The sequence below is a fragment of the Lepidochelys olivacea genome (genome assembly GCF_965140295.1).
Source record: "Lepidochelys olivacea isolate rLepOli2 genome assembly, chromosome: 2".
Lineage (NCBI taxonomy): Eukaryota > Metazoa > Chordata > Testudines > Cheloniidae > Lepidochelys > Lepidochelys olivacea.
Window position 1 is genome coordinate 77008867 of NC_140412.1, and position 218783 is coordinate 77227649.

At 42.4% G+C, this 218783-nt stretch overlaps 2 protein-coding genes across 7 annotated transcripts; both read left to right on the plus strand.

Annotated features, from left to right (window-relative positions):
- The first annotated feature begins 642 nt into the window (after positions 1-642).
- LOC311515448 (ras-related protein Rab-10-like) lies at positions 643-56340 on the plus strand. 3 transcript variants are annotated; one of them, XR_014710139.1, is made up of 7 exons: positions 643-1183; positions 21476-21536; positions 23032-23170; positions 34864-34953; positions 42498-42648; positions 45137-45238; positions 54646-56340. XR_014710139.1 is itself a non-coding variant. In XM_084618514.1 (7 exons), the coding sequence occupies exons 1-7, from the start codon at positions 1027-1029 to the stop codon at positions 54721-54723; spliced, it is 756 nt and encodes a 251-aa protein (XP_084474640.1). In that variant the 5' UTR covers positions 643-1026; the 3' UTR covers positions 54724-56340. The 3 variants fall into 3 exon arrangements, 2 of the variants coding, with proteins under 2 accessions (XP_084474640.1, XP_084474641.1); XM_084618514.1 differs by having other exon boundaries at positions 42498-42626; XM_084618515.1 differs by lacking the exon at positions 42498-42648 and having other exon boundaries at positions 656-1183.
- A 9413-nt stretch (positions 56341-65753) lies between these two features.
- GAREM1 (GRB2 associated regulator of MAPK1 subtype 1) lies at positions 65754-191151 on the plus strand. 4 transcript variants are annotated; one of them, XM_084620288.1, is made up of 6 exons: positions 65754-66248; positions 90724-90864; positions 159133-159263; positions 173414-174592; positions 186162-186328; positions 189734-191146. In XM_084620288.1, exons 1-6 carry the CDS (start codon positions 66128-66130, stop codon positions 190644-190646), a joined length of 2652 nt encoding a protein of 883 aa, XP_084476414.1. In that variant the 5' UTR covers positions 65754-66127; the 3' UTR covers positions 190647-191146. The 4 variants fall into 4 exon arrangements, with proteins under 4 accessions (XP_084476414.1, XP_084476415.1, XP_084476417.1 ...); XM_084620289.1 differs by having other exon boundaries at positions 65755-66248; positions 189737-191143; XM_084620290.1 differs by lacking the exon at positions 65754-66248 and adding an exon at positions 66484-66761 and having other exon boundaries at positions 189734-191145.
- Positions 191152-218783: the final 27632 nt, after the last annotated feature.

Genomic DNA, 218783 nt, shown 5'->3' on the forward strand with positions numbered 1-218783 from the left:
TTGTTTTGTTTGGCTGCTGTAGTAAGCAGTACTGGAAAAGACAGGATTTTATCTATAGCATATGAACCCTGCATTAAAGCATCTTGTGCCCTGCCGAGGAAGAACAAATGAGCTGAATGGGTGCCAAAATGGACTTTCTGAGATAAGTTCCTGTTAGGCTTTCACCACAGAGCCTTCTTCTTTCGAAACCACCTCAGATGATCGACCCTTTACTTCCCCTCTAGCAATAAGCATTACAAATTACTCAAACGATTAACCCTTTGTGTGGAGCAACTACTTTTCCATCTGACCTTCACACAAAAGCCAGTTGGCTGTGTGTGACATTGTACACTCGGCACTGGAAGGGTGGTGCAGGCTTCCCACTGCTCATTTCTGAGCGTGAGGACACAACCACTTCCGTGCCTTTTATGTAGGAACCTCCCAGCGCAGGGACTGGGGCTCGGGCGCCAGGATTTGCCAAGGGGAAGAAAAGTCAAATAGGGGCTAATGGAGGAAGCAGGCACAGCCAGAGCCCTGACGCTGCCCTCGGAGCGCTCAGCCAGACAGAGCTGGAGCTCGCTCACAGGCGGGCAGACAGACAGACAGAGCCCCGCCACTCCCAGAAGCTCACGCAGACAGAGCCCTACCCCCAGGAGCAGACAGATAGACAGACACAGCCCCACTCCCAGAAGCTCACACAGGCAGACAAAGCCCCGCCCCCGAAAACTCACACAATCTTTTCACAGCCCGACCACGCCCAGGCGCTCGCACGGACAGACAGAGCCCCACCCCGAGAAGCGGGGACAGACGGACAGACACAGCCCCGCCACCCCGAGACGCGCACGCACGCAGCCGGGCGGCGGGAAGCGGCTGTTTTGCAAGGCCGGAGAGTCCCGGAGCAGCTGGGGCCGCAAGCGGCGAAGGCGGGTCCCTCCTGCCTGTCTGTGAAGCTCGGAAGGACCCGCCCGCGGTGCCCCGGGGCACCGGCCGGGTGTTGCCGCCGCTCGCCCCTTTCCGGGACCACATGACGTGCCCCCGGGACGGGACATGGCTGGGCCGGGGCACTGCTCCGCGGGGAAGCCGCTGCTGGTGAAAATAGTGATGGCCGGGGAGTCCTGCGTGGGGAAAACCTCCATCGTGAGGAGGTACACGGAGCCCAGCCCGGCCGGGCCGCCCCCCGCCGCCTCTTACATCGCCACCGTCGGTGAGTGACACGGAGCCAGCGCCCGGCTCCCGGCAGCCCACACTGATACGCCCCCTGCATTCACACCCTCACCGACTGCCCTACGCCCCCTGCATTCACACCCTCACCGACTGCCCTACGCCCCCTGCATTCACACCCCGACACACACTTCTATACACTGCCCTACGCCCCCTGCAGTCACACCCTCACCGACTGCCCTACGCCCCCTGCACTCACACCCCGACACACACTTCTATACACTGCCCTACACTCCCTGCAGTCACACCCCGACACACACATCTATACACTGCCCTACGTCCTCTGCAGTCACACCCCGACACACACTTCTATACACTGCCCTACACTCCCTGCAGTCACACCCCGACACACACTTCTATACACTGCCCTACACTCCCTGCAGTCACACCCCGACACACACTTCTATACACTGCCCTACGCCCCCTGCAGTCACACCCCGACACACACTTCTATACACTGCCCTACGCCCCCTGCAGTCACACCCCGACACACACTTCTATACACTGCCCTACACTCCCTGCAGTCACACCCCGACACACACTTCTATACACTGCCCTACACTCCCTGCAGTCACACCCCGACACACACTTCTATACACTGCCCTACGCCCCCTGCAGTCACACCCCGACACACACTTCTATACACTGCCCTACGCCCCCTGCAGTCACACCCCGACACACACTTCTATACACTGCCCTACACTCCCTGCAGTCACACCCCGACACACACATCTATACACTGCCCTACGCCCCCTGCAGTCACACCCCGACACACACTTCTATACACTGCCCTGCGCCCCCTGCAGTCACACCCCGACACACACTTCTATACACTGCCCTGCGCCCCCTGCAGTCACACCCCGACACACACTTCTATACACTGCCCTACGCCCCCTGCAGTCACACCCTCACCGACTGCCCTACGCCCCCTGCAGTCACACCCTCACCGACTGCCCTACGCCCCCTGCAGTCACACCCCGACACACACTTCTATACACTGCCCTACGCCCCCTGCAGTCACACCCCGACACACACATCTATACACTGCCCTATGCCCCCTGCAGTCACACCCTCACCGACTGCCCTACGCCCCCTGCAGTCACACCCTCACCGACTGCCCTACGCCCCCTGCAGTCACACCCCGACACACACTTCTATACACTGCCCTACGCCCCCTGCAGTCACACCCCAACACACACTTCTATACACTGCCCTACGCCCCCTGCAGTCACACCCCGACACACACTTCTATACACTGCCCTACGCCCCCTGCAGTCACACCCCGACACACACTTCTATACACTGCCCTACGCCCCCTGCAGTCACACCCTCACCGACTGCCCTACGCCCCCTGCAGTCACACCCCGACACACACTTCTATACACTGCCCTACGCCCCCTGCAGTCACACCCCGACACACACATCTATACACTGCCCTATGCCCCCTGCAGTCACACCCTCACCGACTGCCCTACACCCCCTGCAGTCACACCCCGACACACACTTCTATACACTGCCCTACGCCCCCTGCAGTCACACCCCAACACACACTTCTATACACTGCCCTACGCCCCCTGCAGTCACACCCCGACAAACACTTCTGTACACTGCCCTACGCCCCCTGGATTCACACCCTCACCGACTGCCCTACGCCCCCAGCAGTCACACCCCGACACACACATCTATACACTGCCCTACGCCCCCTGCAGTCACACCCTCACCGACTGCCCTACGCCCCCTGCAGTCACACCCTCACCGACTGCCCTACGCCCCCTGCAGTCACACCCCGACACACACTTCTATACACTGCCCTACGCCCCCTGCAGTCACACCCCGACACACACTTCTGTACACTGCCCTACGCCCCCTGCATTCACACCCTCACCGACTGCCCTACGCCCCCAGCAGTCACACCCCGACACACACTTCTATACACTGCCCTACGCCCCCTGCAGTCACACCCCGACACACACTTCTATACACTGCCCTACGCCCCCTGCAGTCACACCCCGACACACACTTCTATACACTGCCCTACGCCCCCTGCAGTCACACCCTCACCGACTGCCCTACGCCCCCTGCACTCACACCCTCACCGACTGCCCTACGCCCCCTGCACTCACACCCCGACACACACATCTATACACTGCCCTACGTCCCCTGCAGTCACACCCCGACACACACTTCTATACACTGTCCTACGCCCCCTGCAGTCACACCCCGACACACACATCTATACACTGCCCTACGCCCCCTGCAGTCACACCTCGACACACACTTCTATACACTGCCCTACGCCCCCTGCAATCACACCCCGACACACACATCTGTACACTGCCCTACGCCCCCTGCAGTCACACCCTCACCGACTGCCCTACGCCCCCTGCAGTCACACCCTCACCGACTGCCCTACGCCCCCTGCAGTCACACCCCGACACACACTTCTATACACTGCCCTACGCCCCCTGCAGTCACACCCCGACACACACTTCTATACACTGCCCTGCGCCCCCTGCAGTCACACCCCGACACACACTTCTATACACTGCCCTACGCCCCCTGCAGTCACACCCTCACCGACTGCCCTACGCCCCCTGCAGTCACACCCTCACCGACTGCCCTACGCCCCCTGCAGTCACACCCCGACACACACTTCTATACACTGCCCTACGCCCCCTGCAGTCACACCCCGACACACACTTCTATACACTGCCCTACGCTCCCTGCAGTCACACCCCGACACACACATCTATACACTGCCCTATGCCCCCTGCAGTCACACCCTCACCGACTGCCCTACGCCCCCTGCAGTCACACCCCGACAGACACTTCTATACACTGACCTACGACCCCTGCAGTCACACCCCGACACACACTTCTATACACTGCCCTACGCCCCCTGCAGTCACACCCCGACACACACTTCTATACACTGCCCTACGCCCCCTGCAGTCACACCCCGACACACACTTCTATACACTGCCCTACGCCCCCTGCAGTCACACCCTCACCGACTGCCCTACGCCCCCTGCAGTCACACCCTCACCGACTGCCCTACGCCCCCTGCAGTCACACCCCGACACACACTTCTATACACTGCCCTACGCCCCCTGCAGTCACACCCCAACACACACTTCTATACACTGCCCTACGCCCCCTGCAGTCACACCCCGACACACACTTCTGTACACTGCCCTACGCCCCCTGGATTCACACCCTCACCGACTGCCCTACGCCCCCAGCAGTCACACCCCGACACACACATCTATACACTGCCCTACGCCCCCTGCAGTCACACCTCGACACACACTTCTATACACTGCCCTACGCCCCCTGCAATCACACCCCGACACACACATCTATACACTGCCCTACGCCCCCTGCAGTCACACCCTCACCGACTGCCCTACGCCCCCTGCAGTCACACCCTCACCGACTGCCCTACGCCCCCTGCAGTCACACCCCGACACACACTTCTATATACTGCCCTACGCCCCCTGCAGTCACACCCCGACACACACTTCTATACACTGCCCTGCGCCCCCTGCAGTCACACCCCGACACACACTTCTATACACTGCCCTACGCCCCCTGCAGTCACACCCTCACCGACTGCCCTACGCCCCCTGCAGTCACACCCTCACCGACTGCCCTACGCTCCCTGCAGTCACACCCCGACACACACTTCTATACACTGCCCTACGCCCCCTGCAGTCACACCCCGACACACACTTCTATACACTGCCCTACGCCCCCTGCAGTCACACCCCGACACACAGATCTATACACTGCCCTATGCCCCCTGCAGTCACACCCTCACCGACTGCCCTACGCCCCCTGCAGTCACACCCTCACCGACTGCCCTACGCCCCCTGCAGTCACACCGTCACCGACTGCCCTACGCCCCCTGCAGTCACACCCCGACACACACTTCTATACACTGCCCTACGCCCCCTGCAGTCACACCCCGACACACACTTCTGTACACTGCCCTACGCCCCCTGGATTCACACCCTCACCGACTGCCCTACGCCCCCAGCAGTCACACCCCGACACACACATCTATACACTGCCCTACGCCCCCTGCAGTCACACCCTCACCGACTGCCCTACGCCCCCTGCAGTCACACCCTCACCGACTGCCCTACGCCCCCTGCAGTCACACCCCGACACACACTTCTATACACTGCCCTACGCCCCCTGCAGTCACACCCCAACACACACTTCTATACACTGCCCTACGCCCCCTGCAGTCACACCCCGACACACACTTCTATACACTGCCCTACGCCCCCTGCAGTCACACCCCGACACACACTTCTATACACTGCCCTACGCCCCCTGCAGTCACACCCCGACACACACTTCTATACACTGCCCTACGCCCCCTGCAGTCACACCCTCACCGACTGCCCTACGCCCCCTGCAGTCACACCCTCACCGACTGCCCTACGCCCCCTGCAGTCACACCCCGACACACACTTGTATACACTGCCCTACGCCCCCTGCAGTCACACCCTCACCGACTGCCCTACGCCCCCTGCAGTCACACCCCGACACACACTTCTATACACTGCCCTACGCCCCCTGCAGTCACACCCCGACACACACTTCTGTACACTGCCCTACGCCCCCTGGATTCACACCCTCACCGACTGCCCTACGCCCCCAGCAGTCACACCCCGACACACACATCTATACACTGCCCTACGCCCCCTGCAGTCACACCCTCACCGACTGCCCTACGCCCCCTGCAGTCACACCCTCACCGACTGCCCTACGCCCCCTGCAGTCACACCCCGACACACACTTCTATACACTGCCCTACGCCCCCTGCAGTCACACCCCGACACACACTTCTATACACTGCCCTACGCCCCCTGCAGTCACACCCCGACACACACTTCTGTACACTGCCCTACGCCCCCTGCATTCACACCCTCACCGACTGCCCTACGCCCCCAGCAGTCACACCCCGACACACACTTCTATACACTGCCCTACGCCCCCTGCAGTCACACCCCGACACACACTTCTATACACTGCCCTACGCCCCCTGCAGTCACACCCCGACACACACTTCTATACACTGCCCTACGCCCCCTGCAGTCACACCCCGACACACACATCTATACACTGCCCTACGCCCCCTGCAGTCACACCCCGACACACACATCTATACACTGCCCTACGCCCCCTGCAGTCACAGCCCGACACACACATCTATACACTGCCCTACGCCCCCTGCAGTCACACCCCGACACACACTTCTATACACTGCCCTACGCCCCCAGCAGTCACACCCCGACACACACTTCTATACACTGCCCTACGCCCCCTGCAGTCACACCCCGACACACACATCTATACACTGCCCTACGCCCCCTGCAGTCACACCCCGACACACACTTCTGTACACTGCCCTACACTTCCTGCAGTCACACCCCGAGTCACTTCTATACACTGCCCTACGCCCCCTGCAGTCACACCCCGACACACACTTCTATACACTGCCCTACGCCCCCTGCAGTCACACCCCGACACACACTTCTGTACACTGCCCTACGCCCCCTGCAGTCACACCCCGACACACACATCTATACACTGCCCTATGCCCCCTGCAGTCACACCCCGACACACACTTCTGTACACTGCCCTACACTTCCTGCAGTCACACCCCGAGTCACTTCTATACACTGCCCTACGCCCCCGCAGTCACACCCCGACACACACATCTATACGCTGCCCTACGCCCCCTGCAGTCACACCCCGACACACACTTCTGTACACTGCCCTACACTTCCTGCAGTCACACCCCGAGTCACTTCTATACACTGCCCTACGCCCCCTGCAGTCACACCCCGACACACACTTCTGTACACTGCCCTACGCCCCCTGCAGTCACACCCCGACACACACATCTATACACTGCCCTACGCCCCCTGCAGTCACACCCCGACACACACATCTATACACTGCCCTATGCCCCCTGCAGTCACACCCCGACACACACTTCTGTACACTGCCCTACACTTCCTGCAGTCACACCCCGAGTCACTTCTATACACTGCCCTACGCCCCCGCAGTCATACCCCGACACACACATCTATACGCTGCCCTACGCCCCCTGCAGTCACACCCCGACACACACATCTATACACTGCCCTACGCCCCCTGCAGTCACACCCCGACACACACATCTATACACTGCCCTACGCCCCCTGCAGTCACACCCGACACACACTTCTATACACTGCCCTACGCCCCCTGCAGTCACACCCCGACACACACTTCTATACACTGCCCTATGCCCCCAGCAGTCACACCCCGACACACACTTCTATACACTGCCCTACGCCCCCAGCAGTCACACCCCGACACACACTTCTATACACTGCCCTACGCCCCCTGCAGTCACACCCCGACACACACATCTATACACTGCCCTACGCCCCCTGCAGTCACACCCCGACACACACTTCTGTACACTGCCCTACACTTCCTGCAGTCACACCCCGAGTCACTTCTATACACTGCCCTACGCCCCCGCAGTCACACCCCGACACACACTTCTATACACTGCCCTACGCCCCCTGCAGTCACACCCCGACACACACTTCTGTACACTGCCCTACGCCCCCTGCAGTCACACCCCGACACACACATCTATACACTGCCCTACGCCCCCTGCAGTCACACCCCGACACACACATCTATACACTGCCCTACGCCCCCGCAGTCACACCCCGACACACACATCTATACACTGCCCTACGCCCCCTGCAGTCACACCCCGACACACACATCTATACACTGCCCTACGCCCCCTGCAGTCACACCCCGACACACACTTCTGTACACTACCCTACACTTCCTGCAGTCACACCCCGAGTCACTTCTATACACTGCCCTACGCCCCCTGCAGTCACACCCCGACACACACTTCTATACACTGCCCTACGCCCCCTGCAGTCACACCCCGACACACACATCTGTACACTGCCCTACGCCCCCTGCAGTCACACCCCGACACACACTTCTGTACACTGCCCTACGCCCCCTGCAGTCACACCCCGACACACACATCTATACACTGCCGTACGCCCCCTGCAGTCACACCCCGACACACACTTCTATACACTGCCCTACGCCCCCTGCAGTCACACCCCGACACACACTTCTATACACTGCCCTACGCCCCCTGCAGTCACACCCCGACACACACTTCTGTACACTGCCCTACGCCCCCTGCAGTCACACCCCGACACACACTTCTGTACACTGCCCTACGCCCCCTGCAGTCACACCCCGACACACACATCTATACACTGCCCTACGCCCCCTGCAGTCACACACCGACACAGACATCTATACACTGCCCTACGCCCCCTGCAGTCACACCCCGACACACACTTCTATACACTGCCCTACGCCCCCTGCAGTCACACCCCGACACACACTTCTATACACTGCCCTACGCCCCCTGCAGTCACACCCCCACAGGCTGACACCTGAATTCACACCCCGACACACTTTATTCACACCCTGACTGGCTGACACCCACACATTCACACCCTGACACACAGATAATCACACCCTGGGAGACTGTCTCTCACACTCTTTCACACTGCACAAATATTTATTTGTATCTTCAAGACCGACTTTTATTCATTTGCAGTCTTCACTAAATTAGATATTTAAACACTGATGGTGAGGACCTAAATAGGGGGAAATGCATGGTTCTGTCTTTCCACTCCAAATCTTCCTCATACCAGCTGTCATGTGTTGGCATTAATTAATATGATATCTGTGACGTCCTCCTGTTGGCCTTAAAATTATTATTTATTTATTTAAAAAATGTTATTGCATTAGTGCCTAGAGAATTTAAATAAGGACTTGTTTACACTTACCAGAGGATCCATGAATGGTGATCGATGCATCTGCGGTTGATTTAGCAGATCTAGTGAACAGCCGCTAATTCAACTGCAGATCACTCTCCCGTCAACTCATGTGCTACACCAGATCGAGAAGAGTAGGGGGAGTCAATGGGAGAGACATAAGTAGATCTAAGCTATTCACTTAACTCAAATTATGTAGCTTAGGTCTTGGCTACGCTACAGGGGAAATTCAATCTAAGTCAAGGCCCCATTGCGCTAGGTACCGTACACACACACAGAAAATGATACTCCCTGCTCCAAAGAAGTTACAATGTAAAATAAAATGCGTAGTTCCTTCACCTTTAATGATAGGTACAAAGTTAAAATCCTTTCCATTTATTTTACTGACCTTGTAGGTAATGATTTGTCAGGCATAGTGTCTCCAAGAGAATCTCTTCTTCTTCCATAGGTGTGGATGGCTGTGTTTGTAATTGCCTTATTTCATGTGCTGTTTAGTGGAAAGTGTGCAGAGAAACCTGCATGTTCCAGCAGCTCTGCATATGCCCTGGACCAGCAGTTCTCAAACTTTAGCGGATCCCCTTTTCATTTTAAAACTTTCAGGGACCTCCAAGCCCCCCAGCTCAGCCCTATGACCCGCCACCACTCCATCTCTTCCTCTAAGGCCCCACCCCCACCTCTTTCCGACCCTGCTCCACCTCTGCACCTCTTCTTCCTTGCCTCTCCCCCCTCCCACCCCCCGAGCATGCTCCGTCCCCGTTCCTCTCTTTCCCTCCCAGTGCCTCCTGCATGCCCCTGAACAGTTGTTCCTCAGCATGGAGGAGGGAGGGGGAGGAGTTGATCAGCAAGGCTGGAGGCCCGGGACATGATTCTGCCCCCTCCCCAAGTGTCCTGTCCCTGCTCCTCCCCATCACTCCCAGGGCCTCCTCCATGCCCCTGAACAGCTGTTCTCCAGCATGCAGGAGGCACTGGGAGGGAGAGAGAGGAGTTGATCAGTGGGACTGGCAGCCCCAAACATGATTCCTCCCCCGAGCACATCCCGTCCCCGCTCCTCACCCTACCTTCCAGCGCCTCCTGCATGCTGCTGAACAGCTGTTCCCCGGCATGCAGGAGGCACTGGGAGGGAGGGGGAGAAGTTGATCAGCAGGGCCGGCAGACCCACTGGGGTATTCTCAGTCTGTGGACCCCAGTTTGAGAAATGCTGCCCTAGACCATCCCTGACCGGTGTTCTTATTGAAAGCCTCATACAGTTATTACCCTTATTAGGAATGTTGACGAGTACCTTTCTCCTCCATTGATATTGATTTAAATATGAATATTTATTGGTTTAAATATGAATACTTAATGTAAGTGAGGATGTCAGAATCTGGCCCTATGAGAGTTGGGTGAATTTGGCCCAGTTTCTAACTCCCTTACTTAAGTTGAGTAGTATCCTACTCTGCAAGTCATTCCATTGAAACCTATACGAATAAGGATAGCAGAGCCTATCAGAAAGGGAGGTGTCGGATAGCGAAATTGACCTTTGAAACCTGTAATAATGATGGAACATACATCATTCCTGTGGGATACCTGTGAAAGTGAATGTCTGCTTTCATGATGATACCTAATATTGGAAGTGCACTCATGCCCCTCAGACTTTTTTCTCAAACAGATGGAATTTCTGGTACTCTACCTCTGTTCACTCAAGAATCAAAAGCTACTGTGTATCACAAAACTGATCATATTAAGAGTGTATTTTCAAAAGTTAAGTCTTATGTGGTTTTCAAAAACTTTTAAGAAAGTTTTATGTCCCATTCATGTTTTAAGCAAATTATCCAAATCTGAATAATGATTATTTGCATCTGGTTTCAAAATCCCAGGCAGGTCAATTTTGTGGTATACATTGGCCCTAGATTTTTAAAATCAGTGGGCTGCGCTGGTGATAAGTGCCAGACTAACAGTATTGGCAGTGGAAGCCTCCTGTCCAGAAAAGTGCAATGCAGGAAGCAACAGTTTAAATTTCTGCAGCAGCTTCCCAATTTGGCCTCAACTGTATCCTGGAGGGACAGTTTCCAGGGATGATAGAGCAGTTCAGACTTTGTCCATCTAGTCTTCTGTCTCTTTACTGAGTCTACCAACAAGAGTAGTAATTTTGATGTGAACATATGTCTGGTACAGTCTTGACTGAGAGCTTTCCTTTGTTGCAGCGCATTGCACACTCATCTGAAGGCCATGAATGGCTATTAATCATTACCTATCTGTCTGGAATTTCAACTGGAAGTGAAGTAAAAGGCCCGTACCAGTACTCTCAGATATTTAGTCCCTTAGGAATTTGAGTTTTTGATGGGATTGTGTGTCATCAGCTTACCTTTATTCAGAGATAAAGATAGTAGTCACAGAAGAAAAAAGATGGGAGGGGAGCTGTTGAGGGTCGCTTTTTTTGTCACAGCAACTAGGCATTCCATGTTGCTGCAAGTAAGCCTGGTAAGACTCCAAAAAAAAGTGTCTTGTAGCTGTTGTTAATAGACTCTACTTGTTGAAACTTTCTAAAATTATATATTTTAGAAAATGAAAACATGCTTTCACGGTAAATTTTCATTGAAAGCATTTTATGCAGCACTTAAACGCTCAAGGATGGTTGCCCTTCCTTGTTAGAAAAAAAGGAGAACTTGTGGCACCTTAGAGACTAACAAATTTATTTGAGCATAACCTTTCGTGAGCAGCAGCTCACTTAGGATATAGATATTCAGGCCTGTCTGTAAAGGCCTATATGCTAAGAATTTAGGTGTATTCTTATCACTTCGCTAGTTATAGAGGAAGAAAAGAAAGAATCAAAATCACTGTCTGCTGGTGTAAGGGCCTTCTCTTACTGTCAGGTTTCAGAGTAACAGCCATGTTAGTCTGTATTCGCAAAATGAAAAGGAGTACTTGTGGCACCTTAGAGACTAACCAATTTATTTGAGCATAAGCTTTCGTGAGGCCCTGTTCTTAGGCTAAGGCCTTTGGCTAAGCGGCAGAGGCAGCCATAAGCTGGGAAGCGAACGGTCACATCCTCACATTCCAAACTCTGTCACATTGACAGAAGGCAATCTGGGGCTGTTAGAAAGGTGATCTGATCTATCACCTCCAGAGAAAGGGAAGAGCCTAGAGGGTGTAAAAGGGTTTTTGATAGTTTTCTGTTCAGTAAGGACTCCCTTATCAATAGCTGGGATGTGAAATCCTCATTTCTGTGTTGTTCTATCATTGTAGTCCCCATTTCCCTATTGTTTGTATAATCACTGTCTGGTTCTGTGATTGTTTCTGTCTGCTGTATAATTAAGTTTGCTGGGTGTAAACTAATTAAAGTGGTGGGATATAATTGGTTAAATGCATGTTACAATATGTTAGGATTGGTTAGTTAAATTTCAGTAAAATGATTGGTTAAGGTATAGCTAAGCAGAACTCAAGTTTTACTATATAGTCTGCAGTCAGTCAGGAAGTAAGCAGGGGGAATGGGAACAGGGAATGGGGGTGGGGAAATTGGAATCATGTTTTGCTAAGGGGGGGGAAACGGGAACAGGGACAGAGGCAAGGTTCGGTGGTGTCAGAACTGGGAAGGGGGACACTAAGGAAGGAAACTGGAATCATGCTTGCTGGAAGTTCACCGCAATAAACATTGAACTGTTTGCACCTTTGGACTTCGCGTATTGTTGCTCTCTGTTCATGCGAGAAGGACTAGGGAAGTAAGCGGGTGAAGGAATAAGCCCCCTAACATTCCTCCTTTTCAGTTATACAGTTTGGGTGAATTATAAGCAGTTTTATAATTAAACTTAGACGGATCATAAGGCAGATGCATCATATTGAAAATAGTACACTATAAAGAATAACTTTTTATTTAAACAATGGCACAGGATAGAAAGCCATAGGGAAAGCCTATGAACAAAAAAAAATCTTGTGTACAAGTGAACATGAAGCTTCTGCACAGTACTTATTTATTATAGGTATGAAATAAGTTGTTATCCTAGGTATTGTCTTCTTGACGGTGCCATGTGCTTCTATGTGGGAAAATATTTGTGGAGATCTTGGTTCTAAAAAGGTGAAGCTTCCACTTATTTGGGGAAGGGAAAGAACAGAAGGGAAGGAACAGACAATTGTACTTTGAATTTCTGTTCAAAGGGATGAATTCAAGTTCCACTTTTTTGGGGAAGGGAAGTAGCAGGCAGTTGAATGCGTCCCTTTGAACAGAAATTCAAAATACAAGTTCCACTTTTTGGGGGTAGGGAAGGAGCAGAAAATTGTATTTTGAATTTCTGTTCAAAGGGACACATTCAAGAGTGTGTGTATGTCTGTAACCTTTTTCGTCCTTGTTTTGTTACGCGTAAATTACAGAAATCTAAAACTGAAATCTCCTTTCAGACAGGAGTTTGTTTTTCTCTAGGTTTGCAAATTGGTTTATATCATTGTGACACAGAAACTCCCTGGGAGCTGCCACCTGATGTGCCAAGCTTTCCTGCCCAGTCAGCTTAGGACTTCAGTGCCCTGCCTGGTTTGAGCCAGACCCACTAGCCTGCTCCAAACCCAGACCCAGGCCTGAACCATGTCCCCTAACAGCTGTAGGCTTAACTGAAAGCAGCTTACAGAAGTGTTCCTGTCCTTGACAGGGGTCCAAACCCTGAATAAATCCTTTTTACCCTGTACAAAGCTGTCTTACTGAGTCCCTTGCTTGTGGAGATCATCAACACCTCTCTTAGAGAGTCTATTGCTTTGAAGGAAGCAATAATGCAACCTTTGCTCAAAAAGATGTTTCTTGATGCTGACACTCTTGCTAATTACTGATCAGTAACAAATCTGACTGACCCTAACCCTAACCCTAACTCTTCACTTCTTGGATAAGACTGTGGAGAAGCTTGTCGTGGAACAACTCTCTCACATTATCTAGGTGCCACTAACCTCCGTGACCCATGTCAATCTGGGTATATAGACCTGACTTTGCCACAGAGTCCGTGATCTCCTCCTGGCAGGAGATGATGATGAGGTGTTCGTGCTGGTGGTATTAGATCTGTCAGCTGCCTTCGATACCACTGATCATGGTATGTTGGTGACTCATCTGCATAATCTGACAGGAGTGGATAGGGCTGCTCTTCAGTGGCTTTGGTCTTTTCTTTCAGAGAGGTCTTAGTGGATAGTTGTGGGCTATTGCTTCTCCTCTCAGCTCTCAAATGTGAGGTCTCGCAGGATGCCATTCTGTCATCCCTCCTGTTCATATATGGGTCATTTAGGAGGGTTAGTAAGGAGGGATGGGGTGCAGTGTCATCACTATGCTGTTAGATTAACTGTAGGTCTGGCTAGTCTGATCTGGACAGTGCGGTTCAATGCCTCAGCCAATGTCTAGTTGAGATGAGGGCACGGATGAGACCAGGCTAGCTGAACCTCACCCAGATAAGACCGATGATGGGTTGGGAAAAGCCTCTGGAAGAGATGGAAGAGGTAACATCACCCCCTTTGACTGAAGGAATAATCTGCCTTTAGTTACTAGTGTTGCAATTTAGGGGTGACTTTAGACTCCCAGCTGCTGTTTGACAATCATATTACATCCATCCAAATGCATCCGATGAAGTGAGCTGTAGCTCACGAAAGCTTATGCTCAAATAAATTTGTTAGTCTCTAAGGTGCCACAAATCCTCCTTTTCATATTACAGCAGTGACCCAGTCAGCTTTTTGGCTAGGAAGTTATGACCTTTTCTTTCAGATGCAGAGTTGCCACTGTTTTACCCGTGCTTTTGTTACGTGAGGATTAGCATATTGTAATGTGATGCATGAGATTGCACCTTAAATTTAAAACCATTTGAAGACTAAAGATTGTGCAGAATGTATCTGATCGCTTATTGAGTGGGGCACTGGTTGCCCGTTGGTCTTTAGCTATGGCCTATGAAGCCGTTAATAGCCTTGGACCTGTCTACCTGAGGGATTGCCTCTCTCCGCATGCCATACTGCCACAGCTGTGGTCAGTAGAGGTGTTCAGGCTGGATCCCCCTCTTTATAAGAGAGCAGGATAGTTGGGGGGCATTCTCTGTGAAGATTCTCTGGAACTTGCTTCCTCTCTTGACCTGAAATAGCCTGAATTTGGTGACTTTCTGGGCATGCTGTAAAAGGCACCTGGTAGAGAGGGGTTTTGGAAAGGGCTGAGAGTATGCTTCCTAGATGCTGAAGGGTGTGTGTGTGGGTGGTTGGCTGGCTGAGTTTCTGTGGAACTGATTATTTTAAAGCTGATGAGTTTTAATTGAGTTGTATTTATTGTATACTTAATTATGTTAGTTCTCCTGGAACCTTGAATAGGCATCTTATTATTTAAATATAAAGAAAGAATGAATCATAAATACTGGGTTTTATCACATTCCAGGTTTTATATGATGAATCCAAAGAAGAAAATACAAGCTCCTGTTTTCAAATAACTTTTATCTCTGGGCTGTGATCAACGTTAGTTTTGTTATGTTGATCACATTATATAATACATTGGCCTAAAACCATCTGAAATATGTGAGCTATCTTTGGCACTATATTTTTCATTTTTCTTGTCTTTTCAATTTGCTAAGTTTGCTTGAAACTTCATATAAAGACATGAACAATTCATGCATGCAGTACATATTGACTTCTGTTGTTCGCTAACGTTCATTGACCTTTTTAGGTCAATACATTTAAGTTGACTTAAGAAGTCAATATGCCTTATTTTAATTTAGATTACATTTTGGTCTGATTCAGCAGTCTCTAGTTCCTTTTTTATATGTAAAATCTCTCGTCAATTTATTATTTAAAATATATTTCAAATAAGAACTGTTTTACTGTAGGGCTGGAATTGCCTTGCTGGGTTATAATTTTTTTAAAGTATTCCCAGCTCAGTGTTTTGAAAGTGACCTTCCAAACCTCCACCACATATCGTGTCCCTGTCAAGTGCTGTAACATCTGCTGTAGAAAGCTAAACAAACAAACCAAATTCTATAAGTGGTTCTTTGAAATGCAATTTTCTTCAATTTTGTAGATTGCCTGATTGGCGCATATAAGCCTGATTGGAGCATATAAGCATGTTTGGGTAAAATTATATTTCCAGCCACCTTTACTAATTTCTTCAGGAAAGTTTCACATAAAATTTACTACAGCTACCAATTGTATTATTTCTTTTTTCCCTTCCATTAAAGTTTTAGTGAGAATTTTCATCAGCTGAAGGGCATGACCCACATGATAATTTAAACTTCTCCACCCAAATAGCCACTCCCCACACCAACTTTTAGTACTAAGTAGAATCTTGCATCTGAAGGCTTATCCTGCAGTCTGCTATAAGATGCATTTAGAAGTTAAAAGAAGGGAGATTTTCTGGTATTTTGCCATTTTATTGCACTTTTGTGAAAGTTTGCCTTTGATAGAGTTAGGCAGCAAGGTTCGAGTAGGAATCAAAATGATGATTCTAACATCAAATTGTTGATTTTTCCGAGAACTTGCATTGGAACATTTAGATTGTATGTAAAGCACAGAAGCAGAAGAATAGTGGTACTTTTATCTTTACGCTGTCAAATATTTTATCTGGTTAAAACCATAAGAAAAAAAACAAAAGCTTCCTAACATTGTTAATCTTTCTGACCTACAAAATGAAAGTTCCTTATTGATATATCATCAGCCCTTTGATAGACTGGGTTATTTTTCTATCCTCTTGCAGCACAGTAAATTGATAACAGAATCATCAAACATTAATCTGAAAGGAAGGGCTTTTGAAAAAACATGTCTTTGTGTTTGTCAGGCAATAATTGAAATTCAGCAAACTTTCCATTGTTGGGGGTGTGACTAGCATTCTCTTATAAATCACCTCTGCAGGGGACCAGATTGGTGGGAAAATGTGATGGTAGTCCTCCATGCTCTGCCCATAAAATAAGCTTCACATACATGACATACTGTTCACAATAGAGTGTGCAGATGTTCAAATATAACTGTGGAGTGGAGTCTGATTACTCCCATGGGCTCTGCTGGGCTCGGCTTCCCCTCAATGAAGCTCTTGCGTCCTGCTGAGCTTCTTGATATTGGCTCCCCCTTGAGCAACGTCATGTACCACCAGGCTCTGCCGTGTTTCTTTAGCTTGGCTTCTTGATTTGGGAAGGGGGGGGAAGTAGTGGTGTCTCTGTCCCACTTGCATGTGGTGTCAAACTGAGCTGTCACTCACAGTAGCTAGTATATATCTTAACAGTAATAAGATTGGATCCGATGAAGTGAGCTGTAGCTCACGAAAGCTTATGCTCAGATAAATTGGTTAGTCTCTAAGGTGCCACAAGTACTCCTTTTCTTTTTGCGAATACAGACTAACATGGCTGTTACTGTTGCCGGCACCCAGTGCCAAGAGGCTAAACAACAGCTGAAGTTGGTTCGTTACCCGGTGTGCTACACCCAATAATCACAACGGGGTGGAGAAGCAGAAAAGTTTATTTGAAGCTTCAAATAGATACCAGGAGATTTGAATCTCAAATCCTGTACACAGAGCAGGAAGTTACACAGGCTTTTATACATCCTTTTTCCCAGCATACTTATCCAATAGCAAGCTGCCCCAAGTATCCATATAGCCAGCCAATCCAGTTCCCAGCTAGTACCCTGGTTCTCTGTATCATTTATTAAACTATACATAAAGCTGCTTTATTCAGCATTGTTCTTCCATATCTGCCCTGTGTGGCCTTGGTTAGTTTCAGGCAGTCTGACTCTGCAACATATTGTTGCAGATTCTCAGCATAACTGCTGTGTGTGCCTCCAGGCGGGGGGGCCAAGGACACTTGGGCCTAGTACGCAGAGCTGCTGCGAGTGCTTCCAGGCGGGAGGGGGGGCCAAGGACACCTGGGCCTAGTGCGAGGGGGCTTCATCGACACTCGTGGTCTTCCATCCCCTCGAGTTACCTAGTGGCCATGCCCCAGTGTCCCCAACACTAACATGGCTGTTACTCTGAAACCTATCTTAACAATGAGATCTTCTCTCTCCTTTCTTTTATGGTTTAGTGAGCAGTGAGTTAACTGCATTGACGTAAAGTATTATCATTGATATCTGTGTTAGTACCCATTGAGATGAATGGTACAGATCACATTTCTCGGAGCTATGGATTCAGGTTCTGCAAATGTAGGTAGATGTCACTGCATCATTTACACTTGGGTCATATTTTTGAAGTTACCTTAGCAACCATAACAGCTAGAGGCTTGTTTTTGTTTTTAAATGAAAGCTTAAAGCTTGTCTACGTGAACATTTAGTACACTAGCAGTCGCACACACTAAGGAACTGTTAATGCACAGCAGCAAGATCCACATGGACAGTTAGTGCATGGCAGGCTAGTCCAGGGTAGATTCACACCCAGGCTTGCCACGTACTAAATGTTCGCATAAAGAAGCTCGTGGATTATAGAGAACATAAACCAGCATGAAGGAGGTGCAGGTACGCCAGTCCACTGTTTGTGTGCTGAATCTAAGCTCTGCCCCTCTGTCTAAAACACAGATTTCACCAGCACAGAAACCACAAATGTGACTTTTTCATGTTCCTTTTCTATCAGAGGAGAGTTATTTTAGGAAAATTACAAAGGACAGTTTTGTTCTATTTTGGAATCATCAAAGTTAAGAGAGATTTCTAGAATTATGGCTATTAGCCCACAGCTAAGGGATAAGAAGAAATTTACAAATTGAAGACTATAGAAGACAGACTATTAAGGCTATTCTTCCAAGACAGTCTAAAGATGCTGCTGATTTTACTTCTGAAAAAAAAAGGAGCTGTGGTACAACAGTTCACGAATATAGCAGGCATAGGCTATTGAGTACTGTAGATTCTGATAGCTTGAGGCTTGACTCATGAGCATTAAGTAAGATAACTTGCAGTTGAAGGTGTCCTCTAGGGCAGTGGTCTCCAAAGTGGGGTGCGCGCACGACAATCGATTGGGGGGCACAGCAGGAGGAGTGCTGCCGGAGCAAAAGGGTGGCACGGCAGGAGGAGCACCGCTGGAAGGGAAGAAAAGGGGGGGCGGCCCTGAGTCCTCCGGCCCATGGAGGAGCAGGGGCACCCGCGCAGCCAGCGGCCTGAAAGAAGCGGCACTTTCCCCTTCAAAGCCGGCTGGAGAGAAGCGGTGCTTTGAAGGGGAAAGCGCTGCTTCTCTCCGGCCGCTGGCTGCACGGCTGCCCCTGCTCCTCCTGAGTCCTCCAGCCCGTGCTCGCAGGGCCGCATTCTGAAAGGGGCTTTAGAGCTGCAGGCCAGGGCTCCGGGGCCCCCTTAGCCCAGGGCCCTGAAGCCCCTAAAGCCCCTGCGTTCCGGGTGGCCCTGCCTGCCGGGGGGAGGGGGGACAGCTCCCAGAATCATGGCCATGGGGGTGGTGCTGCGCTGCGCAGAGCCACCTGCACCCCGCGCCCCAACAGGAGCTGCCCCAGGTAAGTGCTCTGCACCTTCTGCCTGCCCCGGCCCTGAGCCTCCTCCTGCACCCCCACCCTGAGTGCCCTCCCGCACCCTAACTCCCTCCCAGACCCCGCACCCCACCCTGAGCGCCTGCTGTATCGCAAAGTGTTAAACCAAGATTTTCAAAAATCATAAAGCATATTCAATCACATTGCTCTCTCTAAAAATATTATTAATTTTTTTTAGTGAGAGCAGAAAGGTTTTTTGTACCGTTAATAAATAAAAAAATATTTTTAAAATATTGTTTATTTCATCTTTATCTCATTGTTTTTTAATTTCTATTTTTTATGTATGTTTTATAATTTACACAATATATTAGTACAGTAGTACATGTATATAATTTATACATAAATATACATATATTGGGGGTGCGTGCTCAAAAAAATTTTACTGATGGGGTGCGCGATCAAAAAAGTTTGGAGACTGCTGCTCTAGGGTTTGAAATGTAGTATAATCTCTCTTCATAAGGTTATCCTTTTATGGTGTAGGTATTTATTTATCTGTATTATGGTAGCACCAAAAACAGAGTTGCACTCTGGTTCCCAACTTCACTGATGTCCATTATAACATCTCTTTATTACACTTCAACACAATGTGGACTTTTCTTGACATGCAAAAAGGGTGTACTTTTTCAGTTGTGTTAGCCCAGTCAAATTAGTGTAAACACAGTTGAAAAGCCCCATTGAGGTGTAGGCTGACATATTTGAAGTCATGTTAGCTAGGTATGTTTTAACTTAGTGAGAAGCCTAGGCTACAACATGGCCACCTAACACAACTTGAGACATGTTAACCTGCATTTTAATAGGGCTTCTCAGTTTTATTAAGCTAATTCAGCTGAGCTCATGTGCCTGAAATACATACCCTTTTGCCCATTAAGGTATTCTCCTAGTTGACTTGTAATGAATGAACAGAATGAAGAGGTTTCTCAGTGGATATTACATTTTGAGACCGAACACAGCTGCTACTCTGAAACCTGTCATTTGAAATGCTTTCTTTAAAATTTCACTGCTAAAGTCATTGAAAAAGTTGTGTAACTGCAGGGAATTATACAACCTTTTTATTTTGGACCTTCCTGCTTCAGTAGATAGCAGACTCCAGTGTGATGTTTGGAGTTTCATTTTTATTGGATTGTAAACTCCTCAAGGCAAAAAATACATTCTCCCGTACATCTGTCTGGCACCTATTTTGGGTGCTATTGTGATACTATAGGTAATGAAAAACTGGATAAGTTATAAACAAAAACATCCTTAAAGAAAACAGTATAATGACTGCAGAGGCATTACTATACTGCAATATGACTATGTCCAAAATATGTTTCAGTACCAAAACATTTTGGATTTTGAGGCATAGACGTTCAGATGGAAGGGTAGTATAGAGGTATGGTCTTTACTTGAACTTGAATGCATGTCACTTATCTTTGTACCTAATTAATTCATTTAATTCATTTCTAGTCCTGTTGATTTAATCCTGGACACTTCTTTTCAGTAATGTTGCAGTAAAGTCTAAAGAATGGCATAGGGCGATCAAATGCCATGTAAGCATTTGTCACTAAACCTCCATGCAGCACTGCAGCACTATTATTATGGGACTGATTCCCTTAGCAGAAATTGCCAATACTGTGACAGTTTTGTGCATGGGCCATCAAACAGCTGTCATGTCACTTGCCAGCTAATGCTGGTTTGTAGCTATACTTTCCGAGTTGACCATGCACGAGTGATTGAGTATAGAACTTTGACCAGTTTGATAGTTAGTTTCAATATAATTACTGATGTATATCAAGAAGAAATCTTATAGTTCTTTTTTCCCTACCTCTGTTTTGTGTATATACAATTAGTGGTTTGTTATGATTTTTGGTTGATTGGTGTGCTTCCATTTCTCTACATCCCTAAAATAACTCTTATTTACAAACAGTCTCCATAGGAAATAAATGTTATTTCAAGACATGTAACAGATTTTCTTGTTTCTTTTAGGCATTGATTTTAAAGTAAAAACAATAACATTTAATGATACAACAGTGAAACTTCAAATATGGTAAGTTATAATTTGTCCCACAGATGAAAGCCAACTAAATTATAGAACTGTACACTGTACAAAATCTTGTCCAGCTTTGGTGATTTGTCTTCCTACAGTGTAGTGATCATATTAAAACTTTCATTAGGGTGAGGAGGCCATGTTTAGAACTACTATAGTACATGTTTTTTAAAAAACAGTTATCTTAGAAACATTTAACATTAAGTTATTGTAGAATATGGATAAAATGTAAACCTATATTGCATATTTGGAAGCTTTCCATACTAAATATAAGCAACTTTATTAAAATGTTAAATTTAAAAGAAAAAGTCAGGAGATTTGGATTTAAATATTTCATTATCCTACAAACATGTATTCATAGGGCCAGGTTTAGAATTTTGAATAAAGACTAGCAAGGTGACTCTTTGGGCATCATAATCTTATTTTTACATTAAAGGGGGAGTTTTGGGATTGCGGCTGTGGTGGAGCCCAGTTATTTGTACTGAGTTCTGTATATATTTCCCTATTTTTGAGTTGCCAGCCACTAGATCTCCAATGGCTAAAGGGTTTGGATGCATTCTGGGGAGGTTTTTTTAGTCCTTGTCTACATTTAGGGTAAGATTCTTTACTGCTTATCTGAATTGCGAACACAGAACTCACAGCCCAATAGGAGGAGGGGCTATGGTGGCTTTTGAGCTACTTATGCATTCACTTGATCCTGGGCTGCCCTGTAATCTCTATCATAATCTAGACAGCTCTGGAGGCCTGTCTAAATTACAGCTGCCTCCCCAGGATGCTATATGGGCCATAGTGCTGCCTGGAATCTCTGCAGCACTGCATATCATGGCCCCAGCACCATCTTAAACCTCCCACCCCAGCCTACCCCCAACGTTCTCCCTTTGCCACATCTTACAAAGGGGTGCTCAGAAAACTACATTACATGTGTCTTCTAAAGTGCCTGTGCTGGGGAAATTGTCCCCTAGCCTGATCCAATCATTTTAGAGCAGCTTTACACCACTTTACCCAGCGCAAAGGGGCAAGGGCAGGAGAGAGAACCTCACCAATGGGGTTTTAGCTCTTGTTTTCGCTATCCTAATCTAACCACACTGATGCTGAAATGCTGCCCTTCTGCAGCTTACCCAAAGTACGCTTCTGTAGTTGAAGTCTTAGTTTATTTCAATGCAAACATTCTATACCAAGGGTTGTACAAATGCGGTTACATACGTTTAATTATACTGTGATTTAAAATTTTAATGTAGACAAAACCTATTTTTTGTCTTTCTTTCAATTATTTAAGTATAGGCTCTAGAATAGTCAGCAATATTAACATAAATGCTCAAAATAGTTTGCCAGCTCTTTCCCTGCAAAATGGCACGTATTCTACCACTTTTTCCCCTTCCTCTCTCAAAAAAACAGCTCAAAATTGGGGCTGTATTGTTTAAGTTGCACTGAAAAAACACATCCATACTCTTTCAATGTATGCAGTACCAAGTGATTCCTTTCTGGTGTATTTCAGGGATACTGCTGGTCAGGAACAATTCCATACAATTAGTACTAGTTATTTTCGTGGAGCACATGGCTTTGTTCTGGTTTATGACATCACAAACTCAGACAGTTTTCAAGGTATAACAAGCTGGATGAAAGATATACACGAGGTAAGAATACCTAACTACAGTTGATATTAAAGTAACTAACATCTTTATTTCCCGAGTTACTGAACTTAATATGTTTTAATAAATATACGAAAATTGTTATTACAACTCCGGTTAAATACTTCTTGCCTGAGTTTATTCCATTCTGGCCTTGCTTGCAGTATACCATTGTTGTAATAGATTCATAGTACTTAGAGATGAAAAAACCAAGTAGGACACCCAGACCATCTGTTTATCAATGCCAAATTGTTTTCTCCAATTTTCTTCCCCTTCCCCCGCAAACACTCCCTTCCCCCCCCACGTCTTTTGTCAAGTCTGGTTTTAAATATTTCAAGTTATGGGGCTTCCATCACCAAAGGGAAGTCTCCAATATCTAATTAGCTTTGTATCAGGAAGATCACCCCATTGTTCCTAGTTACCTCATCCCAGGTATCAGACTAAACAGTTCCTCTCCATTTTTCTTGATTATGCCTTTTTTGGTGTATATTATGTTCCCTTTGGATGCTTATTCAAACTATTCATATTTATCTCGTTTAATCTTTCCTCATAAAGTTCTAGCTCCTTACATTAGATTGACAGTGAAAAACAAAAATATTCCATTTAAAATATTTTCTAGGAACGTGAACAGGGTGATTGTTGTTGCAAATCAGCCTAGAAACAGCCAATTAGTGAGTCTCATAATTGAAAAACAGGAATAATAAACACTTAATCCAACTCTAGTATGCTGTCAATTTATGGAGTGTCGGGTAAAATATATTGGGCCATTCATTGTAAAATATGTATTTTTAAGCAATGACTGTTAAAACACAGGGCATTTTTGTGAGAATTAATTACTGACTGGGAGAAGAGTTCCCTCCTGTGCCAGGGCAGCAGCCCAAACAAGTCATTAATCCCCAGTAAATGCTTAGTGCCAAGGAGGTTGTTGCTACCGTAAGTTAAAAATGTGCTGGAGTGTGCAGGCAAAACCAAAGTGCAGATTTCATTACATGTATAATGCAATTACTTTGTACTTATCAAATGAATTGTTAGAGAGCTCCTGTGTTGCATGTTAGCCAGTCAAATTGGAGTGTTGAGACAATTAAAACATCCACCTTACAATTTTATTTATTTTATTTTATTTATATTCACATAATACAGATTTTAAAAGCACCTATGTATTACTCTATGCCCTTTTTACAAATATTAAAAATCACAATCCATGTAAATTACCATATTCAGTAACTTGGCCTCAATCAAAACTAACCAATAAGTATATTAATATATCACATTATAAGTGATATTGTGTTTGTACTCCAATTATACTAACAGTGTACTAAGTATGTATCTTCTTTAGTACAGAATTTATTATTACTGTTCAAGTGAGTTCAAGACATACAAGAACTTTAATATTTAGACTATTCTAACATTCACATCTAAAGGTAACTTAATACTCTACAGTACATGCAAAGCTGTAGAGAGAGATTCTCAAGGAAGACTACCAAAAATTTAATTTAGAAAGTCACTACATGTTCAATACAGATGGGGCTACATCAGAACTGTTGAGCAGTGGTTCTCAAACTAGGGCCGCTGCTTGTTCAGGAAAAGCCCCTGGTGGGCCAGGCCGGTTTGTTTACCTGCCGCGTCCGCAGGTTCGGCCAATCACGGCTCCCACTGGCCGCGGTTCACCTCTCCAGGCCAATGGGGGCTGCAGGAAGGGCGGCTAGCATATCCCTTGGCCTGCCCCGCTTCTTGCTGAGGTGGAGTAATTATATCAACGGGAGAGTGCTCTCCCCTTGGCATAGCATGTCTTCACCAGACGCCCTATAGTGGTGCAGCTGCATCAGTGTGCTGATGTATCACTGTAGTGTTGACTTGCCCAGACTCTGTGCTGCAGGGAGGTGCCTATCTCTCTATGCAATCCACAACCAGGAACCCCCTTTTCTGGAGCCAGGTGGCTTAGGTGCTAACTCATTCTTGCAAGAATGAATTAGGCACCTGCCTAACTCCACACAAAGTGGCTGCTGAGAGGAAAAGAAGGACCCCTCTCATAGCATTTTTCCAAATGGTGAGGGTACTCACCTGGAATGTGCGAGTCCTCTGGTTTGAGTACTTCCACACTCTGGTGGGGAGGAGGGATTTGAAGAGGGATCTGCCGCCTCTCAGGTGAGTGTCCTAACCACTGGCCTATTAAGTGATTCTCGCTCTTTTTCTGGCCTGATTACTATTTAATTATTCCATTGTTTAATTTTTTGGAGGGTGAGGTGATTCTTTGGAACATCCGGGCTTAACTGACTAATTTTAGATAAGAAAAGGAGGTGTTTGTGTCACCACCAGCATCCTGCTGCAGATGAGAGGGAGCTCACGCTAGGGTCTTTGCATACCATTTTAAAAAAATGTCAAGGAACAGTTCTGGAAATAACCTGGAAGTAATGGAGCAATTCAACCCTGCTCCACTAAAAGGTTGTGTGCATTAGTTAGTTTTAGAATGCGTACAGCTCTTTTTTAAACAGTAATTAAGGCTACGTCTACCCTGTGAGCGAGGGGTGTGATTCCCCTGTTCATGCTCACATACTCGGCTAGTTCTCACAGAGCTGGCCTGAGTGTAAATAGCAGCCTAGCTGTGGTCACACAGGCACCAGCAGTAGAGGCACGGCTCAGCCTAAGCCAAGCACATGCCCCTGCTTTCAGGTGAGTTTGTATTTGGCATAGCTCGGCCATGCCTCCGCTACTGATGGCATCATGGCTACTGTGCTGTTTATACCTGTGCTAGCTCAATGAGAAGTGGTGTGAGTATGCGTACACGAGCAGGGCAGTCACACCACTGGCTTCTGCTGTAAACATAGCCTAGTTGTCCCAGCACCTCTGTGATGTAATCTTTCTGTAAAATGGGAAAAATTAAAACAGATAGAATGAAGGCCTGTCTTTCAAAAGGCTAGTCACACAAAAGCATGTGCAAAATGTATGCACATTTGCATGCTTAACTTGCATGTGCGACTGCATATGAAAATCGGTATTCTCATGCAGAAATGACTAGGTGTGTGTTTAACTGGTTGTGGATGCAAATTAGGTGCCTAAAACTTTTGAAAATTGAGCAGTAGATGAATTAATTAGGTTCACAGAAGGAATATATGTCAGGGCTGGGTTTATAGAACATAGTAATCCTTTTCACGAAGTCTCATGCTTACTTTGGTGCATAGTCTTGTCTCCTAAACCACCCTGATTTGTGTTACTGAGCTGCTCTCCCTTGTGGTTATATTGTAATGACTGTGGAACTGATGAGTTGGCTCTAAGGAAATTGTGGGTAGAGTTGGTTGGGGATTTTTAAACAAACCGTTTTCTTGCCAAAAAATGACGGTTTGTTGAAACGGAAACTGTTCTCAAACCAGGGATGGTTTCAGTGAATCTCCTGATTTGAATTATGTTTGGGTAAAAAAAAGTTTTGAAATTGTTGAGACTTTTTTTTTTTAACAGAAAGTTTCACTTCTTAGAGTCAAAACAACTTCGATTTTGAAATTTTAGTAAATTTAGATTAAAGAAAAGTTTTAAAAGGTTTTAAAAAATAAAAAAGTTCAAAATCTAAATGAAATGTTCTTCAAGTAGTGTCCCTACAGGTGCTCCACTCTAGGTGTGTGAGTGCCCCCCTGCACCTTTGATTGGAGATTTCTCATAGCAGTGTCCATTCAGCCTGCACATGCATGTTAGTCAGTCTTGTGCCACAGGCTGTTGTTATATAGCATTGTGCGGGCAAACCGCCATCAGTTCCTTCTCAACTGCCTCAGCCTGAGATGGAGCTATGGCAGTTGTCCTTGAAAGAACGTGCCCGTGGCTTGCCAGATTGAGAACCTACCACTAATACATTGAGGTCACTGGTATCTCGAGCTTCACTAGCTCTTCAGTCAGGTACTTCTGAGGCTGCTGGTTCTCAGGTGCAAGGGTACAGCTAGACCTCAAGGTGGCAAAGCCATGGGCCTGGAGAGATCATCGGTACTGTTATCAGACTGGGGTGGCAAGAAGAGCTCTACCTCTGTACCAAAAAAGCCCACTCAGGCACTGATCGTGCTTCCCTCGGACTGCACAAGACCTCTGGTACTGTCAGTGACTGTGCTCCCCTCCGAATGCCCAGAGCCTACGTATTGATAACCCTCATGGTACCACAGGAGTTCCAGTTTCCCCGGATCTGGCTGTATTTGAGACACCCGATTCTCCACTACTCAGCTCCGAGATGCTGTCAGTACCGAGAACATCCAGATCATCTGAACTTCACCCAGTACCAGGCACTCCACCATTCCTGAGTGAACTTGAGGAAGAGGATTTTGATGAAGACCTCGCCTCGGTCTCTCACGTGTCAGTTCAAGTTCTCCTCCTCACTCCTATGGAGGTCCCTTCCCAGAAGCCTCCATTGAAGCTGCAACTGTTCGCAGCCCATGATTACTACCAACGCCTCACTCGTATGATCACCCTTGGGTGCCGTGTCCTATGCCTTATTCACCTCCTCCCTGGCCATGTTGGAACCCCTGGACAACTTGTCACCAAATTTTCCAGAGTGTCAAGTACCACCCACCATAGAAAGGAGCCACCTTCATCACCTACAGGAGGCTAGAGTTGTTGAAGGGATGTCTCCTATGACTAGTATCTCCTCTTCCCCTCAGGATGAAGCAGTCATGCCTCCTCCTCTATCCCTGGGGGTTGATTTTAAACATTTCCAGGACCTGGTCTACAGAGTCACAGACTCCCTACAGATTCCCCTCAAGGAGCCTTATCTTAAGCTGTTGAGCATCCTCCACTCACTGTCATCAGCCCCCATAGTCCTGCCTGTTAATGAAGCTCTGCTGGACCCAGTGAAGGTCATCCAGCACAATGCAACATCTATTCTGTCTACATGCAAAAGAGTGCATAAGAAGCATTACACCCTCGCAAAGGACTCAGAATTTTTATTTTCCCATCCCTCACCTAACTTCTTGGTAGTTGACACAGTGAATGAACATGGTAGGCAGCACCATGCTAAAACCATGCCTCATGACAGAGACCACAAGTGTCTGGATCTACTGGGGAGGAAGTCTTATTCCTCAGCCTCCCTACAGTTTAGAATTGCCAATTATCAGGCATTGATGGCAAAGTACAACCAGATGAATTATATCAAGCTGAAGTCTTTCACAAACCTTTTGCCGACAGAACATGGAACCATTTAGGCAATTATTGTAGAGGGTCAGCTATTTGCCAGGGCAGCCCAAAAGCCACCCTTGACACTGCTGCTACTACATCCCGTTCGATCACTACATTGGTGGTAATTAGAAGAGTTTCCTGGCTCCAACTCTCTAAATTCCCAAAAGAGGTCCACAGTACAGTAGAGGACTTTTGTTTTGATGGGTCTAAGTTGTTCACAGATAGCACAGATGAATCTCTGTGAACATTGAAGGCCTCTAGAGCTACCTTGCTTTCTCTTGGTATTTATATGCCCACCTAGAAGAGAGAACTCAGCAAGTCTCAGAGAGCCCAAAGATCCCTCCCTGTCCAATTTCTTACTTCCCAGAGATCCTATGAGCCACACCAAAAGAGGCAGAGATCTCAGAGAAGAAAACAGTCCTCTTCTCAGCCTCCTGCCTCGCACCCATCCACTTCTAAGCAGCAATTTTGACAGGTTGGTTGAGGGCCTGAATTGTCATCCTTGTCCTCTTCAGCTGCACCCATTCACTAGCCTTCCTCTCTTCGGCGACCACGTTCACCACTTCAGGTGAGCCTGGGAGTCTATCACTACAGACAAATGGGTTTTGGAGATCATCTCCACAGACTACACCATCCACCTTTCTTCAATTCCACCAATGAACACCCCCTTCCCCATCCCTCTTCAGGGTCCCCTCTCACAAGAGCATGCTTTGTCAAGAAATAGACACTCTTACATTTGGAAGCTACAGAACCAGTCCCCATGCAGCACAGAGGAAAGAGATTTTATTCAAGATACTTCCTGGTACCAATAAAGAGTGGAAATTAGAGACCCACCCTAGACCTGAGACTACTCTGCACCTGTGTGAAGGCACAGAAGTTCAGATGGTGACATTTGCAGCGATTATTCCATCACTATAACAAGGGGATTGGTTCTCAGCCCTCGACCTTCAAGATGCATAATTCCACATCGCTATCCACCCATCCCACAAACAATTCCTCCGTTTTATGGTTGGCCAGGACCATTTTCAATACCAGGTGCTCCTCTTTGGCCTGTCATCTGCCCTAATGGTCTTTTTGAAGGTCACATCAGTAATAGCTGCACAGCTCTGCAGGAAAGGTATCTTAGTATTCCCCTACCTGGACGACTGGTTGCTGAAAGGCCACTCCTTGGAACTGATGTCTCGGGAAACTTCTGAGGCCATAGACCTCTTTTTCGAATTGGCCCTGCAACTGAACGTACAAAAATCCACCTTGATCCCTCTGCAAAACTTAGAATTCATAAGGACACATTTTGATTCAGTAACAGCAAGCACCTAACTTCCTCTACACAGGTTTGTGGCTCTTTCCAATATAGCAAACACAATTCAGCTCATCCCCCAAATCACAGTCAAGAACGGTGTTCAATTACTGGGACACATGACAGCCACCACCTTCATTACAGAATATGCCAGACTTCAAATGTGCTACCTTAAAGGGTGGCTCAGAATTGTCTGTTCACCAACCAGCCACAATTTAAATATGCTTCTTTCCATACCTACCTCTGTAAAACAATCCCTCAACTGGTGGAAAGACTATCACAATGTGTGCACAAGAGTCTTATTTCCCCCAACAGTCATCATAATGACGGACACCTCTCTGCTAAGCTGGGGAGCGCATCTAGACACTTACATGATCCAGGGCAAGTGAACAACAACCTCCTGGATGCTAGACATCAAGCTCTTGGAACTCAGAGTGGTCAGATACGCCTGTCTCCAATTTCTACCGCCAATCAGGGGCAAACACACAAAGCTTATGACAGACAATATGTCATTCATGTTTTACATCAATTACCAAGGAGGGACAGGATCCCCCTCCCTTTGCACCAAGGCTGTCAGGCTTTGGAATTGGTGCACATGCAACCAGATCGCCAACACAGCAGTCTATGTCCCGGGGGTTCAGAGCATCCTGCAGATGCACTCAGCCGACACTTCTCCAAAGACCACAGTTGGGAAGTAGACCTCCACATATTTAGTCAATGAGGCTCCCCCCAGGTAGACTTGTTCATCACAGAGTCAAACAAGAAATGCAACCACTCCTGCTTGAGGGGTGGATTGAATCACCAGTCCCTAGCCAAAGTTATGCTCAAAATAAAGGAAGACAGAGCCGGAGTCATCCTAATAGTTCTGGCCCTGGCCCAAACAAACATGGTTTCATTACCTGTTACGGCTGGCTGTTTGCTGTCCAATAACTCTTCATGCAGTTCTCCATCTTCTCTTCCAGGAGGGTGGGAAGATTTTTCATCCCAAACTCACAGTGCTTCATCTCAAAGTATGGTTGGTTGATGGCTCTCACGATTAGAGACAACCTGCTCAGGAGATGTAAAAGGAGAACTATTACACAACAAGAAACAGTCTATTTGGTACGTGTAGTCTCAAAAATGGACACAGTTTGCCAGCTGGCATGACTGCCGACAGATTCCACCAATGATCATATCACTTCTAGATATACTGGAATACACCCTAACTCTGAAAACCTTGGGTCTATCAGTGAGCTTCCTAAGGGTCCACCTGGCAGCTGTCATGGCTTTCCAGGTTATTCCGTCTTTGCCCACCTGACCACAACGAGATTTCTCAGAGGGCTCTATCCACCGGTCCAGCCTACTTCAGTATGCGACCTCAACCTGGTCCTTAAATGCCTCACAAGATAGCCAGAGGTTTGAAGGGCAATCTGCTTACTGCTATATTTGTTAATGAAGATGGCATTCCTGTTAGCCATCACGTCAGCACTACGGGTTGGAGAAATAGTGGCCCTGGTGGCATACTCCCCCTTCACGGGTGTACTTTAAAGACAAAGTCATACTGTGGCCCCACCCCAAATTCTTAGCTAAGGTTTTTTCTGAGTTCCATCTCAGTCAGCCCATTCACCTGCCTATCTTCCACCCCAAACCGCATCCATAGTGCCAGGAGGCACTGCTGCACACCCAGGATGTCCTGGCCTTCTATCTAGTAGACAGAACAAAGCCCTTCAGAAAGATCCACAAGTTATTTGTCTCGCTAGCAGCGGAGTCAAAAGGGTCATCAGTTTCTAGCCATAGGCTTTCTAAGTGGTTATCAGGCTGCATTAACTCTTGTCGCCAGTCTTGCAATATTCAGCCACTTTCGGATATAGGCACTGATTCTACAACATCCATTGCGTCTTTTACCACCTTCCTCAAGAACATTCTGATTATCGAAATCTATAAAGCCGCTACTTGGGCATCTGTACGTTCGTTCACCGAACACTATGTGATAATTCATGACTCTACCTCTAATACTGTCTTTGGCTCAGCTGTACTTTCCTCTGTACAGGACTCGACTCCGAAGCCCCTCTGCCTTAAAGGGTACTGCTTGGTAGTCACCTAGAGTGGGACACCCATAGGGACACTACTTGACAAAGAAACGGTTACTCACCCTGCGCAGTAACTGTGGTTCTTCAAGATGTGTGTCACTATGGATGCTTCATTATCTGAGCTCCTTCCCCTCTGCTTTGGAGTTCTTTGCCATAGAGCTTCGTGGTAGAGAAGGAACTGAGGGCGGTTCGCCCACGCTGTGCTGTATAACAATGGCATAAGGCAGGAAACTGACTAACACACATGCACGGGCCAAACAGACACTGCTGTAAGAAATCTCCATTCAAAATCACAGGAGAGCTCTAGCTCACCGAGAGTGGAGCACTTGTGGGACACACATCTTGAAGTACCACAGTTATTGCACAGGGTGATTAACCATTTCTTTCGATTGATCCAAACTGAATTTTTTGTTTGTTTGTTGGTTCATTAACATTTTCATGGTCCTGATTTGGGATGGGAAACGTTTTCAAAATTTCAAAAAAAAAAAAAAATTCAGACTGCAAAAAACACTTCTTGCTCAGCCCTACTTGTGGCTGCAGTAGCTTCATCAATGGCCGCTTTGGCAGTAGCACATTCACAGCTGCTAATTAGTTAGGGGTCCATTCTCCCCCCCTCCATCTCTCAAAAGTTAGGTACTTCTGGCTATGGGTTTTTCAGTCCAAAGGGGTATTCCTGGGTAACTGTCGGAAAGGCCATGAATATCCTGAATTTTAGGAAAAATCAGAGGGCCATATTCTGTGCAGGTATAAATCAGCATAGCACCACTGATGCTGATTTTCACTAGCTAAGGATCTGGCTACAGAGTCAGATTTCAGATTTCAGCCTTAGCAATTCGTAGTAATTTTCATTTCCAAAACTATCATCTACATAACCAACTTAAAAAAAAAATGAAGGTAGAAATTCAGCTTAACATTTATTATGTATTTCCCTATCAGCTTTTTCAGACTTCAAAAAAGAGCTATGATATTTGCAAAGTGCTTTGAGATCCTTGTTAGAGAGATGCTATAAAAATGTAAACTTATTATTAAATTAGCATGGAAATAATAGATTTCTGAAAGAGCCATTGTCTTAAGCCTTTTTAGGTAGAAAGAACATTTCTATGGCAAGACTAGTTATACTTTTTGTATGTACAGAAATTAATTCATTTCAATCATGAATACCATATTTTTACACAAAAAGTATTAACATCTCCTTTTGACCTTTTACTTCAAAGTAAAGTCAAATGTCATTAAAAATTTTTAGATACATAAAGTCTCTCAAATAAAATAAATTGATTATGTGATGTGTTTAAATTGTCTATTTACTATATCCTATTTTAGGGACTGATGTGTGTAATTTTATGTAGGAGAACCATTGACCTTAATGAGTAAAGCTCCAGTGCATTCTGAAACATCCAGCATTTTGGTCTATTAATCCAGATTAGCTTGATTCATTATTTTAGATCTGTACTTTGTACTCTTATGATGATCTTACTTCATTTTAATACAACATTATCTTGAACATCATCTGCAGTTATGAAATGAGATTAGCTGACTCTAAAATGAGAGTGGATTAAAAAAATGAAATGGTGTACCCTAATCATAAATAATGGTGCCTCATACTATACTTTTCAAATGAGGCAACTTAGTTGTAAAAAGTGCAAGTAGACTAAAAATAATGATTCTATGATCTTTTAATGAATAAAGATTCTCTTTTGCATTTCTCTGAAGGTGTGTGTGTTTTGGAGGAAAGGGTTGGCTGTATATGCCTTTTAGGACTTGTACACACTAGCTCTCACTTCGATATAACTTAAGTCACACCGAGGTGTGGAAAAGCCACCCCTCTGAGCAATGTAAGTTACACCTCCCTAAGCAGCGTTGTGGACAGTGCCATGTTGGTGGGAGAGCTCAGGGAGGTGGCGTAATTATGCCGATGGGAGAGCTCTCCCCCATCAACATAGAGCTACAGCAGTGCAGCTACATTGGTACAGCTGTGCTGCTGTAGCGATTGTAGTGTAGAGTAGCCCTTACAGTTTGTCGAAGATCTCAGGAGGGATGGGTCTACAATAGACTGAAGTGTTTCTGTTTATCTATATACGCTAATCGTATTGGCTGTAGCAAAGCAAACTTCCCTAACTTTGACCTACTTGGGCCTCTAGAGATGGAAGGGCAACTCATTCTCCATGTCCGTTCATTCCCTGGCCTCTTTTGATACTGACATGCATTTTACACAGTTGCAGTTGTGATGGTGGTGTTTTGTAATGTGGATGCCAGTGCACTAGGAGCTGGACTGAAGCCATCAATTCTCTTCATTCAGGTCACAAAAAGCGGTTTTAAATGTCTGGAAATATTACTTATTTCAGAACACGTGACAGTTGGCAAGTTTCAGTTCTGTTGCTGAACTTCTCGCTTCCCTTTTCACCGTTTCAGACATGCACAGTTATGATGGCCTGGCCTAAAATAATGATAATATAAGGTGTCAAAGTATGTAACTTTGCTGGATTATCAGGAAAACTGATTGTAGACAAAGGATAGTAGGCTTGATCTTGCTCCTTTGAGGTTGATGAGGTTTTGCTATTTACCTCAGTAAGAGTAGGATGAGTCTATAGTTGCTTTTCTTAGAAGGTTTTGGAATAATCTAACTTTTATCATGGTGCGGTTGGACATTTTGGGTGCAGTGCTACCATCTGACATATAAGAATGAAAGGGAGAGAGGGTACCAGGTGCCTCTTGTGTCACCCCCTGTGTTCAGGCAATATGACAGCTCTTTCCATAGTGCTCATGAGTGCTAGAAGGTAGACCTAATTAATATGCCAGCCCATGCATCACATTGCTGTAGAGGGGGCTTGGTCTGGGAGTTGGGGGCATTTCCTGCCTCCCCAAATCATCAGCATCAAGCATTCATCAATAGATGGAGGCTATATACCTTGTATCTTTTCAAAGGATCAGCAAATTATACTCTACTCCATCACATGCTCACATTCTGCCACTGTGCATTACTCTTCATTATGATGTCTTGTCCTAGTCAGCGGGATCCCTTTAGCTCTCTAGGTAGTATCTCTACTTATCCTTGAAAAGGCCAGAGCAAAGATTAGTCCTTTATTTCAAAGAAATAAAATGCTGATGGTTAGAATAAAAAAAAGGGTGTGCATTTTGTTTTTTGAACTTCATGATACATGTTAATATTGTTTCTCTTCTTTTGTCATTAGAAAGCAGATGACGAGGTGGATATAGTGCTATTGGGTAACAAGTGTGATAAGGAGACAGAACGTGTAATTCCAAAGCATAGTGGGGAAAAGGTAGGCATTGATCACTGGTATTTTCTCCTAGCCCTGCAGAGTATTTTGGCATTTGAATGTGAACTCTGACCTTGAAAACTAAAATGTTCCTGAGTTCCAAATATTTTGTTATAAATTGCTACAAAAGAATACTTGTTTAATATAAGAGCAGAATATGGTAAATAATTTTACTAGTTGCTGTCTTTAGAACACTAATTATTATAAAAGTTTAACTTTAAAACATTTTTATTGCATACTTTCTAGCATAACACCTGAAAACTCTTTTATTTCAGAGTTAGACTAAAAATATTTTGGAGTCTGCATTTTCAGGTTATTGTTTTTAAATGGGATGTTAAACTACAATACTTATTTTATTTCTCAACATTTTTCTAAAACATGCTATACCCGTAATCTTCCACAACAGTATCTATGACTCTTACATTGCTGACTTCCAGGCATGATTTTCATTGCCTTGTTCGCAAGACCACTAGCAACAGAAAGTCTGGAGTTGTGTTACTCTGTTGTACCCCTTTGAGTCTATGGAATTCTTATAAAAATATCACTTCCTTAGCAATATCGCTTGGTATCAATCAGTGAGAGGAAAAACAGGCCCAGCGACTGCCAATTTGGGTAAACAGAGGTCTTCCGGGGTACATGAACTCATCCACATATGCCTAGTTTTACAACACGCTACGTAAAAAGCACTAGCAAAGTCAGTAGAAAACTAAAATTTCATACAGACAATGACTTGTTTATACTGTTCTATATACTATACACTGAAATGTAAGTACAGTATTTGTATTCCAATTGATTTACTTTATAATTGTATGGTAAAAATGAGAAAGTAAGCAAACTTTTTCAGTAACAGTGTGCTTGTGACACTTACTGTATTTTTCTGTTTGATTTTTGTAAGCAAGTAGATTTTAAGTGAGATGAAACTTAGGAGTCTGATTTATCTTGTATAGCCCCGAAAAGGGATACAATAGTCTGAACAGGCTGAGAGCCACTGCTATAGGTAGAGCCCTACCAAATTCGGAGCCATGAAAAACGTGTCACGGACCATGAAATCTGGTCTGCCACCATGAAATCTGGTCTTTTGTGTGCTTTTACACTATACTATACAGATTTCATGGGGGAGACCAGCGTTCCTCAAATTGGGGGTCTTGACCTAAAAGGCAGTTGCAGGGGGGTTGCAAGATTATTTTAGAGGGGCCACGGCATTGCTACCCTTACTTCTGCACTGCCTTCAGAGCTGGGTGGCTGAAGAGTGGCAGTTGGTGGCTGGGCACCCAGCTCTAAAGGCGGCGCCCTGCCAGCAGCAGCGCAGAAGTAAGGATGGCAATACCTTACCATGCCACCCTTACTTCTGCGCTGCTGCCTTCAGAGCTGGGCGGCCAGAGAGTGGCGGCTGCTGACTGAGGGCTCAGCTCTGCAGGCAGCAGCGTAGAAGGAAGGGTGGCAATACTATACTATCTCATTCTTTCTTCTGCACTGCTGCTGGCAGTGGCTCTGCCTTCAGAGCTTGGCTCCCGGACAACAGACTCTGCTCTCAAGTTGCCCAGCCCTGAGGGCAGCACCACCACCAGCAGAAGTAAGGGTAGCAGTACTGCAGCCCCCCCCCCCCCCGAAACACACACAATAACCTTGCAAACCCCCCCCCCCCCCCCCACACACACACACACACAACTCGTTTTTGGGTCAGGACCCCTATAATTACAACACTGTGAAATTTCAGATTTAAATAGCTGAAATCATGAAATTTACAATTTTAAAAATCCTATGACCATGACATTGACCAAAATGGACCATAAATTTGGTAGGGCCCTACCTGTAGGCCAAGGAATCTCTCTGGCACCCCCTGCTGCTGTTTACATATATCACAGGCAGCCACTTAATATGCTGCTCTCTCTCATTGAGTATACAGCGCTGCCTACATAAGCAATCAAGTTTGTGGCCCACTATTTTGAGAGAGCAAGATTCAGGGTCTTTTCCATTGAGGACTCATGCTGTTGCATCTCTCTTCCTCCATCTGTTCACCATTGCTTATCTTTGGCATCCTTCACAGTGGGACTGAATTCTCTTTTTATTGTTGTGGTTTTATCTTATATTTTGGGTTCTATTGTTCTTTGCACTTTTGGAAGTTGGACTGAGGAAGGTTCTAATTTATAAATAAATAGCACTCCAGCTATAATTAGCAATATGTTTATTCTGTGGCCATGGAATTTGCTGCATTTTGAATTTTGCTTCCAAATCTAGGTTTTCTGCAGTTTTTAGAGTTATTTCTAGTCCTCATCTTGTGAAAACGTGAATGGAAATGTTGTCTTCCTGACTGTGCAGACAACCTGCAGCAATAACCCTAAGAGATGTACTAGCTGTTCCATTCATATCCATCAATTTTAACAATTAATTATAAAGAAGCTGTGCCAGATCCTCAGGTAGTGTAACATGACAAAGCTCCACTGAAGTCCATGGACCTGCGCATATTTATGTTAGCTGAGGATATGGCCAGAGAGTTTTGAATTTCAGCATTGTTAACCCTTTTGCTGCTGAACATTTTCTCAGACACATCCAAGTAAAGTACTTATCCCACATTACCAGATCACCTTCCATGCCTTCTTAGGTAGAACTGATGCAAAAAAATGTGGCCTTTTGACCAAAATGAGAATTTTCATAGAAAATTTTTGTTTTGTTGAATTTCTGAGGCTTTTTTAATGAAAAAAACCAGAACATTTTGGGTTTTCAAAAAATGAGAATGGGGGGCATTTTATTTTTCTCCTTTTTTTTCTTCCATTTTTTACTTTCATCTTACTTTTCTAGTGGGGAGAAAAACCAACAATGTTTTCTTTCATCAAAAAACTGAACAGATTCTGAGAAAAATTTTAACCATGAACATTTTGAGGGTTTTTAAAAAAATTGTCATGAAATATAAATAGCATTTTTTTAACCGGTTTTGTTCTTAGATGCCCAAAGCCCCAGTTGCCAATACCTGCACCATCTCCCTAACCATTTCTGAAGTGTGCCAACATACAAATCTGGAAGCACATGGAAAACTGAAAATGTCAGAACTGTGTACAATGTATTTAATATCAAAATTAATAATACATGACTACTGTACTGTTTGCTTTATTTGCTTTTACATTTAGATAAACAAAACATGTATTTTTTAATTTAAATGGAGCTGCCTCAAAATTTCCATATTGATGTACTAGTGTGCCTCAGAAACCAAGATGCTTCAAAGTACACAAGTCCTTGGGTGTAGTTAAGATTGCATAATCATTTATCTTATAACCTCTGGGTGCAACTTGCTAGAAAGGGAGTGAGAATAGTGGAGCTGAGTGTGGGGTGGGGAGGTGGAGAGGGCATATAGGGAGAAGTATGCTGTACCTTTTAAAGAGCCATAGCAAATTACTCTTCTCCCATAACTGGGAGATCAGGGAGGCACATCCTGACATTGTGGCTATAACTCTCAGCATACACTGGCTTTTGCTGTTGAAAATTGTATGCATGCATAGGGTTTGTAATCAGCCTTTATCTCGTTCATAAGGTGGACACTCTATCAGACAGGTTGGGCACCTTATATGAGACAAGGTGTTTTGTTCGCATTTAACCAATTTTTTCAGATTATGAAATTCTAAAGTAATAATAATAAATAATAATGTCACCCTGTGAACAGTATTGCAAGCTATATCTTTTAAAGTGCACAGTTCCCTCATTAATTATACACCTTGAATTTGAAGATTTTCATGGACTTTGTCTAGCCTCTACCGAGTAGTACAAGATGTTCTGTGTGTGTATTCACATATCATTTTTAAACAAAATGATCATGTAACTGGAGTCTATTATAATGCATATGCACAAGGGGGCAGTGTTAAGGTTTCACAGACTGTTAAATATGGTATTTTCTGACTTCTGAATGCTTAACCATGCAACAATATATTTCTTTCAACAAACTTTTTTTTAAAACAAATCATTACCTCTTCACCAGCCAGTCTACTCCCTAGATTTCTCCTGTATTTTGAAGCACTCTTTGGTTATACTAAGTGTTTCTTTTTCTAATGTGATTTCAGAGCTCTAGAGAATCCTGAGTTCCATAAGCAAGGAAATAGCTAACACTGTCCACTCACTCCAATTTAAAAAAGTGAATATTAACAAAAAGAAAATCTTAGAATACCAACTCTGCCGATGAGTGATTTAGATTAATCTATTTCATACTACACTCAGAACTGCAAGCCACAAGAATTATTCCTTTGCAGAATCCCGCAGGGAGGATCTATGGATCCTGCAAGATTCTCCAGTATGTTGGCTCTTCCGGAAGGTATCTCAAAATTCTGGACACATTATCCAATTTTATAGTAGAACAACACAATTTCATTCAGATAATTTCTTATAAAACCATGTTGTTTTGTAATTCTCTCACTTCTACTGCTCCAAAGATGACATTATGTCATACAACTTAATCTTGACAGTATCATAGAATATCAGGATTGGAAGGGATCTCAGGAGGTCATCTAGTCCAACCCGCTGCTCAAAGCAGGACCAATCCCCAATTTTTGCCCCAGATCTCTAAATGGCTCCCTCAAGGACTGAACTCACAACCCTGGGTTTAGCAGACCAATGCTCAAACCACTAAGTAGTTTATATTATAAGTAAGTTTCTTTTTTTGTGGTCATTCATTTTGACAGAAATTTTACCTTTTTAAAAAGCAAAACTAGTAACATTATCTCTCTTTGTCAAGAGTAAATAAAATCTTTCCCATAAATCAGTGGTTCCCAACCAGGGGAATGTAGAGGTTCCCAGGAGGAACATCAGCTCATCTACAGATTTGCCTAGATTTACAACAGGCTCTAGAGCCCTGCAGGGGGATGGCGATCCTGCAGAGCCCACTGCCATAATAACAGGAGCAGAATAAAAATTTAACAAACCATGTGGGAGCGAATGCGAGTGGGTATTGCGGGACGGGAGCAGAATTTAAAAAATAGTCCTTCTGCTCCATAAACAATATGAACTCCCCAGCCAGCAGCCGCCACTCATCAACTGAAGACGACAGCGCCACCAGCAGCCGCAGCGCAGAATATGGGTGGAAATACTATATGATGCCACCCTCACTTCTGCACGGGTGCTGGTGGCGGCGCTGACTTCAGAACTGGGTGCCTGGCCAGCAGCCACTGAATGACAAGATTCACAAGTGAAAAACAGGCTCAAGTATCATGCTGAAATGTAAGTACAATATTTACATTCCAATTGATTTATTTTATAATTATATGGTAAAAATGAGAAAGTAAGCAATTTTTCAGAAATAGTGTGCTTTGACACGTCTGTGTTTTTATGTCTGATTTTGTAAGCAAGTAATTTTTAAGTGAGATGAAACTTGGGATACGCAAGACAGATCAGACTCTTGAAAGGTGTACAGTAGTCTGGAAAGGTTGAGAACCACTGCTCTAAATTGTTGGTTTTTTATTGTCTTCAATATCTTTATAATACATTGACCACAACTTTTTACACCAGTCCAAGCACAAAACACAGCAATTTTGCCTAATGCCAGAAAACTCTATCTTCTGGCATTTTCAAGCCTGACTTTTGAATTTTGGGGAAGGGTGAGCAGATTAGCATTTTTGCTTCCTGCACCCCAAAACATAATTTATTTTGTTTGTTTATTTTTAAAAAGAAATGGAATCTGTAACTAGAATGGGTTGAAAAGCATACATAATTGCTTTTGACAGTTGACATTTTTTTTTCCAACGGAGATGCTTCCAAATGAGCTTGAGATCTGGGAGCCACTAAAGGTATGTCTACACTGCAATTAGACACCTGTAGCTGGCCAGTGCCAGCTGATTTGGGCTAAGGGGCTTGGGCTTAGTGGCTGGTTAATTGTGGTGTAGACGTTCGGGCTCAGGCTGCAGCCCACACTCTGGGACCCAGACCACACTCTGGGACCCTCCCACTTTGCAGGATCCTAGAGCCCAGTGTCCAGTTTGAGCCCGAACGTCTACACCACAGAAAAACAGCCCCTTAGCCTGAGCCCCGAGAGCCCAAGTCAGCTGGCACGGGTCAGCCACAGGTTTTTAATTGCAGTGTAGGTATACTCTGAGCCTCACAGGATTTTGTGTACGCTGTAAACTTCATTGTTCTCTGTGAGTGGGATCCTGTCCCTAAGTTCCATGCATAGAAGGGAAGTCTGCACATGGACCCCCCTTTACTGCCTGGAAGGGAGAGGGGATAGACTCTTCCACTGCACTGTCCTTGCAGAGATTCCACTTCAGTCCCCCATTGGCTCCCTACAGTGGAAGGAAATGATCCAGCCCTTTGTCGTCTTCTCCAAATTTCCAATTGTATAAACCAGCAAGTCTAGGTCCTCAAAATAGCTGTGAATTCTGTCTTTTCCCCACACAAACAGTGATGGAGGACATGTGTCCGGGAAACCCACTGGAACGAAGGAGCATAAATAAATTCAGTAACCTAAAAACTGCGCTACCTTTTCCTTCTTCATTTTTTTAACCCTTTTTTTTTTCTTTTCTCACATCTCCAACTCATTCCATCTATCTCCATACCCCTTTTTCCACATAAATGTTTGCTATGTAGTCTCATATTATCTGTTCCTTTTCTCTCCATGGAAAGGAGCATCTCCTTTCCTCTTACTTTGTCTTATTTCATTCCTACTTGTCCCATTCTCTATTACTCACTGCCACAAGGTAACTGGCCCCTTGAAGAGGAGTGGGGCCAGTCCCACCCGAGGCATAATTAATTAGCTACTTCCCAGCCTGAGAGGGTGGAACCTGGGGGTTAGGTAATAGTTTAACAGACACCCAGGCTTCATAAGAAGACTGAGAGAGATGTTTGGGGTGTGGAGCCATGGGGAGTGGGCAGATTCCTGTGGAAGTCCCTGAGCCAGGGTCTGCAGGAGGCTGAGTATTCCAGGGGAACAAAGTGGTCTGTACGAGAGCAAGGAAGGATGAAAGAAATAGAGTCCAGCATGGGCTAAGCATATTACTCCAGGGGAGCTAGCCTGGGGACTGTGTGCTCCATACCAGAGCCAGAAAGCCCAGGGGCTGGGAACAGGGCCGATAGGAAGGGCTGAGGAGAAGCCCCTGAAGGACAGAAGGACATTTTTGTTTGTTGGGACTTTTTAGTTTTACTTTCCTAGAAGGGTTTAAGGGTGATTGTGACTTGACTGGAGGGCTGAGACACATCTCAGGATTGACTAGTGTGCAGACAGCTGAGGAGACTCATTTCAGGGTTCGGAAACTGAGGCTGGAAGTGCCTGTAGCACCATGCTTGGCCAGCAGGGGCTGCTACACTGTGACACTCGCCATCTTTCTCTCTCCAATGTTAAAATGTCTCTCTGTCCCTTTACTCCCCTTCTTGTATCTTTTTATATTCTGTTGTCCCACCATGGTTCTTCACATCTTTGTCTCATCCCTCTGAAACTCTTCCCCATAATGGTTCCTTTCTCCCTCTCCCCTTCATTGTTTCATCCTTTTCCTACCTCCAAGTGGGGTTTTTGCTTCTAGTTTGACGACCTAGAACCCTTTCCTCTTTATTACATTTTATTTCTTCTCTCCCTAAAGGACTTCCTGCTGTTGAGGTGGAAGGAACTTAGATTCTCTCTTTTTCTGCCCTCCATGGACCAACTGTCTGCAGCTCTTCTTCTATGCGCTACACCTCCCTTTGGGGAGAGGCTGCCCTGGCAACTTGAAGTAGGCACTGGCTTTGCTGCAGGTGATGGGAATGGATGGAAGCCTGCAGGGACCCTAGCACTTGTATCCTAAAACTTAGGAGCATGGTTATAGAAGAGGACTGTAAATAGTTGATGATTTTAAAGAAAAACTATAGTTCTGTAACTGGTTTATATGTTGAAGGGTTGCTCCCTGATGGAAAATGCTAATAACTTGTTTTGAAAAAAGAAAGCTACAGTCACTTGAAAAACTCCAGCTCCCTAAGCCAAGTGGGAGTGTTGGACTCCCAGACCCACAAAATTAATATTATATTTTTATCACATCACAGTTATCAAATTGGTTCCAGCATGCTAACACCCTTATGCCCACATGAGTGGAAATTGAATAGATATTAATGCATCTAGCTCCTCCTGCTGGTTTGCTTGGTTCCTCTTTTTTTCCAGTGGAGAAAAATAAGGTGCCTATAGCGGTGGCTGTGTGAAGGATCTGTGATATCCTAATGAAGAGGTACCAATTTCAGCCTCACCATCATGCAAAAACACCTATCTGGGGTAACAGAGACTTGCAAATTGGATAAAAAACGTGTAATTTGGAAAAACTGGCTGAGCTAGGGCATCATATAGATTTTCCCATTAGTCAAGGATGAGGACTTTGTCTCTTTTCTAACACTAAAGTAACAATATCTTAGCAGAGTGGCAGTACTTACAGGTAAAACATTGTTAACATACCAATTTGATCCAGACACCCTGTGACTGCCAGAGGCCCCAGAGCTACTGGGGAGCTTCGAAATTCTTCGTAAACTCCCCAGTCCCATGTCCATTATGTATGCTTTACTAACAAAAAGGAACTCCATTGGTCTGGAGTTCTTTGTAAAAGCATGGGTAGGGGATATATCATAGCACTTAAAAGACCACCACTGGCAGCGCATATTACGGAATCTTAAAAATGCTTCCCTAGATTTCAGGCCATGCCTGATACAGCAAAAGATTCTATTCAGAATGTTTTGGGAGTCACAGAAGTTGTGCTTTGTCCTTCGATGTTCGTTGGTGCTGTAATAAAGAAGGAGGAACCCTGATGCATATGCTATGGTACTGTCCATCAGTCAGGCAGCTATGGAAAAAGGTATGCACATGAGTGAGAATAGGGCTTGGCCTCAGCAATCAAACCTGAGCTGAAAATTATTTCCTAGGTTATGTACCTGGATTTAACTCCACCACAAAGATTTTGGTTCTTGAGGCCACAGTGATTACCAAGTGCATGAATTTTAAAAAATGGAGGAGTAGGGCTATGCCCAGAATAGAGCAGTGGTATTCAGACCTGTCTGAATTAGCAGCAAAAGAAAGAATAGGTTTTCGATGTAGAGAGCAGTTATATGAATTTGAAGAAATTTGGACCCCATTTATTGATACATTTGAATAAAGAATGTTGAGATAGCTCAAATAATTCCAGACTTCCATTCCATTTGACCTCTCTACTTTTCCCCTCTCAATGCCTGCCACTTTCCCCATACCCAGCTTCCCTTTTTCCTATTTGTGTTTTTTTTTATTATTATTATTGTTCCCCCAGCCTAACATGTTATGCTTGTGTAATATTGTCTGATTGTGTATTGTTTGGTCTTGTAGCTTTGACAAGTTGCAAAGTTGAATAATTGTTAAATTGTATTGAATAGCTTGTGAAATGTGCAATATTTGTTAACATAAAAGCTGTAAGTCATTTTACCTTTTTGTATTTTTATTGGGTTTTTTTTAATGAAAATTAATTAAAAAAATTAATCTTAAGGGAGAAAACTGAGATTATGCAAGACACTAACTGGGTCCCCAAAATTAGGGATATACGAAGTTCAAGTGCTTCATATAACCCAGACCTGTGCAATTTACGCTCTGTGGGTCTGATCCGGTGGGATTTAGATGAAGCCCCATATCCCTATGCTGCAAATACAGATAAATATTTGTTTTTAAATTGCACAAGACATAAACATATTATCCATTAACCTCAATGTTACTCTTTTCGGTATTGTATTATCATTTAGACTGTAATGTCTGTGTTTATATTTGATCATTTATTTCTATAATCTAGAACTGGGTTCATTTTTACATCCTCATTTTCATATCTGTAGATTTTGCCAGATTTGAAACTATACTTTTCTCAATCCAAATCTTCCTTCTCTATATTTTAAAAAGTTTCATTTAAACACACTTGTTGTATACAGTCCATTCTCAATGAACAGTTGGAAGAGGCCCATTACTCTTTTATCTTTTAATTTGTGTATGAAGACACATGTCAGAAAAAGCATCACTGCAAGTCCAAAAAAGTATTAGAATGTTTTAAGAGTTCCTGAAATTAGTAAATTGAAGATGTATATGCAATTATCAAATCACGTTCACTAAATTTATGAATTTATCTTTATTATTTATTATTAATTCAATCTAAGTTTATTGTATTCAAAAGTTGCTTTATCAAATATTTTGTTTTTATAAATAGTATTGTACATATGAATATATGTCATTCCCTTGCCTTTATTTGTTTTTCAGCTTGCATGGGAATATGGTGTACCTTTTTTTGAAACCAGTGCTACAGATAACATAAATATTGAAGATGCCTTTTCAGTATTGGTCAAAGAAATAATGAACAAGGTAGGTTCCTTTTTTGGGGGAGGAGGCAATGCAATAAAACTTTTTTGAGACAAATCCTGTGGACAGAGGAAGTGCTGCAGAAGACCTTTAACACAGCAGAACCAGTTTGGTGAGCCTCTCTACAGGGGAATATATGCCACCTGTGTACCATGGAGCTGTGCTCTGTGGATGTGCCTTGTACTCTAGCACACGGAAGTTTTGGGCGTAGGGAAGTCATGGGTTGGGAAAGAGGTGGGGCTGGCGGATGTGCAGCTTTGCGGCTTCACCAGCCACAGGCACTTCTCCATAGGGGAAGGTACAGCAGCCATAGAGTTCCACTGCCCCTCCGTGACTTGGGCCAGGGGGTATAGAAGCTGTGGAAGGAGTTGGCCCTTTATGTTCAATTAGCAAATGTCTGATCCACAATTTATAACACATGTGCAAATGATTTACATTGGTATTGCTAAATAGAGAGGAAAATGAACTCCTTTTTTGAAATTGCTAGGACTTAAAGGATTTCTGAGTTAATTAGCAGTGGATTGCTGCTGTCAGAATCAGTCTCTCAGCCTGAAGGGTGTGGCAGTGTAAAGGTACTTACTACTGCATGATGGAGTCTCCCTAGAGCAATAATTACAATACACTGAATTATTAATTAGCTAAGACAATATTTTCCATCAAGAGATTTATTTTTAGATAGCAGAATATTGCTTTAGATATTAATGGATATTCCTCTTAAATGTATTATTATTGTCATCCATCACCAACATTAGTTATACAAAACTAGTCTTCAGTTCAGAATAGTCTTGAAGTCATAATGAAGATAAATGAACAAAATTACCGACAAAGTTGAAAGTTCCAGAGTTTTGATTAAATGGCCATACAGGGTGTGGTCTGTTAATTCAGGTGGACTATATGGGTTCAAAGATTCAAAGGTGTTAAAATAACCCAGTCAGTGTCCAACATTACACAGTTTCAGAAAGGTTTGAGGATTGGTATACAGAGACCTCAGCCTGCTTAGTACTGTGGTGTAAACAGCATTAAAAATCCTTTCAACCATTTATTAAAAATACAGAAAAAAAGAAGGAAAAACTGTTAAAGTATTTGAAATGTAAAGTAGTAAATAAGGCTTTCATTTTAACAACATCCCTTGTTCCCTTTCCCTTTAGCTGGAAAGAATTGTTGGACAGTCTCTTGTGTGATATTAAAGATGGTAATAATTATCCTTTGGGGAAAAGAAAAGAAGTTAGTAGAGTTGGGCTGGAACTGTTGCTGCTGATGTTAAAGTCTCATTTCTAGAAAACAAAACAAGACTCACACAAAAGGAGAGAGAAGAGAACAGCAAATATAAAAAAATGACACTTCTGCCTCTGGTATTAACTTTTACTTGCAACCTTGCTGCTGGAAACACATAGTGTGCCAGAATATGCAGTCTTGGCTGGCTAAGCCAGGCTCTTATTAAACAGAAGGCAAAAGGAGAGAACTTGGAAAGAAGAAAAATCAGGTGGGGAAGGAAAGGGACACATGTTGTGTGGGTGGGGGAAGAGAGAGAGAGAGAGAATCTCACATCCCAGGTGGTGCGTGGGATTCAGCTGCAGCTGGTAGAGATGGAAATATCATCTGGGTCCCCTTCTCTGGCCCAGGCTGGACAGAACAGTTGTTGGGATCAGGATGACGAAGGTCCGGGGTCCCAGGAGATGGTGGGGGTGGCAGCCATGATAGTGAAGTTTGCTGCAGTAGCCAGAGTTCCTCCCGAAGTGTGGTTTTTTGTTTTGTTTTTTTAAAAGGATCCTGAAAGGGAGTGATAGATGGAATAGCCCATCTTTTCATTATTTTGTCTACCAATTAGGTCTAATTTCTGAAACACCAATTTTAGTTCATTTATTTCCATTCTCTCCTTTTGTTTACCAGTCACAATCTTAATAGAGTCCTTGAATCATCAGTAGGACTTTTTGTTTGTACTAATTCAGTCTTTCTGTCTCATTTTTGTACCTTTTTCAGTCAGCATTTGTTGTTGTAGATTATTTTGACATTCCATGAACTTTCACTCACTTTTTACAGTTGCGCTCACAAGTAGGGTAAATTCATAGACCTAATTATCACAATAGTGGTGAAAGTAATCAGCTCTGAGTCAGACTGCTTCTAAATCAAGGACCAATACTATCAAATAAAAGTACTAAGCGTGGTTATTTCTCAGAAAAAAATATTTAGGTGGATTGATTTCCATTATTATGAAAATCCAGCTCAATAACCTTATTACTGTTTAAAAAAAAAATCACATCAGAAGCACTAACAGTAGGCCTCTTAAGATTTGGCAGTGTGTCTCAAATAGGTTTACTTTAATTTCTTTTGTAACCAAGGAATTTACTGCATGTACTTGAAACACAAAAGGATATTGTTGTTTTAATGTAATAAGCATGTTTGCTGTTGCTGAGACATCTGAAGTTCAAATTACAGGTAAGCAATAACAGTTGTGAAGATTCACTAGGAAAATTTATATATCAATACTAAACATATTGAGGATTAAGGGGAACAGTTTTTTATTTCTAGAAACCTTTATTCAAATGCATCTTTGGTTATAAGTGAAATGATTTTGATAGTCTCAGATTAATCCAGGGTTCTTGTCTGTGCTGCAAAAGAAACACATAAATTAGCTAAACTAGTCATTAGCTTTAAAAGAAGCACAAATCCAGCATGGAAAAGAGTAGGGAAACTGAGGACAATATGCGGAGTTGTTTGAAGAAGATGGCTCATCTCCTGTTCACAGTTAACCTATCATCATGCTACTTTACTTTCATTAGCACTTAAATATATTCCAGCATTATTAGTTTTGTGTGTAATTAAATCAAACTGTGATGATAATTTCAAGCCCATGAGACAAAAAGATTTAGATATTGATTCAGTGGACCAATGCCTTTTTAATTTACATTACAAAGGAATGATACTGGCTAGTCTCCTGTATGTTCTCCAGCATGAGGTGTGCAGCTTTTGTATTTTGTTTCAACTGGGCAGCATACAGAAAAAGCCTTGTATGTTTTCTTTGTTGGCAAGGGGAGAATCCTTTAGGCTTTGCTCAAGCACCCAAAGGACTTGAAGAGTGTGAAAGCATGATCATATTATGTGAAAGTGCTACAGTATCACTGACAGAAAGGGAATGAAACACAAAGATCCTGTTTGAGTAGCCAGTATCTTCTATAAATAAAGAATAATAAGGTTTGTTAGAATTACAGTGTCTCCGGAATGATCTTTAAAGTAAGCAGGAAAAACTGCAAAATAATTAATAACTATAAGTACAACTAGCTGCAAAGACAAATATGAGCTTAATATATATTTCTACGTAATGTGTATTCTGTAGGACCTGAATGTCCTTACACGTTGCAGCCAAGTCTCTCAACTATAAAGTTACGTGCATTTAATGTTGTTCTAAGTATGACTTTAATATATTCACTTATCTTAGTAGATGCTTATTTTCTATACTGTAGACATGCTGACAGAGGTCTTAGCATGTCGAGAAAGCTGTATGTCAAACAACATCCATTTGACTAGAGGTGTGTAAACTTATAAATTTCCACTTTGTGTGTGTGCTTATGCAAAATGTTTTCATGAGAATTTGCCAGTGGTAAAATTTCATCTTTTCTGGAGATGCTTGAAGTCTCTGATGGGTTAACGGGTGCTTCTGTAACATTATTTTGGTCAGTGGTTTACCGTCTTCCAGTTAAATTTGTTTTGTTGATTTCAAATAAGGTTCTTCCTCATCTGAATTTTATTTAGTTTTCCCATTGGACTGGTAAGGCAGAGTTTATCATAAAAACAAAAATCTGCCTTGTTTTTCATGTACTGCAAAATAATTTCATTTTTTCATGAAAACAAAATTTTCATGTACAGCAAAATAATTGGCTTGTTCACAAAACAGTGAAATCGGGATGTATTGCTTGAATTTTAACCTCCCTAACTCTATGATGGAGAAGTAAATGTAGTCAGCAATGTGACCAGCAACTGTGAAAAATGATGCCATGCTGTAATCCTTGCATCAGGGACAGTGGTACATCTATTTTACAATAATAAAACATTTATTTACCCATCATAAAATAAGGGAAAGCCCCACCCAATCTTCTGGTCCAAAATCGTTCCTCAAGGCACAGGTCTCTGACTTCCCTTCCCTTGGCCAGTTTGCCTCTCTGTCATTGATCTTCCTATCCCAGGATCCACACAGGAGGAGGGGATGAGGATTAGATGCACCTATGCTGGATATAGATAGGCCAGGGAAAGCATATTATCTCACACTAATCCCACAGAGGAAATCCCCTTTAAGGAGTTCCCTGTGGAAGCCATTAGGGCCAGGTTGCCAGGAAGAAGCTGAGTTCTGTTAAGAGCTGATGTAAAAAGAGAGAAATATATTTCCAGAGAGAAATATATTTGCAGGTTCACAGCAACAACTTTTATTGGTCCTACAAAACCCAGGAATTTTGCTAAATATTCTTGAGCACCATCTACTGGCACTTTATTAACTAAATATATATTCTCTTCCTGCAGCCAGAATGCTGGGGACCTATAATTTGTGCACAGACTCACCACTTCCTGGAACTTTGTAAAATTAGAGCAATTTGTGGTTTGAAGGGCTCTAAGGTTGGAGGAAACACTGAAATGTGTTAAAACACATTGTACATTTGTTTTTCAAAATTATTCTCACTACACCTGCTAGTATAAAAGAGTGGGCCTCATACTTTAAACCATGGCAGCAAGTTACCCAATGTCAGACTCAGCTACATCTTCATTTTGTGTTGTATTTTTATAGTGGGCTTGAAGCATATTTTTTGTGCTCGGTGGGATCAGATAGTTCAAACAACATTATATAGACTTTTAAGTTGTGTGCAAGTTGGGAAAATCATTTTACAGTAGGGACTCAATCTTGCAGCTCTCACATGAATTGTCTCATTAAGGTTAACTGATCACCTGAACTTATTACAACTACACATGAGTAACAGAGGCAGGCCATAATTTTGAGAATGATAATACATGTTTTTTGTTCAATCCAAACAGCTATTAAGTGACTTTATATTATTGGAAAAAAATCTTTAGTGTGAATTAAGCCCAAATACAAATGTCAGAAACATTATCAGGTATTCTGAAAGTTTGCAGAGGCATGTTTACAAATAACAGTATTTAATTTATTCAGAATTCTTCAGATTTGCCTAAACCTGCTCATTAGAAGATGACAGCTGTTTAATAACATTGCTCATGGTTACCAAATGACCCATCCTGCAATCAAGAGTCACACTTTAAACAAAAACAGAAAAAAATACAGTTAGCATTTAGATTTATGCATACTGTCATATGTTGCTCAGTTTAATGGCTGAAGATCAGTCCTCCTCCCAAATCGCTTTTGACAAGAATATTATAGTCTCTATTATTATAGAATATTAAGTCTGGTCTTTGTGAATTCTTGGTTATGACATCATATTAACTAGAGGGAGGAGGAAAGAAACTATGCTTAAACTCCCCTTTCCCCCAAATCAGCAAAATAAATACCAGGAGCAATTGCCATTCTCTGAAGAATACAACAAAACCATAGAAAACAATGTTCTTCACTCCCCCCAAAAAACTGATAGTAGATATACAGAGTGTGCTCACAGCTGCAAATGTGGTCATTGGGAGCTCTGCTATGAACATACATGAAGTGCTATTAAATGCCATGTACTCTGAAAAATCAGACCCTGGGCTTCTCAAATTATCAGACTCAGTTGATAATTTGATCATTTTTGCTTTAATCATGTACATCAGTTCCCCATGTGTAAAATGGGGATAATAATATCTCCTCAGAGGGGTATTGTGAGGGTTAATGAATTTATGTTTGTAAAGATCTCAGATACTACAATGACAGCGTCTAGAAAAGCCCATGAAGAAATTAATGATTCTGCCTCCAGTACGGGATTTGGATGGTATGAAGTATCTAATTTATGGGTCCACATATTAAATGTAAAAAGAAAAGTCAACTGGCACTCTTTCAGTGAGCGCTGCCCTGTACACTGAATGTGACCGAAGGTCTTGTGGGAAAAATAGTATGTGATCCTAGAAATCTGTTGGCCGCGGAAAAATGCGGAAGTCCTGTTTTTACAGAGAATCCTTTGTTTTTTCATTTTGTGGAAAAAAAAACAATAGTAGAACCCTGTTTATCCGAGCCCCCATTAGCTGGGTCTCCATATTAACCGAACCAGGGCTGACAGCCCGAACTCCACCGCCCAAGATAAAAGTATTTGGCATATGTAAGAAATACAAATTGCAGTTCTATTAATTATATTTTATTATTATAATGATTGATGGCACTGGTAGGCTTCAAACTTGCTTAAAAATTGTAGATATATCAATAAAACGTGTTCAACTAATACCTATATAGTGGCTAGGGAAAGTAAAATTCAGTGTTTCATTTTAAATGTGGAAAAACAGATTTTTATGTTTTTTATCAGAGAATTTGGGGCTTTTTATCATGGAAAACTAGGATCCCTGGTGATCAGGTAGCTAAAGACTATCATAATGCATACATACAAGGGAGCTGCATTAAGGTTGCAAAAACAGCCTTCATTCTGGTATTTCGTAATTATTGAGTGCTTGACTTTGCAATCTTAACATTCTTTTAATGTTGGGGTTTTTAATGTAATTTCCTATGTTTTTAAAAAAACTTAAAAATTGAAAAAACTAAATTTCCATCATGTGGATCCATATTGATCCTGCATATGGGTCTTCTGCAGGGTTGGGATGCTTACATATGGCACAGTCCTACCAGTTATCTTTTGAGTTAACTGAATAACTAGTAACAGTACAAGGCAGTTATCTTCTATGAGGACCTGCCCTAGAAAGAGATGAAGACACACGTTGCTTGTAGGTTTTACAGCTGTTAACTGTGAACAGAATGTCGAGACTCAGAAATAATGGATTCAGTTCCAGGTTCTGTAGGGGAGTGTTTTCTAGTGGTTATAAACATTTGTTCCTCCAGCCTTTCCCTGTCCACTTCTACTCCTAACCCATTCCCCTGCTGCCATATTCAGCTCTTGCTGATTCCAACTCCTGTCCCACCCTGCTGAACCATTTTAGCTGAAACTTTAAAAAACCCAAAACCATAAGGCAAATATCCAACATTTAATTTCTTATGCCCTTTGAAATCTAAGTTCATACTCCCTATAGTCCCAGTCATGCTTATAATTGTTCTGCATTGTGCAGGACATTTTTTTCAGTCGTTTTCTGGCCCAGGTCCATGCTTTGAATTCCATGACGCCTATTCCCTCAAAGAGGTAAAGAGAGATCCCTTTCAACAGCTGGCCTCTGTAGTGAGAAATATGTACGTATTGCTGCTGGCAGTGGTTCTCAACCAGGGGTATGTAGCTGTCTTCCAGGGGGGTACATCAACTCATCTAGATATTTGCCTAGTTTTACAGCAGTCTACATAAAAAGCACTAGCAAAGTCAGTACAAACTAAAATTTCATACAGACAATGACTTGTTTATACTGTTCTATATACTACACACTGAAATGTAAAAACAATATTTATATTCCAATTGATTTATTTTATAATTTTGTGGTAAAAATGAGAAAGTAAGCAATTTTTCAGTAATAGTGTGCTGTGACACTTTTTTTTTTATTTTTTATGTCTGATTTTGTAAGCAAGTAGTTTTTAAGTGAGGTGAAACTTGGGGTACATAAGACAAATCAGACTCCTGAAAGGGGTACAGTAGACTGGAAAGGTTGAGAGCTACTGGATTCAGAGAGAAAGGTGGTGACTCCTCTTGGCTGCATGCATGTCTCTGCGTATCATTGCTTTATTGGTAAACATGCCAAGCAGAAAAGGAAAGAACAGTAAGTAGAGAAATTGGAAGCATTTTTTCTTTATCTGCAAAATGTGCCATGTTTTTATCCCCTCATTCTGGGGTTCATAGTCCCACCTCTCAGAGACTTAAGATGTTTGCTGCAAGTACGCTGCATAACTGGTTTTGATTGTTTTTCAATATATCTCATCACTTACAGGAAAGGCCTTAGGCCAAAACCTTGTGCTGGGATTACTGTCTTCTCTTAATATCAGTAAATAAATGTTTTACTATTATAGAATGCTATCTTGATGGTTTTACTTCTATTAAGACTGAGTTAATTAAATGCTGGGATGTGCTTGGATTAAAAAAAATTGGCTAGCAAAACTACTGAACTATAATGTATATGCCAAGATAAGTTAAATTCCTTCATAACAATGAAGGGTCTGATTCTTTTTTTTTCCAGATGCTGAACACCTGCAACTCCAATTGACTTCAACTGGATTTGTTGGTGCTCAGCTCATCTGCAAACCAGGCCCTAAACAAGTTCATTTCATTTACTGAAATATGAGTTTAGGGGCTTTGATATCCTGGGCTCAGGTTACCACAGTTGGAACAGAAAGGAGCAATTGTTATCCCTGGCTCCAGAAAGGCCCTTGTTTCTCCAAGAGAGTTATCATTGCGGAAGGGCGGGCATGTTTCACACTACTTGTCTCTTGTGGGGTTCTGCGAGTTTAAGTTATCATTTGGATTCCTTAGCAGCTCAGAGGATGCACTGAATTGGCACATCCCTGGCTACCCCAGACACGTCCCTGCCTGAAACTGCACAGCCCCCCTCCATCCCAGCAGGAGTTGTCTGCCTTTTGCTGCTGGAACCCTTCCTTTGAGCTGACTTTCCACCAATTAGAGGGATGAGATGAAACAAATCCAATTTCTCAGAGCTGAGGGAGTTTATAATACTTCCTATCACTGTACAGTAAATTAGAAGAAATAGGCAAAATAGGTCAATTCATCAGTACCGCTGTACAGTATCTCTGAAGACTGGGGTTTTAGAGCATAAAATCCATTTCTACTTTAGATTAAACATGAAAATGAGTACAGATATTTGTGCACATCACAAAACTACCATACCATTTGTCATAGCAAAATATGATGCTTATTTAAAGCCCTAGATGACACTAGGGCTAAATTGCTCATGAGGGAAAGCCTTATGCAAGTAGTCAGTAGCACTGCCTGCATGAGTATTTACCACTCCAGTGAGTAGAGATTTACAGGATCAGCTCATGACTTGTAATGTCTTCTCAGAAGACCATACACGCCCACCCCTAGGATCTTTCAGGACTCAGAAAAGAGGCTAGAGCCAAGTATAGTATGAGCGTGTCCTATCAGCCTGTCACTTCCATAGGCTCTAGATTCATCCAGTTTATTAGAAAACTTCCTAAAATGTTGAGCCTTTCATTTGACTCTTCAGAGCTAGAAATATATTCAGTGACACACTAAAATGTTTTATAAAGCTAAAATATATGATGGGCTGCCTTATGAGCCCACTCATGGAGAAGAATATTCAAGCGTCTATCTTAATATAGTCCAGCTGCGTTCGTCTTAATGCCATGTTCATTTTAATTTGTTTTGCAGAATTCCTACGTATTGTGTGACTTAGATGTGGTGGATCTAAATGAAAGTAAGAAAAAGAGAACTTGCTGCCAATTCTGAAATGTCACCTGCACTTCTGTCTGTCTTCAGGAAATGTTAACTATTTCGTAGGAATACACAAAAGTGTTAAAATGAATTTGATTACTTAGGCAATTTCTGTATGTTACAGAAATCTTGTGCTGTAAATATTGGCTTTACAATGTATACAGTACTGTATATACATGAATGTTCTATTTTCTAGTTTTTAAAGTGAAGTTAAATCAATTATTTGTATTTGGGACCTTTTATGACCAGCACAGTGGGACTATTCATATATGCCAGTGTTTGCAGGAATGGGACCTAAATGTACAATCCTTCTCTTGTTGAAGTTAATATCTGCCTTAATTTTTTTCTTTGTCAGTCTCTTTACATAGTAAACCCTACAACAAGGGCCTCTCACTCATGCAACCCTCTGATCTAAATGACCAATTTAAAATATTCCCAAGGTTTCAAATACAGTCTGAATTACGTTTAAATTAGAAGCGGCAAAGAGTCCTATGGCACCTTATAGACTAACAGATTTATTGGATCATAAGCTTTCATGGGTGAATACCCACTTCGTTGGAAGCGTGTAGTAGAAATTTCCAGAGGCAGGTATAAATATGCAAGCAAGAATCAGGCTAGGGATAACAAGGTTAGTTCAATCAGGGAGGATGAGGTCCTCTTCTAGCACTTGAGGTGTGAACACCAAGGGAGGAGAAACTGCTTTTGCAGTCGGCTAGACATTCACAGTCTTTGTTTAATCCTGAGCTGATGGTGTCAAATTTGCAAATGAACTGAAGCTCTGAGCTGTAGCTCACGAAAGCTTATGCTCTAATAAATTTGTTAGTCTCTAAGGTGCCACAAGTACTCTTTTTCTTTTTACGGATACAGACTAACACGGCTGCTACTCTGAAACCTGAAGCTCAGCAGTTTCTCTTTGAAGTCTGGTCCTGAAGTTTTTTTGCTGCAGGATGGCTACCTTTAACTCTGCTATTGTGTGTCCAGGGAGGTTGAAGTGTTCTCCTACAGGTTTTTGTATATTGCCATTCCTAAGATCTGAGACATCAATTAAATTAGAGACCATAACTGAAATTCTGCCGGTCCCTTGGGTGGTCACTTAACATACTTTTCTGGATAGTTTGTTTTTGTTCTTTGGGGGGGTTTTTTGCTGGGGGAGGGAAAGGGGTTGGTTGTTTGGGTTTTTTTTTTTCCAATTTAAAGAGTTTGTATTGTTTTGTAATACCAGTGCAAAATGAGGTGTAACTGAGGACCAAAAGAGAAAAGAAAAACTTACCTAGTGTACATACATTACACAAACTTTAGAATGAAGAAAAAAACAGAAGTTGATAAATGCATGTCTTTACGCTAATGTAATGTTACAGACTGTGTATAGAACACCAAATAATCAATTATTATTATTTACTGGACTCCTGATGCTAAGAAAAAGACTTCATCCTGTTACACATGGATGTATGCATCCTCTTAATTTATATATCCGAACAATGGAATATTTCCAGTGGTCAATAGATAGTTAAGAAGTTTTATAGTTTTGTAAAATAGAATATTTTCAATATGTTTAAGTTTTCTAATGTTCTTATTAATTTGTTCCTTTATACTACGTGATCCGAGTATTAATAAAGGTATATTGAGTGTTAATGAAGTTTTTGTGGCCTTTTAATCTATACACTATCACTTTCTCCCAGTATAAATACATTGAGAATCTGATTCGTGCTCTCACTTGAACCCATTTTGTGCTGGTATAATAACACTGACTTCAGTGGAGTAGGTCCTGATGTATACAAGTATAATAAGTAAGAACAGAATCAGATCCTGAGTCTTTATTTTAATTAAGAACAGCCACATCACACTTCACACACACAAATCAAATAATGAATAGTAAGCTGAGGGGGTGCTGTTGATATATTCCTATTTGGTTAATTATAATGATTTTTGGCATGGGAGTTATGTATCCCCAGTTGATTATTAATTGAATTGGTTATACCATGTCTTATGGATGAATGAATATTTTACCAAATTCTGCTGTTAGTTACACCAGTAAAAATCCAGAGTAATTCAGTTGATTGTTGTTCTGGGTGATCACTGGTCTAAGTGAGAACAGAATTTGGACAAGTAACCGTAAACAAAGAAATGGGGCCAAATGCTGCTCTGGTTATACCAATGAGCAGTGAATCTGCACAGGTGTAACTGAGGGCCAAATTTGGTCCATACCAAACACAGGTATGGACCACATTATTCCAGATCATTTTATCCCCTGTTAAAAGAGGGTGACAGCCACTGTCCACATTAGGGGGAGACCATTCTTTCCTCAGTTGCCCAGTACACAGTAGGAATCTTCCCAGTGCATCATCCCTTTTAGATAGTGCAGTCTCCTCCACCTGGGATACTGGCCAGCTCAACACTATGGTATGGAAGGGGTGTGAATTCTTCCTGCTCCTTTGAGGTGATTTTTTTCACCTGCTGGTGATAGGACAGGGCAATCCCTTCTCTTAGGTAAGTACTGTTGCAGCCCTAATAAAGCTCCCCCTGCTGGATACTCATTGCTCTATTTGGGTCCCACCATGATGGACACTTGTGTTTTTATGCTTTGCTTGATCTGAGAAGGATGCAACATGTTTTCTTTGGCCTCTCTGTTACCCCTTCATAGAAAAGGGACTTTGAGGTCATGCTGTCCTAGAAGCCCACGACCAGTGCTCTTCCCCCAAGACACCCCAGTAGCGTAAGCATATTTGTTCCCAGAGCTCCAACCTGTGAATACTTTGGTTTACAGTTTACCTCTCCAGGCACATGATAGTTGAAGCACACAACACACAAACTTTGAAAAGGTTTCTAACACAATAGGCCTTTACTTGAGATAGCACAAGAGAAAAGTGGCTTGTCTGGACAAAACAATAAAACAGATGTATGCAGTTTTCTACCACAGTTGAACATTCTGTGGGATTTGGAGAGAGTTCTCTGGGGTGTCCAAGATCACCCTTCCTGTACATGGCTTCTCCTTGAATCATGGAGTCAGTCTCTCTCACTTGCTATATTATCTCTTCCCACCCCCTCTAGCCAGCCGAGCTTTCTTTGAAAGGAAAAGTACCCCTCTGCTACAAAACTGGACCCCTTTGTTCCTTTCTTGTTTCAAACCTCATTAGTCTTTTTAAAGTCCTGCTCTGTCCCTTTTTTCTCCTGCTTGGGGATTTTCCATTCTCCACTCCCCTCCCAGATAAACTTGGCTGGACAGGTTTTCCAGCTCAGACACCCTCTTTAGCATATCTGGTGTTCAGCCAAAGTCCGGTTGTTAAGGTTAATGACTTCTTTTGTTCTATTGCTTTTTCTTAATAGGATGGGGGTGATATGTGTTTGTTAGGGACCCTGTCAGCCCATAGTTGCCTCGCTACAGATTGAAGCATTCAATGATACAGAAATGTCAGATTCTGGTTAATTTTATGAAAGTTGTACCTAAACTGATTCCCCTGATCATCACAGATACTGTGATTGTTTCAGGACCATGTACAAAGAAATAAGGCACCAAAGGAAGAAGGCCCCCATACCCAAGTCTTCCAACTCCTGTACACCCATCCAAAGACCAGGGACAATTCAACCCTGTTCATGGGGCACACTTTATTCTTAGCACTGTTATTAGATAGGACAAGACAAAAAGGAAGACATGGTCCTGCTGGGAGAAGTTTGTCATCTAAATAGAAATCATAGAACTGGCACAAGAAGTACTGAATTACTCAAAGGATGATATTTTGGAATATATATATTTGCTTTTCAATTGTTTTCTTTCAGAGGGGTGAGTGACAGTATCATTAATGCAAATTAGCAACTGGTGGGGTTTGTGGAAGAAATTAGTTTTAAGGAGGGCTTTGAATGGAGAAAGGGGTGTCAGACACTGTCTTAGAAAGGTTGTTCAAAGCGTAAAGGACAACATGGAAGAAGGCAAGGTGTGCCCACATTATTTCCACAGATCCCTCTATGGCACTTGTTCTCAACTTTTATGGGCTCAGGACCCATTTGTAAAGTTTATTGTTGCAACCCAGTAAATAGTCTGGGGGCAGAGACCCTGGCGTGGTTTTGATTGCATCTTGCCTGGCACTCACTCCCTAGTAGTGGCTCCTACAGCTCCTGTGCTGTGGGGCTGACTGGGCTTGGCGCTCTGCTCCAGGAGTTGCAACCTCCAGGATTGCAGAGCCGCTCAGGTTTGGCCCCACCCTCCTGACTGGACCAAATTTGTGCAAGTAGAGTTGTGACCTGGCTCCTGGGATTGCAGTGCCACTCTCCCAAATTTGGCCTACCCAGACTCCCGTCATAAAGATGGCTGGACCAAACCTGAGTGGCATTGGGACCCCAGAAGTTGCAGTGCCTGGAGCAGGAAGGCAAGCCCAACCAGCCCCATGGGACAGGAGCCACAGAAGCTGCCATGCAACCCTTTGAAAGATTCTGGCAACTCGATTTTGGGTCCTGACCTATAGGTTGAGAAACCCTGCTCTATGGCACCTTATATGAGCAGAGGTTACAACGCTGAGGCAGAGCCAGGCTATTATTCAGATGAATTTTACCAAGAAGATAAGAAACGTATTCTCTTTCAAAGCACCAGAACCACCAGATATCACATAGTCCCAGAACTTTAATTCCAGGGCCATTCTAGTTTTCTTTTGTGTATGGCTCCGTGGACAAGATTTAGCCACAAAAGAATCAAGCACTTCATTAAAATCCCCAGCAATTACAATAGGGATATGGGGTTCTCCATGTAATTTAGTGAAGCCTATGTTTACTTTCAGGATTAAAAATCTGCCCTGATTATCTAAAATTGACTCAGAGACTGTTACTGCCAGTACTTTATAGAAGAGTATGGCTACCCCTCTAGATGTGAATGACAAGCAGGAAGACACTACTTCTTTTACCCAGTCATGTTCTACCATAACAGCCCTATCTGTGGTCAAGTGTGTCTCCAGCAAAAGCACTACGTCTGCCTTTGCTCTCTCTAATAATGAGTACCCTTGTTTTCTTTTAATTGGTGTGTTGAGTCTCTTTACATGCCAGGAAATAAAATTGAAATTCAGGACCAACATTTTTCTCATCTGTGACCTTACAAATGAGGATGATGGAATATTTGTGTCATTTGCTCTATTGCATCGCACCTGCTCCCCTCGCAGACTCCCGTGAGACAGATTTTGGATTACCTTGCCAGATGCTCGCCACTTGTCAGATTGCTACCAAATAGTGTAGGTGCAGGAGATTTGGGGGAAGGCATCAACATTAGATGCAGCCACCTAGCGAGGCTTGCTGTAAATCAGTCATGTAATTTTTCTGCGTATGAAGATCAGGAGAGAGGAAAGGGGAAGAAAGATGGATGGAGCAAGATAATGGGAAGGGGGACACAAGGGAACCAAACAGAATATAACAAAAAGGAAAAAAACAAAATAATTTACAGGAACGTATGAACATTTGTGTACTTGGCAATGCACGTTGAAAGAACATCTCTAACTATACATAGCTAAACCCTTTTCATACTCTGCGGGGACAGAGTAGCCTATCACTACTCTCTGGGGTCCAAAAATTGTTATAAATAACAACCCCACATGGGAAATATCCCCAACAAAGGGGGTGGGTGGGGAAGATTTGAAGTCCATAATGTAGCAAGTATCCCAAAGGTGGTTATAGCCATCTCTGAGATTGTGTAGGATGCATAGGCTCAGCAGGGTTTTGGATCAGGGACACTGTGTCTAATTACAAGCAGCAGGTCCTTGTAAATTCAGCTTTCCCTTGTGGTGGCAATTTTCTGCTGGCATTGCCATTCCCTATATTTCAAACCATTTTCAACCACTAAACTATTACCCCAAACCAGTGCCCCCAGACACATAGTTTGCCTGCTAAACACGTTTGATGGTTACATTACAGTCTTGCAGCAATACAAGGAGATAATCTAGAATGATTGTGAGTAACTTCCCTTACTATAGTCTCTAGGTCCATGCTTCAGGTATCCACCAGCAATGGCATGGCACAGTCCAAATCAGAGGAGACCACCTTCTGTTCTCAGGGTTCTCAACAATGCGCAAATACCCCTGACTCACTCCAGCCAGGCTACCTTAAGAGAGGCTGACCTTCCCTGCATAGAGCCACCTGGTGCTTGCTAAGAAAGGGTTCAGAATGAATTTGCTGTAGCTCACGAATGTGGAGTTAGGGGGACATGTTGTATGTTTCTACTCCCTCAGCATCAGACAGCTCATTAAGCAATCAGAGACACAACAATTCACAGTTAGCAGGGGTGTTACATTACATATTCATACATAGCATTACATATTCATCAGTGAGAGAGTCCATGCATGTCCATGGAAAATTGTCATAATTCAAAACACCCTACAGAAAACACAACATATATATGGGTCCCACTTCACAACATCCAGCTATGAGCAAAGTTGGAGGGCTGTCAATATAATGGGAGTTAGGCCTGCAAGAATGCCTAGGCAAACAAAATACCAGCAATTGGTGTAACCAGGAACAAAAGACACCAAAAGTCATTTATAAGTTATTTATGAAGCTCTCTGGCTCCTGAGGTTTTCAGAATGAATGGGTCACATTTCCAGCTATTACATGAAACAATGCAGGAAACCTCATTTAACCCTTTAGGCCCTTTTGTTTTGCCAGTGCCCTAGCCCTGACAAAAACTGCCCTCTGCTCCACAACTTCTCTTGCAAAATTCCAAAAAATGCTGATTTTAGATGGGGGACTGTCCCAGCGAAACTTTCTTTTTCTGTTCCCATGCCTAGGACAGATTCTTTGGTTGTGAATCTCAGAAATTTGATTATCAGGGCTCTGGGGTTAGCCTCAGGGGCAGGCCAGAGACCTGTGGGCTCTTTCAACATACAGTAGAATATCAGAGTTATGAACACCTCAGGAATGGAGGTTGTTCATAACTCTGAAATGTTCATAACTCTGAACAAAATGTTATGGTGGTTCTTTCAAAAGTTTACAACTGAACATTGACTTAATACAGCTTTGAAACTTTACTATGCAGAAGAAAAATGCTGTTTTCCCTTTATTTTTTTTTAGTAGTTTATATTTAACACAATACTGTATTGTATTTTTTTGCTTGTCTCTGCTGCTGCCTGATTACATACTTCCAGTATGAGGTGTGTGGTTGAATTATCTGTTTGTAACTCTGATGTTCCTAACTCTGAGGTACTATTGTGAAGTATAAAGTCTGCAGGCAGACTGAGAATTTCCGTTTAAAGTCTAGGGATAAATTCCAGAGGATTCTGTCATTCTTCTCCCTAAGGAACTCCTATGATTCTAAGATTATTTCTGTATAATCTGCCTTCCAGATCAGTCAATTTAGGTTTAATTAATTTTATATCACTGAGGTATATCTCAATTTGGGCAGCCATGTCCTGCATTTGACTGTAGCTTTAATTGCCAAAGTGTCTGCAGCCACTTTTTGAGTCAGCACATTCTCACTGTCCTCAGTGGTGGACATCTTTACTGGGATGGGGGTCTCTCTTCTTTTGGGATTTGCAGATCAAGGAGGAGCTTGCCATTGATACTTGAGTTGATCTCGTGGGTACCAGCACAGGTTAAGGTGTACAGTTTTTGGCTTCTGGAGGGGAAAAGGATGGTGTCCAGCCGTAGGTGGGGGTGGGTGTTGGTAGATAGCCCCAGCACACTCAGGAGTTCACTCTGCCATGTTCCATGACCTCCTTGAAATCCAACATAGAGACTTTTAAAACTGACTGAACTTTTTGAATCCTTATCAACTTCAAGATGTCTATTTGCCCAGAACTAGATAAACCAATTTTAGTCAGTATGTACGTGTCACCTTCTAAAAAATCAAATGTGCATCCTGTGAAAATTGAGCAATAACAATAGATCAGGATTTCAGGAGTTAGAAGATAGGCGAATGCAGCAGTGGGAGAGAAAATGGAATTTGGAAATGTCTGACATTCAAAATTAGTTTGAAGCAGACCTATGTAAATAAAGAGGACCTGAATACAGTTTTCTGCTTTGTGTTTGCTCAAATCTTCAGAGAAATTAGCAATAACTATCCACAGATGAGGCAGAAAGACACATTTCTCCCAATACAGCGACACATGACTTGCATGAGGTTTGAGGGAGGCAAGCTTTCAACCATATTCTGAGGCCATATCTACACTGGAATTCAAAGTATGTTAGTCAGCACCATGTTTAAAAACAGTTCTTGCTAGAAAGGTTCTTCAGGTCCCGGTGAACAGACTGTCTAACCATGGTCTTGTAAATTATTTTATAACATGTTATATTTTATAGACTACATTCATTGAGTTTGCTACACCCGTGCAAGTTCAAACCATTCTTTTGCTTTCCAAGTTAGAATAATGCTTTTAGCTAATATAATATCACTTTCCATTTCAACAGTTATTTTCACAAGGATTTCCAAGCACTTTTCAAACATTAATTTATTAAGGGGACACATTAAAAATCACACTTGTGTCTGAATATATTTTAATACTTACTATTGTTACAAGTTTCAGAGTAACAGCCGTGTTAGTCTGTATTCGCAAAAAGAAAAGGAGTACTTGTGGCACCTTAGAGACTAACCAATTTATTAAATTAACTTTTCTTATTGTTACAAGTAACACCTGAGAGTACCATAACTGAGATTAAAGAAAGAAGGTTTTCCACTATCAGACCTCTGAAGAAACAGGGTCAGATCAAACAATTGAGGCACAGGCCCATGCTGGGGGAGTGAGTACAGAACCACACTGTCTTATGGGAAGCAAACAATCTAACCTAGATTTGTCTGTAGCACAACAGGTCTCACAACTGCTGCCTTTAGGATTGTGCAGTTTGTACTTCTTTCTGCAGCTGACTTATCTTGCTGTTCAGAGCAAGTGGAAGGGGTAAATCCATGGATGGTCCTTCCTCCTCCCCACCCCTTTGAGGTTGCTTGCTGTTCAGGGGGCAGTAGCAGAGTTAGCAAATCTGGCCCCTTTGTGGGATGTCTGAAGGGCTACAAGGAGGGAAAAGGCTCCTTGCCATCTCAACCCTTTTGTGCACTAGCACAGGGACCAGCCACAGTCTGGGTCAATATCATAACTAGATTGTATCACTCCTGGAGTGAGATCTTATAAGTGGATTTTTATAAGCGTATTGTAAATCACTGAAGAAATACTGTTATAATGGAACTGCTGATACAGTCTTAAATATGCTAATGTTAGCAGATACTTCTGTAATGCAATTCACACAACCTAATTAATAAAATCAGAGTTCTGACAACAAAGTGAACACAGTAAACTCATCACAATAGAATATAATGGCTTAGAGTTAGTTTCCCCATTGATTTATTTGTTTTATTTATGGGTTTAAAACAGTTCTCCCTGCCTAGCAATCTGCACATCCTACATTCACTGTAAAGAATCACAATGTTACATAAAATACTGGTTCTCCAAGATAAAGACTTCATAACAAAATCCCTTCTGATAAGAAGTGTAATGGTTGGTTTAAAAACATCATTGAACAAATAAATTTCATGCCATTATAACCAAACAAATGTTTAATATTCCCATATGTAATAATCATAAGTCGAAATTCCTGGTCTAATCATTTTCATGCCCTAAATATTCAAACAATGTCACAAGTGAAAACTGAAAAACTGATCTGTTGCTTAATTGGATATCTTTCCTAATGTGATATGAATTCCACAGGCAAAATCTCCAACACTGAATTAAATGGTGGAGAGATTTAATGCAAACTCCTAGCTCAGAATTGCAGTGATAAGAGGAGTGAAACTGCCGAATATTTGTCTACCTGTGTTTGTACAGCATGTAGCACAAGGGGGTCCTGGTCTGTGACTGGGACTCTTAGTCACTACAAAAAGAAAAGGAGGACTTGTGGCACCTTAGAGACTAACAATTTTATTTGAGCATAAGTTTTCGTGAGCTACAGCTCACTTCATCGGATGCATTTAGTCACTACAGTAATACAAATAATAATAATAATAAATAATACTTAGTTTAGACCCCAAAGTGTATTCAAAGGGATCTGATCTCTTCCCTCCATGCACAGGGAAATAACACATGGAAATCTCATATGTGTGAAGAGAAGAGAGTCCAGAGAGTTGTTTTGCTTAAAATACACACAATTTATGGTAAAGGAAATTACATATTGTATATAATTTACTTTGTGTCATTCTGTGTTCTTTTTGCTGCTTAAGAAGTTTTGCTCACCAAAATTCTGGGAAACTCACTGCGGGATAGCACTCTGAACAATTTTTAAAGCACAAACACTTTGTAAAATTAGTAGCATTATCTTTCCAGATGTGGAATTTGCTTTTGAAATTATGCAAACCCACTTGCACATTTTACTGTTAGCTGGTGGAAAAGACAGCAAAGTGCCCTTTAAGACTTCAGTGTTCTATAGGAGAATAATATTAAGTTTGGAGAGTCTTAGTAGCCAGTGTCTTTTTTGTAGGATATGGTTTAACATTTTATAAAATGCCATCTATAGAGATTAGATATAGACGTTTGCAGATGGGTGATGAAATACAGCTTACGCAAACAAACCTCAAAGCGTGGAGCAGACTCAGAGGCGGAGTTTAGGTGATCAAGCAGTGATCAGTAAGGCAAACCACTTTATCCCACTTTGGGAAGAAGAAATGTGTAACCCCTTGGGACAGCAACCCTTTATTTGGCCGTTTAAGACCACAACGGCTTCTGCTGCTGTGTAAACAGGAGGTATCGCTCCTGAGACAGGGCTCTCCAAGAGCATTACGGAGGTTCCCCCATTTCTCGGGCGGGGAACGGGAGATGCAGAGTGATACGCTCAGTGTCTCAAAGCAAGTCAGTGGCCAAGCTGGGCATGGACCCCTGGGCGGTACTGTCGGTCAAATGTGCGTCCTGCTCTATTTATGTCTCTCAGGAGCTGCGCTTGCTAAGCGCCCGGGGGCTGCCCGCTAGGGGCTCCGGGCAGCGGCTCCAGGCTGGCGGCTGCAGGTCGCCGGAGCGGTCAGAGGGGGGAGCGAGCGAGCGGGACAGACTGTGCACGGAGCTCCGGTGCCAGAGCCTCCCCCGTTCAGGGAGACCAGGAGGGAGCCAGCCCGGCACTTTCCTTTCGGGAGCGGGGAGGAGCAGCCGCTGCGCAGGCGTCTCTCGCACCCTGTTGATTAGTCAGTGCTGGGATGGCGTTTCCTGGGCCAGCCGCAGCTGCGAGCCGAGCGGGGAGCAGCCCCGGGGGGCCGGAGCAGCAGCCGCAGCCGCTGGGCGGGTGTCACCTTGCGCTTCGCCAAGCCTAGCATGTCCCGGGGAAGCGGAGGTGGAGGCGGAGGCGGCGGCAGCTGCAGCCGCCGCTGAGCAAGGCGAGCTCCGTCCTGTTGGCTGCAGCACCCCGCCGGGCAGGAGCCGCCGCCGCCGCCGCCGCCTGCCAGCCTGACTCCCCCTCCCCGCGCCCGGAGGCGGAAGGGAAGATGGACCCGGGCCCCTCGCTGGGCTCCAGCCTCAAGGATGTGAAGTGGAGCGCGGTGGCCGTCCCCTTGGACCAGCTGGTTAGCACCTACCGGCTGCCCCAGCTCGTGCGGCTGGACAGCGGTGAGTAAAGCGCCGGGCTGGCGGCGGGGGCAGGGCTGGGAGCAGCAGCAGCAGCCGCCCATTAACTATTAACTTCTGCAGACTCGGCGGGCGGGAATGGCTCCTCCGAGAGACTCCCCCGAGCGCGCGGCGCGGCGCGGCGCGGCCCCCTCCACAGCCGGGGGAAGGGGGCTGCCCGACCCGGGGCGCACGCGTGCCCGGGGACCCCCGGCTTGCCACGGGCAGAGCTGCGGACAGAACCTAGTCGTAGCCCGCCGCCTTCTGGACCAGCGCTTCTCCGGCGGCTCCAGCCTCACGAGCCCAGGGGTCCTCTCAGTGACTTGGGTCCCAGAGCGATGCCTTGCGGCCTGCGCTCATCTCCGGGGCCCCACGCCTTTGCCCGCGATGGAGTTTGACAGGGGTGTGTGAAATCCCTCTCTTTCAGTTCGCCTTGGTTTACAAAAAGATCTTGAATGCTCTCTGGCAGGAACGGCGTGTCTCTTGTGGGTCTGTGTCTGCTTCATTTATTGGGCTGTAAGTAGTAATCCATCATTAACTGGAAAATGCAGAAGTGAGGGGATGTTTACAAGGTTAATGATTAGCTCCAGGAGTTTCTAGCTTGGAAAAATGTTACCCCCATAAAAATTCGGATTCTGGCCCTGAGGGTAGGGAGAACTGCAGAATGCTACAACAGACTAAAATTGCCTTTGGTTTGTACTCTGAAACCAGACATCTCTGCTTATTAGATGTTACGGTAAAGTTTTGGCTCTTCTTCTTTCACTATTTTTCTTTCAGTATTCTACTGGTTTAAACAAACTGGATCATGCTCTTTTGTGTGTGAGAGTTTGGGGAAGCTCAGTGAGTCCAATCTAATGTCAGTTGGGTGTCTTTGAGAGTCAAAAAATACATGATTAAAATGTAGGAGGACATTTGCAATACCTAGGCTCAGTCCTGTGATTATATTTTGTGGAACCTACATCAAGGCCAAAGTAAAAGGAATATTAAATACACCAAGTAGTCTCAGCCATAAATGTTCATCATGTTAATGTTGACTGAAAGGGCAACAGACCTGTAAAAAGAGAGGTAACATGAGAAATTTGTAAATCTCAAAGAAAAGGAACTTTTTATTACTATTTACTTGTATTTTAACCTGCAGTCTCTAGGTCAGCGTAATATTTTCTATTAAAATCTGGAAATTAGAGGTTATGCCCCTGATAGAATGGCTATTAGAGCAAAATGCTACTACATGGGACAAGAATTTGGGAATGATATTGCTGTTCTTTGAAGGTTTGGAGTGCATTTTCAGAGACCAGTAACTGGTGGTCATAAAAGGTGTATTGTTATGCCAGTCACAGAGGGAGAGTTCAGGAGGTAGAACTTGAGTGAGAGGGATGGGTCTAGAGAAGGCGGCTCAGGAGGTACAAAAACAATAGCTTTTTCTTGGTCCAATACAAATGTAGGCGTGATTGGTTTTCCCTTGATTTATAGGAAGGCAGCTCATGTTTGGGTGTCTGCTGCAGCAGTTATGGTACTTTCAATGTGTCATCTATGAAGTGACATTGAGGGATGTATGATCTGGTAAAATAATTTGATTACAAGTTTTTCATTTGACTGAAAAGTTGTCCTTTTATGGCTTTGAGACTGGACCAACATCCTTAAGTAATATCTCATCTTACTTTATCTGCTCATCCACACTGAAATCATCCTGTTGCTTACCTGTCCTAATTAGATTCCTGAGGTGATGGGAGCCAGAGCTTTTTGTAAGTCTGCCCCTTGATTATCTAGTATCTTTCCTATATCACTTTGTAGAGCTTCTGTCCTGATGGTCAGAAGTAGGGCGAAGAAAAGATTTTCTGCCTTAACTGCTGATTAGTTTTATAGTGTTACATCACAGGGTACTGCAATATTTATGTGAAAGCCGCTATGTTAATGCGACTTGTATCGTAGTTACACCTTCTGTGACTTGGAGCAGCTAAAATGGCCTCCGACAGTTGTGCTTAAGATTGTCAGGTTGCTGGAAGCAATTCCAGATGTAGTATGTCTCTTGATAATCTCATAATTCTCTCCCAAGCTTCTTCATCTTTGTTGACTTGCCATCATTGTTGGCTTGACCTTTTATGACTACCAAATTCACAGTCCATTTTGATCAATTTAACAGTCATAGGATTTAAAAAATCATGGATTTCAGCTATTTAAATTTGAAATTTCACAGTGTTGTAATTGTAGGAGTCCTGACTGAAAAAGGAGTTGTGGGGAAGTTGCAAGGTTTTTTATGGGGGCTTGTGGTACTGCTACCCATGCTTCTGCACTGCTGCTGGTGGCGACGCTGCCTTCAAAGTTGTGCAGCTGGAGAGTGGTGGCTGCTGGCCGGGAGCAGCAGTGCAGAAGTATGTTAGTGCCACCCTTACTTCTGTGCTGCTGCCTGCAGAGCTGGGCCCTCAGTCAGCAGCCGCCATTCTCCAGCCACCCCTCTCTGAAGGCAGCAGCGCAGAACTAAGGGTGGCATGGTATGGTATTGCCAGCCCTGTCTGTGCTACTACAGCCAGCAGCCACTGCTCTTTGGCTGCCCAACTCAGAAGTAAGCATGGCAATACTGCGAACCCCCTAAAGTAACTTTCTGACCCCCTGCAACTCCCTTTTGGGTCAGGCCCCCCAATTTGAGAAATGCTGGTCTCCCCTATAAAATCTGTACAGTATAGAGTAAAAGCACACAAAAGACCAGATTTCACTGGCGGGAGACCAGATTTCACGGTCCGTGACGTGTTTTTCATGGTGTGAATTTGGCAGGGCCCTGCTTATTGGAAGGGTACTAGAAGCTTATTGGGAGCAGGGAGAGCTCTTGGAAATAAAATTATTATTGGCCTCATGCCCCAGTACATCTCTCTCTCACCCCTTTCTTTCCCCCTGCCCCATCTCCCTTGATTTGTTGTTTGTGTCTTGTTTTTAGAAGTAATGGGAGGAGTTCCTCATAGTTAATGAGAAGGCACAGATACTGTTCAACTTTGCACTTAGATCTTTCTGCATCTCTTTAGAGGTCTCATGCTTTAGCTTGCGGTGTCACAGAGATGACAGTCACAAAAGTCAATGTCTTATAAAGAATGCAGACAAGATTGACTCCTTCACTGGTAACAGAGAGTGTTTTCTACCTCAGAGGGGATTGCCTTAGAATGGGAGGGAGGAAGTGGTGAACCAGAGACCACAGCTTTGTCCCGTGAAGTGAGAAAGTAGAGTTTGTGTGATATTTATATGAGTGGCTGAAAGACTTGTTGTTCCAGGTCCTCTGTCTACACCCTGGATAACAAAGCCACTTATGGGAATCTGACAGAGGATATCTTTGAATTAAGAATAGGAGAAACCAAAGGCAAAACCGATCGCTAACCTGTTGCATCCTCTGAAGTTTAACACACTTTGTAACTTGGACAGGTAATTCTATCGGGTTGCATTGGGTTTTTAAAGTGAGCTTCGCTGAAAATATTCACAACTTGTAAACACGTTTGCCAACATTTACAAACCTTAGTGCCTGAAGTTAGCCTAAAACTGGTCTGATCTAAAAACGGTGCTGAGTATCCACAAATCCCATGGTAGTCTATGGGGAGCTGCAGGTGCACTGCCCCCTTTGAAATTCAAGCCACTTTTAGATAGGTGCCTGTCTTCAGGTGCCCTAGGTTTAAAATGTTGGCTATTTGAATCTCCTCAAGAAAGTCTTAAACTGGCTGCTTTTCCCTTTGTGAATTTTTGTTAAAAGTAAACTCACTTGGGGGGGTGTGGGTAGGAGGTGGAGTAGGAAGAGGGATTGAGGAAGAGTTGGAGATTTTTTTCATACGTCAGTGTTTGTAAGACTTCATTTTTTCTTGTCTTTGAACAGTTGCTTTTCTGAAGCTCTCTAGCGATGGGAGATTATTGTAATGTGTCTTCACATCTCTTTTGTGATTTAGGTCTTAGAAAAATCGAATTATTCAATTGTTTGAGTGCAAGAACTTCACTGCTCTCTTGTCAGGGATTGTCTACACTGTGCCACAGTGCGGAGAACCAAGGTGGTGCGAATTGCAGAGTGCACCAGAGTGTTGCGATCTAACTGCCCCCCAGGGACACTGCTAGCATGATCTAAAAGGATCCTGTTCAGACAGGACTGTGTCAATGTGAACTAAGTACATTTTTAGTTTGCACCAGCAGCATCCATGCAGGGCATTAAAAGTACAACACTTAAGTGTGCTCTGCAGTTTATGCCACTGTAGTCTGCGCTGTGGTGCAGTATAGACCTAAGTTTAGTCTCATCATGTCTGATGACTTCAAATTCTGGATAAAGTGAAAATGAATGAATGAAGTCACATTTCTTGTGCAAGAATCTCCTATAACTTAGAATGCAGATATGAACATCCTGGAAGAATGTCCCCTCCAAATAGTTCAGCTTGCTTTGTAAGCACAGTTATACCATACACAGGAAATGATAAAAAATACAGCTGATGTGAAACAGAAAAATTTATTGTCCAGAATCAAAATCCGAAATTTTTACATAAACTAAAGCTACTTTTGGGTCAGGGAGAGTGGGTTTTCGGGGTTTCCTGGGGGAGAGGGGAGTGAGGGAAGAAGAAATTTGCCTAGTTATATATAAACTGCACATGGTAGTAATTAGGCTGTGTCATCTCACCTCAAACTGAAATTAAAAGATATATATTCATAACTTCTCATTGAAAACTGGGATAGTTCAAGCTGATAGGAATATTTAGTTGTTCAAATTTCTAAATAGCTTGCACTTGGTAATTCATCATAATGCTGCTAAAGTGGTGAGTCCTCTGAAATATAGAATGGTCCTTAAAGATGGTAAATACTTTATTTCAGATGCCATTGGTTTTGTGTCTTTATCAAGTGCCTATTGCCTTAGCAATTGCGGGTATAAAAAAAAAAGTTTAACAAGTTACAGCACTTAGACTGCTATTACCATGCATGTTTCCAGTATGTCTTAACAGGCTAAATATTAATTGCAAACACAGCTAACAAACACTAAACCCAATGAATAAGCATTACATCTTGTCTTGGGGCTCACTAAATTGGCTCAGTCAGACCAAGGAGAACAAAGACAGTAAGAACTGGATGAGAGAGTCCTGCCTCCACCCCCTGAATTACACTCTAGGAGATGGAATCCTGGCCTCACTGAAGTCAGTGGGAGTTTTGCCATTAACTTGCAAGGGGAAAGGATTGCACCCCAGGATCCAATAGCAAAAATACCTTTATATGACCTTTACTGGCACTGCAGGGTATTAGGCGAGAATAGGTCTCTGAGGTAACGGTGTCTCTGCCTGTTCAGGGGTTATAAATAGACAACAAAATACTTACTATTATAACTTTAGACCTTTCTGGTGAGTTATTGTCTTTAACTGCTAAATAAGTCAATACTCCATGGAGACCTTATCCTTATTTTCTCAAGGTTTTTGAAATTTCTGGTAGCACTGATGTAGTCTAAGGATAATCTTGGAAGCCGGAAGAAAAATGCTATTAAGACTAAGAAGTGGAAATTATGCTTTGGTTAAAGAGTTAAACTCCATGGCTTTTTGGCAGCAAATGGTGAACTCCATTGCTGGCATTCAAATCCAGTTTTTGTTTTTAAATAGGAAAATTCAATGTCCTACTGTTGTCTTATTTATTAGGACCCCTGTCATCCTAGCACCATTGTTAATTTTTGACAGCTAGCTATTGTTTTTATCCCCAAGGAGGGACCTGGGACCACATTCCCTCTCAATTCCAGAGACTGGTCTCTCTAGCGATGAGATCACTATCACAGCAGTCTGCTTGTACTCATCCTGTGGATAAAAATATTTCCCGGTGCTGTCAGCTATTTAACAATCATCACTCCAGAAAAAAATATTTAAAACAAATGATACTAGTGTTTTTAAAATCAAACATCCTGGCACTAGTCTGGCTGGGTAGATAGCCCAGCTTGAGGCACCAGTGTTCAGAAGTCACTTTTGGCTGTTCACTGAGCCTAACTGAGAACACCACTCTGAATTTCTCTGGTGATAGTGTTGATGGATCACTATAAGTTATTAAGACTCAGAGGGAAATAATTTCTTTTGACTCGCAGCATAAATGCAATATTTGTGATTGCTTTAAGGCAGACTGACTGAATTATGATGTGGATTTCAAAGAGGGGAAAGCCTATGAAAAGGTCTTGTGGGGTTGGGTGAAATGTCTTATGAACCCTGATTAAACTCTCTTAAATAACTGCACTGGGAGATACTTTACTTGATGCTTGATCTGGCTAGGCTTGAGGTTGCCATATTGCTGCCTGGGAGGAACAAGCTTTATTTATTACATTGTAAATCCTGTCCTCAATGAGGTACCACACCAGAGGTAACCTATTTTAAAAAAGGTGTTTAGAACCATAATAAGTGGTTTAGAAATTAGAGATGGAAAAGACCTCTATCTACTCCATTCCCCTGTTACTGCAAGATTGTTCCCTACAACATGTGAAGTGTTTAGTCTAGTTCTGAATGATAAGATAGCGTTGTGTGGTTTTGAGACAAAGAACATCACACTAAATAGAACAGCTTGACTATGAACATAGTGAACAATTCACATTGCATCCTTTTACAAACTCAGGGATATTTTTGAAATTGAGCAATGGCTTTATACTAAGAATTTCACTCCTCTGAGGTTTGTGTGTGGTATCATTTATTGTGGATAGTCTTCTTTCAAGAAACTGTTGCAAAGTGCTTCAGTGGATTGTAGTATTTGGAGGAGGTGGTAAGAACCACTTTGGAAAAACTAAAGGAGATCAAAAAGACGTGAGCCCCTCAGAATGTACACGATCTAAACACCCATGCTGTGTAAGGCAAGCTATTGTACAGTGTGTAGGTAGGTGATGGTTCAGTGGGTAGGTAAAGCCTCCAGTTAGGAGAAGGCAAAAAGACAGGATGTACTTTGGAAGTAGTGACAGCTTACTTATGGCCTGACTTTTTTTCCATAAGCATTGAGCAGCTCTGAAAAATCAGACCATTAATGTTTGAATTGCACATACATCAATGCACACAATTAATATAATCTTCCACCTCTGCCCCACAGACATACTTTCCCTCGTGGTCTGCTGATTCCATCATGACAATTGAGTGAAAAAGCAGATGGCTGCCTGCTTGCTGTATTTTCTTTCCAACAGGCAGAAATGTGTTCCAGAAACACTTTAGTGAAAAAGCTTTTAAATTGTTTTAAGTGCTGCTACCTTGTGACATCTATGAAAATGATAGTGCCCTTCTGGAGTTGGAGTCCAAGTAACTTGGCAACACCTATCTCAAGTGTAGAACAATCTTCCAGATGAGATGCACCTGAGTTCACTAATGTGTATCTCAATTTTAAAGCTAAAAACTGTCGTCGTTTGAGCCTATTGTTCACTAGCAACTTCAGATACAATAGTGTGTACTGTGTGTTCTTGAATCAGTATGCTACTCCAATTATTGTGGGCTCTTGATAATGCTCTGCTATGGTAGTCAAGGATTCAAAACAGTTTGTCCTAAGCTGCTATTTTCATATGCTCATAAGTGCTCAGATATCACAGGGATGGTACCGAGATAAAGGCACAAAATAGACCACCTGGGCTGAAATTTTGCACTCTTGACCGGTACACAAAGGTTCCTTAGAGATTTTCTTTTAAAAAGGTAATATCTCTCCAGCAAATTCTTTAGTTCAAGAATGGAGGAAAAAATACCCCCCCCTTTTTTTTTTTTAAATGATGGCTCTGATTTTTTATTATTATTGTTGTTTAAAAATTTTTGACAGTCTTCTGGGAGATTTAGTGCATTGGCTTGGTTTAATATTTTAAAATATCACTTAGGGCTTTGGTTCTCACCTTTTTTCATTTGCGAACCCCTTTGGAAATTTCGAATGGAGGTGCGGACCCCTTTGGAAATCTGTTGCCTGTATATATAGTTGAATTCTGTTCAGTTAGTTTTCAGTCTTTTGTGGACCCCTTAGACCTGGGGTTCTCAAACTTCATTGCACCGCGACCCCCTTCTGACAACAAAAATTAATACATGACCCAGGAGTGGTGACCAAAATCTGAGCCCGCCCAAGTCCTATTACTCGGGGGAGGAGGAGCAGAGACAAAGCCCGAGCCCCGCCACCCCAGGTGGGGGTGGGTCAAAGGCAAAGAGATTCAGCCTCAGGCAGGTGGCCTGTAACCTGAGCCCCGCTGCCCACGGCTGAAGCCCTCAAGCTTTGGCTTCTGCCCTTCATGGTGGGGCTCTAGGGTTGCTAGGTGTCTGATTTTTCGACTGGAACACCCAGTCATAAAGGAACCCTGGTGGCTCCGGTCAGGACTGCTGACCGGACCATTAATGGTCCAGTCATTGGCGCAGTGGGGCGAAGGCAGGCTCCCTGCCTGCCATGGCTCCACGAGGCTCCTGGAAGCAGCGGCATGTCCTCCCTCTGGCTCCTAAGCTTCGGGTGCTGCCACTGCTCCAAGCATCAGCTCCACAGCTCCCATTGGCTGAAATGTGGCCAATGGGGGCTGTACCTGTGGATGGGGCAGCGTGCAGAGCTGCCTGGCCGTGCCTCCACGTAGGAGCCGGCGGGGGACGGGGGGGGACACACATTGCTGCTGCTGCTGCTGCTGCTTCCAGGAGCTGCCTGAGGTAATCGCTGCCCGGAGCCTGCATCTCAGACCACCACCTGTGCCCCAACCCCCTACCACAGCCATGATGCCCCTCCCATCCTCTGAACCCCTCAATCCCAGCCTTGGAGCCCTCTCCTGCACCCCAAACCCTTTATCCCCAGCTGGAGCCTGTACCCCCCTGGTACCCCAACCCCCTGCCCCAGCCCTGATGCCTCTCCCACCCTCCAAACCCCTCAGCCCCAGTTCAGTTCCCCCTCCTACAGCCCAACCCCCTCAGCCCCAGCCAGCACCCTCCCCCCCCCCGCACCTCAACCCGCTGCCTCAGCCCGGAGCCCCCTCCCACATGCCGAAACCCTCAACCCATAGCCACCTCCTGCACCCCAAATCCCTCATCCCTGGGCCCACACCCCCAGCTAGAGCCCTAATCCTGCACCCCAACCACTTGCCCCAGCCTGGAGCCCCCTACCGCACCCTAAACCTCTCATTTCTGGCCCCACCTTGGAACCTGCCTCTCTCACACCCCTGCCTCAGCCCCGAGTCCCCTTCCATACTCCGAGCCCCTTGGCTCCAGCCCAGAGCCCTCTCCTACACCACAGAGCCTGCACCCCCAGCTGGAGCCCTCACTCCCTCCTCCACCCCGATTCCCTGAGCCAGCCCGGTGAAAATGAGCGAGTGAGCGAGAAAGGGGGGAGATGGAGTGAGAGGAGGTGGGGCCCCAGAGAAGGGGCAGGGCAAGGGTGTTCGGTTTTGTGCGAGTAGAAAGTTGGCAGCCCTATGGGGCTCAGGCTTCGGCTCCAATAAGTCTAAGCCAGCCCCAGTGACCCCGTTAAGACAGGGTCGCCACCCACTTTGGAGTTCTGACCCACAGTTGAGAACTACCGCTTTAGACGTAGTCCAGCGACCCCAGGGTCTGTGGACCACACGTTGAGAACCACTGACTTAAGGACACAAATTTAAGGTAAACTCAATCAGAAACTAAGACAGGATGCCCAAGTAAGTAGGATAGTTCTTAAGAAACTAAAACAAGTGTTGTGTAATGGTTCATGTATTGTTGTTTCTAATGGTTGTAATAAAGCATGACACAAGGGACTAGCATTAAAACTGACATGGGAAAGAAGTTAACGTTTTTAATACCTTTATGGGTCAAGGTGTTCCTGGCAATTTTAGTTAAATGAATTCAGCACTCTTTGTAGTGGTCCGGTGAACTTAAGGGAACATGCTGAAAAGAAATGCTACAGTATATGGGACAACATGGTATAGCAGTTAATTTCAGTCACAGGAGCTATGTTCCAGGAATTCCACCTGTAGTTTGACTGCAGCAAGAATATTGATATTTTGGTATAGTGAATAACTAGCTGTCAAGATCTGAGAATCTCTTGTAGGAAAATACTCATCATATTAACACACACAGTGCATATGACGCAAAAAACAAGCTTCATAAAACACTGTGCCAAATTACTTAAACCTCTTGAATTTTATATTTATGGTGCGTTCCGTTGGTTTAACTATGCTATTTAAATTTTATTCTTTCTTGTACAGCCCGCATTTTCCATACTATATATAGCTCTGTAGCTAGTCATGGTACTTGATAAGCAAATATACAATAAAGACAGTGTTCCAGCTTTGTACTGTAATTTAGACTGAAAATACAGCACAATGATGAAAGACCATGGTGTGTGAGGAGGTAGGGAAGTATGTTCATGTTGAAGGGATCAAATGTTCCCTAGACTGTTTTGGAAAACTAGCAAATCTACTGCAGGTTTTGTAGGGGAAAAAATCATCCACCCCCATTCATGGAGTGGTGTGAATAACTGGAAGTCACAGAGCTAATTACATTTAAATTGATTTACATCCTTGCGTCCTTGTTCTTGGAAGAACACTTTCAGAAGCCTTAAATTACTCTTGAGTATCTGTATAAAATTATTGAAAAATGAAAACTTCATTTGCTGAAAAGACCTAAATCTCTCTCTTCCTTCCCCGCCCTCCTCCTGAAGGTTATAGCCTCATTACACATTTTACATCTGATCATAAAACATTCACTTTTGAAATTGTGCCCATGTAATTGTGTTATGGTCACACTAGTCTGTTCTCAGTCTTCAAATTTGAAACTTGTTCATATTTGTTCTAGGAAAAAATGTTGAGCCTCTGTGGATGGTGATTAGGAAAGATGAGAAGCTTGAACATTGAAAATGTACCTCCCTCAGATCATAATATAAAATATGACTAGCTATGTATGTGTATGGTACCACGCAGTGTTCCGAGACTGGGTGTGGCTTGCAGCAAGCCACAAAACTACAGCAAGTACCATTCCAGTGTAGGTGAAAGACAGTATATAGAAAAGGGAACACTTTAATTAAAAAAACAAAAACTGTAGCGCTGAATAGTAAAAGAGCTTTGTGAATTGTGAGTATTATTCTCCCTCCAGCCTTTTAGAGATAGGGAAGTTGGTCATGGAGATTTTGTTTCTCATTATTGTGTGCTTCTCGACAAAAGTGGAATCTTTTCTCCTTTCTAAATTGTTTAAAAAATTGTTATTGTAAAAAAGTTAAAATAACACTCTAAAGAAGATGATGATTTTTTGCCCTTAATATTATTCATTTGAAACTTGGCTTATAGGAAGGATGGTTTGGGTTTTAATAAATACTTCCAGTTTGCAGTTGGACTGGAAAAATAATTAAAAGGATATAACCAGATAAATTCTTATTCAGAATTAAAGCTATTACTCAAAGTTTTACCCTTCCTATGGGATTAATGCAGTAGTCTGAATACTTCAAAAAATTTTTGCTTATATTAAGTAGTGGTTTGAACAGAACTTATGAGTCTTTGAGACCCAGTTTGTATGGATTTACAGGCCTGAAGCTGGAGAAATTCTTCCACTGGAACAAACTGGGGTTTTCAATGGTGGTGTGACACAATGGGAAAGATCAGGCTTCGTGTTTATTCACTGGGACTGCTGTAGAACTCTGATCTTAAAGAAACAAAACTTCCCTGTTTCTGCTGGCTGTTGTGAGAGGAGTAGGGGGTAGGTAGTGCAATGGGTGCCAGCGTGAGTTATACTTGTGTTTGTCAACTGAATTGTATCCAGCTCTTGCAGGAGAGTTGAGGACTGAGGGGATGAAAGCTTGATTCCTAAAATAGTTAATACACTGTGTGACCATAAGCAAGGGGGGATCAGGCCATTACAGAGATAAGTTACTCTGAGGTCTCCTATCAGTGCTGCAAGAAGTTTTGTTAGTGATTCTGTAGATGGCATTCTTCTCATTTTGTTCAATACTGAACTGCAGGGGGTTGGGAGCATTGTCATTCTAGGTCTTGGCTCTCAGACGTGATTTAAAAATTTGTTTCAACTTGACTAGTAGTGGCTACTAAAGATGCTGTTGAGTATGCTGTCTCCCTAAAAATATAGGGTTAGCTGTGGTTTCCCAGCTAAATTTCTTGATTAGATTCTGTCTACCTATGACTCCTCTGCAGTTCTGTCTGGATGCTGCATTTCCCACTACCAGTTGTGTAGTGCTGCTTTCTCATTTAGTCTAGCAGTGCTTGTATTTGAGGGGCTGGTAAAGTGGGGTAGTTCAGAATTTAGAGAAGGGGAGTGAAATCCCATTTTGGATTCTATTCCCAGCTCTGCCATAGATTCAACTACAACATTGCATACACAGATTCATTCTGTCAGTTTGGGTAAATCACTTAGTACTTTAATTTTGACACACCAATAATGTTGCATGCTGGGAACAACATTGTACTAGAAAGCGGGGGTGGGTAAACTACGGCCCGTGGGCCACGTCTGGCCCGTCAGGCCTTTTAATCCGGCCCTCAAGCTCCCGCTGGAGAGCGGGGTTAGGGGCTTGCCCTGCTCCGGTGCTCCTGCCTGGGAGCGGGGTCAGGGGCTTGCCGTGTGGCGCCTGGAAGCAGCTGTACGTCCCCCCTCCAGCTCCTATGCGTAGGAGTAGGCAGGGGTCTCTTCGCACACTGCCCCTGCCCCAACTGTCACCATTAGCTGGGAACCGCGGCCAATGGTAGCTGCAGGGGTGGCGCCTGCAGATAGGGAAGCGCGCAGAGCTGCCTGGCTGGCACCGTGCCTCTGCGTCGGAGCCGTATGGGGGCATGCCGCTGCTTCTGGGAGCTACGGGGGTGGCATCTGCAGACTGGGCAGTGCGCAGCAGACCTGCCTGGCTGCGCCTCTGCCTAGAAGCTAGAGGAGGGATGTGCTGCTGCTTCTGGGAGCCGCTTGAGGTAAACACCGCCCGGAGTCTGCACCCCTGAGCGCCGCCCCAGCGCTGATTCCCCTCTCCTCCCCCCCCACCCTGCCTGCCGAACCCCTTGATCCCAGCCCAGAGCACCCTCCTACATCCCAAACGCCTCAGCCCCAGCCAGAGCCCACACATACACACACACACACCATCCTCCAGCCTGGAGCCCTCTCCCACACCCAGAAGTCATTTCTGGCTGCACCCCAACCTCCAATTTTGTGGGCATTCATGGCCCGCCATACAGTTTTTATAACCAGATGTGGCCCACAGGCCAAAAAGTTTGCCCACCCCTGCTCTAAAGGATCCTTGCAGACTTCTTTGCAGGATATGCTTCCTTGGGTAGGCTCTGTAGCTTTCCATTCCTGCAAGTTAGTTGCTGTAATTGCAAAAAGAAAAGGAGTATTTGTGGCACCTTAGAGACTAACAAATTAATTGACAGCTCCTTCCCTTAATCAACTGAAGCTGCAGGTTGGTGCCTTTCTAATATGCAAATACAGTACTTGATCTACAATGCCTTTATTGAAACTATCTTTTGGAGTGGTATAAGAGCTTTCAAATGTTGGGGGCCCTTTTATGCTCTTTCCCTTTACTCTCCTTATTTAGCTAAGGCCAGTGTATACAACCTTCTGATGTTTTTAACCTTTCATCATTGGCTTCTGGAAGTTAGTAAAGGTTTCTCTCTACAATATTTCACAATTTTCATAGGGTGCTCTGTTAGCAAAAAAACAACTGTCAGTAATGGACCTTGACCTTGTTGCAAAACAATTGTTCTTTGTCAGTTGCATATCTCAACTTGGCTTGGTTGTTGGCTGGATGATGGCATCATGGTGTGTGTCTGTGTAACCTACTTGCAACATTAGTACTTATGATCCAACCAAATATTTGTAATGGGTTCCCAAGACACAACATTGAGTACTAACAATCTGGGTTTTCTTGTGATTAGAACACCATCCATTTAAAAACTACACTTAGCACTTGCTGTAACACTAAAGATTAGAGGGAAGCCAGAGAAGATTTGTTTTCACCCAGTTTTATTACTGTGTGTATTTGACATGACTTTCCTCATCATTTACCTTCCCTTTTTTTTTTTTTTTGCCAAAAGAACAGAGAAGACACACCTTTCCTTTAAAAAACACAAAAGTGATTGTAAAACCTCAAAGTGATTGGGGAACTTGGGGATGGAGGAGCAGGTGTGGTACCTGAAACTACTCATAAGAAGTTTGTGTGTGTGTGTGTGTTTGACTAGATTGCAAGTTGATGGTGTTAGCTTTAAAGAAAGCACTGGGGCTGTGATCCAGCCACCACTCCTGATATTCTCCATTAATAAGAACCAAGTGTCTTTAAAGAAAATGCCTGAGTGTTAATATATTTGAAATAAACGCAGTTAGAATGATAGCTTTAAATATTTGTGGATTCTACTGAAAATCTATTGGAAAGACATTAAAGGTGTGAATAATACTGCAGAAAGCTTAGTTACAAACAAGTCTAAGATATACCCACAATTTACATCCCATACTCTCTGGATCTCTGTCTCAGAAGGTCTTGGTATCCTGAGGATGAGAAGGGGAACTATTTTAACTAATGTTACCATGAGATTCCTTCATCATCCACTTCTTTCTTCTGACACTGATGACTAAGTCGGACGATGATTCTGGCAGGCACTCCATCCTAGTTAGTTCATTTCAAATTAAAAATTAGAATAACCAATGCAGAGAGAGATTTTTTCCCATGTGTTGCATAATTAGATTAAAAAAGGACTTTCTCTTATTGCTCCTGGAATTTAAAACCTTCATTCCTTTGAAACTGTTCCACGGTAGACTTAAATGTACATTTCAGTTTTTCAGCACTTAAAATCCAAGTGTGATGCCTTAGAAAAAAGCTTCTGTGTACAACTAAATTTCTTTATTTGCCCTGTTTTCCATTGTCTGAAATAAGAAAATGACAGAAACAGAGAGGGAAACGAAAATCATAGCCTGTCAAATTTGTTCAATTTGTTTCTTCTATGCTGAGAGAATTGTTCCCAAAAGCTTTCCCACCTGCCCCCTTACACAACTGTCCTATTAGGTGCTCTAATGTCTCTTGGCAAAAATAAATTCTGATGTGGTCAAAGAACTGAAAACTACAGTGGTTTGAAATCGAATACATGAGTGACAAAAAAGCACTGCTGGTCTGAGCAGCCAGTAACAATTTTAAAGGCTGCTGTTTTGCGAGCTACCAGAACCAGAAATGACACACCATTGGAGAACTGTGAATCCTGGCTCTGGAGGTTCACAAGGTATTGAAACTTTAAAATAGTCTCATAAAACCTAGTAAAACTAATACCTGTACTTTCACTGCCCTCTTCCAGCAAAGTCTGAGAAGGTGCTGAGTCTCAGGCTGCTGCTGTGCATGCAGTGACTGCTTATGCACTCAAAAGGAGCTATGGCACAGAACAGCTGCTGTTGAAAGTGCACCAGGAACAACTTATTACAGCAGCAGTTTAGGACTTAAAGTAAGTGTGTGTGTGGTGTGTGAGAGAGTGAGCGAGAGAGCTATGATAGAGGCACAGATATTTAATTTTTGTGAAATTATTATAAATGTGTACATTAACAGTCAGTGACATAGCAAAAACACTGAAGGGGTGGGAAGGAATCTTAACTAATTAGGTGAACCCCCCCAGTAACATCCCATACTTATAATCACTCAGTGCTAGAAACGCTTGTTGTACCGTTACACATACTTCCAAACACTTGTTCAGTACCAGTGACCAGAAGGCAAAGTCTCCAATTCTTGTAGTCCCAAGTGTATTGGAGTTTTTTCCACATTGCTATGGGTATTATTCTTCACAACACCAAATGTTTTAATTCCCTCCCCACATTCAAATACTTGTCAAAATGATATCATTCAATCAAATTCTTATTACAACTTACAGCTGGAATATTCATCACATTTTACTCTTAAACTCTTCCTTGTTCTCATTTTAAATCTCTGGAATATGTTTGTATGGAAGGAATATGATGTGCAGGCTGTCACTGCTGTTGAGATTAGATCCATTGGGTACTGGATTAAGCAAAAAAACAAAAACAAAACTCCTATGGTTCTATAAAATTAAATACTGAATGAAACTTTAATGCCTTATTAAAGTGCTTCATTTACATAACTGATGTAGTTTTTGGCAGTGGGTCCCAAACTTTTTCTCCCCCCCTTTTTTTTTTCTAGGCTTTGCCTGGAGGGATTCTCTGATTTGAATCTGATTACCCTGTAAGGTATTTACTATCCTGATTTTACAGAGGTGATCTTTTACTTTTTCTTGAATTAAAATTCTTCTTTTAAGATCCTGATTGCTTTTTCATTGTTCTTAAGATCCAAGCGTTTGGGTCTGTGTTCACCTATGCAAATTGGTGAGGATTTTTATCAAGCCTTCCCCAGGAAAGGGGGTGTAGGGCTGGGGGGGAAGACGTCTCCAAGTGGGCTCTTTCCCTGTTCTTTTGTTTAACACTTGGTGGTGGCAGCATAGGGTTCCAGGACAAGGCAAAGTTTGTACCTTGAGGAAGTTTTTAACCTACGTTGGTAAGAATAAGCTTAGGGGGTCTTTCATGCAGGTCTCCACATGTGTACCCTAGAGTTCAGAGTGGGGAAGGAACCTGTCCGTGCTCCCCTCCAAGACTGCGGTCAGGAGCTAGATCTAGGGGTTCATGGCTGGGGGCTAGGCTGGGGCTGGGGGCAGAGTGGGGCTGGGTGGTGCTCCCTCCCCGCCCCCACATGGGGGCTGGCCTGGGCCCTGCTTTGCCCCTTTGAATGTTCCTCCGTGCCCCCCACAGTATGGGGAACACTGGTCTATGGTGTAAATTGGTAGCAAACTGTAGTGCTGACTTTTTAGTTTAAGATTTTGATCTTATCAGAATTAAGCAGGAGAACAGCTTGCATGTTCTCACTGATATTAAGAAAAATCCTATCCTCTTAATTTTAATACTCAGACTTCACAAGAAACGTGCATTTCTTTCTCCCCCAAAATCTAAGCTTAGAAATGGAATTACTCAATCTTTTTTTTCATATTAGTAAAAAAGTAATCTGAAGGAATAAAGAGGCACCTGTTCTACAAGGGAGAAGTTGCTATGGTAATTCAGTATAACTGTGCCATAGAAATAAAACATGATACATTGGTAACATTCTCCTAGCTCATGAGCTGGATGGGAAATAAACATTGATTAGCCTTTGGCTAGAAAAGACTGTCATGCTGTTCTCATTTGTGTGCTCTTTTCCAGCTGTTAAACCAAAGCTAGGAAGTTTGTGTGTTTTGAAACATTGTAACTATCATTTTAATTATAGCTGGAGTTGATATTTAAATGGCAAAGACTATTTTTTTTCTCGATGAGACATATTGAACTGCTTCCAAATGGCTATATGCTACTGTGCATCGTAGAGATTTTGACTGTTCTACCGTACTCTGCAGTTTCATGGTAAACCTACCACCAGAATATCACACTTTCTACATTGTTTCCATCCCCCATGGTAATAAGATCAGAAAAGAGCATGTCCTTCAGTCTTACCCTTAATTTTGCATGAGAGCTCACAGTATCATGTCAATTAACATTTTAGAATTGAATATGTTGGCAAGTTGACCATCTCCTTTGGGATTCTATTCCACTGCTCAGTTGTTTTGTACTACGGATTTTTTTTAAACTTTCCCACCATCGCTTACACCAAAGCAGCTCTCATCAATGCAATGTTTTAAAAACACTGGCAAAGCTCCTCAAAAACAACAAGGAGTCTGGTGGCACCTTAAAGACTAATAGATTTATTTGGGCATAAGCTTTCATGGGTAAAAAACCACTTCTTCAGATGCAAAGCTCCGGTGGCTGTCAACGCCAGTTCACTCTTGTTTGGTGTAAGCAACAGTGAGAAATCTTTGCAAAAAAGTCTTATTTTAGACAAGGCCTGTGAAGAACTTTTTTCCTTATTTTTTTCTGTTTATAGCTATAGGCCGCTGTTTGTTGTCCTGAGACTGTAAGTTGCCTTCGCTTGAACAGGTACTGAGCATCATGTGGCCCCTCCCTCTTTTTTTAGACTCCAACTTCAGCTCCCCAGAATTCATTTTGTTGAAATAAATCATACTTATTATTTTTTGTTGCCCTTTCTATACTTTTCTCAACCCTTTTTTTAAAAACAAATTTGATTTCTTGCTGATTGGACTGGTCGGGGGATTGATAATGGGGTATAGTACCTTTCACGTTGGTCAGTTGAAGTCCTAGAACCAAGTGAGCAAAACCTGCCCATAGACATGTACATACAGCTCTTGTTGACTTCCATGGGAATTGCACCTCCATATTTAAGGGCAGAATTTAGCCCACTGGACAAAGATGGAGGCCATCTTCCCAGCACAGGATTGCACATTAGAGCAGCTCTGTCAGTCAGTATTGGCTCAAGAGTTGTTTGAGGCATGAGAATTGACTGTTTCAAAAGAAATACCTATTTGTGGTTAAAAAATAGTAATCAGTGTTGCTGATTTGTAAAGATAGGTCTAAACCAAATCCCACATCCAGATACCCCCAAACTATTTGAACTTGGATCCAGACTTTGCAGCTTGAGTCTCTCTACTGATCATTGGTAAATTCACAGCTATGCACATTTCTTGGGTATCAAGAGATCAAAGAGGAATAACAAATTAAGTAGGCACCCTAATGCTAGAGGCTGGTCAAACACTGACTGACATGTGGACCCACCAATGAAAGGAAGTATGGATTTTGGGTTTAGCATAATCTAAGGTGGTGTCTAATTCTGTTGCTCTGGGACTGGAATATCATAGGTAATGAGTATGGTATAAATACCTAGATATGGCATGAAGTCTGCCCAGAGGAGGTTGAAGCCATCCAACAGGGCTCACAATTTATTCTTTATCAAGAAGCATATAGTCATCTTGTACAGTGCTGTCAGTTATTTGGGTTCACAATGTAGGGACGATTTTAGACCATGAGCTGATGTTTCAGCTTTCTTGTGAGAAAGTAAAAACGATTCTTCATTGTAGGAATAAAAACATTTACAAGCTTCAATGTCTTCAAAAGAAGAATAAGGGATAGTTCTAGGCTTGGTTTCATCTTGGAATGAAGACAAAGTGCTTTCTTCAGAATCTTTCTACTGGAAATATGGTATCTGGTTTATTTAAATGGTGTCCATTACCTTTCTCCTTTTCCAACACACTCTCTACCTCCATTTAAAATGTTTCCAGAATAAAAAAAATTAACGTTTTAAGGGGTATAAATTTTTAACCAAGATGACCAAATGTGGCCTTTTAAAATGTTTAGATTCTTGTAGCTCTCTATTTTATTTTCAGTGGCATATTTTGGTAAGTGAATGAGTCATGTTGATCTTCCTGTTTTGTAAGTAACTTGAATGTCCGTTTACTCGTGCTTGTTGGGATTGAAAAGTGGTCATCTACAGTGTGTGTAATGGGCAAGAATGCTGTTTTATGAAAGTTAATGGACTAAAATTTAATTGTTAAACTAGAGCAACCCCATTCACTGACTTTTAAGAGTAGGATGTGGTTTTAACTACTTCAGCAGATATATAGATTATATTTACTAAACTCACTGAGTTAAATAAAAGCATCTGCTCTTGCACAGTAAAATGATGAAAATATTTTACAGGAATGCGCTGTTTGCCTTTTTGGTAGGATCCATGAAGCCATACAACTCGACATAAACACGCATCTGCCCACTGACCCCAAATCCTTAGTATCAAAGAATGGAGTTCATACTGAGTATATTCCACCACAAAAGCTTTAGTTTACAGTTAAAATTGTTGGAGGCCATTTCCTAACGCAATCACTTAAAATCGAGGAAATTCAGTTCAGGTAATGAGCACATCCACACCAACTTCCAATGACATGACTGGCCACTGAAACATCCTAATACCCAAACTCTCACTTTCAGCTCCAGCATATGACCAACCACGGTGCTCTCATCCAATTCTGAACAATTGCACTCAAACTTAAAACCTGATCTTGATGTGAGATCCTGCTGCCAGTGGATTTGTGACTGTGATTTGTGAAAAATATCCAGGTTTATGGATCTTGGGTAGCAGATAGATTACACACTAGGGGTGTGTCTGTGTAGATTTGTTCCTGTGCTCTAACAGGGAGTCGCTTGAGCAGATGGTGTAATTTCTTTTCTGGAAAACGTTCCCTTACTGTAACAGATCTTGGGAGGCAGGCCAGTCCTCGCTTACAGACAGCCCCCCAACCTGAAGCAAATACTTACCAGCAACTACACACCACACCACAGAAACGCTAACCCAGGAACCTATCCCTGTAACAAACCCAGTTGCCGCCTCCTGTCCCCATATGCACTCTAGCAGCACCATCAGAGGATCCAACTACATCAGCCACACCATCAGGTGCTCACTCACCTGCACATCTACTAATGTGATATATGCCAGCAATGCCCCTCTGCCATGTCCATTAGCCAAACCGGACAGTCTCTAGGTAAAGGAATAAATGGACACCAATCAGACATTAGGAACGGTAACATACAAAAGCCAATAGGAGAACACTTCAATCTCCCTGGACATTCAATAACAGATTTAAAAGTAGCCATCCTTCAAAAAAAAACCTTCAAAAGCAGACTTCAGAGCGAAACTGTAGAGCTACAATACATCTGCAAACTCAACACCATTAATTTGGGCTTGAATAAGGACTGAGAGTGGCTGGGCTCACTACAAAAGCAATTTTCCCTCTCTTGGTATTGACACCTCATCATCAGTTATTGGGAGTGGACCACATCCACCCTGACTGAATTGGCCTTGTTAACACTGGTTCTCCGCTTAAGGTAACTCCCTTCTCTTCATTTGCCTGTATCTGTAATTTTAACTCCATGCATCTGAAGAAGTGGGGTTTTCTACCCATGATAGCTTATGCCCAAATATATCTGTTAGTCTTTAAGGTGTCACTGGACTCCTCGTTGTTTTTGTGGGTACAGACTAACATGGCTACCCCTCGAATACTCTACACTCCTAGTCCCCACCCAGTTTTAATTAATACAGTAAACATTGACAAATCGCTTCATGAGAACCATAAAGGAAACAATTCTTGTGTGTCTGTGTGTGCGCTTTGCCGAGTATATCTTTTTTTCATACTGTATAAGGATGACCTCTGCAATTCCTGATCATTACTCTCAAGCTTTTTACTTGTGTATTGTTTTGAAATAACTTTGAACTCTGTGACGGAAAAAGATGCGTTAGATATGCTTTGTACTGCCTTCAAATGTCATGCACTTTAGCCAGTGAAACTGGTAAAATACCAGTTAATTCCATATGGGCATGATCATTATATTTACTGTAGGACTAAATAATTGCTTGTTGCCAATGACTATAAAAAGCATGAATTTAACCAGCTGAACTGTAAGTTTGCCTTAACCAGAAATTTGAATCTATTATTGGATGTCTGCCTGTAAAATCTTCTTTTTCAAACACACCAATTCTAATTTGCTGTGTGTGACAGAAATGTTTAAAGAGAAGTTTTGTGTATGAGCAGTGAGCTTGTGATCAGAATAGGCAAGATATCAGAGTGGGGAGATTCTAGAAAGGCTGTGTGTGTGTGTGCATGTGCACATGAGGTTCTTCTGCCAATTACCTGACCTTACTTCAAAAACATGGTGGGACTGGAGGTCATTCCCCTGCTGTGGAGCAAGTATGCCATTTCCTCCTCAGACTCCCTCTCATCCTCCTTACTTGCTCAGGAACAACCATGCTGCAGGAGAGAGTGCTATAATGAAAATAGAAGAAATTATATTAACTAAAAACAGACTCCGTCTGTTCATTGGAATGTCAAGGAATGTGATAAATGTACCATTTAGAATTCAGTTCTGAATACCAATCCTTATTTTGAAGGCACCTTTTCTCTCTGGACTACAAATGGTGAGGTCATACTAGAATTTTACCTTCACATGGATAAAGTAGCAAGTACTAAAGGACTATTTAATCGAGTGGAGAAGGGCATAACAGGAACTGTAAATTGAAGCCAGACCAATTTAAATTAGAAATGAGGCACACATTTTTAACTGTAACAAATCGGAACAAACTATCACGGGAAGTAGTGGATTCTCTATGTCCTGAAATCTTAAAGACTGGTTGTCTTTCTGGAAGATGTTGTTTAGTCAAATGCAAATTATTGGGCTTAATACAGGAGTAAGTGGATTAAATTCTGTGACCTGTTTTGTACAGGAGGTCAAACTAGATTACCTAACGGCCTCTTCTGGTCTTAAATCTATGAATTCACACAGAACACATCTTTTAAAAAATGTGTAGGTGGGTGGTATTTTGATGGAATGGGAGCATGAAATGCGGCAGGAATAGAGCAGATGGTGGCCATTGCAAATGGAGTATTAGAAGTTGCCTGTTACAGGAAAACAGGACTATGTAAAGTATCTCCTTTGTGGAGGGTCTCAGCAGGGAAAATAAAAACAGTTTGAGATGGTGAAAGTATGAGAAGTTCTGCACTAATTATCTGTCTGGAAGAACTTGGAGGATCCAGTTCCAGGAGTGGAGAGGGTATATGAGCTTCTGTAGTAGTTGATGGGATTATGTATTTCCAAACTTGACAGCAAGTCCTCTTTCAACCTTGCTTTTATGAAAGATTTTTGGCCATGATTGGTGGGGAAAGGGGAAAATAAAATGTAAAATTGTTGGTGTTTTTGCCCCACAATTCCTGGCCTATGTAGGTTACACATCAGTCTCTGATTACTTTAAAGGCATTGTAATAGACAGAATGAATTTGCCTTAAGGCTCTTTCCTGTGCTTTAAGTAGAAAGACTGAATGTGATTTGAAGATAGGTAAGAGCAACATTTTCTGTAGGAGACAGAGCATGGCATATGGACTGTCAAATACACTGTAATGTAAATGCTATGGCCACAGAACCCAGTGTGTGAGGTATTGTAATGAAGATATCTTACCTATAGACTGCTTTGTGGGGGTTTTTTTGTTGTCTTTTTTTTACATTATGGGGTCTATTGCTCTTTGAAAATTTTATTGCACCTGCTTGAATGGCCATGTGACATGACTCTCACAGGCGCCATGCATGCCAAACACTTCTGTCCTGACCAGCAATAGTGAGTGGCATGTGCATCTGAAATTCAGCAGGGACACCCAAAGGAGATGTAGAGGCTGGACAGTTTTATGGGGGAAATGAACTGGGAGTGTTTTGGATGGGCTTGATAGCTGCCAACGGACAAAGGAAGGGCATCTGGCAAAACCACGTAAGCAAAGGTCGGCTTTACATTTCTTGCTGACCTTGAATTTTCATTTACTTCAGCATCAGAAAATTTTGGTATAAAGACTGCAGGATTGAGCCTCAACTAACAGGAATCGCCAACTGGGCAGTGAGTGGGAAGAGAGTAGAATGACTAAACTGAAATATCTTCCCACCCCCAGGAGTATATCCAGTGACCTGTTCACCATAACTGTTATGACTGCAAATTCTTGTAGAACAGTCTAGAGCACAAAATGGAAGTCATCCTCTGAATGGACTGAACCTGTGGGAGGAGATATGCTAATTTCGGATGTTAATGTTATAAGCTCAAAATATCTTTGCATATAGGAATAACTGACTTGTTACTGTCTGTAAAGTTTTGTGAAAATTATTTGGTATCTTCTTATCTAGGACACTTAACAATGTGGTACTGTGTCTTATTTCACGTATAACTTGTTTTATCTTTGTCTGTGATGCCTGTTTAAAATGTTTTCCTAAATAGGATTAAAGCAAGCATTAGTGCTACAAAAGTGTTGATCTGAATACATTATTTAATGTAAATGACAGATGATGTTTACCAACTACATCTGTATGTATAAAAAAACTGAGATCTGAGTTTAGATTTCTATGTGACTGCACCATGTCCTGTTTGTCTATCCTCAGACGCGTGTGTTCCACTGCTATCTTTTTGATCAGAACATGGATCCACTGCAGTACTGTGCAGTACAATAGGAGATACTTGATTAGTCTTATAAGTGCTTCTGCTCTTCAGTGTGCAGAATTGTGCTTGCTTGTATTTTGTGGTTGAGCATATAATTGCGAAGGTGGATGACGAAATGAACCTTTTTGTTTAGCAACAAAATATTTTGGTTGTGTAACTCCATAATTCTCAATAGCAATTAATGTTGATTTTGTACAGACAATTCCAGTGTGTTCTTTAATAAGGCTCATCTTTGTGTATGGGGTTGGGAAGTCTTCCCTTGTTCTGTTCCCTCTCACCACTTGCTGCAAAACCCCCAGTAAAAGGTATGAGTAAGCACACTGGTTATCTCTGTATTTTGAAAATTTAAAATGTCATGTGCTTCTCATTAAGGGAGCTAAATAAAAATAAATGGAGGCCAAAAAGCCTGCTCATTCTAGCTTTCTTCATAAGAGCCCTAGAGTCGCTGCTGAATTAACTGAATCACATTTTTCTAGAATTCATATACTAGTGTTTAATTTTATTTTATTTGTAAGAGTAAATTGCTAAACGAAAATGTATAAGATTGTAACCTGTCTTCAGAAACTTTGCTATTTAAGTTGGGTAAAATACTTAATTGCTGCAGTAAACAGTAATGCAGAACAAATGGCTTTAAGTTGTGTAATACAGAGTTAAGTATTTCTTTATGCAGTGAATCTGATATAAAATTACATCTGTTTTGCAGGAGACCCTGTAGAAGGCCTTCGAGAGAATGATTACCTTGTGATTCATTCATGCCGGCAGTGGACAACAATTACAGCTCATAGTCTGGAGGAGGGTCATTATGTCATAGGGCCAAAGATAGAAATCCCTGTTCATTATGCAGGTAAAGCTATCGTTGATTTTTAAAATAAACTATCAAAGAAAATGAATTGCCTGTCAATTACATTGATCACTTCTTTGCTTGACAGAGAGAAGCTAGATATCTGATGTTAGAGTGATTGTGGCTGAACCTTGTAACAGTATCTGAGAGCATAAGAGGAACTGAAACCATGCCTAGGGCTACTGCTTTAGATTGAATGCATTTGTATTTATTTAGGTAGCACGCTGGTAAATCACATAACTATTTAGTAGAGCTGTCAAAAGATTAAAAAAATAATCACAATTAATTGTGAGATTAAAAAAAAATTCATGATTAATCAGTTTTAATTGCATTGTTAAAAAAATAACAGAATATCCATTTAAATTCAGCATGGAAGCATGTCCTCTGGAATGGTGGTCGAAGCATGAAGGGGCATACAAATGTTTTGCATATCTGGCATGCAAATACCTTGCAACATCGGCTACAACTGTACTTGTTCTCACTTTCAGGTGACCTTGTAAATAAGAAGTGGGCAGCATTGTCTCCCATAAATGTAAACAAACTTGATTGGCTGAACAAGAATTAGGATTGAGTGGATTTCTAGGCTCTAAAATTTTACATTGTTTTGGTTTTGAGTGCAGTTATTTATATTTATATATAAAATTGTACATCTGTAAGTTGCACTTTCACGATAAAGAGATTGCACGTACAATACTCGTATCAGGTGAATTGAAAAATACTATTTTTACAGTGCAAATAGTTGTAATAAAAATAATATAAAGTGAGCATTGTACACTTTGTATTCTCTATTGTCATTGAAGTTAATATATTTGAAAATGTAGAAAAACATCAAAAAATATTGAAATTGGTATTCTATTAACATCGCAATTAAAACTGCGATTAATCATGACTTTTTTTTAATCTAGTTAATTTGTTTTGTGTTAATCACTTGAGTTAACTGCGATTGACAGCCCTACTATTTAGTAAAATAGGATATAATTTTGGAGTATAATTAGTTGCCAGTAGTTATCATGTGAACACGTTAACAATATTTCATAGTATTTTTGAATACTTTTTTAGTAGTAGCGCAAGTGAAATAGGACAGAGATGGAATAAATTTTACACTTAGCAGCATATTTTCGTGGTAGGGGTTTATAATAGTACCACAGTAACAGCCAGAGAGTGATAGTATAATGCTATGATTTTATAACTCAACGGCAATACCTTCCTGCTACAGATGGCACAAAGTCTGCTTCTTTTACTGTTACACATAAATGTGGTATAACTAATTAATATCACTTCCAAGTTACTTTCTTTGTGGCAAAGACTGTTTTAGTACTATTTTGTATTACCTAAGAATTTGCTGTATTTTTTCCCAAATTGGACCGGATAACATGTTTAGCATTTAAATAATATCTATCATAGAAAGATATATAAACTCCTCTCGGTGGGGGGAAAAGCTGGTGGGGACTTGGGGGAGGATGGGAAGTGCCATGGACACCTTGAGTTATAAACACTAAAAATATGAGAAACAAAATTGGAGCCACATTTTCCTTTTCTTTCCTATATTGTGTTGACTAGATTACTGTCCTTTTGTTAACACAGTCTTTTTGGTTCACTCAAATACATAACTAACGTAATAAAAGTATACTTAGTTGTGGAAGAGCTCGCTGGCATTAAAGCAAAAAGTTTTGAATATGAAAGACTTGCAGCAGTGATATGCTATATCTCAATGATGGGACTTACTCTAGTTTTTTCCCCATTTCTATTTCTCCTTGGAGTTTGGAAGCTTAATTTAAAAAGCTACATTTATATTCTTCAGAGTGAAGGCACATAAAGTATATAATAATGTGTGGCATTAAACTTGTTTAGTATAAACAGTGTTTAGTTTATGCATACGAACAGCAATCTGATAGATCCCCTCACTGCCTGAGATGTAATGCTTTGGCCAAATAAACACTTAGCTTCTACATGCTGAATGTGTGTTCTGGAAGATGGTGAACATAAAATTAACTAATTTTTGGCACAAAGGAGTGTTGACATCTCAAGGGGTTTATTGATGCATGATTTATTACTAGTGATGTCTTTTTGCAGTAGTTAACTTATTTCCTGTTTTTTCTTGAAATATTGATTTCATTAATTCTGAATTTGAGGTTAGGGTTAGATCCTAATCTGTTACAGTGGCATGAATCCAGAGTCACTCCACCCTATGTAGTAACTCCAGATTTACATAGATGTCACTGAGATAAAAATCTGAAATAATTAGGCTATACTCCAAGATCCCACAGAAATCTAGTTTTGCATAAGGACTCTATCAGTATAGGATGTGTCTAATACCAACAAAAAAAGTGTGTTTAATATGCATAATACACTTTGCTACCAGTAAAGAAACCATCACAGGGAAAATAAAACACTTACTAGAAAAGTAAAGCCATCTTTTTCCCTCCTACTTAAGTGTAATTCATTATATTGTAAGCTAAACATAAACATTAAAATGCCTTCCATGGGTATAGAAAAGTTCTGATGAAAAACTAAATACCAACTTCTGAATTTTACCTTAACTAATGAAGAATTTCAGAGCTTACTCTATATGAGGTGAACATACACACTTGCTGGGTTCTGACACTGTCCTGAAATAGCTTTAGACATTAGTTAGAAATTATTTTGAAAATATGCAATGTTACAGGTGATGATGCACTGGGAAAGAAGAACTTGTGTAAGTGTGTGTGTAACCTTTTCTCAGAGAAGTTTTCGTAATCTACTGCTTGGATGGTGTGTTTACGTAGATTTAGTGGCAGCTTCTCCACACTAACGTACTCAACTGCCAGCCCTGATCCAAATGTTACTAAAGGGTATGGTCTTCATCTGTAGTTGATGTTGATGTGTACTGGAGGTATATTTACCTACTAGCCAATTTATATAAAAAATTCTGATTTGTATTTGTAAAAATGCCCATCACTTGGCAGGTTGTTTGCTGTGGATTTACACCATTTAGAGTTGTCTTAACGGCCACTCTAAAGCTAGCCTCTGAAGGATTAAAAATGTCTGTTGGTGCTTTTTGTTATCATGTGATCTAAATGTTGTACTTCTATAAATCTTGGCCATCTAATGCTTTGCTGACTATTGTTTTTTAAATGAATGCTGTAACTTTAAGCTCCTATGAATTGGGAACATGCAGTGTGAACACCACACTAGCATTTTGATATTGATTATTATTAAAATTTTATACAAGACCTATAGAGTTCCTTTGGTTGTTAAAATAGCAATTTTTTTTTTAAGGGTGGAGTGGCTTTTTCTGTCCAAATTATATTAAAGTAATTTGCATCATGATCTTTGAGTGCAACTACTGAATGAGAAGGGTAGGTTGAAACTAATTTTATTCTCCTGGATTATAGGTTTAATTACTATGAGACTATCATTCGTATACGTAACTGCTAGTATTAAGCAAGCATTATTTTTGCTACCCCCTCAAAATGAGGTACAAACACTGTTTTTTAGAAAGTTAAATATTAATATTTATTTAACTCAAAGCTTTTTTAGCAGGATGGAAATGAATTATCGAATGATGACTCCTGGGTTTAGCTCTACTGTCCTGCTGACCATCACTTCCAGGGCTTTTCCACTGCTTCAGTGTAAATATTCTACTGTGGATGGTTACAAGGTTAGATTTTTGTTGGAGAGGAACAGTTAAGTATGACACAGCTGTAAGTCTGTGAGTGTTCCCTTTTGAATACTGTTTCCAGTCTGCTTCCCTGTAGAGTAAAAGCTAAAGTTAATGTAGCGTCTAGTTCAATTTTCATATAATTAAAACAAAATGGCTAATGTGATCTGGCTCCTAAAACAAAAGATAAGTCTTCACATGGATGTTAAATGAAGGGTGGGTCAAAATTAACATTTTGATTGTGAGTTCTGTCTTAATGTGTATGAATAGAATCTGGCTTCATGAGAGTTTAAAGATAGTAGATTACTCGGTATTGGTGTTAATTTGCTGTCTAGTGTATATGTCCTTTCCCAGGGTAATTGGTACCCACCATCTTATTTCATAAACGAAACCTATCAAGGAGGCACCCTGTCGTAAAATAGCTTTATAAAAGTTTAAAATACACCTAGTCCTAGATGAACACCCTGAACAAATGGACATCTGTCTCTGTAGCATCTTCAACTGATTGTGTGAATTATGCATGAGCCAGGCTGGAAAAATTAATAACATCAGCTCAGGCAATGGTCTATAGCTTTCTGGATGTTAGCAAAAAGTAGTCTGTTCGGGGGTGGGGGGGGGAACCTGTCTTATTATCTTATTTTGGGGCATAGGACTGAGGGACTTCAGTGATTAGACTTTCATTTTGAAACAAAAGGGACTCTGGAAATGGAAAGCATGCAGAAGCAGACTGCAGTATACTGCTTCTTATCAACATTGATTGCCTTCCTCATCCCCATCTGTGGTGGTCCCCTTGGAGTCGGTCGGAAAGGTGAATTTTCTTGTTTAATGAATGATGGCTCCATAATCAAACACTTTGATCCTCAGTGTGCTACACACCGGCACTTTACATAGTCTTGAAAGGGAGTATGTAATACACTGGCTGCTGCATGTGCTCATTTGTCCCTGCACTGGCTATACAGGCTTCTACTATCTTGGAACTCCTTTAGGTGTCTTTTTGCTCAAGAAGTAGAGGCTTTTTGATGCTGAGGGTCCCAGGTTCAGTCATTGCTGATGACCATAATGTGTCTGTGTGTGGTTCATTATACCTGCATGTCTTTTCTTTGAAAGTCCCTAGAAGTGGACACGTTACCTAGACTTGTCATTCTGCAGGCATTACATGTGGAGCAAGGACTTCAATAATTCTAAAAATTGACAGAGCCATGTGTGTGGTGGTGTTGTTTTTTCTTTAAAACTAACAAAACAAAACTTTACAGAACAACAAAGACGTTGTGGGTAAGTATAATACAATATAATACGTGAAGGGTGTGGAGAAAGCCAATAAGGAAGTGTTATTTACCCCTTTGCATAACACAAGAACTAGGTTCACCTACCTAGTGACATTAATAGACAGCAGGTTTAGAACAAACATAAGGAAGTATTTCTTCACACAACACAAAGTCAACCTGTGGAACTTGTTGCCAGAGGATGTTGTGAAAGCCAAAAGTATAATTGGGTTTAAAAAAGAATTAGATAAATTCATGGAAGATAAGTCCATCAATGGCTATTAGTTAAGATGGGCAGGGATGCAACCCCATCCTCTGGGTGTTTCTAACTGACTGCTGGAAGCTGGGACTGGATGACAGGTATTGGATCACTCAGTAAATTGACCTGTTCATTCCCTCTGAACCATCTGGTACTGGCCACTGTCAGATGACGGGATACTGGGCTAGATAGACCATTCATCTGACCCAGTATGGCCATTCTTATAAAGGGGGGGAAAAGCTGGGGGGGGGAAAGAGCTAGGCAGGGAAGAGAAACTTATGTTGAAGATAAACAAGATAAACTGGAGGGTCATTTAACCAATTATACCTCTGCCCCCACCCCTTTGCTGTGACTTCCCATTCAACCTAATCTTGCAGAACAGGAACTGTAGGATTAAAAAAAAATTATATATAAAATGTAATATAGGGTCTTAAATCAGCTGTACCTAGGTGACAGCTTGCTTGCCTCATTTGTTCTTCCGACTACCATGTTTGATGAGTTTCCTCCGAGCAAGAACACTCCTCTGAAGAGAGATGTAAAGCAATACGTTTTAAAAACTAAACCTTTTTTAAATTTTCTCTCGCAGCTTGGGGGGATACCTCCTTCTGCATATGAACATACAGATGGCAGCTATGATGTAACTAGTAAAGAAGAAAACACTTTCTAATTTTTTTAAATAAAAGAACATCACATTCCAGGGTGTGTTACACTGTCATGTATTTTGGGTGTTGGAAACATTCTGCCTTTGACCTCATGCCTCACAGCATAGTGGAGGTGTGCAATTATTGCACTATAATAACACATGCCCTGTCCTGTTGCTTACCTACATGTTTTGATAGCTATCAGAGTCTCTCTCTTAAACAAAGCAATGATAGAAAAATTTTAAACTGTGTCATGTGAGCCTTTGACAGGTGAGGTGGCTGGGATGAATAAGTCAGAAACCTCTTTGCTGGTTTAGTAGGATGTTGTTGTATGGTAGCGCTAAAGCTTGTTAATACTAGTTAGACTTATTAATCATGGCCGAATACCTCATAGGCTTGTGTTGCTCATTTGTTTCCTGCTAATGAGGATGATGATACTGGCTAAGGGCCCTCTCATAAGTGAACTTGCCTCTTCAGTTGTGGAGCTGGAGAGCTCCAAGGATATGTCTATACTGTGTTTTAAAACCCATGGCTGCAAATCTCAGAGCCGGGTCTACAGCAAAGATTCCCAAACTGTGGGGCATGCCCCCTTAGAGGTGTGTCAAGGAACTCTGGGGAGAAAGGGGGCGCAGCAGGGCCGGGACCAGCCCCCATAGGGAGCAGGGAGGGAGCACCACCCAGCCTCTCTCCGTCACCAGCGGCATCCCCTTCACCTAGCCCTGCAGCTGGCCCCGTCTCAAGCCTTGGCATGGCTCGCTCCCACCCCCATCTCTACCCCTGGCCGTGGCCCCTCTCCTGCCCCCAGACCCACGCCCAGTTGCAGCACCAGCTTCTGCCCCCTAACCCCTGTCCACGTCACTCCCGCCCCTCCCCCAGCAATTGAGGCCCAGCTTCCGGCCCCAGCTGTTGGGGGGAGGGGAACAGGGATAAGGGGTATATGTGTGTGTGTGACCTTCAAAAGTTTGGGGATCATGATCTACAGACTCAGGCTTGTGGGGCTTGCCCTATGGCACTAAAAACAGCTATGTAGTTGTTTTAGGCTCGAGCTCTGCAGGTTTCAGATCCCAAGCTCCTGCCCGAGCCCAAATGTCTACACAGCTGTTTTTATCGTCCTAGCAGAAGCCTGAGTCTTGCTGTTGTGATTTTAAAATCTAGTGTAGATAGACCCTAAGACTCCTGTGATCTGTGGCTTTGGACGCTGCTCCTATTTCTAAATGACAGGTTTCAGAGTAGCAGCCGTGTTAGTCTGCATCCGCAAAAAGAAAAGGAGTACTTGTGGCACCTTAGAGACTAACAAATTTATTTCAGCATAAGCTTTCGTGAGCTACAGTGAATGCATCCGGTGAAGTGAGCTGTAGCACACGAAAGCTTTTGCTCAAATAAATTTGTTAGTCTCTAAGGTGCCACAAGTACTCCTTTCCTATTTCTAAAGGTTCTCTTGCCTCCTGGACTCAAATTTGTGATTTGGACAGCACTTCTGCCATACGCTGTATGGCAACTGGATCCTTGGGAATTATAAGGAAGGCACAGTGTCTTCATACCGTGGCACTTACATACCAGCCTAGCTACTTTCTTAAAACATTTGACAAAGAGAATTATTAAATGGTCATACTAAGGCTCTTGCTTGTCCAAAGGTCGCAAGGAGCTTGGAATAGAGCTGTGACCTTATCTTCCCCTCTGCACTATGCCAACCCTACTAGACCTCCACTACAGGCTAAGTATGCTCAGTGTCTCCCGGATGCCTTTAGAGGAAGGAGGGGACACTGGATTCTTCCTTGGCTGACAGTCTGAAGGTCTTCACTGCCAAAATTCAGCCATTAAAAAGGAGACCCCCCCCCCCAGGACAACTTTTCGCTTAAGCTTCCCACTCTGAATCCACAATTGAGGGAAGCACCCCCTCCACCATCTCCCAAATATTCAGTAAAGGGCAGGGGCCTCTAGTGTCTAGCTATTTGGCTTTCTATGATACCAAACACTTTACTTTCTGCCCGTGGAACTGTACAGCCCTAGGTCGTAGTGACTCCTCCTTAAGAGGTTCCAAGAAAAAAGGATGAGACCTAGAACAGGGAGTAGCATTGTTGTTGTGTGGAGAGTTTATTCACATGAATTCTTCCCTATATGCAGCTGTACCACTCCCTGCCATGAAGCAAGATGTTCTGCTTCTTAATTTACTTTGTACCCTGCCTGAGATAGTGTAGCTGACACCCAAATAGCACATGGCTCTCTTGGGGCTAACGTGCCCTAAAAGGTGGCATAACTTTCAGAAAGAACAGTGCCGCAATGCAGTGTTTTTAATACATGACGTGTACCCACACACCGCCCCCCCCCAAGTAAGTAAATGTGTGCCACTTGCAAAAGACACTTGCACATCTGATGGCCCAGTAGCCAATGCTGTTCTGTGGAACGCTACCTGTGATGTTGATCCCTGTTGGTTTTAGTGCCATTTTGAAGACTTCACAGTTGCTAAGATTTTTCTTGGAATTAGTGCTGATAAAAGTACAGTCACAGACATGTAGTCATACATAACTGTTAAGAGAAACATACAATTATAATAACTCTATTTTAGTTTTTTAACTCAAATATTTGGTTAGTTGCATAAAGGTCCATGAAAATCATTTATCCATTCCTCCCCAGAAGCAAAGTAAAAGTAAAGAAGGTACAGGTTTGGGGTGGGTTTTTTAGTTGCTTCTGTAATTGAAGAATCAAAGAGCCCAGACTTTCCAATAGTGGTTGGCCCTAATTTAAACATTTCTGTAACCTGAGACTTATCTTTTCCTGATGCTCTTTGGGGTTCTCTCTTTCCCTGTGCTTCAGCAGACAGCCTCATTCTTGTATCTTCTCTTGGGAACAAGTGTCCTGCACCCACATCTTCTTAATAGACTGTTCAGATAGGTATCCCGTATGATTGTAGCCTTAATACATCATATTAAAGTCTGAGATGAATTAATTTTTCTGTTTGAAAACTAGAATTCCCAGCTGGGTTTTAAAAATAGTTCTCTATGGAAAGCAGATTAAATGTCCCAATGAAAGCCTTCAGCTCCTCCAAAATCTAAATTTTGATTGAGGGCAGATGGAAAGAGAGACAACTAAATTTCTAGCCTTTCTAATTGGAGAAGATAACTGGCCAAACATGGAGTTTGTGGCCAATACAGCATCTTCCTCCAGATTCTTCAGGCAGCTCTGTGCCTCTGCTGTTGCTCTAGCTTTGCGAACTTGCAGCTGGATGAAAGCTTACCAGGGTCTTGTCAGTCTTCATTGGGATTTTTTTAGATTCCTTTGGGCAGCAATAAAACTGATAAAAAATTTGGTTCAGTTTCACTCTGCTGCTGCTTAGGAAGGAACAACAAGACATATATTGAGGATGACGACTTAAAAATAACGATCGAGGAAAGGATAGAGTAGCAGCCCATCCCAGCAGCCAGGAGCCTGGGGGAAGGGTTGGAGAGGAGTGGGAAGTATTTTCCTTCCCTCACTCCGGTCCCAAAGGGAATGATTACTGGTTTTGGTGAAGCTGGCAAAAATGGTAGGTATTACTGTCTCTGCAAAACGAGAATCCACAGCCTCCTTTTATAGTAGGCAGACAACCTGTTCTTTGGTTAAAAACTCTTGCTATGTCTTCTTTCCTTACAGACAAATATTATGGATTGAAGATGCATATTGTAATGAAGGTCTAGGTGAACTATTCATAACTAACTACAGTGTGTGTGTTTATCGGGGTAGGAAAGAAAGCAAACACTACTTCAAACGAAGCTCTTACAAAGAATGATGTAGTAACTGGTAGGGTTCCTGTTTTAATTCAAATACAGGATCATGTAATCCTTATTTTGCTAGATCCATACTGTAGTATAGAACAGTGATGCAGAATTCTTGCAAGTACAAATATTTAAATGCTTGTTTTGGGGGTAAGTGCTTCATTGTGTGGATTTGCACATTCCTTCTTTCATCTTCCACCCTCCCACCTCTTTCTGTGTATTTTGCCTCGCTTTCAGGTTCCTCTTTTCACTCCCTTTCCTGGATTTTGGTCTCCTCTAGGTCCAAATCTATTTTTGAAAAAAGTGGTATAGGTTTCCTATCACAGATCTAGGAAATAGTATGTAAAATCCACGTTGTTAGTTTTACGTTGATTCACTTCCCGAAATTAGTTACAACAGCTCCTTCTCTAAACTAAATGGGGAAGGGGTGGGAAGAGGTGGGGCAGGGGCCGGACCTCAGGGGGTGGGGCCGGGCCAGGGCAGTGAGGGGGGAGGTCAGTGATTCAGCCCTCAGGCCAATGTACTAGTCCTTATGTGGCCCTCGTGGTCATTTTGAGTGTGAGACCCCGATGTAAAGCTAAGGCTTTGTCTACGCTGGAACTTTGTCAGCAAAACTTTGGTCGTTCAGGGGTGTGAAAAAAATACCCCCAAACAACAAAAGTTTTGCAATGGAAAGTGCTGGTGTGGGCAGGAGAGTGCTCCTGCCGACAAACAGTGGCTACACAGCTCACCTTTTAGCGTCATGGCTGTAGCCGCACAGCTGTCACTAAAAGGTGAGTCGTGTAGGCAGCCTAAGAGTAGAACAGGTGGCAATGGAAGGGTGGGCTAGACCATGAACTCTGAGGATTTAGCTTTATTCTGTAGGACCTATGCTCTGAAGAAACGCTATCAAAGCCTACAGCATTATTTTGGTTCAAGCAGTATATACAGATTTTTTTTTTCTTGCACTGTTTGTTTTTTTTCCACTCAGCTTTTTTATTATGTACGGGAATACTGCTCCTGTTATCGGGTAAACTGTAAAATACTCTTTTTGATCCCAAGGGCAGAGCAGGTAGCGTGAAGGGAAAAGGCAGCATGCCTGGGTTTGTCACATGCAGGCTCCCATGTGAGCTTGGTGGGTGGGCCACCTGGCAGACAAGCTAAAACTTTAACAGAGGCTCTATTTTGGATGATTGATGGACTTCAGAGGATAAGGAAGAAATTTAAAACTAAACCATTGAGTAAGTTACATTTTGGGAAGGGGAATCATGACAGTGGTGCCCTTCAATATTCCTCGAGTCAGTGGTTCAAAGGTCACTATGCTGTGACACTCCTCTATGGTTAAAAGAGGAAAAATGTTTTGGGGTGTCCCTCCCACGTACCCTTGAAGAAAGAGATCCCCTTCCTTGGACACGCCAATAACCTTCAATTTTAGAACCCATACTGTATGGAACAGCTCATTGCATTCTGTCTTAATTGGTCACTACCGTCAGCTCTGCCAAAATTAAATCTATTAATCTCTCATGAGAAACTAGAGAATGTATTAAATTCAGAACTGGCAGTGTACTTCCTTAGAATGTACATTCATTTTTGTGAGGTAAAGAAGAACAACCTCATGAAAAGTACAAATATCTAACAGAGTGGACTTGATTGCTGGAAATCAGGGATGAAACTCTTATGTAGGAAAAATGCTGTGGCTGCTTAAACTTGTTAAGTCTGACAGGCTCAAAATACAATCTACTTTAATCAAGTTTTTTTAACTGTTTATGGAGAGCAGTGCTAAAATCCCAAACTTTATATGGTTCTAGTGCATTTAAAAGTCTTTCCTGCATTCCCGCCTCCCCCCACCCCACTCCCCGCCCCGCCCCGCAGAAGTGCTTACATGAAGAGTCGACTGTATATTCTTGAATAGCTTTTTTTCTCTCTTTTTTTTCTCTCTCCCCCCCCCCCCACTCCCCCTATCCTGTGTAAACCTTCTGCTAGTTTGCTGCTCATGGCTTTGGTCAAGAAGCATACTGCAGAAGGATATGCAGCACCAGATGTAGTAAGAGGAGGCCCTGAAACATAAATTCTTGTATCAGAGGCCCAGTCTGAGGCCTGAAGCCTGAACCAAAGTACTTCCAGGCAGTGTTAAGAAAAGCTGGCTGTGAGCCAGAGGCAGGTCCCACTCACAGAAGTTGGCAAGAAAAGGTTGTTAAAGCACGTGTGCGCACACATGTGTGCACGCATGCATCACACATGCACACAAGTGCTAATGAGAGGAACTTGCACCAAGATGACATCAAAACACTCCACGGACATAACAAGGAACAGGCAGGTGCATCTTAAAGACAGAGTCAAAAGGACATCATGATGGATAGATTCGTTTGAATTATGATGAGTAATCTGTCCTGCAACTGTATAAAAGTAGGTCCGGGAGCGCACATCTTTGTCCAGCCTAGGGGGCAATGGAGTGTCCCGCCACTGACTGAACTGTGTCCATTGCCAGGGAGCACAAATTCGTAGTATGCCCTGTAGAGTCTCTAGGGAACTATTACTGTGCTTTGTTTGACAATAACCTGGCTTGGGTTCCTTCATACATTACTAGAGTCTGTGGTTTTTGGGGGTTCTCTCCGGGTCTGCTGTATCAGCTATCTGCGCAGAGTCGGGGCAGCACACCGAGGGAACACGTACGCAGCCGACTGTTACCATCGTCGAACAAGAGCAGAGCACCACACTGGTAGCTACTGACAACACCAGACACACAGTGCCACTAAATGAAGCACCTTCCATATGAAGTGCATTAGAACTACATCTGGAAGCAGGGCCTGGCCAATGTTTGGATGGGAGACCTCTGAGGAAAACAATAGGCTGCAATATATATTGGTAGAGCTTTGGTGGGTAGCGCTCTTGAGTCAGAACAGAACCAATGCTCTAGTACAGTGCTAGATGGGGATCAGAGCTGAACTCAGTGCTGCTGGAGGTGTTTCATATCAACTGTAAATAAATAAATAAATCCCAACCTCTGTGGTTGTTAAAGATGTGGAGGAGAATCTCACTCTCTGAGACTGAGTGCTGCAGGGGCTTGCTGTCTCTCCCAGCACAGGAGTAGGGATGACTAGGCTGAATGGAACTCACTGAAAACTTGCGAGGAAGGAGTGAAGTTTGGTAAGATTTATGCACATCAGTCTCTTGGTTTAACCCATTTATCAGACCACTGTGTTTGGCTCACAGTTAAATGGTACTGTATTTTGAAAAGGCTGAGCTGTCACTGTGTATGAAGCTCCCAAGAGAGAGTCTCTTGCAGTGACCCAAGCCAAATGGGCCGTGCAAACGGAGCCCCAGTGAGAAGCAGATGCTGAAGCCTAGGGACCCAATCTAGGAGTGAGAGTTGTGAGACTTCCCTTAATTTCTCCGTCACTAGGAAGGGTGAACTCATAAGAGACTGCAGAGAGGGTACAGGGCACAGAATGCCCATTGATTCATGACAGGAAGCATTTAGGATGATTGCTGTGTGGTATTAAACAGCTCTAACTTTCTCCAGACGTGGCTGTGGTGTTTGGTGGTGTAGTGATCCCTATTACATGGTATCAGATTTCTTTTTAAAGCACTTTGGTGTCCTTCAGGAGGAAGGTTGCTATAGAAATGTGAGCTTTATATTTATAGAGAACTATGAAAATATAATGAACTAAGACAGAGTTTATCTCTCTCTTTAGTCCACCAGTTCTGAAGTCAATGTCTTGTATCAGGCTGTAAATAATAAACATACTGGCCTGATACCAATCAAATGGTGTATCTGTCGGGGTCTTCCTGAAAATACCCTTTTTTATATATATATAAAAAAGAGGGCTTAATGATACACTTCAGGTTGCAGAAGCAGGGCTTATATCTCTGAGCAGGTGCCTGTATCTATGCAACTACACTTATTTCAGTGGGACCCCATCCAGGCATAAGACTGTTCATGCTGATAGTTTCAGTATCAGGGCCATAATCTTTAACCTGTAACAGTCTCAGTTTATTTCATGACTTTAAATACTGTGATTTCATTTAAGTTTTGTGATATGGTTTTCAACACAAAGTTGTTTGTTAAGCTGTATTTATGGTTAAAACTGCAAAGACTGGAATTAGTTTCTTCTAGGAAAAAAAGAGACATATGGCAAGCAAATGGCCCTTGTAAATGAGCCTCCCACTCAGCAGTTGGCTGCTCATCCAATTTGTGTGTGGTATAGTGCTAAAAAAGCCTCTTGCTGCCAGAATATTCTTATGACCTTTCAGGGTTAGGAAAAAATAGACTAAAATGTAACCGTATAATAAAGGTACAGATCTGGTAATGTTGGAGAAGCTAAACCAAGAGAAAATGTTGTAATACATAGCTTGGGGAATGGGTAAGTGTCGAGTTCTTTCCTCTTGATGGTGGTGAGGTTCCTACAGTTGTTTTGAAGTACCTTTGCAGCCTGGCTGCTTATATTAAGGATCCTAAAAATAAGTAACATAACACCACACAAGTATTTCCAAGGTTCTGAAAGTGTCATTGGGAAGTTAAAGATGTCTTAAAATGTTTCAGAAGTTAAACAACTTTGTACAAGTATGAAATTCCTGTTGGCCAAATTCTGCTCTCGGTCACAGTTGTGCAACTCTGTTTTAGATGATGGATTTGCATTGCTGTAATCTAGGGTAGCCAACCCTCCTGGGTTGGCCAGGTGTCTCCTGGAGTGGGGCTCAATCTCCCAGAGGCTACTGTAGCCAATCCAGGAGATCTTAGGCCGCTAAAAGTCCAGCGGGGCTAAGGCAGGCTCCCTATCTGCCCTGGATCTGTACTGCCCCTAGAAGTGGCTCCTAGGAGGAGGCACAGCCAGGGGGGGTCTCTGTATGCTGCCCCCACCCCGAGTGCCAACTCCGCAGCTCCCATTGGCTGCGGTTCCCCATTGTCGGCCAATGGGAGCTGCAGAGGCAGCATGCAGAGCAGCCTAGGGGCCGCTGTCGGACATGGCGTCGCTTCTTGGAGCCATCCAAAGTAAGAGCGCATGGCTGGAGCCTTCATCCCAAACCCCCTCCCGCACCCCAAACCCCTGCCCCATCCCCCTTCTGCACCCAAACTCCCTCCTGGAGCCTGGACCCCCTCCTGCACCCCAGGCCTGAGCCCCTCCCGCACCCGAACTTTCTCCCAGAGTCTGTACCCTGAACCCTCTGCCCCAAGTCGGAACCCCCTCCTGCACCCAAACTCCCTCCCCGAGCCCGCACCCTGAACCCCCTTCCTACACCCAAACTCCCTTCCAGAGCCTGTACCCCGAAGCCTCCTGCCTCAAGTCGGAATCCCCTCCTGCACCCCAACCCCCTGCCTCAGCCCAGTGAGAGTGAGTGAGGGTGGAGGAACGGGAGCGACGGGGGGGGGGCAGGGGGCCTCAAAGAAAGGGCAGGGAGCAGTGCAAGGGTGTTTGGGTTTGTGCAATTAGACTGTTGGCAACCCTAGTGTAATCAAAAGCAAAAAAAATGGCCCTGCCTATTTTACACACACGTTTTCCCACTACAACTTTGGGAGCCCAAATAAATTTGTGGCGAAACTAGACTGTTGTCTCTGTTGAACCTGTCCTGGTGAAGGAACTCCTGTGCTACACAAATGACCAGGCCTAATATTGGGATCTGACTTGATACTTAATATTCCTCCACTGTGATAGCCTTGCTTAGACAAATGCAAAGTACCATGCTCTCTCTCCTCACTTTCCTCTGCATTTTTGCAAGTCTAGTTTTGATGGCAAGGGCTGGTGGAGCAGCTGCAGTGGTGCAGTTTGTCTTTCCAGCTGTAATCCAACAATGCTTCTCACAATCCAGTGACTGCTTTGAAAGCTCAGAGCACTTTGTCACCTACCAAGCCATTTGTAAGTTGGCATGCAGGCCTGAGAGAAGTAGAGGAAGGAAATACTCATCTTGGCATCTTGCACTGCCACCCAAAGGTGTTTGTGCTCATCTTAATAATGACAGAAGTTCTGGTCCCTGGAGTCTGTCTGGCAACTGCTGGGAAGGTTGTTGACTGACTTTTTTTCACCATGGCATCTGTAGTGAGGGTATAGCAGGTGCCTGCATGTGCCTTCATGCATCCCAGAACCAGTCAAAGAATTACTGATGCGTAAAAAATAAAAATAAAAAAATCTCAGCATGTGCAAATATGTCTAAGACAATAGCTATTATGAAATTGTGCAAGACATTGAGGTATTGGTACAACAACATTCTCAAGGAATGCTATATATGGGCACATCATCCTGTGTCTCTCTGAAACAGGATGGCTAGTGTACACTGCTGCAAATAAAACCGGTTAAATTGTATCTGTGCAATTCTGTGTGTCTTTTTGTTCCTCTGTTGAAGCTCTCTTACTGGAGGAGGGTGGGTAAAAGTTAAATAGTTTTAGTAGCAAACTGTTTTAGGAGACACACAGGGATGTGTGGGGGGACTCATTGAGGACTATAACATTGGGAAATTACAAAGTAACATCAGATAACAAGTATTTACAGAAGCTGTAGTGGAACTAGAACATCTTTCCTGCAGATGAGTTCTTCTAGCTGAGTTCTTACAGCTATCCTTCTGTAAAAATATAGTGGAGACAAAGCATCTGGAGTTTTATTGCAAGGTAAACTAGATGAGATCAACCATGGGTGGAGCATAGTCTCACTGACTTCCGGTTAACAGCTAGAAACTACAGTGGTGAGCAATACTTTCCTAGCAGGGAAATTTAAACTGGATCACTTATTAGATTATTGCCATTGCCTTAGTCCATCTTGTAAAGAGCTATGTAAATTTACTGCACTGTAATAAATAAATGACTTTTATCAGTTTTCTATGGCTAAGTTGTTTAATGACTAACTGATAGCGTACTATAAAAGGAGATTTCTGTATGTTTATAACTATAGCTCTTCCAGTGTTTTATGTGAGCTGAATGAAATGCTGAAATATATTAACATACCAAATGAATGCCCAAAAGGGGCAGAATAGAAGCTATGCTTCCAGGAACACTTTAAATAGTATGGGTGAGGGGAAAAGGAGGTTTCTGATACTGTGACACTTCATCGTGATAAATTTTTGCAGCTTATTACACTGGAATATTATAATTAAGGATAGACTGCATTTCCCTTAGGAAAATCTTAGCCCGGCATACACTCCAAAGTTAAGTTGATGTACGTTGCCTAGCATCAACCTAGCTGTGGAAGTGTCTTCACTTAAGTTAGGCTCCTGTCGACATAAGTGTGCCTCCGCACCAATTTAGTAACCCCACCTCCCTGAGCAGCATAGAGTAATAGTCAATGTGATTAGGTCGATGCAGTGTCAGTGTAGACGCTGTCTTGCTTGCGTTGACTGTCACTGGCTTTCACAACGCCCCACACTGACAATACATTTGATACAAGCGCTCCTGGTGAGGACACGCAGTGCTGATGCAAGGAGCAAAGTGCATGCACACACAAGCGATTTAATAACTATGGTGGCTGTATGCTGACATAGGTTAGGTTGACATAATTTTGTAGTGTGGATATAACCCATGCCTGCTTGGTGTGATGCTCTGTCCCCCTCTAGTGACACCTAGGCTGTCTAGAGATTCACGAGTCTGCTACAGCCTTGGCTAAGAGCCCATGTGGCTTTTAGCTCATGCAGTGGAGGCTCATACGCTAAACCTCAGAGGTCTCAAGTTCAATGCTGCCTGCCGAGGACCGGGGCCTGTCTTCATTATATAGACATAGCCTTACTTTGCAGGGGCTTGTAGCTGTCTTCTTGCACTTCCAAAATGTAGTAAATAAGGAGTTTTTGGTCCTAGGTTGGTATCTTTTCATCAAAGTAAAACATTTTAAAACTATTGACTCCTTCCATTCTCCTTCTGCCAGTTTCCAAAACTCTATTCATGACTCTGACTTTGCCAAAGAATTATTCAGTGATAAGCAGGAATTGCATCTGTTGATTTGGGTCACTGTGTGTACTGAGGGGTTTTCTCAGGGGGAGAGATTAGTTATTTCTATTTCTAATTCTTGCAAGGTGTACAGTCCCTGTGATGATAGGGGATGGGATACATATGTACCTGCCCTAGACAGCTGGCTTGAGGGGGTTTTTGGTTGATAAGGGAGTTATGTTGACTGAACAAGCTAGGTCCACACTTTGTCCCATCTTGGTAACATCTGATGTTGGCTGTGGTGGTGATCGTTGTTTTTTATTCATTGTAAATGTACTTAAAGGTTGATCGATAATCACATGGTATAAATGGGAGGGGTAATTATGGAAATCAAGGTTTATTGACAAGGGCCATACCTCTAAACCCAATAAATCTTGTCCTTCAAAGTTAGATTTTACTTAAGCTATAGTAAGTTCTGAAAGAAAGCATTTTCATCGGAAATACCTGTCTATCTGCATTATGACCTATGAATTAACTAGAGCATTTTATTTTAAAACAGACTTTCTAACAGCTGATAAAACTTAGTGGCTCAAAAATCTTCCCATATGTATAGCCAATCGGGAAGCAGAAATTTGATATCTGATTGGTTATCATTGCCCCAGGGTTCAGTATTGACCACTTCTACAGAGGTCAACAATACAAATGCCTTAGGTTATTTTTGGCCTGTCAAGATTTTTTTTTTTTTTTTTTAGAATGTAATTTTTATTCAGTGTTTTAAGTCTAGTAAGATGTAATATAGCATGATTCCATTTAAAACCAATACAAATACATGCCTTTTACATTGAGCCCTGGATTGTTTCTCTGAGCCTTTTGATTTAGAAAGTAGCCTAAGAAATTTAGATTTCTTATACTTGGACTTAATTTTTATTTAACTTATGCCACTGTAATTCTATACTAGTATATGGTGAGAGAGAGAGAGCACGTAATTGGTCCAGACACATTTATTAAATGTAAATACTTAAACGTGACTTTCGGAGTTGTCCATGTAGCTAAGCCAAAGACTCCTACTTCCAGTGCTTTTGGTCTCAGTATTTTTTTTTCTGAAGAAAGAAACATTTTTCTTTCTTTACCATAATATGAGAATGCTGGTGACATTAAAGCAGATGGTAATAGCAAGATTTTAAGTTTAGTGTTTGGTGGAGTAGAATCAGTAAACTTTTGTTGTCAGGTGACAAAGTAAAGCTGAAACATTTTTCAAATGGCTTCTGAGATGATCAAGCTCTGCATTTATTTTCATAAAGTAGTAATATGTGCATTTCTAAAGTAACTCTTACTGCTGTATCCTGCACTGGAGTCATGAGCATTCATTCATACATCTATTCTGAAAAAAATGGCAGAAATCCCTTTGACTTCAATGGAAGCTGGCTAGTGCTGAGTGTTCCAGAAAATCCCACCTTTAAAAAGCTGCTTTCTTGTTCTGAGCATTTGAAAGTACTCTTTATCCACCTTTTCAGGGTTTCTGTTGATACTGCTTTTGGATGAGACTTAGGTGAATAATTAAGGATGGGTTTAAAATGTGAATGTGAGGAAGTGGTTGATGTGTTTGTGGAAAATTTGTTGTGTGTGGACACACTGGCCAGGACTTGGGACTCATGTCTAAGGGGTATAATGGAAGTCATTTCAGAATATGACTCTCTGAAGTCCTTTTAATGTTTAGTCAAAGATAATTAAAATCAGTATGTGGCCCTACTCCGAAAATATAGGGCTTATCTACACATAAGGTATTGTACGTTTTAAATCGATCTACTTAATAAAATTGGTGCATCTCCTATCATCTTTTTCTAGTATGGACACAGTTATACTGCTAAAAAGGTGCTTAATCTGCATCGCTGATTCCATGTTGGATGTAGTGAATTTCAAAATCAAACAAACTACAAACCCTGCAAACTCAGCTAGGTTCTCTACCTAGAGGTGCCTCATCACTGGTCATAAAAGTTCTAAACTAGACCCTCACTTACAACTATCAACAACAGTGGGTTTGTAGGTGTAGCTGATTGGAACGTAGAAGTCCCTCAAACTAAGATCTTGTCTTCACTGCACTGTTAGCTCGAGATGTAATTGAATGTTGAATGTAATTTGAATGGTTTCAGAGTAACAGCCGTGTTAGTCTGTATTCGCAAAAAGAAAAGGAGTACTTCTGGCACCTTAGAGACTAACCAATTTATTTGAGCATGAGCTTTCGTGAGCTACAAGCTCATGCTCAAATAAATTGGTTAGTCTCTAAGGTGCCACAAGTACTCCTTTTCTTTTTGTAATTTGAATGTTGCCCTTACCCCAACTCTTGTCTGTGCACGCACATTTCTAGCTCAAATTAAAGTCATGCTTTAAACTGGAGCTAGTTGGCCTGTCAAGGAGAGTGGTGCTGCTGATGCAATTGTACCAGTATCGGCTTATTTCTGCATGGTAACTTCTAACTCAACAGAACTGTCCCTTTATGTATTCAGTCACATCTGCCTGTTTTAGTGACAAACAGGTTTATACAGTACCACTTTTCATCATGTATTGAGTTATATCTGTTATGGAAATCATTAAGTAAATGTGGAATCCTATAATACCACCTTACAGATGCATATCAGGCTAAAGCCATATTTTCTGGAGTTCAGTCTTCCTTTTTATATCCTTATTTTGCAGCTGCAAAGTATTACAGTCATAAAGTTTTTTACAAAGTTTTTTACAATTACAAAGTTTTTCGGTCATAACTATTTCTTGGCCTCTTTGATGTAATTTAGATGCAAGTTTACCTGATGTGTTGGCACAGTCAAATAGAGAGAGAAGCCCCCGTTGTTGTTTGCAGTTTTGTTGTAGTTATTCCCAGGATATTGGAGAGACAAGGTGGTTGTGATATATATTAATGGACCATTCCAGCTTTTGAGTTTACACATAGCTCTTCTTCAGGTCTGGGAAAGGTACTCGGAATGTCACAGCTAAATACAAGGTGGAACAGATTGTGTAACATCAGTAAACAACATTTTAAGAGACCAAGGTGAAGTGGCCAGTTAACACGTCTGCAGTCATAGGACAAAAAAGGGGGGTTAGTGGGTTACAGATTATTGTAATAAGCCATAGATCCAATGTCTCTATTAAATCCATGATTTTTAGTGTCTAGAAAAGTTATGAATTTAAGCTCCCAGGCTTGTCTTTTTTGAAGGTGTTTTGCAGGTTAACTGGCCATATCACCTTGAATGGTCCCTTATAATGTGTGTTAACTATCTATGCTAAACAATCTGTTCCAGCTTGTATTTAGCTGTGACACTCCAAGTATGTTTCCCAGACCTGAAGAAGAGCTCTGTGTAAGTTCAGAAGCTCGTCTTTCTCACCAACGGAAGTTGGTCCAATACAAGATATTACCTCACCCACCTTGTCTCTCTAGAGAGTTAATGGCATTCGTGCCTCAAAATCATTGCCTGTGCAAAAAGGAGGCAAAGTTGAGGTCAAGACAATAATCAGGTCTGAAGTGTTGACATAGGGGTCCCTTCATAGAGCAGTTTTCTCTTTTTACATAATTTAAAGGCACAGACAGATTATTTTTAGCGATGATCACAAGCCCACCAAAAAATATCCCCACATTGACATAGTAATACAACACTTCCCCTCTGGCTGTAAAGTTGAAATGGGAGGTATGGCAGTTTGGCAATACGCCACGTTTTCTTACGTTGTTGCTTGTCCTCTTGACCGTGAGTGTGGCATCACCTGAATGTTTTTGATCATTGCTTAATCGAATTAGCCCAGTATCAAAGTCAGCATGTGCAAAGGAACGACTAGATTTGCTGTGTCTCATGCAAAGATTTGGTCACCTTTCAGAAAAGAAAACCGGTATTTCTTTTAGGCATGGTTGATCTTTCATAGGATTCCTCTTTCCTCCCCACCCACCCACCCCAATCAGATTGACTTCTCAACAGATATTGGTGACTGACCCAATTGATGTTCGTGGAGTTGACGTCTGTATTGTATTGATTGTGCTGTTCCTAAATATAGCAGTCACTTTTAGATATGCTCATTTGCTTCCCCTTTGTTTTAAAATTTAGTGCTGTGAACTCTTAGTCATCATACTCCTGTGACAGAGCTCAAAATGCTAAATTCTGAATGAAGGATTTTTTAAGATTTACAAGAACCATAACTTCCATTATGCTTTTTTATATACATCTTTGTACAATATCTATTTGACCAGCAGTAGTTATTGGTGCACTTCACATAGCTGCTGAATTTTAGCAAGATTACTAGGCTATTTTAACCTTAAGTTAGAGTTACCTTTCCATCGTATAACTCGTTCACAGTTGTGTAAAGAAACAAGATTAATATAAAAAGAAAAGGAGTACTTGTGGCACCTTAGAGCCTAACAAATTTATTGAATGCATCTGATGAAGTGAGCTGTAGCTCGCGAAAGCTCATGCTCAAATAAATTTGTTCATCTGTAAGGTGCAACAAGTACTCCTTTTCTTTTTGCGAATACAGACTAACATGGCTACTACTCTGAAACCTGTCAAGATTAATACAGTGCATTACTCAGATGGGAAATGGTGACCGAATCCATTTACTTAGGAGGTTGTATATTGGCTTAAAGATTGCTCTGTATTAGAGTAAAGTCAACTTCAAAACCTAATTAGGCCGATAATGTAATGAATGTAAGTTCTAGATTTTGTTCATTTTTTACAAAAGTTTTCTTTTAAGAGACCAACAGTCTGAGTTGCTGGTTCTCATTATTGCAAGTAGCCCCTCTCTCTGGAGGTTGCTAGACTTTTGGCACTCACAGGAGCCCCTCCTCCTAGGATCCCTCTGCTCCTTCATGGGGAGACAGGAGCTTCTGTGGCAGGCTCCTACAAGAATGGTGGAAGCGGAGTGCTTGGAGTGGTGTGCTGGGTGGTGCAGTAATTGCAAAGCGGGGGTATTCTCTTGTCTCTAGGCCAATGGGACCTAAAATTTAGGGTATGCCTACGCTGCGGCTGGGAGCTCGAATCCAGAGGGTGGCTAGTCTGTGCCTCTGCTGATGCCACAGTGTCCACACCGCTATTTCTAGCGTGCTAGTGTAACCCACACACTGACAACGGGGGGTCTATCGGCATTACACTAGTTTGAGCCAAGGACAGTACCATGAGTCTGTCGGGCTGGGTAGCACGCTCCCAGCTGCAGTGTACACATACCCTTAATCTCCTCCAAGAGTGAGGAAGAGATCTCACAAGATATAGCCTCTCACCCTAAGCAGGTGGCCCATCCTGTGGGGAAACACCAAGCCTGTACCTCAGTCATGCAGGCAAAGGGGTGTGTGTGAGGGGTGGGGTGAGGGGGAAAGGGTGTCTTAGCTCAGCTCTGAACCTAACTGCTGCAGGATACATGGCTGTCCTTCAAGCCATTTTGTGATTGTAACCTTCACTGTAACCTTTGCTTTGCATTGTAACCTTCCTGTTTTGATCGAGATACCCAAGTGGTGTTGAAAACTTGTCTCATCTGACACGGGCAGTCTGTTCTGGATACTGTGCTCATAGTTGGGGCTGGGACACCTCAGAGGGCTAACAAGGAGAGCCGTCCAGGGCCATCAGCTCTGTCACTCAGCTGTCAGCACATCCATGTAAACAAGGTGCTCTCTACAAGAAGGCTGGCTGAAGGAAGGGACTGCAGCTCTTTAGCCTGGACACATGGCAACAGGGATCAGAGTATAGCCTTGAAATGCTGACCAAACCCAGGACTTGCAGGAGGTAGAAGGTGAGACATGGGGGGAGGTGTGGGGGGGGGAAGGGGGAAGGTGTGTGTACCGGGGTGGGGGAGAGTGCTTCTTTCAGGGCTGTTTGTTTTCAGATATCTTTAACTCTGTAGTTCTTGCTTTAATTCTTGAAACTATGGTTAGGAAATTTCATTGCTAAGTTTGTGTCCCTTGCTTTCCTGCCATGTTGTCCCTGAAGGATTTCACTAGAAAACCAGAGTTCCCACAACCAGATGGACTCTGGGGGAATGTGTCTAAACCACTCAGGTTGGGAGGGCCAAGGCACTGATCCCAAGATGTAGGGAGTCAGGCTGCCAGCTCCCATTCCCAAGAAGGGTGTCAGACATCGTCTGCACCCAGGATTGTGCCGTAGACCCTCCCAGACTAGGAATAGTGACCAGTAACTACCCAAACCCAGGGGGCCTTAGAACAGGGGTGGGCAAACTGTTTGGCTCGAGGGCCACATCTGGGTGGGGAAATTGCATGCAGGACCATGAATGTAGAGCTGGGGTAGGGGGTTGGGGTGCAGGAGGGGGTGGGGAGTGCAGGAGGGGGCTCAGGGCAGGGGGTTGGGGTGAAGAGTGCAGGAGGGGTGCGGCAGGGGGCTCAAGTCTAATGCCAGCCCTGGCAACGCCATTAAAATGGGGTCCCAATCAATGTTCCCTCTAATTTTTGACAGACCATGTGCGCAAAAGATTTCTTCTGTGCAAGCTATTGTGCTTCTGTGCAAATTTTTGTGCGCATGGTGTTTTGCCGTGTGCGTGGGGTTTAGGATCTATGTATGCACACACATGCACACAGCTTAGAGGGAACAGTGGTCCTGATCCACTTTGGGGTCCTAACCCGCAGTTTAAGAACCACTGCTCTAGAAATTCTTAATCCCAAATGCGTTTCCCTTCCTTTCTTCATCCCACTGAAGCTGGCAGGTACAGGTCTTTTATTAACAGGTTCTGTACAGTACTCTTCAGACTTCTTGTAAACAAATGTGGATATTTTGCATAGTGCTCAGTCATAGTTAATGTGTGTGCAATATGTGTAACTTGAATTTTAAGGTACAGTGAACTCTAGTTTATTACAATCTTATACGGAAATGGAATGGTTGAAATGTAAAAGTTCAAAATTGTCAGATGTAGTTGTCCCCAGATATTAATGATCACTTATCAATTAGTTGATTGTCTAGGCTTTATCAACGGAAATCAGGGAAAAATAAAATCTCAAAACTGATTCCAGGAGTGTGTAGAACCCACAAATAACTTTTTTTTTTATTTAACTTAAACATTTTTTTCACTCTATTCTAGAACATGAGAAGAACCTACAAAAAATCTTAGTTATGCAGCTGGAAAATACATGTAGCATTAGCTTCCCCCCGACACACACCCTAAATTGACTGCAACTAATTTTAAGCTGCACTTAGGTAGTATTTTCATTTGGAAGTCAATATTGTTAGTTTAAACTAACTTGCTGAAACCTGGGATAAACTCAAGGACTTGGTGAAAAGCAATATGACAGTGGAACTATGAAGCCATTTTTATTAAAGAAATTAGACTTAAGTAAATGGCCATCATGTAGAATCAAATTCAGTCCTGGTGTAAGTGTTTGCAACACTCTTAACTTGTGTGGAATTCCACCTACTGACGACAAAGTGAATGAAACGCGCACACACAGTGAGTAATGTGACGTCTGTGACTAAAATCAGCAGATCACAGCTCATTTACTTAACGGACTAACTAAAAAACTTGCATTAACTTTGTTGAGGGGATATATCTCTGCACCACTTCTTAGCATCAGGGTATGATTAATTTTGAATCCAGTTTTTTCAGAGAATTTATTATTTGTATTTCAGTAGCACCCACAATGTATTGGGCACTACTCAAATGCACAGCAAAGCACAGCCCCTACCACAAAAAGTTGTCTGTCTAATAAAGACAAGCAACATACAAAGGGAGGGAGGAGTAGGATGCATTCGAGAGACAAAGTATGTGCATGATATACTTTTTTTTTTTTTTTTTTTTTTTTTGCTGTCACACTGATCTTTTATTCAAACCAGTGTTCCTTGTTTTTTCTCCTGCTGGCAGCCTCTTCCCTTGACTGAGTGATGCTTCCTGTCTTCCATTCTTGGTAGAGAATCTGTGTTTTCTGCCAGAATGCAGCTGTCATTTGAAACAATCTGTTCTGTGCTTTGGTGTAGGCTGGGTGTTCAAAGGGGAGCTCTGTTGATTCTTACACATTTAAGAGATTAGAGCGTGACTTCAACCCCCCTGGTTATAAAGGCTTAAAGACCAGCTGCAGAAGGAAGTCTGAGGAGACCATTACACTAGCCAGGGCTTCCTACAGTGAAGTGGTTTGGGGAATGGTCTCTGTGAATTAAGAGGAGGGGCATGCTATTTCTATCAAACAGAATTTAATTTATTCTATTAAAAATAAATCCACAAACAGCTGTGCTATATAAAATTCCTAAAAAGGTGTCTTTATAGTATCCACTTCTGGTATACCCCAGGCAGAAGACCTTTTCCTTAAGCTAGCATGAAACTTAGTCAAATAATTGTTTGCTGAAACACTTGATTAGATTCACTCGTTTTTCCAAAAATATCTATTAAACCCTGAATGCACAGAAATGGAGGTGGGTGGGGAGAATCTGTGGCAATATTTTTTTATTTTTTTTTAGAGCAGTTGAGAACCGGTTTGATTTTCTTTTTATGAAGAAAAGAAAAAATAAATGTAGCTGATTGTAGCTAGATGTACCTAGCTTCCTTAGCAGTAATGGCTGAAGGGGGAAAAAAACTCTTCTATTGGACAAATGAGTCTGGAAGGTAATTGCTGCCAGAATCACATGATAGAGTGCAGTAGTAAGGAGCTTGCTCACAGTTACAAAGGGTGCTTGTAGATGAGTAAATTGTCTAAAATAAGCCCCCCTTAATTGGCATGTACTCTGAATTTTGCCACCTACTAGGTGTACTGGGTATTCTGTTCAAAGTTTTTCTTAAGACTATTTTGGGAGACCAATTAATATTTAGCCTATTTATATTTTTGTGTGTGTAAGGTAGATGCTTTCTAGTTCAATGATATCAGCATACACCCTCCCTTCCATGTAGTAATACTGCTTGTTGGGGATATTAATTAAATTAAATAGAACCTAAAGACAACTTACATTGAGTGTAAGAAAAAAAAGAGTTACTCTTTGGCTTCATCTGTATTCACAAAACTAGAAATTATTGCCTTTATCTTCCAGTAGTGTTTTATTTGAAGCTGAAGGAAGAAAAGCTTCTGTTAGTATTTATATAATCTTTAAGCACTTTGAGATTCACGCTGTTAATGCACTTGATTGTAGGGACGGAGGGAAATTTTAAGTCTCTCTGAATAAAGTTTTGTATATTATATGCAGTGGGGATGTAGTTTGAGCATGCAAGTTGAAGTAGACCAAAAGCTATAGAAGGATGTTTGGTAAACCTCATGTTAAACTTAAAAAATCATGGTCTTTTTTTACCTGATACTTATGAAAGTGTCTTTTTTTTTTTTTTTTTTTTTAAATTTGACTCACACGAATGGGAAGTATAATTTCCATTAGAAAACTATTACACTGTACTGGAAGAGTAATTACTGAAGGTGGAAAACTTCCCAAAAAGATGTGTTCGACTTAATCAAAAAATGGGATCAGTTTTATTCTGTTTTATTACAGAAAACTACTTACCTTACCAAGTTCTCAGTGAACATTATATTTTTTTAAAATCACTTGATGTACTTCATCTAGGGTTGTAAAATTCAAGTTCTATCAGAAAAATTCAAAAGATCTCCACGAGCTCCGCAGACAGTCAATGAATATTTCAGCTGTTCAACTGTAGAGCTCATAAGATCACATCTTTTTCCTCCTCCTCCTCCTCTCTCTCCAGTCTGCAAAGACTGTTTTGTTTGTACAGTTTCTTGGAAAAAAATCCATTGACAGCAGTCTGCTCAGTAGATTTATTAAGCAAATACAGTAGCTCCTTCTGTAGCTTTCTTTCCTGAATCATGTCTGTAACCTCTGGCCCCCTTCCAAGATGTCAGGCCAAGCAGGATAGCTGGATACATAAATTGTGCTTATGTGGAGTTGAGGGACTTAGACTTATTTCATCCACTAGTGGCTTTTTAAAAATCAAGTCTAGCTAACTAATTCCTAGAGATATTTAGTTTTAAAGCAAATGTTGGCCTGTGGACCACTTGTTAGTGGTCTGTGGAGAGCTAGCTGGCTATGTTCCTTGTTTCCAGCTGCTAAATACACTAAAAGAAGCTAAAAATGTATTTTTGTTCCATTTCAGTAATTGCTGTTGCTGCCATAAGGATATTACGTGGTTATGAATGGGAAGGTAGTCCACAAGACAGTATCTCTTTAAGATATGTTCCCCCTCTATAGAGCAGTTTGAGAACCAATGGCTTAAAGGATTACATTCTTAATACTCTGTGGCACTATCTTCTCTGTAGTTAATGTGATTGCTTTGTTTGGTGTAGACAATAGAATCCTATTAATTTGGACACCCTGCTTCCTGGTGGATGGTCTTACTTTTCCTCAGTAGGGAAGAATCTTTTATTAATCAGGTTTCAGAGTAGCAGCCGTGTTAGTCTGTATTCGCAAAAAGAACAGGAGTACTAGTCGCACCTTAGAGACTAACCAATTTATTTGAGCATAAGCTTTCGTGAGCTCACGAAAGCTTATGCTCAAATAAATTGGTTAATCAGGCAATCTCAATCCTATTGGTGCTACCAGGGAGCTGTATAGCACCTTTCAGTGCTCACCTTTCCCTTGGAATTCCTTTCGTGCATCCTCTTCAGAAAGGGAGTTTTGTGTGAAGGGTTTAGAAGAAACATGGTAGATAAATAAAAGTGTACATAGGATAAAAGCTGTGGGTTACACCTCAATAACTAAAAATGTATTTGAGACAAGTAAATGTTAATTATTTCCAGTAAAACTATTGTTGCCAACCCATTATTAAATCAAAACAAACAGAAGACCTGAGTTGCACCATCCTTGTGCTTTCCACAACAGTTGTCTGTTCATTGTGTGAACTACAAGTTTAACTGAGATTTTTTTTTTTATTCTGTCCAACAAAAGCTCAGAAGTCCTAATACTGAGAGTGACTGTATGTAATTGTGAGAAAAGAAAATACTGGCATGGTGGATGTAGGACGGTATCTCAACTATTAAATGTCTTAGCTTCTCCCAGGCTCTCTGGCAACCTGATTGTTTTTAGGTCTGTGTGTGTCTGTGGGCTTTTTTGTTAAGGTAAACTAAACTTTATTTAAAATGCAAAAACTAAAAGCTCAAATGATTTAATAAATTTACCAATAAATTATAATTTTAAAATCTCTTCCTCTTCACTTACCTCCCAAGACCTGTGTTCAAGGCCTCTGGGTTCTGTATTTTTCTCATGCTGTAGTTGGTGCCTATGGGCTCTACAGTCAGAGCTGGAGATGTAATTTTCAGCTCGGGGAGACATAGGCACACTAAGTTGGATTGAGCTAGCATACTAAAAATAGCAGTGTAGCTGTGGTGGAGTGAGCAGCAGTGGGGCTAGCCACCTGAGTAAGTACCCAGCACCCAGGGTCCCAGGCAGCTACCCCGTCCCACTGCGTGTGCTGCAGTGGCTAAGCTGCTGTTTTTAGTGTGCTAGCTCAGTGGAAGCTAGTGCACCTATGTCTCCTTGAGCTGGAAATTACATCTCCAGCTCTGACTGTAGAGCCTTTAGGCATCAGCTACAGCATGAGAAAAATACAAAACCCAGAGGGCCTGAACACACTCTGCAGTCATAGGTTACGAATTGTTGTAATGAGCCATAAAGCTAGTGTCTCCATGGAAACCATGATTCTTAAAGTCAAGAAGAGTTAGGAATTTAGCTTCCGAGCTCGTCTTTTGAAGGAGTTGTGCAGGTTTCTTTTGAGGATGAGGACTGATAGATCAGATATGGAATGATCACTTTGTGAAAAGTTTTCGTCCAGAGGTGGTAGGATGTTTCTTTTGTCATTTTTCTGGGTTAGTTTATTCGAGAGCATAGTGATGGTTGTTGGGGCATTAAATGCATTGAATGAGGTACATCACATGTTGGGATAAGCATATGTAGGACCCATGGATCTTGAAAGCTTTGTTGTGGGGAGTGTTGAACATCGTAGCTATGGAGATATGTCTGCATGTTTTACATCTGTTGTTTGGCAGGCTCTAGTGCTCCTTTGAGGTGGTGTGTCCTGGTCTGTGGGGAACTTGCTTCTGATGATGAGCTTCCTGAGGTTGGGGGTGGGTTGTTTGAAGGCCAAAAGACGAGGTTTGGGAAAGATTTTTTTTTTTTTCATGTGTGAGAGACACACCTTAGCACACTTAAAACCATCTTCACCAAACAAGGACATTCCATCAGAGAAGTAGATCATATTGAGGAATAGGCCACACAAATACCCCAAGAGAACCTGCTTTAATACAGGGGGAAAAAAATCCACCAACTACACACCCCTAGTTTTCACCTACCAATCTCTATTGGAACCCATTGGGGTCTCAACAAACAAACCCCATAATTGAAAGAAATCTTTCCTGAACCCCCTCTTCTGGCCTTCAAACAACCCCATAACTTCTCCAGTGCTCTTCAGTCTGAATTAAAATTGAAAGCTTGTGGTGCACACAGGTGTATCAGCTCTTGTTCTGAGGCTAGTGCTCCATGCAGGTGAACTAAACCTGAGGAGAATGCCCCATGGTATACATCATCAGGATATTACTTTTAGGAGACATGATGTATACCTTTTGAGGAGGAGGTGGATATTGCAGAAACTCCAAACTCTCTCCTCCCCTAATTTTAATTTACATGTGTATCTGAGACTTTGAAGTGGTGATGACTGACCTCCATTTCCTGGCTTGTTCACACCTGATGAGTGGAGTTAATGTAAAACTGCTGTTAATAATGGAGTATTGCCTAACATCATTATTGTTAAGATCCACCTTAGGCTTTCCGGAAAGCTGATCTAGGGTATGTTTTGACATACCCTAATTTGTGTTCTGCACTATGCAAAGTGCATCAAGCCACACAGTGGTCCTTGAGAGAATAGGTGGCTTAGCTTTCTCGGGGATGAAGGGAGTGCTTAGGAAAAATTGGGGGAACCTGGCTAGCGTGTTTAAAAGTTTGTATTTTAAAACTGAAGCATCTTCTTTCTGGCCCTATTTGAGAGAGAGAGAGAAAACGGGAGAACACTGGGAATTCCTCAAATTATTAGCACTGATGTCTAGAGAACATCCCATACAATCCAAGAGATGGAGTCTGGTAATGCATTCATGTAAAAATATCCTTAGCTAAAGACCTGTAAACATTTTTATATAAGTTAATTTGAATTTGTCTTTTTGTTAAGTGTGAATTGTTCCTACCTTGTTGACTGACCAAGTGAGGGTTTACATTCAACTCAATGGAGTCGGTCTGTAACGTGATAAATTTTGAACATTTCATCCAATCAATTCCAAAATTTTGGGAAATGTGGTAGGCATCAGTGGGCAGAACTCTGTTGATTTGGTGATATTTGGCAGCTGGGACAAGGGAAATGGTGGACAGATGGAGCTCCTTGCATGTGGGTAGCGGACCCAGCAGCTTCACCACATCTAATTGTTTATAGATCAAAGAACCAGTAGATGCGAGCCATAGAATCATAGGACTGGAAGGGACCTCAGTAGGCCATCTAATCCAGTCGCCTGCAGTCAAGGCAGGACTAAGTAATAACTAGACCATTCCTGACAAGCGTTTGTTTAACGTGTTCTTTAAGACTTCCAATGATGGAGATTCCTCGACTTCCCTAGGCAGTTTGTTCCAGTGCTTAACCGCCTTGACAGTCGGGAAGTTTTTCCTAATGTCCAACCTAAACCTCCCTTGCTGCAGTTTTAAGCCCATTGCTTCTTGTCCTCTCCTCAGAAGTTAAGGAGAACAATTTTTCTCCCTCCTCCTAATAACATTTTAGTATTTGAAAACTGTTATGTCCTCTCCCCCCCCCCCCCCAGTCTTCTCTTCTCCAGACTAAACAAACCCGGCTTTTTCAATCTTTCTTCAGAGTTCATGTTTTCTAGACCTGTAATAATTTTTGTTGCTTTCATCTGGACTTTCGTCAGTGTGTCTACATCTCTCCTGAAATGTGGCACCCAGAACTGGACACAATACTCCAGTAGAGGCCTAATCAACACAGTTGAGGCTTATCAGCATAGAGTAGAGTGGAAGAATTACTTCTCGTGTTTTGCTTAAACGCTCCTGCTCGTATATCCCAGAATGATATTCTCCTCCCCCCCCCCCCTTTTTTTTTTTTTTTTGGCAAAAGTGTTACACTGTTGACTCATATTTAGTTTGTAATCCAAGGTAACCCCCCAGAACTCTTTCTACAATACTCCTTCCTAGGCAGTCATTTCCCATTTTGTATGTGTGCAACTGACTGTTCCTTCCTAAGTGGAGTACTTTGTATTTGTCCTTATTGAATTTCATCCTATATATTTCGGACCATTTCTCTAGTTTGTCCAGATCATTTTGAATTTTAATCCTATCCTCCAAAACACTTGCAACCCCTCTCAGCTTGGTATCATCTGCAAATTTTATAAGTGTACTCTGTATGCTGATATCTAAATCACTTATGAAGACATTGAACAAAACTGGACCCAGGACCAATCCCTGTGGGGCCTTTCCAACTTGACTGTGAACTGCTGATAACTGGTTTGAAAACTGTTCCCAGAGAGTAGTTATGCACCCACTTTTATAGTAGTTCCATCTAGGTTGTATTTCCCTAGTTTGTTTATGAGAAGGTCATACGAGACAATATCAAAAGCCTTACTAAAGTCAGGATATACCACATCTACCACTTCCCCTCCATCCACAAGGCTTATTACCCTGTCAAAGAAAGCTATTAGGTTGTTTGACATGATTTGTTCTTGATAAATCCATGTTGACTGTAACTTACCCCGTTGTTATCTTCTAGGCATTTGCAAATTGATTGCTTGATTAGTTGCTCCATTACCTTTCCAGATACTGAAGTTAAGATGACTGGTCTATAATTCCCCAGGTTGTCCTTATCTCCCTTTTTCTAGATTGGCACTATATTTGCCCACTTCCAGTCCTCTAGAATCTCTCCTGTCCTCCACGAGTTTTCGAAGATAATTGCTTTTCCTTATTTTAGCCTCCAATCCTACCACAGTTTCGCTGGCATTCCCTATGTTTGGTGTCTGAGCGTCACTAACCTTTTTGGTGAAATCTGAAACAAAAAGGGCATTTAGCACTTCTGCCTTTTTGACATTTTCTGGTATTGTCTTTTGCCCACATGAACGCTTTCCACAAAACAGTACTCCCATCTCAACTCTGCCCAGCCTCCCAGCACGGTTTCTTAAAAACGTTGACACCTTGAATGTCGTCTCCCAGACAGAAAGAAAAGAAATAAGATGGTGGTGTGGGGGAGGAAGAAATGGGAGTGGACACAGAGCTCCTGGCATGAGGGGAAGTGAGGGACCTGGCATGGAAGGGCAAGAATGAGGGAAATCCAGAGCACTTGCCGTGGTGGAAAAGGGGGGAATGAAGGGGCACACAGAGCCAATGTTATGGGGGGAATGGACACACAGAGATCCTGGAATGAGGGAAGGGGAGGGAGGTGCTGCAGGAAGTCCCTTTAATAGAAAGGGCAGGGAGGGCGGTGCACAGGGAGCTGTGGGGGAAAGCTGGGAGAATGGAGGAATGCAAGGAGCCCCTGGTGCGTGCAGCGTGGTTGGCTTATGAAGCAACAGCGTGCAACCCTCTAGTTCTAGTTTTAACACTGAATAAGCTTTTACACGGTAAAACTGCAATTCAGTTTGTCTTGTAACTTCTTTACCTTGTCACTGGTTATTGAAGTTCTAGTCCTTATGAGGGGATGAGTCTCATTCGACCCCCATTCTGCACCAGTGTTACTCCTATATAGATGCAACTGGGGATACAACTCTTAGGCCAGATTACTTTTACAAAGGCATTGGGAGATAAGTAGGGGGCTGCAATCCTGTGGCTGTATAATAATATGCAGCACGATCCTTTAGTATCCACCAGTTTCCTTGTTTTGGTTGGATTCCTGCATGAGCAGGAAACAACTGTGAATGTGTTTAAAGGGATGAACCTCTGTGCAGATACTGTGTACTCAATCTGCTCATATAAAAATAAGTGCATTACAATATCACTGTACCACAGAGTCACTTAACCATCAAACTGGATATACCCTTCTGACTTCTAATATTCATCAGTCTTGCCATAAAGAGTCTTCTCTCGGTGTGGGGGTCACAGACTGAAGTTCTAGTAATTAAACTGTAGTGTAAACCAGTCACCCCAGGTAAAAGTTAATTGAAATAAGAATGCAGTAGGATAAAAAGGATTTTGGTTTGCTGTAGCCCACTCTAAGGTATCTGTTTACCAGCCACCAGCAAAAAAATAGTTCAGAGATTGATCTGGCACTTGAACGAATACTGCACACATTCACCATCTGTTGAATCTGGATTAAATGAGGCACACATGCAAGGATTTAATTTAGTCATTTATTCTAATCACGTGAAAGACCCAACAGATCCGAGCTAAAGCTTTGCATGGAAAATGGTTGATCCTCTAATAATGCTCTTGCTCACTAGTGTACATCTGTTTAAAACCAGGACCAAAAATCTAGTTCATGTAATCCTCAGTAATTTTATGCATTTCCTCCCTACTGATCTACTGGACACTTAATGAAAGATAAGTATATAAAGATATCTCACAAGACACAGTTTCTGACTATATTAATGTAAAGGCAGTCAGTGACTAACATTCACAAATGCACCTATTCCAGTAAGCGGATGTATTATCTGTTTAGTTTTTTCCATATGTTGTCCTTCTCCTTTTGTCACTTCTTAGAATATACCCAGGTTTAAAAAAACAGCTTTCCAGGATGAGCCAGAAGAAATAAGTTTTTAAAAAAATCACTTGGTTTAAAAGAATATAAACTTGTCAGTTATAAATATTTATGCAGTGTTGTAGCTGTGTCAGTCCCAGGATATTCGAGAGACAAGGTGGATGAGGTAATATCATTCTCTCACCAAGAGAAGTTGGTCCAGTGGGACAAGCTTACGCACAGCTCTTCAGAGGTATGCGTAAGCTTGGATACTTGTCTCTCTCACCAGGAGAAGTTGGTCCAATGAAAGATATTGCCTCACCCACCTTGTGTGTCAGAAATATTTATAACTTTCAAAGCATTCCTGTTTTATATGCTGTTACTAGTCAGAACTGTTAAAATACAGTAATTGTTGAATTTCAATGAAATACTGTTCTTGCAAGTCTTGACGCTTACGAATGGAAAACACTGCACTTTTCTAAAACTCTGATGTAAATTCTTTGTTAACATCAGATAACTTTCATATCGTAACTGAGAAAAGAGAGCACAAAAGAAAAGTTGGAAGGCTGTGCTATAGTTATAAAACCACATTTCCATGTGCTTCTTTGTGGGTTTTCTCCAAAACCAAATAATTAAAGAAGAACATGAATAATGCTCCTTGCGAACAAAATCCATTCCCTTCTGTTGGTCTGGTGTAAGAGAAAATGTTTCATTTTGAATAAAGCTTTAATGGTATTTGCTGTATTTCAAAGGTGCAAATTTTTTTCTATAAATGGTTGTCTGCTTTGAATGTTTTTGTGAAATATTGTACATTAAGATTATAGAATTAAACTTGTCTTAAACACTCAATGGACTGACAAATGTGTTCAATAGATTTGGCCTTCAAGAAGAAGGTGGAGTAGAATTATACTTGGGAATATTTTAGGGTACACTTAAAAAATGGGAGGCTTTCTAAGCCCGGGTCTAAACTACAGACTTCTGTTGGCATAGCTGTGTCAGTAATGGGTGCAATTAGGTGTGATTTCTGACCAATGTAGATGTGCTTGCAAAAGTCCCTAGTGTGGACACCGTAAAACTGGCAAAACTCTGCTTTTACTGGCATAATTTGTTTCAGATGGCAGGGAGGGTTACTATCTATACTAGTAAAACACAGCTTTGCTGGTAGAGCTGCATACATGCTAGGAACATATTGCTGATTATAATATACTGGTAAAGTGCTCCTAGTGTAGCTGTAGCCTAAGGATGAACTCTGTTTATAAGTGTGGTGCTTTACATGGGAAACCTAGGAATTGGCCTACTGAATCAGACCTGCATGATGAAGTGTAAATGGTTTTTGAGAAATCAGTCTGTAGATTTTTTTTCTCTTCTTTTTCTTCTTTTCCTCCACAGGAAGTAAGATCTGACAAGCCATATAGCAACTGCCACAAATGTATAAGCCATAGAAGATATATGTAATAAATTGGAGACACCACTGTCGTGTCATGTTTTGTAGTTTTTAGTTTTTTTGGTTCACTTCTGTCCTTTCCAGTATAACTTAAGTTTTTATTTTTGTAAATTTCTATATATTCCTTTTACTTCTTGCAGCTCTTATCCTTGAGAAAAAGGATGTTTGTCCAACACCTTTTAAAGAGAGGGTGTTCATCAGAAATTTCCTTGTTTCTCAATTTCCTATATTAATTTACTTATTGAGAGGAATTTAAGTCATGTGGCACAGCTTTAAGCAAATCTTTGGAGGTGAAGGGTAAAGATATTAAGTCTCATACTTTAGGCAACAGATTCCTGAATTGACTATTTAACCTCCTGCCCACCAGGAATTAGAGAAGTTCATGCACTTACTTTGTGAGGTTTATTAAAAATGTGTGCCCCAGCTGTATTATTCAAAATCTGTAGGAGTGTAGAAACTTGCAAGGGGTGGAGGGGGAAAGTGCTATTAAAAATAATTATGAACTTTTCTACTTAAAACTTCATATTTTTTAAAGTTTTCTTGTACTCTTCCTACATACCAAGGTCCAAAAAGTTAATTCCTTTCCTCTACCTCAAGCAGGCAACTGTCCCATTTTGAAATATAGTTAAATCTATTGCAGCAGTATCAATTCAAAATTTTACAGTCTATTTTGTACCATATGTTTTACATTCATTGAAGTTTCTAGTGCGTCCTTCATAAACATTTCTAAATTAATGGTAATATCTCTGGGATAAAAACAATTGTCACTTTTGTATATGAGAGGGCTGGCCAAACTTACTGACCCTCTGAGGCACATACAACAATCTTCAGACATTCGAGAGATGGGATGTGCCTGCCAGTGCTCAGGGCTTCGGCCCTGCGGGAAGGGGAGTCTTGGGACTTCAGCCCCATGGGAGGTGGCTGCTCAGGCTCTGGGCTCCAGCCCCGTGGGGCATGCTTGCTGGGGCTCAAGGCTTCAGCCCAGCTCCTGCTGACGCCCTGAGCCCCAGCAGATGCGCCCAGCAGTGCTGAAGCCCCGAGCCCCCTCTCCCTGCTGGACAGAAGCCCTGAGGTTCTCCACCCCCCACGTCTAGTAGGTGTAGAAGGGGAAGGAGTGTGTGTATGTGTGTGGGTGGGGGGCGGCTCATGAGCTGCATGAGCCGCACTTTAACTGTAAAAACTCACGAGCTGCAGTTTGGCCACCCTGCATATGAGAAGAGGAGAAATTTACTATTGAAAAGCTAGACTTGCAAGGAAAAGGAAGGGTGCAAGCCTTTTTAAAATTTATAGAAAGGGTGGCTGTCTGCATTCAAAAAATTAGGGAACTTTGAGACACAGAGGACAATAGTATGTTTCTGTAACTGGATTTGCACAGTCTGACTGTATACTAGCACAAAGTCAAAAATCAGACCATTACAATTCCAACCGTAGTTTATTCATTTGAATGATGGTTAGATTACTCTTAAAATCAGTGAATGTACAGTTCTCTAAGCTGCTCTGCCACACTTAAATTTAAAAGGACAGATCAAATTAAAAAGAACACTTCGACCAGAAAATGTCTTGCGTTCTGCACCATGTGACACCCAAGGTTAGTATAGCTGAAAGAGATTGGGGGGGAGAAAAGATATTTTTTCCTTTCCATTTCATTTCTTCTGTACCTGTCCCCTCTAGATTTCTATTTTCAGGGTGGGTTTTCCATATCCAGACAGACTTCCTGTCAACTAAGTTAGTTAGTGTTTTAGTGTAAGGGTGACCAAAGCACCATCCCGCTCTTTCTTTCATAGAGAACATTGAAATCAAAGTAAGCAATGTTGTGTAGTCATAGGTTCTGCTTGGATGCTGTATAATCTGCTGTAGATTAACATTGCCCAGCTAACTTCTGTCTTGTTTGAGGCTGTGACAGTCCTAGTTACTAACATTTACAGTTTGAAAACTATGTACAGCTTAAGGGAAATCCACTTCAAAATCAGAAAGTGGAATAAGGTCAAAAGACACGCCTCAAACAAAATGATGGCAATAGGTATCAAAGACCAAAAGCATAAATTTAAGGAACGCTTGATGTGGACATAAACCTTGAACTAAGCTGGGGTCTTAAAGGAATAAATACACAAAAGGAGCAATTTCTAAAATGTAATAACTTATTCCTTTCTATTCTCAGCTCCCACCTCCTCTCTTGGCATAAGTTTGCTTTTCCCCTTATCTAATGGGAATGCAATGAAACTGCCTCTTCCATGGCTGACTTCAGCTGAAATTCCGTTGTCACTTAACACGTTAGGGCTGCGTAAAACTGATTTACATGGATGTAGTACTGTATTTCAGTGCAAATTTTGTGCTGGTGAAGTTTGGAGGCAAGTGGTAGTTCTAAGCTTGCTACAATGAACCTTCCTAAATGTAAGACTGAAATGGTTAAACTACTGTTTCCTTCACCGCCCCCAGGTCAGACGTGCATATGCAGGCATTGCAAATAATAAGAGACCATTCATCACTTTGGTGGGCTTGCCAATTCCATATAGCCTAAAGCAGGAAGGTTTGATTTGGAATCACCCTGAGTCCTTGAGTGGAAAATTATTTAGCAGTTTTTATTCCACATATTTAAGCTTTGAATCTGAAGCTGTTTGACTCACTGCAGCCAAAGTAAATGAGTCCCTGTGGAAATGCTGAAAGTGAAACTACTTCTTCAATGCTTAGCCAGACAGTTGGTTGTAGCGATCGTTCACCATTTGGTCCATTCCTGCGCAACTGCAAAGGCTTAACGGCCTGAGAGTCCAACACTGGAACAGACTTGATGAACCCATGTAATAGGGGCTCTTCCTCTGGGCCGCCTCCACCCCTCAGTTGGAGAACAGCATTTGTGGGAACGTCTTGTGGCATCCTTGCAACATGTCCGAAAAGAGTAAGGGGCCGCCTGTGGACAATGGCTCCAGTAGTCTGTGGGCCTGAACGACCATAAACCTCTGCATTACAGATTAAGTCATTCCACTTTATGCCCAATATACGATGTTGACCTTTTGTGTGGAAAGCCTCCAGCTTTGTCCAGTCTGCGCGGCGTAGTATCCAAGTTTCACAGACATAGAACGCTATGGGAAGGATACAGCTCAAATAAATCCTGAACTTGGTTGTCATACTAAGATATTGATTCCATATCCATTGTAAACGGCTCCTGGCAGATGCTGTGATGCCAGTCCTGTGGAGAACCTCCTTGTGAGAATTGGGGGAGCTGGTAAGTATAGAACCCAGAGAGCAAAAGCTGGAAACTGATTTGACTGTTTCGTTGCTCAGAGATTTGGAGTTGCAAGCGGACCTGGTCCTAGATTTTGCTGTTTTGTCATTTGACCATGAAACATGGAGACCAATCTTAGCTGACTCCTCCTCCATATGCTGGAGTGCCTCGCAAAACCTGTCGGGGCTCTGTACTAAAAGAACGTCATCAGCATAGTCAAGGTCTGTGAGCAAGAGATCACCGATTTCAATGCCTATGGACCTGACGGAATGCTGTGTTATGAAATCTGTTGCCTGACAAAGTGCAGGAGCCAGAACACAGCCCTGCCTAGCACCAGATACTAATTTAAAAGGCACTGACATCCGGTTCCCCAGACTAACACGGGCAGTGGTTCTATTATGCAGCTCCCTAATCAAGTCCAGCAGAGTGGTAGGGACACCTACCCCCCTTTAAGGCCTTCCAGAATGCAACACGGTCTACTGAATCAAATGCAGCCTTAAGATCAACATACGCTACATGCACGGGCTTCCTAAACTCTCAGTGTATCTGTGACAACAACCAGGGGGCCAAAATGGCGTCTAATGCGGACCTGTTCCTTGTAAAGTCTGACTGTTGGGGACGAAGCTTCTGATGTAGCAAAGGCTCCAGGTGTGCCAGCAAAACATGCGTAAACACCTTCCCTGGAATGGAGAGCCAGGTGATGGGCCTGGTGCTCTTACATTCTCACTGCACGGACTCTTGCCCTTTATAGAGTGAGATCACAATACCGTTCTTCCAGGCAGTTGGCAGGGTTCCAGTCTTCACACCAGACGAAAGATGGCCAGAAGTGATTCTGCTACAGGATCAATAGCACATTTTAGCAGCTCTGAGGGGATGCCATCAGCACTGGCTGTGTGTCTGTTTTTCAGTTTAGAGATGGCACGCTTCACTTCATCTGGTGTTGGTGCATCAGTACAAATGTCTGGATCTGGAACCGCAGTGACTGCCAGATCATCCAGCTCTGAACAAGCGGCACCTGGAGGATGGTTCAAGACACTGTGATGATGTTCCACTCAGCGTGAGAGAATGTCATCCAATTTACATGGATGGCCTTGACTGTCATTCAGGATGTCGTTTGTAGTGACTACCTCTTGACCACTGAGGTTGCGAATGGCGTGGAATGCTGGCTTCAAATCGGCCCTGGCTAAGCCAAATTTGACATCATCCACTACTTGGTTATAATATGCCTTGTGATCGCAGCGTGGCAGGGTGTTAAATTTTCGCTTCAGCTGTTTACGAGTGTGCTTATCACCACACTGGTGGGCGTGAATCAGTACAGTCAACAGTGTGGGAGATGCTATCTGTTAAAGCAGGGAATGGACATTTGGATTCTGTGCCATAGTTGCCACTGTTTCAAATTAGATGTGTAGAGTCATCCTTTGTTGACAGGAATTGTTAACCAGTGAGGATCTCCCAGTTCTACCTCCTTCTCGCAGGCCAGGTGAAAACTTGTTTTCTTCCTGCCTCGTTGAAGATGGAGCAGCAGAAGTAATCAGAGCCCCTCTTTCGCTACTTTTAGTGCATTTTTTTTCTAGGTCTCTTCTCCTCTCCCCTCCTCCCCCTCTCAGTTTTCTAATTTTTATTTGTATAATATGAGTAGTCAACCCTATTTCTGTTTTAAATACCGGGAAAGCAAGCGGAAAAGTTTGTCTGGTTTGATGAAATGGAGACCTAGAAGGAGCATTAACTGCATTTGGTGTCACACTCTTAGAAGTAGAGATGAGATAAAATTCAAAAGGTTCTGAAATTAAGATGGGACAATTGCCCAAAAGTTCAGGTGCCAGAGACTCTCCCTTCCCATCAGGCTCTGTCTCCCTGTACTAATGATGCTATTGTCTTCACCCCCCCCCGCCCCCTTTAGTGTCCAGTTTCACCTTTGTGGGGAGGGAGGGAAATGAGCAGTCCCCTCCCCACTCTGTGACAAGATGTGTAGTCTCACTGCTCCACTACTTTAAAAGACACTCTGGAATACCGTTCTGAGCATACTACAATAGTAAAGCTTTCGATTAGTTAAGAGGGACCCGAAGAAAGCCAGTGTTGCCCTAATATAAATCAGATGACCTATGTAATTATAGGCCTATTAGCCTGACAGCGATCCTCGTCAAAATAATGGAACAGCTGATATGGGATGTGGATAATGAAGAATTAAAGGAGGGTAATTAGATGCCAATCCATATAGGTTTATGGAAAATAGTTCTTGTCAAACTAGCTTTATCTTTGTTGATGAGATTACAAGTTGGATTGATAAAGGAATAGTGTTCATGTAATATACATAAACTTCTGTAAGGCATTTTACTTGGTACCACACAACATTTTGGATTCAGAAACTAGAACTATACAAAATTTACATCGTACAAGTTAAATGGATTAAAAATGGCTGATAGGTCTCAACATGAAATTCTAAATGGGAAATCATCATGGAGTTGGGTGTGTTTTTAGTAGAATCCCACAGGATTGGTTCTTTGCCCTAGGCTTTTTATCAACAACCGGGAAGAAAACAAAATCATCATTGATAGTTTGCAGATGACACAAACACTGGGGGAGCAGTAAATAATGAAGAGGACAGGTTACAGATATGGAGCGATCTGGATGGCTTGATAAGCTGGGCAAAGGAAACAGCTTGTTTTAGTACAGCCAGATGTTTACTAAATCTTTACTTGATCTGTGAACAAGAAATGTAGGCCGTCCTTACAGAATGGGGGACTCTATCCAGGGAATCACTGAATCTGGGAAAAAAAAATTTGGTGAGGGGACCAGAGGGAGCAGAGGAGATATGAAAGGCCAGAATCTGAATCAGTCGGTAAGCTGGGTGCAAGAGAACCGTATGAGTTTTAATATGGCCAATTGTAAAACTGTCCACCTAGGAACAAAGAGTGTAGGCCATATTTACAGGATAGGGAACTTGAGAGTCCTGGCAGATAATCAGCTGAACATGAGCTCCCAGCGCAATGCTGTGGCCAAAAAGGTAAATGGGATTCTTGGACATATTAACCAGGGAATATAAAGCAGAAGTACAGAAAGGTAGTTACTTTTGTATTGACACTGGTGCAGCCTCTGCTAGAATACTGTGTTCAGTTCTGATATCAACAATTCAAGAAGGATGTTGACAAATTGGAGAGGGTTCAGAGAAGAGCCAAGAGCAATTTAAATTTAGAAAAAAGGTCTGCACCCAGAACTGTGCTTTCTCAAAAGAGCAACCAGGAGACTTTTGAAACTATCCTTTTTTTAGATTGAATTGCCTTTTTCATGGAATCTGAAGCCTAGAGTTCTGCCCATAGGGGTATCAGCATATGAGATGCTGGCAGGTTGAGATGAAAGGATTGGAAAACATGCCTTTATAATAGACTAAGGAGCTCAATTTATTTAACTTAACAAGGAGAAAGTTAATGAGTGACTTATCACCGTCCCTAAGAACCTACATGGGTCACAGAAACTTGATAATAGAGGGCTCTTCAATCTAGCAGACAAACATATAACAAGATCCAATGCCAGGACATTGAAGCTAGCCAAATTCAGATTAGAAATAAGGAACAAATATTTAACAGGGCAGGTAATTAAACATTGGAACAGCAGCTGTGGTGGGTTCTCTATCACTGGAAATTTTTTAGTCAAGATTGGATATTTTTTTAAGAGTGGTTCCTTCTGGCCTTATAATTTATGACTCTGAGCAAGAAAGATCCCTCACTGCGAGTTCTTGTGGGAATAGAGGCAGAGATCTCCCAAGACTTAGAATTTCACAATACCATGGTGCCCACTGAAACAAGACTCTACAATCTGAGTGTCTTTTGCAACTTTTAAAGGGGCAGAGTGGGGAAATTTAACTTGTTTCACTGCATCAGAGTGGGGGATGGACTGCTGAGGCACCCCCAAACGCTTTGTTGACAATGCTTATGATTTCATTTAGTCCCAAGATTTGTGTTTTGTTTTTTAAATCCCCAGCTCCTGGAGTTACAAGTCTCTGTGTTTTGTTTCTAGCCCTCATGGTGGTGGATAAAGGATGGAAAATATTACTGGAGGGGACCGTAATGAGAAGGTGAAGAAACAGAACCAAACCATTTTTGTTTTGTTTTTTTTAAATTTCATGATTTAAAGCTAATTTGGGGAGGGGCGGGGCTCAACTCACAATTTAGTATTGCCAATCCCAAGCATTCAAAATAATGAAATTAGAAACTTGTGGGGAAGGAAGAGCCAACAACCTAGCGGCAAGAGGCAGCCAGGCGCTGTCAAGGGGAAAGAGGGTCACTAGCATCTGAACTTAAATCACTCATTTATCCTCACCAAACTTCAGGATCACTTGTGTTTTGCCCATTGCTATTTTAAATAAGAACCTGTATGCATCTCTAGCCTTGTCCACACTGATGGCGGCATGTAGAATATCTGTAGTTACCACCACAGTGAAAAGTAGGCTGCATCCACGCTGCAGTGTATAGCTATACACAGCAGTGCAAATCTTGGGTGAGGGGAGACAGTGGGGAAGACCTCTAGTAGGGGGGAGACAGCAGGATGCTACGCTGCTAAAAATAGCATGGTAGATTGGGGAGGCACTGCTTGGGCATGTCTAGCTGTGGGTGTAGGGTCCATACCCTAAGGTTCCACATGTCTTTACTGACCTAAACTGTGCCTCTCCGTCTCCGCTACTATTTATAAAGGGGCATGCAGTGTACGTACTCTACACGCAGCTTACGTGTAGACGTACCTACCGTCTGTATCCGTTCTTTCCTTCTGTAAAATGTGTATAGTTCCTCTCTCTTGTTCCTGGGTAGGTGCTAAGGGTATAGCTTTGAAGTGTTAGGACTAAGAATAAAACTGTCCTTCAATTATAACAGCTAGTCACAAGATGAGGAAAATTAAACAGTAACCTGAGGAGGGAATGAGCCTAGTAATGAGCACCTTCAGGACACACCAGTGGGACTTCCCTGGTCTTTTGTTGACGCAGTCTAAGCGTGGATTGCTCTAGAACATAAGACCATATGCTATAGTGGGGTAGCAGGTTGCCAGATTTCTCTCACCTTTCTCTCCCTTCCCTGGTTTATGATACAAGGGTTTAGGGGCGTGTTTGGATTTGCATTCTCTACTCTCCCCCACCCTTACCCACCTCCTCCTTTTACAGTAGCCAGTGCTGGCCCCAGGTGTGTTGTTGCACAGGGTGGAAAACATTTACAGAGCCCCTGAGCAGCTGAGTTTAAAAAAAGGCTGAGTGGAGCAGCTTAGCAAAATAAAAGGTCTGAGCAATGTGCCCCCTTCCCTCCCACTGGGCTGTTAATTTGGCACCCAGGTCAACTGCCATGATCACCTGCCCTGACTGTAGCTGCGTCTTTTTGGAAGTTTAGAAAAATTCAATGTGAGTGCTGGGTAAAGGTTTGGCATAGTGTAATTGAACTCGCTCACTCATCCCTAATGAAGGGTACAGTTTCTTAATACAATGAATGTTCTTGTTCTGCAATGTGTTGTAACAGTTTATTTTATATATAACTTGTGATTGTCTGGGTAATTGGTATAGCCTATGGTAAAGCTGTTTCAGATTTTTAGTAATTTAATTGATTTAAGGAATGCTCCTACTTAGCTGATGTTTTAATGTTTGAACTAGTGATGAACAAATCTCGAAGGCTCATAGTGGAGCTTCACTTTGAACAAGCTTCTGAAAGTTTGAGGCCTGAATTTTTAGAAACTTACAGGCCCTAAATAAGCTTGTTCCCCCCCCCCCTTCCTGTTCGTACTCCCCACGCAAGAGGGGTCGCGCATCCACAACTGCCATTGAGGTCAACTTCTGAAAATTAAGATCATGCTTGATTTCGGTTCTTGAGTTTGAAAGTTTGGACCTGGCTGTTTATCTGAAAAGCCTTCATAATGCCCACCACCCTCTTCCCTGTTCAACAGCCCCCCTGTCCGTCCACATTCTCTCAGTAGATTCTAATTCTCTCCCTTTCCCACACGTTCTCTCTTAGGGGAGTTCAGCATCAGGCTGCCACCTTTGGGGGTGACAAAGTAACTTGGTTCCCACTCCTTATCCCCCTTTCCCCAAAATCCTGAGTTGTCAAACAACCTTCCACTTCGCTCGGTTTCTCCCTACCCCCTGAAGCCCTTTCCCTTCCCCCCCTCCCCACTCTTCCCCCCTTCCAAAAAAAAATTATCCATTCAAGTCTCCTCTTGGGAGGGCGGATGGGCTTGCCTGCTGTGGGACCTAGCAACTCCTTTACTTCTTCTGCTGAACAAGTAATTTCACATTTGAAATTACTCATAGTGGAGATCACCCTCCCAGCTGTGGAGTAGATTTTTACAATAGCATAAACACACTCCCTCCACATCTGCGTGACTGGGGTTTCATAAAGGAAAAGAAGAAGAGGGATTAGCAGTTCTTGCAGGAATGGATGCTAGCTATGGAGATGCATTTGGCTGCTTTCAGGATCATACTCCTCCCCCCTTTGTTTAAGGTGTAGTAGATAAAATTCTGTTATGCTCACTAGGTAAGATTCTCCTGCTCCTCTACCCCTACCCCCAACCTAAAGGGTACATTGTTTCTCTGCTTAACTATGCAGGTTTTTCATCTGTGTAAATGTATGGCTTTGTTAGAGCCAGCCATTTTTATTCCTGCTTGTTTTATTCCTGCTTTTCCTCTTTTCCGCTGCCTCTTTGTAGATTCCTTTTTTTACAGCACCAGTAATGACAATTACTGACTGAGCTGACAAAATGCTCTCAGTGTAAGGTTTCCCACAGTGGCTGCTGCATTGATGACCTCTATCTCGTAATTTGGCATATGCCCAGAAGAATAAGGTTAATCACACATCCTCTCCAGAGGTAATTGTTCAAAAAGCTGGCGCCATGCCCCTGGCACTTTAAGATTCCGAAACTCAAAGCTTGCAAGTGTAGCGTCTAAGATGACAAACTTCTTGGAAACAAAATCCTGGTGTTCTTGAGGAGTTCACAGCACGATTTCTAGCATGCTTGAACAACTCTTCGCTGCGTCACACCTGATTTTCACACTGTAGCCTTGCTTTATAATACATGTGGTTGTTCTGATGTCCTGAACTTTGCTTTACAGAGCAATAGTTTCCACCCTGTTTAGTGATATCTGAATTGAGATCTCATGCAGGCATCTTCATTTCTTAGAATTGTTTAAGTAATCGTCTCTTTAAATTTTATAATATTGTATAATATTTGAAAGCATTGTTCTTTATCAGTGAACCAGCAATCTAGCCCTTCCAGTCTCCTATACCAGTTAGAAGTGCTCTGGGCTGTTTAAAATTAACCCAGCCATTTCATACTAAAGGTACTAGCTCAAAACAACTTTTTCAGACATTGCTTTACGCAGCAAAGCCATGGAAACACATTTTTTCTACTCTGCTGGAGGCAAATACTTAGTTCCTCATCCCACTGAAACTGGAATGGAGTTGGGCAATGCAAATTAATTCTGTGTGGGTTCTTGACTGTTTTAACTAAAGTGACTCCTATCCCTCCCCACCCCGCCCTAACTGGAACTAGGAAAATTCCTTCTTGGTTTGTAAATTGGGTTTGTGTTTGTTGACTCTTGAGTAATAGTCTGTTTATTAAAACTTTATCTAAATGCAACACATTTAGGATAAAGAAGTACTCTTGGATACTGCAGTATAAGAATATTATAACCTTTCATTAATGTGTAACTTAGTATTTCACTAGTGTTAAAAGGATTCTGCTTTTAAATCATGAAATGTAATGGGGCTTAATTAACTGCATGTGGAAAAATTATTATTTGATACTGGACCCCAGTGGCAACAGGGATTTGAGGTCATACAAAAGTCTAAAAATCTATTCTTTAATTTTTGTTGGAGTAAAAATATTCTCCTATACATCCTATTTACAATTTGATGTCAGTTATTACACTGATACCAATCTGAGAAGTTGTAATGCATTAAAAAAATTCTCTCCAAAAGCCATCTCTGCGCTACACAGTATCTGTCAATCCTGAACTGAACTCTAAGAGCAAAAACAGCTCAGCTGTGTAGGGACCTAAGAAATATGTTGTCCCATAGCAGAGACATAGGCCCCTTTTTAATATGAATAATTCTTTTGCTGCTTCACAACTGCCCATCTAGTATTTTGGAGATAATCACGAGATTTGCAAAATACTTTCACTATTTTTTGCCACTTAAGGCTTCTGTTACAGGGGTTGTATATATTGAAGGGGACTAATATGATCCTAACTGGAATTCACACCTTGGATTATTAACAGGCAAGCAACCTGACTAAATAAAAATGAAAGGGATTTAGCAAATTCTGAGATTCAAGTGTTAACCAGCTATTTGCAAATAAAGATCTCAAGGCCTTTAATCTCCAGCAATCGCAGCTACGTATTTAATATTTATAATCCCTAATCTGTGTATAAGTAGGGGCATAGCGAGCAGGTCGAGGGACGTGATCGTTCCCCTCTATTCGACATTGGTGAGGCCTCATCTGGAGTACTGTGTCCAGTTTTGGGCCCCACACTACAAGAAGGATGTGGATAAATTGGAGAGAGTCCAGCGAAGGGCAACAAAAATGATTAGGGGACTGGAACACATGAGTTATGAGGAGAGGCTGAGGGAGCTGGGATTGTTTAGCCTGCAGAAGAAAAGAATGAGGGGGGATTTGATAGCTGCTTTCAACTACCTGAAAGGGGGTTCCAAAGAGGATAGCTCTAGACTGTTCTCAATGGTAGCAGATGACAGAACGAGGAGTAATGGTCTCAAGTTGCAGTGGGGGAGGTTTAGATTGGATATTAGGAAAAACTTTTTCACTAGGAGGGTGGTGAAACACTGGAATGCGTTACCTAGGGAGGTGGTAGAATCTCCTTCCTTAGAGGTTTTTAAGGTCAGGCTTGAGAAAGCCCTGGCTGGGATGATTTAACTGGGAATTGGTCCTGCTTCGAGCAGGGGGTTGGACTAGATGACCTTCTGGGGTCCCTTCCAACCCTGATATTCTATGATTCTATGATTCTAAATCCGCCCATCTGTTTCTTCAATTTTGTGGCAAGAAAGTGAGGGCTTCAGCACCACTATTTTCCCCTTCCAATTTAGAATTATAGTCCTGTAGGTTTAGAAATGTTATCAACAGCAGAAAGAACCTTGTCAGAGGCCAGTCTGCTGTTTTCATTAGACAGGTTTGCAATCTTCTCTGAAATCTCAACCTGCCAGCATCTTATATGCTGATAGCCCTATGGGTAGACCTCTAGGCTTCAGATTTCATGAAAAAGGCACTTCAAGCTAAAAAGGATAATTTCAAAAGTCTCCTGGTTGCTTTTTTGGCGTGAGAAAGATGGGTGAAGACCTCAGGCCAAGAGCAATTTTAAAAAAGACAGAGCTTTAACCAAGTCTTTGGAAGTAGAGGAGATAAGTGTTGCCAGCTGGTCAGTATCAAAATATATGAACATGTTTCTTTGATAGCTAATGTGGTATTAGTGCAGAAATAAAAAAAAAAACTCGGCACCAGAATCTGAGCTCTTGAACTAGGCTCTCAAAAGCAGTTTGACTACTTTGTATCACCCCAGTGTCATGCTGTCACCATAGATGATGTTTATGTAAATAAGGAAAGTCTGTCCCTGTGCAAGTGAGATCCTTCAGTGGTATTGAGTCAATGTAGGAGTTTGTATGCCACACACAGTCAGTGTGGCAGGTATAGCAATGAAAAGGGGGCATGGGTGGGACGCCTTTATTCCACACAGATTCTGGGCAATATTTTCAGTTCTTTGTGTCCCCAAGTTGCCAGGGTAAGTTAGAGTAGTCCTTGGGATGCTCTGACACCCAGTACAGGGGGCCTCATATGCACAGAGCAGTGTAAAGAAAAGCTATAAAACACCTTTGCATAGCCCCTTGATTTCCTCTTGCAGCTGACAGGAAATATTCCTTGTTGGGGGCTGTTAGGGCATTGATGTTTGTAAACCCTTTATGTCAAGGATGATGACCGAGAACACTGTCCCTAGCAGATTGCTGCTAGAGGAGAGAAGAAAGTCTTAAAGGCCTGATTCTATGTCCACGCTGCAATCAAAGTTGTGATTTCAGCTCGTGTAGACAAAAGTGCTAGCTTTAATCTAGTAGTGTGACTAGAAATAGCAGTGAAGGTGCTGCGGCTTGGGCTTCAGCCCAAGCTAGTAATGTGAGTACATACCTGGGGTCCTAGGCGGGCTTTCAGGGCTCGTGTTGATGCCTGTGCCACCACAACGTCCGTGCTGTTCTTAGCTGTGGTAGCTAAATTAAAGCTAGCATGGATAAGTTTACCTGAGCTGCAGTCACACCTGTGATTGCAAATCAACTGCCATGGAGCGTTAGGCTAAGCCCTAAAGAAGCTCTGTGGCACATTTTGATATGTAGCACGCATGCATCATGAACAGCCTGTGGGCCTTCAGCCCCAAGTGCACAGGGGTTGCCTTTAGCAAGGTCAGCTGTGCTGACCCCTCTAAGAAGTGAACCAAGCAACAGCACCAGTTTAACATAATGTTACCAGCCCTTTCTGTCTGAAGTACAGGACAGGTCAGACTTGGGAGCAGGGATGCCTCCTGAGGGGTTCAGAAGCCCTTTTATAGAACTACTTTTTGAACTCCAGTAGCTCCCAGGGCAGTAACTCAGACTCACAAGATAAGGAGAGGTGCAGGGTAGAGAACAAACAAACAGACACTGGCTTAGCCCTCCCACTCCCTTGGACAAAGAGGTGACCCCGGCACAGGAGGCAATGAGCCCATGAAGAGCAGATGAATCCTAAGAATGACACATACATGCTCCTGGCTACTCTCAGCTTTGCTGGGTATTACAAATCAGTAGATTGTCTGAAAGTCCGGGGAGGAGTTTCTTGTATTATCTTGTAAACAGCCTGGTGATGAGAGAATCTATTCTGGTTTAAGAATGACTTTTTACTGTTGATGATGAATGAAGCTTAAATAAAGCAGTTTAATTTTTATAAAACTGTTGACCCTGCAAGGGTTAGGTTATTATTTTAATTACCGTAATGAGCAAACATTACTTGGAAATCATTAAGAGGATGTGGCTACAGGTCTTTGGTAAACTGTCTCACTTGTACTGAGGTAAATTTTCTTTAACCAAAGCGGGACTGATTTTTTTTTCTCTCCTAATTTAACAGCAAGACTTGCATGAATTCATTGTTGCTTTACACTGCATTTCTATCCCTGGGGTTTCAGTACTCCCCAGCCATGTTCAGTCTATCCGTATAATATGCTGATGCACACTGCCAATGAACATCAGAATAGTTGTTCCATAGTTATTGCGTGCAGAACTACTAGCGCGGGCAAGGTTAATATGTAGTGTGTCACGGTGTAGCTGGCCAATCCCATACAGTAAATCAAGAAGCATTTTAAGTTGTTTTGGTGCTCTAGTTTTTTGGTAACACATGCAGATGTTCTGGCAACACAACATAAAATACAGAAGGGGTGTACACATATGTTCATCTAGCATGAAGACACTAATGATACTGGTTGAATATTTTTTTAATGTTAGAACAAAGTGGTATCTTGAAAATAAGATTCTTACCAATATGATTTTCCATTGGAAAAAACTTTGGTACAACTGAACTAATCTGGGTATGCCATACAAAAACTCATGATAGGTAGTTACCAAAAATGGACTTCCGTTTTTTTGAATTGATCAACTGATGGCTGGTCATGAGGCTGAAGCGTGAGTTTCTTTAACAAAGCTATTGTCACAGGTATCTTGCTCCTGATTTCCAGCCTCTCTACACTGCAGACTGTGAGCACATTTGTACTACTCTCCAAGAATTTACAGTCAAAAGCATCAAAATGATAAAGGAATTACTTAATAGGGCACAGGGGCTATAACTGAGTAATGAAATAAAATGAAGAAAAGAAGACTTAGGCTAACTATCAGGAAAAATATTCTGGACTACAACATCTATTAGATTGTGGAATGGTCTCTGGAGAGAAATGATAGAACCTCATTCATTTAAGATACTTAAAACTAGACAAGGCAAAATATTAAAATACACTGTAGGGACAGATTTCACAGTAGCAAGGAGATAAACTAGAATCAAGTCACTTGACCGTTTCCCCTTTCTGATTTGTAGAAACACTTTCAATTCCTAGATAACTAAAAAGGAATAAAACCATAGTTCAGACAAAAAATGGCACTGTTTTTCAGACCAGTCTTGTGCATCAAAAAATAAAATAGGTAATTTTACTTGATGTATACATATGGTTTGTTTACTTACGAGACACTAACTGAAAAATCTGGCCTTCCTGGGTAGAGCTCTTTGGTGCTCCATGCTGTAATCTTGCAATAAGGCATAAAGAGCACAATACGTCTGTTAATTAATATAAAACTTCTAATATCAAGGATTTATGTTCAGTTTAACATATTCCCTTATTTCTCTGCTGTATTCCTCTGTCTTTAAAGGATCATATTTTAACCTGTTCATTGATATGCTCACCTCCACTGTACGGAAGAAAGGAAAACTTGTCTTAATTTTTTTCCCCTTTCAATAAAAACACCAAACCCAAACCCATTTTTGAATAATAGAGGGAGGAAGGTTAATCTCTACCTTTAATTTCTGAGTCTGTGAATTTGAGTAATCCATGGCTGTATAGCTTTGGAAGTACTGCTTCTAGAGAGGGTCACAAGAGAGATTCTTAGGCCATGTCTACACTACGCGCCGAATCGGTGGGTAGTGATACATCTGTTGGGGATCAGTTTATCATGTCTAGTGTTGACGCAATAAATCGATCCCCAATTGCTCTGCCGTTGACTCCGGAACTCCACCACGGCGAGAGGCGGAAGCAGAGTCGACTGGGGAGGAGCGGCCGTCGATCCCGTGCCACAAGGATGCGAAGTAAGTGATTCTAAGTTGATCTAAGATACGTCGGCTTCGGCTATGCTATTCTCATAGCTGCAGTTGCATATCTTAGATTGATCTCTCTCTCTTCCCCCCCGCACACAGTGTAGACTAGGCCTTAGTGATTCAATCAGTCCTTTGCTGGGTAGCTTTTTATATTCTCTCCTAAATTGCTTTGCAGAGAGAAACAACCCTACCATGGGGAATTGGCTCACACAAAAAATTAATAGGAAAGACAAGCTTTCATAGATAAGACCAAAAGGGATCAGTGTGATCCACTTGGACCGTCTGTTGACACAGGCTATTGAATTTCATCTAGTGAGCCCTGAAAGTCAGGGTTTTAGTTTATCCTCCTATGTAAAGTGAACAAAATGAATAACTTGCATCAAGTGGACAAGTTACGGTGATTGCCTTTCCTCTTACTATATTGCAGACTTTCCTGTCTCATTGTATTGTTCGTAGAAAACGTCAGACTTGATTTTAACACAGATCTGCTGAGATGTAAATTTAATATTTTTCTGACCCCTTTCCAAGAAAATTAGTGAGTTGAAATGTCAACTGGAAGTGAGCTCACTTATAGGGATCTAGCTGCAAAAGGTATCGTGAGATTTGGGACAAAGCAAGGTAAGAAGTTGAGAGTCAAGCAGAGAAGCTTGTAGCAGGCACCAGGATATGGTGTGGGGGACAGCCTGCAAATGGAAGAGATGAGGCAACCCTTATGGATAGATCACAGGAGGTCAATGCATAAGGGCCTCCAATGATACCACAGATAAGACTGAATTCTGGCCAGGGTAACCTACAAATCAGTACGTAACTCTGTCTTTTGGAACTTACATGGCCCCATTACTGTAGCACCTGAGCATGTCAGACTCTTAATCAATTTATCCTCATAATGCCCCTGAGAGGTACTAATCTCCCCAATTCACAGTTTGAAGACCAGAGGCACAGAGAGACAAAGTGACTTGCCCCCACGGTCAATCAGGAAATCTGTGGTGGAGCAGGGAATCAAACCTCAGTCTCCCAGGTACCAAGCTAAGTCTCTAACCATACTGGACCATACTTTCAGCTGTAATTGCCCTCCAAGAAAGGCAACTATAATTGCTCTCCAATGCTGAGCAGACTTACAGCCCAGCCGCAATGTGCAGCCGCTGTCAAAAAGGCTAATGGTATGGCAGGATAGACAATAAGACAAAATATCATAGCGCCACTATATAAATCCATGGTGCTCCCACAGCTTGCCCAGTTCTAGTCACCTCATTTAAAAAAGGTTCAGAGAAGGGCAATCGATATTAACGGCTTCCATACAAGGAGAGACTTAAATGCTGAAAGGCTGTTCAGCTTAGGAAAGAGAAGACTAAGGACGGGATATGATAGAGGTCTATAAAGTCATGAATAGTCTGGAAAAGGTGAATAGAGAAGTGTTATTTCACACAATGCAAAAACCAGGGGTCACCTGATGAAATGAATAGGCAGCAGGTCTAATACAACTGAAAGGAAATACTTTTTCACACAATGCATAGCTAATTTAGAACTCATTGCCATGGGATGTTGTGATGGCCAAAATTATAACTGGGGTAAAAAACTGGATAAATTAATAGAGGATAGGCCCATCAGTGGATATAAGCCATGATGGTCTGTTATACAACCCCATGTTTGGGGCAGTCCTAAACCTCTGATTACCAGAAGCTGTGAGTAGAAGACTGGTAGATCACTCATCACTCCATAATTGCCCTGTTCTGTACACTCCCCCTGAAGCTCTGGTACAGGCCATTTTCAGAGACACGATACTGGACAACACTGACCATGGTCTGATCCAGTATGGCAGTTCTTGTTGTGTTGTCCATTGTTATGTTATCCATCTCGCATAAAGCACTACCAAGGACTATGGCTGCTGATTCAGTCATTTTCTGGTTTTTAAAGTTCCTCCCATTCGGTTAATTAAAAAACCTGTTCGTGCACATGAAACAAAAGCACTTTTTATATGAAATTGATCTATGGACATTTTCAAAATTGCTGCTGTCTGAATGCACTTTTTCTTTAGTTTTGTTTAGCCTATCAAAAGTTTCTGCCGGAAACAGCACTGTCCTTGTCAAATGGAATATTTTACTATACACACCATCCTACACTTGCACCACAGCCTGTTTAACATGGAACAGGGTCAAAACCTGAAAGGCACAAAAGAATGCTCAACAAGCAAGGTTGCAATGAATGAAGCAAAAGTTGTGCTATTGAAAAGGAGGCACTATGTGGGACCAGCAAAGCCGTCTCAGCAAAAGAATAAAAAGAAAAGGGGTATGGGGGGGGGAAGGAATCTTGTGCCCAAAAGAAAAGTCGAGCTTGCTATTTCTAGCATGGTACTAATGTGCCAACCATTGGGAAGCATGAGCCTTGAAACCTCTTTTAGAGTAAAAGCTGTTATGCTCTGAAGAGAAATAAATCATTTATCTTAGCATTTGCTGGGCTCGTCTGAGTTTTGACTAAAAAGACTTATCAAGAGCTAAACAATGTGTCTAAGCCTGAATGGAAAGGCCAGTCTTGTTGCACTGAATCTGTATTTTTAAATGGTTACTACATCTGAATACGTGCTGTTTAACTGTCTCTGGTGTAAACCCACAAATCATTTTTATTTTCAGAAGCACTGAAGTCTTTAATTTGCACAAAAATCTCCTCTTTTCCATTTACTCTATATACCACCTCTCTTCCCTAGTATTGGAGCTGTTCATTGTTTTTTAGTCAACCAAACAAAGTGCTAGAAGTTAGAGCAGGCTTAACCCAACTAAATACTGTAGTTAATGAACTGCAAAGCTCCCATTGACTTCATTAGGATAATGAGTTGGCCCGTAGAGTGAATAATCTGCGTTCTAAATTCAGGTCTTCAATCTAAAAGCAACATTTTCTTTAAGTCAAGAGGAGTTTTGCCATTGACATCATCGGGACAAGAATTTGGCCTTTAATGCTGCTTAGTGTATATCAGAAGAAGCTTCCTAACTTAGCTTATTCAGTGCAACTGGTAAGTAGGTGCTAAGTCTGATTCACTTTTACAACCACTTTTACAATTTTACTTTTACAATTTGTAGAAACTTTTACAATTTGTAGAAATTTTAAATAGGGCTTCATCAGACAATCTGATAATGTCCTGTCAAAACTGTTTACCACTACAAAGCTTCCATTCCCCTTCTTCAGTGAATATTGACTCTCTGTAAATAGTAAATCTACATTTGGCACATTTTGAAATATTCTGCTCCTAGCAAAAAATAAAGTTTTGACTTTAGTGCCCAGGGAACATGCCACCTTGACAGCACTAGAACTCCACAGTTGCATTAGTGGTGGTGGTGGTACAGGGGGAGGAGAGGGGAGTGGCAGTCCAGGTTTTCCTGTGATGACCCTCTAATAATCGATTGTGGAAAGACAACTTCTAGAGGTGAGTGATAATGGAAATCTGTGCCCATTCAGTCCTTTGGCATAATTTGCAGCTTCAGTTATGAACCAGTGGTAGTATTGCCAGGTTGAAAAGGGATCCTGGCAGCTCTGGTCAGCACTGCTGACCAGGCCGATAAAAGTCCAGTCAGTTGGGCTAAGGCAGGCTCCCTGCTTTCCATGGCTCTATGTGTAGGAGCAGCCGGGGGCTCCGCACGCTGCCTCCGCCCAAAGCACCGACTTTGCAGCTCCCATTGGCCAGGAACCATGGCCAATGGGAGCTGCAGAGGTGGTGCCTGTGGATGGAGCAGCGCGCAGAGCCGCCTGGCCACTCCTCTGCATGGGAGCCGAAGAGGGGATATGCCGCTGCTTCCAAGAGCTGCTTGAGGTAAGCCCTGCCCGCAGACTGTACTCCTGACCCTCTACCCCAGCCCTGATTCCCACTCCTGCCCTCCGAACCACTCTGTCCCAGCCCCACCCCAGAGCTAGGGTGACCAGATGTCCCGATTTTATAGGGACAGTCCCGATATTTGGGGCTTGCTCTTATATAGGCACCTATTCCCTCCCCTCCCCCCCGTCCTGGTTTTTCACACTTGCTATCTGGTCACCCTATCCAGAGCCCCCTCCCGCACCCAGAAGCCCTCATTTCTGGCCCCACCCTGGAACCTGCACTGCCAGCCCAAAGCCCATACTTCCTCCCACATCTCAACCCCCTGCCCCAGCCTGGAGCCCACTCCTATACTCCCAACCCCTTGGCTCCACCCCCGAGCCTGGAGCCCCTTCCTGCACCTCAAACTCCTCATCCCTGACCCCACATCAGAGCCCGCACCTCCAGATGGAGCCTTTATCCCCTCCCATATCCCAACTCACTGCCTCAGCACAGAGCCCCCTCCTGAACCCTGAGCTCCTCATTTCTGGTCCCACCCCAGAGCCGTCACCCCGAGCCAAAGCCCTCACACACACACACCTGCACCCCAACCCCCCGAGCCAGCCCTGGGAAAATGAATGAGGGTGGGGAGAGCGAGTGACGGAAGGAGCGGGGATGGAGTGAGCAGAGGCCTGGGCTCGGAGAGGGGGCAGGGTCTTAGAGGAGTGGCTGGGGAAGGGTGTTAGGTTTTGTGTGAGTAGAAAGTTGGCAACCCTAACCAGTGGTACCATATTTGTTATGGACATCTGTCCAGAAGGAACTAGATAGATCACCATCAATTTTTTTCACATGCGTGAGTAGTCACAAATTTTGGTCGGAAATGAAATTTTATTCTAATTTAAGTAGGGAATTTAAATAAATAGGTGTACCAGGAACATCAAAATAGTGACTATTTTCTTTAGGCCAAATATATATGGAGCACATGAAGGTGAGGACATAATATACCTGATTTAAGCAAGGCGTTATGTAGGGAATTATGATAAAATTTTGAAAAAATTGCCAGTGCACCTAAACCCTAACCTATAATAGGTCTGCTATTCTAATCCTGGGTGTTCGAGTCAGTCTGCCTGAAACTGTGGTGGTTTTGTGTGATTGACAAATGTCCACCAGGAATTAGGTTGAGATTATCAAAACTAATTTTTTCTTGTGACTGAATTAAATTTTCACCTGGCTTTAGACACCCCCCCCCCCCCAGCCCTTTTTGTTTTTTTGCAGATGTCCCCTGAAACTGTTGTAGACCGCTTACAGTTGGTCACAAGGTGAATAGTTAAGAATACATCTAGAGGCAGATTACAGCTGATTCAATAGCGTGTGCGCTACTTTTGTTGCTGTTGAGCTATTTTAATTTAATATCCCACACAGAAATTTGCAGCAGAAAATCAGCTATTGGAGAGCAAATGCTGAAAATAATCTCAAAACTTGGTTATGGTTTGGAAAGCACCCATGTAAAAACATCTTTTTGGTCTTTGTTCTTCATTTGATATAACTTCAATCAAATTTGCTCAGTTTTTCTAGTCTAGATTAGATTTTGTCTAAGTGCTGGCACTGCAGGCTCAACCCAGTGCCTAGAAATCAATCCTTTTTATTTTTTTTGGTCTCTATAAAACAGCACCAGCAGGAAGGGTTTTGGATTCTCAACTTGCTGTTGCTGGCAGCCTAGATGCACAAGGCATAATGTCTGTTGTTTATAAATGTTCTAGAGCTGTCAGCTCTCTGGGGCAGACAGTAGTTATAACTTGCTATTGTCCGTAAATTAAGCAGTTTATTTACACTTAGTTCCATCACTTTACCAAGTCACTTCTCTAATTGGAACTACATTTATAAGCAGCTGCATTCTTCCCACTCCAAGGACTCATATTTTGGTGGGTTTTAAGCTTTGAATCAGGGAGCTAGTATGCAAACAGAAATAGTATCTAGGTTCATTGCAGAAATACTGAAATTTTAAAAGCATTGTCGTCTTTCCCTTTGCCTCCCTGCCACTTTCATCCCAACCTTTCATGTGCTGTCCAGTATATTTTGGTAGTAGCTGGAGCCAAATGAGGAACAAATTGGCAATGCCGCCTCAAAAATCCCCCCTTCCTCCTAGTGGCAGGACACAGACTGCAGGGAGGCTCCCCAGGATCCCTGTTACCAGTGGAGTGGATCTGGTGACCACAAGCTACTGGTGATCTCTCCCCTCTTTAACACTGACAGAGACTGAGCAGGCCTCCAGCAGTCTCTCTTTCGTGCCCCTTCTCCATGGGAAAAAAGCCTGGTGCATGAGCCACCTATGTGTAGCTTCTTTATCTTTGCTGTTACCTGATTTCAAATCTTGTTTGGTGTGAGCTTCTAGAGGACTTCTCTTGCATTTTCTTTAACATGTCCCTCTCCCTATATGATACTACAGTGTGGTGGATTTTACTATCATCCTGTAGGTTCCACTATTAATGTGGGCATGTATTTGTAAGCTTGCTGCTCAACAGTTTGATACAGGCTATGGCTAATCAAGAAAGTCAGACATTACAACAGATTCACTTAATGGCTGCCCATTGTTACGACATGTGAACTGATATTTAGGAAATTGAAAGCTGCTTATGTAATGCTCTTAATACCTTTTAAGCAACACACAAGACACCTAAAATGGTGTTGTTAATTATGAATGAGGTTGATAATATCTGGGAAGATGGGTTAAACTTAGGATTGTTGTACACTCAAAAGTTGCATCAGCATAGTTGCGTGTCTCAGGGATGTGAAAAATCCACACCCTCTGAGAGACATAGTTAAGCCTACCTAACCACCAGTGTAGACAGAACTAGGTCAATGGAAGAATTCTTCCATCAGCTTAGCTTCTGCCCTTAGGGGAGGTGGATTACCTACAGTGACAGGAGACCCCCTTTTCCCCCCACACACAAACCCCATTGCTGTAGTAGGTGTCTACACTGCAGTGTGATAACCGTGCAGCAATGTTTTAAACATAGACATACTCGTAGTTAATGCCCTTGCCATATACTGCAGTTAGTCACATGATTTCTGTAAATCATATAATTTATTTATTGTGGTAACCTAGTAGTTGTGACTCTCACCTATAAAACAGAGGATGTTTTGGTTTGCCATTTTAAGTCCTCTGCATACTCATATGTCCATTTTAAGTCACCTACAAATTCAGCGTCTTGGGTTAAATCTCGGTGAAATGTGATTAAAGTGCCATTGGCACACTTATACTGATTGGTGTTATGGTGCTGGTATCTACACCTTTAGAATCATAGAAATTGGAGATAGAAAAGATGTAGCAGACTGTATAGCCCCCTTTTCTTTGCCAGTGCATGATTATAGAGTGTAAGTAAAAATCCAGAACAATGCAGGTAGCCTTTGATTGTATTGCCTTGTGGAAGACCCTGCTTTGATTCCCTTTCCTGATCTCTTGAACAGTACAATGTAAAGGTGAAGTCCTGTGACCATCTCCAACTGAATGATGGTGTGTGGCTCAGTCTTTTTCTTGGCTGAATGGATGACAGCAAAGCAGGACTCCTATCACAGTGATATAAAGCAGAAATAAATTGTGGTGTTTGAAGCCCCCCAAAACTTCAAAAATCCTTCCAAGAAGTAAAACTATTCCTGTTCCTTTCCACAGGTCTGTTCCCTTCCACTGTGCGCAGGGTACTACACAATCAATTACTAGGTTATTGAATGTGCTATTGTGCCTTGCCCTGTTCTGTGTTTTATGGTACCGTAAATTCAGCTCAGGTGCACATCGCAGATTCTAATTACAATTTTATGTTTACTTAAACATGCCTTTTTCCCAGTTAATTTTCATTTTGTTCCCAAAATTGCATGTGTGTTGAGGGGATGGGTATCCCTTTCTTTAAAAATGTGATGAATACAAATACTGTATATAACAATGCAATATTTTACTAGTTCGCAGAGCTGTTGAGGATTTAATAGTGTTTGTACAGTCCATATAAAAAATAGATGTGCCCCATAAGTGCACCTGGAATTCCTTCCTTTACTGTGTCTACCATATCTTCACTCTCTCCTTCTAAAGACAGATTCCAAGAAGTCTCTTGTTTCAAAATGACTGTAACTGTTAGTGCCCTCTAATCTTTCTGCAAAAAACTTTAAACCAATGAATAAATGACTGAAAAAAATAAACTCTAAATTTCAGCAAACTGAAAGAAGGGAAGCAAACAAGAGCGCAAGACATGTAGTTTCCTGTTTATTGTCACTACTGCTGCATGTCCCCCAAACCCTTCCTTTGCAGGCTGATTGTCTAGATGGTAAGTTTTTGGGGGCAGATATCATAACATTATACTTATTCTTAAAGTACCTGGCATGCTGCTGGAACTATTCAAATTATAGCTGCATCAGTATTTGATTGTTGGGGGGGTTTTCCCCTAAAAATGATGCTTTGGGTGTATGTAATTGCAAAAATTATCACCCCAATACTTCATTGAATGAAATACAATACTTGAGTGCCACATACATAATTCTACAAAAGGAAGAAAAATTACCTGCATGTTAGTATGGGTTAAGATTTATATCCAGGTTATTTTAATACCATATTTTTCTGGCTTCCAATTTCCCCCCCTCAACTCTCTGCCATTTCTGTGGTGTAAGATAACTCCACTCTATGAACTAACTGACAGAGTGAAGATTGATCAAATAAGCTGAGACTTCCCTGGTGAGACAAATCTATCTCCATGTCAAATGATGGGGTTACTCTCTTGTCCTTGTGTGCACATGCAACGCTAATGGGAGTTACGTGCACATGTCAACAGAAGCATATACGATACCCCCATCCATAAGAGAAGCAGAAGTGCTGAGGTGGCCTTTCAAACTGAAATATTGCATTCCATTGCACTCCTAATAAGCTGTCCCTCCTTCTCTACCTCCTCCTCTCTTTCCCAAGCCACCTGAATTTGAAATTCATTATTTTGGCCATTCACATCTTTCTTACTCCTTTGACTATGTCTTTTAAAATCTCTGCTCAATTCTAGCTAAAGTCATTCTGCTCAAAAAGAAAAGCAAAAGTGTTCCCAGAGTCCAAGGAAGTAGAATTCTTATGGGGAATGTTGGCAAAATCAACAGTCTTTCCCAAAATGGTGGAATTTTGTCAAATAGATAAAGATTCTGAACATTGTAGGCCATGACTGTGGTTCTGCAAAATGCTGAGTACGTTGTCAACACTCAGCATAGTGTGAAATGTAAACCTCTGCTTCTCAATCTTGCTATCCCAATGTATTGTCTATTAATTCCTGAACAGCACTGGGTCCTGCAGATGGAATAACTCACTTTGAGATTTTACTAAATAATCAAAGCTTCTGAAAGACAATACAACTTTTTCTTTAGAGAAGGATTTGACAAGTAACACATCTGAACAGATGTTTCTGCAACCTCCACCCCTGCTGTATGGTGGCACAAAACCCCTTTACACAGAATGGTCTGTTGCAGAATTTCTGTACTGATTTAACAAATTGATTTCACATCTGCTTTTGTGTTTGTATTAACTCTTACATTGTCTCTGGGAATTGGTATGTTTTTAATCAATTTTTGTATTTGAACAGGGATTTTTAAAAGTAAAGTATGGTAAAACAGTAATTATAATAAATGAAAAGAATTATTACAGTAAGAAACAAAATCAATAGTCTCATTGCACCCTTGTTCTTCTGTTCTGGGTTTTGTTTGGAACTGTTTAAGGGGGACTGGACTGGACCTTTTTTTTTTTTTTTTTACAGGAAAGTGGATCCCATAACTTTTAGAGGAAAATGCTGATCTTCTATGTCAATTATTGCTTTAACTTTGTAGCCAGAGGTCTACAGATTATCCCAATACTAGCCAATTTGACACTTTCTAAAGGAAGGACTGCTGCTCTAGGGGTTCTTTTGTTTTTGTTTTTTCCTTGTTATTTCATGTTTCTATGCTCATCTTTTTGATCTGTGTTGCATTTGCCATTTTCATTACAAGCACCTTTGCATGGAAATAATCTAATTTCTCCACCTATTTAGAGGGCATATTAAAAGTGCAATACTGCTTTAATACACTATCTTTCTTTTCCTGCATCAGAGACCATGCTCTGGGTGAAACTTGTATTGGTTTCATTCCATTGATTAACAAGAAAAACCCTTTAATAGATTTTTACCAATTGATTTGTGCTAATATTAAAACATCCCATGATATGAGAGTTGCAGGTGCACTCCTCTGAAAGCATATGTTATTTTTGATTCCTGACAATACTTCGTTATCAAATACCTAAATAGAATGAAGATAAGTCATGTTGTGATTGCGGTTCAACCTTCTGTTAATTTTGTAACGTTTTCTGGTTAAATTTACCTTCTCTCAAAAGTAGTAGTGTTTTGCTACACTCTGCATGCATTTTGTTTGTTTGTTTTTGTTTTAAAACTAAGTCTTGTCTTCACTTAAGAGATAAGTAACTTACAAATACATTTGTTCCAAAATGCCCCGAGTGTGTGTGTGTATATGTTTTTTTCGTGTGTGTGTGTTAAAAGAACATCATTAAAGTTGCAAAGTCAAGTTGCCGGGACAACCTTAATTCTGCCCCCTTGTGCATATGGGTTATGATAGTCTTTTAGTTACATGAGTATACACTACTTTTTTCCCCACAGGCCACTGCCTCATTCAATGCACAGTGTACAATGCTCGCTTAATGAGCAGCTATTCCATATTTTGTTTTTTCTCCTTGTTCAGCATGTGGCCTCAGGCTTTACTGTATGCAGTTCAAACTCTGCTCCAAAGACAGAATTATTAATTTCCTCATGGGCTTTTCTATGGTTCTCATCACTATATTATCCAAGTGCTTCATAAACATTAATTTATCTTCACAACCAGCCTGTGAGATGAGGTGGGTATTATTGTTCCCATTTTACAATAGGAAGCTGAGGAACAGAGCGATTAAGATCAAAAGCAGCTATTTATTTTGGGCACCCTATTTGGGACAGGTAGGACCTGATTTTTTTTTTTTCAGAGTATGTAGCATTATACAGCACTTGATATGTTCAAAGCACAGTTCCCACTGACTTCAGTTGCAGCCATAAGTGCTCAGCATTTCTGCAAATCAGACCCTCAGTCTCAAGTGGGGCATGCAGAAAAGGAGAAACCAAACTTTGTACAGGTTACTTGCATGTTCAAGTGACTTGTTCAGCGTCACATAAGAACTTTGTGCCAGAGGCAGGGATAGAATCCAGTTCTCTAGAGCAGCATTCAAGTGCCTTAATTCTGAAAAGTTGGTCCAATAAAAGATATTACCTCACTCACTCACTCTTTCTCTCTAACTCTGAGACCTCATTCACTACACACCTTCCAACTTCTGCAACAAATGAACCAGGGGTCCTACAGAAAAGTCTCCTTCACTATAAAACACTGATTGATTCCCAGAGCTGATTCATTCTATATACTGAAAAGGCAATGGTCCTGTGGAAAAAACAGAATCATAGAAATGTAGCACTGGAAGGGAGCTCAAGAAGTCATCTAGTCCAGTCCCCTGCATTGAGGCAGGACAAGTATGCCTAGTAGGGCTGTCGGTTAATTCATGCAATTAACTCAAAATTAATTGCAATTAAAAAATTAATTGCTGTTTTAATTGCACTGTTAAACAATAGAATACCAGTTGAAAATTTATTAAATATTTTTGGATGTTTTTCTACATTTTCAAAAATATTGATTTCAATTACAACACAGAATACAAAGGGAACAGTGCTCACTTTATATTATTTTTTATTACAAAATAGATAGTATTTTTCAGTTCACCTCATAAAAGTACCGTAGTGCAATCTCTTTATCGTGAAAGCGCAAATTACAAGTGTAAATTTTTTTTGCTACATAACTGTACTCAAAAACAAAACAATGTAAAAATTTAGAGCCTGCAAGTCCACTTAGTCCTACTTCTTGTTCAGCCAATCACTAAGAGAAACAAGTTTGTTTACATTTATGGGAGATCATGCTGCCTGCTTCTTATTTACAGTGTCACCTGAAAGTGAGGACAGGTGTTCGCGTGGCACTTCTGTAGCCGGCATTGCAAGGTATTTACATGCCAGATATGCTAAATGTTCGTATGCCCCTTCCTGCTTCAGCTACCGTTCCTAAGGACATGCTTCCATGCTGATGACACTCATTAATTAAATTAATGAACTCCTTGGGGGGAGAATTGCTCTGTTTTACCCACATTCTGCTATATATTGCATGTTATTAGCAGTCTCCGATGATGACCAAGCACATGTTGTTCATTTTAAGAACACTTTCACTGCAGATTTGACATAACGCAAAGAAGGTACCAATGTGAGATATAAAAATAGCTACAGCACTGGACCCAAGGTTTAAGAATCGGAAGTGCCTTCCAAAATCTGAGAGGGATGAGGTGTGGAACATGCTTTCAGAAGTCTTAAAAGAGAAACACTCCAATGTCAAAACTACAGAACCCGAACTACCAAAAAAGAAAATCAACCTTCTGCTGATGGCATCTGACTCAGATGATGAAAATGAACATGCGTTGGTTCGCACTGCTTTGGATCGTTATCGAGAGGAACTCATTATCAGCATGGATGCATGTCCTCTAGAATGGTGGTTTAAGCATGAAGGAACATATGTTTTCACTGTTTTCACTAACAAGGTCAGCTCCCAGACTGCTGCGCTGGGCATCACAAAATGCGGAAGAGATGGCCAGCGCTCTGTGGAGATAGAGGCGGTTAGGGACTATTTAGAAAAGCTGGACGTGCACAAGTCCATGGGGCCGGACGAGTTGCATCCGAGAGTGCTGAAGGAATTGGCGGCTGTGATTGCAGAGCCACTGGCCATTATCTTTGAAAACTCGTGGCGAACCGGGGAAGTCCCGGATGACTGGAAAAAGGCTAATGTAGTGCCAATCTTTAAAAAAGGGAAGAAGGAAGATCCTGGGAACTACAGGCCAGTCAGCCTCACCTCAGTCCCTGGAAAAATCATGGAGCAGGTCCTCAAAGAATCAATCCTGAAGCACTTGCATGAGAGGAAAGTGATCAGGAACAGCCAGCATGGATTCACCAAGGGAAGGTCATGCCTGACTAATCTAATCGCCTTTTATGATGAGATTACTGGTTCTGTGGATGAAGGGAAAGCAGTGGATGTATTGTTTCTTGACTTTAGCAAAGCTTTTGACACGGTCTCCCATAGTATTCTTGTCAGCAAGTTAAGGAAGTATGGGCTGGATGAATGCACTATAAGGTGAGTAGAAAGCTGGCTAAATTGTCGGGCTCAACGGGTAGTGATCAATGGCTCCATGTCTAGTTGGCAGCCGGTATCAAGTGGAGTGCCCCAGGGGTCGGTCCTGGGGCCGGTTTTATTCAATATCTTCATAAATGATCTGGAGGATGGTGTGGATTGCACTCTCAGCAAATTTGCGGATGATACTAAACTGGGAGGAGTGGTAGATACGCTGGAGGGGAGGGATAGGATACAGAAGGACCTAGACAAATTGGAGGATTGGGCCAAAAGGAATCTGATGAGGTTCAATAAGGATAAGTGCAGGGTCCTGCACTTAGGACGGAAGAACCCAATGCACAGCTACAGACTAGGGACCGAATGGCTAGGCAGCAGTTCTGCAGAAAAGGACCTAGGGGTGACAGTGGACGAGAAGCTGGATATGAGTCAGCAGTGTGCCCTTGTTGCCAAGAAGGCCAATGGCATTTTGGGATGTATAAGTAGGGGCATAGCGAGCAGATCGAGGGACGTGATCGTTCCCCTCTATTCGACATTGGTGAGGCCTCATCTGGAGTACTGTGTCCAGTTTTGGGCCCCACACTACAAGAAGGATGTGGATAAATTGGAGAGAGTCCAGCGAAGGGCAACAAAAATGATTAGGGGACTGGAACACATGAGTTATGAGGAGAGGCTGAGGGAGCTGGGATTGTTTAGCCTGCAGAAGAGAAGAATGAGGGGGGATTTGATAGCTGCTTTCAACTACCTGAAAGGGGGTTCCAAAGAGGATGGCTCTAGACTGTTCTCAATGGTAGCAGATGACAGAACGAGGAGTAATGGTCTCAAGTTGCAGTGGGGGAGGTTTAGATTGGATATTAGGAAAAACTTTTTCACTAAGAGGGTGGTGAAACACTGGAATGCGTTACCTAGGGAGGTGGTAGAATCTCCTTCCTTAGAGGTTTTTAAGGTCAGGCTTGACAAAGCCCTGGCTGGGATGATTTAACTGGGAATTGGTCCTGCTTTGAGCAGGGGGTTGGACTAGATGACCTTCTGGGGTCCCTTCCAACCCTGATATTCTATGATTCTATGATTCTATGATATGACTCTTTAGCGCATCTGGCACGTAAATATCTTGCAACCAGCTACAACAGTGCCATGCAAACGCCTGTTCTCCCTTTCAGGTGACATTGTAAACAAGAAGTGGGCAGCATTATCTCCTACAAATGTAAATAAGCTTGTTTGTCTAAGCGATTGGCTGAACAAGAAGTAGGACTGAGTAGACTTGTAGGCTCTAAAGTTTTACACTGTTGGGTTTTTTAAGTTATTTTTTGTACATAATTCTACATTTGTAAGTTACACTTTTACAACAGAGATTGCACTACAGTACTTGTATTAGGTGAATTGAAAAATACTATTTCTTTTGATTTTTTTTACAGTGCAAATATTTATAATAAATATAAAATGAGCACTGTACACTTTGTAGTGTATGTGGTAATTGAAATCACTATATTTGAAAATGTAGAAAACATCAAAACAAATTTAAATAAATTGTATTCTATTAGTAACAGCGTGATTTAATTGGGATTTTTTAAATCCCTTGACAGCCCTAATACCTAGTATGCATGAAGAGTACATAATCATGTAATTAAAGACTGTATTGTAGTGGATATGTGTAAAGGGCTGAATTAAGGTTGCTCAGGTAAGGGAGGCATTGAGAGCACAGGAGTGAGAGTCTCCCAACTTTTAGTTCCAGTGCCTGGATCCAGACCTGGCCTGGCCCACAGCAGCTTAAAGCTGCAGTTGTAGGTAAAATCTAGCTCAGCCCTGGGCTGGAGCATGCTCAGTGAGGAGAGTCTCTGTTAAGCTCTAGCAAGTCTCTACTGATCATGTGCAAACTGTGACTCTTCAAAGGCTTATAACTTGGCCTTGCTTCAAAATAATAGGGCGGGGGAGGGCTAGAGTTTCTCAAATAAAAGGTTGCCAGAATTTTTTAGCACGGGCAAAATAACTTATTTGTCCCTTGACTCATTCTTGGAAACAGCTGGGTTGTTTTCGTTGAAATTTTCCAAGCAACCATCATGGAAAAGTTCAGCCCAAATAGTTAGTTTGGCAAAGCTTTATAAACAACTGAAAACAGGGTATTATTGTGGTGGGAAATGTCAGGGAACTTTAAGAGGCAATGCTACTAGTCCTGCCTATCATACCTTAAAACTACCATGAAATCTGTACAAGAAGGGCAAACTCCTACCTTATGAGTCCACTCAAAGTAGCCTTAAACACTGCTGTTCTACCCTTATTAGAAGATTAGTCCTCCATTTGTCAGCAGGGGGTTGTAGTCAGATGGGACACTTGGAGAGGATCCTCCTGGTTATAAAAGAGAGGGGGCTGCTGTCAGGGCTCTTGGACGGTGAGATTTGCTTCCCCTGCCCCGCTTGGTTCAAAGCAGTCAAAATTTGGGGACCTTCTGGCATGCCCCAAAAGACATCTGTCCAATAAGGTTTTTGGAGAGGGCAGAGGGTATTTTCCTAGATGAAGGGGCAGGAGACAGTTTTTTAGGTGGTTGGCTGGCTGAGTTCTTGTTTAATTGATAATTTTGGTGCTTCAGAGATCGAATTTTATTTGTTAATGGTGTGTTAGGTTGCCTGTAGCCTTGGACAGGCACCTTTTTAGCTATTTAAAATCTAAATAAATTAAACAACCAATTTTTCTGTCTGGAGTCATTGCTTGAGACAGGTTTCACTGTGTTTTTGATGGGGAATATCCTGTAGGATACTAATATCAATATTTTTCAAAAGTGGGGGAGAATCACTCCACTGATTAAATTAATCTCACTAATATACGGAGAATGTTTGTAGTGTCTGTCCCAGTTTTAGCTACTGCTCTTTTAGCAAAAGTTTACTTTCAAATTGTGCATTCATATCGCATAAAAAGAAATGCGGTAAATGAGGTGACTATTCAGAATTGTATAAACGTTCCTTCCAAAATCGTGAATGTGGCCACAGTATTAGGGTCTAGGCAGAGATTTGTCTTCTGTGACATTTAGAAAATAATCAAATTAAAATGTCTGTCTTGTGGTGCAAGGTAAAGTTAGTAGGGAACACTTATTTCCAACATTTCATAATTTATTTACTTTAGAAGGGGAATACTTTATCTTCCACAGAGTTTTAAATAGTCGTGTGTGTGTGTGTGTTTAAAGGTACACATTTTTAATAATGGATTAAATGGATCTAGCTCTAACAAATTATTTGAAACATTGTTTCTGATTGTAAACTGTCATGTGGAAAGCATTCAACCAGTACACTACTGTTACCAAAATATGGTGTAAGGAGATTGGTTTTAGTTTAACTTCTTCACTGCAGTCTAATGATACTTTAAAAATTTCAGCACTATTTTTGGTTTCTTTGTGGCACAAGGGTTTTTTGTGTTTTCTATAAATCAAAGTATTCTAAGAGCTTTCTACACAGAAGCTGTAAGGTATAAGTGTACACATGTAGAAGCACTAGTAGTTACTTGCCAGTTCTAGAGAGAGCATCTGATAAGATTCCTTTTTAATTTGACTTCACTTCCCACACATTCTTGTAATTCTGGGTTAGTGAAACTTGGTAACTTTTCATTTGAAAGCTTATGAAGACACTTTTGCAATCTCTTCTGTTGTTGCTTAACTATTAATAATCAGATGAAACTGACCAAGCATCATAGTGAAGGAGTGAGCAAGCAGTTGCCACAGTGACAGCTGTCCAATGTAAATATCTTACCGCTCTTCTGTTTATCATCTGTTTTCAGGGCAGTTTAAGCTGCTGGAACAAGACCGAGATATTAAGGAGCCAGTGCAGTATTTTAACAGTGTGGAGGAGGTGGCTAAAGCATTTCCTGAACGAGTTTACGTCATGGAGGAAATAACATTCAACGTTAAGGTAGCCCCTGAATAAATATTTGTCCCCATCTAAATGATTAACTGGTACAATCTTTATATACATGGCAAATGAGCAACTGCGTTATGTGGGGAAAAGTGACTTTAAGACAGATGAGTCTTTAGTCTTCTATTCGTAGGCAGTGATTTTTAGTATAATTTTTTTGTAGTATTAAAACGGTGTGTTCTTCAAGGCGCCTTTTGATCCTACAGCCCAGCAGCGGAGCACCCCCAATAATCCATCCATCTAACTCAAGGGCTGTCGCCAGATTTTAGACAAAGTGTCTTTTGTTTCACCCCGCAAAAGTAGTCTGGATTTTACTCCCTGCTAGGCACCAGCTGCTCCACTCGGTCTCCAGAAAGCCTCATTTCCAGACAGTGTGTAGGGTACTGTGATGGAGTTACTTGTCTCTAATCAGATGGCAGACTACTGCAGTTAAATAGCATTGTATATAAAGCAAAACAACAGAAGACCCACTTGCTTTTCTTGTGTACATCTTGAGTCTGTGAGAGGATCAGTGATCCACATGGGAGTGGGAAAGGGTTTCCTGTGGCCACACACAAACTGAAACTGTGTTAAATAGGATGATGTCTGAATCTATCCACACAAATTCTCACCTGTAGTTTCAGTAGGTTACCGTGCAAGCCTGGTCAATGCCCAACACCGGTCACAGCAGCCTCAAGGCTGATCTGATTTGCGCCACCTGGAACACCAACTAGGGTTGTTACATAACCTCTTGGAGCTGGAGCACATAGGAGCTAACTATACCTCCTACACGGATGTGGGAGCAAGCTGATTATGCTGGCTTTACGCCGCCAATGAGTCCTCTACCCCAGAGGAATCCCTAGCTGGGGCTCCTTCATCCCTCTTGAGGACTAGCAGAGGACTAGCAGAGGACTAGGGTTTTACCCATAGTTCCTATACACGTGAAGCATGATGTTTGAAGGGGTGCTATATAAACATGAAATATGATTTAACTCATGTAATGACAAAATGAATGCATCTTTCAAAACAGTACATTGTTTTCATATAGACTCTCTTGATTAACCTGGATGTGTGTAACTGGGCACCTGATTACTTAACACCATGATGTGAGATTACAGGGCAGTATTGCATTGCAAGGGTAAAGCTAAACATACGTAAGATTGAATACATTGTTATAGTGGGACTCGTAGCTCTGTGCAGCACAGTACAAATGTATTGGCATTATTTAACTGATCAATGGAAAAATTAAAATGCAGTCAGTGAAATGCACAGCTATGATTTTATAGGGTGAGGATATACAACTACAAGCTTGTTAAATGTAAAATGTTCCCACATAAGCTGAATGGGAATTTTTAAAAAATACTTTGCCAGTTCATGATGCTGAAAATTAAGTGTAGCATGCTGTTTTGATATCAATACTGGATTCAGAAAATTGCTATCTACAGTAATAGTCTTCTGTTTAAAAAAAATTCTGTGTTTAATAGTGGGCTAAACAGGTGCCTTACCTTTTTTTTTTTTTCCCCTGCAACTGTTTCAAATTAGTGATATCTGTCTAGACCAAGCCTGTTTGCGTCCCAAAATAAAAACAAAAGTGAAGTAATGTAACAGGACTGAGGAACAGTTTAAGTGATAACTTTTTATAAGACTGTAACAAAATAAATATTGTACAATACAAATGCCATACATATGCCTATGAAATTGACGTAAGCACTGGAGAGGACTAAAGTTTATTATGTCTATATACAGTAAATCATTCCAGTTTTATGTGTTGTAAATTAATACAGCATTATTCAGTATTCAAATACAAGAAGGAAAGAAAAAGGCTTATGTAACATAGTTGATGCCTGTGCGTGTGTGTAGCACTTACGTAGATGCTCATGAGAAGTTCTTGGGATCTACACTAAGGGTTCTTCAACTTGGGAGTTGTGATTTCTTCTCCCTCCACCACTCTTCCCATATGCAGGGTTCTGACTAGATCCCAGCTGGATGGGAGGGAGGTACTGGCATGGGAAAAGGTTGAGAATCACTGATCTATCTAATGGAGACCTCTGCATAGGAAATCTTGTAACCAAAGGTGTGGTGTCAGTATTCTGATAACAGAGAACTCTTGCATCAAGAATTAGAAGGTCAGCCTTTTTGTTGTTGTTTCATTATTATTAAAAAGAAACCCAGATGCTGTACTGGGCTTGATAGGCAAGCCAGGAGAAAATCCTGCAACTGTCATAGGGTTTTTTTAAAATATCAGCCCAGTTAATATAGTTCCATGCTCATACATCATATTAGTATTGTTGCCTGCTCAGTAACAGCAATTTTACTCCAGTCCTATTCTATCAATTAACATCATAGTGCAATAAATTATAGGAAGTATTATAAAAATCAGTTTTATTTTACCTTGATGTCATCTTAACAATTTTTCCATTTATTCTTTTCTCCCTCTTTTTCTCTTCTTTATCTTACATCTTGTTACTTTTTTTCTTCTGAAAGAGTGAAAACTAAACTTTTTCTCTCACAGGGCAGTGCAGAGTTCGCTTCCTGTTTGAACCCTTTTCTTTCCATTCCTTTGTTGTGTTTCATACCTGTCTGCTTTTCCTACCACAGTTTGTTCTCCAAACTTCTGCTTTTCCTCACCCTTAATTATGTTTCCAGATGCAAAAAATAGTGGTCTGACTGTTAGGATTTCTCACTGACAGGTAACTTCCAAAGGAAAAGCTCCTGTCTTCCCTGATGCACCAGGGTAACAGCTATATTGCTCCCCATCCATGCACATTGAACCGGCCATAACTACGCATCTGCTGCTTCTATATGGTTGGTCCAATGTGATCCTTGCCTCTCCATCTAAATGCCTGTGGTGGAGCAGTCCGCAGTGTAAAGCGGAGAAAACCTGGCTTCTGATTAAGCTATGGATGTTGTGAATTTGAACCTTGCTGTGTGTGGGGTAAGATGTTATTTTACTTCACTTTGTGGGGAGGAAGATGACTTTTTTCCTTAATAACTAACATCTGGGCATAGAGGGCATCTCTTCATCTCGTCCCCTTTTACCTGTGGCAGGCGGACATGGCGCAAAATCTGCTGGATTATCTGTGAGACAGGAGAGGCAGTGCACATGGCTGGAGTACAGGACTCTGTAACAGAAGGCAGAAATGGGAACTGAAGAATTATTATGGAATTATTAACAATTTATGAGTCCTTCTATATCAACATTAAGTTTTCCTGATGGTAAAGCGCCCATAGGTCTGTGGTGTGTGTGTGTGTGAGAGAGAGAGAGAGAGAGAGAAAATTTAGAATGATCTGGATACGGACTTTCTTGGGTTCATATTAAGTCTACACTGAAATAAGAATTGGAAAATTTTAAGAGATAATGATTTTCTAGATTAAATATGTAGTTTCTACAAGTACCTGTTCTTTGCTGAAATACTATTTGGTAACCTCTTTGATGTAATACTTGGTAAATCACCACAGAGATCTTCTTTTGTTTATATAGCACCATGACACTGGTGAAGATGGCTTTTCTTGATTCTCCACAGGTGGAGGGAAACCACTAGAGAAAAGCTGAGCTATATCAGGGAACAGCTCTTCGAATGCTAATAGCACTAAGTTGTCAAGAGGATGGATCTAGACAGTTCTCAGTGGTAGCAGATGACAGAACGAGGAGTAATGGTCTCAAGTTGCAGTGAGGGAGATTTAGTTTGGATATTAGGAAAAACTTTTTCACTAGGAGGGTGGTGAAGCCCTGGAATGCGTTACCTAGGGAGGTGGTGGAATCTCCTTCCTTTTGAGGTTTTTAAGGTCAGGCTTGACAAAGCCCTGGCTGGGATGATTTAGTTGGGGATTGATCCTGCTTTGAGCAGGGGGTTGGACTAGATGACCTCCTGAGGTCCCTTCCAACCCTGATATTCTATGATTCTATGATTTATCTGCCTCCAAGAAATATTCTGACAATGAATGTTTGTAGAGCAGTTGGAAAATGCACATGTGCTATAGTTCCTAAGTAATTGCCTTTAGTCTCTGAAAAGTCGTATGTTTAAGTAATCCTCTTGGCATAGTGCTTTACTATGCTAGTCGCTACAGATGCAGTGCACAAACTTTTCCAGTCGCAACCCACCCACCCACCTCCATTAACAGAATCTATTTCCTCCCCCCCACTCCGCCCCTCTTACTGCACAGACAAGGCTTCCTCAGCAGAGGAGCTTGGGCTGAAAGGGAAGCTGGGGGTGGAACTGGAGGCAGAACTGGTCTGGGGGTGGAGAGAGAATGAGGGCAGAGATGTGGCTGGTGATGGAAGGGAGTTAGGGTTGGGGGCAGAGTGGGACTGGTGGTGGATCTGGCCTGGAGGTGGAGCTGGGCCTGGGGGCTGAACGGGGTTGGGGGCAGAGTGGGGCTGGAAGCTTGGCACTCCCTCCCCAACCCCAAGTGGGGGCTGGCCTGGGCCCTGCCGCACGCTGCCCTGAATGTTCCTCCCTGCCCTCGTAGGGGAGCACACCTCACAGTTTGGGGACCACTGCTCTACAGAGTGCATTTTTTCCCAGAAATAAAACAAGAGCTTTTATTTGCTTGAGAACTTATCAGTTTTCTAAGCCTTAAAAATGTTATGCAACTGAATGAATAAATTGCTGATTTACTGGCATAGTTGCATTACAGCTTGTCAGTCCTAATAAGCTTGTCTTTTGTTTCCAAAAACAAAATAGCTTTAGAGGTCTGTAACCAATGTGATATTTTAAAATGCCACAGCAGTGATTGCTAAAATCAGTCCATCTTCAGTTTTAAATTTAAATTGTAGCCTAGGTCCTCATTGTTACCTGGCCTTATACAGTACTAACATCATGCTTTAGGGCTATATTGAACCTTTCCGTTTATAAGCAGTATTGAGATACCACCTTAACTCCTGGAACCAGGGAAAGCCTGCTTCAGGTGATGGAAATAAACACATGCATACTACTGACAAGAATGGCCCTACTCATCAAATTTAGGAGCCTATCAGTCTCTGATCATGCAGGCAACTGCTTACTCTTCCCATTTATCCATCCCTCTTAAAAACTGTGTGTTTTTATCATAGAATCGTAGAATATCAGGGTTGGAAGGGACCTCAGGAGGTCATCTAGTCCAAGGGACCTCAGGAGGTCATCTCGTCCAACCCCCTATTCAAAGCAGGACCAATCCCCAACTAAATCATCCCAGCCAGGGCTTTGTCAAGCCTGACCTTAAAAACCTCAAAAGGAAGGAGATTCCACCACCTCCCTAGGTAATACATTCCAGGGCTTCACCACCCTCCTAGTGAAAAAGTTGTTCCTAATATTCAAACTAAATCTCCCTCACTGCAACTTGAGACCATTGCTCCTTGTTCTGTCATCTGCTACCACTGAGAACTGTCTAGATCCATCCTCTTTGGAACCCCTCTTCAGGTAGTTGAAAGCAGCTATCAAATCCCCCCTCATTCTTCTCTTCTGCAGACTAAATAATCTCAGTTCCCTCAGCCTCTCCGCATAAATCATGTGCTCCAGCCCCCTAATAATTTTTGGTACCCTCCACTGGACTCTTTCCAATTTTTCCACATCCTTCTTCTAGTATGGGGCCCAAAACTGGACACATTTTTATGGCTTACTTAGGGGACGAGAGCTGAGGAAGCATTGTCTAATGCCCCTACTCTGCTTATGCTACATTGATGACATCATCATCATCTAGACCCATGGAAAAGAAGCCCTTGATGAATTCCACCATGATTTCAACAATTTCCATCCCACCATCAACCGCAGCCTGGACCAGTGCACACAAGAGATCCACTTCCTAGATACTACAGTGCTAATAAACGATGGCCACATAAACACCACCCTATACCGGTAAACTGCTGACCGCTATACTTACCTAAATGCCTCCAGCTTTCATCCAGACCACATCACACTATCCATTGTGTACAACCGAGCTCTACGATACAACCGCATTTGCTCCAATCCCTCAGACAGAGACAAACACCTACAAGATCTCTGTCAAGCATTCTTAAAACTACAGTACCCACCTGCTGAAGTGAAGAAACAGATTGACAGAGCCAGAAGAATACCCAGAAGTCACCTATTCCAGGACAGGCCCAACAAAGGGAGTAACAGAACGCCACTAGCCATCACCTTCAGCCCCCAACTAAAACCTCTCCAGCGCATCATCAAGGACCTACAGCCTATCCTGAAGGACAACCCATCACTCTCACAAATCTTGGGAGACAGGCCAGTCCTTGCTTACAGACAGCCCCCCAACCTGAAGGAAATACTCAACCACACAACAAAAGCACTAACCCAGGAACCTATCCTTGCAACAAAGCCCATTGCCAACTGTGTCCACATATCTATACAAGGGACACCATCATAGGAGCTAATCACATGAGCCACACCATAAGAGGCTCTGTCAAAGTTCCTTCCCCACTCTGAACTCTAGGATACACATATGAGGACCCACATAAAAGACCCCCTAAGCTTATTCTTACCAGTTTAGGTTAAAAACTTCTTCAAGGTACAAACTTTGCCTTGTCCTTGAACCCTATGCTGTCACCACCACGCGTGTTAAACAAAGAACAGGGAAAGAGCCCACTTGGAGATGTCTTCCCCCAAAATATCCCCCCAAGCCCTACACCCCCTTTTCTGGAGAAGGCTTGATAAAAATCCTCACCACTTTGTACAGGTGAACACAGACCCAAACACTTGGACCTTAAGAACAATGAAAAATCGATCAGGTTCTTAAAAGAAGAATTTTAATTAAAGAAAAGGTAAAAGAATCACCTCTGTAAAATCAAGATGGTAAATACCTTACAGGGTAATCAGATTCAAAACATAGAGAATCCCTCTAGGCAAAACCTTAAGTTACAAAAAGACACAAAAACAGGAATATACATTCCACCCAGCACAGCGTATTTTACCAGCCATTACAAAAAAGGAAATCTAACTCATTTCTAGCTCGATTACTTACTAACTTTATAAAAGTTCTGAGTCTGCATTCCTGATCTGTTCCTGGCAAAAGCATCACACAGCCATACAGACCCTTTGTTTCCCGCCCCCCACCCCCAGCTTTGAAAGTATCTTGTCTCCTCATTGGTCATTTTGGTCAGGTGCCAGCAAAGTTATCTTAGCTTCTTAACCCTTTACAGATGAAAGGGTTTTGCCTCTGGCCAGGAGGGATTTTATAGCACTGTATACAGACAGGTGGTTACCCTTCCCTTTATTTTTATCGCTTGTTCACCTGCACATCTACCAATGTGATATATGCCATCATGTGCTAACAATGCCCCTCTGCCATGTACATTGGCCAAACCGGACAATCTCTACAAAAAAGAATAAATTGACACAAATCAGATGTCAAGAATTATAATATTCAAAAACCAGTCGGAGACCATCAACCTCCCTGGTCACTCAATTTCAGACCTAAAAGTCGCAATTTTCCAACAAAAAAACTTCAAAAACAGACTCAAGGAAACTGCAGAATTGGAATTAATTTGCAAACTGGACCTCATTAAATTAGGCTTGAATAAAGACTGGGTGTGGATGGGTCATTATACAAAGTAAAAACTATTTCCCCATGCTATTTTTTCCCCTACTGTTACTCACACCTTCTTGCCAACTGTTTGAAATGGGCCATCCTGATTATCACTAGAAAAGGTTCCCCCCCCCCCCCCCGATGATGATAATAGCCTACCTTAATTGATTGATTGGTCTTGTTACAGTTGGTATGGCAACACCCATTTTTTCATGTTCTCTGTGTGTGTGTATATATATCTCCCTAGTGTATTTTCCACTGCATGCATCTGATGAAATGGGTTTTAGCCCACAAAAGCTTATGCCCAAATAAATTTGTTAGTCTCTAAGGTGCCACAAGTTCTCACTGTTTTTTTTACTGATACAGACTAACACGGCTACCACTCTGAAACCAGTACTCCAGATGAGGCCTCACCAATGCTGAATACTCTAACAATCCTTAGAAGAATAAAAACAGAGCTGTTTATTTTTTTAACCTTTTTTGCTATCTCCGAATAACTTAACTTGGGTTTGTAAAGCAGCTCAAATACTCAAAAGTACTGCTACAGAGGTGACTAGAATAGTTAAAGGATTTTTAGTTTGCACTGATGCTAAGTCACCTTTACTGTAGCATAACTGCTGCGCTCCCTCATAATAAGATGCAGCAGATGTAACCAGCTATAATGAAGCAACTAAATAAAATGTTTTTGATATAAACCTTTATATATCCAGATGGTTAAACACTTTTTCATCCAACGATAACAGATTAGAACAATTAGGACTTGAAAACCTATACCATCAGCTATTGGAAGAATTTATTACTTTGCACTAACTTGTGAGAGGCAATATGTTAATCTTCCCAGTACAAAACTTTTGTTAGGTAATCATTTTTTATCTACCTGATGTCTGTCTTCTGCAGCAAATGTCACTTTAGTCAATCTAAATTGCCATTGAATTTCAGGAGACAGAGTTTAAAAGATTACAGTGATGTAATTCATCACTGTTTTGTAGTGCATTTGATAAAATGTCTTGTAGGAAGCCAGTGAGTGAGGTCAAAACGCTGGCATCAGTGCTGAACTCCTGACATGGATTGATAACTGGCAGAGAGAGAACAGAAAGCAACTAATATATGGAAGAGGATCCTTCTGGTGGAATATAAATCCCAAACTTACTTGTTAGTATTGGGAGTGGTTCAGTTTAAATGTCTGTTAGTGATTTAGAAAGGGTTTTGAAATGCAATGCAGCAAATATTGCAGATACCACGAAGGAAGGAGTTGTCATGTATCACTAAGCAATAAGATTTAAGAGGGGTAGGGGGTAATGGAGATATAAAGTATGGTATTTAATGTTAGTAGCTGTAAGATAATGCATCCTGCAAGAACAAGCATGAAGGCAAAAATAACTGGGTGGGGTGGGAAGAAGAGAAGGTTACTTGAGGATTGTGCCAGGTTAACAATAAAATGTCGGGGAAGCTTCCTGTTTACGAGGTAATAACCATAAATCATAGCTGAGTCAATTCCAAGGAAGAAGATCAAGAACCTGTTGGCCCAGGTTTTGCTTATTACCAAGCTAACTGCAAGCACCTCAGGGTTTTATGGTGAAATGTCTAAATATTCTAATTTTAAGTGGAAGGGGAAAAAACTTTCAGAAAAATGTGAAATGTGCAGTGCTGTCACAGTGCTGGAAGGTGAATTGTGTCAACAAAACTCACTCACTGAACTCATCCTTCCCCATCCCATTGCCTGGTTTTACCTCCCTACAAATCAGCAGGACTCTTGTTCCTAGATGAACGTATTTCAAAACCAGTATTGCCAACTCTCATGATTTTACCCCAGCTCTAGAGATTCTGGGTGTGGTTTTACTGGTTTCATGCAAACATGGTCAAAGGCACCAACTTGCAAATTTTCCTTTATTCAGAATAACCACCATCTCCTATTACCGTCAATGGGGCAGAAGCCCGCAAGATGGCCCCCATTTCCTTGCAGTCTTTCTGTGTGTGGAAGTGGGGCGGCCTTTAATAAAATTCACTGCCACCTCCCACTGTTCTCAGTAAGATAGAAGCCAGACCTCCCCTCCCCCCAGGCAAAATGGCTGTCATCGTCATTCAGAGGCACAAGGACTATGAAGAGCAGCAGAGACACTGGAACAGGTGGATGGGGAGAAAGGGGGCAGGGCAGTGGGGGGAACAAGAGGCAGATTTAGGGCTGCAGGTGGATATGGGAGGCTGATGTTGCACAGAGGACAGTGATAGGTGGGAGATGGAGGGTTCAGGTGGCTGCTCACCCAGCCAGTGGTAGGCAAGAAGAGTTCCCTCCAAGCATCCAGGAAGAGGCAGGGTCGCAGTGTTGCCAGCTCTTGCAAATTGATGGTGAGTTGTGGGATGTTGGTGCCTGTGGAAGGAGCTGTCACAATGATTGGCCACAGGAGCTTCTCATATGATTTTTTTCAGGGCTGGGTTTGCGGGCAGAGTTCTGTGCGAGAGCTTTGGGGTGAAGGATGCAGACATGCCCTGCCACTGAGCCATGCCTTCATGTATGGCCCTATAGCTGGGAGAGGGGCCCGTTGGCATGAGGTGGGGAGAGAGGTGTTGGGAAAGTGGCACTGCTGGGCAGAGAAATGTTGCTGCCGGGTCAAGACAGTAATAAGAAATGGATGGCAGTTACCTTCTTCTCACCCTAAGTTAGGGAAGTGTAGTTTCCATCTAGCAGGCGGGGAGAGACATGCATTTTTGGTTGCATTAAAGGATCATTGAATGTTTACTTTTCTTTCTAAAATCATCACACACAAGTTGACAGAGGAGTAGAAGAAAGTTAAAATAAAGCCAAAAGACAAACTGAAAATATCGTTTGTCCTCCTCCCCCTCCCCCCCCGAAAATCAATTTTTTTTTTAAATCATAATTTTTGATCACTTGGGGTTGGCAATACTGCAAAACTGAATTAGGACGGAGGAGCGAGGAATATCCTAATGAGAACACACGAGTCAATCTGGAGGCAATAGCCTTGCTGACCTGTGGGCATGGAAGTAAGGAGAGAGGTGAGTCACAATGGGACCCTGAGTCCAGATTGAGACCTCTGTGAGCTACCAAAACACTAATGCTATTAATAAAGGATGTTTAAGCTTTGCAGTATATAGTTGGTTATTGATTGTAGTTTGGTTATTGGTGCTCCTCCTCTCAGATTATTCCTTCTGTCATTTCTTGAGTGTTACAACCTTTAATAGAATCCTAAAGAGTTTTTTTTTAACAGTGTGTCAAATATCGGGGGACTCTTCAGTTAGTTCTGTCTTCACTGGTGCGTACTGTGGGCTATCTTAATTCTGCCTCCATGGAGATGCCAGTCTGTCTCTTCCTGTTCGCATGCAGAGGATAGAAAAAACATCTTCTGTAACTTGTTTCATACATACAGGTCTCTGAAATTAAGTCTGCTGCTTTTTTCATCATACTAGCTTTGCTCATTTTGTATTGATCTTCGTATTTATAATTTTGTATATGGAGCCAAGCTAGCTCTGTGTGTAATAACACTTAGATAACTCTCTCCACCATGGACTCCTGAGGGATTGATTCTGTAAGGTGCTGCGAGCACCTTCGCTGTGGAAATGTGTGCCCTCAGCCCTGGCGGGATTGGGTCTGTAAGTATGAGAAGTGATCACTTAAATTGTGCTATTTGTATACGACAATAAAGAGAGCCATAGAGCAGCATACACACAATAGGATTAAGGTTAAGGCATTCTAGTTGAATGGTTATTGATAATGTGAAATTGTTATGAGTGAATGAGTTAGTGAAAGTTTAATTTTCTCAGGACATTGCTACAGGGCAGAATCACAGTAGTTTAGGTGCCTTGTTTGAGAAATGTAACCTTAAGGATGCGTCATCTTAATTTTTTGGTTGTGTTTTAACACTGTTTAACGTGATTGTAAATTATACGGTAAATAGGACACACATTTGTTGCTAGTCAGACTAGCAATAAATGTTTGTGTCCTGGAACAAACGTTTACATCATCTACACTAGAATTTACAGATATATTAACTAATGTGTTAAAATAGACTAAAAAATCAAATCTAGACATAACCCAGGAAAAGGAGAATTAGGGTTTTCTTAACTCTTTCCAGAATGTTGGAATTAATATGCACTCAGCCCACTGAGATCTGTCTTCAACTTCACCTTAATAAGGATTTTTAGGTGGGAGCTAAGTCTGTTGTGCAATCTTTCAACTTCTGGTTTTCCTTTTTACAGCTAATTTTTTGTGTGTGTGTGGTTCTCTTATGATGGTTTCAGACAACAGCTGATCTGTACTGAATTTGCCATTCACAATGAAGTTTGCAGAGTTGTATTTTATTCAAGGCCAATACCAGACTAGAACCCTGGCAAGACTTTTCTATTGTTTTAACACTTATGTCATAAGTAAAATTTAGCTTTATTTCCTAAATCATCACCAGGTGAATTTATGCAGTAAAGTTATAAAACTCTCTGCTAAGAGATGGGGTTGAAAACAAAATTAAATTTGACTTGTCCAATTTATTAATCAGTTCACTATTATTGATTTTAAATGCTGCTTTTCTTTTTCTGTAAGAAAAGACTCTGATATCCCTGATAACTAACATTCACCCCAGCAGACCCAGGAACTGCACTCTTCATTGTGAAGCCATGGTGTTAATCACCTCTGAAGCTTAATATCTGGCTAAACGTTTCCTTCTGTTCTGGACTGTTGTAGATCTCTAGGGAACTACAAGTTGTCAAAGCAGCAACTCCGCAATCATAGATTATATGACACCTCCCTTGCTCTTCCCTTTACTCCCTCTGGTGCCCTTTTTTTAATAAAAAAAAAGGGGGGGGCAGTAAGAAAATACAGCTACTTCTCAAGTCTTAAATTTCTCATTCTGTGCCCTACCTCTTCGAAACAATACACATACACTTGCACTTCCATGGAGGTGAACATTCTTGCAGAAGATGACTCTTTAAGAAAGTCAGTGTGGTGTGCACAATGTGTGCTGAGTTTCCTCAACTCCCACCAATTCCACTGAAGTCAAAATGACATCCAGTAACCAAATCCTGAATGTAACTTCCTGTGTACTGGTCTTGAAGAGCAGATTGAAATGAGCTTGATGAAAATGTTATCAGCAGAAGACTGAATGTTTTCCTTTTATATATATATATATATATCAGTGTTTCTGAATGTTGCCTGACCACTAGCGTAAATTGTGAATGGGTGTCAGGTACAATAAAACCGTGGTAGTTTCCTGGATTAGACTGATTAGTGTTGTTTAGATAATGCAGAACTTGAATAACTTCCTCTCAGGAAACACTGAAACTGAAATGCTAAGCAGACATGCTGAACATACCGAAGCACTTGTATTGAATGCACTGTTCATACTTGCTGTGAAAGACTCACAGAAGTCAATCACATTTTCACAAATATGGACAAATTTCAGATCAGAACTTCCATGGGGGAGGGCAATTACTTACAGCATTTCTCATTTATTTAACAGAGTGAGACAACAAAATTGGTTAGTAAGCTGTCTTAATAATTTATGTGATGGCTATTTGCTAACAGTGTCAGATTTTGAATCACGGAATTAGGGCTTTACTCTGCACATAAACAGGATGTTCTGTGGGTGGAGAAAACAATTTTTACATAGTTTAAAAAAATCTGCAAATGAAATCCCTGCTCAACATGCCCAGCCACAAATACTCTCTACTACACTGTACAGCAGGTGCCTGTAACAGGATGGCAGGGTCTGCCTGAAACACCTTACTCTGCATACAGGTGTTGATCCTGCTGAGAAAAGGCGAGCTGAGTTCTGTTACTTAACTGGGGAAAGTGTTTTTTACGACACCCAGATATAAGGCCGATAGGAGTGGCTGTCTAGAGAGAGGATCTAGAGTTCAGCAATCTTGAGGTAATAACCGTAGAACAACCAAGCCTGGGCATCTTTTTACCTTCTAGTACAATTTCCCTACTATGAAACATGTGACCATACGTATGTTATCTAAACTCTCAAATCACAATCTAGGTAAAACCAAGGGGGAAGCCTAGGGTCTGGTAGGAAGAGATGGGCAGAGGTGACAGAACCAGTATTCTTGACCCAGAGACTGGGGGTTCACTGTCGTGAGGGCCTGGGAAGGGATTATACCAAAAAGGTATCTTTACTCCTGGATCACAAGGGAGAGGCACAATGGAAGGAAGCTGGTGGGAGAGAGAATCTTTTTTTCCCTTTTCCTCCGAGACCTCTGCAGAGAAGTGCCATAAAGCCGCAAACAGGAGAGAATGGATGCCAAATAACTAGGGATACCAATATCTCCCAAATACATTTTACTGCTTTTGGATGGCTGCTATTTAAATATGCAGAATATTTTATTTGTCCTTCCCTAAAATCTAGGCTTGTATAGTCACACTCTTTCTAGCAACCATGTTGGTTCCAGATGACTACTTTTTTCTCAAGCAAGACCATAGTAATGTGTGGTGCATATTAGAAATTTAACTTTTGCAAATTTTCATGATAAAATTCTTGTGTTTGACTCTATTAAAGTTACTAAAACAAAAATAATTTACAGTTTCTTTCGAGATGTAATTTCCTATCCTACTATCCAATCCCACCTAAATAGACTTGGTATGAATTCAGGTGCTATCTTCACTGTGCAGGGAGAAATATTTTTATTTGTTTATATTTATATTGCAGGTGGCTTCGGGTGAATGCAATGAAGACACAGAGGTTTATAATATCACCCTCAGCACTGGGGATGAGCTCACTTTAATGGGACAAGCGGAAATCCTTTATGCAAAAACGTCCAAGGAAAAGTCACGACTCAACACCATCTTCAAGAAAATTGGGAAACTTAATTCCATCAGCAAGCTAGGCAGAGGCAAAATGCCGTGTCTCATCTGCATGAACCATAGGACCAATGAAAGCATTAGCCTTCCTTTCCAGTGCAAGGGCAGATTTAGCACCCGCAGTCCACTCGAGCTACAGATGCAAGAAGGCGAGCACACAATTCGCAATATAGTAGAAAAAACAAGGTTGCCTGTTAATGTAACTGTGCCAAGCCCCACACCAAGAAACCCTTATGACTTGCATTTTATCCGTGAGGGGCATAGATACAAGTTTGTCAACATTCAAACCAAGACTGTTGTGGTTTGTTGTGTGCTGCGTGGTAACAAAGTTATTCCAATGCATTTTCCCTTGCACTTGATTCTTCCAAAGTTTAGCCTCCCAGAGAGTCTTGTGAAGGGGGAGCTGTGGCATGAAACCTTGGTCCAGCACTGGTTTAATATCTGCCAGGAACAGTTTGACATAGATGAATATTCCCGTGCAGTGCGAGATGTGAAAACTGACTGGAATGAAGATTGTAAGAGCCCTAAGAAAAGTCGATGCACTGGGCACAATCATGTGCCCAATTCTCTGAGCTATGCCCGGGATGAACTAACACAGTCCTTTCACCGGCTCTCAGTTTGTGTTTATGGAAACAACTTGCATGGAAATAGTGAAGTGAACCTTCATGGGTGCAGAGATTTATGTAGCGAGTGGGCCCTGTTTTCTCATGATGCTCTTCAATACCAGGACTCTGGTGATAGTAGCAGTGACTACCTTTTTCCTGAAGTTAGTGAAGAATCAATGTTTCTACCTGCAAAACCAGATCTCCCTTATGAAGAACTGTGGCTGGACCAAGAATCTGGGAAGCCTAACGATCAGCCTCTTACTCGCTCACTAAGTGAAAAAAACAAATGTGATAATTACAGAAGTTCTTTCCGGTCAAAGGGTGGCACTGCATCTCTTCCTATACCTGGAACTCTAGCAGCAGCAACAAAATCTTCAGATGTTCCCCTACCTCCACCTCCGGTGCCTCCCAAATCAGAAGCTGTAAGTCAGTGTTTGTTTGTTTATTTTTAACTGAGCATATGCTTGGGGAATCATTAGAGCAAGACCCAGTCTTGAGATGGGGAAGGGAGAAAGGTATATTGAAATCTAATCCTTGCCATGTGAAAATTATAATATAGGATTGATTTTAAAACAAATTAACAACGAACATTTAAACCCTATACTTTTGGATGTATATTGCCGTGGTTACTGCTTTTACAAATAAGGATTCGCAGATGCTAAATGATCCCTTGACTTTTCCAATTATACCTCCACTTCAATGCCTCACATTTTGCTCAAGCTTTTTGTGGTTGAAGTATGTTGGATGTGAACACATTCAGAATCCCTTCACGTCATCCTCGATTCAGCCACAGAGATTGCTGCACAGTGATACTTCAGTATTTTCAATGTGTATCTTGAGTTAAGTTTGTCACAGTGCACAATTCACTTAAATTTGAAAATGATCATAGATTCCTTTCTCTTCCATTATAAACCTGGCTGTATTTTGGAGTATATTTAAACCATCCTCCTCAATCTCAGCCTCTACCAAACCAAAACCAATCTTAACCCTGGGTAAATTCCCCCTTTCCCCCTTACGAAAGTCTTAGGCAAACAGGACAAGTTATTTGTGAGATAGAAGAGTTCAAAAGTCAAGGACTCCTTTGCTTTTGAGACATTCTTCCTAACTTGGTTTGATCAAAAGTCACATTTCTAAAACAGCTGGCCTAGAAATTCCAAATTTTTCAGTAATAGATTGGTCTTAGTGAAAACAGGTGCCTTGAGCTAATGCTGGATTTTTTAGGGAGAAAGTGTTGACTATTAAAAGGAGCTTACATTTAAAGTTGGAACCCTGCAGAGTTCTTAGTTCATAAGCCTTTATGATTACTTTTTTACACAGCTTGGCTTTCCTCTGCCAGGGTTCATAATACAAACTCTGTAGTAGTTATTCCCCCTCCTAATACTACCCTGAAATTTGTTTAAAGATACCTCTGCCTCTGGGCCTCACATTTAGGGGCTCCCCCAATCTCCTTAAGTAGGCTTGGGTGGAGATTATAACCTTACATGGGTTGCTGTTACTGAGACTTTCTTAAACATTTTTAAAATCAAAAACTCTTAGCCAAAAGGCTCTGATTAGGAATTATGACAAAGTTTGAGCGCCTTAAACCTATCCTGGGTGATTCCTGACCTTTTTTTCAAGTTTAACTAATGAAGAAAATGTTTTGGAGTCTAAACACCTTCATAAAAACAAAAAGAACCCAACCCTCTCCCTCTCAACCCCTTCCCAACTATTATTAACTCTTTGTGTATCTACACCTGCAAATATACTTATCCACTTTCACCTAGCGCTGATACATTATCAACTGTGGGAGCAATGACAGTGCTAGAGAAGTACACATACAGAACTGGAGACCCAGTATGAGGCCCTCCGGAAAATCAGTACCCATTCCACAAGCTGGAACTGCAGCATTATGTAACCCATAAACATAACTCCAAGAGCTGCGTTGACAAACAGTTGGAGATGCACAATTACAATGTTTTGACAATGCTATGTCTATTGTCAAAACAAGTGGCCATGTTAACTTCAGCTGCATTCCAAATGAAAGACAAATGAGCTTCCTGGAAAGAACAGAGGTCCATGGGAGGCAGGGTAGATTGGGACTTCACTTTCTTATTAAACAGCATACAGTTACTCTCAACTTGGTAGTTTATAGTGCTAAATAAATGCATATGAAATTCAGAAACCTTAATTCAATATTGCTCTGGATTAGTATGACTGAGTTTGGTGAATAGATATTTCCATGAACATTGCCTTTTAAAGTCCTCTTGAAAGTCTTGGTGGTGTGTGTTACTTATCAAGGCGTGTGTAATATTTGGCTGAGCAACTTCAGCCATTTTAGTATATTTCTTGCCATGAAATGGAACCAATTTCTGCCAGAGTTATTAATATACATTTTTAGACAGGGTTGGTTGTTTCCATACATCAGATAATAAATCGGAATCAGTTTTGTGCCTTCCTGGAACAGGTCTAGAAAGAACATCAGCCACCTACTGACTTCATCAATGGGCTAGGGTTGAAAAGATGTTTGTTCGGTTTCCATGTGAAGTATTTATAGAGCAAGTAGAGCTCAATAGCTGCTAGTGAACATATGGTTTTGTCATCACTCCCTTAATATGATATTTCATAGTATGTCTCTATCAAACTTGGTTAATGCTTGTACTTCTGCATACAAAAAATTTAAAATGTACATTAAAAAGGAAAACAAATTGGTTTTTGGGACACAACTATTTTAGAAGTTTGACCTTTTTTTCTCATCTACAAGATTATCAGAAGATTTTAATCCTTTGTGAAAACAATATAATATATTCTGTAAACACTATATTAAAAAAATTTTAATAGTGGAAAATAAATAGGAAGTCAAGTCAGTCGTAAAAGACTTAATGCTGGGTGGATTCTCTGGTGTGTTTATTTTTTTTAAGCATGTGCAGCATGGGGTATATTGGAAGAGTCAAGTTCATATAAACAAAAAACACTGAAAAAATATATTTAGGAAAAGCTGAGGTATTAAGTGGAGACCACTGTTTATTTGATTTTTAGCCATGAATTTTTTCTACTTTTAAAACTGTAGGCTAGATGTATTCTGTATCATGGTTAAATTTTTCAGAAGCTCCTGTGTCACTTAGAAAAAGAAAAGGAGTACTTGCGGCACCTGAGAGACTACCAAATTATTTGAGCATAAGCTTTCGTGAGCTACAGCTCACTTCATCGGATGCAAATAAATTTGTTAGTCTCTAAGGTGCCACAAGTATTCCTGTTCTTTTTGTGGATACAGACTAACACAGCTGCTACTCTGAAATATGTCACTTAGGTGCTTCTGAAAATTTTACCCCACATGGTTACAATGGCTGTAGTCATAGAATCATAGAATATCAGGGTTGGAAGGGACCCCAGAAGGTCATCTAGTCCAACCCCCTGCTCGAAGCAGGACCAATTCCCAGTTAAATCATCCCAGCCAGGGCTTTGTCAAGCCTGACCTTAAAAACCTCTAAGGAAGGAGATTCTACCACCTCCCTAGGTAATGCATTCCAGTGTTTCACCACCCTCTTAGTGAAAAAGTTTTTCCTAATATCCAATCTAAACCTCCCCCACTGCAACTTGAGACCATTACTCCTCGTTCTGTCATCTGCTACCATTGAGAACAGTCTAGAGCCATCCTCTTTGGAACCCCCTTTCAGGTAGTTGAAAGCAGCTATCAAATCCCCCCTCATTCTTCTCTTCTGCAGACTAAACAATCCCAGCTCCCTCAGCCTCTCCTCATAACTCATGTGTTCCAGACCCCTAATCATTTTTGTTGCCCTTCGCTGGACTCTCTCCAATTTATCCACATCCTTCTTGAAGTGTGGGGCCCAAAACTGGACACAGTACTCCAGATGAGGCCTCACCAATGTCGAATAGAGGGGAACGATCACGTCCTTCGATCTGCTCGCTATGCCCCTACTTATACATCCCAAAATGCCATTGGCCTTCTTGGCAACAAGGGCACACTGCTGACTCATATCCAGCTTCTCGTCCACTGTCACCCCTAGGTCCTTTTCCGCAGAACTGCTGCCTAGCCATTCGGTCCCTAGTCTGTAGCTGTGCATTGGGTTCTTCCGTCCTAAGTGCAGGACCCTGCACTTATCCTTATTGAACCTCATCAGATTTCTTTTGGCCCAATCCTCCAATTTGTCTAGGTCCTTCTGTATCCTATCCCTCCCCTCCAGCGTATCTACCACTCCTCCCAGTTTAGTATCATCCGCAAATTTGCTGAGAGTGCAATCCACACCATCCTCCAGATCATTTAGTCTGTGACTCTGGCAGACCAGGTGCCTTCTCATGCCAAGGCCCTAGGTCTCAACTGAACAGTGGTTTCAGCATTGGCCTGGTAAACCCAGGGTTGTGAGTTCAATCCTTGAGGGGGCCATTGAGGGATCTGGGGCAAAAATTGGGGACTGGTCCTGCTTTGAGCAGGGGGTTGGACTAGATGACCTCCAAAGGTCCCTTCCAATCCTGATATTCTGTGATTAACAATGACACATACATAGCTGGAATTAGTCTTGTTCACACGTGTGTTAGTATTGTGAAAATAAGTATTAGAATTAAAGAATGTGTTTAGACTTTATGGAGTGCTTGTAAGTTGCTGCATGCATTAATCTCGCTTCTAATTTCAATGTTAAAAGGTAATATTTAAGTGTTTGCATTGTCATCCTCTGTAAATCACCAGACAGGAGAGAAGCATTAACTAGTGCAGTGATAATTAGACTTCAGTGGTTCAGGAGCCAAATTAGCAATCACCATTACCCAAAAGAGCCACAGTAGTGTGAATTCATTGTTTCATTTACTATCTATGACTATATAATATATCTCACAGAAAATGACCAAGTATTACTACTTTATCAACTACAATTGGTTAATAACATAATAAAAGCATCCTTATTCAGGAATCAACAGTGAACTCCAAAATGTCTACAGCATGGGGCCTGGAGTGTAGAGGGTGGAGGATCTGAAATAGTGAAGTATGGGGTTCCCTCTTCAAGAACTGATTTTAAACAAGCTATTTTGTCTAACCCTGGCAAAGCAAACATATGCAACGAGCTAATTTGACCAGGTCTGTTGACCAATAGCTAAAAGATCATCCATTTTTCGAAATGAAAGAATAAAAAACGGTTACCTACCTCTAACTGTTATTCTTCTAGATATGATGCAGACGTATGCCCGAGGCACCGGAGCCAGAGAACTTTGCCTAGCAATTCCCATGGGGCAACCACGCTGATGCCCTGAGGCCTTAGCCCCTTCCTTGGTCATGTAAAGGTGCTGCTGTTCTGACTTCCTCAGTTCCTTCGCATCAAATGTTAGAAGCTCAGACTCTGATGCAGAGGGGATGGCGGGTGGGTCATGGAATACACGTCTGCACCATGTCTTGAAGAGCAGCAGTTACAGGTGGCTAACCGTTTTTTCTTCTTTGAGTAGATACAGCCGTGTATTTTATGTAGGGAACTTGCAAGCAGTACTTGCAGGAGGTGTCTATTTTAAGAAGGACTGCAGTGTTGCCTTCCCAAAGTTTGCATCTGATCTGGACACAGCCATAATGACACAATGGTTTGCAGAAGTATGCTCAACGGATCAACTGGCTTGCCTGCAAATGTCCAATATAGGAGTGTCATTTAGATATGCCATTGACGTCGCCTGATCTCTTTTGGAATGAGCTTGTACCGCTTGTGGACTACTTCATATGCTATCATGATACAGGAAGTTATTCCACCTGGAGATTGACTCTGCTTGACCTTTCATTTGGTCCTCATATAAAACAAACAGATGCAGTGAAGAACAGAAAGGTTTAGTTCTGTCCAGATAAAATGCTAGACATCGCCTGACTTCCAAAATGGAAGATGTGGAGATGGTGCTCCTCTGGGGTTGAATGCACCTTAAGGGAGAACACCGGTAAATATATAACGTGGTTCAAAGGAAACTGGGAAACTACCTTAGATAAAAATGTAGGGTGCAGCCGCAGGGTCACTTTATCTTTGGAAAATCATGGGTAAGGAGGCTCTGCCATCAAAGCCTGCAACTCACACACTCTCCTGGTAGGTATTAGCGCCCCAAGGAAGGCCATTTGCTGACATAGAAGGGAGAAAGAAGAAGTTGCCAAAGACTTGAACACAGGTCCCATAAGAGCTGCTAAAACAGTTTTAAGGTCCCACAAAGTAACCAGCTCTGTAACTGATGAGTGGAGATGAATGACTCCTTTCAAGAACCTCACTCCCATGGGATTTGAAAGCACTCACTTCCCATGGATAGGTAGATGAAATGCCAAAATTGCTGCCAGGTAGACTCTCAATGAACTCAGCATGAGGCCAGAAGATTGAAGGTGTATCAGATACTCCAAGATGTCCTGGATACAAGCCCGTGTTGGTTGCACTCTCCCAGCTAACGACCATACTGTGAACTGCTTCCACTTGGCCAAATAGGCTGCCCTGGTGGAGGGCCTCCTACTGTTAAGCAAGACTTGCCAGATTGCCTCTGAACATCATTCGTCGTCCTCATCTAACCATGCAGCATCCACCCTGTGAGATGCAGGGCTGTTGGGTACAAAACCTGACCATGGTGCTAGTCAGGAGGTCGGGGTAGGAATATGGGAGGCTGGATCAGTAGTGTGAGGAGGTCAGAAAACCAACATTCTCTCAGCCATGTTGGAGCAATAAGCATGACACAGTCCATGATTGGCATAGGAGAAAAGGCATACAAGAGTGCTGTTTCCCAGCTCAAGTGAAAAGCGTTGGTCAGGGAGGCTAGACTGAGACTCGCAACAGCTGGCATTTCTTGTTTTTGCTCATGGCAAACAGGTTGATTGTCGGGATGCCCACAGGACGCTGGGCTTCAGAAAGGAGAAATTCCTGGCAAGGTGATCCAACAGGTGATTGTAGATCCCTTGCAAGTGATCAGCTGTGGGGGAAAGGTTCCCCTGATGCAAAACTGCCAGAACCTGATTGCCTCCTGACAAAGCATGATGGAGTATGCTTCCCCTGCCTGTTCACATAATACATTGTGGTGATATTGTTGGTGAGCATGAGAACTGCTAAGGCCTTGATGTGATCTTGAACAGTCTGAAAAGCATTGTAGATGGCACGAAGCTCCAGGACACTCATCGGTAGAGAAGCTTCCTGTTCTGACTATAGGCCTTCAACCTTCTGTAACTCCAGATGTACTGCCCAACCTATTAAGGAGACATCAGTGACAATAGTTCTGGTCGGTGGAGACTGAGCAGAGGGATTGCCCTGGCACACATTGTCCTGAACCATCCAGCCCTGTAAGGAATTCAGGATTGGCAGAGGAAGACCAGTCTGTCCAGGAGATGACGGTGCAGAGGATACAGGAACTTCAGCCACGTTTGAAGAGGACAAAGGTGCAGCCTAGTGTATTGGATTACCTGTGAGCATGCAGCCATATGACCTAACAACCACAGGCACACCCGGTCTGTGCTTGAGTGTGGGGACTGCCGTTCCAGAGATACACGGCAAATCTCCTGAATCGTTCAGTTGTCAGAAACGCACTTGAATTTGTAGATTCTATCAGGGCCCAGTGAACTCGGTTCTTTGATTTGGAACCAGTGTCAACTTCCTGCTGTTTAGGATGAGACCCAGACGATTGAGTAGGTGTAATGTGAACTAGACAAGACAGAGGACCTCCTCCCTGGACTTGCCCCTCAGTAACCAATCATTCAGATATGGGAAAATATTAATTCCCCTCTTCCTGAGGTACGCTGTCACTATGACCATACATTTTGGGGAGGGGCCAAAGGTGTGTTGGTAGTGCTGGTCCGCCTACAACAAACTGGAGAAACCTCCTGTGGGGTGAGAGAATTACTACATGAAAAGAAGCATCCTAAATGAAGGTCCAAGGCAGCGCCCCAGTCATTGTGGTTGAAGGTGGTAAGGATAGTTGCCAGGATGGCCATACAAAATCTCACATATTTGATGTATTTGTTGAGATTGCAGAAGTCGAGGATAGGTGTCATCCCCCCCTTGCATTCGGGAACCAGGAAATACTGGGAGTAAGAACCCCTCTCCCCAGTGCTACAGGGGACTTCCTCTACAGCCCCCAGCAACAGTAGAGACTGAACCTGCTCAAGGAGCAGTACCTTGTGAGAGGGGCCCTTGAAGAGGGACAGGGTTGATGGGTGGGGTGGGGTGGGGGTTTGGAGAGGAACTGTTTTCTACTGTAATCGAGTCCCAAACACTGCAAAAGCAGCCTGCTGGTCCCTAAACAAGGGGGATGGGGAAGGACAAGTTACCACTAGATCACTGTCCTGGATGTGAGTCAAAATGGGTGCTTGCTACACTCTTGGGGGGAGCTTGCTAAACCCAGAACCAGAGGACCTCTTCCTTTGAGATATGTGGCTCTTTCTGGAACAGACGCTCTGCCTCATCCGATGAAGTGAGCTGTAGCTCATGAAAGCTTATGCTCAAATAAATTTGTTAGTCTCTAAGGTGCCACAAGTACTCCTTTTCTTTTTGCGAATACAGACTAACACGGCTGCTACTCTGAAACCTGTCATTGGAAGGGAGGACTCCCTGAAAAAGCACTGCAAGCAGTATTGTTGTGGCTGCTGACCACTTATAGGGGCATCTTCTCACAGCTGAAATATATACTCCCAAAGCACGCAAAGTCATTCTGGAGTCTTTAAACAATTGCATGGTTTCCTCCTTCTTTTCTGAAAACAAAACCTACCCATCAAATGGTAAATCCTCAAAGGTCTGTTGCACATTGGATGCAATGCCTGAGTTCTCTAGACATAAGACCCTCTTGATGGTTGAAGCCAATGCCATAATTCTGGTCGAGGTATCCACTCTGTCTAGGATTGCCTCCCCTCCATTTAGTCCATTTTAATACTCATGACATTTAAGCCAGACCTAGTGAGAGTCAACTCCCTGCCAGTTTTCCCCCAAGCTCTGATCAGTCTAACCTGTAACTTTCAGTCCCTATAACTGTGCTGGGTTTCTTGGTAGCTGAGCCTGACAGTTTTATGGTGGTCTTGTGATGTGAACAAATTGAGACTGCAAACTACTATTGTCTATGGCCTTATTCTGAGTTAAACATAGCATGACAAAGGTGATAGGTAGTAAGTGTAATTAATTGTGCCAATATCTCTTACTCTTTTAAGTAAAAAAAATAATTTCATAATTCCTTGGCTGCTCCATGCATACAATGGGCTGCATGCACTGAATGGTGTCTCTCTGACCCGAAGGGCATGTTGCAGAGCACGCCATATTAACTTTGCTTAGTCTGACTTAGTTTTTTTAAGTCCCTAGGCATTCTTCGGGGGCACAGCACTAAAATGGTTCAAGAATTTTGTGCCTGAATTCAATAACAAACATAAGTAAAATTGATTCCAGTTTTTTAGCAAGAGAGCAAATAAGAGCCCTTAGAGCCAGATTTATTTAAGCATTTTGTGCTGTTGGGCATTTCCTGTCATTTTAACTTGCTCTGATTTGAGAAAGAAATGGACTGAAATTTCCCAGTCCCTGATTTCCTTTTTAATGTAAGTATTAAACAGGTTATTGCATTTCGGGAAGCATTGAAGTAAACTGCAAACGTTTCCACATTTATTTTTTAAAATAAATTCAATCACTTTAAACACTAATTGCATGTTGCAGTGTTGCCAAGCTGTTAGTTCTGCAGTGTTCTTAAACTTAAAAATACAATGACCACCTAAAATGACAATTTTCTTTGCTCCGTTACATATTTAACAGGCTGGACGTAGTATATGAAGGGCCTGATTTTACCTGTGGTGGGGGTCATTACAAATATGTATGAGTAACTTTTATTCTGAATAAACTTATTCAGTGTGACTGATCATGTGAGTAAAATTACTCTCCTTCAAAAGTCTTTGAGTCCTTAACCTGTTGGTCCATTCTATGAGGAAAGTTCCTCTGGGTTCTTCTAACTAGATATGGGCCCAAACCGAAACTTTGACAAAGGAAGAATAATTACAATAATGCACCAATAGTCAAGAATTATGAAAACTTCTCTGATTATGACAGTTGGGCCACTGCATTGAGCGTAGCTGTGATGTAAGTGTCAGCTGGGAACCTGGTGGGAGATGGAGATATTTCTTTTGCTCAGAATCCAACCTAACAGAATGAGTTTGTATTTTATCAGGCTCCTTTGCCCTCATACTTCAACCCATTCGTGTTGCATATGTTGCTGGTGCTCTTGCTCGCTGAATTTCTCTCTCTCTCTCCCCCCCCTCCCTCCCCCGCCTCCTCCCCGCAAACACTGGAGTATATCTAACTCTCTTTTTGAGCTTGGAGGCTGGAGTCCATTTTTACTTTACACCACAAATAGAAGGAAAAATAATTAAGGCCATTCACTCATTTAAATGTAGTGTAATGGGTCACTTTTAGGGGTTACGCTAATTCTTTCAGTACTTGGCTTCTAAAGTACATCTGGACTTCAGTAGAGCTAAAATCAAGAACTTGCTGTCAGACCTAACCTATAATATACCTGTAAAGATGTGCATTCTTGTAATAAACCTAAACCCTCTTTCAGCAGAATGAATGAAGACTGAGAGCAAGGGTGTATTAAGTTCAGTTGCCTTGTCAATTCCCCTGAGCTTCTAAGGCAGATCTGGTATTAGAAGTAGCAATAGACTTCCTAAATTGTAGGTCAGCGTATATGAAGGTGTTTGTACTTTGGGGTTAAGGATGGCAGGTAAGGCAGGACTAGTTACAATGCGCCCTCTGCTGGCTGGCACAAAAAACTTACACATATTTTCCATCAAAACCACTAGAGCAGAGGTGGGCAAACTACAATGTGGCCTGCGGGACCATCCTGCCAGGCTCCTGAGCTCCCAGCCCCTCCTCTGCTGTCCCCCCTACCCCGCAGTCACACTGCCGCTTGGGCAGCATGGCTTGCACCCGCCCATCTCCCAGGCTTTCCAATAAGCCTGTCCTGCCGCTCCAAGTGGCATGATGAGGGGGCGAAGGGTTGGATAAGGGGCAGGACGTCTCGGGGAGCAGTCAGGGGACAGAGGGCATTTGGATGGGACGGAGGTTCGGAGGGGGAGCGATCAGGAGACAGGGAGCAGGGGGATTGGGTAGGGAGTGGGGTCCTGGGGGGGCAGTTAGGGACGGGGGTCCTGGGGGGGGGTTGGATGAGTTAGGGATTTTAAGGGGGCAGTCGGGGCAGGAAGTAGGAGGGGGCGGATAGGAGGAGGGGGCCAGGCTGTTTGGGGAGGCACAGCCTTCCCTACCCAGCCCTCCATATCATTTTGCAACCCCAATGTGGCCCTCAGGCCAAAAAGTTTGCTCACCCCTGTAGAGCAAGAATGCAAGACAGAGCAGCAAAAAGTGAAAATGGCAACCAGAATAAAGTGTCAGATATCCCAACTTGTCTGTTTCACTTCTGCAATGCTAATGCATCTGCTCTGAAGTGTTAATCAAATGTATCCTATGGTACCTGTGGCATACAATAGCAGAATTGTATCTGAGTGATAGAAGGTGGGAACTAGCTCAGGGTGTGGTGGCTTTTTCAGTACTAATTCTAAACTATGTCATTAAGCATTAAAACCTATTTAGATATTGTCACTTCCTGTCTTAGGAGGGATCACTACAACTAACTAAACTGCATTAGATTTTTTCAAATGACTCATTCCCCTGCAGTACCTGAAATGATCAGTCTAACCTTCTACACCGCTTAAAGTTTCCTTTAAACAATTTCAGTCTTCATTCTTTTGAATGAACAGATGTAAAACTAGTGAAATAAAAGTACATAAAAACAAAAGTAACTTTACTTTGCCAGTAATAAGACCTTCTGGTTGCAAACTTCTTGTAAACTTTTGTCTCCACTAGTGGGTACTTAAGACAGACATATATTTAGCAATAAAGTATTGTTTACCAGTAGCGTTTTCTGCTCTTTCCTTCCTTTTTACTATTTCCTTCCAAGGTAGAAACCTGAACTGACAGGTTCCATCTGGCGCAGAGTGTTGTTACTTGGGTTCTCAAGCTATTTGCTAAATGTTCTTTTCTAATATAGGTAAGAGAGGAATGCAGGCTCCTCAATGCTCCACCCGTTCCACCACGAAGTTCAAAGCCCTCGTCCACCAGTCCTTCCATTCCTCCTCGCACAATCAAACCAGCACGGCAACAGACTCGTTCTCCTAGCCCTACGCTGTCTTACTATTCTTCAGGACTGCACACCATGTATGTATTTGAGCTATGAAATCCAAATATTTCCCTCTGTAGGGAAATACTATTTGTCTATGAATTTTTACATTTTTAACTATTCTGAAACTAGTCTGATGAATGTTGTTTTAAAAGTTTTCTGTTAACGTATGATGCATGTTGGTGTCACTGCTTCCTGTTAGGAGTTAAGTTAGTGAAGTAGCTCTTTTTTAAAATACTCAAGGCAAAGAAAACTCACATAAGCAGAAACTGTTAATTTATTATAAAATACATGAAAATTATTACTTAATAGTTATGTATATTACCACAGGTGTGAAGGGTACAAGATAATCTGTCCTAAATTTCCAGGGGAATCATATACAATTCTATATAACACTTAATTTAAAACAAAATCTGGTGAAGAGAATGTTAACACCAGGGGGTAAACATGTGAACCTGAAAATAGTAAAGTTAGCTTGTATATGCAACTGTAACTCTGTGCAAAATCTTATTAAATATCATAGCAACGTTTTTGTCATCACCCACATTTTGTACATTGCTCTTAAACATTTGTATTGAAATAAATTTATTTAGGTGCAGGTCGTAAGCTATGAAGCTAATTTGTGTTGGAATTACCATGCTAACTCAGACCAGGGGATGGTCCTCTGTCCTGTTCTGTGATGTCTGGTTATCAAAAAAATTAGCAGGCATAACATGAGAGTTAGAATCATAAAATATCAGGGTTGGAAGGGACCTCAGGAGGTCATCTCGTCCAACCCCCTGCTCAAAGCAGGACCAACGTCAACTAAATCATCCCAGCCAGGGCTTTGTCAAGCCTGACCTTAAAAACCTCTAAGAAAGGAGATTCCACCACCTCCCTAGGTAACCCATTGCAGTGCTTCACCACCCTCCTAGTGAAATAGTGTTTCCTAATATCCAACCTAGACCTCCCCCACTGCAACTTGAGATCGCTGATTCTTGTTCTGTCATCTGCCACCACTGAGAACAGCCAAGCTCCATCCTCTTTGGAACCCCCCTTCAGGTAGTTGAAGGCTGCTATCAAATCCCCCTTCGCTCTTCTCTTCTGCAGACTAAATAACCCCAGTTCCCTCAGCCTCTCCTTGTAAGTCATGTGCCCCAGCCCCTTAATCATTTTCATTGCCCTCCACTGGACTCTCTCCAATTTGTCCACATTCCTTCTGTAGTGGGGGGATGAAAACTGGATGCAGTACTCCAGGTGTGGCCTCACCAGTGCCAAATAGAGAGGAATAATCACTTCCCTCGATTCACTGGCAATTCTCCTACTAATACAGCCTAATATGCTGTTGGCCTTCTTGGCAACGAGGGCACACTGCTGACTCATATCCAACTTCTCATTCACTGTAATCTGCAGGTCCTTTTCTGCAGAACTGCTGCCTAGCCGCTCAGTCCCTTGTCTGTAGCAGTGCATGGGATTCTTCCGTCCTAAGTGCAGAACTCTGCACTTGTCCTTGTTGAACCACATCAGATTTCTTTTGGCCCAATCCTCTAATTTGTCTAGGTCGCTCTGGGCCCTATCCCTACCCTCCATCATATCTACCTCTCCCCCCAGGTTAGTGTAACCTGCGAACTTGCTGAGGGTGCAATTCATCCCATCATCCAGATCATTAATAAAGATGTTGAACAAAACCAGACCCGGGACTGACCCCTGGAGCACTCTGCTTGATACTGGCTGCCAACTAGACATCAAGCCGTTGATCACTACCCGTTGAGCCCAACCATCTAGCCAGCTTTCTATCTACCTTATAGTCCATATGTTATATCGTTCCAGCAAATTTTTCTTAAATTTTCTTGGCTTTCCCAAATTACAGCTATTAATAAAGGTCTATTATCATTTTTCCACTATTTTCCATGTCTTGTCTACAACCCAGCCATGATTGAAGATCAACCCACAATTCAAGTAGGGCCTTATTTATAACCATCAAAACACAAATTGTCAACATTACATGTCAAAATATATAAAGTAAATATCCTTAAATAAACCTCTGAGTTCTCAAGTATCAAAATTGATGGATAGTTAAAGAAAAATGCTTATTATTGATGGAAATATTTTTCCATCTGTGTGTGTGTATGGTGAAATTGACATTTACTCACATTTACTAATTAAAAACCCAGTCCTTCCAAGCCTAGTTAAGTGTATGAAAAATTCAAATGACTCTTTCCACCACTGTGCTTGTTTGTCTCTGCTGTACATGTAGGTATTTTGTAAATAATTCTGTTCATTATAACTTCTCCAATTTCCCTACTACTGAAGGAAGGCTGACTGGTCTGTCATTCCTAGGATTACCCCCAAGCACTTTTTTTAAAAAAAAGATAGCTAAAACATTTGCTACTGTCCTGTTCTGTCATAAACCTGATTTTAATAGGAGATTATAGTTTAGTTAGCAACTTTACTCCTTAATTCTTAAATCCCTCCAGCACTCTTGGATATAAATTATCTGTTCCTGAGCTTGATTTACTAATTAGGACTATCCTTCTTAAAGTGCACTTGAAAGGAAGACGCAGTTGGCTTCATAGCTAACTGGCTTGCAAATTTAAATGGGTTACACATGGTAGCAAACTTTTATTATTGCTATTGTTTTACTTGATCTGTATTATGTTGTGTAAGTGTGGTTGGTCGTGTACTTCTCACATAAGTGACTTTCATGGATCCTGTCCAGTGCTTAATTTGTAACGAAAGAGGTGCTGGGGCTCAAGCAATTAGGTGGCAGGACTCAAGCAATTGGTTTTCTTTCATAACTGCCATGGCAAGCCCTGAGGTGCTGGGGCTATGAACTGCCAAGCCTAGAGGTGCTGGGGCTCATCCCTGGCAAGCCCTGGCATATATTAAGCACTGATCCTGTCTGACAGAGTACTGTAGCAAGTTTAGATTGTAAACCTTTCAAGGCTTGGATTATTTGCCCAGTACAGTGGGAATTCTGTTCTGATTGAGACCATTAGTAAATAGCAATATTTAGTATTAGTAATAAAATACAGTAGTAGAAGATGCTATGTATGTCTGTAAGGTTGTAGAAGTACTCCGATACCATGGTGCTTGGTATAAGAAGCTAGATTGGGGTTCAGGGAGAATGGATGATATTTGAGAAAAAGTATGTCGTTTCTTTTGAGTCTTCTGCTGTTTCCTGCTTTCACTTGAGCTGGAAGAACCAGGCCAACAGCCTTTCTAATGATATCCATGGGTACTTGGGCATCTCTCATTCAGACTAGTGCCAAGAAATGCAGATGCGCACAAAGATTAACAATGTTAATAATAAACTTAGGCAAGTTTTTTCAAATGTTAAAAGCTCTTCTGGCTTGGTTCTTACTTTCTGCTATATCCATCTCCCGATTTATATGGTTAAATATCAACATTGCTTAAACACTAACAATTCTTCATATTAACTATTCTTTGCTCGTTTTTTTAAGCAGCATCACAGAAGGTGACACAACAAATCCGCCCGAGAGTGCCCCTGTTTCTTGCTACCCTTGCAACATGATGAAAACCGAATCAAAAGAGCCTGACAGCAAAATGCCTTTTGGAAGCCCTTCAGCTGAAGCTCTGTCTTCTAGGTTGTCCTGGCCAAACCATTTTTCTGGAGCTGCCGAAGGCTTAAACAGGAACGATTTTCTGCTGGATCCAAGCAGGAGTTATAGTTATCCAAGACAGAAGACTCCAGGCACACCAAAGAGAAACTGTCCAGCCTCTTTTACTTTTGACTTCGATGGGTGTGAACTCCCTGCTGGGTACACACAGTTGGCCACAACAGAGTTCAGCAACACCATCTCCAGTTGTCCAAAGTCAGCAAGCTACTCTTTAGAATGCACTGATGAGAAAAATCTGGCAGTCAGCAGTGCAAAGCAGAGTCATTCATGGCCTGCCTTACCTCCTCGTGCACCAAAATCCAACGATGAGAAGCCAGTTCTAGACACTTGTCCTCTGCCTCTGAAAATAGACGGTGCAGAGGAAGAATCTCAGACTGGTTCGCCAGACCTCTCAGTAGATCAATATCCTGTTAAAAAGGACATGCAGAACGTTTTCTCTGTTTCTTACCCTTTTTCGTCTCCCCTTCACCTTCAGTTAGCACCAAGATCATGTGGCGATGGCTCTCCCTGGCAACCACCTACAGACCTTTCTGGGCTCTCAATAGAGGAAGTATCTAAATCTCTGAGGTTTATTGGTTTATCAGAAGATGTCATATCATTCTTTGTTACAGAGAAGATTGATGGCAATTTACTCGTTCAGCTTACAGAAGAGATCCTTTCTGAGGACTTTAAGCTAAGCAAATTGCAGGTTAAGAAAATACTGCAGTTCATTAATGGTTGGCGGCCGAAGATGTAGTCCAGTGATTCTGACTGATGTTTAATGAAACTGTGTGAGAGACGTGCTAGAAATGCTGGGGCTAGTACGTAGTTTCCTGTTTTTGCACTAAAAGCCCTTTCTGTAAATAATAGTGGAAGAAATTCTTACTATGCAGATAAAGTTTTAGAGTGGTGAACAGATTTTTATATGTCAATAAAAATGTGGAGAACCCATAGAGGTGTGCCTTGTGTATCACCGAACATTCAGCAGCTGCTAAAAACTGGACGTTAAGGGAATTAATTTTTACTCATGTAGTCTGTCAAGACATAGTATTTATTACTGAACAGTTAATATGAAAGACCACACACAACTCCAGTTTACAGTTTTGTGTTAACAGCAAGAAATGCATTTCTTTTGAGGTTATTTCTGTTCAGATTATTGGCAACATGCCATGACTTAGTTTTTCCTTTTCTACTGTTAATAAAGGATATGATCAAACCTATAAAATATCATTTTTAACATTGTATCTGAAGTTTTTAACGAGTTTTAAAACATCCTTTGAAATGCCACTAAAACAGTATATTTTGCAGGATAATTTTACCAAAGTATCTTCATGACTACCTAGATAAATTTGCCATGTTACTGCTTCTCAGTAAAACACTTATATATGAAATAAATAAATAAAGTTTAGTGTTCCTAAAAATAAAAAGCCTGCTTATCTGGTTAACCCATGGGGAAAAATGTTTGCTACTCTGAACCTTTCTGTTCTTGCCCTAAACCAATGAAGAGTTCATGATCCATAGATTTCAAAAGGTGCTTTGTTATCGAATGAGTCACTTAGTAGTATGACCACCGGGTCATGCTGATTTCTCATGGGAAAGGCAGCTTCTTCACCAAATCAGTTCACATGTTTCTTTGGCAGATCCCTACGTGGCATGTAGCAAGTTGAGCCTTTTGTTAATTCAGCCATTCCATGTCCCCATCACTAGGAGAAAGAAACCCAATTTAATTAATCTTACTGTTCTGATGAGCTCCATGAACCCACCCGGACTCTGCAATAGGATCTATGCAGGCAGATAGTTGCACTTGTACAGAGTCCCCTTGAACTAAATCATTGCTGAGGTACAAAAACACACTAATTCCCTGTAACAGTGCGGACACTGAAATGTAGAGAGAGGATTAAATACACTGGGTGAGAGTCTGTGCTGTCTCTCTAAGGACTTGTCTACACTAATGCTGTAAGTCGATGTAAGTTACACTAGTTAAATTGTGTCAGTTACATAGCTTACATCAACTTAGTGTGGTGTATATACCACACTATGTCAATGGGAGACGCTCTCCTGTCAACATAGCCTCCACCTCCAATTGAGTTGGATTAATTAAAAAGTCAACAGGAGAGTGCTCTCCCGTTGACTTATTCTGTCTTCACCAGACCCACTAAATCAACGTACCTGCATCGATCGCAACAGCACCCATTTAGCCCATAGTAAAGACAAGCCCTAAGACCCAGCACAGAACTAGGAGAATCTGGGGAGGATAAGATGACTTACAGCCACATTTTCAGCCCTTCCAATTCTGGGCTGCTTGAGGGGCCAGAGTGAACCTGGCCAGTAACTTAGGCAGCCCTCAGCAGCCTGTCACTTTCTGCCTATGGGCAGCAGAGCTGCTTCTGCCCTGCATAGCCCACACCCGCCTGCCCTGTTATACCCTGCTTTGGCACAGTCTTATGCCAGGATTTGCAAGGAGATCCTCAAAGACAGCCTATGGCTATCCTCCTCAATTCCTGCACTAGGGGAATTCACCCCTGGCCAGACCCAGAGACATTAGCGTGCCTTAACATTGTTCTGCTACGCACATCTTATAGAAACATGCTGCCATTGCACCAAATTCCTTTTTGGCATAAATTTTGATGCCAGGACGACAAAAAAAAACAAAAAAGCGTACTCAAGCATTGTGAAATTGCATCATAACCGTAGTCATGGAGGTCTCACAGAGCTGCTGCCTGGTAACATTCATTACAAGATGTATCTGGAAAACATAATGGCCCCAAATCCAGCTCTCTAATAGCAGTGAAATACAGGAGGTGGATTTCCATGGCTTCAACTGTAAACATTTGGGATTGGCTAGAATTAGAGGGAGGCAGGTATGGCTTTCAAAAGCAAAGATCCAGGGGGAATTAAAACCCCTTTTGCTCCTCAGAAGGAGCCACGTAGGCAGGGCTTCCTGCCATGGAGGCAAAGTGTGGGGGTGCGCATACACAGATGAAACCTGGAGAGAGGGAATGTTGTGTTGGTATATAATGGTGAAATTCATACCTGTTTTTTCCAGTGAAATTGGTGGAGTTACACAAGGGATAGACCTGTCCAACAGTCAAATGTTCTCAAGCAGCATTTCTCAACCTTTTCGATACCAGTGACCAGCTTTCTGCCTTCCTACACTGTGTCAGGGAGATCTCAGGGACCAGCAAGGAGACTGCCACGGACCGGCACCGGTCCATGAGCCAGTCGTTGAGAAACACTGTGCTAAAGAATAATTCCAACTGAAAAACACAAGATATGCCAAAAGCGGGGAAACCGTTTGATTTTTATGCACTTTAATTAGGAAGGATGTACCTGGCTGAATTCCAAGCTCTTGAAAGATCATTGGCTACATGGAGGGGAAGGGAAAGGCAGTAGCATATTGTAAAACAAAACGTAAGTTTCCTTTTCAGGGAAATATCATTCCCACTAGACACCATTAAAACATCTCAAATGTGTATGCATATTTAGATACAGTGATTGGCCTGTAACATCTGAAACAAATCCCCTGTCCATAATTTTAATAGCCCCAACTATTTTTATATAGGGATTATCAATAGCAGATGTTTCTTAAACAAAATCTAATTTTTACATGACCGTTTGCTGGGGCTGTGTGTACTGCTACCTGCTAATGGGCATAATCCATATCCAAAACTGTTTTAGACCTTTCACTGAATTCCTTGCCCTGAAGTTGAGGGGCTATAAGGTGTACAACCTAATGAAAGATCCTGGTTGCCATCTGAGACAAATCACTCCAATGCTTTGCTGCTTTTGCATATGATATTGTTAGAATCGCATCCATATGGAGAGGTTGGGGTGGGGGGGGGTCTCAATTTTCCACAGAGTTCCCCGTATTTCATAGGAAACAGAGGACTGGATTTCCCCCCTGCAGAACTAGCATGGACCCTGAGGTATTAAATAAGCTGTTTTAGGGAGTTCTGCTGAAGCCTTCTGTTCTGCCTACTTGCTTCACTGGTGCCCCCATTTCCATGCCCCACATTTTTTGTACGAGACCTGCTCCCATGGGGTGCCTTGCTGTTCACTGTCCCCAGCCTGTTTCTGGAGGAGGTTTCTGGCATCGCATGAAGGACGGGAGCTACAAATTCTTGCCTCAAAGGGACTGTATCCTGGTTTGCAAGTTGGTTGTTTCTGCCTGGGCTTGTCAAACTGAGTCAAGCCCAGTTTATTTTTAAAATGACAGTATTTCACATTAGAAAGACGAGGTAGGTGAGGTAACATCTTTTATTTTTAGTATAGATTATCGTGGGCCAGACGCAGCTATAACTACACAGCATGCAACAATGGAAGTGTGTTACATTTCCATACTGTTGCTTCTTACCAATATTTCTACTCTCCAAGTATGAAGTAATGACAGATCAGTTTTAATCTGTTACATTCCCCTCCCACAGTGTCAAACTCGCATACAGCTAGGAAAGGAAAAATGGCTCAACTACTTCATACATTGCTCAAACGGTTGGCATCAGGAATCTCATTAGGACTGACTCACTATCCAACAGTCTTTGCCAATCTTCTTAAAAGCTCTGCTATGGTTAAGGTCCATCTTAATCATTCTGCTGCGATTTCATGATATAAACAGTTCTTAATGAGTAAGGGTCAATGGGCCAGCTCTCCTGCACTGTGTTTTAGAGTATTAGCGCAAAGAAGAAAACTGCCTCATGGGATGATACTAGAGGACCTACAAAGATCTCATTAAATTTCAAAGGACTGTGCTGCCGAGTGATTTATCAATCCTGTTTGCTTAACTACAGTTCTGCAAGTGTGAGAAAGAGGTGTCTGCAAAGGATTTTCAAAAACAATGATAATCCCCATTGATATTGAATTGGATCATCTGGGCTTATGATTTGTGAGTTTACCATGCCCCTGTTGCTGCAAAAGTAAGTACAAACCACAACAGTAACCAGCTCCAGGACTTTCTCCTTAGCATCAATTGTAGTGCTATCCCTTAAAAAGACAGTGCTGGTCATAACAGACTATTGTTCATTCCCGATGTGACGCCGCGTCAGCCAATGTCAAGGATGAATTTGGCCCAATATGTCCTATTAGCTCTGCCTATATTTGTAGCAAGTCATGCATACTTTACTATTCTGTCTGCTTGTGATGAGCTGTAAAGGACTTTGTCTATGACTATGTCCAGAAAGCACACTGCTTTCAAATAGCCTTTCCTTTCCCTCCCCCTCTGAATTTAGTTTTACAAAATAGCTGGAGTCACATGTGTTCCTTCTGCATCAAACATCCCCCAACCTTCCAAATATGTGACTGAAAATCTAGTAAATAATTAGTCTCCAATTTAAATGGCATATGGTAGGAAACAAGTGACAGATTTGCAAGATGAAAATCAATAGTGTTTTCAGACCTTGCTTGGCAATATTTCATTTTACTCATTTCTAGAAAGTATGAAATCTGTAACTAAGCTATTTCCCCTTTGCTGACAAAACTTTATCTGTTTATATAATATACTCTCCTGGAGATTGGCTCATATCAATACCCTGGATCCAAAGAGCTCTGGAATCTGTGGAAGTGTAGATTCTACTCCAGATCTGAACTTCTTGTCTGGTTGTTCTCTCTCTCTAATGGGCCAGACTAAACCTCAACTGTTCAAATACAAGAGTGATGGGCCCAGAGTTAAAACAAAGAAACAAAAACCCCCCACCTAGCTAGCTAAAATAAACTAAGTTTTGAAGTTATTCAAATTCAGACTTATGTGGCTTAGTAAACTATTTATCTGCTATCCTATGTAACTAATGAGAAATTGGACACATCACAATGAAACCTGTGTGCAAATCCAGTCTGGCAATCTGCATTGTGCAAGTAGGCTGCTTCTAGCCACTGTGGTTGAGTGGTAACATTGTCTTTACTTCCTAGTGCCTGTCCACGCCTGTGGTGACATCACCAGGCTGGCACACTGCTCTGAAAGCCCATGTGCTTTCCGGTGAGGAATAGTGTTTGATGGTTAAATCGCTAACACAGCTTGTGTTGGGAGGCAGCTGTATTTCCTTGGAGAACTGAGTGTGAATAAGTTTTATATTTAATGTTACAAAATGTGGTGTTGATATTAACAAAAACCATGTAGAGAAAAACAGGCCAGGTAAGCAGGCAAAAGTTGTGGCCTCGATACTGACAGTGTATCTTTAAATAACTTATAGAGCATTTATTCATAATTGGAACTAGTTAAAGTGTATCTTAAAGTCAATCGTTAGAACACTTTATGCCTAATTTGCAACTCATATAACCAATTTACCTTTTATAATATGCTGCAGATACATTGCATGCACCAAAGACTGCAACACAGAAATATATATAGTTCAGCTCAGCATTTGCATCCTTCTATGCATCTGCCAAGAAAAAATAAACACACCCTCTCTGCTTCCTACTTACATTCAGTATGCTTCTAATGCCTAATGAACAGCTTGTAGAAGGGGATGTGCAAATACAAATTGTAAATGTGATTTACTTCAGCAGTAGGCTGAATGCTGACACTATCTCGGCCAAGAAGACAACTTGGGAAGCCCAAGTGGCCCAGCAACTAGAGAGTTAGGCTGAGATTTAGGAGTCCTGGGTTTTCTTTCCCATGTCCGCCTGTGACTTCACTTCAGTTTCTTCTCCACACCTTTGTCTTGTCTATTTAGATTGCAAACTTGTCTGGAGAAAGGTCTTTCTATCACTGTGTATTTGTAAAAACACTGAGGAATCCTTGAGGCACCTTAGAGACTAACACATTTATTTGGGCATAGGCTTTCATGGGCTATAACCCACTTCATCAGATGCATGGATTGGAAAATACAGTGAGTATAAAAATACAGCACATGAAAAGATGGGAGTTGCCTTCCCAAGTGGGGGGTCAATGCTAACGAGGCCAATTCAATCAGGGTGGATGTGGCCCATTCCCAACAGTTGACAAGAAGGTGTGAGTATCAACAGAGGGAAAATTATTTTTTGTAGTGACCTAGCCATTCCCAGTCTTTATTCAGGCCTAATTTGATGGTGTCAAGTTTGCAAATTAATTCCAGTTCTGCAGTTTCTAGTAGGAGTCTGTTTTTGATGGTTTTTTGTTGAAGAATGGCGACTTTTAAGTCTGTTATTAAGTGTCCAGGGAGATTGAAGTGTTCTCCTACTGCAGTGGTTCTCAACTGTGGTCCACCACTTGTTCAGGGAAAGCCCCTGGCGCGCTGGGCCAGTTTGTTTACCTGCCGCGTCCACAGGTTTGGCTGATCGCAGCTCCCACTGGCCACGGTTCGCCGCTCCAGGCCAATGGGGGCTGCAGAAAGTGGCGCAGGCCAAGGGACTTGCTGGCCGCCCTTCCCGCAGCCTCCATTGGTCTGGAGCGGCGAATCGCGGCCAGTGGGAGCTGCGATCGGCCAAACTTGCGGACGCGACAGGTAAACAAACCAGCCCAACACGCTAGGGGCTTTCCCTGCACAAGTGGTGGACCACAGTTGAGAACTACTGTCCTACTGGTTTTTGAATGTTACAATTCTTGATGTCTGATTAGTGTCCATTTATTCTTTTGCGTAGATTGTCTGGTTTGGCCAATGTACATGGCAGAGGGGCATTGCTGGCACATGATGACATATATCACATTGGTAGATGTGCAGGTGAATGAGCCCCAGATGGTGTGGCTGATGTGGTTAGCTCCTATGATGATGTCCCTTGAATAGATATGCGGACAGAGTTGGCAATGGGGTTTGTTGCAGGGTTTGGTTCCTGGGTTCATGTTTCTGTTGTGTGGTGTGTAGTTGCTGGTGAGTATTTGCTTCAGGCTGGGGGACTGTCTGTAAGCGAGGATTGGCCTGTCTCCTAGGGTCTCCTCTGTTGATACTCACACTTCTTGTCAACTGTTGAGAGTGGGCCATATCCACCCTAATTGAATTGGCCTCGCTAGCACTACAAAAAGTAATTTTCCCTCTGTTGATATTCACCCCTTCTTGTCTACTGTTGGGAATGGGCCACTTCCACCCTGACTGAATTGATCTCATTAGCACTGCCCCCCCCCCACTTGGTAAGGCAACTCCCATCTTTTCATGTGCTGTATTTTTATACCTGCCTACTGTATTTTCCACTCCATGCAATGTGTTAGTCTCTAAGGTGCCACAAGGACTCCTCATTATTTTTGCTGATACAGACTAACAGGGCTACCCCTCTGAAACCTGTATATTTGTACAGGGCCTAGCACAATCTCAGAGCCAAGGGCTGCTACTATAATACAAATAAATATATAATAATTATTATTATAGGCAAGACTTTTCTTCTTCAGTCTCCTTGGCCAGCTTTACTTTGCCTGGTGGGTCAGCAAGCCCCAATTCACCATTGTGTTAAATCACTACTCCCAAGAAAATCCTGCTGGAATAGGTATGCATCCATTAGAGGCTAAAGCAAATGGTATTTTTTTTAATTACGTGGTCCCTTCAAAAGTCTAGTTTTCATATTTTATACTCTTTTGGTATAACCAATACATCTTCCAGCTCATGTGTGCCTGCATTTGTACTCTGCAAACAAACTGACCCGTTTAAACCAGGAGGACCACCAAGAGCACGCGGAGAGCTCTGTTTATAGATGGTGAGCCAGGAATGAGAGCTGTCAATTATTGCTGTGTTCCAAGGGTGGCTCATGGTGAGGATGTGAACAGCAGAGCCAGCTGTGGGCTGTCAGGGGCAGCCGTGTGGCTGGGAGCACTGGAGCAGCGCCCCGGGGAAACAGGTGGGTAAGCCTAGCTAAAAAGATATTTCTGTCTTTTCCCAGGGAGAAAGCCTGTGTGATTTGCCACCTTGTGTGCTGGGTCCCTGGGCCCCTCGCCCTGGCAGGGTCCCTGGTGGCCTGGAGGAACAGGCTGACTGACTTACCTCCCACGGGAACTGCTCTGGTGCTGAGCTCACAGTACAAGGGGTGGCACAGGGAGTCCAAGCCTTGGCACTTAGTAAGGACTCCACTCCCAGGTGAACTGCGTGGATTGCTGCACCTGTCCTGGAAACTCCCCTCAGTTTCTGCCACTCTCTGAGCACAGGGCTAGCGGTGCTGGGGGCGCCTTGAGCAGGGCTGTGGCACAGAGCTGGTTGCAGAGACTTGCTGGGCACCAAGACATTTGTCATGTCAGAAACCACCCTGCCCCACACCGGGCTAGAGCCTGGGTGTCTTGCATTTGGGGCCCCTCTCAATGGCCAGTGAGCACCCGGGGAGTACCTGCTCTATGGGGAATAGCTAACAGCAGGGGCCATGTACTCCCCTCCCAGGAGCCACAGCTGAGGGTCTGTCTTGCGCAGAGGGTGAGTGAGGGTGAGGGCCAGGTGCTGCTCACTAAAGGTGTAGGCCTATGGCTGGCATGGTGGCCCTTGCTGGCTGAGAGGGCTGGAGTCTCCGGCATGGCTGGAGGAGCAGGAGCTGTGAGAGGCTCAGTGCTGCTACCTGGCCTTTCTGGATGATGATGTAGCATTCGCTGGGAGTGAGTCTTTCTGGGGAAAAAGGGTGTCACCTTCGGGCGGGCTAGAATTTACTTCACTGCCCTTCTCCAGTGCCTATAAAAGCCCAACTCCCACAGAAAAGCACATGGAGACCCAGAATTCAGTCACTGAGGATTTTCGGCAAGAATTGCACAGGGTCAACCTCCCAACAACCACCTCCAAAAGCACAAGAGGAATGAACTTAATTCTTACGTACCAACTTTATAAAATCTTATCATGGTAAAGGAACATCGTCATCATTGTAAAACTAAATTTTTATAACATAACATAGCAGCTTTCTAATCCGCAGACAGTATCTTCACAGTTGTATGTGAGGATGTAAACATAAAGAAAACAAATTAAATCTCCACAGAAACACTGTGAGAAGTCACACGGAGTTCCCTGAGGCTGAGTTCATCTGAGTGTCAGCTACAGTCTTTCTATACAGTCAAAAACACTGCAACAACAGCTTCCCTCCACTTGCTTGTAGAAATCTCCAGCTGGAATCCAGGCAGACTCTTCGCCTGGCTGGAATCTCTCAGTTAGGCAAATTAACCAACCACTCAGATTAAGTAGATAAGTTAAAAAAAAAAATCCTGATGCAAAGTGCTGCCCTGTCAGGGGAAACCAGCCTGCTTTCTGCTCCTGTGCATCAGCTTCTCCCAGCCCACACAGGCACATGGCCTTTTGTGATACCGCTGCCCTGACTGCTTGCCCTCAACCGAGTCCAGCTCCAGGGAACCTATTGAGCATACCCAAAACTACCACACCCAATTCCAGAAACTTCTGGGTGTGGAGTGCTTATTGTGCATCTGCCTACCAACAATGGCCCAGACACAACTCGTTTCTGCCCCCTCCTACTCTATGCATCTCAAAAAGACATCTCCCTACTAGGCATCTGGGTACAAGAGCAGCAGCTGCTCGTGGACCAGCACTTGGCGTTTGCTAGACAGACCCAGCCTTGTTCCTTCACTCCCGCTGTCTGTGCCCCTTATGGGTTTTCTGGGGACTGGGCTTGCACAGCCATTTGTTCCCTCGCCCCAGTCCTCTGCTTGGGCAGGGTGTGGCTGTGTGGATGTGGTTACTGGTACCTGGCGTGTTTCCCAGGGTCAGTCAATCACTTACATATAACATTGCACACACAGCTATTTGCAAAGTCCTTTACTGCTGCTGAGCATTATTCTGATGGTCTGGATAGAGGTAAACTCTGAAACTATAGGGCTGAGCACTCAGTTTCCCTGTTTTTTGAGCGTACCCACATCTGAGCATGTAAAATTAACCCTCTTCACCTTCCCCTGCTCCAAGGGGAAACATTGGTTTGTGGGGGGAACAAACCTGTCTCTGCTGCATTGAAGTGTTTCTTTCCCTGGTTCAGAATAAGTCACCCTAAGCTGCTAACTAGCCGTGTGGTGTATACAACTTTGTTTAGAGTTGGTGGCCTCTTCCCTTTGCAATAGTACAAAAAAGCGTTACTGGTGTGATGGTGGCTGTCCTGTTGAAATGAAAACCGCTGAGGTCTGATTTTTTTAACTTTTATCAGATAAAATGACTTGTGTTCTAGTGGACCCTTGTTTCTTTCAATTACTTAAATGTATTAATTTTCAGGAAGACCAAGGGATCTACCATGGCAAAGTCAGAAATGGGACTGGTAAAAATCAACATCACCTAATTGTCAGGATAAATTATCTTAATTGGAAATATGAGGAACGGACAAAGTGGTAAGTAAAAGAATTATTTTATCCAAGCCAACAGTTCTTATTCTTGAAGTTGCAACCTCACTGTTGGTCATGAAACTTTCTAGAGTCATGTTTTCCACACACAAAGATCAACTATGTAATTGTGTGAATGACTTATTCTCAGTCGAATTGAGGAAGAACAGAAGTAAAGGCTAAATAATAGAGAGCATGCAAAGACCCTCTCAGTAACACTATGCACGAAACACAAAGGACGTGCTTTTCAGATGAACAAAGCAGCTCCTATGGAGTTTAGCTGGATTTGTGGATGCTAAAAATCAAAGGCCCACAATGATAGTTGTCCCTGCATTTAAAGGTACACCACCCAAAAAGTAGAATAAGAACATATTGCATACGTGACACCATTTCTTCCTGTAGTAATATTTTGTTAATAAAGAAATTTTTCTAAGTTCTAACAGTAGGCTTGTATTTATGTCATGGCTGAAGGTGCTTGAAACTAAAGCAACATTTCTCAAACTGGGGGGTCCCAACCCAAAAGGGGGACCCTATTGTATGGGGGTCGTGGTATTGCTACCCTTACTTCTGCGCTGCCTTCAGAGCAGGGTGCCTGGCCAGCAGCCACCACTATCCAGCTGCTCAGCTCTGATGGCAGAGAGGGAAGCAGCAGCTGCTGGCCAGGCACCCAGCACTGAAGGCAATGCTGCTACTAGGAGCAGCACAGAAGTAAGGGTGGCATGGAGTTGGGGGGGGGGGTCATAACCAGTGATGAGCTGCCAAAATCTGAAGAACCGGTTCCTTCAGTCGCTCCGGGTCTTTGGCAGCACTTCGGAGACACGTCCTTCACTCGCTCCGGGTCTTCGGCGGCACTGGGGGACCCGCCCCCGATGTGCCGCCGAAGACCCGGGGCGCCGCCGGATGAGTAAAAAGGGATTCTCAAGGGGAGCCTCCCCAGCCAGGAGCTCAGGCGGGCCGGAGAGGATGGTCCTGCAGACCAGAGTTTGCCCAAACCTTTAACAACCGGTTCTAAACTGGCTTCTAAATTTAACAACTGGTTTGCATGAACTGGTGCGAACCGGCTCCAGCTCACCATTGGTCATAACAGCCTGAAATATTTTCAAAGAGGATCCCATCAAAAAGTTTGAGAACCTCTGTAATGCAGTAGCCTGCAGAACACCATCATACTCCTTTTATACTTGTGCATTCTGCTCTGTATAATTAGAAAGACCTACAAGGAAACAAAAAGATTCTGGTTTAAGGCCTCTGAATATGTAGTATGAAATACTCGTTGCTAACTTGTCCTCTTTCTTAATAGATCAAGGTCTCCCTGACTCTGTTTTGTGATATTTGCCTCAGTGGGCTGGATCCTACACCCATTACTCAGACAAAACTCCCACGGAAATCAAACAATCTGGAACCATACAGGAATTCTTAGTGATAAATATCATTTCAGTCAGGAAAATGAGACTCCCCATAAATTACAAAGAGCCCTTCCAATGGAGCTCTGCTCCAATGACATGCTTTATGTATGAGCCATTATTTATCGTTCTGTGTTAACCCTTGCAAGTTGAGTTCTTAAACACGTTTCTAGTTATAGTAATGGAATTATTTGACCTTTTTTTAGGGTTAGTTATAACTCAACTCATCCTCTTTTTAAATACATTGTAAATATTTGGGAGGTATTTATACATAGCTGTATTCCACAATGAGACAGCTTTACTATTTATGTAATGTTTAAAACTGATCATTACATGTTTCAAATGAATGTGAAGGAGTACTCTGTAAAATTGACACATTATTAAAGGTGTGCTGAAAAGATGGCTAGGCCCACATATTTTGATTTTGTTAAATAAGATTTTACAAGATTGAGCACAAGTAAAAATATTGTCCTTGGCCTCTTTTTAAAAATCAACATACAGGGTTAATAGGATTTAAACATTTCTCCTGCAATAGTGAAAACATTAACATAATACTGTGCTTCTATGTGGTGATAGGAAAATGAAACTGACCTATAAACAGGAAGTGAAACTGGTTAATGTATATGCTCTGTCCAAGCAGAGTGAAGTGGAAAAGGTAAACAAATGTGAAAAGTAGCCCAGATTAAAATGGTAAGGGTTTCTTTAAAATCAAAGTCTAGTCGCACAGGTAAGGATTTCTTGAATGCATTTTTCTTTAACTGTGTCCCTTTGTGATCTTCACTTGGATTTAATTCTGTTTAGTAAGATAAATTCTGTTAATATCTCAATTTATTTTCTATATTTTCATATATAAAAGTAGAGGGTGACTGGCTAGCCACTAGAGACCAGGGTTCCAATACAATTTTCCTAGGAGTTAAATGAATTTGGGTTTAGGCTTGTTTTCTTGTGATCTGCTACAACAACAAGTCCTCATAAAGTTAAGCTGTTGCTGTTCAGGAAATGGAAGAGGTATATTTAGTTGCGCTATGTTAAGACAACTGTGTAGTTTCTGTCCCTGTACCAACGTGTTTGGCTTTAGCCAGTGCCATCAAATCCCCAAAATGTAAAGGTTTTCAGGATTTTAAAGTAAGACTACTGTAGCAGCTTTCCCTGGTTTAATTATTTTATATTGCAGCTGGTTGATTGATGCATTGCTGATTGCTCTCTGAAAAGCATTAAAAGATTTTGTCGCTTCCATTGATGCAACCCATTCCAAAAAAGTCCAAAGAGTTCAGTGTTGGATTAGAAGGAAACTTTGGAGCAAATCATGTCTCTCCTCATATCCTGTCAGCTCATTTCCTTGGTAGCTTGGTCTGGGTGGAAGGATTTGTGATCAAATGTAATTATTTTGAACATTTATGTACCTTTTGATTAGGCTTTATTTCCCTGCCGCTTGAAAGGGGTGTATATATAAAAATATAGCCCTCTCCTCCCACCCTTTCTGTGTCACTTGTCATCTTGGGTCCTGATTCTATAATCACACCTGCATAGGCAGGCCCCTCTACTTCTGTGAAACCCTGGTTTTGTGCTGGAAACGGCCCAATTTGATTATCATACACATTGTAAGGAGAGTGATCACTTTAGATAAGCTATTACCAGCAGGAGAGTGGCGTGGGGGGAGGTATTTTTTCATGCTTTGTGTGTATAAAAAGATCTTCTATACTTTCCACAGTATGCATCCGATGAAGTGAGCTGTATCTCACGAAAGCTTATGCTCAAATAAATTGGTTAGTCTCTAAGGTGCCACAAGTACTCCTTTTCTTTTTGCGAACACAGACTAACACGGCTGTTGTTCTGGAAACTGATTTGAGTGCGGCTCCGTGCTACTGTAAGAGTTTATCAGCATGGATTCCTTGGATTAGAATCCTTGACTGTAAGCTCATGTGGAAATGGGTGTGTTTGTGGGGCACCTAGCGTTGTGGGGTGGAGATGGGAGGGAATGAATCCTGTCATGTACACGTGTGGCTGGTGTAACCTTAGTTCTTATTCAAATAATTTAGCAAAGTGATTCTCGTCCTACTTGTACCATTATGTGCTGTGACTATGACAGTGATGCTCCTCCTTCCCCCTTGTTCTCCTGGGTGGAAAAGTGCAAAGATGTTGCATACCTAGGAAGGGAACATTCAGTTTAAAATTTCTGCAAAGGGTGATCATATTAAGTAGCTAAATTATCTTTTTTGGGGGGCAGGGAGGGGCACAGATGGAAGAAGTCATAAAAATGCTCTCAAAACCAGATCTAAATATATTTGGTTGACCATGTCTCTCCAAATTGAAACTACAAATTGAAATGGCCCACTTAACAATGAATGAATGAATGAGATTTTTAACTTTATGTAGGGAATGACTTAGGTGCATAACAACTTAGTGTTGGGTATATAAACCACAGAAGATCATCTTATATTAATAAAAATATTAAAATAAATGATTTCTTGTAAACATGATTTCAAGTATTGTTACTTCTGTGATTGACGTCTATAATTACTACTAAAACAAAGCCAGCGTATGACTTTACTAACTAGACTTCTTGATGACACCTAAAGTTATACAAAGTGTTTGTTGGTGTCCTGCTATAAAAAAAGACACTTGAAAGAAGATATACTGATCTCACAACTCTCAAACACAGCACATGCAACAAACATAAAGTGTGTTGTAAAAATTTTAATTAAAAACTAATAGCATAGCATGCCATCGATGACGATACCTAGTACAATGTCCACCTTTCACAGACGAAGAAAATAATTCTTTAGAAACAGAGTATGGGTTATTCATCTGCAGGGATCAGCAAGTTATCAGTATGCTGGAAATAATAGAATCATAGGGCTGGCAGGGACCTCAAGAGGTCGTCTAGTCCAGGGGTTCTCAACCATTTTCTTTCTGAGCCCCCGTCTCCCATGCTATAAAACTCCATGGCCCACAACAACTGGTTTTCTGCATATACAATAGATTAAAAGCCAGGGCCAGCATTAGGGGGCAGCAAGCAGGGCAATTGCGTGGGGTCCCATGCCACAAGGGGCCCCGCAAAGTTATGTTGCTTGGGCTTTGGCTTCAGCCCCAGGAGTCAGGATCAGGCTTCGGCGTTCTGCCCTGGGCCCCAGTGAGTCTAATGCCCAGACCCGCTCTCCTGTATATTTTGGCGAACCCCCTGAAACCTGCTCGCGGCCGCCCAGGGGACCCCGGACCTTTGGTTGAGAACTGCTGATTTAGTCCAATCCCTTGCTCTTATGGAGGGACTAAGTATTATCTAGACCTTCCTTGATAGATGTTTGCGTAACCAGCTCTTAAAAATCTCCAATGACGGAGATTCCACAGCCAAGCTAGGATATTTGTTCCAGGGCTTAATCGCCTTAACAGGTAGGAACTTTTTCCTAATGTACAACTTAAACTGCTCTTGCTGCAATTTAAGTCCATTGCATCTAGTCCTATTCTCAGAGATCATGTTTTCTAGACATTTAATCATTTTTGTTGCTTTTCTATGGACTTTCTCCAATTGTCCACATCTTTCCTGAAATGTGGTGCCCGGAACTGGACCTTTAGTTGAGGTCTAATCAGTGCAGAGTAGAGTGGAAGAATTAATTCTCTTGTCTTGCTTACAATACTCCTGCTTATACATCCCAGAGTGATGTTTGCTTTTTTTTTGCAACAGTGTTACACTGACTCATATTTATCCTGTCATCCACTATGACCCCCAGATCCCTTTCTGCAGTACTCCTTCCTAGGCAGTCCTTTCCCATTTTGTATGTGTGCAACTAATTGTTCCTTCCTAAGTGGAGTACTTTGCATTTGTCCTTACTGAATTTCATCCTATTTATTTCAGACCATTTCTCTAATTTGTCCAACTCATTTGGAATTTTAATCCTATCCTCCAAATCACTTTCAACCCCTCCCAGCTTGGTATCATCTGCAAACTTTTTAAATGTACTCTCTATGTCATTATCTAAATCACTGATGAAGATATTGAACTGAACTGGACCCAGAACTGCTCCCTGCAGGACCTCACTCGCTATGCCCTTCCAGTTTGACTGTGAACCACTAATAACTACTCTCTGGGAACCGTTTTCCAGCCAGTTATGCACCCACATTAAAGTAGCTCCATCTAGGTTGTATTTCCCTAGTTTCTTTAGGAGAAGGTCATGCGAAACAGTATCAAAAGCCTCACTAAAGTCAAGATATACCATATATACCACTTCCCCCCATCCAAAAGGCCTGTTACCCTTTCAAAGAAAGCTATCAGGTTGGTTTGACGCAATTTGTTCTTGACAAATCCATGCTGACTGTCTTTAGAAGTTTGCAGATTGACTGCTTAATTATGTGCTCCATTATCTTTCCAGATACTGAAGTTAAGCTGACTGACTGTAATTCCCTGGGTTGTCCTTAGTCCGCTTTTTATAGATGGGCACTATATTTGCCCTTTTCCAGTCCTCTGGAATGACTGAAAAAGTACCAGCTGGTCAGCTTCCTCACTCTGTGGATATTATTACTTATGATGATCTGGTGAACATATGTAAACCTGGAGACAGAGTTCAGGTAGTGGGAAATATTACTGCCTCCCATCCAAGAAAGCAAACCTTACCTCTGGCACATTTAGGTAGGAGGTAATTTGTGCTCAATTTAAGTTGTTTTAAATGTGAAATAGAAAACCTTTTTTTTCCTCCATTCCAACAATTCTAAAGAAATATACCAACCCTTTGCAGTCAAGTTTAGGTGTGTGCTCTGCATGAACAACCACTTTATTTATATTTCATTTGGATAACTTGGCAGGAAGCATTTTCTCATTACACCTTTTTAAAAGTAACTTTCTTATATGTTCTTTTCTCAGAAGTAGTTTATAGAGTAAAGAGAACAAATTAAAGAGAGATAACTTTAGAGGCCACAAATCAAGGTGTGTTCCATTGCTTTTATGGTCCAGAAATGCAGCTTGTTTTCAAAATATTTCTTCTGATTTGCAGCATAGCTTAAAAGAGTTGTTTGGTCAGCTGTACATGACTAAGTGCAAGCCTCTTTGAAAACAAATAAAAAACCTGCTTGTCATTCTCTTTCATTTCCCTCAAGTAGAAATCCTCTCCCAAAACTCAAAAATCCATTCTGTAGTTGGGTACCTCTTAAAGCATGGAAAACATGGCTTAATCAGGTTATTGTTGAGGTGGGGAGAATGGGAGGATGGCAGGGAGGAAGAGGGGAGAGAAAAATCCCAAATGCTGGAAAACTATGCTATTCTGATGTTGAGACTTCATTAAATCCTCTTTTTAGGGGAGGATTTCCTTCATTAAGGCATAGTAAAAAGGATAAATCTAATAACCATTTTAAAACCAAGAATTTGATTCTTTGCCCTCTTTTTTTCCCAAGCGGCTCTTGTGTCATGAAGACAATAGTCTTCATTCCAGTATTTGTTTAATAGTTAATTTACGTAATTTTCTTTGCATCTGGGTAAAAAATATCTAGCACAATAAGGCTGGCTAATAATATCAAAACTGATGAGCAAAGAAATAGCACCACATTCTCAGCTGATGGTGTGGCAAAGATCAGGCAATTCTGCAAAGCTCAAACTAAAGTATATTACAAATTGCACTAACAGAGTCTAATGGATAATGAGATTCCATTCTAATGTTGATAATATGCAATTTAAGTGTTTCCTGTTTCTTAAACAGGATATCTTTGACCATTTAAGCAAGTCTTTAGCACCAAGCATTTGTGGCCATGAGTATATTAAAAAAGCCATTTTGTGTATGTTACTTGGAAGTAATGAGAAAGTTCTCAACAATGGGACACGCATTAGAGGAGACATCAATATCTTATTAATAGTAAGAGTATGTAGAGTTAATAGTGCATTGATGAGTTATTTTTATTGTCCCCCTCCTCCTTCTCATGCTAGTGTTGTTATATCGTATTGCATAACGTATTGCATCCATTCATATTGATAAGTGTCAAACAATTATCTCTTTTTGTTTTAACAAATGCATCAAAACCTTAATATTTTCTGATATTACCCAGAACATTTCATGTTCCAAAGTAGCTAGGGCAAGTATCTGCATTTCAGTGCATCCCATAGCTATGGCCATGTAGTTTCCTATTTCTAAATTTTTCTTATGCATAAGCCATGTGGTAGCATTAACCCATTGTCAAAGATTCCATCTGGCTTTTAGGTTACCCAGACCAATTCTACATTGACATGTATTTGTTTTTGTATCAGGCTGTCCTGCAGTCGAGCCAGGGAGCTTAATTTGTTCTTAATAGTTTCCAAATCCACTGAGTTGGCAAGTTCCGCTCCCGCTCCAAACCCACCCAGCATGGTATCCATAATATCTCTTTTAGTTCTGGGGTGAGGCGTATCTGGGAGGGATAATTTGTGCATCCTCATCCAGGCTAACAGTATAGGGAGAGGTTTCAGAGTAGCAGCCGTGTTAGTCTGTATCTGCAAAAAGAAAAGGAGGACTTGTGGCACCTTAGAGACTAACCAATTTATTTCAGCATGAGCTTTCGTGAGCTACAGCTCGCTTCACCGGATAAAAGGGCATACACTTGGGCTCTACTCTTGAGACATTTAATCGTGTCCAATCCACGTCAATTTTTACTTCTACCAGAAGGGGGCTCACCAAGACTTTCACTGGAGTAGTTTGGACCTTAAATAAGGCAGGTTTTGCCATATGTAACGGGGTGTTTCTTATAAACACATGTTCTTTCTCCCATTTCCAGTAACACCCATCAGGGAATGGTATTGCATGTGTGTGACTCGGGCAGTATACTACGATTACTGTTACAAGGGTCCCTGATTTTACGAATTCATCCCATGCATAAGGGAGTGAGGGGTAGTCAGAAAGCATGGCGGTATCTCCCACATACCCTTCTGTTCGTACCCCCACCATCCAATGTTTTTCCTTTCCTACGGGGACTGAAATATTTGCTTGTAGCCCCAGTTCCCCTTCCCCAACATATACCTGAGTTTCCCCTAAAGGTGTTAGTGTAAGATTAGTATTAAAATCAACCCATCTTAAATGTATATCTGGTTGTTGTACTGGGGTCCATGGTACGTTGTCTGTTTGTGAGTTATGTATCAGTAAGGCGGTGAGAATTGTTTCACCTTGTCCCAGGTATCCTGGAGCATGGATATCATTGTTATGGATGGGCATGGATGTGCCTGGGTGTATTTTTCCTTTGGGTTTAGGTTGTGTCTTTACCACCGTGATTAGGGTGAATGCTTTGATCCAGACCAAGAACTGACATGCCTGCTGCATTTCTGTTTTCCATTTCATTCGAAGCATTGTTCTGCCTCTCTTTTTAACTGGCGGTCTAAGCAGCAGTATTCTGTGCCCAACAGTCCTGCAGAAATAAAAACACACCACGTTCACAGCTCCTGGTTTGCAGTTGTTGTTGGGGTGTTGTGTCTGAAAATATAATTACAACGGAACAGAATTAATTGATTTGTGAAACGTGAACCCACTTTAACTTGCTATTTTTGTTTATGCGGTAAATGAGAGGGCTGAGGTGATCAACTATGGAGTAGGGACCGGCCCACTTTGACTCCAGTGTGTGATCCCTTTTGTCCAACTTTAAATACATTACCTGATCCCCTGGCTCCCATAGTAGGGAGTCCCCAGTTTTCTTTTGATCCATCTTTTTATGCATGAGCTCAATGGCTTGGCTCACCCTGTGCTCGAGGGTGGCTTTATCTTCCTGTAACTGTTTTAACCACTGGCCAATGCTCATGAGTTCCAAGCGGATTGTTTGTCTCTGTATCTGCAGCTTGCTTGGAGTTAATGACCAGCCTCACTGCCTGTCCGAAGAGGATCTGGTATGGCTGGATTTTAGTTTTTAGCCTGTTACTGCTGCGGATGGCTGCCAGTATTAGTGGCAGCTTTTCAGGCCAGTTTTTACTGGTATGATCTACAACTTTTCTGAGGGCTTCTTTAATGGTGTGGTTCATTCTTTCCACTTGTCCTGAGGACTGGGGTCTGTATGAGAAGTGGAGTTTGTGTGACACCCCCAAGGCTTTAAGCATTAGGGTAAATATGTCTCCCACAAATGACCCTCCGTTGTCTGAATCAATAATTTCAGGAGTCCCATGTCTGCAAACTACTTCAGAGAACAGCTTTTTAGCAGCAGTGCGAGCGCTATTGTTCCTGGTGGGGAAAGCTTTGACCCTTCCTTCTCTACTCCTTGACAATTTGTCAATGAAGTCAATTTGGATTCTATGCCAGGGACCCAGCCCCCTCTGATGGAGCATTTGGGGCTGGTGTGGGGGGTCGAGCTTTATTTTTGGCGCACTGTACACAATTCCTGACCCACGTTTCTACATCATCTCTCATCCCCCTCCATTCTGTCACTTGCTTTAACCTTCCCAGCGTCCCTTCCACTCCTTCATGCATGAACTGGTGAGCTATATTCACTAGTTCCTGCCTTTCAATTCTTCCTAGGATGCGGACTGATTCTAATACTTTCTGTTCCTGTCTTCGGGTTACTGCTGCTATCCCTTCATAATCTCTGGCTATAGTGTTGACACGGTTATTCCATACAGTTTCAACTGCCGAGCCTTTCACATGTGCCTTTACTTGTTTGATTTTTAACTGGTCGGGATGAGAGGTAACCCAGGCATAAATCCATTTCCATTCATCTACGTATGCTATTTCTTTACCGTCCGCAGCTTTCCAATCATTTCTTTGCCAATCAAACATCCAATATTGCACCCTGTTTACACAATAGTTGCTGTCAGCATAGATGTATACAGTCTTAGGGCAGATCTCTGTTTCATACTGTTTTAAGACTTGGTATATTGCATGGAGTTCGGCATGTTGTGTTGAGCTGTGATCCAAATACCCCTTTAGCACCTCTTCTTCTAAGTTTATGGCTGCATATCTGATTCTCTTTTTACCGTGAACCACCGTGGAACTGCCGTCGGTGAACCAAATATGTCTCTCCCAACCCATGGTATCTAATTCTTCAAGGGGGGGCGCTTGGGCTTGTGCGATTCTCTGTTCTAGTGTGACTACCGGACATTCATGCCTTGTCCCCGTTTTGATAAGAGCATGAGTCATCATGTCAGATTTGGATACTGTGTCAGCCCGGACTCCCCTGTTTACCAGGGTTAGAGTCCATTATGCCATCCTGGTGTTGGACACCCTGCCTCTTATTAATTTCCCAGATAGGATGTATTTCAGAGGCGTGTGTGCGCTTTGTATAGTAATCGGGGCACTGGTAAGCGGCTCAAAGGACTGAACTGCCCATACAGCTGTCAGGCACTCACGTTCGCGAGCGTCAAAATTTAGTTCGGCTCCCTGCAATTTCTTAGATTCGTATACCACAGGTACCAATTTCTGATTTTCATTTTGTTATAGGCGAGTGGCCGCCATGGCCACTTCATTAGCTGCTAACCGGATGACAAATGGTTTAGATTCGTCCAGGAAGCGTAAAGCAGGGGCGGTTCGGGCTTTTTATTTCAGGGTATTTAAAGCAGTATCCTGGTCCGGACCCCATTCCCAATGTGTCTTTTCTTCAGCAGTTTCCATAAAGGAAGGGTGATCTCTGCATATTTATAGATATGGGGCTGTAAAAAGTTGAATCCTCCCAACAAAACCCTTAATGAGTGTACATCGGTAGGGGCTGGCATTTCAATTAGTGGCCTTACCTTCCTTTGATCTACCTGCCTTCCCTCCTGGCCAATGATAATACCTAGGTAAATGACCTGGGTTTGCACTAATTGTGCCTTTTCCAGGCTTACCTTGAATTCGGTGTCCTGGATTAGTGCGAGGACGTCCTCTGTAAGTTTTTGTACCTGCGTCTCGAGTTCTCCGAAAACCAAAATATCATCCACATAGGAAAAGATGAGTGGTCGATCTGACGGACTTAACCGGTCCAACATATCTAACACATGTCTGTGGGTGATAGCCGGAGAGTCTTGAAATCCTTGGGGCAAATGCTGAAAAGTGTATTGCTGATCCCTTATGGTGAAGGCAAACCGATCCTGTGAATCAGGGTGTAATGGTATTGCAAAGAAACAGTTAGCCAGATCTATAACTGAAAAGTACCTGGAGGTGGCTTGTACCTTTTGGATAACTTGTGTCATATCTGCCACGATGGGGGCCATGGTTAAGCTTCCTTTGTTGATCCTTCTGTAATCAATAGTCAGTTGCCAGGATTGCCCGTGTGCCTTCATGACTGGCCGTATGGGGGAGTTGAAGGGAGAGTTCGTTTTCCTGATAACATCCTGTTCTTCCAGGTTCTTGATGATCTGGACCAATTGTGCTTCAGCTTTCTTGGGGTAGTGGTACTGTTTCTGGGGTTGCACCAGTTCACCTATAATTTTGACACAAGCATTGATTTTACCACAATCTGTCCTCTTCTGGATCCAGACCGTGGGAAACTTTGCACGCCACTCCTCCTTCTGTTCGGTGGCAAGGGCTGCGATCAGTTGGTTTCCTCTTTTGGCAACAATGTTGTTTTGCCTTTCTGTTGGTAGAAAAGGGGAGACGGCTTCCAGACTCCATAGGGCACTCTGGGGTAAGTCAATTATGATGTTATTTTTAAACAGCCCGTCTGTTCCCAGAATTACAACATTAGTTATATATTTTGTTTGGACTAAATTCCCGGTTGTGTTAAAGCATTGTACCGAGAAGGGAAAACCTTGTACCGTGAAAGGGACTTATAATCATTCTTGTCCTATGCTGGGTTTCCCCGGAAATGATTGCAGGATCACTTCCTGCCCCTTTTTGCCAGTGCGGGGGTTGCTCTAATCAGGGAGACTGAGGCTCCGGTGTCAATCAGGGCTAGGGTAGGAGCTTGATTACCTTGCTGAACGTATATGTGGGGTCTCCCTCCTGGATCCCAGGTCAACTTTCCTATTAATCTCCACTGCTGTGCTCCTATGCCAGGTGGAGATTCTACGTTCAGCAGGCTTCCCTCCAAGTATTCTTGGTCCTCTGCCAGGGGAGGAGGCAAATCCATTAGAGGGACGCTCGGGGTGGTTATCCCCAATACATTCCTTTGATAGCTTTGCAGCCTTAGGATTTCCCTCATGATATCAGTCATGGGAGCCCTGTCCCATTTTTCCCAATCTCCCCCAGACTGCATTAACAATCTCCATGTCATACAGCGCATATCTGAACCGGGCTTATCAGAACATCCCTGAGGCTGGTTACTTCCCTCGGTTGTTTTAGTTTTGGGTAATTCTGGATACAATTTCCTTCTTGGCTGATAGTTTCCCCGACCTTGAGACCTCCCCCTTGAGTAGCCTCCACAGGGTCCTACAACTCCCTTTGTTCCGCTCTCATTTGAATAAGTAATTGTTGGCTCCATGGCTGCCACATATGCAACTCTTTCCTTTTTTATATTAGGTTTTGGCCCCGCATGCATGGTGATTTGTTGCACCATCCTCCTTAATTCTTCTAGGGTAGCGGGGTGCCCGTCCTGCCAAACAGCGAGTTTCCCTGAATAATACGGTAGTAGTGACACGACACAATCTCTCAGCGATGAGACGGGGAATGGTAATGTGTACAGATTGGTAATACCAGTCACTGTTACTAGACCGGACATTACCTGCATTAATGCCCATTGGGTGAGGTAGTTTTCCGGGTCCTCATTGGGACCCTGGGTGGAAGCTACAGCTTGGGCTATAAAATTTCTCTCCCTATTTGTTCCCCGAAGATTGCCATAAAAGATAATTCGTTGGCAGCTTCATCTACTTAAATGCGGTCCAGAGTCGCTCTTATTTCTGGTGCCGCACATATCCCCATAAGCCGGTAAATTTCTGTAGTAGTTAATTTTTCTCTCCCGGCTAGTAGGAAGGCATCGGTACACCACCGAAAGAAGGATTCTCTACTCAGAGTTCCTAGGTGGTCAGCAATTGCCTTTAGGTCAGCTGCTGACACCGGGATAGTTGTAATTTGTTCATTACCCCTGCCCTTGGCGTCTGCTCTGGGGGCAGATATGGTGCGCCGTTCTAAAGTGGCCACCAGGGCTGTAGAACTTTCCTTTAGGTCATCCCAAATGTCTCCTTCCCAAATTTCCTGGGGGTCCCAGGCTGCTTCTTCCCAATCTGATTTCAGTTTAAGGTTGGCAGGGTCCCATTCTCCTGAACTAATGGCCGCTATTTGGCGGGTAGTGAAGCCCAATTTTAGTTTTAGCTGCTTAATAATGGATTCACAGCGATTGTGGTTTACGGGAGTTCTGCCTTGTTCCAATGTTAACTTTTTAAGCATCCCTTGTAGGACCTGATTTTCTTTAATTAGGGCTTGTTTTTCGCTTTCTAATTCTTTAAGTGCAGTAACTTGTTCTGTCAGGAATCTTTCTTCACCTTTGCATTCCTGCAGTGCTTCCTTTATAATTTCCATCTGACTTTGTGAGTTTATTGCCATTACTTTCCAATTTTCTATCCCTTTTTCTAATTGATTAGCTTTTCGTGCAGAGAGATGTTATTTTCTTTGCAGGTAGCTAAGCAGAAGTAACTGTCATTACATGTCTCCCATAATAGCCAAATTGCTGCCGTGTCTCGTTTGGCAGTGCTAGAAGGTTTGTACATGAGAATGTATTGAGCCAATCTATCCTCTAGGTTTGAAATAGTACAGACATCTACAAGGGCTTGTTCACTCCACAGACTATGCCCATATTTTTGAAGGACTTGTTTGAAAGGTGTAATTTCTTTAACGAAAGGTGAGGTTGGAGCTCCTTCCAGTTCCATTCCTCCTTCTGTAACTGATTTTCCCTGTCTTTTCCTCAACATCCTAACAAATCTTTAATTTCCCCCGTTACCCCTGAACTTTACTCAGTGAGTGGCTTCTTTGTCACTCCTGATCTTTACTCAGCGAGTGACACAGCCTAGATTCCCTGATCCTGCTACTCCTTGTTCCAGCAAGTAGCTTAACCTGGCTCTTGGACCTTCTTGTTGTCCCGATACTTCGGTGAACAATAGGATTGGGACCCGGTAATCGTAGCTTAATCTTATATTATACACTTTCCCCTGCTACCTTCCCAGAGGCCAGCAGGTTTAGTTAACCCGATCATATTATGCCAAATCACTTGGCAGTGTGCACACCAATGTTTACAATAACTGAGGTATTTTACCAATATTCCCCCTTTCGCAATTCTCCACCAATTATGTTATATCATAAAAATGAGACCAACAGGATCTTGTAATGGGGATAAGGCAAAATGCCGCATTTTTTGTAAAAACACACAATTCTATGTCACTACTATTCCTTACTTATACCTTATTTATACACATATCCATTCATACATTCATTCACACAAGTTCTGCTTAGTTGTAATAGTTACCAGCCTAGCAGTTGCCCGTGACAGAATACTGGCCAGGTAGCCTGTATACGAGAGTGGAGCCGAGTCCATGTCAGAAGCACATCCAATGCTCCTGGAGGGTGGCAGCAGAACCAAACTCGAAGTTCTCAGTTTCTAGAGTCCATTTTTATAGGAATTTCTTCCTAGGCCAGTCTATGGGAATTGCTTCATCATGCTGTTGCTGAATCAATCAGCAGATGGCACATTTCTGACGGCTCCGTGCTGCCAGATGTTATCTTGCTCTTTGGCTCTCCCATCCTTGAGGCTGCTGGGTGGATTCCAGTCTGCCCTGCGGGGGGTCCTCTGGTTGTCTCCACTCTGCACATTCTTTGGCTGATCGATACTGAATTCCTAGGCTGGCACCTTCCCAACCATTCATTTATCATCTGAACCAATCATTCATTCACATACATTCTTTATCTTAATCACAGTTATTCTACTGTCTCTTTAACTTTCGGGGTGTTGCTAATTCATTTGAGACTCACTGTTTTTTAATATGTAAAACCAGATAAAACTACAGAGGGTGGGAGTCTCTGTGTCATTTCTAAGAACAGTTGTTGTCACAAAATGTCAATATCAAATTACAAAGTATCGCTTAGAGCAATTGCGCAGTTTACAAGCTTTATGCAGACACTGTCTGTCAGCAGCTTACAAGTTAACAAGAGACCCGAAAGATCTTTTAACTGGTAGTGCCCTCTACTTTAAACTGTGGCGGACTAATCATGGAGAACCACAAATAGAATTATGGGGAATCACAAAATATGCCTATATTCTTCTGTTATGCATTAGTAAGAAAATAAAAGCCAAACTAGTACAATGACTCACATCATTTTGTCTTTTACAAAAATGTTTGTTACTGTCTCAGGATCAATGTATTTTATTTTGGGGCACGCTTTTACAGTCTCTATTTTGGGGCACGCTTTCCCGTTTGCTTGACATCTGTTTTATGTTCATAACTTGTGGAGTCATAATGGGCAATAAATGTAGAACCTAATCCTGCACTCCTTCCTCTGGCAAAACACTCACTGATTTCAAGAATGGTCCATCAGTGTCTCTATCAAGTTTGTGAAACTAGACTTCTGTTACGGGTAGGCATGGTAAAAGTTCAGTTACTGCTTCATTTGCAAATATCACTTCTTTTAGGTCTTCATAATTAAAGTATGTTAACTTAGTGATACCAACGTGGTACTTGATACCTCTTGGTAGAAATAACAACTTTCTTATACATATCAAACTGATCAAGTTGTTTTGGTAACTTGTCTTTAAAAATGGATTAACATGAAATAATGAGAGTATTAAATCCTTCCAGAATCTCTTTAAAAAAATGCTTCCCTTTTCTTTTCAAATGGATAACTTGCATGGGCAGTTACTGGTGTCATCAAAATGATACTTTGTGTACAGTTTACTGCCTACATTTTAACTAACTCAGTTAAAAATAGTAGTCCCATCTTTTCTTGTCTAAAGGGGCCTGTATAGGAGCGTGAAGGAAATACCTTGCAATGTATGAAGGCACATTATGTGTGCAGCCATTAATATTCATGCTAGACATTTAATGAATCTACAGGGCCTTTTGACCCAAAGCAATATCCATCAAACTTCTGTCGTTAGTAAAACAAAATGCTGGGATGGACATTGAACTAATTCTTTGGAACAGTTGTAATAGGAATACAGCTTTAAAAAAAAATCTTCACGGAATGTTCAGGGAACAGGAAATTCAGGTACATTTCTCTGAAGAATATATAACAGATGCCAATTATTCCATGAGGATTCAGGAGCTAGGGAATCTAGTAATCATAAGGGAAAGTCTCTAATTTGGGAGGTTCTATCATACCTGTCAGAAAAGTGTGACCATCCCTTCACCGTTCTAGTCTTATTGCAATGGACAAAGATTGTTTTGGTTTTTTCCAGTTCTTTATAACTACTGTACTAAAATAGCTTGGTTCTGTAAAATGTAGTATTCTTATGAAGTCCAGGGTCTGTCCTTTACACTCTATTACACTTCTGTTTCTAAAGTCAGTGTTCTCTTTCTTGTTTCTAATTTGAGTTTGAAATCAACATGACTTTCTTCACTTGCAATATTTTTTGTACACTAGCAACATACATGTTAGCCTGGGTCCAGGGAGAGCATTTTGGCAGTTAATTGTTGAGGCATGGTTTTGAAACTAGGTGGGACAAAAGGAAATGCTGGAATAAAATATCTGAATTCTAGAATGCAAAGAAGACTTCCCACCAGATTCTTAAAATGTTAAGGCTTAAACTACTAGTATCTCATTGTAAAGGTCTATTTAAGTGCTTCAACTTTCGTTTTTGTGCTGCTTGCAACACATGGGGTCCAATACAGAAGATCATCATTCCTAGAATAATTAAAAATGCTAGGTCAATGCTCTTGCTTTTATCTAGCCTAAATTATCACTTTTTAACAGCTTTCAAGTTTTAAATTACATTCAAAGTTTAATCTTTCATGGTCTTCATATGAAAACTTTTATTTTTTGGGGGGTGGGGGAGTATAAAATACAAGTCACGGAAGCTGGAAATAACATATTACTGATATTTGAAGTTGCTCACAGGACTTACTGAAGCTTTGGAAGTCTCTCTCTCTCTCCCTCCCGCCATCCCCCACCCCCGCCCCTTTTTCTTCCAGGATTAAATTAAACTTTGTGTCTGATATATCGCCTTTTCAACCTGGAAATAAGGTGTCAATTTTTAACAGTGAGAGTAATTAACTATTGGAACAATTTATCAAGGATCTTGATGGATTCAAGATTGGGAGTTTTTTTTCTAACAGATCTGCTCTGAGTTATTTTGGGGAAGTTTCATGGCCTAAGTTATACAGGAGGTCTGACTAGATGATCACAGTGGTCCTTTCTGGCCTTGGAATCTATGTATCTGTATGATTCTATAGCATTCATTTAAATATTCTCTTTTTAAAGGTTTCTTACCTTCACCCATTTTTTGCACAGGAATAGCAGTCCACAAGCGTCCAACGTATGAACCATTTGTCACC

Excerpts from the sequence above, each read along its gene's own strand:
- LOC311515448 (XM_084618514.1), top strand. The coding sequence starts at position 1,027 with ATGGCTGGGCCGGGGCACTGCTCCGCGGGGAAGCCGCTGCTGGTGAAA. Across the intron at positions 1,184-21,475 it reads CTCTTACATCGCCACCGTCG|GCATTGATTTTAAAGTAAAA; the intron begins GTGAGTGACACG and ends TGTTTCTTTTAG. Across the intron at positions 34,954-42,497 it reads CAAAGCATAGTGGGGAAAAG|GACTTCCTGCTGTTGAGGTG; the intron begins GTAGGCATTGAT and ends CTCTCCCTAAAG.
- GAREM1 (XM_084620288.1), top strand. The coding sequence starts at position 66,128 with ATGGACCCGGGCCCCTCGCTGGGCTCCAGCCTCAAGGATGTGAAGTGG. Across the intron at positions 66,249-90,723 it reads GCTCGTGCGGCTGGACAGCG|GAGACCCTGTAGAAGGCCTT; the intron begins GTGAGTAAAGCG and ends TCTGTTTTGCAG. Across the intron at positions 159,264-173,413 it reads AAATAACATTCAACGTTAAG|GTGGCTTCGGGTGAATGCAA; the intron begins GTAGCCCCTGAA and ends TTTATATTGCAG.